The sequence below is a fragment of the Cyanistes caeruleus genome, chromosome 1 (assembly GCF_971803275.1).
Source record: "Cyanistes caeruleus chromosome 1, bCyaCae1.hap1.1, whole genome shotgun sequence".
NCBI lineage: Eukaryota > Metazoa > Chordata > Aves > Passeriformes > Paridae > Cyanistes > Cyanistes caeruleus.
In genome coordinates this window covers 61,408,469-61,696,826 of record NC_141701.1, presented here as the reverse complement: position 1 = coordinate 61,696,826, position 288,358 = coordinate 61,408,469, and the positions used below count along the sequence as shown (strand labels likewise).

At 39.7% G+C, this 288,358-nt stretch overlaps 5 protein-coding genes and 3 long non-coding RNA genes across 14 annotated transcripts; 4 read left to right on the top strand and 4 right to left on the bottom strand.

Annotated features, from left to right (window-relative positions):
* The first annotated feature begins 27,796 nt into the window (after nucleotides 1-27,796).
* On the top strand, nucleotides 27,797-85,229 carry CTNNAL1 (catenin alpha like 1). Of its 4 annotated transcripts, none has more exons than XM_086895665.1 (19): nucleotides 27,797-28,051; nucleotides 48,273-48,462; nucleotides 54,541-54,728; nucleotides 59,485-59,604; nucleotides 61,807-61,896; nucleotides 62,206-62,376; nucleotides 63,398-63,598; nucleotides 65,448-65,534; nucleotides 68,573-68,731; nucleotides 70,207-70,299; nucleotides 70,611-70,761; nucleotides 76,706-76,743; nucleotides 79,960-80,010; nucleotides 80,107-80,261; nucleotides 81,117-81,165; nucleotides 81,985-82,041; nucleotides 82,156-82,275; nucleotides 83,461-83,544; nucleotides 83,644-85,229. In XM_086895665.1, exons 1-19 carry the CDS (start codon nucleotides 27,926-27,928, stop codon nucleotides 83,803-83,805), a joined length of 2,292 nt encoding a protein of 763 aa, XP_086751791.1. In that variant the 5' UTR covers nucleotides 27,797-27,925; the 3' UTR covers nucleotides 83,806-85,229. The 4 variants fall into 4 exon arrangements, with proteins under 4 accessions (XP_086751791.1, XP_086751802.1, XP_086751799.1 ...); XM_086895676.1 differs by lacking the exon at nucleotides 27,797-28,051 and adding an exon at nucleotides 28,169-28,665; XM_086895673.1 differs by lacking the exon at nucleotides 27,797-28,051 and adding an exon at nucleotides 43,231-43,355.
* LOC147655536 (uncharacterized) lies at nucleotides 72,333-79,961 on the bottom strand. The gene is made up of 2 exons (XR_015288718.1): nucleotides 77,461-79,961; nucleotides 72,333-76,135 (listed from the first exon to the last, which is right to left on the bottom strand). It is a non-coding gene; the product is annotated as an uncharacterized LOC147655536 (long non-coding RNA).
* ABITRAM (actin binding transcription modulator) lies at nucleotides 84,852-88,817 on the bottom strand. The gene is made up of 6 exons (XM_086895716.1): nucleotides 88,710-88,817; nucleotides 88,583-88,634; nucleotides 86,166-86,295; nucleotides 85,380-85,456; nucleotides 85,239-85,308; nucleotides 84,852-85,169 (listed from the first exon to the last, which is right to left on the bottom strand). The coding sequence occupies exons 1-6, from the start codon at nucleotides 88,771-88,773 to the stop codon at nucleotides 85,041-85,043; spliced, it is 522 nt and encodes a 173-aa protein (XP_086751842.1). The 5' UTR covers nucleotides 88,774-88,817; the 3' UTR covers nucleotides 84,852-85,040.
* A 170-nt stretch (nucleotides 88,818-88,987) lies between these two features.
* Nucleotides 88,988-109,138, bottom strand: SLC39A6 (solute carrier family 39 member 6). Of its 3 annotated transcripts, none has more exons than XM_086895690.1 (10): nucleotides 109,017-109,138; nucleotides 106,907-107,688; nucleotides 105,544-105,724; nucleotides 105,102-105,271; nucleotides 103,630-103,839; nucleotides 101,908-101,977; nucleotides 100,242-100,619; nucleotides 95,006-95,086; nucleotides 92,441-92,631; nucleotides 88,988-92,335 (listed from the first exon to the last, which is right to left on the bottom strand). In XM_086895690.1, exons 2-10 carry the CDS (start codon nucleotides 107,657-107,659, stop codon nucleotides 92,183-92,185), a joined length of 2,187 nt encoding a protein of 728 aa, XP_086751816.1. In that variant the 5' UTR covers nucleotides 107,660-107,688; nucleotides 109,017-109,138; the 3' UTR covers nucleotides 88,988-92,182. The 3 variants fall into 3 exon arrangements, 2 of the variants coding, with proteins under 2 accessions (XP_086751816.1, XP_086751825.1); XM_086895699.1 differs by lacking the exon at nucleotides 109,017-109,138 and adding an exon at nucleotides 107,850-108,840; XR_015288708.1 differs by lacking the exons at nucleotides 88,988-92,335; nucleotides 92,441-92,631 and adding an exon at nucleotides 97,530-97,648 and having other exon boundaries at nucleotides 95,011-95,086; nucleotides 109,017-109,121.
* Nucleotides 109,139-122,053: 12,915 nt separating this feature from the next.
* On the bottom strand, nucleotides 122,054-133,110 carry LOC147655535 (uncharacterized). The gene is made up of 3 exons (XR_015288719.1): nucleotides 133,014-133,110; nucleotides 130,094-130,209; nucleotides 122,054-122,177 (listed from the first exon to the last, which is right to left on the bottom strand). It is a non-coding gene; the product is annotated as an uncharacterized LOC147655535 (long non-coding RNA).
* Nucleotides 133,111-136,633: 3,523 nt separating this feature from the next.
* Nucleotides 136,634-140,050, top strand: LOC111925302 (uncharacterized). The gene is made up of 3 exons (XR_002862160.2): nucleotides 136,634-136,720; nucleotides 136,821-137,213; nucleotides 137,263-140,050. It is a non-coding gene; the product is annotated as an uncharacterized LOC111925302 (long non-coding RNA).
* A 19,694-nt stretch (nucleotides 140,051-159,744) lies between these two features.
* On the top strand, nucleotides 159,745-272,360 carry TMEFF1 (transmembrane protein with EGF like and two follistatin like domains 1). Of its 2 annotated transcripts, XM_086895629.1 has the most exons (10): nucleotides 159,745-160,098; nucleotides 226,329-226,438; nucleotides 230,453-230,582; nucleotides 236,238-236,264; nucleotides 247,021-247,117; nucleotides 258,686-258,834; nucleotides 259,687-259,752; nucleotides 264,973-265,096; nucleotides 269,299-269,457; nucleotides 271,129-272,360. In XM_086895629.1, the coding sequence occupies exons 1-10, from the start codon at nucleotides 159,852-159,854 to the stop codon at nucleotides 271,211-271,213; spliced, it is 1,194 nt and encodes a 397-aa protein (XP_086751755.1). In that variant the 5' UTR covers nucleotides 159,745-159,851; the 3' UTR covers nucleotides 271,214-272,360. The 2 variants fall into 2 exon arrangements, with proteins under 2 accessions (XP_086751755.1, XP_086751761.1); XM_086895635.1 differs by lacking the exon at nucleotides 269,299-269,457 and having other exon boundaries at nucleotides 271,129-271,303.
* On the top strand, nucleotides 272,298-287,516 carry CAVIN4 (caveolae associated protein 4). Its single transcript, XM_023921734.2, has 2 exons — nucleotides 272,298-273,282; nucleotides 285,407-287,516. Exons 1-2 carry the CDS (start codon nucleotides 272,872-272,874, stop codon nucleotides 286,064-286,066), a joined length of 1,071 nt encoding a protein of 356 aa, XP_023777502.2. The 5' UTR covers nucleotides 272,298-272,871; the 3' UTR covers nucleotides 286,067-287,516.
* Nucleotides 287,517-288,358: the final 842 nt, after the last annotated feature.

Genomic DNA, 288,358 nt, shown 5'->3' with positions numbered 1-288,358 from the left:
GCTTTCCTAAAGTTGTATCTCCCTCCTTTCTCACCTGCTTTCTTCAAATGTACTGGAAACTTGCATCTTTGAAACATCTTTTTTTCTTTCTCTCTTTTTTTTTTTTTTTTAACTTTTTGAAATGCAACAGAGTCCTTGGGTGTGACTTGTTTTCATAGGTCATTGGGGAAAAATGAAATATGTACACAAAAAGCTTTATCACACACTCTGTATTCATTCTTTGGAGGAAGTGTAAAGTGACATGGGCTTTCCTGTCACACATGTGAGCATAGGAGTTAGATCATAGGGCCAGGATGTCAATGTATTTAAACGCTCACTGACTTCACAGTAGATGTGGTGTTTTATGCAAGACATAGACTTCGACCCCTGTATGTACAAAGTGCAAACTCATTTAACTCAGTTGATCTGAGGAACACTCCTGATTAAAAAGACTTTATTAGGGATAGCTGTTCATTATGCATACCCACAGCTTCCCAAGGAAACTCATTCTCAGCATCCTGCTGTGACAGAGATTAGTCATTATGCAGTAAAGCTGTACTGCTGGGACCACATTTGCATTATTAAATGAATTAGAGTATTACTTATAAAAAAAGAAGTCCCATAGCACTGATCACTAACCCCAGACCTAGATAAATGTGGCCAGCTAATGTTACAGGACATGTTTCACCATTTGGCAAGAGGACTGCATCCTCAGTCATCTGTCACAGTGAACCAGACTTACACTAGCATCTATAAAATACAGTAGAAGGGAAGCCTCATAGAAACTTCACAGTAATAGCCAAGTACCTAATAGCAAAAGGAAAAAAAAAGAAGTAGATACTGCTTATAAAACACTACAATAGTGGGTTGGGTTTTCTCCCCCACTGCACAAAGCCTGCAGCACCACTGAAACACATCTCCATCCAAACTTTACACGGACCTTACTTCCAGGGCAATGCCTGACCCACTGTTGTCCTGGCCACTTCACACAGCTGGGTACTGCTCAGCCAGCCAGGAGCAGCTAGCAGCTGAGAGGCAGGTAGGAAAAGCTTTTAAGTGACCATTTTCCAGGCATCTCCTTTCTTTGAAGTTCCCCTCTCAGAGCAAATTTAAGTAGGTGGAAAGCATCTTTGTTAGTTTGAGCTAAAGTGAATTAGAAGGACTCACACAGTTCACTTCTGTGAGCTGAGGGTATTTCACATTCTTGAATGGCCTCCTGATCATCCCAGGACACTTAAGCTTTTCCAGCCCTTTTCAAGGCAATTTTTAAACACAACTTTAATAATGTAATGTGTTTCACTTTGAACCTTTGTGAATTAGGAAACTTCATGAATGGTGCAATTAAAAATAAATACTTATTTCTGTGCAGCTATAGACTGCCAACTTTTAGCTTCTGTTTCTGCCTGACTTATTCAAGCCACACAGCGTGTAGAACATGGGTCATGGCCACCTTTAGAAATGGGGCTGCTCTTGCCTATGCTCTGAACTACATCCTCAAGGAGCTAAGCCAACACACACCACATTCCTGGGCTGGTAATATGGCTGGATAGTAAATGAGGGTATATGCTTTTATTCAGGTAGGGGTCTAGCAGTTCAGACATCATGTGTCACAATTCAGGCAGCCTGGAAAACCATGTGAGGAAAACCAGGAAGGAAAACTGAGCTGCCAGCCCATCCTGGCCATCCAAATGAATGAGAAATGGATGGTGGCCAAATGCAACGAGCTGGTGCACTTTAGAGTACAAATACCAAATTCAGCAACATTTTGGAAAAAATGCCAAAATCATGCACTCTGGAAGCACACAGTCCCTGTCTGAAATGAAGGCAGCTTTTTACCCCCTGCAGTAGCTATTACTGCAAGCTGTGAGCAAACCAATGACTTGAACTCAGTTCATATTTTCAAAGTTATCACCACAATCATAATTCCACAGATCCAAACGCAATAAGGTATAGATCCTAGCTGTTACTAAACTCTTTGTAAAGCAAATCAAAAAGGAAGTTACAAGTCTAGAAGAAAAACTCACAAGCCTAAATATTTTAATAAATCTGTGCCCAAAAGCTTGGATTGTGGAGGCTTTGGGCTATTGCAAATCTATTGTAGGATCTCAAGGGTCCAGTCAGATCAAATAGACTGAACTGATCCATCAGCCCACGGCTGCTAAAAGAGTTGGTTCTTCTCCCTCTCCTCCTTTTTGTCACCAATATCCTCCTTCTTACTCTTACTGCACAGATCCCCAGCACTTCCCTGAGCTAACCTGGGGCTATCTGACCTTTCAAGGAGGCAGCTGAGCTCATAAAAGTGATAGAAATTAAGATAAAAAAAAAAAAAGGTGAGAGAGAATTATTTTTTAGACATAGCAAGCTGTGAAGTCAGCTCAGCCATCTCATCTGATTGTACCTTCAGACCTGCTGAGTATAAAACAAGCAAACACTGTCTGCTCTTGAAAAAAATCTGCTGAGTTTTACAAATACCAACATATGGCCTTTATTAATCTTGCAAAATTGTATGAAGGTGCGAGACAATCGAGTCTGACTCAAAATCCGTAGAGTTCCCTTGTACTAATTAGAAGTCGCCTTTCCTTGTACTAGTTCCAAGATGTTGCCTGAACTTTCAAGCGTTTCTGAAGACAGCTGCAATTTCTCTCTTGAAAGGAAGGACCAACAGCTTAATATTTAACCTGTAGCTGTTGTCAGCTATTTAACCTTGTCCAGAAGTGAATGGGAAATTCCCCTTTGCTAACAAAAGTGTAAAAAGTATCTTAAAATGACCTTGTGCTGAGTTTATAGTGAAAAGTCACACTTCAGTAAAGCCACACAGTGAGTAACAGTGTTGACCTTTTGTTCTTGGCCATCTAAGGACGTTAAAAACTGACTGAAATCCTCTTAGATTCAAAGTGCTTAAATAAAACAAGGAGCAGCGGTAGAGAGGACCAGCCAGGCTGAGGTAGTGAGCTGAGCCCTGCTCCAGGCAGCCCTGAGGAAGAGCTGAGGAAGAGTTCACTGATTCTTGTCTGGTTTTGAAATTTTTGTTATCAGAATAGACTTCTTTATTTGGACAAAAGCTGACTAAGAAGGGAGGATTTATTCACATCAACAGAGAGCCAGTATTAATGACTCATTAGCATATGATCAGAGAGGGTTTGTAACCCTGCAGGCCTGTGAGTGGGGCTGAGAGCATCAGTAGAAGGAGAAAAAACAATAATGAGCATTTGAAAGTTTGTTTTAGGAAAATAATCCAGATAAGAGGGTCATCAGTTATTAGGGAATTAGACTCTCTAGTGGATATTCCTATTTAAGGAATGAGCATATTAAGATTTCTCAAATTGCAGTGTGTGTGGAGTCATATGAAACTTAGACTACACAGCCAAGGCAAAGGACCTTACTCATGACCCATAGAGCAGTCTGGGACTCTTGATGGCTTGGAGATGTCAGCCTAGTTACACATCTGAAAGAAACAGAGCAGATTTTGTAAACTGCAACTCATCAAGCTCAGTCCACACCCCTGAAGGGTGAAACATGTCTTTTAATTTCACTCTGTGAAGGTGGGGACCTACCTGATGTAGCCCTGTGACAGACAAAAGGGGAAATTTGGATATTAGCCCACTGCTCTGCTACAGCCTCTTTGTACTGTTCAGCATAATCAGGCTCATCTGGAGAAGAAATCCCACTTCTTATGAGTTTTAATAATGAACCTTTTCTGATTTCCACTCAATGACAGCCATGTGAGGCCTTGCTTCTCCAAAGAAAATGCTGTGCAGCTCTCCACAGAGAAAATCCCACTGCCCTCTGACTCAGCCATCATAAAAAAAAAACCAACAAAACAAAACAAAAAAACATTTGGTTTGGTGTAAAATTGTTCCTGAATGCACATAAACAGGCAGGGTTTGAAATTTTGGTGCAGAATTTGTCCTTTGGGTGCAGTTTACTGTCTCTGCCATAATTACATTTTGAAATGCTTGATTTCATTTGTACTTTGGTCCAAACAAGCTCTCACCCTCTTCTGTAACCAAGCAGATCTCACATCTGCTGCCACCAGAGCAGTGGCTTCTCATTTTAGAAAGAGAGAAGGTGTGTGTCACCCTGCACATCAGTGATCACCATTGCAGTTTCTTCAAAAGTTTCCAACAGCCAGAAGCAGGATTACATTGCAAATTCCATCACCTCCTAGTCATTTATCCAGGGGAAGGATTGTTACAAGAAACAACGTCCCACTCAGCACTGTGGGATGGAAGTCTTGGCTCTTTTGCCATGGGCAGCACCAGCTCTCCTGAGCAATAGTCCCAGCTCTGCGTTTGGCATTGCCTTTGCAGGCAGCCTGGCTGCCTCTCACCCCTGAGAGAGAGCTGTGGTGCCTCTGCCCACGCAGGCACAGCGGGATGGACTGGAAATCACCGGTCACGGTCCATTCCACAGGCACGCTAAATAAACAGAAAATAATGGCTGGGAGCTCTCATCTGCGCATGGGAGATTCAGTGTGGCCTGCTTTGTTTTCAGAGTGCTGGGAGAAATCTGTTTTGATTGCTCAGACTTCACAGCAGCTGCTGTAAACATGACGTGTCTGAATGTTTCTTCTGGGCAAATGCTGGCAACAATGCAGCTCACAAATTCTGCTAAAACAGATTATCCTCCATCTTCCTGCTCACCCTTTTTAGGGCTACCTGACAAGTCATTAATCCTCGAAAATTTACGACAGCTATGGGTCTCTTTAATTTGTACCTAGCTTCCTCTAATCCAAACTGATTTTCCCAGAAGCCAAAAATAACTGCTGCACATATCCAGCTGTTCCTTTATTCTACCAAGGGTGGCCTAAATACCAGTGGGGACAACAGCATGATTTTCTGCTAAATACCTTTGTCCCATCCCATTCCTGCCCCATTGAAACGATTTTCTTGGGGCTCATGACTGGCTTTGAAGCTCCTTGAGGCAGTGGAGAAGAAAAAAACTAATCACAGCAGAAGGGAAAATCAAAACCTAAAGGACACAAGATTGACATTGAGCTCAGCTATTAACTTAAAACTTTCCTAAGGAGGAAAATACAAAGCTGTTACTGATGATAACATTGCAATCCAGAAAGCAGGTTTTTATCCCATTTCTGGGAGGTCATCTGTCTTCTAGTTTCCAAGTGAAAACAGTGTTTCACAGCAAGATGAGCAGGTGCAGATATACACCAGCAGAGACCCACTTTATAAAACAAAATTTTAATTTGCAGGTCTTTTACAAGTGTCCAGCATCCAGCCTGAAAGCATCCAGCCTGTAGACATCATGACTTAATCACAACCTCATTAAAGACAAAAGCAACCAGCTTTGGTCTTTTGGCCACCTCAAGGCTGTGGAACTGTCCTCCCAGTTTGCTGTGTCCAAAATCCCCTTTTGATTTTCAAAACCTATTATGCAAACGCAGGAAGCATGCTAACTAGAACAATGAGCTCTGAACATAGGACTTTGCCACCCAAAAGACATTTCCCTGTGACCTCTAAAAAATAAAAGTCTCCCCAGTTCTTTTCTGCCAAGACAATGTCTGCGTTAATAAGTTGTGCAATGCCAGTGGAGCGAATCCAGCTTTGCAGCCCACAGTCTGAGGCTGTGGTGATGACCCAGTGTTGACATTCAGCGTTTCAGCTTTTCTCTGGTCACCTGAACTGACAGCCCAGTAGTGGCTTGCACACTCAGAGTGCAGTCCTGAGGGATACTGGCTGATGGAACCAAATGTTTGGGGTACTTCCATGCCAAAGGAAGGGCTTTCCTAGGGTCCTTAGGCAGACTTCATCCAGCCATGTCAAAGACCTGCAAATAAAAACATGGTAAGTGAAGGTAATCAGGAGAATCACTTAAAAAGCATAATTTTGATCCAAGCTAGATCATCAATGACAACACATCTGACTGAGCCAGCATCTGCCTGGGCTTAGCTAACCAGAGGAAGTTTTTAAGGATGATGTCAAAAGAGGGGCAGCTTTCTGATGGAATGACAAGACTGACAAGACTCCACAAGGGTCAGCACTCCCTGATGGCAGAAGAACCTTTTTCACCATGGGTGCACTCCATCCTTAATTGTAAGGGACATTGTTTTTTTCATTCACTTTTCCAAAAGATATGGGGAAGGTTGAACCATTCAGTCAAATGCTACGACTGTAAGTTTTGCCAGGTAACACCAACAGATCCAATCACTGACTAGACCCTCTTTTCAGGCTGTAGCTCACCTGAGGAAATGAATTTTTTTAAAAAAAAATTAAAAAACAAAGCCTAAAAATAATAAGATTTTTCAGTTATTCCATGGCTATCCTGAATTATTAACTTGAAATACAAAGTCATGGGTGTGGTATTTGAACCATTGGATATTGAAGTGTGATGTTTATGCATTTGTAACCCATTTAGAGAAATGGCATGCAAAAAAAAGGAACATTTCAAAGGCTTCAGGCTTCATGTAGGACTATATGAACAGAAAATACTTCATGTTATTTGAAGACTATAATGTTTTATTGTGCATGTTCAGTGAGTACTGTGGGAAGGGCAGAAACATGAAACATACTGGCCCATATGGATTCCACATTTTCTTTTTTTTTTTTTTTTTTAAAGTAGAAGCTTTGCTAGTGCTTTATAGGAGTTTCATAACAGGCTCAGCATCCTATAAATAAAGGAGACCTTCAGCAGCTGGGCGTTTTACTGTGTCACTGATGTTTTTATCCCCACAGACTACCACACTGAACAAATAAAAGTTACAGCCTTTTGGGGGAACTGGAAGCAAGCTGGGACCCTTCTGGTATTAGGAGAAAGATCATGTGAGCATTCCAGAGACGAGACATCTTCTAAAAACAAAGTGACATGGAAATTTCTTCTGTTTTCTGAAGACTAGAAACAGTTGAAAGAAGTATGAACAGTGTTCACTCCTAGAGAGACTTCCAAATAATTGAATTAAATCCTGAACCCCAAATTTCATATGTTCCTTCATAAACATCATATGGAAAGGATTTCAGCTGCTCCCTAAGTGTGAGATCATATGCTGCATATAACAAGAAGCATAACATAACTCTTGATTTTATATGTATGTAACAAAACTTTCTTGTCACTCTCATTCATGCTAAAACAAAGGCTAGGAATTTCAGGATATGTTTAATTTTGTCAGCAGAATATACAGGTATTCTGAGGTTTATTCACCAACAATACATGTCATCAATAAGAGGCACTTAAAAGCTTTCCAGCTTCTATAAGTTGCCTCTGTATTTTAGAGGATTTATCAAACACAGTCTCTAAATTGGTTCAAGATTGCAAAGGTGTGGATGATGACAAACCACTTTTGGTAACTGAAATGCTGCTTGTGTTCTTTTATAGTGAGCTAAAAGTCTTTTAATGGTGTAATCTTGGAGCAGCTCAATTTTATATGCTGAGGTTTCTGAAATGATGTGTTCTCAGCAGAGTAATGACAAAGAATTGATGACAAATTCTTTTGTCATAGCAGTAACTTTGATCTAAGAAGCACATCAAAACAAAGAACAAGGTGTGTGAGAAGGGATAAATTCAATAGCATACCTCTGCTCTAACCTGACTTTTCAGTTTTGTATAAGTAAACAAATTTTCAGCCACTTCCTGCAGAAAAATATCACTTTTCAACATAAGTAGGATTGAAGGGTTGAAATATGACAAAAGGATGGAACTGGACTGTTTAATAATCACATGTATGAAGAATAACATGTGTTAAGAGATTCAGCAGAGAATTATTTATCTGAGGAAACTGTGAATGTACACCTAAAGATTACAGATTTTCTACTTAAAACACTATCTGATATTTTTACATTATCCTCCTTCCTTCCATCTCAAGGTGATCACATAATTTCAGTTGCTCTTGTTAAGTGCAGAGTTTTTAACTCTTGCCTGATGATTCTAACTACACCACTAAATACAGAATCATCAGAGTCGGAAGAGACCTTCAAGATCATCCAACCATCAACCCAGCACCAGCATAATAACCCCTAAACCATAGCCTCAAGGACCACACGCAGATTCCTCTTGAACACTTCCAGAGACAGTGACTCCACCACCTCCCTGGGCAATTTATTGTAATACCTAACTAGTCTTTCAGTGAAAAATTTCTTTTTCTAATATCCAATCTAAACCACCCCTGGTGCAATTTAAGGTCTTTCCTCAAATACCACCACAATAAGTTACTATTGCATTCCTATTAATGGAATTAATTAACTCTGGACTTTGAAGAGATTAGAGGTGGCACACAGAATGGACATAGGGCTCCATCAGTGAATGTCTCCCTGAAGTCTGCCTCAGCAGCATCACCTACCAAGGGCTCTTCAAAAAGTTCAGTGACTTCTTGCACACCTTTTCCATAGAAAATATGTTGCTTCTCTCAACCAAGTGGAAGTGCTCTCCAGGCAGCTCATCACAACAAAGCAGGAAGCTTTCTTGTCATTCAGGGATGCTCACCCCACCCCAGACCCATAAAATTATGCTTGTCATAAGAAACTGTTCTCAAATACCACAAAACCAAAACATGCATATCCAAGGAAAACAGCATGAGACAGCTGTAAAAAATAATTCTGCAGCTGTTGATCTCAGTTCCCAGCTCTCTACCATTCCCCCTGCTTCACAACAGCTGCTGCATAGGCCTTGTGGGCGATTTCCAAAATCTTTAACAGGAGCTGTTTTGCCCTATGAGAAAATCACAATTTCATTCCTGTTTCCAGTTTTAGAAGAAAACAGCACCATGTTCTGAGGGGCTTAACCCACAGCCACCTAAATCCTGAGAAAGCTTTCTAAAATCACTTGGAATTTGCCATGGAGGAGGCTGTGTGTTAAGTTCAGTGCAACTGCAGTGGTGTAACACAGAGCAGCGAGGACACAAAGTATAGTGCAGCCAAAACTGCTCTGTTGCCTAAATACTGCATTTCCCATACTCTGATGGATGGCAGCCCTTCAAACTGCTCAAGTGGTAGGCAAAGTCTGAATACAGGATGAATACAGCAATGAACACGGACTGGAGGAGCACTGGAATTGGAGCTTGGCTGAGCCCTTCCTGCAGGCATCCCAGTTAATGTGGCTCAGGTTTATCAGGATGGGACAAGAATAGCACTCGCTCCAGTGATGAGTGATTTCACACTTATTTTTCCTGATACTTGAGTAGTTCTGTCATCCATTTAACTCTCAGCATTATCAGTCATCAGGGGAAGAGACAACTTAACTGAATCCATAAATTAGTGAGTGCTTGAAAACAGTTGTGTTCTCCTAAGTGTCCCAGCGTTGTTGAAATATTTGAAATAACTGGTATCATCTCCTGCATCTCATTAGCAAAAAATATTCTTGAATATTGAATACTATTGAAAATAGTACCCAGCTGCCTGCTGTAAGGTCTGATTAACTCATATTCTGTCCCCCCATGCTCTGTTACCCCTTGTTCTGAGGTTCTCTTCAAATCCACATAACTATTTACATGGGAAAAATAAAGGGGACTGAGAGCACAGAGAGTAAGTGGAATTTGTTTTGTGAGCTTGAGAAGAATAATCTGCCAATAGCAAATTATGCTCAGATAAAACACCTGTAAATTTCAAGTAATGAAGAGACCAGGTCCAAAATGTTACTTAACAATAGCAAACAGAAGAACGGCAAAAATATCCAGTGTAAAATTAAACCAATCAACCAATAAGAGCCCCCAAACATGCAAAGGCAACTTTTCTGCCCTAACATTGTGCCAGTTCCTAATGTCATGGTTCCTTTTAACCTCAGATTTACAGAACAAGATACCTGATGAATGAAACTTGGATTAATGACTTCACTAGGTAGTATCACACAGAATAGAGGTAAAATTCTTCAGAATAAGATTCATTTTCTTATGTCATATTGTGGGCTGTGCTCTGTTTCACTGTGAAAAGAAGTGTGCACTATCCCCACACCAAAATGCAAATTCTCTGGAATAACACATAGTCCTGACTGTGCCAACACAGGGAAATTTAGAAACTGGGAGGACTTTGAAGAAAATTAAGAAAGCAAAGAAAGCAAAGAAAGCAAAGAATCAGAGAAACATACTCTGAACAGAAAAATTATTGTGATGGGATTCTTTTGCTTGTAGCAATGAGAGCACTGCTTTTCCCAGGCACCGATCCTAAATATTCTGGGCCCTTTGGGGAGCTGCTTTGTACGGAGTACTGCGAGCTTGTTCCAATACACAAGGCATACTGGCTGTCACAGTCACGGATATCAAATTTATCTTTCTGTATATGAATTACAGGCTTAGGAAGCCAGCAAGCAGCCAAGCCTCAGAAGGCAAAACTGGAATTCAGATTGTCTAAATCTGAGAGGACCATTTTGTACGGTGACCTGCTATTTTATCTCAGACTAAGTTCTTACAACACCCCAGCCCAACTTCTCAGGACCCAGAACTTCCACAAATCTGAAATAAATCTTCTGAAACAGCCCTAGCAGTTGAGTGTTTCAGAAAGTTATTACTGTTGTGCCCCTGTGACCTGTAAAGCTGAAAGCTAAATGAGAGGAAGCTTAGGTAGCTGTTCCTGTAAGAGGTATTTAAGAGGCCCACCAGGTATTTTATTTTCCAGGAGGATTTCTTAAAACTGATAATTTTTAGTTCCTGGGAATTCTACTGTTGAAAAATGGATGATAACCAAAAACAAAAATACTGATTTATTAATTTTCAATTAGAAAATTTCAGTTGAAAAATGTAAAACCCCACAATTTTGTTGTCGTTTGAAACCATCTTGTTCCTCCTCCTTCCTTTGGTACCTCAGATGCAACTCATAATCCCATTCTTCTCAGCAGCCTGGGCTTCCCAGGCAGGTTTCTTGTGCTATTGACCATGGTCCCCAAGTGCACTGTATCAGTTTAATGATGGGGGACACTGCCTGGCTTAGAGTAATTGGAACTAAAACAAAAAAAAAAGGATTCCAAACGAAGCTGCTTCAATTCAAGACAGACACCCTTGAAATCTCCTAATAAAATAATGAAATTTTTGTGGCCTATATATCTTTTATTAAGAAAGGAAATAGTGTACAATTTTACTACCCTGGCCTACATTGAGAAAGAACTGCATTTCTAGATAGGTGTTTCATTACTGGAGCTTAACAGGAAAGTAAATCTGATAATTTTCCTTTACTCTGCTTCCTTTTTTTTCAAAAAGATATTCAAAGAAATTATATTTTTTATTAAGTGGTGGAAGTCCAATAATTTAAATATTATCTTTGGAGAATGAATATTTTGTTAAACATTAGTGATTTAGAACAACTCTGACATATTTCATATTCATATCCACTGCCTGTTAATTCTTCTCTTTCCATTTTTCTGTCATGTGTATTACCCAGTACAGCTGCCAAGTTCAGCTTAGAGTGTGCTCAACTTTCATGAATTTTTCCTTTTATGTTCATGCTGAATTTATAAAGCAGTTTATAATGAAAATTCACCATAAGAGAAAAACTTACAAGATATTTTTATGGAGCAGTCATAAGTTTTACAATTTAAACTGGGAAGCAGTAACTGTGAAGTCATTGCCATACCCATGGCATATTTTAATCATCTGTCTACAGTATGCATGAGCAGGAGAATTTTTTTTTTTAAAAACTGAAGGATATTTTCCTCTCCTTGAGGAACAACAGAAACAGGAATAGAATTCTGAGATTTGGCCGCTGTCATTGATACCAACACTCTGTAAAGATTGCAGCAATGGAATGTTACTGAAAGAATTGATTCACTGTTTGTTGACTGGTTTGTTATGTACACATGGATAGAAAGAACCATAATGCAAGGATGGAACTAATGACAGTTTCCCCCATGTTCAGAAATCCCCTTCCAAACAGATAACAAAGGCACAGAGCACTGTCTCAAGATCCTTCAGCTGAAGTCTCTCACTTGAACGTGACAGTTGAGAGGTAGCACAGTACAGGAGAAAATAACAGTCTTGTGAAAATAAGTTATGGGCCAGCTAGAAATTTACGTATCTAAAGCAACACTTCTGAATACATAAACATAGTCCTCAAGTAGCTGTTGCAAAGCAACACTAGTACACTGTTTCACAGTAAAATAACCCAATTAATGAAGCCTTCCATCTTGTATAAATTTCCGTCTGTCAGTGGCTTGGATTTTTCTGTAGTCTAGCTCTAAGGTGCACAGGCAATGTGTAGATATTTGCTGGAGGGGATCACCATCACCATTTGATCTGTCCCCATTCTTACACAGTACCTAAATGAGCAGATAGGAGAGCAGAAATCTCAGTCTCACTTGGGAGGACACCTAAAGGAGCAAAGCAGAAGAAGGGGGAGAAGGGGCTTTTTTCTGGGTAACTGCAGGACAGTTATGTTGTAAGGACAGTGGTATTCCAGAGAAACACAGGATCTGGGTGTACCTGTAGTATATTTTCCAGTGCTTCAAGTTTGAGGAAAACAAGGAGAGGGGTGCAATTTGCAGAGGTAGAGGTTCAATTTAGAATCATAGAATATCTTGAGTTGGAAGGAACCCATAGGGTCATGGAGTACAAGTGCCAAAACTTACCAAAGAAGGACCAAAAGAGAGGTTTGCTGCAGACCTGAACACAGTCTGTGTGACCTGGAAGGAGGGCTGACAGTGAAGGCTGTGCTGCAAAGGACCACTATACATCAATAGCTGAATTCATGCTTTTCCAGGAATTTAATTACAGGACAACTGAGAGTGTACCCTTCAATTTAACTTCTGAGTTGTCAGGAGACCAGTAAGCTGGAACTGAGGGAAAGGTTTGGGAAGGCTAGCACGGAACCTCGTGCACACTCTCGGACTCCACAACCATATTCAATGCATTTAACCAGTAGTTACACCTTTTTTGGAAACCTTGACAGAGTGTGTTTGAGATAAACTGAACAATAGAAGTTCTCATCATTGAGAACTTGAACTGAAATCATCAGCTGAAATTTCTGGTGAAGTGCCAAAAATTAATAGCAGATTTACTAAAGTATTAGTCAGGTCAGTAACATTTTTTAAATGAAGAATTTATCACCCAAAATGTCAACACTTACAAAAATATTTGAAGCCCTCTTGTGAGCCCTTTTGAATGCCTGCACAGAAAAGCAAGTAGCTGCTGCCCTGTATGAGATGGCAGGGAGCTGTTGGTGGACTGACTTATCCTTTTTCTGGTGTGGGCAGAGAACATAAAACACCATGGGCTCATGGGTCAGCGGGCTGGGCTGCATCCCGCAGCAGGAGAGGAGGAAATGGGCTGTGCCAGGAAAAAGGGTGGTGCAAACCGCTTCCCCTCTGCAACAAGGAGGACGTTTGACCCCATGAGTCAGAGTTCCCAGGCTGGTTTAGCTGTGCTTCTCCTTTACATGGCTTGAATTGCTTGGTGGAAAGCCAATGTTCTGGGTTTGTTTTAGAGAGAAACAGTTAAATCCTTTTGTTAAAAGTATCTGCCCTGGGTTTCCTTTGGTTTAGGGTGGTAAAGCTTTTTCATTGTATGATAGACAGGGATTGGAGTGGTTCCCCATGACATTCAACAATACCAGTTTTTGAAAGGTGGTTTTCCATTTAGCACAGGGTAACAAAAAGTGTAACTGGTATATTAGTCAACTTTCCAATTTGCCTGATGAATTAAAAACCCTGCCAGAACTCAGCCTCTACACTTCTTCCCTTGTTATCTGACTCTGTGGAGATCCTCCTGTTCCATAGTTGTGAAACTTTATTCATTGTCTTGGAATTGGTAACTTCTCAAATTTTATGTTTGGTATAGATTCTCACTGCATTAATAGTAACAATAATCTGTGTGAAAGTAAACCTGAAGCATTTTCAAGCTTTACTATATAAAGCACACCTGTTAAGGATATCTTTGTGTGTGTGTGTGTAGTGTTTGGCATATTTTGCCTCTATAATTATACTAGAATTATACTCTAGATATAAACAAAGCCTAACTGCTTCTCATGTAGCACTTAGGTTGCTGGTTTCACTTAAGCAGTATATTATAGTATCTAAAGGAATTTGCATAAGTGGCAGAGTGCAGTGCATAGCAGCTTAGAAATGCTTTCTGGCAGGACCAGAGTAAAAGGAAATAGGTGGTCTGCAACAGCCAAACTGATGCTGGGTAGAATGGATGGTGAGATGATGACACCAGTTAAAAATATAATCCACCAATGACTCAACTACTTCTTGAGCAGCTTCCTAACCAGAATGTTATCAGTTCAAAATCCATGAGCTATCACATAAGTATTGGCAAAAACACACAGTGAGTCTCATGGTTAGAGCAGAGGACAGAAGAACCCAGGCATCTGTTTATGACTTAGCTACAGATTTGCTGTGGAAGTCCAAGCACCTTCAACTCTTTATATTCCCCTAACTCAGTCTGCAAACTAGAGAAAGAAAAAAACCCAGCTAGTTATGTTGCAAAACTAAAGTCTTGTCTTTAAGGAGTTAAAGGAAAAGCAAATACGTCAAAGCTAGTCCTAAATCACTAACTGTTTTTGCTGTAGCTACTAGTAAATTCCTCCCAGTAAGAAATGCCAAAACGAATTTAAAGTTCAGTCTCTCCTGGAAGTCTTGCTTTTGAGAAGGAGAGGAAAGGAAAGGCAGCAGCCACATAAAGGCATTCACTTTAGAACTGCAAATGAGCCTGCACAATGTTTTATCCTTCACCAGTCCTCTTTGTCTCCTCTTCTGACTGCATTCTTGGAACATCTTGTACAAGAATTTATAAGACTGTTTTATTGCCACATTTTTAACTGCGTAGACCACATTGCAGTCTCAGAAATAAGTCTGAAAAAATGGTGAACTGTGCTATTTTGGTTAAAAACCATTCTTGCTAAAACCAAGGGCTGTGTTTTTCTCACGTTAGAATTAAAAAAAAAAATACTTTGGTAGAATTAGGTCATGAAAGGCACCTGAAAAGTTGAACTGTGTAAAAACTGAAATGCTATCAAGTAGAGTTTCATTAGAAATATGGGATGCAGCATCGCTTATAAGTACTCATGAATTTTACATATTTAAAATATACAAAAACCCCCTCAGTTTTCTGGCATTAGCAGCTTTTCTAACTTGATAATAATACCTGAACATACTGTACCTGTTGATAAACAGAATTCAAATCAGTCAGAAGTACTTAGAATTTGAGTACTGTTTTTATCAAAACCAAGCTGGGAGCCAAAAGCTACGCTTGGAAGAGAGTGCATATGGGAATAATTCCTACACCACGGGTGCAAATAGCCCTTTGCAGGTAAGATCCCTTCAGGTGTCTCACTTCAGAAGGCAGCAGCACTGCTCATCTGCTAAAAGTGACAGATGTGCTGCTTTCCTGATTATCAGAGCAGTGGCAGGGGATGGAAGCACTGTAGGCTCTGCTCCTCCAGCCATCCTTTTGCACCAGCTAATATTTCAGACAAAATGGGAAAATTTCATTTCACGGAAAAAGTGACAAACTTCTGCAAACTAATCTGAGTACAGAGATTTCATCAGCAGGCTTTTGGTTACTGCAGAGTGCATTACTGGATGACTGGATCCATGAACTATATGTTAAATATTAAAGAAATTTTCAAAATTATATCATTAAAATGATGACAAAATAGAGTCTGCTTGTTTCAGTCATTCAAATTCCCTTGAGACAAATGACAAAAACAATGATTACAGAATAAAATATAGAAAATAATTACAGGGAAGTAATACAAGCTAGATACATTAGTTGATGAAAGAAAATGAGAGGTTTTTAAAAATACATTTAGGAAAAAATAATAGGGAAGGTGAGTTTAGAGGCTGCAGGTTTGTACTTATAGAGACATATTTTTTAACAACATCACTCCTAATCCATAACAAAAAAAGTCTGTGGGATCAGCATTTTTTAATGAGAGGATACAAAATCTGTTGAAAATAGTATTGGATACTATTTTTTCCCCATAAGTATTTAAAATAATTAGATGAATCAATTTTATGCATTTCTTTCCACACTCATTCATTTGAATGGTACCATCTGTGATACGTTTGCATGAAATGAATTTCAGTCTCACTATGAAACATTTGTTGAAAATAATTCTGAATTTACTTGGGAAAATATTCACTGTAGAAATCTGATGAAAGCTCTGTATTCAACTAACTAAAAGAAATTACCAGTGAATCTATAACCAACAATATTAGCCTCATTTTAGACTTTCAAATAACAAATAACACAATATAAGAAATTAAAATACACTTTGTTTTACATTTTTCAGTAAAGTCTACACTGGAAAAAGAATTGAAAGAATTGAATTACTCTCATTCCATCAGGCTGTTAGAAATTGTATTACAGGCTGTCATAAAGCAAGACTCATGTTCTTTATAGCCTTCTCCAAGAGATCACAGCTGCCTGGAACATATTACTGGCACACAACTAAATGCTGCTGCACAAGAGCCCTTCCAGTTTTATGTAATTGCTCATTAAGGTTTTCCTTACAAAATATGGTTCCTGAGTCTTTCAAATGCAAAGGCATTTTCAGGTACTACCAGTTTTGTGACTTATAATAGATATTGTAACTTAATCCAGTGTCCCTTTATTTTGTTGAACTAAGATGTGCTACATATCTATGAACATTAGGGAACCATATTCAAAGCGTATCTTCAATCTTAGCCTGTTATAGGGCTCCAGATTCCTGTTCTAATCTCAGATTTAGTGATCAGTAGCTTTCTCCAAGTATTTGTTAGGTCAGAAACTGTGATAGCTGAAGGTTCTTAGCTCTGCATTATAATGGAGCAACAGGTTCCACCTATATTCAACTTAGAGCTTAATAAAATGTGTCAGAAGAATTGTCCTAAAAAGAAAGCTGTGTCTAACAAGCCTGCTTAGCCTGTTGGCCTTGCCTGCCCTCTGTGCTTTAGGGCTGTGGAACAGAGGAGGCTCAGCCACCTCCATTTGCCAACAGACTTTGATTTTAAACATTCATCTGAAAACATGGAACTCTTCCATGAAGTAATATTACAGCTGGGTGAAGAAATCCTACTCAGATTGAATGGCTATTAATGAACTGGTTAGTGCTTTATAGCTGCTTTGTTGGAAAAGTATGGATTGAACTGGTGTTTTTTATATGGGCCCTAAACTGCATGTCTTAGCACAAAGAGAGGCAGCTATTAACAATAAGTTTGACCTCAGATAAAAAAAATTTAAGGAGTAGCCTAAACTTAGCCTTTTTATCCTTGATCATAGTTCCTGGCATTGTCTTCTTCCAAGGCTGAACTTAACACAATCCTACTTTCCCACCTAAAAAAACTCTTCAAATTTACCTTCAATTAACAGTTTCAAAATTTTGTCTGTCATCCACTGGAAAAGGATAAAACTTTATCAGCAACATGTCTCAACTAGAAATCATTAAAACACCTACTCAGCTAAACCATGCAAATCTTATCTTATTTTTTTCTTTTTTTTTTCTTTTTTTTTTTTTTTTCTTTTTTTTTCTTGGAGTAGTATGAGGCCCTGTGGAACAAAAAGACCATTTGTTACTTTGTTACCCTTTCTGACTCTCAAAGATGCTCTCCAAGATGATCTCCAAGGCTGAGATCTATAGAAAGTAAAAGCCAGAGAAATGAATACACCAATTCTCCCAGCAGCCTCACATAAATAATCCAGAAAAGAGAACACTAACTATGGCTGGATCAGCTTCCAGTACATTCTTAGGATCAAAGGGAAATCTCTTAAAAAATAACCCCAGGAAGTCAGTGACTGATTCTTCTGAAGGAAAATTGCCAAGGAAGGAAAAGAAGGTAGTACCTTCTTACTGGGAACAAATCTACTTCTGCTCTGAGTTTGTCATTGATCTTTGACTGGAGAAGTCTGTATCTCTGAAAAGCAGAGGAATAACAAATAATATGTATCATTAGAAGGTGAATTCATCATTAGAAGGTGAACTCAAATACTGGGATACTTGATGATCAATACTGTTCAGGGTCACATAATCAAAGAGCTGGGAAGGAATTCCTCCCCTACCTCTCCCTCCCCGCCCTGCCCTCCCTCCCTCCCTCCCTCCCTCATTGCACCCGTCACATTAGACAGGAAATAAATGTAAAAAGAGATGCGTAAATAGGGATAAACTGTCTCTCATTATCAACTCTAGAACAGGACAAAAATAGAGTCATGACAACTATAAATATTGTAAGGTTCAATAGGTGCATGTTCCCTCAGCCTAATTCCTGCTAGCAATCTTTCCACATTAGTCTGCCAAAACCTGAGAACATCCATAGTGCTGAACAGAGGATAAGTAAGAAAAGTTATCAGGTGGTGGGAAGCCAGAATACAGCCTTCTTCTGACCAGAGCTTGGGCTATGTAAGTGGGAATTCACAAACCTGCTCTTTATTGACCTGACCTCAGTGCCTGACCCAGAGGACTCAGGAGATGACAGCTGACTTCCACTGGAACACTTTTAGGCCAGTGTCTGAAGGGTTTTGACTCTCACCAAAGAATTTCCTTCAATTAAACCCTACTGGGAGAAGTATAAGGCAACAAAACAGTTTGTAGGGTTTTATTCTTCTTTGCTAAAGAATTGTGACCAGGTATAGCAGAACCAACTATAAGCAGGTTTGCTGTATTCAAATGAGGAATATGACAAACTACTGATTCTAATCTTATGAATATTTTTATCTGTAAAAATAGGGGGAAAATATCCTAAGGGATTACAAATGCAGGATTTAAATGAGGAGAATGTTAACTGGAAAGGAATTGTGATAAGAGATATAAAAGTAACAGTCTAATTCAAATTGCATGGCTATAGTACAGTTCCATCATGCACATTAAGTCTGTAGGGATCAGCATATATACACAAAATCCCTGTCTGAAGACAGCTGCTTATGCTTTTTATAAAGTGCCCTTGGAAAACTGAACTTTCTCTAAAACTCATATTCAATATGTGATTTCTTTTAAAGAAAGTTTTAAGAGGAGGAAGCAAAATGATACATGATTTAGGAATCAAAATTATTAATTCAGTTTCCATTATGAAGGCTTTGGTGGGAAATGTCCTAAAGCACCTTCAGATACTGCAAAGAACATTAGGAAGTACAAAATTAACTTATGTTTAAAACCTTAAGAGGAGTCTACTGTTCTTTGTTTGGGATGAAAGGTAAACCTTCTGAAACACTGCTAAATGTACTGCGAATTGCTCCAGATTACACTTTTAAGTCCCAACTCTATTTTGAAATAAAAAGAGCAGTAAATCATAAGTACATTAGTAAAAAGTTAAGACTGAAAAGATACTATTGGGTTTTTTTTTTTCCCCCCTGAATTTAGGTAAGAATTAATTGTGGAGAAAACAGCAGTGTCTGTTTTGTATCCGAATGAAGATGAAGCCTGACTGGGATTTCTTCAAAAAGAGACACCACCTTGAAAGATCCATAGCTAAACACGCAGATGGGAAGTGGGAATTTATTTTCAAGACCATGATGTGAAGCTGTCTAAGCAGGGATTTAGATCAGGTTATGAAAGCTACATGTGTGACCTGTACACCAGGCTACACTAATCTAGGTGGATTTTCACTTTATGTCTTGCCTCCACTGTGCCCATTTAAAAAAAAAAAAATGTGAATCTTAATCATCTGTCTTTCAAAGTCAAGGATAAGCTCTGCTAGAGCTAGAAGAATATAATCATTTGCTGTATCCCCTTGGCACCTTGATCATAACTTTTAAGAAGGACACAGAGGTTGATGAAATACAGTTGTTGCAGTTTCTGTTGAAAGGGCTGAGATTCCCTACCCAATGTGTACCAGTATTTGAGAGTGACAGGCAGAGTAGGGAGCAACTCCATCAGGATATAATTATAAGTTACAAAAAATACACTGTTTTAAAGTAGAGTGATATTTTTCTAGTTATACTGCTTGGAAAGAGACACAGTATTGTGAGAAATCAAATTGGGTACATATAGAGGCATAGACAGTAAATGAGGTCTTGAGAATCCTGAAGCAACATGCAGGCTAAATAGCTGGCATAAGTCCTGAAACTCAGAAAACACAAACTGTCTCACATACATTGATTTCTCCTCTTTTCAGAGAAGCAGGGTTTTTGCCATCCTTTATGGCATAATCAAAGAAACATTGTTTAGGAAACTATTTTCTCCTTATCCAAAGCCCACAATTAGATTTCACATTCTGATTGTTACAATAGATCAACTGTGAAAGAAGAAAGCTTGGACTTTGAAGTGCTTTCCACCTGTGATCTACAAACTTGCTCCTGCTGAGGAACATGAACAGTGTCCCAAGCATACCTGAACATGCAATCCTCATGTGGTACCACTCCAAAGTACATCAACGGAAGACTCACCATGCCAGGACTACTGGTAGTGAGTACAGCAAAAAATCCATTCTGCCAATGTTCTCCTTGCACTGCAACACCTCATTTTGCTATCAAAACTTTTGCCTATTAGGGCCTGTCTACGTTAGATGTTTTCCAGAAAATGGCTGATATTGCATTGGCAATTCAGTACAAATGTCAGGTTCTAAGAAATGCTTTTAGTACTTTGAACATGACTGAAAAAGAGAGACTTCTAAATTTTCAGTTATTTACATTATGCTTTCTGGGACTTTTAATATTTAGTATAAACTCACTGAATGTACTTATTTCAAAAATCCTTGTGCTCCCTTGGCAATAGCTTGCTGCTTCCCCTTCCATTTCAGCTGCACTTACAATTTTCTGCTCCAATTCTGATACTTCAACATGTACTCTCCTGCTGCCAGAAACAGAATTGAATCCTACCAGCTGCCTGTAAGGGGTTAGCAACAATATCTTTTAGCATTGGAAGTATTTTGTTAGTAATGTATATTAGTAATGTCTTTGTTGGGCTTAAGTTGGTTTGTTAACTGAAGAAACTACAACCCGTCTTTTATAAAGAACATTCACTGAAACAAAGTGGGGTTTAGTACCCTGCTAATAAAGAATTTTAAGTAATGCTATCAACACAAGTCTAGAAGCTGCTCATTTTTTTTAGAACAGATCCAGGTTAATTTAGCAATGTCGCATTGGTGAAATTCCTTAACAAATGACAATATTTTGGAGGTCAGGGAAGTCTGAAAGATGCAGTGGCCTTAGATATCCCCAGGTTCTTTCCTTTAATGAGATTTTTTTTTTAAAAAAAAAAGGAGGAAAACAGAACAACTGGGATAACTGATACTCAATAAAGTATATTCTTAGATGTTGCAAAGACTTATGCATGATAATCATCTAAATAGAACCCATGTGCATTAGCATCTGTGTAATTTTCCCCTACTATCTCATTAACATCACAAAATCCAGACCAACAGGATTTTGATAGCCAGCCAGCTCATGCATGCTGCAATTACACTTCCTCTCATATAATTCCCATACTTTCCTCACATATCTGAGCAAACTAACAGAGTATCTGTGGTTTAAATCATTATCTTCTATAAGCAGTATCTATATTATCACACTTTTTAAGGAGAGTGGTATTTATTGCATGACTAAGTTAGCAAACGCACATTTGAAAAGAAAATAGCTTCTAATCTAAGTATTCATTTGCTGATGAATTAAAATCACCAAGTTATTCAGCACAATTCAAAATGAAAAAGCTGACATATCATTTATTGCAAAGGCCACAGCTATAATGGGAACGTCATTGTTTCCCTTTCTGCTGGTCTCACACATTCTTTTTAATCTTGATTATTTGTCACCCTGTTAGGGACTCCTTATGGTAATGAAATCCTTTGTCAGTGATGTAACCAGAGCCTTTTGCTGCATTTTTCCTTCCTACGTAAGTTACAATTGCACTTATAAACACTGTGGAGGTTTTTTCTGAATCACACAATTGCAGATTGTTTGAAGGAAATGCACGTTCCCGGCTGTTGCTAGGTGGCAAATGCTCTTAAAGATTTTGCAGGCTAGAAATTCCTTCGAACCTTTAATCCTCCATATTTATTTTATAACCCATTGGAACTTTTTTTAAAAAAAAAAATACCATTCAGTGCTAGGATGATCACAGATTTGAAAGAGATAAAAGATTTGGCATCAAAAGCTTATTCCCAATCCTAGCTACAGGTCAGTTTAAGACTTCCATGAGGGCTGATTATCCTGTATCTGCATACTGCATGGCTGCTCATGCCTTCTTCTGAAACTGGTGTTAGCTCCTGTTTAGAACAAGGTCCTTGATGTAATGAATAAGCCTCAGCCACAGTCCTTCAAAAAATATGTATGTGCAAAAGAAGAACTTCACAGACTGCAAGGAGGGAAGGCAAAACTTTTGCTTAACATCTAGGAATGGTTCATCTAGGGGATTTTGCCTGAGATGTTATAGCAGTGCTGAGTTTGAAAGAGTATAGCAATGCATTGATAAATCCATGTAGTGTTTGTCTGAAAAGAACTCTGTACTCCACCATTCCTAGGGTATGACTTTACAAAACTGCAGATTAATTCTTACTTACAGGTCAAGTCGAAACTGCATTTTTCAGATGTCCTTTTGAAATAAGGCCAAATTCACAGCTGAAGCTAAACTGGTGAGACTTTTCACCTCCAAAAGCTGTCACACCAATATCAGTGTAAGACTCAAGTCTATATATCAGTAATATGTATTAAAGGACATCACAAGGAAGCTCTAAATACAGAAAAAGAAAAACCCCAGGTTTTATTACAGAGCAGCTTCAGCTTCTCCTGCAGTACATAGTACCTCTTTTAAAACTCAGCATATTCATATTCAATCAAAAGCATGGGTCTTACAATGAAAAGTCTTGGGTAACTCTAGCAGTATCTATTATATATTATCCACTAGGTCTTTTCTTGCCAATAAGTCTTATATTATCATTAAAAAAGCATATTTTTACAGGATTGAAAATTGTTCCCTTCCTCTTTCCTACCTCAGACACACACCTTCTACAACTGCAGGTGGCTTTGGTAGGAAACATCAATGAAAAAGTGGGATATAACCTTCAGGCCCTGACTTTAATGTTCTTTCTTTTATTTTGATTGGTTGATTAAAGCTTCTGTGCTCTTTGTGTTCAGCATGATAAAGGAAACATATGTTTTGTGCCTAGGTGTTTTCTCAAAAACTGCTACTCATTACAGAAATCTCTTGGGCGTGCTGGGATAGATGAAAAATACTGTGTCCTTAGACTTCCTGGAGACCTACCACAGGTAACTCTATTTTTCTGAGCTCTGTAAAAGAGGCAGTGAAGCCATGATGGGCTATCAGCATCTGACCATCCAAACAAGGGCCCTCATTTTTCTCAGACAAAGGGGACAGAAGTGTTTTGGAGGTGTATCACACTTAATTCCAAGGCGAAATAGCTGTTACTTGCTGAAGATTTTGACAGCTACCACCTTGCAAACTCAAAGGGAGAGGGAGCTTGAAATCACCCTCTGGCTGTATAGGCACAGATATTATACATATTGAATATATATATTATTATTATATCATTACTCTAGATAAATCTTCAGAAAAAAATAGACACTAACTTGTAGACCTTCAGATATGTCTATCCATTACTTTCATATCCCCTCTTCCTCATAGTTTCTGTAATAACTGTTGCAATCCAACAGTGAAACTAGTAAATTCACAAAATGACAAATATAGTCACTGTAAAGTCATAGAAATGCTATCTATGTAAAAAAATGTAGTCTTTTTAAAGAGTATTTTACTATGGGGCATGAAGCAAACATAAAAGATTGATTGTTTTTATAAAGAAGTAATGTACTTTGAAGTTAATAACCACTAATAATCAGGATTAGACATTTCATGCAATGCTAGTCTCTCATCTTTTGATATTTCTCAAAAGCCTAATTTTTTAGCTGTCTTTAAAATTACTGATTCACAAGCTGCCTGCAAAACATATCCACTGAAAAAAAAAAAAAAAGAAATATGACTTTGTCAGTTTTAGAGGAAACCAAAGGCAATCGAGGGAAAAGCTTAATCTTAATGTGGATTTCTAAATTTCATCTGGAAGGATGATTGATGTGCTTTCCCCTCCCACACTGCTATAACTTTAATCTCACCTGGAGGAAAGAGAAAGGGAGGAATCTGACACTTAGCCCACTCAGCTCTGCTTTCCAGACTGCAGCTGAGAGATAAGGAAGCAATGGAGGCACTGCTTCCTCTCATCCCTGGATATTTGGGATGCTCTCTGTGGGAGGATAAAGACCAATTACCCCTTGGAATTCATCCTCAAAGTGTTAATAATTTAGCTAATTCCTATGTCTTATTCATTATAAGCATGTGTTGAAAAGTGCTCATTATGAAAATTGACTAAAAAGCCCTCTGATCTCATCATCTGGCCTTTACCAGTATTTCCCTGTTCTCCCTGCAGTTTGTGCTTCCTAGAACAACTGCTCCTTGTGGACAGAAACTGCTAAACTCCTCTTCACCGCTCACAAGTTCAAACCTGCCTTGACTGGTTAAATGGCATCTGCTTTGCTGCATGTGCCTCAACAGCACATATGGAACAACTATAATCTGCTTCCTAAGGAAGGTTTCTCCAACTGGGAAAGGCTTCCTGTCTTCACTGCTGAACCTTATGCTAGTCAAAGTGACCAGATTAGCAAAAGCATAATTTAAACCATTTGGGTTGTTACCCATCTTGTTTTGCTTTGAACAGGCCAGGAACACATGCATCTTAGCTATAAAGTAAGAGCAGGTGCCAGCTGCCCCATCAAACTGAGGCTGACTGACAGCTTCTTCAAACAAGCCATGGCACAGGTAGCATATGATATGCTTAGTACACACATTAGTACGTTTCATATAATTCTAATCAAAGCTAAGAGGTCACCATCCATGATGAGAGGCCCAACTATGCATAAAGGCTCAAAACAGCCATCCTTGACAGAATGTCAGAGCATGGGGAACAGCACTTTTGTCTGAGAACTTTGGCACAGCACTGTGTGAGGTAGTAAAGCTGTCTCCCACAAAAGCTACTTCTGATAGGAACAGTAAAAGTGAAGAGCTATATGAAGGAAAACTGGCTTGCATTCTGTGTAGGAATTTGTCACCAGTCACAGAACCCAAGATCATGGACAGAGGAGCAGGTGTCACCTCCTTGAGTGAAGCCTGGAAAGAGTACAAGGAGGACCTGATTGACATGTTCTTAATGCCATGAGGATATGAATCACTTCCTTCCCCTTGACCACTAAGTTATGAAGTTAGAAATATAGTCCATTAGGCATTACTCTGGTCTTCCATAATTCAAATGCTTTGCAGGTTCAAAAGCAGAGTTGAACAGTGGTAACTCAAGTGGTAGCACGAGACTGCCGTGGCCAGTGGGTGGTCCTCACACCCTGATGCCATGAAGGATGTTCTTTGTGGGGTGATGGGCTACTGCTTTCATGGGCTGAAGATGATTGTATGCAAAATGTTCTACTGCTGTGTATTGCACAGCGTGCTCCCTCAGAAGTATGTGTTGGCGTGCCAAAGGTGTGGTTGCAATCTATCACACTGGCTCATTCAAATTGTCTTAACATAATTAAAAAGCACAATTAAGCTCCAGGCTATGATGTTTGACGATCTCCTCAAGGTGTCTTCAAAGATATTAGTCTGCAGCATGCTAGAGCTTCTCAACTGTGTTATACTGAAAACATCACAACATGCTCTCTGTTTGCCTAGCACAGGATTCCAGAAGCAGAGCATGGTTTCCATGCTTAAAACTAGAAGCACCTGAGGAAGAGAACTGAGAGAGATAGACAGTGCTGTCACTAGCACCACCCACTAATGCTGCTTCTCAAGTGAAAACAAAATTCAAGAAGTAAAACAAAGTGGTAGATTTGGAACAGAATTTCTGTCTGCAGAAAGGCATTGCAATGTTCACATGATTTGTCCACTAAGTGTAAGAAATTATTTTTAAACTAGTTTTGCAACTTTTAAACTCAACATTTCTTCTACTAAAAAAAAAAAAAAGTTACAATCTTCAAAATTAATCATTAACCTCTGTTACTAACCCTGTCCTTCCTGGAATGTCTGATCTGTTACTGTGTTGAAGATGACAGGCAGCTGTCTTTAAAATCAAGTGACAAAAATGTCAAATTATAAACCACATGTGCATCCAAGTATTCATGGCCTTCTAGTGCATTTCTGATGTGAATCATAGACTTGTGTCTGTAGATGCTGATGAGAGTTAACTTGCATTATGGCAATGTTCATAAAATACTAAGTGGGAATAACAAGGGGGAAAAGGAATATACTTCTCTCTTGTATTTCTGATGCTTTGGTGGATGATTCTGTGTGGAGTCTTGGGGAGGCTGCAACCACACCTGCCCTCAGTACTCTATCAAAATGTAAAAGAAAGCAGTCATTGCCAGAGCTCAGAATATGGCTATTGAGAAGGAAAACATATTACTTGAAAAAGAAAAAAAACACATTGTAAGAAAATTAAAAGTTTGGGAGAAAAACAAAACAAGGAATCTCAAGTGTGCTGTAAATACTTTGATCAAGCATGACTAGCATTTATTTCAAGTCTTCACCAGATGTTTTTGCACCGTGGCAGGTTTAAGCCTTCAGTTCTCTCCTGAAACACTTGATGTTGTATAAGATGTCATTTCAGAAAATATGAGACTGTTGGAAACCAATTTCCTGAAGAGCTAAGGAATAGGGTCATATCGTTATCTAGTGTTATACTTGCAGCTCTGGCAATTTTCTTTTTTAATAAATATGGATAAGCCCACAGGACTCTAAAGGACAACAAATATTGTCCTTTATCTTATGTCTGTGTATCAAAATTGTGGAAAAGATGCTATGTGCAAGAAGGGTCAGAAATCTTTTTGAAGACATAAAATGATACAAAAGCCCTGATCTAAAACATAAAGAAAGCCAAAGGCACGATTACAGAGTTGTGTTGTGCAAGAGCTGAGCAGTCAAACACAAATCATCTGCTCTGACCAGAAAACTAAGTAGTTGCGTGGAAGTGATTTACTGTCCCGCACAGCACTGCACGGAGTGCTCCCAGTGCTGGGCTGGAGCTGCTTCGCACCTTGATAGTTTGGATACCAGCCAGAAGAGCTGAGTTCCCTGTCCACAATTTTGGGCAGACAAGCCTGTAGAAGAATCTGCCGTACCAAATACACACAAGCCAAATGAGACCTGTAAGTATCCGTGTACAGATACTTTTCAAGCACAGGTTACTAAACGCAGTGGAGGAGTGAATCTAGTCCCTAACAACCCCCACAACACAAACTAAACCACTTTTACTTTTTGAATTACTTTTGCCTTCTTTTTGCTAGATCAATCACAGATGTTCTTGCCTTAGCACCAGGGCTGAGCAAACCCGGAGAAGCAGGATAGCTGTTCTCTTAAGAGCGGCCAGGTACGGAATACAAATTACCCAAAGCCAGAAGCTTTTTCCCCACTTCGCCGTGAGGCTTCTTTCTAAGAGAGAAGCTGATGGCGTTTAGTTTGAGACACCTCATCAGCCCGCCGGATGCTGAAAGTAGGCGAATCGTGACTGCAGCCTTTCTCAAGAGGAGAGCGGCTCCTCGGCTGCCTCTCCCTGGCCCCCACACCGGCGCCCCACACTTCCCGACCGAGACCGCCCTTCCCGCCACAGCCGGTGCCGCTGCAGCCCAGGGCCGGTCCCCTGCCCGGGCTGCCGCCTCCTTGGGGCCACCCGAGCCCCTCAGCCACCGCCTGCTCCGGCTTCCCCCCTCAGGCAGGGACCCTCCGCCTGCCCCCGCCCCGAGCGAGACCGGAGGGGAAACTCCGGGTGGGAGCGGTGATGTCGGGACCAGCCCCGCTTCCCTTCCTCTGCCGGCTGCGGGCTGGGGCGGGGGGCTGCGGCCGCGGGAGAGGAGGAGCTGTGCGAGCGGGAGCTGCCGCTTTAAATCCATCCCGTCCCGAGGGGCGGGGAAGGGGCCGCTGAGGGGGGGCTGAGCGCGCGCGCGCGGCATCGCCCGGCGCGGCAGCGGAGCCCCGGCGGGCGGGGGCGGCGGCCCGGGGGCGGAGCGGCGTGAGGGGAGCGGCGGGGCGCGGGCTGCGGGCTGCCCGTGCGGGAGCGCGGCGGCGGCGGCGGCGCGGCTGGAGGGGGTCCCGGCCGGAGGGGGTCCCGGTCCGGCTGCCCCGCTATGGCCACGTCCCCGTGCAGCAGCAGCGGCGTCTCCTCGTCGTCCTCGTCGGGGCTGGGCGCGGACGCGGGGCTGGAGATCCGCACGCGCTCCGTGGAGCAGACGCTGGTGCCGCTGGTGTCACAGGTAGGAAGACCGCCGCGGGAGAACGATTTCCCACCCCCCCCTTCCCCGCAATTTTCCGGGAGGCGGGGGGCTGCCCCAGGTCCCGCCGGGAGGCTCTGTCCTCCCGGGACGGAGCTCGGCCGCCGCCGAAGTTTGCGCGCTCGGGTCGCTCCGCGGCCCCCTCTCCGGCCGCGCCGGCGGGGGCAACTTCTCTGAGCCGCGCCCCCTCCCGCCCGTCCCGGGATCCCGCCGGCCGCGGGCGGCTGCCGGTGCCTTGTGGGTGATGCTGCTCGCACGTCCCTCCCCGAGAAAGACTCCGAAGTTCCCCGCAAGGTCGCGGGGGAGCGTTGCGTAACGCCGGGCGCTGCGGTGCCGCCGGCCGTCCGAGCCCCGGGACGCCGCGGCGGGTGGGGGACGGAGGGACTGCCCCGCCGCCAGAGCGCTCCCGGCTTCCCGAGCCTCCCGCCTGCTGGCTGCCCGCGTGGGAGCGCGCTCCTTTCCTCCCTGCTCGGCGCCGGAGAGAGCGCTCGTCTTCCAGGGGCTTCGGCGAAGCTTTGTGTTTTCGCGGTCTGGCCTGAGCGTTGCATTGATTGGAGCTCCTAGTGCACCCCGGGGTACTGCTCGATTTTTAAAAGGTTCGATAATAGGCAAACTATCTTGGTGACCTTTTAGCATGTCCCGCACAGTGCTAAATGACCTTAAAACTCCCCCAGTTCGGGCTTTTCGGTGCTCTGCTAAGTAATTTTATGCCAGTCGCTTTGGAGTTGATGTTTTTTGTTGTTGTTGCTGTTGGTTTTTTTTTCAGACATTTAGTTACAAAATTAGCATTTGGCATACTCATTAGACTTTCGTTTCTTGAAAAATAATTTCTGAAAACAGCACAGTGTTTGCTCTATAGGATTTTTGTGCTTTGAGCACTGATCGATAAAGTTAGCAAGTCAAAATATATCTGTACAAAATCTTTAAACAATATGTAACAGCTATAGAAAAATAATTAGTCCTGGCGAGGTCAAATGGTGTTTATATCCTCTTAATCCATTTGGAAACAAACTGTGGTAAGTCTTGTTCTGGATTTGTATGTCTGGGCTGCAGAAAAGGTTTCTGATGGGTAATTGTGTTTCTGTACCCGTTATGGTAATGTGTATTAATTTTTCTGTTTGGAGAAATCACAATCAGTACAGCAAAGCCCTTCAAAGGGATTGAACCACTTGCTCCAAAGCAAAGTAAATGCATTTTCTAGTCCTGTGATAAAACGGGCAGACCTCTTTTAGGAAGCTGAAGAGCAATCAGAAACACATCCAGTTGCAAAAGCTGAATTTAGTTGCATATGTTAAATTTGTTCTTTTAGCAGATTTGTGTGAAGATGGTCTTATTTCTCTGGAGTACTCTCTAATAACAGTGATTTTACTACCTTTGCAATAAACCCACAGAGAAGTGTGTCATGTATGATTTTTCGTTGACCACAAAGCCCGTGACAGCATCTTCCAGAATGGCTAAGCAGCTTTCACTTCCCTGTATACGGGATGTCTGAGCATTTGTGAACACTCAGGACTCACTGTTTTCCTGCTAAGGCACTCCAGACTTGAGAGAAGTGTGTTCCTTGAAGCATGAGCGCTGAGCTCTGTTCAGATTCAGGCTGAAGTTGCTGATGATATCAGCAGTAGCTCCCTACACCTGCCTGGTAAAATGCCCCACTTACTGTAGTGGTTCATCAGTTCTGCCTGTACCATTCCATCTGGATTGCTCAGTTGAGATCTCACTGGCTGGCTTTGTTTGGAAATTTATGCAAAATGGTGTTTGTAGAGTACTTCTTAGTCTGAGAATTTGCTTGTAGATTCTGCATAAGCTGTGAATGCAGTAACCCTCAGGACTTTGCTTTTCTGCTTGTACAAAATACACTTGCAAAGGGCTTTGTTCCTACTGTGAAGTTAACTTCACTGTTTACCCTTTTATTAAAATCTGAGAAGCGCTATGTGATACTTGTACACTACTGAAAAAAATAGTCAGAATGTTCCTGCTGCTTTTCACTACTTATTTTAAGCAAAGAGGAAACAAAAGGTGCCTTGTCTGACAAACTCACTTTCAATCGCTCATGTGGGGCTAAATCTTTTCTTTAAGAAAAAAAAAAAAAAGCTGCATTGATTCTTATTTAAATTCATGTACTGTACCGTACATCATCCTCATTGTAATATTGTAAACATGTGTTTGCCTGCTTGTTCTTCCTCAGCAATTATGAGGGTTGGTTTTGTTTGATTTTTTTTAATTGGATTTTGCAGCTTGGGTTTTTTTTTCCTTTTATGCTATATTGTAACAGAGTACGTTTGCTATCAGCAATGGTATAAGATTCCCCTTTTTCCAGCAGGAGAAATTACCCTTAGAGTCATTACTGCATATACTTATTAAACCAATTAAAATTTGTTTTAAAACTTAGAAGATTTACAGAGTTAAACTAGATCTGTTCAGACCCTGATGTGGCCCATTTTTAAGAGTTCCACAGATGACAAAGACGACAAATTTAAGCCACAGTATTAAGTGTATTTGCTAACACTTCTTTTTCACTATCTACATAGTTGTACTCTGAAAAGAATATTCCACAGTATTTTGCAAAGCATGTGGCATGCAGTTCAGAAAATATGACTTCTGGGGTCAAGCACCACAATTTTCTTTAAAATAAGCGGTATTCTCTTCTCTGAGATAGGTGTCTTTAGTTCAGTTTTCCCTGCATAAATGCTATGGTATTCTTTAAAAGTCTAGACATCTCCTTTGCTGCTGCTACCCATTTCCAGTCTAATTATTTTGGGGTTCATTTATTTAGAGGAAAGTTTTTGGCAGGGCACGTCAGGAAGGGTGTTTGAAGTGGTCAGTGCTGACTCATTTAATAACAAGGCATTTATACAGCTGAGGAAAAGAAAAGACAGGGAAAAATCACTTTTCAGGATGTGGCTCCACCAGTGACTTCTGCAGCTGCCATACTGAACCTGTGCCAGTGTAGGAGCAGTCAGGTACCTTCACAGTTGTAGGAGTTTGTCTGTCTAGGTCTGTTCTAAGGAAGCATTCTGAGAAGCAGCAGACTAGATATTCAGTCAGGTACTTGGGGAGAAAGAGGGAAGCTTTGAGATCTGTATGCCTGGAGAAGAGAATGCTCTGGAGAGACTTGTTGCAGCCTTCTAGTATCTAAAGGGGACCTGCAAGAAAGTTGGAGAGGGACTTTTTACAAAGGTGTGTAGTGATAGAGCAAAGGGGAATGGCTTTAAGCTGAAAGTAGATATGCTTAGATTAGATGTTGGGAAGAAATTCTTCTCTGAGGGTGGTGAGACACTGCAGTGGGTTGTCCAGAGAGATGCTGTGGGTGCCCCATCCCTGGAAGTGTTCAAGGCCAGGTTGGATGTGGCTCTGAGAAACCTGATCTAGTGGAAGGTGTCCCAGCCCTTGGCAGAGCAGGAGGGGAACTAGGTGATCTTTCCCTTGCGTCCCAAATCATCCTATACTTCTGTATTTCTGAAAGAACAAGGGCACTTTTCACAGTTGAAGGTGACCTATCCTCCAGCATCCAGAGTGCAGACCAACGTGATTACAGCTGCTCGGCTTTCAGAAAGCCCATTTTGTCATAGGCACTTTGGAGGATGATTGCACACCCATATGTTACTGAACATGTTTTTCCAATTTTCTTGGTATAGGAGATCCTACCAGAGGTTTTGGAATTGACTTGACCTATATAATAAAAAATACAATCTTTTAAGCTTTTCTTTATTTTAGCTACAAAATGCTACAATGCTTCTGAATGCTGTTGTTGTCAGTCTTAGAGTCTACATAAGTTAACAGCGCCTTGAGGTGAAAGAAACAAACCTGTTCTTTACTGTTGTACTGTTTTCTTGCTTTCTCTGAAGCTAGCTAAAATAATTCCCATCTCAGTAAATGTTACATAATGTTATATAATGTTCTGCCAGTGTTCTGTTTTTCCAGAAGTTTCTGGATTTGTATACTAGACCCTAAAGAAGAACCCACAGCTGATATTTTCCTAATAATGTGAAAAGCTCACTGATACCATTTTCAGACTGAAGGTATGACTTTAGAATAGCCATTGTGCGTCAAGCTAGAGGTCTGTATATAATCTGTAAACTTTTCTCTGTTTTTTTTGTTTTGGTCAATTATCAGGGACTGATATGGGGGCCAGTGGTGTTTAACATCATTATTAATGATCTGAATGCTGGGGTGAGCATGGACCAGCTCGTTCAGCAGGCATGTGAACTTCTGTACAGCAGAAGTGTCTGACACTGTGCAGTGTCTGACACTGTGGATGACAGGGCTGCTAGACAGAGGGACAGGCTGGAAAGATGGTATGACAGGAAGTTTGTGGAGTCCAAGTGATGCAGCTGAGCCAGGGTTAACACCATGCAACAGTACAGGCTGGGATCAGCTGTCCATGGGAAAACACTGCATGGGAGTCCTGGAGGACAAGTTGAATGAGGGTCAGCAGTGATGGCTAGCTGTACCTGGGGTTGGTAGCATGAATGTAACAAGCAGACTACAGAAGTGATTTTTTTGTTTGTTTGTTTGTTTGGCACTTGTGAGGAAGCATGGGGTACAGTACCATGTCGAGTTCTGTGCTCCACGGTACCAGGGAAAACACTGACATAGTGGAGTATGTGACATAAAGAGAGAGATTGAAAGCAGTGGGCTTCACTCTGAAGTTCCACCTTAAGAAGAGAGGTGTAATGCTCTGTTAGCTTTCATGTAGAAAGCTAGGATGGTACTTTCCTCTCTGTATCACTTGAATCTGCAGTGATTTTTTCCTTTTTTTTTTGTCTGGACAATGTCAGAGTTTACTGCAGCCTACAGTTACCCAGCTAAGGGCAGGTATGGAGAAGACAGACTGATCCCAGACATGTATGGTGACAGAACAAGAAGCAATGGACAGAAGTTGGAACATGGGACAATATAATGAGATATAGGAGAAGGCTTTTTTCAGTGTAAGGGAGGCCAAGCACTGGATGAGGTGTGCAGAGCTCCTGCAGAGTTTGCAATTTTGGAGATGGTCAGAATGGATAGGACTATAAACAGCACACTCTGACTGGACTTGGTTTGAGCAGGGAACTAGAGTAGATGATCCTGGAAATTGCTTTCATCATGAACAAGTCAGATTTTTTTCATAGATATCTGTTTCATAATCAAAAGATCTTGTTGCTGAGCAGTAATGGTCAGCTCAGACCTAGCTTTCATAAGGAAAGCTAAGAATGTATTTGCCCATCTGTATCACTTTGATCTGCAGTGATTTTTTGGTTTGACATTTTGTTCCCTGGTCAGTGCTGCAAGATGTTTCTGTAGTTCTGTAGTCAGACCTTATCTTTATTGTCCCAAATAAATTGGGATCACCAACAATTTTTCATCATTTTATTACTTGCTTATCTCTCCTCTCTCTTTATGATTATATATAATAATCCACATTGCAGTACAGGTTTCTGTGTAACTCTATTAAAGTAAGTAATCATTCACTTTCTGATGTCCTTCATCTTGCTTCTCATCATTGTATCTTGATGAGTTCAATATTTATACAAAATGTTTCTGTTTCTCTCAGAGACTTGCTTAATGTCTTTTGAAAACTGTGGTGTAAATTTTGTTTCCTAATTTTCTTTCAGTGGAGTGCCTTCTTATCCAAGTAATTGGTGATGTCTACAGAGAAATCTAGTTGTTTTTTTTTTTTTTACTGAGGCAGTAATTCCTTTAAGAAACACCTTTGTTAAATCTTTGCCAATATTTGGGTGTCCACTAGTTCTTTTTAACTTTTTTATATTGATTTGACATGTATAAGCATCATGGCAACATTTGTACCTTGGCTGTTTACCTGGTTTTAAGCAGGAGATTGCATGAGAAAGTTGATATAATCCATTGTATCTTTGAGCCCCTTGAAATCTTAGTGAATAACATCTAATGTTGGCAAGTTGTTCCAGTTTATGTTATCTAACATTTACATATATCATGTTCTGCATATCACTTTGATTCCACACAGATTCTCTGAGTACCTCACAGAGGTACATTCTGCAGTAGGGATTGCTTCACTTTCTTTTGCAGTTGAGCACAATTTTCAATGACTGCTCTGCTCTGTTCTTATTTTCTGTCAAAAGAATAGGGTGAAACTGTGGTAAGGAAGTAACAGCATACATCAGGGTTATAACTCCTGAAGAAATGGACTGAAATAGCTGGTACATTACTGTATCTTTAGTGGAACTGATGTTATTCTCCACGGAACTGAAAAAGCACTTATTGTCCAAGAGAGAGATTTAAGACAAGTATAAAACTGCAGATGTGGAATTCAGTATGCTGCTGTCAGTGCTACTGACACTGGCCTTTGGATTTTGTCTCTAGGCTAGCAGTGTTTTTTGGGGGAGCTCTTTTGTGGATTTGCTGGCTTGGAAGTCTTCAGATGGCTTCTTCAAATACATCAATAACAAAAGATAAATTAAGGGGGATATGAACCTGTTGCTAAATGGAGGGAGGACCCTGGTAACAGAGGATGCAGAGAAGGTGGAGTTACTGAATGCCTTCTTTGCATCAGTCTTCACTGACAACATCAGCCCTCATGAATCTCTAACTCAGGATACCAGAGTAAAGGAATGTTGGAAGGAAGACTTTTGCCTCTTCAAGGAAGGTTGGATTAGAGAACATGTAGGAAAACTTGACATCCACAAGTCAATGGGCCCTGACAGGATGTATCCGTGAGTGGTGAAAGAGCTGGCAGACACCACAGCGAGGCTGCTCACAGGTGTCTTTGAAAGATCAGCATGATCAGGAGAGGTGCCTGATGATTGAAGAAATCAAGTGTCACCCCAGCCTACAAAAAGGGTAAGAAAGGGGAGCTAGGGAACTGCTGGCCACTCATCCTGACCTTAATCCTTGGAAAAGTGATGGAGCGCCTCATTCTGGAAGTGATCTCTGTCCACATGGGTGACAAGAAGGGGTTCAGGAGTAGTCAGCATAGATTCACTAAAAGTAAATAATGCTTGACCAACCTGATTGACTTCTACAATGAAACAACTTCCTGAATGGATGAGGGGAGAGCAGCAGATTTTTTCTACCTCGACTTCATCAAGACTTTGGACACTGTTTCTTGCAACATCCTCATAGGCCAACTCAGGAAGAGTGGACAGTGAGGTGGTCTGAGAACTGACTGAATGGCAGATCCCAGAGGGTTTGTAATCTGTGGCACAGGGGCTAGTTGGAGGCCTGTCACAAGTGGTGTCCCCCAAGGTTCAATACTGGGACCAGCATTGTTTAAATTGCTCATCAATGACTTGGCTGAAGGAGCAGAGGCCTCCTCAGCAAGTTCACTGATGGCACAAAGCTGGGAGGAATGGCCAATACCCAATAGGGCTGTGCAGCCCTTCAGAAGGACCTTGGCAGGTTGGAGAGATTGGAAGAGATGAGCCTTCTGAAACTTGGTTGTTTTATTCTAAACTTTAAAGCAGACCTATATTAAAAACACTGTTAGGCTTTTAGTTTATTTGTCACTAGCTCTTTATTCTTGGAAGTCTATAAAGATTTGGGGTGGGAGGGGACCCACCACATTCTCCCTGTATTTTTTTCCTCTGCATCATGTTTCAGTCTTGTATATAAGCTAATATTTGAATGTCTATAACCATAATATTGTATTGCAGTACAGGCTCATTACATACCTACTTTTGAACTTGTTAATCAAATGTGTTCTCTCTTTCTCAATTAGAATCTAAATAGAAATGTCTCATATAGTCTCTGGACAATATTCATAATCTTAAGGAATATGCATAGTCTCATTCCCTTCCTGAACTTCAGCAATCAGTCCAAACTCAGATCCATTTTGTCTTATTTGCATTTCCCATGCAGCAGATGCACTGACAGATTTGTTCCAGCAAATCCCTTGGCTGCCTTGTTTCATTGGGCATTTTTTTGGTACCTCTAGGTCTTTCTCTTTCATATGTCTAAGGTGCTAAAGGGTTCTTACATTGTTGGCTGTTACTGCTCCAGTATGGTGCCAGAGCATGTACATTGCCCCTTATAGCTCTTTTTGGAGGATGGGATGGGAAAATTCTTTTTTGGAAAAATTAAAATGATCCATATTTGTCTTTAGCTCGTTGCATCTGAGGAAAAAAAAAAAAAAAATATCTGCATGTCCTCATTTTAAAATGGTTCTTGAGACCTTGTCTTTGTTTTTCAGTACTTTAAAAATCCCGGTAACTTGAAAGCTTTGAGAAGCTGTTTCTCCTCTTTTTTCAGAATTTTCCATCTTATGAATTAATTTGGTACTGACTTTAGGCTTGAAATTTGGCACTACTGTTGAGTAATAAAATTATGAGCTGTGATGTAAAGACTTGTATGGAGGAAGGCAAACCTCCTGCTAAACTCAGAAGAGTTTACATCCTGTACAGCAGAGAAACTCTGCTGTGGATCATATGCTGTAACTGCTGTGGGTCCAGAAGCATATGGTGCTGCCTGGGTTCAGAGCTGCACCTCCGTAGTTCCAGTTAGTCACTAACCCGGTGACTCTTCTCCCTGCGGTTCCGTAGGTATTGCAGGTTGTCAGCTGCTGGTTGGCGCTAAGCATCTTGCGCTCCTTGAGAATTCTTTTTCTGTCAGAATCTCAGCTGTTACTTAGCCTACACTTGGTGCTCTGTGCCTCTTAAGGAGCCTGATTGTTTCGCTTTGATTTGTGCGGAAGAGTTAATCTTAGGAGATTATCATCTGGATGTAGAAAAGGTGATTATTTCAAAGCATCAGTTGTACTTGTTGGCTGACGTGGCTGCAGGTTTCTTTTTATAATGAGACTAATTTTTAATTGACAACTTCTAGTCACTGAAGCTAGGCCATTGTGAAACTTTTAAAGAAAAACAGATAATCATTTACAGTTGTCATTTATAAGGTATGCTGGGGAGCCCAGGAGTACCTTAGAATAACTTAAATAGGTAAATGAAATTATTTTGTTACATGAATAATTAATGATGTTACTATCACTAATTATATTCTGCTTTGCAAGGAAAATTACACTTGCATATTTTATCACATGAGCAACAGCACTATCGTAAAACATGTGTGGTTTCAAACCTTTTTTTCAGTGAACCTTGGATAGTAAGATTGGCTTTGAGTTAAGCTTGGCTACTGCTTTAGGATGTTCAATACCTTAGTCTTTGATATGATAAATGAGTCAGACTAGCATTTCAAGTGGCTGAAGGAAGATGCTTTCTACTGACATAGCTGAAAATCAATTGCTCTTTTTCAATGGTATCTTACCTTTCATATTTTTGAAATCTGATTAATGACTTTTCTCCAGATTAAACAATTTTTTGTAGTTCTCCAGTAGAATGAGTACTAAATCAAAACTGCCTCTCTGTGATCCTGCACAAGAAGAATTAGAGCAGCTTTCTTGCTATTCAGCATTGTTAACAGATGGTTTTAGACATATTAGGTAGGGAAATCCCCAAAGGATGGTTTATGAATTAATGATTGAAAACAACTCTGATTATAGTTCAGTAAGACTGCTGTGTGGTACTATGAGCCTGTGGCTTTCTGCATGGATTTATTTTATGTTTCTTAATTTATTAGAAAACTATAACCCTTGGTAGACCTTAAGGTCTATTTTTTACTTATTGAGCTATATTGCATTTCATTAATAGCCTTGTTTAAAGCTAATGGGGTAAATGAGAGGTGATATAGACTCTAGAGCAAATTTATAACTGTTACTCTACTTTAGATACTGAATTGAATTATTTCTTAGTTATATGCCTAAAATGAATTCTCAAATGGTAAGATAACTCCCAAGCACAAATTGCAGAAGTAATTTATGAGCAAATCCCAAAGTACTTTCAGCTGTATATAGAAAAGTTAAAAAATTGTGCTGTTGCTTTTGTCTTGCAGAAACATGTTTTTATTAAACAGAATGAATATAACCATTTAGAACCACAGAAATCCTATTTTTAAATAAAAATAAAGCAAAGCTGTTCTGTAGTAAGATCTTTTCAGTATGGAGGTTGTGATAGTATTTTTGTTTGTTTGTTTGTTTGTTTATTCACAGGCATGAAAAATGTTTACAAGTAGAAGGGTAATGTTGTCTCATGTTGTGAGCACTTAACGTGTAGGAGTTAGACCAGTGCGTGGAGTGCTCCCTTTTAATTATCAAAGATCCTGTATTGTATCTCTATGTTACATTTAAATGTTCTTAAATTTTCCAACTGAATGAGTTTTTATTGCCCTGGAGCTCTTTAATGAAGCAATCAAAAGAATATACAGGCACTTTAGCATAAATAAGATAATAGTTCCTGGATCAGGTGAAGTTTTTGTTTAGTTTTGCACTCCAAGTAGGTGGATAGTAGTTGGATTTGCATAGCCTTTTCCAGAACACTTGTACTTCTCAGTTAATCCCTAGAGCAAGTCTGTGCTTTTCAAAATGGAAATACCAGGTGTCGCTCTGAACTGAAGTGGGATGTCAAAATGCTGCTAAGGAAGCCTTCTCTGAAAGAGGCTGCAGGAACTGTTCTGTTGGGAACATGCAATGTAAGAAGGATTGAATAGCTGGTATTCATGGAAGGGAAGCCACCTGCTTATGAGCTAACGAGGAACACTTTCTACATCTTCAGGAGCCAATCCAGGTTTGGATAGAAAGAATTCTCAGTTGATGGTGAAATAAGTGTGTTGTCTCTGCTACATCCTTTATTACAATGTCTGAGTTTTTAGTTCCACAGCAGTGGTGGTTTTTTTTGAATGAGCAGCTCAGAGCTGGCTCAGGCATTGTTAGCACAAGCAGTACAAGGTAAGGTACATTAACAACAAGTTAGGGGGAGAAGCCAGAGTTATTGTTTGCCAGTCTTTGGTTTGAGGTTACCTGATTATGTTAGTAAATTGAGTTATTTCTGAGACTTGCATCTCTCAGGTGCTGAAAACAAGTCTGCATCTGTTTTGACCACATCTGAAAGTACACTTTAAACAATGAACTTCCCTCTGAGTTGGATTTTAGGCTTAATCCTGCCTAGGTTTTCTAGGTGTGGAATTAAAAGCAGAAATTTCTTTGTTTATAAAATCTAGCTGTTTGGGTAAGAAGATACTGAAGGGCAGCAGGAGGGAAGGAAAGTGTACTGCCTTGTATGCCCTGAAACCAAATTATTTGGTCTGCTAGCTTATGCTCACCTTTTCTAGTGAGGTAGTTGTGCTTTTCAAACTTCAAGGCAGCAGTTGAGTTAGAAAGCCAGTTATACTTCTGAACACATCTTTTGATAGGTAAAGCATATTTTATAATGTCCAATGTGCTTGTTGATGCATGTATTGTATTATCAGAAGAAGTTGGACCTTGTTTGAAAAACTTTGCCAACTCCTGTCAAGCTGCTTGGGCATCTCATTCTATGAACTTGCATACATCTCTTAAAAAAGAGAAGAAAGGTTGAACTTGAATTGTCTGAAAATTTTTGATCTTTTTCATGATCACTCATTGCTATGGAAATTCTGAAGATGCTGTTTTTGGGTGAAAGGTGGGGAAGTCCTCTTACTTGTACAGCATGTGGCAGTAAGAGTAAACAAGGTGTCTTTGATCATTGGTTAAGCCTCACGGAGGGTTTTCCAGTGATTGGTCTCTTCTTCCATGTGTGGAAAAAAGATCAGCAATGCATGTTGACTTTTGTGTACTTTTCTACTTCACCTCTGCAGATCAGTGGAGATCCCTGGTTTTAAGGAGTCTGTGAAAAGAGAACATTAAAAAGAAAGAGTATTTATCCTCTACAGTAGGGTACTTTAATAACATCATTAATCAGTCATTAATCTTCTACATAACATCAAGAATCCACAGGCTGTAAGAATAGTGAGCTGTGATCATTCCTTTTTTTTTTCCCTCTGATATTCCTTTTCACAGTTAAAAAAAAAGATAAAAGAATTGGAGACAATTTAAACCCATGGGATAAAAAAAAACCCCAAGAAGTCCTGAAGTTTTCAGAGTTCTCATTGCTCTGAAAATAAACCAAAACAAATAAATAAACAAGCAACAATAAAAAAAACAAACAAAGAAAATCTACCCTGCAAATCCCCAAACCCAAAATAACCAACGCTGGAGGAAAAAATAAATTGGTGTCATCAAATTGTTGCACTGCATTTGAACAAGTTCATCTATATCACAATTTTGTTAATCATTTTCTCTGTGGTGTTTGGTTCAGAACTTGAAATTTATAAGTTCCTTGGTTTTCTAGGAATGCAGTCAGCACAAAGAGTATTCACTACTATAGTACAGTCTCTCTCTGAGCTGATTCCTTTCTTTTGATCTCTTAAGAATTCCAAGAATGTCTAACAAGTACATAGCAATGGTACTAATAATCTGAGGTGTGTATTTGAATTTGAAGTTGTGTACTTTTCTCTTCCTTGGTGAACTTTACAAAGAGTAGATTTTGAAGTGTAGATGTGAAGGAGGTGAAGAGGACTGTTCTCACCCCTTCCAGATAATATTTCTATCTGCTGAAGCTATTGTGCTTGTGAGAAGTGCACAATTAGGTATTGTGGTGTTTTAAAATTTAATGTACAGTTTTCAGGTAGCCAGCTGGAAATCTGGTTACAAGTGCATTATAGCTTGTGTTGCTTGTTTAACTCTCATGATCTTTTCTAGGCAAGCATGTGGAGGACTGTGGGATACAAGATACTAGGTTAGGTACCCCAGTGATCTGAACTGGTAGGGCTGTTGTTGTGTTGCTTGGCAGCTTCTGCTTGTCACTGTGGGCCATGGATTGTTCCTCCTTCCTTTTCAGAGGTGGCTTACCAACTTGTTAGACACTGCATGTGAAAGATTGCCTGAGGCTCTGCTGAGCCTGTTAGCATTTGCCCACAGATAAGTGAACCAGCCTACAGGTTGTTTAAGTTTATTTAATTTGCTTCCCGGATGGTTTTTATAGAAGATGAGTATAAAACCACTGAGAAGATACTTCTAAAAAGCCTCAAGGTAAAAGTGCAAATACAACAGTCTCAATGCCACATGTCTAAGTACTCGGCAGTCTTGGATATGCAGTGCATTTGTTCTGTTCTTCTGGACACCAGTCCTGCCCTCTGGAGGAAGTCTATGAGGAAAATTCATAAATAGGGGCTAGCTGGATTACATCGCTTCATGGAAGGCGTCTCAAAAGTGTTGACTCAGCATCCTGAATGATGTGTTGGGATCTATGTGCCTTCTGCAAGAAGGGTTGATTGCCCCCTTACATGGTAACATGTAGAAGAAACTGTTCTGATTCAATAGTCCATAAAGTAGGACACATTGCCTGAAATAATGTTTTCAGCATAAAAAAATACGGATTCTTACAATTAATGAGTGCATTAGTAGTTAGTACAGTTGAATTTCATTTCAGTTAGTCTTTTCCAACCTTTGAAAACATTCAAAATTGAGTTTCTGCAAAGTTTATTTGTAGAATTTTTCTACAAAATGAAATATGAATAGAAAGATATGTATTTTCTGATTCCAAAAGTCCATACAGTAGCTGAACTTTTAAAAAAAATTTTAGTGATTGAATTTGTAAAAAAACACTTAAGATTTCCATTAATGCATGGGCAAGCATCTAATCTTAACAGACTTTTGTTTTCTAGGATAGGCAAGCTGGTAGTCCTTGCTTACTTCCTAAGATCCCTGAGGCTCATCTTGTGGTGAGAAGTCTATGTGAAAGTTCTGCTTGTAGCCCTTATGGACAGGATGTCAAATGCCAGTTGCTCCTTCTCTGCTCTCTCTGACACATGACAGAATATAACATGGTTGTATTCTGTAGCAGGTGTGGGTGTTGGAACAACGTGTGCTGCTGTCTGGCTAAATGAGTCTGGAGACCTGATCATCCTCAAGGAGTATGAAACACCTAATGAGAGACAGTACCTAAAATGTAATATTAGAAGTTTCTCTCTGCCCCCAAACTCAAGATGAACTAATGAAAGTACAAAATGAAAATACAAGTAGTGTGGGAAGGGCCTTTTTGACCAAGATTTTTATGTGTTGTATTAAATGCAACTAAATTTACCTTACAGCACTCTTCTTGTAGGGGTTAGTAACTTCTTTCCGAGTATGCAGTGCTAATACATTTTTTTAGCAAAAACTGTTCATTCCTTGTATTACTTTTTTTTTTTTTTAAGAAACAAATTTTCTACCATTATAAAGTTAATGAAAGGTAGAAAGCAGAAAATACACAAAATGGAAGAGGAGCTTCCATTTACTCTAAGGCAGCTAATCCTCATTGCATAGAGGAGGCTGTGGGAAGGACGAGTAGTTCATGAAGAACTTCAGCCCATGGGAAGGGCATGTGAGAAGTTCATGGAGGACTGTCTTCCATGGGAGAGATCTCATGTTGGAGCAGGGGAAGGAAACCTCTTGCTGAGGAGGGAGCAGCAGCAGAAACAGCATGTGAGAAACTGGTCACAGCCCCCATTCCCTGTCTCCTTGTGCTGCTGGGGGAAAGGAGGTAGAGAATCAGGAATAAAGACCAGGAAGGACAGGTAGAAGGGAAGGTATTTTTAAGATGAGTTTTACTTCTCACAATCCTACTCTAATTTTATTGGTCATAAATTCATTCCATTTCCCCAAGCAGAGTCTATTTATGGTGTGACGGTAACTGGTGGGTTATCCTTATCTCAGCCCACAAGATTTTTATTATATTGTCTCTCCTTTTTCCTAATGAGGAGGGGAGTGATAGAGTGGCTTTGGTGAGTACTGGCATCCAGACAGGGACAACCCACCACACAAGAGGCAGTAACAAATACTACTCTTGAGAGTCTAAATCATCCTGTGTACAGTGTAGGTACTTTCCTAGGGAGATAGGTGGGCAGAATATCTTCCTACATGACATGTCAGTTTAACTCTTGTGTTTGTAGCTGGGGCTGTGAAATAGCTATGTTTCCTCTGGTTTTATTTATAGATGTCTATAAATACCTTGTGAAACCCAGTCTCTTTAAGTATCACTTAATTCTGTCATGCAAGACTTAATTACACTGACAATAAATAGACATTAGAATATTTTTAGCTAAGTGTGCTGTCATGATGCTTCCTGAGCATGAAGCGTATAATGACTTAAATGTCAGTATCTGAAGGCCCTCAAAAAGATCTGAAAACAGCTGCTCAAAAATTGCCCCAACTGAGCTTGTTTCCTTAAATATAGAGTACATCTTGATACATTACGGCTGTATCTGTTAGTTTTGGTAAAGTTCTTGAGAAAAGGCCATTATTTTTCCATGGCTTCTCATAACAAGTGACATAAGATTGTAGCTGACAGATTCTTGAGACACTCCTTAAACTGGTTGTCTCAAATCTCAGATAAACATTCCATGGAAATAGTTTGATGTGAGAACTCACATTAAACAGAGGGTGAGTACCATCAAAAGGACTGTTTCCTTTCTAGGATCCGATCAGTAAATCCTTAAGTAAACAGCATGTAACGTATTGCTCTTGTTCAAAGAGACTTGCAGGTAATCTTTTCAGCTGCTAACTCCTGTCCAAACATCACAGATGTTGGTGACTGGGAAATACATGATCAGAATATAACAGATTAAATATCTGGGAGGTGTTAAATTTGAGGGAGCTCTTAGATGATGTTCTTGGACTTGCAGGGGTTTCCTTTATTTAAAAAAAAATTAAAACATGGTAATAGTTCTAGTCTGGTTCCAACTGGATGGACTGCAGGGGAAAAGCAATTTCTTGTAATGTGAAACATCTTAAATGTTTAAAGTTTTACTAGTTCAGTCTTAGGGTTTCTTTGATTGGTTGTTGGGGAGAAAATTCCTTGTTAAGTTTCTTATGGGTCTTTCCTTTTCTTCATTTAACTTGTCCAATTTTTTATCTTAATTTTCAACATTGTTTAAAAGTCAAGAGCAAAACCTTTACTTATTCTTAATTTTAGAAGCCTTTCTTGTTGGCCTTTAATGCTTGCCACTGTATTTCTGCTCTGAGGCAATTATTATTAAGTGCTGGACTAGTTAAATAATCTTTGCACTGCTTATTAGTGTCACAGTTTCCTTCAGTTTGTCACTTAACATACTAGTGAAATTCCTCTCCTTGCTAAGTTAAGATCTTGTTATTTTTTTAACTCTTGACTGTTAATTACAAACCTGATTAAGTCTTGAAAAGAATCCTAAACTGCAGTTGCCATTACCTCTGCTTTTTCAAAACTCCATTTGATATGGAGGATGTACCTGTCACTCTTAATGCTCTATGGGGTAATGAGAATACATAATTCTGAAAAATCTTTCTCATTGTTCATAGAGCAGTGTTTTCTGCAGGTGGCAGGTTGTGAGAAGCCCATCTTGTATCTGAGCAGCTGTCGTCATGCTTTTGACATTATTTCATTTGGTTTATGTGTAACTCATGTTTCTAGAACCAAACCCAGCCCTTTTTTCTTTAACTGATCTATATTTCATATCTTTCTTTTATCATGACCTACCTACAACTATTTCAGGGCTGTTTGTTACTTAGCTTTTTTATAGAAAACATCTTATGCAAATCTCGTATCAGTATAGGGTGCGTTTGCTACATAATGTTGTTCTCACATGAAAGAGGTGTTATATGAAGCTGTTTGTTGTGATGCTTCAAACTCCTTGACCAACATCTCTTTTGGTTCTCTCACAACGGTTGTTTTAACTGTCAATCCATACAATTTTTTGACTTCTCTGAAAAGAAAAAAATATGGAGCTCAACCAACTTCCCTCTATTCCAGTGTTAAAGATAGTTACTATACTGGCCCTAAGTTAGCCAGTCTGAGAGGAATGAGTATTACTCAGCTAAGAGTTTATTATTCCAGGAGTGAAGCTTCCTCTGCTGTGTATAACCATAGGTTGAGTTTAATCTATACAAGCTACTCAAGTGGGTGTCTAGAGTAGGTCATAGAATCAGAGAACGGTTTGGGTTAAAAGGGACTTTTCAAGACCATCTAGTTCTACCCTCCTGCCATGGGCAGGGATACTTTCCATTAGACCATGTTGCTCAGAGCCCCATCTAAGCCCCAGCTGGTTCAAACTACCTGGCCTTGAACTCTTAAAATGACAGGGCTTCCATAGCTCAGGGAAATTGTTCCAGTGCCTCATCACCTTCATGGTAGAAAGTTCACTCTTTAAGTCAAATCTGAATCTACGCTCTTTTAGTTTAAAACTGTTGATCTCTCTACTTCACTACAGGCCTTGGTAAAAAGTCTTTCCTAATCTTCTAAGCCATCTTTATATGTTAAAAGACTGCTGTAAGGTCTCCCTGGAGCCTTCTGTAGGCTGAACCACCACAGCTCTCTCAGCCTGTCATCACAGGAGAGGCACTCCATCCCTCTGACCATCTTCATGGCCCTCCTCTGAACTGTCTTCAACAACTCCATGCCCTTCTTTTGGGGACCCCAGAGCTGTACACCCCTCTCCAGGGGAGGGGAGAGGGAGAGGGAGAGGAGAGGAGGCAAAATCCCCTCCCTCAACCTGCTGGCCACTCTGCTTTTGATGCGGCCCAGGTTACAAGCACATTGTTGATTCATATCCAATTTTTCTTGCACCAGTACCCTCAAGTAATTTTTTGCTGGGCTGTTCTCAATCCATTCATCCCCAGCCTGTATTGGTATCAGGGATTGTCCCAGCCCCAGTGCAAGACCTTGTGTTTAGCCTTGTTGGACTTCATGAGGTTAAGATTACACTGGTGATAGACCTGTCAAAACAGCTCCTTATTCTTACTTAAGCTTGGCAGGGGGACAGTAGAGGGGTTGTTTTTTGCTACAAAAACTATGATGCCCTCTGAAGAGAATGATAAAGAAATTAGAGAAATGTAAAAGGCACTCGTGTTCCTGAGAGTATTTTGTAAGACTTTAGTAAAGCAATTTAAGCTGTGATATCCTAATGATTTTTATTATTTGCATACCACTGCAGTAACATGGGAATTAAAATAAATGCCCTTGATGATTTGTAAGAGACAGTGGGATTCCTTTCACTCTGCAGTGTTATTTGCATATGCATTTTTTTCCAGGGTTATGCAGAACATGTTTAAACTTCTACTGGTGTAAAATGCTGTGGGAGGTAAACTTACAGCCAGTATGTAAACTTGCAGTTTGTTTTAGGCCAGAATATTTTGTATATACTTCTGAGAAGTCAATAACTGTATGAATGTAATATTAACCCAGTATTGTGTTGCTGTATGTTTAAAAGTTGTGACCCTCTATCAGTTTGTTTTTCTTCAGCATTTGGACTAATGCTCTCAGTTGGATTGCTAGCCATGCCTATTCAAGAATTCAACAGCTGGCACTGTTAGGTTAGCTGCTGACAGGTATTTTTTAATTCTGTATACCTGACATACTTACAACGCAAGAATTCAGGAAAGCTGCATAGTGCAGTTGTTCTTACCATGAATTTCATGTTGGTCAGAAGTGATGGTAACTGAGTGTTTTGAGGAATGTCATTCCTCATCTAAAATGAATCTGTTCAGATGTTTCCTCAGTTTACTCTCTATTAGGATTCTGTTTCCATCATAAGAAGATCTTTTCACTGGAAAGGCATCTGGCTTTGGAGCTGAAGTTTGATGATCCAGGGGACTCTTACAGGGACAGATTTGTTGTATGAGCAATATATGTTGTGTGTTGCATAGAAAGACCTTGTGGCTTAGACACAAATTGGAAAAGTAGGGCATATATAAGAAGGCAGTGAGCAGACAATGCATTTCTGTACTGATGTCTTGTACCAGAACAAAATATTCTTCCATTCTCATAGGAGTTCTTCTATAGGGCAGCACATCTCTTAGGTTTTTTGGCTTTTTTATTTTTCTTGTGTGTGCAAAGAGCTCTATGATGTGTTGATATTTCCCATTGCAAAGAGTTTAATTCTGGAAGCTTGGATAAACCAGCTCCTGGCATTCAAAACCAGCCTCAGCAAGGTGTTAAACAATACCACTCCTTTTTCTTCTCCAGAAAGACGACTCAGTGATATCTGAGGGGTAATCCTTGGGCATTGATCAAATCATGAAGCAGAATAGTTCCTACTGCTTCCTGCTATGTCATTGAATCTGTAGTGAGCATTACAGGTACAGCTTGTATGTTTCTGTCCCACCACAGGCTTGTCTGGTAGGAGAATGAGTGAATGATGGTTTACTTTTTTTGAGGAGTGGCAAAGACGTCTGTGATCAAGCTGATATAGCTGAGATGTTCAGACACTTAAGTAATTCGTGTAATCCTGAGATTCTCTAAACAGACAACTTTGAGCTCCTGTGGATGTGGTTTACAGTTGAGTTCTGTGGGCATTTTAAATGATACTCCTGCTGAAAGGAGCACTTCTGCCCATCTTTCTCTCCTCAGGCTGTACTGTTTCCCTTTTGCCACCAAAAATATTCATGAAGCTATGCAGTGAACCAGACTAGGCACCGGATTATGGGGAAAACTAAAACAACAAGTATCACCTTCTCCACAACTGAGGTTTAACCCACATCAGATAAACTCATTGCAAACATGAGTGGGAGACAAGGACAGGCGGGACTATTTTTGTTGGATTTTAATGCTGGTTTAGGATGTTTGAAACTACAGAGTTTAATTTCTCTCCTGCTTCTCTCTAGAAGGGGGCTGCAACAGAAAATGTAAAGGTCATGTTTGTAATGCAGTTTATAGTTGGTTGAGAGTGGTAGGTTTGCATACTGTCCTCATGCTCACCTGATGCCTTTGTTGAGAAGCTGTGTCTGCAATCCTGCCTTTCTCCTCTGTGAGGGGAAAGGATCTCTTTGTCTCCTCATGTCTGGGACAAATCTTCAGTCTCCTGCAGCCAGTGTGCAGCTGATCTCCAGTCTCTGTGATTCAAGAGGGAATGTATAGCACTTTGCAGTGGGCAGAAAAGCCAAGTCAGGAGTTCAAAATAGCAATGTCCTCACAAATTGTTTTACTGATAACGTGTATCTAAATGGCAACTTTTTTCTAAACTCTAGGAAATGTGTAATTGAGGATGTTTAAGTTATGACTATGGTGGATATTTTAATGGGGGAAGGGCTGTGTGTGTAGTGTGAAAGGCTGTTGAGATCCAGGGCAGCTTACTTTAGTACTGAAAATGGGAGTGGAATAAAAACAAAAATCCCTCTTTTCATTTGAGATAAACTGAGCAGATGAGCAACCTTAATTGCACTTCCGTTTTTTTCATTCTCTGAGAAGCTAAATGATACCTCATGACAGAGCGCAAAACTAAATTTTATTAGTGAAGTATTGTAAAAGTGTATTACTGAGTTCAATTCAAAACTTGCCTTTAGTATTAAAGTTAAAATGTTCTAACAAATAATTATTCTTGTTTGCAGATAACTACTCTCATTAATCATAAGGATAAACCAAAGCGTTCAGACAAGACTCTGCAAGCAATCCAGCGAGTGGGCCAAGCCGTTAACCTGGCAGTCGGGAGATTTGTTACTGTGGGTGAAGCCATAGCCAACGAAAACCATGAATTGAAGGAGGAAATGAGTGTTGCCTGCATTGAGGCAAGGAGAGCAGGTATGTAGTTACTCATGAAATTGTACTTGTGCCATTTTTGGCACACTATTTTTAGTGTCAGGCATAATGTAAGAGCTTCATTATTTAATTGCTTAACCTTCCTCTGCTGGTTCATTCAAAGCCTGATCTGTTACCTGATTTTGTCACTTACTTAAATTACTGTCATCTTGCAAATAGGGAATGGAATTGTGTGTTGGCTTTGATTTTTATAGGATCATTTGCCACAAGGAATTACTTGACTGCTCTTTTTTATGATGTTACTACAGATAAAGAGCAGAGTGTTGGGAATACAACTTTAAAGTTTATTGCTGCCAAGTTAAAACAGTGGATTATTTTAAATTATTTGAGTGTTATGCTGTTAAGGTCACTGAATTCCAAATCTCAGTGTTTGAATGAAGGTCAGTGTCAACCCATATTTCATCAGGACTCAGTAAGATGACTCACATCAGTCATCTGATGACTTGCCTCAGTAGAATGAAAATCATATTGTGCTTGCCTTTTTACTGGATTCCAGTTTTGTTGTGAACTTGCTGTGTGTGTGAATTGAATGTGAAGTGTGGATAATTGAGTTGCCTGCTGTCACTCTTCTTCCCCCTGAAGACTCTGTCTAGGCAAATAGGGGGGTACATTCTCTGATGCTGTAGGAGAATGTCAGTGTCATGCTAGAAACTACCTTCCTAGATACTAAATACTACTCCTTGCATGATATTTCAGGGGCCCTCAGTAAATGCATATTCTAAGATCTGCAGTGAAGGCTTCAAGATGACATCTAGTAGAATGTTCCTTTTGTTGTTAGTGGGATGAGGTTTTGTCTTTTCTTTCAAATACTTTTGGATTATGGGAAATTCTACTTGAAGCTTTCCCAATTTGAGCAGGTGGATGAACCTGCAATTATGACAGACATTCTGCTCGCTGTGGCTTCAGGGAGACAATCTTGAGCTTCTGTGTGTATTTTATATTCAGATAAATGACCTTTCAATAACCCTTCAACACCAATGTCTTGATAGATGGAGCAGTATTCTACTCCAAAATGTGGGTTACTGTACTTGAAACTGTTAAGTTAAAAAGGGGGCTTGGGTGGGTGTTTGGCTTTTATCTTTGAAATGACCTCAGAGTCCTGAAAAACTTGTCTTTGCTGTCCTAACTGGTGTATGTCTTGTTGAATCGCTGTTCTGGCCTCAGACTTTGGGGATACAGTTCATACTATTAAATGAAAAAAGAAGCTTAGAAATTTGGCATAGTGCTGTAAGAAATCCTCTGAAAATCCCTCAACAATAAGTCACAATGTCTAGAAACACACTGATGGTGAGTGATTGTTCTTGTGATTTGAAGGACTATTCTAGATAAACTTGAGTCTGAAAATTCCTAGTCGCTCCAGTAAACTTGGCTGCAAACAGAAATGTCCTAATTTAAAAGCATCCAATTTGTTATGTGAAGCATGTGTTTTCTCTTCAGAGATCCAAGTAAAATGCTGACAAGCCAAAATTACCAAAGTTCACATCGATAATCTCAGCTGCTGGGAGAGCAGTGCAGTCTGAATCTGTTTCTTGACTTCACAGTTATGCTGTGGTTAAGTATCCCAATCACTGTATGCAGGAGGACCTCAGAACCTAAAAATAGTCAGCAGTACTTTATCCCAGCAAAATACTATAGTTCTTTCTCATTGTAAGTTTTATTTCCTGTGGTTCAGTAATGGCCTCAGTCTAGAGGAGTGAAGATATGGGCTGTTTACATTTCTGTCAGCCTCACATTTACTTTGGCACGGCTCAGTTGTTCCCTGCATTTGAGATCTAACCGACAACTTACATGGGAAATTCAGTGTAGCAAACATGTTTGCTCCTGGTTATTTGTTTGATAGAGGGTTTTTTGTGCCAGTATTATCTCTGTGGACTGTTCAGTGTTGGACAAAGTAACATTGTCCTTTGAGCAGATTAATTCTTATGGATAAATGTTGTCTGAACTCAGTTTCTGAACATGGTTACTCAAGTCCCATTTTTAATAAGTTTGGTGTTTCCAAGCAAGGCAAAAAAAATTCCTGGACAATTATAGCCAAGAATAGTGACCTGTATTACAGAGCCCTATATTCTGAGGGCATAGGCAGCAGAAAGCCCTTGCTCTTTAGGGCAGGGAATCTGGTAGAGCTGTTCATACTTTTTTTTAGCCAATAAATTAGATTGTGTCTCAGAAATGGAGATTTTGTTAGGCATAAAAGATAGATTTCAACACAAAAGGATTTAGAACATTAAGCATCTCAATTTCTGAGAAAAGCAGGGAGTCTTTAAATCAATTGCGTATCCTGCAGAGGCTTTGAAGGATGACAGATGTTGTATCTGTCTCTTGTGAAGGGTATAATCAGTGATCTGAAGTGTTTCAGACTTGTTATGACTATTTCCTTGTAATAAACCTTGTAATTTGATTGACTCAAAATAGAATCCTAAAACACTGCAGAGGGTCATGTAGCAGATTTTGCGTAACATTATTCTTGCACAGTCAATGTTTACAATGACAGTATAGTACTGGAGTGTAACTTAAAGAAGCACATTTTAGATGCCCATCTGTGATTTTTTTTTTTGGTCCTTTTTTTCTCTCTAAAACTAGGAAAGACCAGCTAATTTAAAAGAGAAAGCACATGTCAGGAATAAGTGTCATAACTTTTCCAGTATTCACTGCCAGTTGACTTCGTAGGCCTAAAGGGAGACATGGAATAAAATAATGGCAATAAATAGCTCTCTCCTATTATTGCTTTGGGTTTTAGTACAGAGAGGGCTAAATTAAGAAGACTGAAAAATGGAAATTTAAATGGATAAATGGAATCACAGAATAACTGAAGTTGTAAGGGCCATTTTAACTCCCAAGAATGGAGAGAATGCAATTTCTTGTACACTTCTCATTTCTTACTTCTTTCTTGTGCCCTTACTTAAGGGTGTTTGTCCACCTTTGCTGTAGTGAAAGTATTTTCTTATGTCTTGTTCTGTGCTTCTTGTTTCATTACCATACATACTGGGATCAGTCTGTGTCTCTCCATACCTGCCCACTTGGGGAATAGATGTAGAGCACAGAAAGCTCTGCCACTGGCCTTCTCTTCTTGGGTGAGAAGAAATTTCCCCTCTTCAAGCTCTCCCTATATGTCACAGGCTCCACTATGCCAGCTGAGGTACTGAAAAACCCTGAAGTGGGCAGGGTACTCCAGATGCTGCCTCACAGGTGCCAAAAGGAAAGGAAGAATCATTTCTGCAGCCTTCCAGGTGCAGCTGGCCATTATTGCTGACCCTATTAAACTCTTTGTTGACCCCCCCCATGCCTTTCCCCACAGAGATTCCCTGTTGACATCTGATCTCAGCATGTAGGGCTGAGTGGTGTTACCCTGGCCCAGATGTGGTATTTACTGCCCCTGTTGGATTTCACAGATTTTTCTATCAGACCCTTTTTTTTCCAGCCTGTTCCTCTGTCTAGCAGCCCTGCCCTCCACAGTATCTGACACTCACCCACTTTGGTATTGTTCACACACTTGCTGAACATGCTGAGTCGTCATCCAGGGAATAGTTTTCATGACTCCTGTCAGTCCCAGAGGAACACCTCTGGAAGTTGAGTGCCCAGTGAACTTTGTACCTGTTATCATCATCCCCAAGCCCAACAGTCAGGTTCATTTCCTACCCACATTTTTGTTCACTTAGTCCACATCCCTTGATGAAGTTATGGGAGATCATGGCAGGGGCCATGCTGAAGCTGAGATGCCCAGCATTTGTTACTTTCTTTTTTTAAAAACAGTGTCATCTCATAGTAGAAGGCATTCAGATCAATAAGGGACTATTCAACCTGGCAGGTCTGTGCTGGCTCTTCCTGATTGCCTTTTTCTGCTTCATGTGGTCATGTCTTCCAAAATTATTTTAGTGGTAGTCCTAGAGGCTGATGTGAGGTTGACTAACCCACAATTGCCTGAATTTTTTTTGTTAACCTTCTTTGAGATGGACATGACAGGCTTCTTTCTATCATTTCTACCCAATTGTCATAATCTCTGTCATGATAGCAGAATTACAGTGACACTGAACTGTTTCTTTGACATGCTCAGATGTGTTTTTTGGACTGGTGTACACCCAGCTGGGTGTAGCTTCCCTAGCTCCATCCCTTTACTGTAACAGGTCTTGTTCCTCATAGCTCACTCCCAGGGCTTAATTCCTGTTCCTGTAGTTGCAGATCTCTAGGCAGAGAACAAAGCCTTTGTTCTTTTAACAGAAGTCTTGAGTTTCTGTGGCTGCCTGGAGCTTTTGACAGGCAGATGTTGCAGGTGTTTCAGTGTTCTCTGACAACTCTTTGTATGGCTAGCTGCTTCACCTAATATTTGATTCATCCTCAAGAAGGTGAATCCTACAGCTTAAGAAATGGGATAACGGTGTGCATCCTTTCTTGGTTACCGAAAGAACTTTGCATCTGTTTTAATTGTTCTCTGTGTGTTTCTACAGCATTTTATGTTGTCACAGATGTTGTGAGGTCAAAGAAATAGATTAATCTGCTGAAAAAGGTGAACAAGTAGAGACTGGTGTGAAGTGAAATGAATTGGACTGTGGAGAAGGCAATGGCCAATGTGTTTTATTGTCAAATGATCTTACCTGACTGGAGACTTGTCCTACAGCTTCACTGGGAGTGCACCTGGCTGCCCCTCGCTCTTTGGGCTGTAGCTGTACTTTTATAATTCCTCTTGCTTCTATCTGTTTTCAGGGCCTTCAGCTGTGGAGCTCACTGTCTCAGACCGTACTATAGTACGGTATATTGGAATGACTCTTATTTGGAACATGCCTTTTGTGACCTGGCCTGCTCCCAGAAAATGTACTGCCAGTTCCTTTCTATAATGCAATACTATTTTGGCAGCTTAAGAACCCAGGGGATTACAATTATCAGAGGAGAGAAGCACTATGAAATCTGGAGCTCTGTGGCTTGAAGGACTGTCAGGCCTTCCTTGTTCTATAGTGTGTGGTATTTCTGGAGTACCAGAATAATGCAGGTTCTTCAAATGGGAGCACTGGCTTTATCAGGCTTTTGGAGTATTTTGCCTTCTTAGGTGAATTACCTTCACTGAGGTTTTGCAGATGAGTCATAGGAATTTGATCAAATCTCCTCGATTTTATTTTTAAGGACGATCTGTAGGTCAGCTGTGGGTTGATCACCTTGTGTTTCGCACTAACAGAAATCAGAGCTTGCTCCTTCTCTGGTTACAGACTAGCAAAATGTTCCATCTTTCCTGTATTGCATTACTATCTAGGGTACTCCAAAAGATTAAATTGGATAGAGTCTGTGTTTCTTTCTCAGATAAGGAATCCATTAGCTGCAGTGGATGTAGAGTTTTTACCTGCATAAAAAATAGAAGTGGTCAATTAAGCCTGTTTAACTATCTATTTAACTAAATGCAAGTTGAATAAAAAGATGGTGATGAACTGAAAATCAGCTCCTTTGCCTTTTTTTCCTCTCCTGTCTCTGACAGTGCTCTGTTTAGTGGCCCTCCTTTGAATGTGAAGTGCACTAGTCTCACAATCATGCTTCAGTCCTCTGAGCTGTAAAGTTGCTGTTTGGAATCTCTTTATTATTCATGCCTGGAGACTTCTACAGGAATAGGAAACCCATAAATTATGGGAATGCTAATTGAAATTTGGAAAGTGGTGGGGAATTTGTAGCTCTTTCTTCCTTGCTGCATCCCACTCTTTCAGTGGATTGATGCTGCAAGTGTGGACACTGGTTTGATTTTAGCTATTAAAATCAGAAAAATGCCTCCCATGAATGTGTTCTCCATCCACACTCCTTAATTCCACCCATCACTCCCCCCTCCCCCCTCAAATAGCTGTAGATTACTGTAAGAAAATTAGTGTATGTTACAGATGGTAGAATAAGGCAGTAGTGAATAGTAATCCACATTTAAATATGGAGAGGGTGCCACCAACAGTCAGTCGAAAGAAGTGAAATAAAAAGAGTTGTAGTTAGCTCTGAAATTGTCTTAGCCTCAAAGGTAAAAGCTAAGAATGCTTAATGGCCCAATATCTTTCTTCTAAGTATATAAAGTCACTTTATTCTTTTTTTTTTCCCTTCTAGGTGAAACAATTGCACAACTTACAGATGTGGCAAGCTTGGATCATCCGGAATCTGATAGCCACATAACAATCTTTACAGACAAAACGGGTGTGGTAAAAGCTGCAAGGTTGTTGCTTTCTTCTGTCACAAAGGTGCTGGTGTTAGCAGACAGAATTGTTATTAAGCAAATTATAACTTCCAGGAACAAGGTATTGTAGCTTCATTTCTGTTTTGTTTAACTAATATCTGTAGACAGTGCAAAAGATGTTAAACGTGATATTATCATTGTGTCTCTGGTGGAATTACAAAGTAAAGAGATAAAAATTAATGTCTTGCACGTGTTTACTTACCAGATATAGGAAAGGGGATGGCTCTAAGTCAGTAGGAAAAAAAAACAATTTTCAGTGATTCTGCATTTTATGTCACACACATTGCTTTATTCTTATTATGCATATTATGCTGGAGAAGATGCTTTGTTGCTGCTTATTTAACTTCAAATTTGCTGTGTGGTGAAAAGTGTGTCTATTGGTAAAATGGTCAATAAATCTACTTGCTAATGACAGGACGTTTGTACTGTCAGGATCAAGATAAGGAGAGCGTTATGGCATCTAAGCAAAAAGCTGTGAGGAATGCACATAGAACTCTCTACCAGTGAAATGAGGTTTGCAGATTAAAAGGTTTTTGTGCAGTTTAACTTAGGTCTTGAAACTTAGGATGAAACTACTTGGTTGGTTTAAATAATGTATGAAGGCCCATTTAACCTCAAATGTAATCTATTTCATGCAGTGGAGACTTCACTCTCTTGCCTTCAGGATATTCTTCCATTTTTCTTCACAATGTGCTAAAACAAAAATAGAAAAATCCTGTTTGAAAAATGAGAACCTGATAAGGCCTGGGGTTTTCCATTAATTTTGTGCTTGTAATCCAGAGTAGTGCCCTTCTTTCCACTTCTGACTCCTCATACTGTCTCTGTTCCTTTGTCCCAGTTTACTTTCCAAACCCACCGGTCTCTTTTGCAACACCTAGATCCAAGACACTTAGTTCAGTCTGGGATTCAAAACCAGCAAAATTACCTGCTTCTCTCTGGCTTTGGACTTGGCAGCACTGATCTGCTGTCTCTGTGCTCATTTCTTCTCCCAGTGGTTGACTCAGTTGGTAGCAGTTTCATCAGTCTTGGTTTGCTGGAGTTCCTTGCAGCTTTGGTCTTTTTTTTGCACTGAAGACCAGAATGGTGCATTTAATACCTTTTTCTGCTTTTCTGCTGTCGTCTGCAGGCCTGCAATAATCCTAATATATTTACCTTTCCGAAAGTGGTCGGTTTAGGCTGTGGAGCAACTGTGCAAATGTGTATCATGGAAGGATAAGGAGGGCTATATCCTTCCAGGACCATTCTAGGTTTCAGATAATTTTAAGTATATATGAAAATATTTTCATTTATACACCAATGTAAATATAGTGAGCATAGGTGCAGCATTTAATTTTGAAAGCATTTCAAGCAATCTCATTAGTCCAAAGTGTATCTGACTCTGACTGCCATAGTCATAGAGTTGTAAAATATCCTAAGTTGGAGGGGACTCAAGTTGAGCTCCTGTCTCTGCACAAGACACCCCAAGAGTCACACCATGTTCCTGAGAGCTTTGTCCAAACACTCCTTGAATGCTCAGCCTTGGTGCTGTGACCACTTCCCTGGGGAGCCTGTTCCAGTGCCCAGCCGCCCTCTGGGTGAGGCACCTTTTCCTGATACCCAATCTAAACCTCCCCAAATAAAACTTCAGGCCATTCCTTTGGGTCCTGTTACTGGTCCTGTCACAGAAGAGATCAGTGCCTCCCCTTCCTCTTCCCCTCATGAGGAAGTTGTAATTGCAATGAGGTCTCCCCCTCAGTCTCCTGTTTGGCAGGCTGAACACTCTAATTGACCTCAGTTCCTCCTCATACAGCTTCCCCTCGAGGTCCTTCCCTGTCTTCGTAGCCCTCCTCTAGACACTCTCTAATGGCTTAATATCTTTTTTATATTGTGTCACCCAGAGCTGTCCCCAGCACTTGAGGTGAGGCTGCCCCAGTGCAGAGCAGAGCAGGAAAATCCTCTTCCGTGCCTGGCTGGCCATGCTGTGCCTGATGCCCCCCTGGACACAGCTAGTCTGTGATCTTTGGGTTTTACTGCATTTTCCTTTCTGTGCATAGTGCACATTTGGGAAAGTCTGCTTTTGTCTGTGGTAGCGGTAGAACAATGCACATCTCTAGGACCAGATTAAACAAATGATGGTGTCTTTTACAGGCCTAATATTTATATATGCCCTAATTTTTATAGAGCACACTCCTGAAAGGTGTGTCAGACACCACTATGACAGATAACAAAGAGGTTCTTCCTGTAGGAGACAGGAAGTGTGGTAGTGGGGTAATATGGACAGGAATTTAAGAAGTGCACACAAATACTCTAAGACAGTGTAGCAAATATGGCAAAGAGGGTGGAAAGGTAGGAAGAGAATCATCACTACTGCCAGCTGGAGAAGATCCTGGCTTCTTGAAGTGCATCACTGTTCCAGAAGATCTCAGCTCCATTTTTATCTTAAGACTGAATGCCCAATGTTAAATTTCTATTGCCTTTTTTTTTTTGCTGCCTATTTCTGAACACCTTTTTTTTTTTTTTTTTCCCATTGTCATTGTCTTCCCCTTGTGAACAAAGAGTCAGTCAAAGGCAAAGGATAGAAAAACAGATGAGCGGTTGAACATCTAATCTCTCAGACCAACAAAGTGATCGAGATCTTCCAAGAATGTTGATCTGTTCTGGAATCCAGCCTCTGGCTGATGATTCCCAGTGATCCCCTTCCTGCTTCCACATTCTCTGCACCATATATGCTGTCCTTGTGTTCTTGGATCGCATATGTTTTCTCCCATACCTGCCCACATCTTTCCTACCTTACAAAATCAGTTTCATTGTCCATCACACTTAGTCACTGCATCAGTGAGCTTAAGGTTTTACTCCACTCACTGTCACCAGTCAGGTTAGGAGAGCCAGAACAATAAGCAGGGAAGTGACAGATAGTGGGGGAGTTGCTGCACTGTTCATTTTGGATCAAAATATGGATGTGCCCTGAAGTGATGTCAGCCCACGACTGCTGTCTGCAAGGCGACATTCATCCTGCAGCAGTAGCTGTGCAGTAAATACCTAGTGCTAATTTAGATGTTAAGAAGAGCTTAAACCATTGGGTTTTTTACATTTTTTTTAACCTTTTAATTAAAAAATGTATGTCTTAATTGCTATCTGCGTGTTTCTTGTTGAAAAAGTTTTAAAATGAAAAATTTGAAAGACATCACAGGTATTTTGCATTGTATCAGCATTTGAATAAGCTTTAGACAAATTTAGAGCTGTCTACACAGTTTTTTGGAATGTCAGCTCTGCCTGGGATGTCTAGAATTATTCAGTGTAATGGAAATACATGTGCTTTCACTGAAATTTTTATTGGACAAGAAATTTGTCATGAGAGAAACAGAAAACTAACAGAGTTGTTTGCAACCAAGGTCATACTCATAAATTACTACATTTGCTTAAACCTAGAATAGTTGAGCATCATTAATATTTCTTTTCATCTATTTTCAGAAGAAAAAGTTGGACATTAGCTTGTATGTTTTATCCACATTTACTTTTCTGCATCCTCACTTTCCCATTCCTGTGGTTCTCTCCTTCTTCCTCTCCCATACTGCTATTTTCACATCTTTATGCAGCTTCCTTCTAAGTCCTTTGTACTCCAGCCTTTCTCATGCATCAACACCGAAATCAGGAAAGGTCCTTGTTTCTGCAGCCTTTGTGGAACTGTCTGTCCAACATAATATACTCAGACAGATTGCTGTAATAGAATATAAATATATAAATGTATAATATAAAGTAATATAATGTTGTAATATAATGTAATATTGCTTGATAGAGCAGTGAATTCCACAGTGGTTGCAGCGTTTAGTGGGACATTTGCTTTACTTAGGTTACAGCTGAGATTGCTGCTCTGCCACAAACGAGTGCTTCTAGGAGAGTTTGACAGGGAAGGGGGAGTTTGTCATAATCAGGTGTGTACACTGCTTTTGTAGTTGTGGGGAAGATACTTTTGGCATAGAAAAGGAAAAATCAGTCGAAGATTCTCCCTTTCAAGTACAGTCTGTTAAATTTTCATGCAGTGTCTTATCACCAGTCTGAAAGACAATACAGAACTGCTTTGTGTTTTCCCCTCTGAACACTTTTAGTGGATTTGAAAGATCACCTTGGGATTAGCAAGTGTGTGTCTAACCTGAAAAAGCAGATGTTAATTTCTGTTATAATCCATAATGTAGTGACTTCACAGGATACCTTCAGTAATCAGTAATTTATAAGCTGTATGATAGTCTTTGCTGAATGTTTAAAAAAAGGCTGATTTTACATGCTTTAATATATCTTGAGTAAGAGCTTGATACAACTTGGGTATATTTAGTTCTTTGTTTTATATGCAGCTAATAAAATTTTCCAGAGTTAGAGTTCTTATGGGAAGTATCAAACTATGTATTCACTTTCAAACTTTTTTGTTCAGTTTTGTTGAATTCTGCTTTTTTTTTTTTTTTTTTTTAATATACAGAGCCACTGAAACATGCCTGTGCAACTGTGATGTTAAACTTTAAAAGTTAGGCATCTGAAAAGTTACAATGCAGGGTTATAACATGGGGGTATAATTTGCACTTGTCACTGTCATATTTAATTTAAAAGCACATTTTTTCCTGAATCTGGAAGCTGAATCCATTAATGCTGTTACTCTTAATACTGTGAGGAGCAAGGAAAATGTTTTTTGAGGGCTGACAACAAATGACTCACTTAGAATGACGCATGGTAATTAACTTCCATTTGATTTCTGGCTGTTATTAATGCTTAAATAGTACTTCTAGTCCAATGATAATGTTTTTTGTTCAGCATCTTGATAATTTATGGTATTTTCCATTATCTTGAAGGTTCTTGCAACAATGGAGCAACTAGAAAAAGTCAGTAGTTTCCAGGAGTTTGTACAAATATTCAGCCAGTTTGGAAATGAAATGGTGGAGTTTGCTCATTTGACTGGAGATCGGCAAAATGTAAGTATTAGTAAGAGATGTTGCACAGTATCATCTTCATCTTATTATCAGGAAGGTATGGGTTCTTCTGGGATGATAATAGAAAACAAAACAATTGCTGGCATCCTGTCTCTGGAACCTACCCTCTCCTTGCTCCAGCCAAAACATGCCTTTTGATTTTAAAGCTCAGCCTGAGCAATGTGGTTGCGCTGTTTGCCCTGCATATCTTCCAGAAGCCTGGGTGTGTGTTATTTGCACTGTCTTTTGGCTTCAATCACTATGTTTTGGCTCTAACTTTTCTATCTCATTACTCCAGTAGAGAGTTTGTCTGTTGTTACTTGACAGAAATATTTGATGTTTGCATGTAGTGAAAGGATCTAATTATTTTAGAAAATTCCAAATGGATTCTAATAAAGAATCTGCTTGGTGGTTTGTTACAGTTTTTTTTTTTATTATTATTATTATTCTGGAATATTTTTCTAGGTTTAGGTCAAAACTTTCTTACATTAGGGCAATGAGTTTTAGTTCTCATGTGTAGCTACTCTTTCAAAACCTTTCATTCATACAGGAAGCTTTTTTCCCACTACTTCCATGTAAATTTACGGATTTGCTGAGGCTGAGGACTTCTGCTGTGACCTCTAGTTGCTTTCCCTTGATACTCCAATCCTCTGTTCAAAACTAAACCAGGGTTTGATATAATTATACAGAGTCCATAATATCCAGCAAAATTGAGAATTCATTTTGTATAACCAAATTGGCTGCCATCATGTGTTTCCTCTTACTGTGGATGTGTGCATGCTTGGTGTCAAAGAACCATTACTGGGAAAGCTGCTTAAAATTAAAGGAAATACCTGCTTAGAAGTGAACTTTTTTTTCCTGGAAGTATTTTTTCCCTGAAGCAGTTGTTCCTTTGAAAGGGAAACATGCATTATTAGGAAGTCATAGTCTTTTCAACTATGTTGGATTTTCAATGCTAAGTGGTCTTCTGCTCTCCCCTCCTTGCCTACTTGACTCTTTTAGAAAGAGTGCTACATTACCACTTTTTCAGTTGTGTCAGGACTTCCTTGATACGCTCAGTTTACAATGTGAAGACTACTGTCTGGCGCTACTAGTTTCATGGGGAGGAAAAATCCCACATAGTATTTTTAAGTGTGCCATAAATTCTTGGGTGCCATCAGTTTTATCAGTGTAATGTCAGAATTTCAGAAATCTACTGTTTCCTTGTTTGATTGTTTTATTGGTTTGGTTTTCAATGTGATTTTGATCATAAAGATTTTCTGTAGTTGCTAAATACAAACATTATAAAAATGCCAAAACAGACTGCTGCTGTGATTTATCTGGGTGTTTTTGTTAATCTAGAGTATGTTAGGATTAATATATTATATATATTAATATATACGTTAGGATCCTATAAGTCTTTAACCAGTCCCATTCAGTTACCTGTCTGACCGTCAGATAGCACTCAGCTGTCTTTGTGACAAGATTGTAGTTGGAGCTTTCTGAGTTCTTCCTCTTGTTAGAACCTCTTGCATGTTGAGGGATTCATGTCTGCCCTCTTCTCCCACACCCAGCTTTGGATTCTCAACTCTTCTGTTTTGATGAACTTTGCTGGGGGTATAGTTCAGTTTTGCAGATGTAGCCTTCTTTCCCTGCAAAGTTCTTGATAAGTTTCTGTACTCAGAGCAGAGAAATACCAAGGAATTGCTTTTTCAGCCTATTAAGGCTTCTTTTATTACTGGTATTTAGCAAATATAACTCTCAAATAGAAAAAATATTTAGTTTACATTTCCTCCATTGCAGTACAATGAAAAGCAGGTGTTCTCTGTCTCTACCTTACCCTCCCCACCATTTCAGAAAATACTTCTTGTCAGATATTCTTTTCACCTCATTTTTGTCTTTTATGAATAATGCTTTATGATAAAGGTATCAAAATTAGCAAGAGTTTATATAACATACTCTGTATCTTGGAGTTCTTCCTTCTTTGAAATCTGAATTGAAGAGAGCCAAGAATAAATGCATCAATTAAAATCTGTCTGAAAAGTAAGTTCTAGATCATGAGTTAGGCTGGAAATAGCAGTTGTCAGAAATTTGAAAGCTTTCTCACAACCCATTCACCTGCATGAGAGTTTCCTTTTTCCAGTCTCACAAGCAGTTAATATTTAGATACTGTGTAATATTTAGGTCTCTTTTTTTTTTTTTTTTTTTTTTTCTTTTGGTATTTAGGATTTGAAGGATGAGAAGAAAAAGGCTAGAATGGCAGCATCTAGGGCTGTTCTTGAGAAGTGCACTATGATGCTCCTGACTGCTTCAAAGGTGAGTGAGTTTGTGCACCCTTACACAACTTGGCTAAATCACAAAGCGCGGCATCTGCCAGATGAGCTGACTTCTCCTCTCTCAGCCCCACTTTAGATTTCATGCTAAAGAAGGGTGTAAGTGTAAAGAATGAGGAAAGAAAATCTTTATATTCTAAGTAATGGTGTGAATTTGACTTACCAGCACTTTAACAGAAGGAATTCACCATATTCTAAACACATTCTTTAGACTTGCCTTCGCAGGAAGCATTCATTTCCACATACTGCATGTCTACTCTTTCATAAGAGTTACTCTGCTTTCTTTAAAAAGACTTGTCTGAGGCATCCAGACTGTGAATCTGCTCGTATTAACAAAGATGGAGTTTTTCATCGGATGAGACTAGCTTTGGAACAGGTCATAGAAATTGTAACGGACTCCAGACCAAATGGAGAAAATGAAATGGCCCCCATCAGCATATATTCTGGCATCAGAGAATTCAAGGTAGGAGTAGAAATAATATTATTTTCTACAGGCAATAAAGTACCTCTTAACTTGGAGTTTGGGGGGAAAAAACAAAAAGGGGGTTTTAGATCTGAGATCATGGAGCTGCATCTCTTCAGCAATGTTGACTTAAATAACTGTCCCAAAATGTTAAAGAATCTGTCAAGAGGTGGCTATATTTTAATAGTCATTGCCAAAATACACCTCTCCTTCTGAATCAGTATGCATTTAGAACTCTAATACTTTGTTGAGGTGATGCACTGACACTGAATAAACTGAAGTATCAGGATCTGATCAGACCTTCATTAAAATAATTTTTTGAGAATTCTTGCTTTGTAAGTGATAGTGTTTTTAAATCTGCACACAAAAATATTCATACAAACATTTAAAAGAGTAAATTCAAAAGAAATGTCATTCAGAAGAAATCTTCTGAATTGAAATTGTATCCTGTAGCTCAGTGGACTTTTTTCCTCATAAAGGCATTTCTAAATCTCATACTCCATTAAGAACAGTTAATGACCAACCATGGCTTACTGCTTTTGAGCCTGAATCATTTTGATTCAATTTATTTATCTATTTCCCCTCTTTAAGTTTCAACTGAAATTTTTTGAGAGTGCCCCAGAGTATTCAATTTGCTACATACACATTTTTAGAAAACTACTCAAAATGGATTACATGGATGTGGAAGGATCAAACAAAATCGGAACACATATTTAATATCTGAAGTTTACTGAACTTAGAAACTTTTTATTGACAGCAGTAGAACAGTGGTGTATTTGGTGTTACTCCTGATGAGGGGCTAGTGAGCTCCTCATTGTATTATCACTTTTAAAAAACATCCCAAACCCCAAACTGGGGTTTCTGGACACAAGCAAATTATTGGATTACTTTGAAAATAAGGGAATAATTTTAAAAAGCACTAAGGAGAAAAATAAAATGTAAAATGATGGATCTGCTTTCTGCATTTGTGTCACAACTAAATCACGTAAATTCTCAAGGAAATTATGTGCTTCTTTTTCAGAATAAGGTGGAAGGTCTACGTGAGAATCTTTATTTTCTCTCAAAAGAGAACCTTTCAACAATGCTGGAAGTTATCCTGGAACATACAGAAGACTTCACAGACTCTGCCTATACCAGTCATGAGCACAGAGAGCACATTTTGGAGCTGTCTAAACAGGCTAAAATGGAACTAGAGCAGCTGGTTTCAGTGTGGATGCAAGCTGTAAGAGCTTTTTAGCAAAGTAAATCTTTTCACCTCTACTTTGAAAAGAAATTTTGAATGCAGTCTTTCTTCTGGTCTAGGAACAGAGAGCTGAGTGTATTACTCACAGTGGGATCCTATCAAGGAAGCCACAGTTTGTTCTGTGCTTCTGAAGCTTCCATATGTTCTGTCCTCCCCCTATGCCAGTGGTATTGCTTCATTGATTCTTTCATGGCTAAATTAGGCTACTGATGGTAGTAGACTAATTTTAATGAAGATGTGAGTGGAGACAAGGCAGTGAACAGAAGTATCATTGCACAGTCTTGAACAGTGAAGTCTTTTGGTGGAGTAGTTCAGAGATTTCCATTGTCTTGATCCCATAGCAGTGACCACAGTTTTCTTTCTTGTTTTCAACAGAATATTGGAAACAGTTAAACTGTTGGAAAGGAAAACATTGTAAAAATATTGACCTTTTTTTTTTTTTAATATAATGGAGAGAGAAGAGAAACAATAAGGCAGGCTATTTTTGTTTGTCCTATTTTACATTATTTAAATGATGGTAGCCTTTAGAGAAGAAGCATGTTAAGGCTCTATCATTTGTCTTACTTGTTCCTTGAAAATGATAGAAGATACATACAAAAGGGGAGGCAAAAGCAGAGATGGAAAATGCAGCTTCTGATATTGATGCTGACTTGTTTTCAGTCTTGCTCCTGGGAATATGTGTAGCACAAAGTCTTATTAACACTGAAATATGGTAGATGTGTCCTGGTACAGGATATTTACTTAACTGGGTGTATTTCTTACTAGAAAGCATTTTTGTTCCTTTTTTCCTCTTTGAATCAGGTACTGCAGTCAGGTGTTTTTAATGCGGTAGTGTAGTTTGAAGAGCATATAAATCTTACCGATAATACAAAATGTTGTTATGACAAACAACACAGATACAGAAAATTAATTGCATAGACTCCCTTCAACTATAGGAGCTAAACCTGTGTTTAGTTTGGTGTTGGTGGTTTACTCTGGTAGGCAGCTGTGCAAGCACTGTTCAGCAATAACACCATGTTGTCAGCACTGCTTTTATCACAAGTCTGAAGCAGCAGCATGCCAAGTTTATAAAGAAAATGAATTCTATCCCAGCCAAAACCAGGACTCTTGGTTATTTCTAAGCTCTATTACTGCTGGAAAGTAATCACCTCTAAATAATTTACAGGCTACATTTCGAGAGAAATGAGAGCCTAGTACAAGATTATGCATATATATGATCTGTGAAAATTCTTGGGCGTGTACATGTGTGCTTATGCATTAAGTATTTTCATTAATAAATAACCCAGCCTAGCTGTGGCTAAAGACACAGTAGCAGATAAAATAGTAGCAACTCACTGAAGTGGATTTTTGTTTTCAGCTCAACAGCTTCATTGCGAGGTGAATGTTCTGAAGAATCATTTTGTAATTCAATATAGAACATGTGGTGTGTAACATTTTAGGTACCACTTTATTTTAAAAGGGTGTTTATATTTAAAAAAATGCCTTAAATGGTTGTTTTACTTTAGGGTGGTCAGGTAGAAGATTTCTGGCAGATGTCAAGGAAACCCTTTTCCTGAAAACTCAGTTAGATTTAGAAAATAAATGCATGTTGAACACAAGCAGTCAATCAGATTGCATCACTGTTGGTTTTAGATTTAATTTGGTAATAAATGTTTCTATAAAATATTTTTTTGAGTAGAATATACACAGGCTACGCAAGTGAAAGCATTTCATCTAGAAAGAAAAGGCTGTCTTCTAAAGCTTCTTGAGCTATTGACATGTGATGTGAAGGTGGGGTTTGCTGGCTTTTTTGTGTAATGTCTTGTTTTTTTCTTTCTTTGGTTTGTAGCAAAACCAAAAGACAAAAGATCTCATGGAAGACTTGGAAGTAGCCATTTTAAAAACGTGCCAGTGCATGAATGAACTTAAAAGGGAGGTAAGTGCAGCTTAAGCAAGATAATGTTTGACTTATAAGCAAGATAAAAGTTTGACTTTCTTACTTTTAATACATGAGTTGTAAAATGGAATCCTGTACCCCAGAGGACTGTTGTCTGTTTATAGACAAGAGTAACCAAATCAGAATAACGTTATGGAGCTAGCTACATCATCTTTGTCCTTACTGCTTAGAAATTTGTTGGATGAATAGGCTCATTGCTAACTCACAAAAAAAAAGTGTTTGGAAATAAGCACTGTGTGTGTAATCATTATTTTAAATGTAAAGGCAAACTTCCCTTTGGGGTGCATGCATCACTGTTTGTAAATACATTTTCTTCTAGTATGTGCCTAAATTAATATATTACATTTGCAGTTTATTTGTATTTAACCTGTCCCATTGATCTCCTTAGCTATGACTGGGTCTTATGCTCAGGGCTTTTTTTTTTCTCAGCAGTTGGCAGCTGTGTATGTGTCTGTGGTAAATCATTATTCTTTTCCTAAATGCAAGTGTGCTGAGGTCAGCTTGCATGCACTCATGGAATAGCTGCCTCATTTGGTACATGAGATGGACTGCACTTGTTGCTCAGGGTCTTCATGTTTCCTACTAAGGATAACATTGCTGCCTTGTCTGTTCTACAGAACTGAAGGAAATACAGAATCTTGTTTCTGGCAGCTTCCTAAATATTTGCACATTGTTCAGCTATTTTTTCAACTGCTTCAAATTGCTGTTCTTTTAAACAGATGGAGAAGTGAAGATTAAGAACAGTGAGAGTTTCAACACAGAGCAGTGCAAAGATGTTAGAGAAGTGTGGTGAACTTACTTAGGCTGAGCTGTCAGCTGCTGTAACTGGAAAACCTCAGCTGCTGAAAAAGTCATGCTCCCCTTTTTTACCATAGGCAAAATGAGAAGTTTTGTCTTCTGGACTATAGTTCCTGCAGCTATGCTGAAGATTTGAACTGTGTTTTCAATCTGTTTCAGTTCAAGTGCACTTCTGCTGTCAGACAGAGTGTTGGGGTCCAGAAAGTGAAGGATACAAAATTTTTGCACTATGATTATGGGCTAGTTTGTAATTTGGTCACCATTATGGAGGAAATGAGTAGCAGAGGTTTTCTAAAGTGGCATTCACTTCGGAATGTGAATTGCGAGATTATCCTTTTTGAGTAACATTGTTCCCAGCTGCTCAATGAGGTGGAAGAGTTCCCACTTAAATTAGGATGTGACTATTTAATTGCATTGATCATAAAGCCACAGGTGGCAGGAATATGTTGTGTGAAAGAAGGGATTCAGAAGTAAGTTCAGAGAATTATGTAGTTTTTTTTGTTCTCTGTGTAGTGATTGAGTTGATCCCAGAATGGCCATGCTTTTGTACATGGCTGAAAGCTGTCCTGTCAGTCTGACTTGGGGTGATTCAGTGTTTCAGTCAGCAACTGGGATTTCTACCGGTTAAATTCAAATATTGTGACTCTAATTAAAATGTTTCTGATAGCCTGAGTGGCTGAGAACAAAAGACAGCCTAGTTAAAGTAGGTCTCTCCAATCTCTGTCTTTTTATGGAAGAAAGAGAAGTTATATTCCTTTCTTGAGTTTATTTTACTGCTAATGATCAGAGACAGCATTAAGTAGAAGTATATGTAAATTTTGGATCAGGATGAAAATCATCTCTATTGAAAAGGGGATCTCTGTGTAGTCTACATGTAAATGAGAATTTCCAGTTTCTACTTCAACTTTACAAGTCTTTCAGATAACCTTTCTTCAGAGCTGACTTTGTTTCTGGGATTAGTGATTTGTGCTAATTTTTAATGCCATGTGAGCAATGTTATATAAATAGTTTGTAACAGGTTGTCATAGTAGTTTTTTCACCCTCTAAAAAAAAGTTGCGGCAGGTTTTGAGGCAATAATTCAGTTGGCTTGTCTTTTGTGAAATTAAAAAACAAATCCAGAAGAATTTAATTCTGGATGCACAGGAGGGACTGCTAGAGGAAAGAGGTAAAAATGGAGTTCAGTGAATTAAAAACCCCAACATACCATTCCAGTAAACACTCTTCTCTACGTTCCAAGAGAGTTCCAAGCTCATTGCATTCATAAGAGATGGAAAAATACTTCCTTTTGAACACCAAGTTCTGTACTCAGTGTAGTCTAGCAAAGTGAGTGCAGTATTACAAGACTTAAAATAGTCCTATGAGCGTACTCCGCTGTTTCTAAGGAGGTTGCTATTTTTTTTTATTGGTGTTACCAATGTTCTTAAGATGGGGCTGATTGCAGGGCACAGGTAACTTAGTGACTGGCTTCTAGAACTAGCAGCAGCTGTCACTGATAACTGTTGTCAACCACAGTCCTTCACAGCATGGTTTCTGAGTGTGTGTCTGGATTTAGGGATGTGTTTAAATTAAAAGCTTCTCCCTGCTTGTTGGGCGTGTAGGGAGATTGAGACTTCTCCAAGACCCATCTCCTTGTAGAAGACATGCTTTATGCTTTTCTAAGGCTGTGTCATGATCTGAATATATTCAAGCTTTTCTCTGTGACACTGATAAGTCTAATTTCTAATCTGTTATAAATTCAGATTTGTGTGGCTTCAGTCTGATTCACACAGTTTAATGAGTGTTCTTTATGAGAACTGGAGAGGTCATTGTGCTTTGCTTATGCTGAACTTGATGACCCACAGATTCATGCACCTGGATTCTCCCCAGCTGTAACATAATCAGAAAGCAATGGTGTGATAACTTTGTGGCCTCATTTTACCCAGTTGCTCTTTTGTTTCTCTCCATATTTGGTTGTGGAGTTGATTTTTCTTGTTTATGGGGGGAGTTTATTTATTTTTTTTTTAATTTTTTTTTATTGTGGTGGATTTTATCTTTATTCTTTGAATAGTAATTGAAGAAATAAAAACTACAGATAATAAGAAAGCTGTAGGTGAGGTTTAATGACAGTAATTTTTTTGCTTGAAAAATTAATCTGTCTCTTAAGTTTGTTTGACTTGGTACTGGATAGATCTTTTTTTCATTCCATGGCTTATTTCTTCTTCCTTTAATGCTACTCAAGGTCCACGGTGCAGCAACATCTCTGGCAGCAGATCTTCTAAAATACCATACAGATCATATGGTTCTCAAAGCATTAAAAATCACAGGAGTAGAAGGAAATCTTGAAGCTGTAGCAGAATATACTTGTAAGCTATCAGAGCAGAAAGAACAGCTTGTTGAGGTGAGTTCACAGCTCCTTTCATTGTATAGGACACTTAGAAAATGAGTGGTTGGATTTACATCAATCTGTTCTTTAGGAAGGCTTTGGTCTGTGTTTTTGTCATTTTATTTTATTTTCCTAGTATGCTGTTGAATTTTATATTGTTCTTGTCAGGGTCCGAGCCAAAGATGTCACTGTGGCATGCAAGTGTTGTAGAAGGGATTTACATTTGTGCCCAATTCTCCTCATGAGTCTAGACTCAATCTGTATGTAGACATTTGGCCTAAAATATTAATTAAATGTAAGTTTCTAGATCCAAGAGGAAATGATAACCCCTTTCTTTCAAGCAGCAGGCATCCAGCAATAGCAGAATCCAGGTATACAAGAATGCTGGAGAGACAGTTAAGTTTCTTAATGCAATGAGTTTGACTTTTTGAAGATGAGTCAAGAGGGCCACTGAAAATCTTCCTCTTTTGTGGAAAGCAGTGTGTGCAGGGGATGTCAGCCACATGGACCTTGTTGCTGTCTCCCTCACAGACGAGCAGAGGTACCTATGCCAGCAGGAGACATACAAATATAGATCACTTTGATCTAAAATACAGAGATACCAGCAGATGTACTTGAATGGTATCCAACCCTCTTTTCTAAAAAATTATGATATACAGGGCTTGAAGATTCCTCCCAGAACTATGAATATGCACAAGCAGCACCCTTGAACTTCCAGGATTGGCAGAAAAGTGCTTTGAGCTCTTAATTTCAGCTCTAATGTCCCTTTGATCTGTGGCTATTCAGTGTTCCAGTGAGACACTAATTTTTTCCAAGCCTAACCACGAGGTTAAATAGTGCTTGCATGTGCGACCTTGTAGCATGTCTGATGACAGACAGTGTAATAAGTTTCATATGTGCTGTCTCTGTCTTACAAGTTCCTTTTGATCTGAAAACTTCCATGCTCCTCCTTGACCCAAAGTTTACTCTTAATCTTCCTGAAAAAAATCCAAAAACAAAAAGAAACCAAACACAAAAAACCCCAAAACAAACAAAAAAAAGAAGGAAACAATATTACTTCTTTAAACTAATTTGAAACTGATTTGCTCAATGATAATTCAGACCCCTGAATGATGAAAGCCTAAATTTTCCACATGGTTGCTAATTGCTGAATAAGCCTGTTCTGCTAAAGTTATTTATGCTGCAGTTTTCCCAGGATCTTTATGTGTTTACTTTCAGTTTTATTCAGTCATAAATATATGAAATGGTTTTTGTTTCACTTTAATTCAGTTATTAAGACTTTTCTTTCTCTCAGTGGTTTTCCACACCTTTCAGTCAGGATTTAACCCCATTTTTTAATTGTTAATTCTCCCTGAGAAGTCCCCAGTAAATTTTTGAAAGGACAATCAATAACTCAGTGTTTGCTTTTGTGTATTTTCATATGTGCACCTTTTCTCACTACTAATCAATGCACATTTTTTACAATTCTTTTCATGTTTTTTCAAATTCAGATGTGTCGCTTATTGAGGCATGTTTCTGGAACTGAGCCCCTTGAGATTACTTGCATACATGCAGAAGATACTTTTCAGGTCACTGGCCCACAGGTATGTTCAGCTTTTAACTGGCCTCTTCTACTACACATAAATCAATAAAAATTACTTGTGTGAATTTTTAGGAGACCTCATGTTTACCTATGTTGAATGCATTCATTTCTAAGAAGGAATTTTGCTCTGATGCTGGCTGGTTGCTAAAAGAGCGCACAACAAAGATCAAGCCTGCAAATGTCAGATGAATTCATACAGAGACGTAATAATAGCAGTTTAATTTTATGTTTTGCCTGTGGAGGCATTTGTGAATTCATGTGGAACACTGTGTACTAGGACTTGCAATAGCAAATGCTTTGTTCTTTGTCCAGATAATTTCTGCTGCAGAAACCCTGGCATTACATCCATCTAGCAAGATTGCAAAAGAAAATCTTGAGGTGTTCTGTGAGGCCTGGGAGTCTCAACTGAGTGACATGTCTTTGCTGTTAAGAGAAATCAACGATGTGTTTGAAGGAAGAAGAGGTAAGAATGCTGTGTAGAAATAGAAAAATGTACCTTCAAATCTAAGAATTTTAAGTGTGATTTAAGAAATTCTGTTTTCTCAAGAGTGGAATGCAGTAAACATCCGCTTCCCATGGGATCTAGGTAGTAATACACAAGTATATTGTGTTTGTATAAATGTCAAGTCAGGCTGCTTGCTGGGTTTTTTGGTTTTTTTTTCAAATAAAAGCAGCCAAATATCTAAAGGCCTGATTTACATAAGATTAGCTATGTTTAATTTTCTGCACTAGGACTACTTCTAGCAGCAGAAGAAATAGAACAATTCAAAGGGCACAAAAGTGTTAGAGACAGCTCTTCGCCAGGAGTGTCCAAGTACAAGGGCTGTAGGGCTTTCACCCACCATTTGTTTTATCTAGGACCTTTCATTAATTCATGACAGTCAAAATACAGCTTGAATTGTGACATGTTTAATTAATGTCTTGTATTTGTGGAAAATACATATATACATATATATTCTATACTGTCAGCTTGCCTTGTATTCACTTCATAACGTAGTGAATGTAGTTATTTGATTTTTAAACTGCTGTCCCTTCTCCTGGATGGAATTTCTGACGACTCTGCACATTGGGATATTTTCTGTGGTTGGTAAGTTTATTGGTATTTGTACAACATGTAGAAGAAAACCTTGGAACCTTAAGGAAAAAAAAATTCTGTGTCTACTTTTAGCATAGGGTAATTTGAAGGCATTTTGGTTTTCATTTTTATACCATGTAATTTTTTTTTTCCAGATTATCTCTTTAGTGTAGCCTGTCATACTTAGAGCTACGTGTTTGTTTCAGTCTTTAAGGTATAATTGCATACAGATAGAATGTAATGTATAATAATGCTGAATGTCTTGTATTTTTAAGAAAATTGCTCAGGTTCAAAAGCTTAGATTTAGTTAAATGTGGGCACTTAATTTTTTGTATCCAAGATACAGAGAAAGTAAATCCTTTTTCAGGTTAGATGACACTTTATCAATGACACAATACTTCGTCTTGCTATTGAGACCTCTTTTCATTTTCAGACTTTATTTTGGAGTTTAACTTTCTGTTCTTAATTTTTTGTGTAAGTAATTCTTTACTGCCAGCATTTTGAGCACAGCTGCAACCAGTCACAGGGTGTAATATCTTAAATTGCCGCTGGTGGTTGGTGAATGAGTGTGTGCCTGAGCCTCAAGACTTGTAAAGAGAAAATGCATGTTGAAATTTTGAGTGGGTTTACAATAATTGTGTGTACTGCAGGTTATTGGCAGTTTGAGACTTTTGAGAAAAACATGATTGTTATCCCAGCTGTTTTTCCACCTTGGTCTGGAATACTACAGAAATATGCACAGCAATCAGAGAGCCTGTTCATGGGCCTTTTAACTTTCAGCAGATTTTTTGTTTGTTTGTTTTGGGAGCCAGGGTCTCACTCAGTTTCCTTAAATTATTTTATAAAATTAAACATAAATTATGGTATTATGCTATTGTTAATGTGTTAGAATAAATTCAGAATCTTTAGGGCTGATCATGCAGTATCTGATTTTTTTTCATATTCATACAATGGTCTGGCAAGGTTGAATGATAACATTTTATATATTTATATCTGTGTGTGTGTGCATACATAGATAGATAGATATTACTGTATTTAAAAATAATAGGATGAGAATCATGCAGCCACAGCAAAGCATATCCTTGGCTCTCCAAACAAATTGTTCTTGATGTCAGATGCATAGCTTCCTCTGTGGTTAATAACTTTCTCCTGGGGCTGCTGATGGCAGATAACACATTTTACATAAGTGGTATTTTCCACTTTCTTTAAAACATCATTTCACAATGGCAACCCCATGTCCTTGCTTGAAGGAGGGAAAGGAAAATAGGTAGTTGTTGCTGAGCAGGTTGGAGTGATGCAGTGAAGACTTCTCTTGTTTGGCTTAACCACACAACTGTGTTCTTGTTAGTGTCTCTCATTTCCTCAGTCTTTCTTTCAGCATGAAGTGCTCTGATATCAACACTGGTAAGATACTAAGCATAGCTTTTGTTCTCTGTGGCCTTGGGTGCATTAGATCTTGTATTGCCAAAACCCTGTTAAGAAATCTCCATTTTTGTTGTCACATGGCCCAGCCTAGTAAGGGATTTTCCTCTGAATCTGGATTGTTTCATAGTAGCCACCAATTATGTCCTTAGAAGTAATTTGGTCTCTTATATCCACCTGTTTTCTACAGTTTTTCTCTGTATTGTGGGCCAGTCTGTTTTTGTTTGCTTGTTTTCTTCTCTTGTTGGACTTAAGAGTGACTCTTGTCATTAGGAAAAAAAAAGGGAAAGGAACAATCTCACCCAAATGCCCCCACCTTTTTTCTACCAGAAAATACCCTCAAGTTACTTTGCCATTTCCAACACTTTTCTTCTCTGACAAAACACAACTGGTGATCCAGTAAATAAATGAAACGTTTAGTTCCTCAGAGGTTATAGGAGTGGCATTCACAAAACTTCTGCCTCCAAACACAATGGAGTTTCACAATATTTGATAAGACTTTATTCTTCTTGTGATTCATTATACTTGTCTTAATGTTGAAGTTGGTAAAAGTGTCTTTATTTTACAGACTAAAATGTATCAAGTGCTTTATTCCTAGTAAAATTGTGACTGTATGTAACAGGAGATAGAATTACAGTAAGAGGTATATTTTTTTTCTCCTTAGTTTAAGAACTTGTATTTTTGTACTACCAATTAAAATGTTTGGCTTTGTTAGAGAGTACAGAATACAGCTTAAGATGCAAAAATTGAATGGTAACTAAATGTGCTGGACACATCAAATAAAAGAACCATTTTTCTGATTACAGTAGATTCACATGGTTTATACTCATTTCTTTATTTTTATGAGCAATTGCATAAGTCCTTATCAAATGTTTTTTTCATAACATTAAATGGGGTAATTCTCATGCTGAGGTTCCAAATACACGTGGGAGGAATTGGATTTAGCTTGAAAGTGAAGCAATATTTTACTCAATTTTAATGAAATTATACCAGAACATGCCCAAATTGAAAAGGGCTTCTCTCGGGGAGCAGGATTCACAGGCACAGCAGGGTGATAAAGATTGGTGAGCACGCCACAGCCCAGTAACCCTCATTTGTATTTTGGAAATACTCCTGTGCTGTGTAGGACTGTACAGGAAGGTACTTTTGCTCAGTCCTAAACCACTTTTTAATTCAGCAGTGAGGAGGCCTGTTCTTCACAAGGTTGGTGTGTCCAGGCTGGGATGAGGAGGGTGACAGGCTCCGTGACAGGGCAGCTCCTGCCAGGCATTGGAAGTTTGATTATGCCCATAGAGGGATTGTTTGGTTTATTTCCATTTGATGCTTAACTCTGAAGCTCTTGCACTTTGAGATGAACCACCTGACAAAAGTACTTTTCATCAATCCAAGCTGCTGGCTGTCAGCCAGTCTCTTTTTTCTAATGTTTTGTTTTGAACGTGGTGGAGAAGAATGTAAATAAATAATCCTCTGATTTTCTCCCTTGTAACTTGGGTGAGAAGTGAGAGAATGGTTTCTGAAGAGAACCTACTTTTCTGCCCTCCTCTTCTGTTTTGCCCACTTGATTTCAGAAGAGTTGATGACCATGAGTTTTTTGAATGGCTGTAGATGATAAATAGGTGACACTGATTAGAATTTTAGAATTAGCTCAAATTCTAGAAAGAAGAGTGAAGCAGATATGCTCCCATGCTCTCAGACAAGAAGTGACATCAAAAGTGTGATTTAAAAATTGAAATAGGGGTATTATGGAGAGAAAAACAGGATTGGAACTAGTAGAAAATTAGAAGACAAAGATAATGAAATAATGAAAATTAATTTTAAGTGGAAAAAGAAAAAGGAAAAACATGTTTAAGAAAACACATTAGGAAAAACAAAGGCAGAATCAAATAAAAAGACCATCATATGGTGAAAAAAAGCCTTGATATAATAGCAAAGATCTGACACACAAACTAAGGAAATTAAATACATAAAAAATTCATATGTGTATATTCTGTTAATGGAATAAAATAAAAGTTCTGTGATTACACTGATGGAATTAAGTATTTTCTGATTAAGTAGGAATATCTCTGACTAATTTGATCTGCTCTTTTGAAAGGTCTGGTATCCGTGGGTCTGATGAAGTGTATTTTTTATGTGTTTTGTGATCTTTAGGGTTTCTTAAAATGTTCCAAGAAATAAAGTTAGATCTTTCTTCTTTTTGAATATGGTGAGCACCTTAACCTTGCTAAGTCAAATTATGACTAGAAGAGCAAAGGCAATTTTTATTTTCTTACTTCTGTTTGCCACCACTTTCCATATGGTTTCTGTAATTCTGAACGCCTGCCTTGTGTGTGCAAGTACTGTGTCATTGCACTGAGCATTTTTATTCCATATGTTATGTCAAAGCTTTTTGTGTTTGAACTTTTTAACAAGGCACAACAAGTTTTAACGTAGCTCCAAGGAGATCTTTTGTGCTGCAGCATTTTAAATTGCAAGTTCACTTTTGTTCTTGATATGTCTTACATGCTTTCTTACATGCCCTTTAGCTGATGTTTTGATGTATAGGATGTTGTAAATGACTTCTCATAATTTGTATCGGTATTTAGGGAGAAATCTTGCTTGGATACGTTTGAGCAACTAATATCCAAATAACAGCATTCAGAAAAAAGGTTACTCAGCTTGTGCCCTGTTAGCTCATTCATCTTTCACAAGATGGTTGTGTAGGGGAAGGAAAAGGTGATCATAGAAAGGAATTTTTCATATTTTTCAAGAGGGTTGAAGGATACTTGATGGCACTCTAAAATTTTAGGGGTCAGTTGCCTGGACACGGAGATTATGATCTTTCTGTTGTGTCAGGAGATAAAGGGCATGCTTTCAAAGAATCCTGAATGCACAAAAGAACTGTCTTCTGAGAACTCAGATGAAATTTCTCTAGGAGCTGATACAAGAGGAGGATTTAGCAATTGTAGAGGAGTTTGTTGCTTGTCCTTTGTTGAGATGCATCCTCTCTATGTAAACCTGTAGTGACATCCATTGTAGTAGCCCTTGGGTTTTAGCTGGCGGGGTGGGGGTTTTTTTGATTGTTTCTGGGTTTTTTGGTAATACCAATTCCTTACTAGCTCTTAAAGTTTTTACTTATTTTTATTTGGTTTAGCAGACTTTCCTCTCCTGAATCTATTGTAATGAATGCAAGTCTTCATAAACTATTATGTCTTCTGGTAATTGAAACTCTAATCTTAGGCTGTTAGCCCAGGCACTGTTTCTTCTTGAAAATAAAGTCTTCTTATCAGCATTTAAATAACATCCAAAAAAGGATTTTTTCTTCCTTAATTTGTTTTGCTCAGACTTGGAAAATTGCAGGCTCCTGGTAACACAAGAAACAATTCAGTAAGTGCATAAAATGCTGTAGAAATTCCTTCTTTATAAAATGCAGCACACATGGGACAGGTATAGTACAGTACAACATGGGAGTTTTATTTGCACTACTTAGGAAAACCTGTGTAGGTATTTCACACCAGTGTCACTGTCTACTCCAGATTTTAGACCATTCAATCCATGCCAAGAAAAGCCATACATGGAGCTACAATTTTGTGTTCTGTGTTTTGCGATAAGTGCATGTAGCTAGTGAGTCATGGTGGAGCGTTGCTTTACTTCCTTGTGAAATACTTGCAGGGGGCTAGAAGTATTACTGAGAGAAATGTTCAGAGAAGCTTTCTTAATTGCCAGTTGCTAAAATCTGAGCAGTACAGAGTTCTTGGCCTGTCTCTGAAAGCATGAGACAGATGATCTTCTGCAGTATTCAGAGAGGAGGAATTACAGGTAAGTAATTTGCTTTTATAGTACTGCAATTTAAGGAAGGATGAAGTAAGGCATTTTATCCCACTGATTAAAATCTGCATACAGATTTTGGTATAAACCTGTGTGTTCTTCATAGGAGAGAAGCGTGTCTACCTATCACTGCCCAGACCAGGGGTAAGTTGCTTTTGAATGTTTACTTTGTACCTGCTGTTCTCTGTTTGACTTCTTTCCCTGTGGCAGCTTGATGGGGACATAACAATATCTTGGTAATATGCATCCTGACTGGATGGCTGATAGTAAAATATCAAAGTCTGTCAGTTTATGAAATTAATAACAAACAGACTGAAGATGAATGTAGCTAGTTATGTAGTGCTTTAATCACTTTGATTATACACAAACTTTAATTCCTGTTCATTAATTTTTTACCGCATACTCTACTGTCATGTTATGTAATAAAAAAATGCATTGTTGATATTAAAACAGTAGGAATATGCTGCAATATACTGAAAACTAAACGAAAAAAATAAATCATGCTACCAAGACTTAATATTGTAGCTTGAGTTAACCTATTTGGAACAAGGGTTCATGTTCAAGCCTGTTGGAGCCTCTTTAAATAATGGGTTCTTGTTTCCTTCTTTAATATCAAATGTGTTTAATGTAGAGGAAAAAGTTACACCAAATACCCAGTTTTTAGGTATGAGGTATTTAATATCCTTAGCTGATTTTAATTGATATTACAATGTTTCTGAGAGCATCTCTGTGTTAGGTAGCCTCCTAAACCTTGTAAGCATCATGTAATCAATCATTTGATTCACTTACTATGAACTGAATCTTTCCATGAGTAGGAAAAAGGGAAAGAATGGTCTCAAAAGGAACAGTAAGCTCTGGCACCTGTTTCTTTCTCTCCTTCCTTTCTTTCCTTAACCTGTACTGTTGAGGAATTTGGGTTTGAAATAGGCCTCTGTCTCCATGTCTTCTGCGCTGCAATTCTACAGCTTCAAACACAACTTCTGACCCTTAATGAAAAGAGAAAAGCTTTAGAAATCCAATATTTATAAAAATGTTTTATAAATCAAATCTGCAGATTTAAATACAATATGTTAGGCTGCATGAGCATGGGTGAATTTCACAGTTATGGAACTAAATATTGAAACTTTGGATGGGGTTTCTGTCCCTGGCCAGTTTGACTAAGACACGTTGCTTCTGGACTTCATAATTTAGAGCTTAAATGTTTGAAGGCAGAGTCCCACTTATAGATTCACATGTTTTTAATATTCAAATTCATATTTAAAATTAAATTATTTTTTTGTGGTCAGCATTTAAGCAGTTCTGGTTTGTTACTATTTGGAAAGTTGCTGCCTTCTTTTTGAGTTTTGCAAGATACTTACCATTGTAGAGAGTTACAAATGCAGAGTTTGAAGTAGACAGGAAATATAGATTGCATCCACAGGACAGCAGAGTTTCTTCACAGAGTAATTTCTTTTCCTAGCTGATGCTCTGAGCTTTGGAATTGCCTCTCTTCCTGGTGCTGTTCCTCTCAGCAGAGCCTTTCCTCCCCCTACTGCCACCACAGATCTGCTGTGCCTGGCTGACGCCCACGCTGTCCCTGCACAGAGGCCACACTGTTCCTGCCAATCTAATTAGATCACATATTTTGTTACATCTGTTTAATTGCCACGCTGCTGTTTGCTGATAATGAGTGGCACCCTAGACTATGCTGTAGATGAAGATCAGAGCAACAGTGGTGATTCATGTGTGTACTTAATGCGTATTTTTTCTCTATAGTTTAAAGTGTCGAATCATGTTTTAAAAGCACAATAACATATCTACTGGATCTGACTTTTAACAATAGTACTATTCAAATAATGCAAGTGAACACTAGAGTGAAGAAAACTGCAAAAACTTCTAAGTTCCAAGCAAAAAATTCTAAGATTTCTTTAGTTATTTGTGAATGGAAAAACTAACTTCTTGTAACCAGTGCTGATTTTCTTGAATACCCTTCACTCTGCAGCTTAAATATTTGCCATATCTTCTAGACCAAAGTTTGTGTTTACAAACAAATCTAGTTTGGTTTTGTCTTCCTTTCTTAAGACACTGCCTAAAAAATAGCATTTCTGAAATTATTTCTAATATGCACTATAGTCAAATCACTATTAGGAGTATCAGTCCTTTGTGCTAAATGTTTCAATATGAGATCAGCATTTCTAATGCATAGGCAGAATTGCAGTGTCTGATCTGGGTAGACATTCATAAGATTCAGAATATTTAAACATTTTTGGATGGGAAAAGAGAACTGGCAGAAAGCCAAGTGAGCACCAAATTGCACTAGGAACTTCAGTATGAATACTTCTGCTCATATTCTTGGAGTGAGAAGTGGAGATGGCACCTGAATCTCATTTCTGATGCTGTTCGCAATGAACAATGTTGTTTCTTGTTTATTTTTTCCCCTGCAGGCATTACTGAGCCTAATTTGACTAAGTACTCCCACTAATGAATAGCAGCAGGTTTTTTTTCAGAATTTTTCAGAATCTCAGACAAGGCTCTCATTTGCACACTGAGATTATCCAGCTACCTCCTGTGCCTCACTCCTCTCCAAGATATCACACCAACTTTGGACTATTCCTCTGCAGTGCAGTGGTTTCTGAATGTGGCCTGTGCCTCCCACATCTGGTGGTTTTGCTGTCTTTGCACAGTGACAGCACCAGCACATGAAATTAAAGCCAAGAACAGTGAATAATTATGAAATAAATGATGAATTACTGCCTAAGTGTGTCATGCGGTTGGCAAGCACTGACTTACCAGGTAGTCCACTCACATCAGTACCGCTAATTACTGTTTAATATGAGCTAATATTTGGCTTGCAGGCAGACTGATATTTTGGATAGTTCATGACTTAAATAAAAGAAGGAAACCCACAAAAAGATGACAGTGTCAGTGTTTGTTTACAGCTGCTTCTCCAGAGTGACACAGAATAATGGGCTGCCTCCTCACACCAGCATTCATATGGGTTGTAGCCTACATCAGCTTGCTATTAGCCAAATCACTTCCATCAGTTTTAGAAAAATCAGTGCAGGAGGACTTGCTTAAGACTATTTAGTCCTGAGTATTATTGAGGATTTACAGGGTAAAGGGAAGAGAGTACTGCATTAGGAAGAGGAGCCCAAGAACTGTGGAAGAGGTCTTTTCCTTGCAATTTCAGGGCATCTGCACCTGCCATTTCAGGACAGACAGATAAGAACAGGTTCTCAGTTTCTGCAGAGAAGTTTGTTTGAACCTCTGGAACTCTCCTACAAAGTCTTTCTCTGAATATAGAGCTACCTCGTTAAGATTTGCTAGTAGAATGATTACCAATTCCTTTTATTTAAAAATCTTATTTTTTGTTTGAAACAGAAGCATAATGCAAATCTGAAAGCATTAAAGCCAGTCAAACTAGATACTGAGGTAAGATGCCATCATTTTAGTAAAAAAAACTTTCATATTTTTATCTTGTCTTAAGAATGTGCTTTTAAGTGCCATAAATATGGTCACCATTTACAGGAACAGGCGAAAATTGCAAAACTTGGATTAGAATTGCATCTGCTAACATCTGATGTGGATTCTGAGACAGAGAAATGGGAGGATCAAGAGAATGAGATTGTGCAACATGGGCAAGGCATGTCAAGTATGGCCTACTCCATGTATTTATTTACCAGGTAATTACACTGCATGTGGCAATTTTTGGTGGGAAGAATAGCTTTAATAGTGTTTATAAGAAAGAACAAATTTTCATTTTCAGAGCATAATAATTGGGACCCATTTAGAAAGGAACTTGGATCTGTCCATAGGCTTTATAAATTTTAAAATTAATTCTAAGCTTTATAATTAAAAATATTAAATAAAATTAATTATAAGCTTTATAAATTTTTTAAATTTCTAAGCTGTTTAAAAACCCTGTGATTTTAAACACCCATTTTATTTTTAAAGGGCTAAACACCTGTTTTGTTGGAGGGCATCTATTTAAATGTCTCTAGAGTACAGAAAAAAATTTAAGAACTATTTCCATAAATACTTTGAAAATTAAGGGAATTAAAGCACAAGTATATACTTGTAGATGAGCTATAAGTGTAGATGAGAATTACTGATCCTTGCTGTACTGAAAAGTATTTATCTGAAACTTGCCTTTGCAACATCAGCTTTCTTACTTGAAGAATTTAGGTTTTCTTGGGTTTTTTTTTTACCAGAGTTGAGATTTTTTTTGTTACCTACTAGTCCAGTAATACTCAGTATGCTAGAGACATGGATTTCTAGTTTTGTTCAGCTTATGAGAACTGAGCCATTGTTAATTCCCCAACAGTGCTGTAGCTACTGAGGTGTTTGTGTAATATTATTAATGCAGTTCCTGTAGGTAGTTATTGTTGTGTCTAGTATCTTCTAAAAGACTGATATTTACAGTTCACTGGTGTGAACTGTAAAATGTTCAGTGGTGAGACTGTAATTTTTGTAAGTAGCAATCAAAATAATCTGCAGTCTATAAATGACATATCTTCTGGTTTTGTTATTTCCCACAGAGGAGAAGGACTTCTGAAAACTACTCAAGATTTATTTCATCAGGCAGAGGTAGTGTATTTTTAACAAAATAAGACATAGACACTCTGAGTGAAGCCAAACAGGAACTTCAGTGTGTGATTCCTTACACATAAGTACAGTGTACAGTACATGAATTGACTGGCAGCCATAGATTTTGAGCAGTCTAACTCTGGTACATATCCTGAAAGTGAGCTTCCCAGTGTTCCAGTTGTAGCTTCAGACAGGATCGTTACACTGGTAGATTCCAGCTAGGAGGACGGATAGCAAACTGGCATTATGGCAAATACAGTGCACTTCAACATATTTGTAGTTTTTGTTGTGTCACTCAGCTCAGTCCCTGGTAGTGTTAACAAATACTAAATCCTAGCCTGAGCAGCGGGATTTTCATGGGAAGGAGAGAAGATGTAAAACTTTGCACAATGCAAACAGAAGACAAGGGCCCAAATGAAGGGATGTGGGATGCTATTTCCAGGATGCATGCCTGTGTGTAACAGACTAGTTACCTTTGAAAGGACAATAAACAAACAAGGGCAGGTGTCATCTACCCCCAAAACATTTGCGAGCTGCCACGGTGCAAAAAATAATTGGAAGTTGGGGGGCTTGTTATATGTAAAGGGAAAGCCTTTTGTCATCTTTAAACTCTGCTTATCTGTGAGGATGGCAGTTTGTAGCATAGCTTGTTATTTCAGAAGTCACTGCAAACTGCTGACTTGTAAATTACAGACGTATACCATTATAACAAGTATTTCCTGCTACCTTTCTACTTAAAAGCACACTATTAAAAGAGGAGGGAAAAAGCCTTACTTTCTGTTGTGGTTTATTTTGTTACATGCTTTTTCTTCCTTTCAGATTTTTGCTACAGAGGGCACAAAGCTTGCTTCAGCTCTTCATGCTCTTTCTGAACAGGTAATGTATCTTAAGACATCAGTGATGCTGCTTAGAAGCTGCTTGTGCTGTCTTCTCCCTTAATGTTGGAGTCTTTAACACAGAGTTGTTTTGTCTTCCTGGACCATGTACCAGGTACATCATGATGAGAAGCCTTTGCTTCTGTTGGAGGCTGAAAAACTCATCTCTATGTGCAAGCAGCTCCAGATAGCAGCTAAAGCTTCTGCTCAGGGTAAAAGTGCTACATTTACAAAGGTAAGGGAAGAATTATATATATGTCTCAAAGTAACACCTACCTTGTTTCAAAATAAAGTAATTTACTAATTTATGCTCCAGTCAAAATATGGAACTAGTTTGTAGTGGTACTGTAATCCAATAGAACTCCATTAAGATAAACAGGAACTGTAATTAAGTGTACCTCAGTATGGACTTCAGGGATCAAAATTTTAATGAAGAGGTAATATGTATTTCCACCACGGTAATAATCACTGTTATTACTGTTACTGATGCTTAACATAAATGTAACAAACTCCAAACCCCCAGCTCCACTACTGAAACACATTTGCTTCTCAGTAGGTAGCGTCTACCCTGGACTGCAGAGATTTTTTCTGATATTCATATTTGCTATAAATAGCTACATAGCTGCCATGAAAGTTCCATCACTGTTAACGCAAGAAGTAGATCTGCAAAGATCAGAGGGGATCAGTATCCCTGAGCCAGCAGAGATGAATGTGAGCAAGACCATTTCCATGCACCTGGATGTTTGTTTCCAATTGGCTGTGGAAAAAGTGTTTCAGTTCTACAGCGGGGTGTTAAACTTGCTAAAGCATGCAAGCCACTCAGAACCAAATGGAGCACCTTGAGGCTACTGCATGGTTTCTTTTACACTCTCTAAATTAAGTGGGAACTCCAGTCTGTTTATACAGTGATGTATCAGTACACAGCAATAACAGGTTCTCAAATTAATGTTTGAAGGCTCAGGCTTGTGACCTGTGCTTGAGTGTTAAGATTTAAGATAACTTCTAGTGTAACATCAAACTAAGGTTTAGATGATGCATGACTTTCTAAATCATGCTGGCAAGACATAAAACAAAAGGAAAACCGTGAAGAATTATGATGATTCATACTTAAGACTGTAAGAGTGAAAGAGTGCCTTTCCAAGAGACTTCTGTTACTGTTTAATATATTATTACTAGTTCATTCTCTTGGGATGTGTCTGCATCATAGCTCAAGTCATGCTTAACAGAAGGGATGCTCTTGTTTTACATGTACTAGAGAGAAATTTTAAAAAATTTAGGCAAACCAATTTGATTAGGAGATATTTCAAAAGGACAAGTATTACTTAACCTAGCGCAAAGCAGATCACCATCTCATGCCAAAACCAACTGCCTAACACAAGTATGGAGTATTAATTACTCTAGTATTAATTATCTTGTTTAGGTTGATGCATGCATTCTGAAAACAAGGAATGTGATGACTCTGTTATGTCAGCTTCTTCCACTTTGCTGCAAATTACTGAGAAAGGTGAGTGCTTGCTTAATCTGCACTATTTAAAAGTTTTGGGGTTTGTTTGGTGGGGTTGTCTCTTTGTTTTTAAGAAATCTTTGTTACATACATACACAGAGTAAAGCAGGAAATGATTGTCTCAAGCCTGCTCCACCATGGAAAGAAGACAGAATACAAACTGGTACAAATGCACGTACTCCAGAAAGAAGAGTGGACACATTTGGCATCAAGTCTTTAGAAAATCATATAACAAACATGACGTTTTTAGAGAGCAAGTAATCTTAGCACTGAGAAATGCAGGAACTCCCATTTGAAAATGTAACACTTGCTGAAGTTTCAATACTGCTTTCATTTGTGGAAAGTCAAGCCAGGTTAATTTGATATAAAAATGTTGACCTTTGTCACATCTAATAGATGTCCCATTACATAGCCATTAAAACACCAGCTAATCTAAATGTTCTGTATTTTTATAATGTGAATGCCTTTCCTATACTCACTATTGATACCGATTTTGTAATTAATGCTTATGAATGTCTTAATGGATGTGTCAACCCAAAGATGCTGCTAATAGACATTTTATGTAAAGATCCCCATGCTGCATACATTATATGTAACACTACTGTTGAAGTCTGTAAACTCATCTCTGGCCTATTTCAGTCTATGTATTTGATAAAGCAGAATCAGGAATATAGTCTGAAAGGCTGTGGCCTGAAGCACTGAAATGTTACCTTAGTTACAAGTTATACCTGCAATGAAGTAATCCTAGGGAAAAAAAAACCCTCTTTCAATAGCTGCATTTTAATCTTGACATGATTCATCTCTACAAAAAGTGTATTTCTAAGTGATTAATAGTCTTAACTCAAACGCTTTTTCTTTTGCCCTATTTGTAGATGGCAGTTGTTGCTTTCTTTTTTATTAAAACTTAGTGAGCAGAATCTGAATTGCCTGTAGAACCACTGAAGTATTATGCAGACTTGACATTATGCCATCTAAAATTGAAGAGAATAGATACTGATAATTACAAAATTCTGTACAAAGGGCATTATTTGACTTCAGGATACTACAAAAGTACAACTTGATGTGAAATATGTATTGTCAAGTTTATCTGCTCTTTGTACATAGGCTTTTGTTGCATTTTTATTTTCCATTCGCCTATATTGTATTAGTTTAGCTAAATTACATGATAGCTAAATGCTATGATTTTTCTGTATGTACTATGCTTGAATTAAGCAGAAGCAAAGCTGATTGTGGAACATAAATTATCTCCAACATGTCATTCTGAACTTATTTAAAAACCTATAGTGCTAGAATTCAGAGATAAGAAATTTTATATCAAGTTTTTACAGAAATTTTAATATCCAAACTACTTGAACTGGTTTATTCTTTTATGAATCAAGGATTTAGTTCCACTTTTAAAATCTGGCACTGGGCCTTTCCAGTACTATAAAACTCACAGTGTACAATAAAAGTCACTTATTTAGTATCAAACACAGACGGGAAGTGTAGAATTGATTTCATGAAGCAGAACTGCGGCGTTTCAACAGAACTTCCTCATACTCCTTCTGTGTCAGAAGTCCCTGAGTTATACTCTTGCTTTCTTCAAATTTGGGTAGAACCACTGCGATGTACCCCTCAGTTGATGGCTAGAAAGCGAGACTGAAGTTAGCAGTGAAATAAAAGCTGAAAAAATAAAGAACAAGAAAGTGTCTTACCTTTTCTTGCAGAAGAGCAGGATTACTAAGGATGTTCTCATTTACTTCAATCAACCGCCCTCGTATGCAACTGCAAAAGTGTTTAGATTCTGTAGATGTGTGTGGTATGTCAAGGTAAGAAAAAAATGGAAAAAACCTTACCTGTAAATGGTGTATTCCTCTCCATCTGATGAAGAAATCCTGCACAGAGGGGCAAGTTCTGTTAAAAACTGAGCTCCCTGCATTTGGAAAATAAATAAACATGTCTGTAGTTTTAATTACACAGGGCTTGTAAAAGTATTACCATCAGCAATGCCTAAAAGGAAGGATGTGTGACAATTACGGGTCATTCCAAGTTCCAGAGCTGTGCTTCCCTACAGAAGGGAAGATGCCAATTTAGTTATGTGCACAGATCAAATAGAAGCCTGTTACAAGCCTACAGATTTTTTCATAATTAAGTTTCTTGAGACTAACAAACTTGTATTTTAATAAGACCAAAGTCAGGAGAGAGGAGAGGAACAGCACCGTTGCTTTTGGTGTAAGCAAGTTAAACTGCATCATCAAAAAAACACCACACTGAACTGGCCCATCTACTATCTCGATCTGCTTGAAAAAAAGAGTAGTCTCCAAATCCTTTACATCTTCTTAGAAATAAACTTATTATTTCAGGGATGTTTATGTCCCTCTGTACACTACCAACAAAATTACTAGGAGTGAGTGCGTTTGAGCAACACTGGAAACCACCACTGCTGTAGGAGCATTGCGAGACCCTGGCTGCAACAGGCAGAAAGGCACTGCTTGAGGAAGTCTGAATTCTTCAAGTGCAGAGGGGCTGGTTTTAAATTAAATACTAAAGTGACCTGCTGGGTTTCTATTCAAAAAAGGACAGAAAGATCTCAGGCAGTATGAGAGATTAAAATGAAAGCTAAGGAAATCAAAAAGCCATACCCTTTTTGACTTCCCGGAGACCTTATTCTGGAGTCTGCTACAGTTTGCACTGATTTGGTAATTAATGTTTTTAATTGTTTTCCCACTTTGAAGAAGAGGGTGGGCTTCTGCCAAGGTGATGACACAAATTCTGAAAAAAAAAAAGAATATAATTATTCTACTGTAGTTGTAAGAAGCCATACCTTTGTGCTCTGAACAAGTCCCACAACCTTTCTGACTCTTACTTGACAGCTGCTGTACAAAACTGAATGAAAATGGCATTCTGACCTAAAACCACTCCCACAGAAAATGCTTCATTTTAAGATACCAGACTGGACTGTCAAAAGCCCTACACTTCTTACTGAAACAGAACCACTGCTTGTAAATAAGCCAGTGCTGTTCTAGCTGTTGTGCCCCATGACAGCATGACTGGTTCATTTCAGCCAGCAGCTGAAGCAGGTACTCACATTAAGGCAAACAAGTAAAGCATGAGGTACTTTTGTCACAAAATGTAACACAAAGCAGTGTTTCTCAACAGCTAAAGGCCCTTTGTAGTGAACAGTTAGCTATAGCTGATGAATCCATCAGTGACCTGGGCCTTAGTTAACTTGCTGCTTGCATTTCATTGTTTTCTAAAGGAGGGTTATTTCTTACCATGACACTGGACAGTTTGAGACAAGCCCAGCTGAAGAGACTAGGCCTGCCTGGCCTAGAACCATGCTTAATGCACAAGCATGAATTTGACAGTTAATGGAGAGTGAAAGCTATTCTGTTTGAGAGTGTAAAACCTACAGCAAGCACCAGAATCAACAGAAGGGTGCAGAGAAAACCAGGGCACAGAACCAGATTCCCTGTGGATGCTGTATCCATCTCCCCACTCTCCTCCTGGGGAGTTCTGGCTGCGTATCTCCCACAAGAGGGAGCTGGACTCTGGTGAATGCATCCAGCATGTCCTAGCAGCAAAGCTACCTTCCTTCACCCCAGCCTCCTTCTAAGGGGAAGATGACAAATTATCTTTGAGCTATCACCTCATGGAGCTGAGACCTGGCAAAACAAAAAAATCAAGAGACAACTTTACATTGCCTAAAAACAGTAAACTGAGCCACATCCCCATATGTTACTTATATACATATATGTTATTAAAATGTTATTTTACCATAACATAATAATGGTAAAATACTTTGCAGAACATCTGGTTAAGCTGCTGTGAAATCCAAGGGTCCTGATATTTCAGAATTCAACGTAGCATAGTCTTCATAGACAATTGAACAAATCAATAGGATTTAAACTATTGTTTTTATTAAGACACCTGAGATTAGTAACCTTTAGTATTCAGTACAAATGGAAGGGTGTCCTTCCCTGCTGTTACTGTCACACCTCTTACTTGAAGGTACTCTGGTTTCCCTTTTGAAAGAATTGAGGAAGAACTGCAGGAAATAGCCACAGGGAAGCTCCAGCTCCAAAGGCTGCAGCGAGGTGATGGTTCTGCCCTGTGCCAAGCATGCCCTTCCTTTTACTCTGAATTCCTAGAACAGGCAACTCACCAGAAACACAAATGATGCCTCACCTTCCCTCAGCCCATGAGCCACTGGCCCTGCCAGTTTTTGTGTGGGCAGTAGTTAGATTCTGTTCTTCCCTCTGGAACTAAACAGAATGCTCCTGATGCCCTAACATCTGCAGCAGGGGGAGATTAGGTATGGGAAGGAGACTCCATACCTTGAGACACATCAGGTACAGGTTGATCTACTCCAAATGATGATATCCAGCTACATCCAACCACAAGCAAGACACTTTCTTATCTTGCCTTCACCATCCGTTAGTGCACAAACGTACAAGGAAAAGCAATTAAGTTTTATCTAGAGAAAGCTGAATGTTTGTTCAAACTGAAGGAGTTCTAAATCAAGTTAAGCAGACACTTTCAAAATGTCATTACGGAAAGGCCTTTTGGAACGTTGCTCTTGTGCTGATGATGATCACAGAATCAATTAGCTTAGAAAATACCTCTGAGATCGAGTCCAGCCTGTGACCCAACACCACCGTGTCGCCTAGAGCATGGCACTGAGCTTTCCAGAGATATCCCTAGGGACAGTGTGTGTGGGGCCCTGTCAGCAGGAGAGGGTGCAAGGCAGCGAGGGCAGCACCACGGACACTGCTGAGCAGTACGAGGGCAGTGAGCGGGGGCCCTCAGGGGGGAGGAGGCCAAGCACCACTGTTTCTCATCGGAGCAGTAATTAAAGGATGGGAAGGCCGATTTGCCACTCTCCCGCCTTCCCGGACAAGGCAGGCTCGCCCGGTGCTGTGTCCCAGGCCGCGCCTGTCCATGTTCCGGCTGCTGCAGCCACCGCCCGGGGCTGCGGCATCGCCGAACGCAGCCCGCGGCCTCCCGAGCGCGGAGCCCGGCGGCCAGAGGCGGACCCCGGCTCCCGCCGGCCACTCGCCTGTTGGAGTGCTGCAGCACGCAGAAGTCCTCGCACGGCCGCCCCTTCACGTCTGCAAGAAGGGCACAAAGAGGAGTCAGGGCCCCGCCGCCGCCCCGACCCGGCCCGGCGCAGCCCCCGGCGGTACCTGGCTTGTACCAGCGTGTGAAGTACCGCTCGGCGCCGCCCGGCCCCGCCGCCCCCTCAGCCATGCCCGGCCCGGCCTGGCCCGGCCCGCCGGCGCGGCGCGATGACGGCGGGAGGGCGGCTCCGGCAGCGGCGGCCCCAGCCCGGCCCTCTCCCCGCCCCGGCACGGGAAACCCCGAGGAAACGTAGCGCTACCTTTGTTTTTTGTTTTGTTTTTTGTTTTGTTTTTTTTCCCCCGAATCTGCATCGCTGAGAAAAACGCTCAGACGTCTGCGGTTGGGTTCAGTGGTTTATTTTCTCTAGCACACAGCAATACAATAACAGCTACAGTGACCATATATACACACACCAAAAAAGTACCTTAAATTAAAAACAAAACAAAACAACGACAAAACAAACAACCCCACCCACATTCCATTAAATCATCTTTTAGTTTCCTGCTCGTGGAAAACAGAACGCCCCAGTTTTTCCACAGAGATTTTAATTGCACTGGTGTCTCACTTCAAGCAGCAGGAGAGCCTCTGTGAATTCCATTTCAGCCTTTGAATTCTGTTTCAGCCTGGGCTGTGTTTTATATAGACATAAAAGAGCTGCATTCCCACAACACACCTGGCATCACATTTAGGCACAGAGGACGCAGAGAAACCGTACCAGCACCTGATCCCCACGGGCCAGGCAGGGAAAAACTTGAGAACCTCCACACCTTTGCTCTGACTCCTGCTGCCCAAAGTAACATGACACATCTGATATACAAATACAGGCCAAAACCATTACAAGAATATGTTAAAGAAAAAAACACAAACCAAAATTGAATCCAGCTCTGTTTACCTGCATCTAGCACAGGCACTAAAGGCAGCTGTAACAGCATAATATTATACATAAATGACTGTACCATTATGAAGCTACAAACGAATACACAAAACAAACACATTTATTATCCAGAGTAGCCAGGCACATTAAAAACCGCTGCAGAAAAATATACCCATAAAAATAAAGGGCTACTTAGAGGCTCTGCCCCAGATTGCCAAACAATGAGTACTTCCAACATGAATACATTGCAACAGATGCAGACTCTATAAGGCTGACAGAGAAATGACAACAAAACAAACCAACTCAAAACAAACAACAACCAACCTTTTTTCATCCTGCTGATACAAAACTACAGCAAGTTTCAGTCTGTAGCCTTCTCAGTTATCAGTTTGGACAGCTGCCTATCATGGACATTTCTCCATCAGTGACTGAAGAGCACTGAATGGGTAGAACATGCTTGTGTACAGGATAGACATTTCTGCCCACATGCTCTAAAGGCAATTCATTTTTCTTATGATTAAATTAGCAATGTGTTTTGATATGTGGATATTTTAATGTCAGTCGAGTACATCAAAAGTCAGCCAAGAACCCACTGGAAACAATTAAATTTGTAGATTTATCTCCATAGTTAAGTCATTGATCTTAAAATCTCCTGAGCAACAGTAGGCTACCTGCCTGCTTCCTGTGTCAAATCCAGACAAGAGAAGTCCAGCTGAACTGGCAGCTATTATGGCTGTAGGCTAACAGAAACCAGCAGTGAAAAGTTCAAAACAAACTGAGCTCATCCAAGTCTGAAATGCCCCAGGACTACAGAGATGCCCCATTTCTGTAGCAGCCAGGATTGTGGTGCAGAAGGTGGAAGCCCCACGGGCTGAAGTACACTGCATTTATGGAGTTTTCCCACACCACAGGTAAACACTGTGCCCAAGCCCTAAAAAGCCTGCTAGGACAGAGGGATGCATTAGGAGAGCTGAAGCAAGTACACCTTTCTCAACCCCTGGCTTCAAAGGAGGCACAGAACAGGATTTCATCATTGTGAGCAGAAAAGTAAATAACAATCTTGCTAACCTGAGGAAAGGCTGAAGGAAGAGCAGCTAATAGTCCACTGGCTGCAAAAACTCCTGTGGAGTTTTTCCTAAAAAACCCTCAGACCTCTCAATGAATTGAAAACATTAATTTCTGCAGTAATAGAATGTTTCCTGGCTTCCATTGTGTGACAGACCAACAAACTGTTTTAACCTGCCATACACAGTATCATCAAAAATTGCTCTGGTTGTTCAAGCTTTTTATTCAGCTGATCATTTGAAGCAGTGGATTAGAAATAGGTTCTAATTGTGTTATTTCTGGGATCTTTAAAGCCAGCTAGTAAGATAGCGTAATTCTGTTATTTATTCATCATAAAACAACTTTGACATGTTCAGCTTTCCTACAAATGCAGAATTTCTTTTGCTATTGGTTTTTTCCAACCTTCTTCCTTCAGAGACATTCAGGGTGGTTAAACGTATTAAGACTGTAGGCTTAAACTACATACTTAAGTATACACTTATCATCCTTAACACACTGTTTCTCTAGATTATGGTACCAAAGAAATTTTGTTATTTTGGATTTCTCAGCTTTAGCTCTTGCAAAAAATATAGCATAGGTTTGTGTGCAATTACACTGAACTAGAAGTAGGCAGCTCTCCCACTCAGCTCATTTTCCCAAAGTAAATCAACACTTTACTTCAAGAAGCTGTTGTAGGAAATGACTGTTTATCTCAGCCTGTAGCACCCCTCCCCCTTGATATCAAACAGGCTTTAATACACCCTTGTCACTTCAGGCAGTGTAAGTGGGATACAACACTGCTTTTAAAGTCTTTTTGATGGAATTCACATATCTTAAAGCTTTGGCAATTTAAGAACTGGACTTTTGTTGCTGATTTGAGAAATCAGTGAAGAGCAACTCCTATCAGAAGGGATGAAACAAGTTAAACATTTGATGTAAACACTTAGAACACGGTTTTATATTCATTTGTTTGGGGTAGAAACCAACTGGAAAAATACACAGGAATCCACAAGCTACTGAGAGAATCAGCACCACCACAAAGGATGGAATGGACTTACCTGCCTTTCTGTATAAACCAGGTGGATGCAGAAGAAATGAGTTTTTACCAAAAAACACATGCTAACCATTATGTCTTGTTCTTGTTTTGCTTTGCTCACTGTGCTTTGTATCCACTGATTCTAACTGCTAAAAAAAACCCCACTGTTGTTTTTATCTCTTTAAACCAACAAAACCACAGAAGTAAAAAACATTACATATAATTACATACAGTAAATAAATTCAGTAAAAAAACAACCTAACCCCCCCAAATGGTACAGACAATACAAATAATATAGATTTGGCCATGTTTTACTAAGTACCACTTTCCACAGTACCATAAGCAATGCTAAATCCCAAGTAAAAAAAAACACAATTAAAAACAAACAAACAAAAACCCAACACACCCCAAACTTTACAGTGTCCCTTTCAATCAGGCAAGAAGGGAGGGAAGTACACAACAACAAAGCACACCAATAAAAATATCTAGTCTATATCAAATGTACCTTCCCAATAAGAAAATTCGTAGAAGAAAACCCCTACCACTTATAATTTAACACCAAGGTGTCTTCCTGGCAACCAGGATTACAAGTTTATGCTGAATACAATCTTATGTTCAAATACTGAGATAAGCAGCATTATCCCAAAACCCAGGAGAATCCCAGCATTCTGTAACAGGAAGTATCCCCACCGGCTACATCCATGGTCACTGGCATCATTGTGGAGCATTTCAGGTACCTAAACAAACAAGAAAGTGTTAAATGCCTTCAAAAGAAACAATTGCTTCAAATCATTAATTCTTAGGCTGTGTTATACAAAATTCAAACAGATCTAGGCACTTACCATATCCACAAGAGCCACATACATGAACAAGCCAGCAGTAAGTGCAAATATCCACATTGAAACATTGTCTGCATAATGACCAATAAGGATGCCAGTTGCCATACCAAGATAGGCCAGCATAGCTGACAGAGCGTTATAAAGCACAGCTTGCTTGACAGTCATACCAGCTTTTAGAAGGACAGCAAAATCTCCTGTAACAGGGGGAAAAAAACAAGATGAAGTTTTCATTCTTGCGCAAGTACTGCAGTGTTGTCTTATTTACAGTTCCCTTACTTACAGGATTACTAAGCTACTTTTGTGCTGTTGTTTGCCTTATTTTTTTTTTCATTCATAAAATAAGAAATCACTGAGGGACAGAAAATTAGAGGGTACACATGAACAGCACCACAGCAGCAAATACCGTAAGTTTAAAACTTCGAAGTCTCTGCATTTTTGAAAAACGCAGCTTTTTGCTGAATCACAGAACATCCTGACTTGGAAAGGACCCACAAGGATCATCAAATCTAACCCCTGGCCCTGCACAGGACCATCCCCAAGAGTCACACTATGTGCCTAAGAGCATTGTCCAAACACTCCTTGAATGCTCAGCCTTGGTGCTTCCCTGGGGAGCCTGTTCCAGGGCCCAAATACCCTCTGGGTGAAGAACCTTTTCCTGATATCCTGCCTAAACCTCCCCTGACACAGCTTCAGGCCATTCCCTTGGGTCCTGTCACAGGGCAGAAGAGATCAGTGCCTGCCCCTCCTCTTCCCCTCATGAGAAAGCTGCAGACTGCAATGAGGTCTCCCCTCAGTCTCCTCCAGGCTGAACAGACCAAGTGACCTCAGCCACTCCTCACACAGCTTCCCCTCAAGGCCCTTCACCATCTTCGTACCCCTCTTTTGGATGGTCTCTAATAGCTTCATATCCTCAAGCAGTTTGAATTTACATTACCACTGTAAAATGCTGCAGTACCTGATATGCTTGAGTGTTCCTAAAAATATTCCAACTCAATTGCATATTGCAGTTTATTATCCTGTAAATGCACTTTGTATTTTTAATCTGTTTTATAAATTTAATATAATTTCTTTATTAATTTCTGTAACTGATTTTTGATACCTTATTTTTATTTGAAGGAATGATAAGACCACCAGCCAGAAACAAATTTTCAGTAATTCAGAACATATTTTTTCTCAACAAGAGTAATATAAGCTTATTATTTGAAAATAAAATGGATTCTTTATAAGTTATCTCCAGTTAAAGTAAACAGAAGTGATTTTCAAAGCTGATTTGCATCATTTGTTACAACAGCTTTTCCTACAAGCTATTGCAGTTAAGATGAACTGGTATATTAAAAACATTGCTTAGCATTAACAAAAATGATACAATTTTATTCCCAGCTAACCTCAACTTTTGTTTCAATTTTCCTAGGCCACTTCATCTCCTCTGGTAAAGAAGGTATTTCTATCAAGTTTTCTGTTCTGATAAAAGAAGTATGATTTAAATTTTAAAAGCTTTTTTTTTATTTCTAAAAGCAACAGAACAGTTGAATCTAAAATTATCAGGTTCATAAGATGAATTTACATCTTATATCTGAACTAAAAATATTTACTATGCATAATTAATACAAGTTCCATGATTAGTATGGAAGACTTAATTCCTCCCAACCCATAAAATCAGGTATGTTTTCTCCACAATAACACATTTCTGTGTAGCATTACTGTACAAATACATCAAGCTGTTACACAGAGTTTAATGTTTACATGTACTGGTTTACAAGCTCCATTAAACTAAACTGAATGCTCTCCCCTCTGGGGAATGAAACCTTTAAAAAAGGGAAAGCAAACTCTTGTTTCTTCATTCTATACACCAAGTATGACTGTGACCATGACAGCTAAAAAATAAACACCAGTTGCATATCTGAAATAATTTGACAACTGGGAAGATCAGCTTTGTCTCGAGTTCATCTAAGCACATCCATCTTCTTCTCACCAGCTGCCCTTCAAAAGGGCCAAATACTGAACTCATCTTCGAAGACACAACAATAATCTCTCATGGGGCTGCACACAAATTTAAATCACTTGAGCTTGAAAGACAAACTGTTTCTAGAAAGATTTCTAAGTAGTTTCAAGTTTAATTTAGAGCTACAGCAGTTCTTTGCAAGACTTAATGAAAAAGCAGCAAATGTTATGCAAAAAGTACTTTGACTAATCATGACCTTCCTTTTAGCAGCACAATCACAGGAATAAAATTAAGGAGAGATGTGAGAAAAGCAAATTCTGTCATGCATTCTCCTGCAATTCAAATCTTATGTTATATACAAGGAGAATAAAAACTACAACTAAAGTAGACAGAAAAAGCTGTAACTGCAAGAGACAGCTTTAAACAGAGTAGCTGAAATAGTTAGTTTAAAATAATAGTTTAAAACTATTAATTGAATTAAGAAATGGTTAAACAGTCTAAGGAAATCAGAAGTATCCTTGAATAGACAACCTGACACAGATGAAGTTTTCTGATCAAATTTTGTTCTCCTACATGCACCTGTAAGTACAATAACCATGCAGCATATGGAAATGCTGGTGTCTTACCTAGCTCATGAGGTAATTCATGGCAAAATACAGCCACAGAAGTACTTAAACCACTAGACAACCCTTCAGTAAAGGCTGCTCCTATGAAGAGAGAGGGAAAAAAAAAAGCAAACAAAACATTCAGACATCAAGTGCAGAAGCATTGTTGCACATGCTTGTGTCATATTAGGACATATATTTCACTCGAATTTTTCTTAGTGGAAGCATTTAAACTTTAACAGATCAGTTGTTTATGATTCTTAAATTGCAAAATTCTTCTTCCAAATCTTGCTATTAAATCGAATTTCATGATCTTATTTCTGAACTAAGCCAAATTATTCCAACAACACAACCATTCCCAAAAAATGCAATAAAGGAAATTCCAAAAATACATTTTTTTAAAAAAAGATACAAAGGGAACAAAGCAGCTCAAGTGCACCTGAGAGTCAGACACCTTAAGAAAGTCAAGACAAAAATAAGAGAGGCTATGAAATCAATGGTGACAGATCAACTTCTAAGCAGCTTGCTTTTAGGTAAATTCCACAGCAGCTTGCTTTTAAGTGGAGGAAAAAAGCCCCAAGACCACAAAAGCCATTTAAACTAGTCCAATAGTCCTCATCTTTCTCATCTTCTCCGCTCCTCCTGTTGCTTGCCGTTTTTCTTGTTTGGCAGCAGCTCAGAAGGACGCAGCACACTGCAGGGCTGCACCACAGCTCATACACGGCATGTCAGGTCCCCAGCTGCATGGAGAGCCTCTCCAAGGGTGCAGAGCCACATCCAGCTTCCTCTTCAGCTGCTACTAGGAGCCTGCCAGCAAACAAGATACTGCCAACAAGCAGTCAAAGAGGCACAAAGCCATGTCACAGCAGCTGGCACACAAGGGACCCAGGAGTACTGCTCCCACAGTAGCAATGACTCCACTGGAGACAATCCCTTCTTTTCACTGGGGGAACTACATGCTGACCTAACTCGAAGGAGACATGGCTATCCAGGTCTTCAAGTGCAAGAAATTACTGATGCTCCTCCCTGAGTGATGACAACAGCAGCAACATTATGTCTGAGATGTGTGCTGTGGCATCCAGGCAAGAGGATGCAGGACGTGGTGAGAAGGCACCTTTGGATGAGTGGTAACAAAGTGGATTGAGAGAGTCCTCAAAAGAGGTTCTACAGAGGCAAAAGCCCAAGCCCATGAGACTAAAGAGGAAGGCAAAACCAAAGAAGCACTGGACCAGGAAACATGAACTCCGAGATGAGTAACATTTGAAAACAGTCAAGTCTGGCAACAGGAAGAACCTGTCCCCACTGCAGCGACTGATCTGAAGAACATGGTCATGACCCTGGCAGCAGAGGATAAGTGAGTCCTGCCTTGCCCAGCAGTTCCATACATCAGATGAGAAGTACAAAAAGAAAGGAAAGATTTCTTTTAGTGATAGGAGATTCCCTCCTATGCAGGACAAAGACAGACCTGGTGACCTGCTGGCCAGGGAAGTCCATGGGTTGCCCAGAGCCAGCCTAAATGATCCTGTGGAGACACCTCCAAAGCTTGTCTGGCCTCTCATGGATAGATACCAACTGCTGACAGGGACAGAATACAATTCACTTTGGAGGTTTTTTTTGCTACCTCCATAAAGGGGTTCCTTGATCACAGAGAGCTCCAGTATAAAAGTACATGTGAACTGCAGTTCAGACTCTTGGTCAGCCAGAGTAACACTAGGAATAAGGTTACAGATCATCTAACCAAGGAAAGGTGGTGAGTAAGCCTAGCTATGAACACAGGACATCACCATTAGCACAGAGTCTCCAGCTGTGGGAGTAACAGTACTGGGCACACAAACCAGGATGTTCCTTACTTGTACTGGTAATGGCTTCCTGCTACAGATGACACAAAAGCCAGCCAGGATTAGCATTGTAAATTGACCGGCTGCTTAAAAACAATGAAAAACTGATGGCAAATACTGCAAGAAATGACATCTTGTGAGCCTGAGGTAACTGAGTTCAGGACACAGGAGAAGGCTGGAAGAGGAAGAAGCAAAACTAGGACTTCAGGCTTTACCGAAGCAGACTTTGACTTATTTAGGGAATTGCAGCACAGAATACCCTGGGAATCAGTCAAAAGGGAAAATGTGCCCAGAAGGGGTGGCCAGTTTGTAAAGCACAGAGATGCACAAACAAGCCTGTTTGTATGGGGACACTTGCAGAAGATGCGCCCAGCTAAGCAGTGTGTCCTAATAAATTAAGATTCAAAAAGGAAGCACACAAGAAATAGGAACAAAGACTGGCAACAAGGAAACTAAAAGCAGTGGAACAAAAGGGAAGAAGACCAAAGCCCAGCTTGATCCAAAACTAATGAGACTCCAAGGACAGACATAGCAGTAGACATGACAAGAGGCAAAGCACCAGCACAGCCTTCATCTCAGTCTTTGTCAACAAAGCCAGATCCCAACTTCATTCCGGAAAGAAAGAGACATCAAATCACAGAAGTAACAGTTCAGAGAAACGCAGAAAGAACTGGAAATGCTCAGGTGCATCCCAGGATGGGACTCACCTGAGGGTACTGGCAGACTTATTAGTGTGACTAAAAAGCTGCTGTCAATCATGTGTGGAAAACCATGGCTTATAGAAGGCTCCACCGGAACTCTGGGAAAAGGACAACATTATCCCCACCTTTAAGAAAGGCAAAGAACGGGACTCAGGAGCAGTCAGTGTCATCTCAGTTCCTGAAAAGATCATGTGAAGATCATCCTCCTAAAATCCCTGTCCGAAAGCTGCATCCAGCTTGAGGAGATAATAGACCATTATACGGTAAATATTCATAGACGGTGAATATAACAGGACTTTAGTAGGATTTCTGACACTGTCTCCTATAGCAGTCTTATCTGGGTAAAGAGGAAATATGGGCTTGCACACTGACTGGATTGCTGGGCTAACAGGGCCTGGTGGCTGGTAAGAAGTAGAGCTCACCAGGACAAAAACTGAAACCTGTTTTTTTCAGTATCTTCACCAATGATCTGGATAAAACAGATGGCACCAATAGCAAATTTAGGGGAAAGCGGGGAGAAAGTAAGGGCTGAGGTGATAAACCAAACACTAGAACTTTAGACAAGATCAGAGCAAACTTAATACTTATGAAGTTCAAAGAGGAAAAGTAAGAAGTAATCAAAGTACAAGCTTAAATATCAAGAATATCTCTTTTTATTTTTTCACTGCTAAAAAGAAGTCCTGAAATGTTAACAAACTGAAGATGAAATTAATATATCTGGCATTATCCCCTCTCAAGATGCTGATTTATCTTAAAATATATTTTTAAGGCACGACTTCTCTCAAAAGCTAAAGAAAAAAACATGTATGCAAGACTAGTGTAAAAATAGTGCTCTGCATTTTACTTATTTAGTTGTAATTACACATAAAAGTTCAAATCACAGATGATCCTTTTGCACAAATGAGTCAGATGCAACAGTTCCACATCTTAATAAAAAAATAAGCACTTTTAAATCTTGTTCCTACATAATTAGCACAACAGATTTGAGGAAAAAAGCAACTGATGGAACTTATGAATAAAAAATCACATGAAGTGAATGAACTTAAATGAAGGGTTATGCTGGCTAAAGCTGTCTTTACAGAAGTGTTCACCTCTTCTTTAAAATACAGATGAACTACTACGCAAGTAGCATTGGCATTTTTACAACACCATCAAATTGATGTTTTCCCATAATACTTTTAAGCACATACAGAACTGAAAGAAACCCATATTTCCATTAGCCTGAACAAGCTACACAGCAGGACTTCTGAAAGCTATTGCTCTCACTTGTTCAATAAGCCTTTATTAACCTTTCTCATACTTTTCCCTTCATAACTATAAAGTCATAGCTCCTTCCCAAATCTCCCTAATGCCAAGAGGTAATTGATTCTGTGTCATTTGTATGCAAATCTTCCTTCTACCACATTTTTCACTACTGATCTGCTCAAAAATTTACATTTCATGCTTCAACTTTCATCAAAAATGAGATTAAATCAGAAAGTCTCTTTTCACATTACACTTTGAATTGACTGAATCTGAACAACTGCAAATATTGCTGTGAGAAAATAGTTATTATTGGGTTTCCTCTTCAAACAAGAATGAATTTTTTCCTACAATAAAATTTACAGAAAGACTGATACTGCTGAACTGCCTCCAGTATGCTGAACAGCCTGGAAATGAATCCAATACCTGTAAAGATTAGTCTTAAATACAATAGTCAAGATCAGGAAAGATTAGCATAAGTACTGAAGATTATTGATTTGACTTCACTTTCTGTAAGTTACTTTAACCTTTTAAATTCAATATACCTGTAGTCTAGTTATCCTTCTAGGAGAAACATGAGAGCTCCCAAACCTGACCTCCCAGACAGAAGTCCAAAACAAAATATTCAGTCTACTGTTTTTGTGATAATGAAATATTTTCACTAAAGCATTGTCAAAAAAGACTGAGCAACTACATGCATTAAGGGAAGAATAGGGGCATGAAGTAAACAGGAACAGAAAGATAAACATTTTGTTTACAAGTAAAATTACTGTTTATACCTAATCAATTTTTTTTAAAAGGGACTATTATGCTTAACTTTAGGAACGAGAATTTGGGTGTAGTATAACCACTGTTTCAGAAAACAAAATTTTCAGGCTAAAACAGATTGAAACCAGGGCCTCATCTCCCTACCCAGCAGTCCTCTGGAGAAACACTGATGTATAACCAGGACCTAGTATAGGCAGGCAGGCAGATATGCCAAGTATAGAACCTGACCTTCCTGCATCACAAGAGAAGATGAAAGAGAAAAAGAAGTAAAGAAGCCAATGTACCAGTGGTCTGAATGAAGTGAAAAAACAGTTACTTTGCATGTAATGAAAAATACAAGCTTGTCCTAAAAATAATTAAAATTTAAAAAATTGCTAAGCACTTGCAGGCACTGAATCTTAAATATTTTTTATAAGCCTAGCTTTAGTTTTGAAAAATGTTAGCTTTAATGCTTCAAAAGAAGGAAATGAAGCCCAGTTTATAGATTTTTTAATGAAACACAGCTGCAAACACATAATTTCTTTTTCATATATCACCTCCAGGTTGCTAAGCTGGAGATTTTTCTTACTCATTAAGATGAAGCTCTGAGAAAAAAGTTTAGTTCAGAGATCCTCTAATTAGCTACATCCCTAAAAGACATAAGAGATAGCTAGAAGACTTCACTGCCTTTACATCCAAGGAAGCTGCAGCATCCAAGTTAGCACTTACCAATGGCCAGTCCATCACTAAAATTGTGCAGTCCATCTCCCATGATCACCATCCACGCCAGAGTTGCTATCCCTGCGTCCTTCAGTTCTTCGCGTGAGTAGCGCTGACTGTGACTGTGGGGGTGATGGTTCTGATGATGATGGTGGTGCAGAATGTGATGGTAGTCATGGTGATGGTGACTTAGATGATCTGTCTGTCCCAGAGTATCGTGCAAGTGAGAATGGCATTTGTTTCTACAGCCCCTGGACACATATTCATTGTCAACCTCCTCTTGATGAGAATGAGCTATCATCACTTCTTCTTCCTCTTGTACAGTTGGCTGCTGAGAAATGAAGGTTGATGGATCTTGGGAGTCTGTCCCTAGATAGCCCTCAGGCCCTGTTACAAAAACCCAGAGTACAATGTTACACATTTTAAAAATAACCTAAGAAGCAAAGATACAATAAACAGTTTGAATATGTGAAGCAGTAAAGTTCAGAAGTTGACACTGACAATCCAATTTTTTTAACCAGGAGATTTTTTTGAAATGCTTCCACAACTTATTCCGACTTCAGAGAGAATTCCCAATAACTCAAAATAAGGAAAACTTTTAGTTTCTGTCCCCTACTGCTGAGCAGCCCTCACATTACGGCCACAAATGCTTCCTAAAATGCAAAAAATCTTTTCATGTAGGACTCACTGCAATTTAAACACAACAGCAAAAGGCTCCAAGTCCCAGTTTCACAGCATGAAGACTGTTAGTTCAATTGCTTTAGAAAAACCAAGTATCTGAAAAGCATGTGCCATTTAATTATCTCAGGGCTCAAGAAAAAGGATTATGTTATAGATAATTTTGGAAACTGTATTTCAAAACAAATATGGGCACTTGAGTTTAACACCTTGAAAATAAACACTAAAAAACAAAGTCATCAATACAGACCATGAAATACCCTCATATAAACATTGCTGACACACCACAGTTGGGTCTTTTAACTAATTTCTAAAACTTGATAAATTATTCCTCTGCAATTAAATTAATAAATACACCTTTTTTTTCTACATTACAGACAAGTATTTCATCAGTTATAAAATTACTCTGAAAATCTGAACATCTCTTTTAGCAACAAGAGCTGACAAGTAACTCATGGCCAAGTTAGCCAAAGTAACAAGTAAGCCAAAACTGGTGTGTTTTGGCTTAAAGCATGATCATGGGGAGACATGTTCATTTGCACTCTGAATGTTGAACTTCAAGTATTGTCTAGAATTTTGTAATATTACACTTACAAATAAATAATAAATCAAACTAACAAAACCCAGAAATCTAAATAATGAGTCGAGTCATACATATAACATCTAGCAGTGCAAAGAGAAGTGAAGAAGTCAGTAGCTGTATTGCAACATTCACAGAATGACTTCAACTTCTGCTGCTAAATCCAGAATTAATAGGCTTTAAGTTCCAAAACTGTGAATTCGCTACTTCTAACCCACGAATCCTTGTTAAAGGAAAGCAGCAGACAGACTTAGTGCTCTACATATCAGCAGACAGACAGGTTTTGATTTGAAAATAATTCAAATAGGCAGTGACCCAACCTACAGTAAGAAGCAGATCTACGAGCTGCCATCAGTCAGGTGTTTTGTAAACAGTGCTGCCACAGAGTGACAACAGTGTGATATTAATGCAACTTACGATCATCCGTATCCAACTTTTCTTCATTTGCTGAAAACTTCTTACTTTCTCCATCATCTTCATTTTTTTTCTTATTCCAAAAGAAAATACTGCAGTTATGAATATTTTACTTGTTTTTCAGGATATACATGAGCAACATTATATTCACAACATTTATGCAGCCTGCACAGGAAGAGGACAACACGGAAGCCGTATAAAGAGTGTAGAAAAGGAATTATTAGAAACTTACTAAAGTAAGATGACAAAGGTTCCTCACGCTCCATAAGAGGGGAATAAAAACAAAACAAACTAAAAAAAGACCACAAACAAACAGACCAACCCACACACATAAATGCCCTACATTTTTCACAGGAAATAAGCAGATTTTAATCTGAGAAGCGAAATATATCAAATGGTGAATAATTTATTCCACTAATTCTTTTCTATCATAATGTCAATATAATGTTTTTTTAATAATGTACAGAAAGAAAACCAAATAAAATCTCTCCTTGCCCACTAAAGTATGTATCACAACAATTTGTGATTAGTGACTCGGTATCTTGGCAGGCATAATTAGTCTAACTGGAAAGCCATTCCTTGTGGCTGGGAGGAGACAAAATTCTTGCTGGACTTGAAACTCTTCATATTCTTTCCTGTCAAACAAATTTAACTAGATAGAGAAATCTCACAGTCAGCTTAGCTTCAGTATAAACCACACCGACACAACCTCCTACAATGAAAGGGTTTACATGGCTTCTGCCCTGTGACTACTGCCTTAATGACCAATCTAATGAGAAAACTAAACAGAGATTATCAGTCTTTGAGGCAGCCTGGCAATTAGCTATTTTTAAACTAATTAAAAATAATTATTATTTACTAACTTTCTTCAAGTAAGGCTTAGCATTGGTTGCAACCAGATGACCTTAAAGATATCTTCCAACTCAAACCACTCTATGATTCTACGGTATCACCAACTTCTGCTTCATCTTTCTTACTGAGTCAACTTTGATATCATTCTTTATTCCTGGCTACACTGGACTTTAAAGAACTGTTACCAGCAACTGGCAAGTTACCAACACTAATGACCTGCCAAGATCCAGTTATTTACCTTACACATAAAAACCGGTATAACAATCTGAGAGCTGCATTTTTGTGGGAGAGAAGGGAAAGCACCAAGGGGTTTGACAGACCATGTTACCTCACAGAATGCTATACCATAAAGTCACTTTCTACAGCATACTTGGATGCTTATTTATGTAAGCACTTACTGCCAACCCTTACCTGTCTGTGCAAGTGCCCTCCTCAACAGCAGTACAATAGTTGTACAATGCAAATTTATTGCATCCAGGATTGGAATAAAAATAATAATAAAACCAGTTCATATAGTTATAAATGTCTCAAGATGTGAGAAGTAAGTCAGTAATGATGTGACAGCCTAAATCACTCCGTTAAAACTAAAGATGCAACTGGACATTTGCTTATTAAACAATTCTCTGCAATGTCAAAGCCTGTACTTTATTGTCTGGTTATGGAAAGAGCCTTTAATAAAAGGATAACACAAAAAGGTTTTAATGTACTTTAGAAGTGTATGTGTCCCTAACGAAAATGAAATTCTAACACTAATATAGTAAGCCATTGCTATAAAATCAAAATATATATGATATTCATGGGAAGTTTTTTTAATAAGTGTTTTCAGAAATGAGTAAGCAATACAACAGAGCTACGAAGTAATAGTCTCCCTACCTTTTTCTTCTTGTCTTTAAATTGCTTTATTAAAGTGATCAAATGCTCTACTAGAAACATGAAGTACAAGCCTCCAAGTGCTGTAAGTCCTTTCCATGTAGAATCCAGGTAAGCACTCTCCTCTGTACTTTGAAAAACAAGATGTTTGTACATAGAGCCTTTTTGATCAAGCAGAGGCTTTTCATGGTGATGGTGATGGTTTCCATGAGACTAAGGAGAGAACAAAAAGGGGAAAGTCATTATATCCAAAAGAACAGTAGTGTAAGAAACATGTAAAGTGTATTCTTCACATCATTTTCCTCATGTCTGTAGTCCAGACTTAACTTCCACAGGGAAAATGCTCTGCTTATGTACTCAAACAATTACCAAAGAATCCATTGGCTGGAAATTTGTTGTTAGGAAGAAACACTGCAAGGACTGAGAACAGGTCTGGCCCTGGCCCACACACTGAACCCACACAGACACTGTTTAATCCAAGCTGTCCCCACACAAACTCCTGACATCATCAAGGGAAACCACATTTTAAGCAGTGGTTCCAGCCAGCACAGCAGTTAGCTTCCCATCTAAGAAAACTCATAGATGTCAAACAACTTTTTCTACAAGGAAGTTGGCTGAAATTTTTTTCTTTAAAGAAAGTCTGGCTTTTCCTCTCCTTACTGGATACTGGTATGTTCAGAACTAAAAACCTTTTTGCTCATCTCATTCACACATGTTCTGATTTACATAACCTCACACAGCAAATGCAAAATTAATTGAAAGGAAAAAGAACTACATGGTGGATTACAGAATCTGCAGTCACTTTTATCCATTTTATTTGAAAGCTGGAACAAGTTACTTTTGGGAGAGGAGGTAGGGGAGAGCATTTAAGAACTTGTTTAAGAATTTCAAGAAAGGTAGAAATTTAGCAACCATATTCCCATTTCATTGTCCCTATTACATAACAGCAATTCCAAAATCTATCAAGTAGTATTTTCCCCAGGACTTCAAAAATGATGGATTATGGTAAAAAAAAAAGTCACAATGGGTAAGCCATCAACATAAGTGGCTTGTAACAAAAAACAGTTGATTATTCATTTCACATTTAAAGTGTTCAGGGAGCAATTTCCACTATCTCTAAAGTCCATTAAACTGGGGGGGAAAAAAAATTGGGGGGGGGGGGCAGCACTGCAGTAAACCACTAAGAAAATTTATGCAAAACTCTTGTATTCAAAGAACAATAAATGGACGTGGCAGCACATATGACTAAGAACAGGAAATAAAGAGTGGGATAATGTTATGAAGCTCTTGAACTTTCAAAGACTGTGAAATTAATTATACAGATGTTCCAAATGGAAAACCTTTCCATCAAACAACCTGCATAACAGGGTTGAGAAGTGACTCATCAAACGGGTATGAACCAATAGGGCACTAATACATACAGCTGTCAACTTCTCTGCTTTGAGATAATGAATGAAACAGTAATTAACACTTACATGTGGAAGGAGGTGTAAGAAGGCATCTCCACTCAAGGTCCCAACAGCCAGTGCCACAAGAAAACTCAGAAGAAACTTGAAAAACACTCGATTCATCAGTGGTACCAATATAACACCCAGCAAGGAAAGAAAGCTGATGACAGAGATGGATATAAAGCCACCAATCCAAGCTGGCAAAAAAAAAAAAAAAATAAAACATTAACAACAGTAAGTAACAGCTGTACATGATTTTGTTTGCTTAACATTTCTGTTATCAAACACACCTGATCATTCAATTAATCAGATGTTAACAAAAGGTATGCCACAAAGATTTCTCTCTAATCTTGGTGAAGTGCCAAAAGAAAATGACACTTCTTACAACTGTGAGAATAGGTTTCTTGGATTTATAACCAACAAATGTTTTTCCATTAAGCTTCGATGTTACAAAAAAAACCCAGCCTACCTATTTGCAGAGAGTAACTTTTTGGAGGAGTTTCAGCTTTTTCACTAGTAGCATGGACTATGCAGTATTTGCCATCGATCTGGTTAATAAGAGCTGGACAGAGGTAACTAAATTCTGTAGCAGTCAACAGTACTTGAGTGCCTATTCCATGCGACTGCATCAGTTTGGATGCATTGGAGCACTGTGGAAAGAGACATGTTAAAGATTAACCAGGACCAAAATACCACGATACACCTTAAAAGGACTGCACATCCCAATCTTAATTGAAATGCACCACATGAAAGCAGTTATATCAACACAACTCAAAAACCAGTAACAAACCCTTTTAGTAAAAAATGTACTTCCATCCCAATCCTGCCCCAGAAAGCTGGTTTGGGAGGCTGCTGGGTAGATGACGTATAATTATTACTCATTCTCAGCACAAATGGGTCAGATGCTTTGATGTACAAACAGAAAAAGCCTGATACCTTTCAGTCAGTTTTAAAGGCCACCTAAGGAAGCATTAACAAGGTCAAATGCCTTTTTGTAGCAGTGGCTGCTGTGGAACATCTTGTACAGAGCATGTTGTACATACACTCCCTTGAGTAAATAGCTCCCCACTGTACAACCTACACACCGTCTCAGTGGGTTTAAAAACCAGCAGTACTTCTGCTTCAACAGTGCAGAACACAGCAACAACTTGTGAATTCAGCACCCACCATCACATGCCACACAACACCTACTCAGAATTACCTGGAACGGCTGCAAACATTAAGATCCTGCTTGCTTCTTAAAGCCTTTAATGGAAAAGGATCTGACTGTTTTAAGAAAAATGTCTACAACACAACTATATTTTTTATCAGTGCTAATTTTATACTATTTTAAAGTAACATGGCATTTTGCCACAGTCTTTTTTAGAGTTGTTTTTTACATACAGTTGTTAGATGGGGAGTGGAAGGTGTTAGAGGACAGTTCTTACACTATCACAATGTGAGACAGCTTTGTCAAGAATCACAATACCTTAACTGGACTTTTTTACTTTCACTCCATTAATAGAAAAACTAGGCAGATTCCCGATTTAAGGCAAAACTGCAAGTCTAAAACTGTAGACGTTTTTCAGGTTTAGTGACAGTTAAATATATAAATCATAAATACATTAAACCAAGTATATGTCTATACTTAGTTATCCTCTGAGCTTGTGAGAATAACACCATATTAACTCAAAAAGTTAAGTTCCAAGGAAAGCTGTTTGCATGTGTTTGACTACGGGTATTGTTACACCACAAAACTTGCACCCAGGTAAACAATAAGCACCTGAAAAATAAGCTGTGACAACATTCCTGGTGGATCGGGATTTCTGAGACTACAACAGAACCAGCCTCACCTCCTGAGTGCTTTGTTTTTTCAGTTTAGAATAGAGGTAGCTCCCTTCTTCCTTCGGAGAAGCACGAGATTCGTTTGTCCTCGTGGCACCAAGCCAGGTGGCATTGCGGCCCCCTGTGACATTAAAGGCACCAGGGCCAGCCGCACCCACACGAACAACCATCTTGACTTCTCCGGGCTGCACGTTCTGGAGCTCGGCGTGGCCGCCTGCGGAAGCGGTGATGACGGACGCGGTGATCTCATGAACCGTGTTCTTGCTGCGCACAAAGTTCTGCTGCCGCTCCACGCTTTCGGCTTTATGAGGCTCCTTTGCGTGGCTGTTCCTGTGGTCTTTGCTAGCATCAGATTCGTGGTTTGGACAAGCAGTCTTCTCAGAGCTTTTACTCAATGAAACGTGATTATGATGAGCGTGATGATCGTGGTCATGGTCATGATGGTCATGACTGTGGTCATGATCATGATCGTGATCGTGGCTTATTTTAATCCTTTTCATTTTATCTATACCTATGTTCTGTAGCAGTTTTCTAAACCCATCAATTGAGAGAGAGTTGTTTTCTCCATAACGATTAAAAAGCTCTTGAAGGTGCAACTTCTGTATTAGTCCTGCCAAGTCACTATTAACACCCACTGTCTTTTCTGGAAAAGCTCTCTCCGATGAATGCACAACAGTAGCTGTCTCCACCCCATGGTGGTAACTTTCACACAGCAGTATGGAAAACGATACAAGGAAAATAATTGATTCTGTACTCTCCATTGCAGTTCCTTTTCAGTGGTGAAAATAATCTGGGAAAAGAGGAAAATTTAAATAGTTTGCACACAACCAATCACATTGTCCTTTCTAAGACACAATCATAATTTGTTTAAACAAAAAAACACCACAATGAACAAAACAAAACCCTCCTCCTCAAAGTATCAATGCAGCAAGAGAGGTTTAAATTTCTTACACATTTAGCACTTCTCCCAGATGTGTTGCCTCGGGCAACAGAAGAAGCTGAATGCCACAGTGAGGTAGGTCACTGGCCATGAACACCTCCCCAGGTGCCAGCTTGCCTTTCTTTAGCTCTGAGTCACTCGAATATGGGCTATGCAATGAGAGCCCTCAAGGGTGCACCAACTAAGTTCTAGGTCAGGCTTTTCTCGTGCTTAAAAGCAGCCCTGTAATTTCTCTCTTAGCAATGAATAAGCAATAAATTACAGGTTTCTGCTTAAAAATCGAAATTCCCAACCCTTCATCACTGGTTCATCACAAGCCTCTCTCTCACTGGAGGTTTTGGCAAACCAGCTGGGCAAGTGTTTCCAGCCCTCTACAAAAATTTGGGGTTTTATGCTGTCACGTTCTGTCCTTGTTTTAACATTAATGTCGCACGGCTCCTTTCACTAGGCAGCAGAGCATTGCTGTGGACAGCGCGCTCACAAGTGTGCGAATTTGTGTGCTTCATTCCACAAACACTTCAGCAGGGCGGCCAATCAAGTGCTGCGGAGACTGCATGCAGGGCTAATTTGCCTCAGCCCTCTTCCAGGGAGAGATGGAGAACCTCCGTTGCCAAAATATTAGTCAGCCTGAAAAACACCACAAAAAAAGATGGGGAAAAGAGACGGCTGCGAGGGGACCTCGTCGTTGTCCATAAGTATTTGAAGGAGGAGTGCCAAGAGGACGGATCCAGGCTCCTCGCGGTGGTGCCCAGCAATGGAACTGGCAGAAACTGCTGCACAGGCAGTGGCCCCGGAACGTGAGGAAGAATTTTACTGTGAGTGTGACCGAGCACTGGAACAGACTGTCCAGAGAGGCTGTGGAGTCTCCCTCGCTGGAGACATTCAAGAATCGTCTGGACGCAACCCTGTGCCACGTGCTCTGGGATGACCCTGCTGGAGCAGGGCGGCTGGACCAGACTCTCCACCGTGGTCCCTCACAACCTGTCCCCCACTCTGCGACCCGCAGGAGCCGCTCAGCGCCCACGGCCCCCGCTGCGGCCCCGCACCGGCGGAGGCGGCCCCGGCCGCCCGCGCTGCCCTGAGCGCGGCGGCTGCCCCGAGTGCGGCACACGCCGCACCTCGAGAGGCCGCCGCAGGAATCGGGGTGAGGAGGGGGAGGAAAAGAAGCCCGAGGTTACCTCTCCCGCCGCCGGGCCGGGCTGAGCCGCACTCCCGCCGCTGCCCGCCCGCGCCGGCCGCGCCGCGCCCCTTCCCTTTCCTGTTCCGGGTACGGCGGCCCCGGTGGAGGCGGGGCCGCCTCACGTGCGGCCCGAGCGGCCTCGCCGGCCCCCGGAGCTGCCCCCGGAGCCTGCCCGGGGTCCCACCGCTCCTCTCCAGGGCCCGCAGCCCAGCGTCCCGGTTTAGGGCAAATCTGGGAGGAAACTTCCAAAGGGGTCCCTCCAGTCACGCTAGGACATAGAATCAGCAGCAAGGAGGAGGTGGCCCGGGAGGAAGGCTGGATCCCCAGAGGCTCCCTGTTTCAGAAAACACTGAAGTTTGGATTTAGTGTTTCGTGGGAGGTGTGAATAATTGCCAGAGAGTTAAAAGGATGAGAGTCAGAGAGGTCTCTTCCTTCCCGAAAACACGAGTCCCTCAGGGCTGGCAGCGCTGTTTTGGATGATGGCGCTGGGTGTGGCAAACATACACTTGGAGGCTTGGAAAGGGATTTGTCCCGGTGTTTAAGAGAGTACGTGTGTGGGCAAGCAAGGGCAGGAGTTGGGCTGGCCGGTTGTGAGCAAAGGGTGCGGGTAAATGGCAAGGGATGCCGGGTTTCCACGGCATCCACAAGGCCTTTGCGGTGAGCCCTGCTTGGTCAAACCTGTCATTATAATTAATGATCTGGCAGAAGAATCACTCTCTGCACCAGGACAAAGAGAACGTAAGAAAGGACTGAGATCACCATGGAGAAAGGCTTGAAACTTGCTAAAAACACGTTGCTTTCTTCTGAAAAATATATTTCGAATGTTGCTTCGCTGTGGCACTTAAATGGTCATGAGCCCTTCACTACGCTGAGTCCCAGGCACAGGCTCTCTTCCTGTTTCTTTCTCCAACATTTCCAGAGGTTTTTCTCTCTATCACCACATGATTAATATAGCTGGTGAAGTGGGTGCAGTTGTGCCTACCCAGTGCTGCCTCTGGAATTTGGCCTCTCTTGTGTGATTAGCTGCCAAGGTTTTTCAGCTTGCTAGTGTGCAAAGGCAGCACTGAATCCTGCCCTAGTATCTGGCTTTACTGATGACTTCTGAATGTTATGACAGTGACTTAAACTTAACATCCAAACCATTCTCAGCCATCTCTCTCCTGCTGCCTGAGCTCCTGACAGCCACCTTGCTCACCAGTCAGGAGGTGACAGATGTCTCTTCTTTATGTCTAATACCTCCCACTCACTGACTGAATTAAACCTCTTTGTTCTTGAGTTCATCTGACTGAAGGACAGAATGGAAGTATGTGTTGTGAACAACTCCAGAAATAGAGAACAACACATCAGAAGGTTATGGATTTCTTCCATGCACTTGCTTTTGAAGTATTGAAAAAAATTCTGTGTCATTCACTCCTAGTATTTTTTTTTTCTTTCTTTTCCCCCAAAGGAACTGAGGGAGGCTTTAAATGCAGGAGTGGGTGGGGTTGGATTTTTTTGTTTGTTTAATGCTAATTCATTTTTCAGGAATACTGTTTACCAGGTGCCTTTCTGTTATTTCAGTAACACAACATTTATACCTAAGATGCTAATGTTAGGCATTTGTTTGTGGATTATTTTCTTTTTTTTTTTTATCTTTTGAAATTACAGCTGCTACATGATACAGCCCCCTTTTCTAGCCTCTTGAATGAATTGACTGTCTTTGTTTCATTGTGTCAAATCTGGAGTTTCCCTTCACATCTTGTCATAGTCATTTACAAACCTAAGTGTCAGAGCTTAGGTCGCACAGAACTGGTCTTTAGTGCTCTCTATCTTTTTTATTTAATTTGAGTAATTAACACACATCAGCTAGGCAAAAAACATAATACATTTTACAGTAAAAACAATTCACCTAAAACACTTACTTGCAATAAAACTTGAGGTGTATTTTACCTGAACTGATCTCAGTATGCTTCTCTTATGGTAAAATTAAAGTACTTTAATATTTTTTTTCCATTCTGTTGTTGAGCGTTTTAGTCTGAATACATACCCAACCATGGGCACTGGAGCAGTTGTGGTTACATAAAACAAAGGTCTTGGTGATCCTTGTGGGTGGCTTAATGAATGTAAAAATCTCTCAGCCTGTGGACAAATGGGAAGAATTAATTTGAGAGTTGGTGGAGAACAAACCAGGAAGCAGCTTGATTTCTGTCTTAGTCCATCAGGAAACTCAATATTACACTCTTAATGGAGGTGATGATAGGGAAGTGGGCCTAAGCATGATGCTGAAAGCCACCCTTCTGTGGTCCAAAGCTTCTACCCCTAAAAGTTTCTTGAGATTTGGAAAGCTTTTTATTTCCTTGCCTTTTAACTTTTTATTGAGAACAGCTACGTGATTAGAGGTATTAAATGTTTTATAAAATAAGTGAAAACTCTGAAAGTTAAAAAATTTGATTTTAGTTTAAACTGCAAAGTTGCTACCATACAATTTCTGGACAGCTGAAACCTCACACAAAACTCCCATATCTTTCTTTAAAATCTCCAGTAATCCTTTTATTCTATTAACAGCACTTCACAATTGTAAAGAAATCTCTGAATCAGGTATTCCTTTTCATTGTTCCAGTAGGTTCCTCTTCTCGGTACTATGCTGAACAACAAGCTGGCAATTGTGTATTTGATGTTATTGTATTCTAAGTCCTAAAGATACATTTTAATGTAGCAGTGTCTTTTGTTTGCATTTGCACTCTATGGTGGTTTTCAAAATCCTTAGAATTCTGTCTGGAAAAAAATAAAATTGGTATTACTAGTTATGTTTCCCAAATGGCTACACATTTTTTGCAGCTTACAAACTGAGCTTTGGAGGGGAGTTTTGGTTTGTTTTTTCATTTTCTTTTTTTAATTAGCACAAATACATAACAGTAATTTCTTAAGTAGAAAAACATATATGAATATATGTCAGCACAGAATTCCTTATGTAAGAATCTCCATGATGTTCTGTGCTCCTTTCTTTAGTGGCTTGTTCTCATGTCAACAAATTCTTTTCTGAAGACCTCTCTTAAACAGAGAGGTTTTAGCTGAAGAAATAATTATCTGGAAGCTTCACAGCAAGAGCAGCAAGATCCTTTTGTGCTGTGCTTAGCTGCACAGATGTCTGGGGAAGCACTGACTGCCAGGGTGGGGCATTGACTTGTATCATACATTTTCTTACAAATCGTGGCTATAGACATGACCTGCTTGCAAATAATTTCTGAAGAATAAGCCCTGAAATTAATTAAATAGTAAAGAACAGAAATAAAATATTAAAGTTATGCTATTTCGCCCTGCAGAGCATCTTTTGCCTTTAGCCTCATCTGTCAGTTACTGAAGTCTGTGGAAAAAGTCCTTAGGGATTTGAACATATGATCACAGATACAAACCAAAAACTTTGCAGTTTGGGTCTGCTGCAGTTTTTATGTTCGGTAATTTTGATTATGTTTTGTGTTCTTCAATGTTTATGATGCATGTAGAATGTCAGTATTGGAAATAATCTGTAAACTGTTAAGCTGTGCTTGATAATGTAATGATATAACACAGAAAAGTGTCCTGGCATAAGCTATGTGTGTATATGTATCAGAGGCTCATGGCCGTGAGCACAGAGGAGCACGACTTGAGGGGAAACTCCAGTGACCAAGTCACTGGATAAGCACGAGGGAGAAGTCCTGATCTGCATCTGGGACTGTCAAAGGAGAAGGATCAGCCTTGGGACCAAGTGTGAAATTCACCCGATAAGTTAATGGGAGAAGCTGGCTGGATCACTACAGACATCCCATCACCCTGAGCAGGACACTGAAGTCATTATGGGACGCACTGACGGGGATTCTTGGGATTGTGCAAGGCTTATTATAAAATGTTTAGGGGAAAGATCAAGGTGGGTAAAAGGAAGATCAAGGTGATTTGAGAAGGGACAAAGATGAGAAGATAGGGAAGAGGTGACAATAAGGGCCAGTTGCAACGTGCTGGTAAGAACATGCTCTGCAGATTTTCCAGCCTTGCTACTGAACTCCATTGGCAACTTTGTGGATGAGGGTCTGTCTGTTCTGTGTGGGTGGATAAGTAAATCCCAGTGGCTGGAGAGGACACTAGGAATTACAGGGGCCCTTGCTTATGACACCAGCAGCTGGAAAGACAAATGTGCGGAGGTCTGAGTGCCAGCAACTGGACAGGTGGCCGCAAGTATGTCATAGGTGTTTGTGTGTCTGAAGTGACAGCAACTGGAAAGACTGGAGTGCCTGCATATTGTGGGTGTATACATCCGTGTGTGTAATTAATTACTAATGAACATTAAGCCGGAGGTCCATGCCAGCTGTTGGAAGGACCCATGGAATTAGGGGGTGAGGCTGTGAGAGAGCCAGTTTGTACGTGGGGCAAGTGTCAGGCCAGGGGATTCAGAAGCTGGGTATAGATTGACTAAGACCAGAGAGAGACACAGGGTGTGTGTCAGTGTGTGCATGTGTGCACATGCTCCAGTGGGTCTGGGAGCCAGCAGCCTGTGGGCTACAGGCCTCAGGGGCTTTTATTTCCAGGTGCCAGCAATTGGAGACGCCAGAAGATCCAGCAGCCAGTAACTAGACAGATGTAGTCTGCTGCTGGAGGGATCTGTATTATATCCATGTATGCAGTCCTTGCTCACAGGCTTTCATCCTAATCATCCAGATGGGGGAACAGGATGTGGGTGCTGGTGCTGTAGTGATTGCATGAGGGCTGTTTTGGTCTGTGCATCTCTGTCACTGGCTCTGTGTGGATACTGTGCACCTCCATCTTTTTTTCGAGAAAACCTGCTCAGCCTCCCTGCTATGGGATCCAGAGCAGCAACAGCCTGGCCTCTACTGGGTAATAAGATTTGGTAAATTCTAGCAATTATTGTTGTTTGGGTATTGTGGTGGCATTAGATCTCAGATGCAGAAAGGCTGAGTTTTCAGGACAAGAGTGTAAGCAGCAGTAAAGTATACTTGAAAAGAATATGGAGAAAGTGAGTTAAAAAAAAATAAAATATATAAACACATTATTTCCAGAGATTTCCAAGATTTCCAGAGAAATCTTTTCAGAATTGCAGAAAAAAAAAGCACTTTGTTATACAGAAAGGTTATATATACACAGTACAATAATATGCAATAATTTTATGCATTCTTGTAGGTGTTACTGACTGAAAGATGTTGAAGGAAGAGAGTAACAGCATTTATTCATGCATGGCATGTTTTCAGTAGCATAAGTTATTATGTATCTTCACTGGAGACTTTTCTACATAATTAAAAGGTATCCCAGGATGGCGATTCAGTTCCTTTGTGCCTGTGCCACAGAAATATAATAGTTAAAATGTCTGAGTACAGTTTATCATCTGGTGCTTAGAGCTTTTCTTTACTTCTAAAAGTTGCCAAAGAGATTCTGTATCATAGAATGTGCATGTTTTGTGTGTGTCTAAAATACAGGAGTAGCAATTATTCAATCAACAACTTTCTGCTTAGTTAGAAAAAGTTGTATTTTAAAAAACACAGAAGCAATAGTTTCCTCATTTGTTTGTTCCATTTTTTACACATTTGATTGTGTAAATAGAAGCCTGAATCTCAAATGCCCTGGCTCAGTCAGGAAAAGTGGGCTGCCAACTTCACTAGGTTAACACTGGGCTTTTCAATACTGATTGCCTTCATCTTTTTACTTGAGCCAACCATCCAACACTCTTTTGCAATGAGAAAATATGTGGTGAAGAATGATGTTTGTGGTAGCAGCATATTCTCTCCAGCTTTAGGTGCAGTGTCCTGTAAAAGGGATGTTTTGCTAGGATCACCTTTCTTGTGGCTCTTTTATTTGGGCTGAACACGGGACTGGATTTATGGTTGGCCACCCTTCCCTTTGACACAGCCTGCTTCTTTTTTTGTACCTTGCTTTGCTTTGTCCTAAGAGAAAAATGATGCCACTTTATTTTCTATATTTTGAAAATGGATTGTAATAATGGAAATCATAGCTGCTTAATGTACTATTGGAATAAATTTCTGGAGTTCATGTTACTTTGCAAAGTGAGGGCAGTTAAAAGCGGGGTTCAAAAAGCATGTATGAGCGCTGTAATTTTTACTGTATTTTCGGTTCTCTGCTGAATACAGAAGAAAATTGAAAGGCATGCCTTTGTGAAATTGTCTTCCTAATCCCAAGTTTAAAATCAGTTCTCAAGCCCAAATGCCTTTGAAATCACTGAAGCTAATGAGCACTCAGCATCTTAGAATCTAAGCCTGCTTATTTATATTCTTCAGTCCAGATCCAGTGTTCCCATACCATTTTAAAAGCCTGTTTTTAATGTAAGCTTGAGTTCTGACCAGTAAAGCTTTTATGAATCCCATTAATGTAATGCAAGAAGTAAACCTGTTCTGACACAAAGGCTGGCTCACAGATAGAGTTGTTTACTGCATAATCTATACATTAAAAGTATTGCTGTATTTCTCTCTGGCACCTTCTGGAAAGAAATAGCAACGTGTGCATTGGGTAGCTCTTGGGACATGCCACAGCTGCTTGTTTACATTCTGCAGAACAGATAGTGTCCAAAGTGTGTTGTACTAATTGTGCCTAACCAGATAAACTCTAAAACTGCATGTAGCACTTATTACACTTTAGATACACTTCTTGTAACATTTCTAGAACTAGGAGACCTATTATTGGTCTTAAGACTTGCTTGTTTTGATAAAGTGTTACACTGATGTCTGCCACTCTTGTTAAATTTTTGCTGCCTCATGGTGTGTTTTTTTCAAAACTATGATACAAAAGTAACCTCCTACAGCGAACAGATGCCGCAATAATATTTAGCATTATTGTCTGGCTGGTATGTATTACATTTGGATGGTATAATATCTCTTGTGAAATAGAACACTAGTAGATAACTTGAAAACCTGGCACAGCCAGGGTTTTCAGGTTTTTTTTCCTACCAAACTAATTTCCTTTGAACCTGAAGCAGCATCCATCAGATCTTGTCAGCAGAACAATGAGGCACCTACTGTATATTGTCAGTGGAATACCAATTAGCCTTTAATTTTACCACACGCCCAATCGAAAGAGCTATTGCTTTCACATGATGGCAGAAGGTCATTAAAACAAATGATCTTGCTGCCAGACAATGACAACAAAACCACAGCTCAGTAAGTACTGTATCTGTTATTGGCCACTGACAGCGCACTAAATGCTGTGCTGTACTCTCTTTTTCATTCTGACTTGATTCAGGTGATCCGATGGCCTGAGAGCTATTGCTAAAACTGTCTCCTACCTTAAACTTTTCAGATACAATTCTATTTTCCTGAAATGTTCAAGTGCACAGGTACTTTTGATGTCATAGCTGTCAAATTCTGTACCTTTCCTTTGCTTTCAGCTTGCTGGTTTTGCTCTTAACAATCTTTTCCAGGAAAAATAGCAGCCTGTCCCTTAATATCCTGAATGTTTTTATTTCAGCCCTGCAAAGCAAGTGCTGGTGCATTACTTAAGATGTCACAGTTTGTCTGGGTTCAGTCATTGGGATTCTCTGAGGTGTTACACTTCATATTCTGCTGTAAGGTGTGGGCAGTTCAGTGCTCTCTTCTGTTTGGGACATAAGAGAATTTACAAGTTTTAGCTTTCTTGTGTTTCTTATCCTGCTCACTCCTGAACTTTCCTCTTGTAAGGCAGTTGCCTGTTTTTCTTCCTTCAGCTTGAGAGCAAGCTTCTTCACAACATTCCATAGTAATACAGTTACAAGTGCATGACTGGATGATGCTATTCACAGATCTGAGTCAATTGCACAAAGCTACTAAAATGTGTTAATGTTTATACATTCAAAAAGTAATAAAACTCTATGTACTGATAATAGATATTAATTCTCCTACCATTTATGCTTTTAAGATGTCTGTGCAAAAGTAAAACTGAGGAAAAAAATTGAGATTAGAGCATGAGAGCATTTTTTTGTTGGCATGACAGCCAAAAAAAAATCCTTCTCTGCATGTAAGAATTTCAGTTCAAGTCTTCGTAATTTTTTTCTGTGCTGAGTTTTTTCACTGAATTTGCTCAACAATATTATCAACACTGAGAACTCCTGCAGGGCTGCTGCATTGGTAGCAATCAGAATAAAAAGAATTTTTACCTTGGCTGAAAAACAATCTAGGCACCAAGTTTGTAATCTTTTTCTGACTAACTTCTTAAAAGGAAAATTTTGCACTGATGCTCAATTGGTCCTGTGTGTGGTTTTTGGCCTGTCTGTGAATCAAGTAGCAAGTGAGCATCCAGAAAATGAGTATTGTATAATCATTAACCCAATGACCACATTTCTTCACCCTCCTCCACGGATGAGAAAAGTTTATTTTCTATAGAGTGTCACTGGAATATTTTTACCAGAGAAGAAAAAAAAAAGGTATAGCAGTTACAGAATTCAGTTGTAGTCTCTGAACCTCCTGGAAATAATCCCCTCCTAAGTGGTGTCCTGAGAAAGGATGGTGCATTCAGTCTGCTTCATTCACAAAATGCAGAGATCAGATGTTTGGGTTGGACATCACAGATACATTGCCTATACCATCTGCAGAAACCAGTCCTCCATGTGTGTCCCTGATGGAATGGGAACATGCTGATGTAGTGCAGCACTATTAAGTCTGATTTTTCACTGATTTTTTTAGTTGCTTACCTGAAGGCGCTGACCAGTGCCCAAGAATTAACTTGTACTGACTCTTACAAGTTGGTGAAAGGATGGAGCAAAAGTGAGACCTGAAGTGAGAGAAGTTCTGTCCTCCAGGGAGAATGTTTTAACTAACAATGTAATTTGTGAGAAAAGGAGAAAGGTGTTTTTTCATGATCTCATTTCTCACACTGCTGACTCAAATTTGGCCTTCAGGTGTTCTGTGTGCTCTGTCTCCTAAGCAGTTACAGCTTAAATCATAGAGAGGAATGGAGACATGTAAGAATTTACATTTAATGTCTGTGTTTGGTGTAAAAACCTTAATATCTACCTGTTGTGAATTCATGACTCTACATGGAACTTTGTTTTCTGGTGTCTATTTTAAAAACCCTAAGGTACTGCTTATTTAATGCCTTTAGAAATGAATATCACTGTTAGTGTCTTTAAAATACATTTCTAATGCTTGCAGTTCCAGGGGAAAGAAAGAAAGAAAACTTGATTCACATGCACTTTAGTATTTCAGAAACGAGCATGGAGAAGAGAAGGCCAAACATGACTTACCATAATTGTTAAAAAACAGTGAGCCCAATGTTGAAAACAGGACTGAGTGACTAAAAGTCTCCACTCTTTCAAGATTAAAATAATAATAAAATTTGGCTTCTGATATCAGATGATTCAGCAATCTCTACTTTCAGGGTTTTTTTTTGCAAACATGAGCCTGGAAACTCAAAATAGGCTTTTTCAAATAACTCAAAGTTGAACACCAGATATTTCTGGACCATATTTCACACTTTATCATGTAATTCTGAACTCATGATAAAATCTCCACAATCTCTAGCTCTGCAGTCAGAAGTTGGAGAAGGCTCCTATAGAAAGACAGAAAGATGCAAAATGAAGAAAGATCTAATACTGTATTTAGAGCAATGTTTTCTGTATTATTTTCTGCAGAGATTTCCCTTATCACTTTGTCTTGTGATCTGCATATTCCAGTTATCTCTTAAACCTACTTTATGCTCCTTATACAAAGATGGTGTGATTCTTGGGGTTGTCCTTTGTCAGGGTTCAGACTGCGGTAATCCTTTTAGGTCCCTTCCAACTCAGGATGTTCTGTGATTCTATGTTTCTTTATCTGACTTGTTTTGATGTATGGACAGCAGGTATGAACAAGCTCTCTGCTTTATGAGTAAACAGCACACGAGCCTGCTCTATTCAAAAAGCCAGGGACCACATTAGCAGTCCACTAAGTCGGAACTTGTCTCTCAAGACTTCTTGAAGAGCTTATTAGTTCACAGTTGGTGCCAAACACTAATGCAGTCATTAATATATGTAATGAAAACAAGCTTGCAACTGCCCACAAGGTTACACAAAGATTAAAACAACTCTTTTCAGGCTCAGTAGGTTTGGGAGCTGAAGCAATTTGAATAGTCAAATATGTAAGTAAGTAATTGTACATACATATGTGCATACATATAAGTGTTGTTTGGGATGATTTAGTAGAAGATGTAGAGGTATGAGTTGTCAGTCATCCTCTTGACTCTAGGTAAGATCTTCCTGTCCCTTGTGTGAACTGCAAGGGGTTAAACCACTGAGTCATTATTACTGAAAATTTGCTCAAGCACCAAAGTAATGGAAGCCCTAGTGTTCGACTTTGTGCCTTCTGGCAGCAGCAATTTATCTTGTGCCTTATTCAGGAATCAAACTGAGGGTTGGGAAGGGTGATGGTAGTAGTCCCAGAACTTGTTAAAAACTTGTAGCTTGATGAGTAGTCGAAAAGATGGATCAGAACATTTACTTAACACAAAATAAAGAAGTGGAGAATCAGAAATTAACCTGACTTCTGAAGTCTGGTACCTTCTGAAGTCTTCCTGCGCCCTACAAGCCCTAGACAATTTTGTTCCAGTCTTTTAAACAAGTCTTTTGTAAACAGTCATATGTGTCCTTTACTTTTGCTCCATGGTAACCCCTCAGTCACCTGATGTGTTTGGTTGCCTAACTCAAATAACAGAAGGTTCTGGACATTATTCTTCCTCATGCTTACTAAAATAAAGTAATACACAACATTGTTACCAAGTGGAAGAGGAAGAAAACTCTGTTGCTAATAGAATAATGGCAACCAAATGGCATTTTTGAATAGAATATTATTTATGGAATACCCTAGCTATCCAAATCCTACTGTAAATAACATTGTTAATCATGAAGCAACTCTTAATTTAAGATGTTAATTTTCACTTTTCTATGGTGATAATTTCATGCCTGAATGCATATCCTACAAGTCCATGTAGGATGGATATTGTTCATTTGAAGCTGAGACACAATGTTGGGACAGATTCTCAATAATTATTGTTCTATATATGTGTGGCATTCATTCTAATTATGGACAGCTGAGAATGCAGCTGCAAAATCATCATATCCTTCAGTTTACTGACAGTGTTCATTACTGGCAAGGTCTTTTAATTTTTAGAATACAGTTTTTTAAACTCTCTTCCTCATATCTCTCCGCAGATGTTTTGAACATTATTTTCAAAAACTAAATTTTACTGCCTCCGGACACAATATTTTTATATTTAGGGTCCTTTTTGTGGAAAAATAATAATTTTTGAAGAATATGTATGCAAACATTTTAACAAGGCAAAAGCTTATAATTAGGAACTGACAAGCAGAGAGTTTAAACAACTCTACAATCTTCCTTGAAAATAGATAAGTAGCAAGCAAAACCAGAAAAGCAGCTTTAAAAGTTGCTGGGTTTGAAAGCTTTAAAAATGGTAGGACAGTAATGAATTCTTTAGACCAGAAGGTTTGTTTCTCAACAGTGGGAAAAAAAGACACATATTGTGCATCAAAGAAATGAAAAAAAATGCTTCTGCCAATCTTTAATATTTTGGATACTGTAATCTTGTGGAAGCTTTAGTAGGTCTCCATTGTTAATATCTAAGACTCCATTTTCTTTTTCTTGCAAATAAATCTTCTAAAAGCAGTTTATCTGTGGAGTCTTTAACCACGTTTGCAATAGTTATTTTGACTGAAAGCTTCTTTACAGTTATAGGAAAAACATGGCTAATAACTCTCTCCCCTAAAAACATCAGTTCCCTTGCTACTGTTACAACTGTGTAATTTATGATGTCTCTATGTAGAAAGTCTGGTGGTTTCAACACTTCATACTCCAAAAGGGACAAAGCAGCATTCTTTTCCTTTCTATCTCTTCTCCCAAGGTAGTTTTGCTTATGGTGTGCATTGATCCAAATCTGCAACTGTGGATCTGCAACTCAGTTCTGTGGACTTTTTCTCTCAGTAAATTTTTATATACACTGCAGGATTTGTGTCTTACAAATGGCGTGTTTTACTGTTTCCTTTGAAGCATAGCCTGTCTTCCCAAAGCTCTTTACTTGAGCCTAATTTAAGTCTTATTAAATGAGCAACTGTTTGCATTTGCCTTAATTTTTATATAATTAAAAATAGTGTTTGAAGTCACACCAATAAAGGAGATTAATAAGTACATTAATCAGGGCCATTCCAACCTGTAAAATCCACATTATCAGTTATGCAACACATATCAGGCTGCGCCTGGAATACTGTGTTCAGTTCTGGTCCCCACAGCTCAAGACACATGTGGACTAACAGGAGAGAGTCTGAAGGCGGGCCAGGAAGACAACAAAAGGTTTGGAGAACCTGACCTCTCAGGAAACACTGGAGTTAGTCACCCCCTGGAGACAAGAGGGCTTGGAGGGATCTCATCACAGCATTCAAGTACTTAAATGGTGTCTACAAAGAGAATGCCCCTTTTTATTCCCAGAAAAAGAAAAATTCCAGCCTGTCAGAAGCCTGTAATCTTTGGTAACTTACCAAACTACATGTAAGCATTGAATTTTCAGTCTTCAATACAGATAGCTTTTTAGAACCATATAGTCAAAATTTGCAAGAATATTTTTTAAAGTAATTGCTTGACATAATTATTTCATTATCATATAGACATTGTGATAGAAGGAGTAGCAGCCTCTAATACAGTTTGTCTAGTGCTTTCTGTAATAAAATAAAATGGTTATAACTTTTAACAGCTCCACTTCCATCATGATTAGCAGCATATTTTGGGAGCTTGGCAGGAAAGAGTCTTTGAGTTAGAAAGGTGTCTTTTAGTGCTATTATAAAAATTTCTATAGCATTGGCAGAATTTCAAATTGTCAGGAGTCATAATTTTTCCCACATACTGTATATTGTACAGATTAGAGTTTTGCACTTCCTGCCAAAACCCTTGACATCTGAAAGCGCTGTGTGTATATTAGGGAGCCATCCTAAATCATCATTCTGTGCAGAATTCAAAGTCTGAATGGCTCATGAACCAAAGGAATCTTTTCCTGTTTAGAAAGCCTGTAGGGAATAGGAACTGATCAAGTAATTAATTCATTCTATACCTTGACATTTTGTCTTCAGTATGATCTGTACCTTTAACTGCCTATTAATAAAAATATCTCTTGGTTCACAAAGAGTATACATGAGCTTGAACAAGAAGACATCCAGGACAAATACACAAGCTACCTGTGAAGTTACACAAGGAAAGCATTACTTAGAGATCCTTGGTTGTTTAGCCCACTAAAACAAAACTGCAGATATAAATCATCTTTTAAAAAGGAAGAAACACAAAGTCAGTCTGGCATGGCTTGGAAACCTTTTTGTGGACCTAATAACTAGTCACTGTAGGACTCCAGAACATCTAGTAATTTAATTTCCCATCTTAAACTAATGACATCATACACCTCTGTAGATCTCCAAGTTTATATTCCACTAATATTTATTCCTCCAACACCAAGAGGCTAAGTCTGCTGATGGAAAAAAATCAGAAAAAAAAGATTAAGGGAGATAGCAGGCTGTTATAAATCAATCTGACATTTAGAGAAATCTGAGTTACACCCATCAGTGCATGCACCACAGCCAAAAATTTCTGTCTGATAGTGTTACACAGTTTTCGTCAATAAACTTGCAGTAACTTGAATATGGAGTGGCTTTTCTGAATTATAGGATTTGATTTTTCATAATCATTGTGGAGCTGTCATAGCAGTAGGGGCTCATTCCTTGTGCTGAATGTATTTAAGACGCAGGATCACTGTAGAGTAGCTGAAGCTGGCTGGCAGGGGAGCTCAGTATATTAACTCATGTGAGTGCAGCAGCCCAGGCTCAGAACCAGGGTCAGAATCACTCCCAGGCAGGTCCCACTGTCTGCTTCCAGCAGGACCACAGACAGTTTTTTGTCATGTGCAAGGTGCAGCGTTCTCCAGAAAAACACTTCTGTAGCTGACCAAGCCTCTGGAGATTCATTGTGCTGCTTTACAAGAAAAACAAGAAAAGATGCATGAAGTTTTATTTTGTATATACTTGTATGTTCAAGTGTGATAGGATCTAGTGATTCTCGCAGAAGTTGCAAAGGAAGTATTGGTGTTTGGACTGTGACTGCAAGGCAATTAAATGTCTAGCTGCCAGTTACCAGCCCAGGAGCTGTGCAGTTACGTAGCACAGAAATAAATACCATGAATGTAGTAAGAACAGTTCTGGGAGACAGGACTGCTAAAATGATGACTGAGATAATGCAAAATATAGGATGAATTTGTGCAGCATTTTGAGTCCCAGAAGCAGCGAGTACATTACAGAACAGCAAAAGATCACAAAAAAGTTATGTGGAATGTGAACAGACAAAAAACCCCTTTTGTCACAGATTATATTGGTAATGATATGCATCAAATGTTTGAGCATTTTTCATATCTGAAGTAACAATTTTCAAAGCAAAGCAATTTGAAACTAGTCTAAACCTTTACTTAGGCAGATTCAATGTGTCACGAAAGCTGCATGATTTTTTAGAAGTGAATGAATGAGCTAAACCCAGTTTCCTGTTACAAAAATTCTTAATTCTTGGCCAGAGCCTCACCATATGAGAAGTCCTTTCTTGCTCCTACCAATTAAGTTTATTATTTATAAAGACACTTCCAGAAAGATGTAGCTTGTCTTCTACACTAGTGCATTATTGTCTGATATATTTAACCTATTTTTCTTTGAAGTGCCACATTTAAGGTCACCAAATAATTTTCAGTTTTATTTAATTAAATTTTGTAATTCTCATTTAGAAGCATGTGCTCTGGCCTATAGAGTTGATTATGGATAAATTGCCAATTACTTTTGGACACGGAGATTGAAAGTGGTGCAGTGATTTATTTTTCGAAAGGCCCAAGCAGCATGGACAGTTAACTGATAGAGTTCAATGGAAATGACACACATGACACAGCAAGGTGCATTTGGAAGTCCAGATGTGCCCTTCTCTGCTTCTTTGGGCTGAGAGTTTCAAAAACACTGATGTGCTGAAGTGAAATGGGTACTGCTGCGTAAATGTGGCCATTACTTTGCTGGAGAGAATACTGGTCTCCAGACAGCTTGTGACAAGTTCATGCTCCTTCAGAAACTCAGTGCCAAGTGCTGCTTCTCATAGAAGAGCTACTTGTACTCTTGTCCAGTCTTAATTTATATGATCTTTCCTGTACTTAAGAGATGCTGGTTACAACTGTATATATGTAAAGAAAAAAAATAGTCATTTATTTGAACATTTTTAGAGACTTGTTATTCACCCACTTCATCTCCTCAAAGACTCAAGAAGTATATTACAATCATTAAGTTTATTTCCCAGAAATTTCGTTTAAATAATCATCAATTTCTCTTTACCAGTGGTTTATCAGGGCAGTTTTTGTAGCAGTTTTGATAACTAAGACAAATATAAACCTCAACCAGATTAATATAAACTTTTAATTGAATTCATGTCATTTGTCCTTTGATTTATGGGTTTTGCAGGTTGTATGTATTTGTATTTTTAAACATTCTTGAAATACCTAAATTAATTCACATAGGGATATAAGGAAATTATATTATCCTTCTGCATCTACAGAAATAATTTTCTCCACATTAGTCAAGGTTTAATTACAGTGGTGAAGGTTTTTCTTCCTACACATAAGATATTGCACATTTTAATAGATCTTATTATTTGAAAGTGTCTCTTGAAATTCGTCATTTTTCATAATTTGACTAACTTTATCTCTTTCACTAAATTAAAAACCCAGTTGACTTTTTCCTAGGTTTTTTGTTGGTTCAGTTTCCAGAGCTTGAAGTACTAAAGATCCTTCATCTTTTATTTTTGTCTTTGATGTAAAAGTTAAGCAGGCATTTGATTGACCATCTCTGTTTAGCTTTGACAGAGACTAAGAAAAAAAAAGGAGACCAAGGGAGCCTTTAGAACATTGACGTTTGAACTTCCAAGGATTAGTTGCTTCAGTGAGCTGTTTTCAAAAGCTAATTTCTGAAATGTAACTCAAGGAGAAGTATAAGGTATTCTCTGACATTCTCAAAAGGTTAAATTGGAAAGGAAACTGCACCTCTGCCTGATGTCCTGGTAAATGGTGAGGGACGACACCGGCTGAAGAAGGAGTGTTGCTTTTAGTCAATACCAGCTTTAAGTTTTGTAGTGCTTTCGGTAAGAAAACAGTAAGTATTCAGAAACATGTTGCTTTGACTTAATCTGGATTGTGAAGGAGGAAATGTTAAGTAATTATTAGGTGTTTGTAAAGTGACAGTGGAGACAGGACAGAATCAGAAGGCCATCATACATGAAGAATTAAAAAAAAATTAGAATAATTAATTCCAGTGTTATGTGGGAAAAATCAGTGCAAGTGGAATAAAGTCTGAGGAGGTGATTCAGATCTTACAACCCACATTCTTTATAGTTCTCAGTGCTTAAGAATATGTTTACATATCTGACTCCAGTTTAACACCAGCCACTTCCTTCTTTCACAGAAAATAAGACTTCCAAATACAAATGCAAAGCCTTAGTACTCCTGTGAATCTGATTCCGCTCTTCCCTCTATATTCCACTATGTGTAAAATCAATATTGTCTGCCTTGGGTTAATCTCATTTCAATATGGTACAATGACTGTGGAAGGGTGACAATCTGTAGAAGGGATTTCTCAAAGATTAAAGAAAAGAAGGGATATCTTCAAGTAACCTTACTGGTAAATTAGAAGTAGGAGTTTTTAAGCAGCACAGGGAAAACAAGTGATAAATGGTCCATTGCAATAAACATACAAAGAAGTTGTATTCATAAAATTCAAATAAGAGCTGGTATTAATTCAGTAATTCTTTCTTGCAGAGCAAGAATTGCATAATGGGAAATTTTCTATATTTCTTGCTTGAATTCAGCATTGCAACTGCTGGTTTGTCCAGGCACCATTTTTATCTGAATTTTATTCAGCAGTGGAACGTGTTGAACGAAAGCTGGAAGGTTGCCTGAGAGTGTGAGCTGTTCACAGATTAATAGAAACTTGATTAATTTTTCTATTGGTGTTAAAAATAAAATCCTTATTATTGTTTTCTGTGCTAGATATGCTTTTGTTTTTAATTATGTCATAAGGGTTTATATGACTTATGCTTTGAAACTCAGCTAATATAAATCTGATACTTAAAGAAAATTGTCTTATATTGCATTTATTATTCTAGAATGTTTTTTATTCTTGGTCACCACCAAAAAAAACCCCAGTTTACTAATTTATGATTGCAGTGTCATTTTTAAGTATTAAATATACTCAGCTGATATGTTAGTTGGCTTATTTTGTCTTTTCATCACATCTATATATAAATTAGCAGTGTTAGATTTACAGTCAAGTTTTATTTTAGTGCTCCCATGACTTATAAGAAGGTAATCTGGTAAGGTACCTCATTTGTATACATTCTACATAGCTTTTGCTGCAAATTGCAGATCACTTCCTCTAGATTTCAGTTGCATTGGATTCACTGAAGCTTTAACTATCCATCCTAATTATTTAGAGACCCTTATGGATAGTTATGGCCTTGATTAGTATAGACACAGACAGAATGATAAGTACAGAAAAATAATAAAGAATGTATAAGGTAATAGCAGGGAATGTGTATTAATCAAATTACAGAAAAATTGAAAATTAATCCTTAGATTTTTTCCTTCAGTATAGTTTTGAATGCATCCAGTAAAGTGTTTTCCACTATTTATTGATGAAAACTATCGTACTACCTGAGAGTTCATAAATCCCAGGTACATTTCATTTTTCATCTTTTTACTCTTTGGATAGTGATGTAGGTTGTAAATTAGAAACATTCAAAGCTGACAAAGACTTGACTTAAGAAATTTTAAACAAAAATACATCACAAACCTTGAGTTATTCTAAATCGTTATAGCCTTGAGGCTCCCTGGATGTATACTGCAGCATTTCTAAAGACATTCTTGGCAGCAGGAAAATTGCAAATTACCTTCAGGGGTCTCCCCTGAGGTCTCAAAGAAATTATAGGGAGAAAGGTCAGTTCTTCTGAGGGCCTCCAGTAGGCATCCATAAACTGGCATTATTCAGAAGTACTCACAGAAAGCAAACTCACAGGTACCAAACTGATGACTCCACAAAAACTGCTTGTCCAATGGTGGTTTTAATTTTCCTGTTACCCCAGTCTGCCTGAGTGTCCCAGTTACACATTCACCAGGTCAGTAAGTTAAAAGAATTCTGTTTCAAAATATCATTTCAAAAATCATTTCTGCACCTAGAAATGTGGGAAAAGTGGATGCTATTTTAGGTAAGGTTTGTAAGAACTTCCTGCCTTACAAGTTGACTGAAGCTCCACCAGGACATAGAAAGTCATAGCTCACTGTATGCTTGTTTTGAAGACCTCTCTCCTCTGTGAAGGCTATTTCCCACCTAATTCATTGTCAGTCAGTTTTGCTGAGGTGTTCAGTAGGAGTGTCACCAGCGTTTACTCAGATTTCTTGCTGCAGCTTCCAATGTTGTTTATGACAGAAACGCCTCTGAAGTGAGATCAGAAATTTGAAGGGAATCCTGACTTCATGAGAAAACCAGCTTTCCCCTGGTCTGAACTTCTGTCAAAGTCTACCATTCCACTAAATACAAATTCATATTTGTTGCAATTGTTCTTCAAGCATATCTAGAGAAATTGAGGGAAAGTTTGTTTTGGATAAATGTCTCTCTAGTAGTACTTTTCCCTTTGCATGCACAAAGAAAGAATGGAGCTCTTTCATCTTCCTTTGTAGGACTTGTTTTTGAGAAGGAAAAAGGTTTCTGTTAGAAAACCACTCATTTGAATCAATCTCCTCAAAAAAATATATGTATCAGGAGCTTCTCAATTGCAGTTAAATCCAGAGTGTCTTCCACCAGTTAATCTGCCTCCTCTTAACATTATCTAATCTCAGCTGGGGAATCCAAGGTGTGCTAACTCCACAGTTTTTGTCTGAGAAAGTTGCAGCATTTGTTTCTTTATTCTTCTGCTTCTACAACTCATTGTTTGAGCCTAAACTTTGGACTCAGGATGCAAATATACTCACACTCAAAACATCCAGTTGCATATTGTACATTTAAAGGAAACTGAAATTTTCACTAGAGTTTCATTTCCCACTTTGCGTAACGTGTTGCTGATCTTTTGCCTCTAGTGTTTATTCTAAAATTTCTCCTCTGAGGGGATGTGATGGTTTTGTCAGTAGCCTGGTTATAGCCTGCTGCAGATGTCTGAGTTCCCACTGCAGGTTAGCTCAGAATGAATTTCAGGATCTCGTTTCTTACCTTTTGTGTTCTTTTTGAAAGTGAGATCATTGCATCAGAAATTCATGATTTTTTGTTGGCCTTTTTTTATAATTTTTTCTGTACATGGGGATCTCTAGCCCACAGATTAGTTGGAACCATGGTCTATGTATAACCAAATAAATATATCTGCTTAAGATGATAGCCTGAAACAGCTGCTTTGAGAGGTGAATTGAATCATTCATGACAAGGGTCAAAAGCTACTTCTTTGACACCTCCCTACAAGAGAATGCTGTCCATGTGACAACCTAAGCACCAAGAAGCTAAAACGAAGAAACTTTCCTGTTGCAGGCAAGGGGAGAAGAAACAGCTCATTTTCTTGAGAAGTGTAAATAAGAATGCTTTCACACCTTCTTTTCTGAGCAGGAAAGAGGTGTTCTCTGTCAATGTCAAAATCTTCCCTGAGAGTGGTATACTAGCTATTTTCAGTTTGATAAAATTGATCATCTACATTACTGCAATGTTTCTTAAGGTAAACAGAAGTCCAGTTTCTCTCACACAGCCAAAACCACATTGAAAATCCATACATCTTTGTCCATTTTAATGTCTCTAAGATTTAGTAGAACATGTCTAATTTACAAGCGTTACAATTTTTGAGAATAGCTGAACTTTTAGCTCAGTCCTCATAATAAATGAGGATTTTAAGCAGATAAACCATTAATACTAATGGGATTAATTCCCTAGGAGCAGGAGAAAAAAACTTCAAGAGCTTTCAGAAAATACCTTCTGTTTTCATCATGTAATTAAATTGTAATTAAAGTTGCATTATACATTGCTAATTAAAGGGGAAAACCATCACTAACATTACCAATTACTCTTTTAAACAATATTAATATGAAGAAAATACTTGCTCTTCCGTTTCCTTATACTGAGCATTTCAAACATGATTCTTTCAGGACAGAGAGGAAAGCTGTAGGCACGATCCACTTTTCATGCTGGGATCAGGATAAGAATCTCTGAGTCAAAATCATGGAAACCACTCTAAGGGCAAGTGTGGGATATGTTTCTGTCTCTGTTATTAAAAAGTAGTGGTGGCCTATATTTTTTTTCACAGCAGCCTAACTTACTCCAATTTCTTTCAATTTTTGGGAGGCTATTTAAATTTTTCAAGGCTAGAGTGTGGACTCTTTCAGGCAGGTGTTGCATGTTTCTTCCTGTTTACACCACAACTACTGCACTGTGAATTCAGGCAGAATACAAACAGCCCTTGAGACCTGCCCCAGACAAGTAGGCTCAGCTTGAGAGAGTCACGTCATCTCCTACAGGGCACGCTTAAAAAGTTCCTTTGGGGAATTCCCCTTTGTTTGGTATAAACTTAGAGGGATCAACTCTGTGGCAATTATCTGCAGCAGCCTCTACAAGGATACAAGCCAGAGGTGGGGTGGTTTGGTCACTTGGTGTTCTGTATTGCCACTGGCTATGGGGGCCATTTTCATGGTAAATATGAAGTATTATGCCTTTAGTGGATTTATGGAACAGCTATTGCCTCGTTTCTGGATTTCATACAACTTTGTTTTTGGCTTTGTGACCTGCTTAGTGCCATAAGAGTGCAGCTATTTGCTGACTGCACTTTACTCTGTAATGGAGATGGGGTGAGGACTAATCCATTAATTTAATGGAACATTAAGATGAAAACATTGCAAGCCATAGAATCTCATCAGGATCCGTGAAGAAAGGCTGGGTTGTATTTACAATCATAAGCTATTTTCATTAGAAATTTCTGTTTATCAAGGCCAAATTTTTCATGCAAATGTATAAGATTTGGAGACATTTTGGTAAGGCATATTATATAGATGTTACACAGAATTTCTGACCTGATGGGTAAAAGTTCAGGTCCTTCTCTTCTCTGGGTCAGCCTGGTCGTTTTTGTTTCTTCAATTTTTTACCCATATCTGAGTTCAGATCCTGAACTGGTAAACTCCACCAGTACCTGGGAGGCGGAAGAAACAACAGCTAGACTAATGTGCTTGGATGGAAAGAAAGAGTGAAATTTCCCAGGAAACCAGACATGAATTAGCACCTCCGTAGATGCAGTCTGGTGTTTTGGATTTCTCACTCAGGCTAGGAGAGTATAGGTGTACCCTCAAGCTAATGAGTGTGGGATGTGTGCTCTCCTAAAGAGAGAAATATATAGCTGAAATAATTAATGTCTGTCTTATTTATCTTGTGTGGGTTTCACCCTACTTTTTACACTACTTATGTTTACCAGGATTCTTTTAGTTTTCAGAGAGTTTAGCACTTCTATCAAGCTGTCAACACAAGATGTGTCACACAGAAGGGGAGGCTGGTGCCCATAGTGCAGGACCAGCTTTATATTTGAACTCCCCCGGCTCAATCAGCAGATTCAGGTGCCCTGTGGCAAAGGCAGCAGCCAGCTGTGAACAAGGTGGGAGCCAGCAGGGCACAGAAAATTGCTTCTTCCATCTCCTCAGTCATTTGTGACACCACAACTGAGGGGCTGGCTCCACCCTTGGGGGTCCCTGCCACGAGACACTGATGAGGCCAGCTGATGGGTCTCCAAAGAGAATGGAGAAGGGATTGTAGTGCCCTTGGAAAGGGCTGTCATGGGGGCTGTGCCACTGAACATCTGGAGGAGGCTTGATCCTCTAGTCTGCTGGTGACACCAAACAGGAGGGACTGAAGCTGGCACTCAGATTGCCTTTAGGAACTTGGCCAGGACAGGGAGGCCTCCAAGACTGCTCCTGGGGCTGGTCCCCAACCCTGCAGGGACACACTCCAGATTGTGTGGTGAGAGGAGAAGACTGGTGGCACAGCGGGAGTTTCTGAGGCCTGGAAAAATGACCAGTGTGTCATTCCAGATGGGTGAAGGAGAGGGATGCAAAGTGTTTCTCTAGCAGTCATACTTCACAGCTGACTCATGAGATTGGATTAAATGACCAGAAGTGGCTGGCAGGCATCGTGAGGTCACTCTCACCTTCCAGAGGCCAGCAGTTTGTAAACCAGGACTGGCCACATTCCCTGTGTCTTGGAGGCAGCCCAGGAGAGCTGCAACTATGGGACAGCTTCCCAGCTCTCCCTGGGCTCTGTGCCTTAGTGAAATGGGCAGAAAAGTTTAACTCTTAACTCTTTGACCTCAACCCATCCCTACTATGTTTTCATTTTATGTGTCTTTGGTAGTATGTCTTATTTGGAGCTGATAATTCCTACGCAACTCAATAATTTCTCTCTTTGATGGTTTTGACCCCAACTGAGCTTCACCCATATGGTTTCTGAAGCAAAAATGTGACCCTGTCATTAGACACAGAGAACAGGAAGTGAGGAAAAGAGTTTTAGGGGAAGGATGCCGAGTTCAGCTTTCATTTGTCTTGAATGTAAGGGTTTGTCAGACAAAGATGTGGAATTTGGGAGAAGACAAAACTATTGTTAGAGAAGAAAAATTGTTAGAGAAAGTAATTGAAATGGGGGCCAAGAGAGGAAACCTATGGATGAGGCTGGTATCACAAACCAGAAAATAAGATGTTGAAAACAGTCATCATTGAAGCTGCACAAATGAAAAAATGCCCTAGAGAAATCTGTGTATGACAGAATTTCTCCTATGTTCAACTTCTATTCCCTTGGAGAAGTGCAGCAGTGGGACCTTTCCTTGTTATGTTTAGTCTCTGTTAGTTTAAGTGGAAGTTAGTCTAGATTAAAGACAGGCTGAGGAATACAGGCTGCCTTGGGGATCACAGGCAGAGGTGTCACTTGGCTTAACTGGCCATAGGGTGATGCTGAAGCAGACTTACTCCTGGTTAGAGTCACTGGACTTTGATCTACAAAATTTGTTCTTGATATTGTAGAGTCCTTACCACCCATTAGAGTATGAGGAGAATTGACCCAGATCAAGAAGTTCATTGAAGGATGTATCTTTCTGGAAAATACCATTTGCACTATAAAATGCTTAAAAATGACAAGTCCTTACGGAAAAAGAAAGAGGACTTTTTAACTTTTGCTTTGAAAAACATGGAAAATTTTCCAGAAATTACGTATGTTTATAGCCCATGAAACTAAAAAATGGAACTTCTGCACATGTACTGGATTGAAATTCAGTGCTGAGGAATAATCTGCAAAAGGGAAAATCAAAAAGTGCCTAGGAAGCAAATGCATACATTTAGCATAATATGGTCTACACATAATCTATATCCTAGTCACTTCTTCCCTAAGATTACAGACCTGAAATGTGTATTCATAAGCTTTCAGACAGTGCCTAATACAATGAGGTTACAAAGGTACTTGGTTCCTCTCAGTATTACTGCAATGTAAATTTTAAGTTGTACTGAGATAATGGTGTGAGAGTACAACTGGATTGAGAAGTCAAATATAAAAAAATCAGAAAAATACCAAGCTCATGCCTTTAAGCCTCCATGTACCTGTCTGACCCAGCAGAGCAGGAACAGTCTGCAGCTTCCTGAGTTCTGGTTTACCATGATCTAGAAGGCAAAGTCAGGAGGTCTCACAGCAAAGGCCAATGAACACTTCAAAGGAGCAGCTCTGCTTCATGACAATGAGCTCACAAAGACCAGCAATGGGTGTGCTCTTTGTCTGGGGCTTTAACCACATCTTGCAAATTCTGTAGGATGCTTGAGTTGGGTATTCAGCATGTTGCTGCCTCGTGCTTCTAAACCCAAGCAGCACTTAACACCAAATACAGCAAATAAGCAAACTCTGTGTTAAAGCATTAAACCTTCCTTGTGTGAAATATCCAAAAGAATTCATAATCAGATGAGCCCTCACCTCCCTCCTCTGAAGAAGCGTATCTCCTGGTGGAGGTGTTGGCCGACCGGCAAGGTCCGATGTTTTAGACCTTCGATAGCCAAGATGGCGTCCTTCTGGTCGGTGTCATTTCCGGTTCTGGAACTGTGGGAACCAGAAGAGGCCGGATCAGAGGAGGTGGGACCTGTGCTGGAGGGACTTTTTGATGAAGGGGGAGGATCCCAATGCGAGGGCAGTACCCGACACAGTGGTGGTACCCAACGTGAGGGGAGGACCCGATGCGAGGGTAGGAAAAGGGGGAGGTGGCAGGATAGGACTCAAAATGGCAGAACTGCCACTTTGTTGTGGGTAATATGAAAGGAAGGGATTAAGGAAAGGATTGAGGGGCGATGGAAAGTGGCTTAGGGCAGAGTCCAGGATGGTATGGCCAGTATCATCCTGGGTAAGGGACAGAAAGGGAGGGAAGATGGCAGGTGGTTGGTGGCTCATCTGTGCATTAACACAGGCTCCATCTCCCATCTCGTTCTCAGGGGCAGTGGGATTTGGGACACAAGGGGAGGAATCTGAGAACTGGGAAGTAGGGTTTGAACATGAACTTTTAACTTCATAAACCAAATGAAAAAGGGGATAAAACTTAGCAACCCTTAACTTTCCTTCTGTTTGGCAAACATAAAGCTTATCTCCAACTTGTCACACTGTAATTAGGAACGGTAAAACGATGACACAGACTCTCTAGCCTTGGTTACAAAAGAGAGCAAGTTTTATTCTTCCAGATCTTCTTTTATAGACAGTTCCAAGCAGGTTCAAACAGGTAAAACTCTCATTGGTCATGAAACTAACACATCACCATCACGAGACAGTTAGGAACATCACCCCTTGACCCTTTCTTACAAGTAAACAACAAGGAACAAACAACACCTGCAAAGGTTGTTTTCCCTCTCCAAGGACTGTTTGGATTCCTTCTTGTGATTTCTCAGGCCAGAGTGAGAGAGTTGTGTACTTGACTTTCCCACAGGCTCAAGCTAGTGCCTGAAGCCTAAAAATCTCTTATTGGAGATTGAGACACTGTCAGTTGCCACACCAGCTGAGTCCCAAAACCCCAATGAATAAACAAAATCTCTAGAAACATCAGGAATGTTTTTAAGTATCCAACAAACAAAATGTTTCAACTCCCTTTCTGAAAATGGTTTCCCTCTACAAATAAGAACTTCCCTAACCTGCATATATACATCCCATTCAGACATGCTAAGAACAATCCCCTTGGCTGCCCTGGATGTTTCAGGGTTGCCCACCCACAAGACTTTAAAACACCCAGATGAAATGGCCTGTATCCCACCAACTCACCTCTGGCGGGTCCGGGAGTAGGTCCAAGTACCTCTTGTGGGGTCATCTGCTGAGTCAGTCCTTTGGTGACGTGGAGGGTGCCGATTCTCCCTTCCAGAAACCCTGATAAAATTCGGGACTTGTTTCTGGGTGATGGCTCACCCAAAGGTGTCTTGCTTCCGATGACAATGGACCAGCCAATTCATCACCGGAGTTGCTCTCAGGGACCTCCAAAAATGGCCCCTGTTCAGGCACCACTTGTGTCGTGCAACAACATGGCCTGAGAGCGACTAACGCTTCTTCAGCCCAGAGTGCACAACTGAATCTTTAGGCAGATGATTAAGATGGGGGACGGGTCTTTGTATGGTACTCCAGGAAGGGTTTATTTACTGAAGAGGGTCCAGGGACAAAGACAAAATTGGGTGGAGAGTCCAAGGTTATATATGGGAAAGAGGGGTCAGATTGGAGGGTCAGGGTCCAACGGGAGCCAGAAAAAATGGCAGAAGCAGGGTTAGAGACAACAACAACAAATAGGAGGACTGCAGCAAATTGGGGCCAATGGGGATTGAGGGAAGGGAGAACATTCTAGGTTTACAAATAAGGTAAAAGGGGGCTGAACAGGGTGACAAAAACTTGGCAAACCAGTGGGGGAACAAACTCAGCAATACATTAACATATAACAGTAAAGATCTGTGGGAGAGAGGCCTTCTCTCACCCCAACCTTGGGAGGTTGCTTCCTTTCCAGGATTGGGGTATGGGGATTTTAGTCATAGGCCCTTGGGCCTCCACATACCCCAACATAAAACAAACCATCAGTTAAATAATCCACAATATCCAAGTGAATGAGCCCATTATGATTCTGAGATTTGGCAAGTGACTTTTCAGGTGAGCATATAGTATTTTTTATCCTTTTCTTGAAAAAGCTCATAAATCCAAAACAGAAATATTCACTATCTCTTTACATGATCATTCTTGTTTTCTCTAGTTATGAGGCTAATAAACCAGTCAGTTTAAGACAGCTTGTCTGATGGCCATGGACAAGCAGAAAGTTTTCCCAGCACACTAGGACTCTTGACTAGGGATCTTATGCAAAAAATTGCTTATAATTTCTGTCTTCATGGAAAAACTACACTGCAGAGAAATGTGTTTCAACCTCTGCATTAAGCAGTTTGATTTCTGTCCATGAGATCTTCTAAGGCTCAGTCTATTTGTTTTCACTTCTGGAGTTATTTATTTTTTTCTTAGTGCCTTCCTTGGGGCAGCCATCCAGTGCTGCAGGTTTTTTACCCCTTTTTTCCCTGACATGCTGAAAGTTGACATTGCCAACAATTACATGTGCTATATTGACCTTCATACTAATTACTCTTTATCCATTAATACTCCTTGAACATAGTTAAGCCTCTGTAAGTTAATGTGCTGCCTGTAAGCATCTGCCAATGGGCTGCTGATGTAATGTGTTTGACTTACGTATCAATTGGCTTTGTTATTACTAGAAAAAAAAAATTGTAACAGTTACAAGTTACCCATATTCTCTGCTTCTAAGCAGGAAAAATAATGTTGCTGCAGAACAGCTGATTTTATTCCATAAATTCTATCAATTATGTGAAGAAAGGAATGGCAGATGCTGTGAGAGTAAGAAAAAAGTGCCATCTAATTCCTTAATAGTCACTGAGACAGATTTTGCATTTCATTAGAGCAGAAATTGAATAATCTCAAGTTTTTGTAGCACACCAGAAGTGTATTTATCTAATAGTGTCTTTTGAACACAGCTCTGTAAAAACACTGTGAACTGAAAAATAATCTGAAAAATAACTTGTATTACATTGTTTGACATAGATAAGTCTACTAGCACTTTCACCAATATTATCATTCTAATGAAATTTGAGGAGTGTAGTTTTCACCCCCAAACTTACTAAAATTACAAGGAGACCCAAATGACAAATAAATCCAATGTAGAATGAAATATCTGAATTATATACCTGTTACTTCTTTTCTTTAAAACTATACATAAAAAATTAAGTCAGCTTATATGATAGTAAGGATAGTAAGAAAACTAAAAAGAAGCATAACCTTTTTAAAGCAAAAGAAAACTAAATTATACAACTGACCCTGACCATGTACTAGAGATAAATTCCTGCAGAAGATACATGTTCTATTTGAAAAATTCTAAAGGAGTTCATTAAAAGATTAATGAGGGTTATTTTAATGAACTTTTCTAAGAAGATATTAACAGTGGTAGCTTTTAGAAATACAATTTTCTTTGCCTGCAGCAGAAGCAGAGTGCCTGAGTATCATCAAGGAGCACTGAGCATCAGCCTGTGACTTGTGACCAGTCCCTGCACTGTGTCTTCACTGACTGAGAGCCTCGATTTAACATCTTCCTTTTCCTATCCACTGCTGAAAAGGTGAGAAAAATGATCAGTTCCTAATTTGCTCTAGCATCCTCCACGGTTGAGAGATGATTGTGTTGCATCGGCAATGATTCCTTATATTTTCCTTTACCAGAAGTTGGAGCATAGGTGCATTTGAGATGCTGGAAGGATTGTCTTCTACATCTGCCAGTTCTAGTTCTCTTTTCTTTCAAGTATGCTGCACACTGCTGGGCTGAGCAGTGAGCTGTGGAGAAGTGGTGAACTCTCTGTGGAGTCAACTGCACGGTTTTCTAAGAAGATAAGATGATGCTAAAGGCTTAAGCCAAAGATTAAGTTCATCCTACATCTCTCACAACACAGCATTCTCTGTCTTTCCTACCCACTTTTTCCTACACTTCTTTACACAGCTTTCTCCCTCTAAAAGCAGCTGCAGTGGCAACAGGAAGGGACAATCTACTCTAATTTTTCTGTTCTGCTGAGACCAGCAGCATAGCAGAGAGAATTTTAGGATTTTGTAGTCGAGGCAGTGGAAGAAAAGCACCTCCTTCATATTCTTCAGTGGGGCTGATATGTAGGGCACCTTTTCTACAGTAATGTGTGATCTGCCTTACTGCATGAGGGGCAGAAAGCAGTGCTGGGCTATAGCCATGAGCTACGATACATACTGTCATGCCTCACACAGGTTCAGCAGATCAAAATCCCTTTAGCATTACAGGATAAGCTAAAGGGTTGAATCTACCTAAGAAAATATTTGCAAAATGCGACTTGTTATATTGTTTCACCATGTCTGCAGTCTCAGTCCTTGGTTCATATTAGGTTTTTGGTTTTTTTTACAAACTTGACAGCTATGATGAAAATTAAGACTGAATGTGGGAGAGGAGAAAAACCTGTATATAATAAGAACTTTAAAAGAGGAATACTGGGCAAGTTCTATATATTAAATACTGTAAAGTAAGACTTAGTGAACATTGAGAAAGTAAAGCAGAACACAAAACATCAAAACACAGTATTTAAAATTGTCAAAGGCTATACTGCAGAAAACATGAACACTTTGTTACTGATAAATGCAATGGAGTCTAAAAGTCCAGCAGGCTTTTAAAGAGAATTGCAAAGTTTTATTGTTATGGCATGGGAATATTACGGATATGAGAGAAAGCAGGGTGGACCAGATGCAGTGTTTGTTATATATATGCTTAGGCTGAAAGTGCAAACAGCATTCACTGATATTACATTATGTTTACAATATAGCAGAATAATATGACATCATCACAAAAGCATAATGTCATTACTGTCTGCCACAACTGAACTATAGCCAGGATCTAATCCAAAGTTCACTGATTATCAATAAAAAGACCTTCAATGACATCAGTATACTTGGGATCAGTTAGGACAGAAATGAGGGAATGGCTTATGCCCTCCAGCCTCTAATGGCTTATCTAATTAATGTTTGTTTTGCTTGTTTGCAAAGACCTCTTTGCAAAGTGGTTGCAGCAGCTCAATGACAACCAGTATGTCCCATGTTGTGGAAATATATCTGGATATACCCAGCCCCTGCCACAGACCTGTGTTACTACTAAAAGAGTGAAGAAGCAACTACATCTTGTCTACTACTGAAGTACCACTAAACCAACTGTCCCAATCCCTGAACACATTTGAATGGATTCAGTGTTTCCATGTATCTTTGAGAGGACATACATAAACCTAAGGTGAAACCAGCATTTGAGCCACTACTTGACTAATACCCATCTCCTGAAAAACACACTGGAGCCCAGGCTAAGGCATTGGATGATATGCAGAGTGTGATAGCTAAATTCAAGCTGTATGATAGCTAAATTCAAGGACCTGTAAGACTGAACCCAGCTGTTAACCCAGCACTGCCAAGTCCACCACTAAACCATGTCCCTAAGTGCCACATCCACATGTCTTCAGAACACTACTAGGGATGGTGATTCCATCACTTCCCTGGGCAGCCTGTTCCAGTATTTGACCACCCTTTCAGTGAAGAAATCTTTCCTAGTGTCCACTCTAAACCTTCCCTGGTATAGCTTGAGGCCATTTCTTCTTGTCCTGTTGCTGTTTCTTTGGAGAAGAGGCTGACCCCTGTCTGGCTGCAGTCTCCTTTCAGGTGGTTGCAGAGTGGTAAGGTCTCCCTTGAGCCTCCTCCTCTCCAAGCTAAACACTCCCAGCTCCCTCAGCCACTTCTCATCAGGCTTGTGCTCCAGACCCTTCTCTAGTTCCATTACCCTTCTGTGGACATGCTACAGCACCTCAGTGTCACTGATGTAGTAAAGGGCCCAAAATGGAACACAGGATTTCAGTTATGCCAAATCCTTCTATGGAAGTTCAGACAAAGCCACTCTGTTTAGAGGAAGAAGAAAGAGTCGCTTGGAGATGAAGCATGTTGTGTCATCTGTCCTCAGGCAGCCAAAGAATGGTCCTTGGCCCTGTTTTAAAACACGTATCCTCTAAGAATGTCAGATTTATCAAAGAAAAATCTATATGAATAGCTTAGCTGTTCATAACCTTCAAGAAATGAACTTCATGCTGCTGTTGTCAATGCAATAGAGACTATATAATGATTAAGAGCATGGAGAAAGCTTTCTTACTTGCCTACATTAGATTTATTCTACTGCTATGTCATTATGCACATAAGTCTTAGAAATGAGAATTGTGTAAAACTAGTTGAAAATGAGAGCTCAGCAACACTGTCAGAAAGTTTTTACCACTGCACAGACATCCCATTGCCTCCAGAAAAGGTTATCACATTTAGTGTCATATGGAATGAAAAGCAAGTAGCAGCACTTTAAAATGTTCATATAGGATATTTTTGGGCAGGAAATGCATGAGGTCTGGCTGTGCTTTTAAAGACAAAAGCATGCTCACAAAAGGGCTGTGAACAAGAAAGCCTTAAAAGCACGTAAAAATATGTGTGACATTTAACTGGTGCCTTTTGGGAGGTTGGACTCAATATTGTCTTAAATGAGACACTTGGTGTTAGACATCAGACTGAAGTCTACACTGCTACACAAACTGAATTTGCATATACATTAAGGTTAAAAAACCAAAATATTCTATTTCCTTAAGGACCTATGGAATTTCCCATTTGCCACCAATAAAAGAAGGAAGCAGTTGAAAGTGTGGCTGCATTTTTCCCTTGAAGTGTTGTAACAATTGTTTCATCAGTTTTGTCATACTATCTGTCCTGTTTTCTCTCTAATCATGTAGAAACAAATTGTTATTTATATTCATTAAAAATAACATTTTTAATGTGTGTAAACACTAGCAGGGATCTAATTTCCTAAGGTGGGAGTTCAGCATGCTGTGAGTTTTAATAAAGTTGGTATAACCGGCAACTTAGTTCTCTCAAATGCATAATCTTTTCCTTTTAAAATGTTAATAATGACATATTTATTATGAAGGTTCCCCTTCTTCAGAGTCCTACTATTGCTCTCTACAGATCTGAAATATTTGGTGCTACTTTTCATACAGCAGCCCTTACGGAGGCAGAAAGGCACGTGGCCTGTAAAAGAGACAGTCTTATCTGTAAAACCGAGGATTTTCTGCCCAGCGTAATGATGGCTCAACATGTCTGTTCAAGGACACCCACCCACTGGACATTGCTTGCTAACAACCTAAATTGCAGCTAGAATAATGTGTCAGGGCCTCAGCTTCCACCTGCTGTATCTTCTCTCCTTGAAGTGGATAAAGGTATCTAAGAGCAGGGCCATGAGTCGCTTCTAGCCAGAAGGAAACACAGAAGTCTCTTAAGCTGCACCAGCCTTGGCTTTTAGCTACCCAGTGCTGGACTGCAGGGATTTAGGGTTTCATTGACCTCAAATATGTTAAGCCTAATGTGAAGAGCACAAGCCTTTTCCACAACAAAAAAAAAAAGAAAATCAGAACAATCTTTCAGTTCAGAGGGCTGTAAACAGAGGGTGTTGCCCATTCTCTTTTATTCAAAAACCTGGAAGAACACCAAAAATGTAATGGTCCACACAAGAGAGATGCAAGACCAGAATCCAGTGTCCTGCTCTGGCTGACAGTGGGTAACTTGTCTTTTCTATAGCTAGAATGTTCTCCTTGGCCAGGATATGTTTAATTGTTCTGTACAAATCAAGACAGTGAGAAACAAAAGAGAGCAAGAGGGTCCCATATAGAGTAGTTTGTAGCAAGGTTGCACAGCTACACTGCATGGGAGAGTGTGTGTAAGACCCTGACTACCTGAGCAGTGTTCTAGATACCAGGATGGGTCTGCATTGCTTCAATTTTGTCCACAGATGTAAGATCTCTTTTTCAAAATGTATGTGGACAATGTATGGGATTCTGGGTTACTTTTATTTCCAGCTGATTAGTCCCCTACATATGTGCCTGACAACATCCCACTGTTACCATCTGCTCTGATCCCAGCTCTAAAGCTATTGTGTCCCTTTCCAATCCTTCTGGCTATCAGAGGCCATATCAGTCCACACCACCCTGCAGTGCATCAACCAAACCCTGTTTTCCAGCTGCATGCTACCACTTCACCATTTCCAGGCCCCAAGGGTCCTTTTTTATTCTTTACCACATATTCCTACCTTCATAGCATCCTCTTTCATTTTGCACATCCAAAATTCTACTTTCTTTACCTTCCCCACCTTTCTCTCGTGTGCCAGCAAGTCTGCTCTCTCCATTTCAAGCTTCCTGCCCCATTACTCCATGCAGAAGTGCAGGTATCAGTATAGAGACAGTTGCTGCAGGGAGTTTTGCTGATGTTTGTGGGAATTGGCAGCTGCCATACTTGAGAGGGAAGATTACAGATTCAGGAATACCTTGCTGAAGGATAAGAAATTATTATGCATCAACTGCTCCATAGCAGTGTCCCTGGTCCACATTATTTCCTCATGGCGAAGCAGAGATGGTCTGTCTCTTTGTAAAGGCATATCACATCTACTCTAGGGTAGGAATGTGCCCCTGGGCAGTTACCAGGATAGATTTTCTTCATATGTCCACCCAGCTTTCTTTATTGTCAAGCCAAATTATCATGCACCACATGACTGGTAAACTGGTAATATCAGGCACCACTTGATCTTAGCACTCCACTCTTCTTCCCTGCCCATTATCAGGACCTGGGGTCAAGAGGAGAAACTAAAACAATTTTCAGAGAATAAAACAATTCCAACAATCAGAAGAATGATGTGGTTTATGACTAAGGAGTGACATGGAAAAGAAATGCCTTAGCAGCATGTGAAATGGTTTGCAGAGTTGATGTAAATTGCCAGCATAGCTGAACCCTTAAGTGTAATTGTGGTACTAATTGCCAGCTGAGCCCTGAGCAGCTTCAGTCTTTACTTAGGCAGCTGAAATGGCAGTCAGTAACAACTTGTGCATCTATGCAATAAAATATCCTGTATATAATTCTGAATGTCATGACAATTAGAAAGAAAAACACCCCAAACCTGGAAATGTGTATGAAATTTCTCTCTGCAACAAAATCCATTAGAGAAAAAAATAATTGTAATGTGATTCTCTGGCACCAGCTATTGATACTGATCCAGAATAGAAATATGAGTGGGGGTTTTTTTATTATTTTATTTACTAGTTCTAGCCTGCTTGCCCTATTCTCTTTAAGAAGTATGTGGAAGGGCCACTGTTATTGTGAAGTAATTGTCTGCAGTCAAAATTTAACCTGAGATATTGATAATCTTACATGCTTTTTATGGATTTCATATTACATTCTCATTTCTTAAGATGAATACTGCCTTAGTCTGTAAGCAAAATATGTACAACTTGCACGTGGTTAGGAGAATATAATTATCTCCCTGAATATAAAATGTGTTTGTGTTGTTATGTGTCAGTTTGCAAAAAGTGTGATACACATCTACATTTTCAGAATAAATGACTTTGTTTCAGAAGAGACAAGGAGGAGATTCCTCATAATCTTACAAAGTTGTCTCAGTCCACAAAAGGTTTTACAAACTTATATAGATTCCTCCATTGAATGCAGAGGTGATGGACATTTCATATAAAAGTGGATAAAAGGCTGTGCTGGTTTTGGCTGGGGTAGAGTTAATTTAAGTAGAATTATTCACAAATATAAGTTTCTAAAATATGAAGATGGAAACAGCTGAAGAAAGTTGCATCTCATATGACCTAGAACCTTCAGAAACCTCCATAACTTTCTTAAAGTATGTGCATAAACTGACTCCAGATTTATTATAATTCTGTACACCACAGAAGCCACAAAAAATCCAGATGGGTTTGCTTTCTTTTGATCTAAGATGATAAAATTGATGATGACTCATATCTAAGAAGTGCAATATTTCTGACTCAGCATTGAGGATTCAGAACTATCCTACTGATAGAAAAGTTAGGTTTCCAGCACAGATGAAACACTGTCAAGTATAAAATAAGCAAACAAATGCAAAAGAAAATTTCTCTGTGTGGTAATTAAAATCTGAGTCTGAACCCTATGAGACCTTGGAATAAAGGCAGCAATAACAGGATATGTGCTGCTTACTTGGGGATGGGGAGATGCAGAAATTACAGGAGAAGTCACAAATGGAAGGCAACCAGAGGATTTACTGAGGAATTATGGGGGGCTTGTACAGCTGGATCCTCGAGGGGTCTGGTGCTTGCTGGCTCCCTTCTCCCCATGCTGCTGAGGATTTACTGAGCAACCTCTGTTCCAGCTCCGTCCATCTGCCATCATGTCCACAGTGCCCTGGCAGAGGGATTGCTCTTGAATTTTTCACAAAGTCACAAAGCTTGTCAGCCACCACTGATCCTTTCTGTCACAGAAGAATGGAGATAGCCTACCTAAAGTTCAGTTCAGCTGGAAACTGACTGATCCTACCAGAGGCTTTTGCAAGCTTTCCCCCTTAGGTTTCTTAAGATTTTTCACAGTGTGTATTATAAGAAACACTAAATCTTTCAACTGAGCCTCTGTTGATAAACTTAAAGTATCTTTATTTCACCTTAAAAAACATAACATGCTCTGCAGATAGCAGAGGTTGGGTTAGAGAGCATGCCTGTATTTCCAGTCATAGTCTCAAGGCAACATCAAACTCCCATGAACTCAGAAGGCATTAGGATTCATGACAGCATATGATTTAGGTCTCAGCTCCCTAAAATTTTCTGATTACTCCTTTCCAGTCAGACAGGGATGTTTTCTGGTTGTGGTGAGTTGACCTTGGAGGGCTGTCAGTCATACAGTCAGCAGATCTTTCCCTCCCCCTACTCAACAGGATGAGGAAAAAATTAGATTGGAATAACTCATATGTCAAGACAAGGACAGGGAGATCACTTACCAGTCAGTTATCACAAGCAAACCAGGCAACTCGGGGGAAATTAATTTAATTTATCACCAAATAAAATAGATTTGGATGTTGAGAAACAAAGAAAAAAGCTACAATTCTCCCCCACTTCTTTCCAGGGTCAACTTTGCTTCTTCATCTCTGAATTCCCTTCCTTCCCCTCAACTCCAAGTAGCACAGGAGGATGGGGAATGAGAGCTGCAGTCAGTCCATAAGCCCTCATCTCTGCCACTCCTTCCTCCTCTCTCCTACTCCTTCCTCCTCTCTGCCACGCCTGCCTCCTCACACCATCTCCCTGCTGCGAGTGAGATCTTTCCCATGGGCTGCAGTCCTTTAGGATACTCCTGTTCCAGTGTGGGCTCTCCATGGGTCACAGTTCCTTCAGGAAACATTCAGGTGCTGTGGCACAGTGTCCTCCGGCTGCTGCAGGGTGGATACCAGCTCCAGCACAGTCCTCTCTGTGGACTGCAGGAAAACACCTACTCCACTGAGGTCTTCACCAGGGGCTGCAGCGGAGCCTGTGCTCAGGCACTGGTACCTGCTCCTACTCCTCCAGCTCTCTCCTCAGAATTATTCATCTCACATTTTTCCTCAGCCCTCACTGCCAGGCAGCATTTTACCCTTTTTAAAATACATTTTCTTTAAGGCACGACCACCTTGGCCCAGCCATGCCATGCAGTGGGGCCATTGGAGATGGCTGGAAAGGGCTGTGTCCAGCACGGAGCAGCCCTGGCCACTCATCACAGAGGTCCCTGAAGCTCCCCCTGCCAGCACCTGGGCACCTGCACCCTGTACACATTTTCAATTTCTTTCCAGTTCTCTGGTCTTATTGTGTTTTTAACCCACATGTTAGAGCCCAAGTAGCCTACAATCCATGAGTAAAACTCAAAATTACCTGAAGTAGATAAATTTAAAATAAGTAAGATACCTTAATATAGGTATTAAATAACTTAGCAGCCCCTATATAAGAGCCTAATAAAATTTAAATATGATCTGAAAAGTCAAATTCAAAAACTTTTTTTAGAATCTTGGAGCAGAGAAATGTTGATGTTTGTGTCATGGCCTGGCACACAACTGAACAAAGGAGTTAACATGGGGGAGGGGAGGGATTGATTGTCCTGCACATCTGCAGGATTTTATAATCACAGATATATTGTCAAAATCAAGATAAGATTTTTTTATCTGTGTGGTAAAGTACTACCTGAAAAATTAAGCAAAGCTTAAAACTGGCTCAGATAAGATACTGCCAGCATGAAGGGAGAGTTGCTACACTACGTAGACAATTGCTCTGCTAAAACCCTGAAAGGCCAAAACACCCCAAAAGCGATGAAAACAAGCAATTGATTTCTGCTTGTAATGTTTTTGTGCTCCTTTTCAAGGGCTTGAGTGAAAAGCTGTGCTTCTTTCCCAAAGTGCCATGGTAAGATAAATAATAAATAGACTGCAGTGCTTGAACCCTACAGCTGAGCAAGTTCAAGGGCAGAGAGAGAAAGCAAAGGAAAGGAACTGGCGATCCAGGATTACACTCTACAGACAAATGAAAAAATTAAAATTTATGTAGGGGGTGTGTGGCTGGTTTCCTGTCATTCAGCCCCTGTAGGAGCAGATCTTTCAAGAATACATCTATTTATTTTTTGCAGTCTGACTTGGTATGAGTACATCACATAAACATTTTCATAATTAACATCTCACAATATCATCCAGAGTCATTAGTGAGATGTTGCAGTACGCTGTGGAAACTTTTGCTTCAAGTAAAAGGGACCTTCCACTTCAGATACACATTTTACGGTGGCTGATAAATGCTAGTTCTCTAGACAGTGCTCATTTTTGGCAGGGTCAGGCCTGTGTGATCTTGGAAACAGAGCTGGGGTGAGGGGTATTGGAATAGTTAGTTCAAAATCAAAGGAGGAGTTAGCCACATCTGCAGCTGCCACGCATTTGTGCTTCCTGTCAGCTGGGCTTTGGCTTCAATGGAAACATGATGATCAGGCTTTGCAGAAGAACTCTTTAAACATGCATTGATACAACTCTGTTGTGCAATTCTACATTGTAAGGTGATAGCAGTACACTGGGCCTTTTCTACCATTGCCTTCAAAACAGAGCAAAGCTCACAAGTTGTGCCCTTTGCTTTCTGTGGGCTCACACGTTGTGTTAATAAATATTAAATGAGTAAAGCAAATGTTCATACTTTAAGCTTTTAAGCTTTTAAGTATAATTTAGGCTATTGTGTTTGTTAGTACACATCAGTAGGTTAGCCTTCTCCTCTCTTCACTTCTTCACACCTATCCATCACCTCAATAGAGCGTGGGAACCACAGATCCACAGCTCTTCACTCAGCATTTTATTTTCACCATCTTCCTCCTGGAAGCACAGCTCTCAGTGGAGCAGAAAGCAGCAAACCTCCCTGCATAGAAATTATACCTTCCAGACACAGAAAACACAGACATTTACTCTCTTTTGGTTGTATCTACCTTGTTGAGTTTGGATCACTAACACAGTCCCAGGGTGCATCTTGCAGTTCCCCTTAATGGTCCTGCTTTGATTCCATTATGGAAGTGTCCCTCAACACATGAATTTGATTCCTTTTGCATAAAACTAAACTGGAAGGTGAAGTCCAGATGCCAATAGGTGTGATGCTCCTGGGACCAACTTTAACCTGGCTGAAGGAAGATGGCCTAAAAGGCATATTACCTATTACCTATTACCTATTACCTATTACCTATTACCTATTACCTATTACAAGGATGAAAGGTGCTCAGAACCAGCTGATTTACAGATCTTCTTTTCCTGGCTGCAATACCTGCTAATGTGAACACAGGATTGTGGTGACCTTGCTTGACCTTGGCAATTTATTGCCAAGTTTTTATCTCTGCATCTACAGATGTGACTTTGAGAAATTGTGGGCTCTGTGAAGTGAGCAGGTACAGTGTGTGCAGTCAATTTGGGGCACACATCCTATCAACCAAGGAATATTTGTGTGCTTTGAAATGGCAAAAGAGTGATGGCTATTTGGCATCTCTCCCTCCTCCATGCACAATGCTGTTTTGAAGTGCTGGAACAGCATAAAAGTGGTTTTCTAGTGTTTTAAGAGATTTTTTCAGTTTTTCAGGTTAGACAAAATAAATTATATGTAGAAGGGGAGAGGGCTTGGAAATTGATAACTTGTCTGTTACTGACTTTTATAAAGCCGAAAAAAGGGATCCTGGTTTTTTACTCAAGGCCAACCCTGGCACCAAACAATACATCACAGAGAAAGCACAGTTCCTTAAATACCGCTACAAGCCATTTTATAATGAAAAAATGCTGGTCGTTTCAAATAAGGAGCTCATTGCTCCATGCCTTACCATGCAGAGTTTAAAATAACACAACAGAGCTTGGTGTTTCACTTCAAAAGAAAATGTTGCTGTGCTGAAACCATAATTGGAACCTTACTACCCAGAATAAATTACCTAAGTTAGGAGCAATTGAGGGGTGGTGGAAAGATGCTACAACAGAAGTTGCATGTCTCTGCGAATTAGAATGGTCGTTGTCACAGCTTTTATTTTAAGTGAAGCAGACTCTAAGCACTGGATTTTTAAGGATAGTTTGGCAAGCTGTTGACATTTAGACCTCAAAATAGTCAGACAGGCTTTCCAGAGAGCCCCAAAGTGGAAACTGCTGAATGCTGGGCTCTCTCAAGCATGAGGCTCCTCTAGACTTCAGGGCATTTGGAGGCATTAGTAAAAAATTACCAAGACTATTAGTCAAAGATACCTAGGACTTACCTAAACTTCCAGATGTCATTCCTCAGTTTCCTTGTTCCTACTCTTCCAAGTTCAGCTTTCCCAAAGTAGTCTGTATATCAATACACAAAACATATACAGTAGCTGGATGAAATAGTAGATCTGGATCTAGCCAGGACATTGATAAGGGCAGCACAGTATCTCCAAATGCAGTAGGTTTTTTTCCTAGATGAGACTGGCCTTTTGTATCTTATGAGTCAACAAATTTATAAGTAAGTCTTTGAGCCTACATATGAGGAGAACCTATTTTTATATCTTCATATTAAATTCCTCCTAATTGCATATTATATTTCCTTTTCTAATTGCATTTTTATAATATTAAAAAGATTACTTATTTTTTAACATAGCTTTTGCTGTATCTCATTAGTCAGATAGCTCAAATTGATAATAAGACATTTGAAATAGCAACATCATGCTGTTGTACTGCTGGATTACTTTATTTCTCTCTCCTAGTGGAAAAACATCTCTTTATTATCAGAAATGTATGTTCATTTTTCTAGCCATAAAAATAAGGACTTTTTGAACCAAAAATATAAATTAGTTTATTAATAACTTATCTCACTTCTAATACTTTACTGAGAAGGCATATCACACATCATTCCTCCCAGACAGCATAAATTAACAGGAGCCTTTTTCTCTTACTCTCACAATTCTCTATAGAAAATGGAAGCAAATCAGCTGTATTGTTTTCTTCTTAGATGTCTTAGAGCATATGATAGAATTATATTATTATTATATGGTTAGTTATGTGTCGTAGGTATTTGTAAGCTGTTTTTCAACTCAGCACCTAAATGCTTAAGGGAAACAGATTTTTTTTCAAAGGGATAGTTTTATCATCTTTGTAAAAAACACAAAGCCAAGTCCACATAAGTGTTGGTTGGGGGAAGAATTTTCAAGCTGAAACCTTTTAATCTTACAGTAATGTAAGAAAAAAAAACCACCACCAGGACAGTGATATTTTTAAGAGTTTATAGCCTACAGGAGTCAGTCTGTAAATAACGAACATGTACAGCAATAGTTCTCTAATAAAATATATGCTCAAGTGCACTTGTGCTGTTCATCATCACTATGACTACGATGTTCCTCACAGTTCAGCGTCTTTTGTTCCAGTTTTACACTGAAATAAATCAGAGATGTGACAAATTGGGTTGTCTGAACCTGTGGCTCTGGTAAGCATCAGCTATGGTGCTTCTTGTCATGCCAGCTGTGCCATGGCCAGTGTCTCAGATGAGTGGGGATATCAGCTAGGCTCCCTGTTCAGGAGCTTTCAGACTCTTCCCAACTCCAAAAATGAAGTCCTACATGGCAGATGAGGTTTTCTTTTTCTTCCTGGCCCATTTTTTGTCTTGCAGAGAGGGTTTTCAGGAAGTCAGTGAAGGATGTGGCTTTGACCACAGTACCTGCAGCTCCAGGTACTGCAGGCTCCCAGAAGGCAAAGAGAAGATGGATTTTGATCCTGCCTAGTGGTGCCTAGTGAAAGGAGAAGGACACCAAATCCACTTCCTAGCCAGGCACATTGATTGTCCTTTTTGGTTTTCTTGCTACCAAGACTGTCGTTTCACAATCGTAAGTGGGTGAGCAGCATGACCTCAAATTATGGGTTGTGCCCTGGAAGAGGAACAAAGACCTGGATAGAAAACCCCATCCTGTGGGTGTGGGAGACTCCTGTATGCTGAGGCTGTGAAAAGTGCATGTGCAGTCTGGAGGGCAAATTCAAAGTGCCTTGTTTCTTAATGCAAGAAGAGTTTAACATTTTATCCTCAGTTACACTGACCGTATTTGGCTCTGAGCTCATCCAGCAGCCATGCCAGAGAAACTGTGATATTGTACAGCATAAGGAGACTTTAACAGCCCTTCCACCATTTGTTCCCAGGGATAGATAGAATCCTGCTAGAAGTGGGTATAATGTGAAAAGATGGCATGTATAGGAAGCTATTTCAAGCAAGAGCCCTTATCCCCAGCAGTGCATGCCAGGTGCATCTCTGGGGGCATTGGCACCAAAACACCTGATACATCCATCTGGAAAACATACTTTCCTGCATGCTAAAGTGTATTTCAAAATAATGTACATAAGTAATATAGATGTTGCACATTTCAAACACCTCAGAAGACAGAGAGAAAAATGGAACTGAGAAACTGTGATATATGTCCTCTTGCTGAATTTAAAACATTATGCTGAATAAATAGAAACATTTCTTATTCCAAGAATGGAGTCTTAAAAGCAGATTAGATGCTACATCATTACTACAAATTCACTTAAACATTCTTTTAGAAATGAGTTATCTCAGTGATACTGGTTACTAATCAATACGAGATTTAAAAAATGCTCCATAAAATTCAACTCAACTATCAAAAGCATCTTATTTTTCACTTCCCATCAGCCTTCATGTGAAAGTTCATTGTGTGCAGATTGAAATTCAGAACACGGTTCAGAACGAGTTCACTTTCCTTTGGTAGCAATCCTATTGTCAAGCTCCACACGACATTCAGAATCATGTTGTGCTATTCCTGAAGGAATATAAATATCCAGAGCTGTGTCAACAATAAGTCCACTACAGACCATGATAGCAGGCATAGAAAGCGCTTTGGTAAAATATGTCTTTTTAGAGCAATTTGCACTTTTTGTGGCTCTGATGCAATTCCATTTCTCTCTTTGTAAAAGGAAGAAGTGCAGCAAGTTCAGGGTCTTGTGAACTAAAACTCCTTTCATCATCTCAAGCATCAGCATAGCATGCGTGACTTGATGAAGAACAAAGGGATTAATGTTATTCTGGAAGTTAACTATGACTCACATCAGTATCCACAACATCATGTCTTTTGGGGAGGGAGGAAATAATCAAATATGAATAACATTTCATGCCATCTCTTGGGGCTGCACGATAGTCATATAATTTCTCTCTTGTAAGATGGAGTCCATCTCTCTTAATAGTTTTAGCTGGTGCTTTCATATTGATTGATGTATTTCAGACAATTTAGCTTGGTCCCTACTTACAAGCAATTAGTGCCACTTCCCGACACAAAACACATATCCTCGGGCAGGGAGAAGAACTTATTTGAACCTTACAAGCTTAGATGCATCCTGTGATACAGACAAAATTCCACATTAAAAAACTGTACACAATTGAGACTGTACTGCAATACCTACTGAATCTGTCCATATTTTCTGCAAAACAACTCCAGCCACTAAGCACAGAGCAATACTGCTTCAGTGCTGTGTGTTGGATGTGTTTACACCAGCCATGAAAAGGAAAAGGTAGCCGCCCTCCACACTCCGGTTGAGAAACTGGGATATCTTAGGAGACAACAGAGACTCCAGGTATTTAGGTGACTTGGCAATGAGGTTTCATCCCTACAGCAGTCATCTGTGCCCATGCCAGGTGGCGGAGCAGCCCAAAGAGGGAAAGCCCTTCAACCTGGTGATGGCCTGGGAAGTCTGGAGAGCAGTTTCTGGCCACTGCAACCCACCAAAATTGTGGTTGGAGTGTCCCAAGGAAGCAGCTCAGTGTTTAAACAAGTTCTTTTAATCTGTCAGAAGCAGGTGGTCTTCAAACAAATTAATGTTCATTGCAATATATCTGTCTAGGGAAAGAGACACATTTCTTGAGTGGAAGCTGGGACAGGAGACACTGATGGCTACAAACAAATCTTGTAATTCCAGTGATTCTAGAGATCTGCTCTATCTGCAGACATTTCTATTCATCTCCTGTCTTTCCAGGTAGAAATTTCACTATTCATATGAAGAGATTACTTATTAAATCACTCTGTCAAAAAGACTGGAGCTGGATTCAGATCTTTATTACAGTTGTATAAGTGATGGAAATGCTTTGTACAGTTCCCTTTAAAAAAAAAAAGGCGGCAAGCCATTGTGAAATCATCCTAATTCACTACAAAAACCTTATTATGCAGAAACCAAAAATGCCATATTTCCAGGTACACCCTATTCAAGGTGCATCAGCTGTCACTTGTCACACAGAGTGACAGCTCACCCAATAGGTCTTGTTCTTTCCTTGAACACTTCCATCAGACTGACAGAAACACATGGAACAAGATAGCGGATGTTCTGGACAATCTAAATCCTTAATAGTCTCATATTTATGGGCACAAATGTAATCATATTAGACAAGTTCCTCTGGAAATGTATTCATTTGGCTTTATTATCCACCAAAGGAGATTTCACAAGGTTCTGGAAATCCAATAAACCTCCCATTTATAAGTCAGGGCTTGCAAATACTTAGAAATGTGTTCCATTGGAAAAAGCGTTTTACTGTGTTAATGGACACATACTGAGCTTCCATGAGTTTCAGAAGTTCTTTCTGAATTTTTATGGAGAAATAAGAGAAATCTATATCATAATTTAGGCATGTCATTACTCTAGACCATAGTATCTCACTAACCTTATTGTGCTTTAGGTTATAGTTGGCACCTTGTCTAATTCTTCTTTTATATGCCACAATCATTGTTTATGTTAAAAAAAATACAGAGTTCCTCTTTCTCCTTCTTGACAGTTCTGCTTTTCTAAGTATATTGTTACATATTAACATAATGATAATGTAATTGCTTTTGTGCTTGTAAGAATTATATATAATGTGGATCAAGAACAATGCAATCTGTGTTGTGTAAACATTAAAATAACTAAGGAAATTAAGTTTGGACGGTTTGGTAATGATACAAGGGTGAGAAATATAGCTGTTCATAACAATGCATATGGCTATGCTTCAGAAGGCTAACTCTATAATGATAGGAATCAATGTACAGCATGATGAAAATGGTTAATAAACTACAAAAAGTTATGCAAAACCAGAGTACGAGAACAGCAGAAGGCTGGAGAAAAATAGACTGAGAAATGCAATGAAATACAACAATAAAGACAAGCTTATGTAATTTTGAATTACACCCTGTCACAAGCACAGGGAAGTAATAGTTCCTTTCTATATGACTTCAGTGGGCTGACAAACTGTATGCTACATCCACTTGTGTGTTTCTGCGGCAAAAATTAAAACAAAATAAAACTGACATTACAGAGGCCCTTGACAAAAATGTTTGAGAATATTTTACCATATAATATACTACTAAAACCAGTCATTGGGGACAATTAAACACAGCATAAAACATGTCATTCTTTAATCTGCTTTTGAATTTTGATTAAGAATTGCAGATAACAATGTGAAGGGTATTCTCAAAGCAAGGGGTATAATTGGCAAGAGCCCTAGTACTCATTAACTGAAGATTAAACTTAAAGCAAACTGAATACCCATCTGATGCAGTATAGAGAGCTGTTGGGGCAATGGAGATCAAGTTCAATGAAATATTTTATATTTTTGCCTTTGAAGATACCAAAAGCTAGAAGCAGGATTGAAAAATTGTCATGATTTTATGAACACAGTGGAAAATCTGCAGAATTGAGTCAGGCATGACCTTCCTGGTACGCCCTGGCACACACAGGTTACTGTGCTGGGAATTAGCTGAGTTTAAATACAATTCACTAACAAAGAACCAAAACAGCCTGATCAATGAGTGGCAAAAGCATTTATCAGCATCTGGAAATCACTTTTACTGATCAGCAGTTAGTCTGGAAGTATTTGAAGAAGAAAGATGCCAACAGATTAGAAGAAACTGAGAAAAGGGTAACAAACTGATTAATGTACTAAAGAATTGATTCATTAAGAAAGATTAAAAGATGTGAAGGTGCTAAGTGACAGCTCATATTTTATTGTATAAACCCAACAAGAAGAAAAATTGTTTAGAATAGATGACTGAGAACAAGTGATACGGGCAAACAAATTTGTGCCAATCTTGAGAACGATTTGAAGCTTCCCCTACTGTTCCTGCCACCACTCTGAATAAATGTCAACAGAAGGTGTTAGAGTTTGGAGGAACTCAAGTGTGCTGGAGAAGCATGTGTTTGAAACTGGGTTTTGAAAAGTAAGGATTTTGTTTTGCAATGGCTGCAGAATCCTGTGTCCTGTGGTTGCTGCTAGAAAAAGAAATCTCTCACTGTCCTGGTTTTCCCAGCAGCAAAGTGGGCTCAGTAATATTTCTTGACTCATGGGGACATTGTGACAGGAAATTCAATGAGAAGAAATATATATTCAGCTTCATTCTTAAAACTCATCTTTATTGACCCAAATGGACTTTTAGTCATGCCTTTTTACTGAATAAAGATATTCTGGGAAAGAAGAGGCAAAACAACTGCAAGAAGAGAAAAAGATCTGGCACCGCGGTGAATGGAAAGGGGAAAAGCATAAAACCTAGGGAAATACTGAAAAATTAAAGATTAAAATTAAAGGAGGGGAATAGAGAAGAACTATAGGAGTGGGGTGGAAAATGTAAAACAGAGTGGCATTGTACAAGGGAAAGAGTTCTCAGCTTCCCAATAATAACCAGCCTGAGCACGTTGCTGCCTCAAAAATTGGTGAGACATTGAGGCAGCTTTATGCACTGGAAAAGGACAGAGCTGAGCAGGGCAGCAGGGTGCTGGGAGGGCAGTAAAAAGGCCACTGCAACACTGCCTGTGTTGCCTGCCCCAGAGCCTTGATGAAGTTACATGCAAGGAAAAGGGCACAAGTAGTAATCAGCCTTCTCTCTCCCAGCTCTTGGGAGCAGCAGCATCAAGCCCATCTTTACTGAGCTCTTGCCCTCCCCTCACTCTGTCCTCATTACTGTGACAGCAAATTCAGTTTGGCCTAAACTGGCTTTTTTTTTTTTTTTTCCCCTAGCTTTGAGTGGGGTTAGATAATTGAATCACTTGATCAAGCTCCTGGACCAAAATTTAGACATGTGAAACTTTGACAGAGGGCAAGTATTGATCTGAGACTGGTGCCACATATTTAATCCTAGATGGAAAGGAGCAAGAGTACTATGCTAAATACTCCTGCTCAGCCAAGAGCCTTCCAGGCAAGAAAACCTCTCCACAGTTATGTTTGCATGGTAAGTGTGGCAAGAACAGCCTGTGAAGGGTGTGCTGGATAGTCTCCCAAACCTGACATCACTGTAAATCCTGGGCCATGCATCTATTGTTGAAGAACACAGGAGTAACACAGAAGAAATTATGTGGTGCTGAAAAAAAAATAATTAATTAAATGCAAAGTTTAATAGCTAATGAGCTCTATATGAAAATAAATTACACAGCCAGTGACACGTGGTTCTTTCCTGGCTTTTCAAGCATTTTATTTTATCAGAATACACTGGGACTATATACTGAAGAGACTTATTCATATTATCCACCTTGCAAATACTGTAGGTGGCAGATTTAGATAGGTGTTATTTGAGATTTTCAGCACAAACCCCCTAACAGAGACAGATAAACAAGTTCAACTATTGGATAAACTGAGTACTTCTGATCAAGTAAAAAAAGTGAAATAGATTGTATGAGAGAACTCCTGAGTCTTTTGTCGAGGCTGATTCTAGATTTCATTAGACAACATCTCTGATTTAAAAGCAGAGGCAATGGGCACCAAATGAAACACAAGAGATTCTCTCTGAACATCAGGAAACACATTTTCACTGTGAGGGTGACCAAGCACTGGCATGGGTTGCCTAAGGAGTTTTTGGAGTGTCCATCCTTGGAAATATTAAAAATAAATTTGGACACAATTCTGAGCAATTGGTTCAGGGCAGCCCTGCTTGAACATGGTGAGTTGGACAAGATGACTTCCAGAAGCCACTTCCAGCCTCAACATTTTTGTATTTCTTTGATTCTATGAACACTGTTCCAGTTAATACCCTTAATATTTTTTAAGTTTCCTTTACAAGTACAGGAGTTGGGAAGGGGTTTTTTTGGATAAGGAAAGTTGAGGCTAATAAGTACAATTCTCTGGCAAAATACCTGGCAAGAGCAGGATTCTACTGTCTGATGCACAAGGCTGCAGGAGGCTCCAAACAATGCTTTGATGGTTTCACTAAATTATAGATCTCTGCTCTCCAAGACAAAATGAAAGAGTGCTTTCACAATTAAGTGTATCTGTATTGTATCCAGATCTCTAGCAAATGAAATCACTCTCGCTGCTCTGGCAGCTTCTCCCTGTTTGTTCATATTCCCTGCTTCTCTTCAGTTGTACATCTTCATTTCTACAATTACTGGAGAAAAAAACAGGGTGGAGGAGGGCAGAAGCCGTGCGTCCATCAGCAGGGGACTTAAAAACTGCTGGTGGTATTCAAGAGCTCACCAAATATGACAATTTTCAACAATCTATATAGCTTCCTGCTTTCACAGAAGAGCAGTTGGAGGTTAGCAAAAGTGAAATTGTTGGGTAGTTGCAATAAAGTTACATTTACTTGCCAAAGATGGAAGTTACCAAATGTGGCAGAGTTTAGTGCAATCCCAAAGACACACAAGATCTGTCATTTTGTTGGTGTGGCATTCCCTCTGTCTGCAACAATTTGCACCGCAGAAGCAGCTTGCTCAAATTCTTTCTGAATTATTTTTCTTTTAAAGCTGGCAGGAAAATGTTTAGATTTTTCTTTTAATGCATGTATCAGAGAACAGAATAGAAATGAATACCCAGCTGGTGTAGTGTGAATTTGCCAATCGAGCATGACTGTATCACTCACTTTAAACTAGCTAGAGATGCTTCCAGACAGATAGCACTGCTCAGATGTGGCTTTTCTAGATAAAAAATGGCATGTCATTCATCCCAGGAGTCAAAAAATTACAACAAAAAGCCAAATCCCATAAGGTTTACTTACAATCTATCTGGACTTGTTAAAAGCTTTCATTCTAAGGGCAAATCATGCCTGACAAATTTGGTGTCCTTCCACAATGGAGCAGTGGTGGATAAGGGAATAGCAACTGGCATCACCTATCTGGACTTACCCAAAGCATTTGACACTGTCCTGCACAGCATCCTTGTCACTACATTGGAGAGACATATTCTGATGGATGGACCCCTCAGGGGATTAGAAATTGTCTGGGTTGTCACATCCAAAGGGTTGCAGGCACTGGCTCGATGTCCAGTTGGAGTCCAGTGATGAGCGATGTTTTCAGGGGTTGGTATTGGGACTGGCGCTGTTTAACATCTTGGTTGGTGACAAGGACAGGGGGATTGAGAGCACCCTTGCTGATGTCACCAAGCTGTGTGGTGAGCATGACACACTGCAGGGAAGGCATTCCATTCACAGTGACCTGGACAGGCTTCAGAGGTGGACCTCTGTGAACCTCATGAAGCTCAGTGAGGCAAAGCACCTAGATTGGGGCAAAACCAAGCACAAATTCAGGAAGAGAATGTATTGAGAACAGCCCTGGGGAGGAGGATTTGGGGGTGTTGGTTGATGAGAAGCTCAGCCTGAGCCAGCAATGTACACTTGCAGCCCCGAAAGCCAAACATGTTCTGGGCTGCATCAAAATCAGCGTGGCCAGCAGATCGAGGGAGGTGATGCTCCTTCTCTACTCCATTCCCCTGAGATCCCACCTGGAATACTGTGGCCAGCTCTGGGGTCTCCAGGATAAGAAGGACATCGCCTTGTTGGAGCAAGCACAGAAAAGAGACACAAAGATGATCAGAGGGTTGCAGCACCTCTTCTATGATGATGGGCTGAGAGAGTTAGAATTGCTCAGCCTGGAGAAGAGAAGGAAGACCTTATAGCAGCCTTCCAGGATCTGAAGGGTTCTTAAAGAATGATGAAGAGGGTCTTGTTACAAGGGTTTATATGGATAGGACAAGGGACAGCAACTTAAACTGCAAAAGCACATGGATGTCCCAATCCCTGGAAGTGTTCAAGGCCAAGCTGGATGGGGCTTTGAGCCACCAGGTCTAGTGGAAGGTGTCCCTGCCCAAGGCAGGAAGGTTGGAACTAGATGGTAATTAATAGAAAGGAGGTTCAGAATATATCAAAAAGATGATAACATAATCTTGAGAACTGGAATAAAAGAAATGGAATGAAATGCAACAATGGAAAAGATACAGTCATGCACTTAGACTTATAAAAAGTATTATTATTATGGGCTGTAAATGACAAATACAAGGAGTAGCCTGTATTTGTCACTCACAACATGACCTAACCCATCAGTGAGATTCAGTCATATAAAAAGCAGATTGGTTGTATTAGAAAAGGTAATTTTGGAAGAAATGAGGAGAGACTACCTCCATTGCAGAGACTGGCAATAGTTTGTGAAAAGCTATTACAAACTGCAGCTATGCTGAAGAGAGCTGAATCCAAACTTTATCTAGTGCAGTAAAATCTGAGTTACAGAGGCTCTGTCTTACAGGAGGAGACTAATAAAATGTACTGATAGGTTAGACTAGGAAAGAGTGTCTATGACTGCTGCCTATAAATGTATTACAGATTTAGATGAAAGGGAAAGAGAAATGACTGGCTGGAACACTGGATGGCACAAGGACAAATGAGTATGAACTGGTCTTGAACGTGTTTGAGATGAGGGCTGTTCTGGTCCAGCCCTTCAGCAAGAGGTACAGGAAAACAGCATATTTATTGTAAGATGGGTCTAGATGTGTTTATGGAAGGAGTTATACAGAGCATTTGCTCCAACAACAGCAAAATACTACCTTCAAAACATCTGTGCCATGACCCAGAGATCCCAAAGGTTTGTCTGCTTAACAAACCAGACAGCAGTATGCAAACCTAGAGAGCTTTGAACATCTTGGCCAGTGTACCTCAGCAGCCCAGCTTCATCAGAACCAGTTCCATTGAGTTCTACTGTGCCCCACCTTACTGAGGAGCAGAACTCTCCACATATCTAGCATCACCAAGTAATCACAGAACAACATTTTCTTGGCAGATGCAGTCAGTGCTGAACCCCTATGTTAAAAAGAAATTGCTCTCTCAGTCTTAGTAATACAGGACTTTGTCTTCATTGCTATTTAAACAATCACAGTGCCTCCCCAAATCTTAATCCTGGATTTATGGCCAATAAATCAAATTACTCAAAGGTCTCCTCACACAAGAGCTATACCTTCGTGCAAGCCAGATCTCCTCATACAAGTTCTACACCTTTCAGCCCATCAGCAGTGTGTAGTGGCAGAGAGATCAAGGAAAGAGGCACGTTTTGCTCCTGAAAAACAAATGGTTTGCACAGTGGATTAAAAAACACTCATGAAACGTGAACAACTGAGACAGGAAAAAATCTCATTGAATGTAAAGCATCATCTTGTGTTTTCACTATGAAAAAAACAGTCACTGGGCTGTCAGTCTACAGCTTTCAGCCACACAGATACATGCTGAGCATCTGCACTCAAGATATGTGCCTGGTACCTTCTCCGTGTCCAGTGCTTCTGACCTCTGAAGTGTCTCCATGTAAGGGACTGGAAAACATGTAGATAGTAAAAGCACTCTTTTACAAAACTCACTGCCTTCACCCTAAACATATTAATTTACGTGGACCGGTACAAATGCTCCCGCTATACATGCCGGGCTTCCGTTCAGTAAAAATTAAACACGACCCTTGCAATTAATAGAAGAGATGGTCTGTCTCTGCTTTCTTTCCCAAGCCCACTCACGCCGGCTTATTAGTGAATAATCAAAAACCATCCCGGACAGTGACAAACGCTGTGCCAGCGGTCCTCCTGCCTCGGCGCCCCTGGGGACGCTCTCTGCTCCATTCGCCCCTGGGTGCCATCCCCGCACGCCTGTCGCCATCCCGGGACCGGGACCCGCACCCTCTCCCCGCGGGGGCGGCCCCGCCGAGAGGGCGGGCGCTGCCGCCGCCGCTCGCCCTGCCCGCCGAGCGAGGAGAAGCCCCTCACCTCCCCTCCGGTCCCGGGGGAGGGGGCTGCCATCACGTGTGCTTCCTCCCCCTTCTCTCTCTCGCTCTCTCTCTCTCTCCCTCCTCCTCCTCCTCCTCCCCCTCCGCGGCGGCGGCGGCGGCAGCAGCAGCCTCTCGGCTCCGCTCCCTTTGTTGCAGGCGGAGCGGCGGCGCTGCCGGGCGCCGCGCACAAAGGAGCGCGGCCGGGGCGAGGCGGCACCGCGGGCGGACGGGCGCGGACGGAGCGCGGCCCCGGCGGGGACAGCCCTGCCCGCGCCCGGGCGGCGGCAGCAGCGGGTCCGTGCGGCCGCTGCGGCGGGGATGCTGAAGGTGCGCTCCGGCGCGGCGGAGAAAGGAGGGTCCCGCCCGGGCGGCGCCGCGGGCTCCGGTTGATGCTGCGGGCCTGCCGCCGCCATCCCGCTGCCGCCGGCGCTGCTCCTCGGCCGCCCCTCGCCATGCTGGGAGAGAGCCCGGCCGCCGCCCGGCCGCTCCTGCGGGCGGGACCCCCGCTGGCGCTCTGCTACACCTCGGCCCTCCTGGTGCTCGCCCTCTCCGCGCTGCCCGCCGGCCGCGCCTCTCATCCCTTGCCCGGCTCAGAGTGCCAGGGCGGCGGCAAGGGGAAAGGCATCAACTGCTCAGGTAATGCCCCGCCGGCTCCCGCCCCGCGCCCACCCCTGCGGGCAGCCCACGCGTGCACGTGGAGGGAGGGAGGGAGGGCTGAGCGCGGCCCCCCTGCTCCGCCCGGCCCGGCCCGCCGTGGCGCTGCGGGCGGCGGAAAACAAAGGAGCGGCGCCCGCCCCGGCCCCGGGTGCGGCGAGCCGGCTCTCCGGCCGGCGGGGAGATGCCCCTCTCCGGGGCGCGGGGAGCCCCCTCTCCGAGGTCTCCCCGCTGAAGGGAAGGGCTCTGCCGCCGCCTCTCGGCTTTTGTTGCTCCCCGCTGCCTCCCGCCGCGGTGCCGGCAGGTGCGCGCCGGCCGTCCCGGGGGCTGCCCGCATCCCGCCCCCTCCTCCGCCGTCCTCCCCCGCCCCGTGCCCGTCCTGCCGCTAGCAGAGGGGTGCGAGCCGCGAGAGCAGCCCCTGATGGCTCACACGGGCTGTTTCTTGCGTCTCACTCTAGATGCGAGCAGCCCAGACCCGGGGTAACCTCTCCGCCCGTCCGTCTGCCGGCTGTTGTATAGGTCCACTCTGGACGAGGTGAATGCAGCAAAATACCCCGTGATGTGCTCAGAATAAGCTTTTTTGGGGTTCTTCCCTGCTTTGGTTGCATGATTTATGTATAATATACATAATTACATGCCGGTATTGTAAGATTGCAATGTGGTTTGGCATGACAGCAGCGCGTTTTCTTAGATTTTGAGGGATATGATAGTTATGAAGTAGAACAAAGTAAATACATACAATATAAAGTTTACACGGTTTCAGAAAGATTTGTCTGTCTTCTAAAACTACTATTTAAAAAAGGGATTTTTTTTTTTTTTCCCTCTGAAAAATGGCTGTGCATGCCTCCTTCTGCCTTTTAAAATGACAGGTTTATTCCACTGCACGAATCGCCAGCGAGAGCTGTGCAAAGTGCCTTCTCCAAGGTGATGAAGGTTTCTCGCCCTGTGCGCAAAACCCCCCGTTCCCATTGTCTTCAGCGTGGTTGGAAGGCAATTTACGCGTTGGAAGGAACTGTCGGTACCTTCCAGGGTTAGGTCCCCAAACTGTAGCGGAGGTTTCAAGAAATGAGTGAACGGAAGAGTGATCTTCCTCCCAATTACATTTTACAATACGGATAATGCTGCTAAAGCAGGCTATCAAATTCGCAGACCGGCAAACTGTGGCAAAATGGTCTTGCAATATAATAAGTCTGCTACACCTTCTTGAAATGCTCCTCTTCATTTTGCCCAGTTTAGATATACTCTGTGTTAGTGTGTGATACCACAATGCTACTGTTTTGCTGCTGCTGCTGCCTGACTTTTCATTCTATTTGTACGAATATGATGGTTATTTTTAAAGAGAGGTTAATAGGTTAATGTGTCACTGGCGTTAGCGGCTTACCCATCAGAGACATGTGGGTCATTAGACCATGGCATGAACATAAATCAGTGAGATTAAATATGGAAGGCTGCTGAAATGTATGAAATGAGGAAGTTTCTAAGATGATGTGGAGCACAGGGATGTCATTATTTAGAAACCGTCACAGAAAAAGGGCTTTCCAGCCTGGAATTAGGAAACCTTATGCTATATTGAAGGCATTCAGCATGGTTTGGTTCTGCTAAAAATAGGCACAAGCAAATGTAGGTGCTATATACATACTTGTGGCAGCCACTCTTTTCCGGGTAATTACAAAAATATGGAAGGAAAAATTTGTTTTAAATGCAGTAGTCGGATTCTGCAGTCAGTGTGTTAACTGTTTCATGCAAAATGGCAGGGTTTCGGCACTCAACTTTATTTTGAAAGAACTGACATCAACACACAATATCTGGGTCAGATTTTCCCCTCACTTACCTTTGCACAGCTTCATTAACTTTTACTGAGGGAGCTGCTCCCTGAAAAAGATGAGTTTCCTGTATTTACACACAGGGCCAGATGTTGGCATTAGCACCCTTCTCAGTGGACTGCTACCACGTACATTGCTGTGTATACTGAAAGTTAAACTTGAGAACGTTACTACTACTTCAAATGAGTAGACTCTAAGTTGCTTTCCATATTCAAAGAAGCAAAATGTTTCTCCTTTCTTCTGCTGTTTTGCAAGTTTAATAAGTGTGTCATTCTGACCTGCTGCCTTAACAGGTGTTTTTGCACTTCTTGAGATGGTTCCTGGACTGGTAACATTTTATCATTGTTAGATTATATATCTACCTTTATTTGTTATTTCTTTTCAGAAATGCTGAAGTCCTCTCCTTTATTGCTGCACAATATGCTGCTAAAGAAAGTGCTTGCTGTAACAAAAGAAGGTTGCAAGGTGGAGGACACAGGCAGACAACATGAACATTAAGATGGCTTTTCCAGCCTTGATTCTACTCCTTTGGCACATGCATTGCAGCTTGGCCCTTTGTTAAATTATAATTGCATCATCCCTGGCCAAGGGAAGAACATTTGATAAAGTGATTAGAGCAGGAAACAGAGAATTAAGATGTATCTGGAGTTAATTGACAATGTGGATTTGTGCAAGTTTGTTCATCTGTCAATCCATACTTTCCTAAGCTAATGAAATAAAATAATCTTGTTTTACCCAGAATTAAAAACAAACAACCAAAAAAAAAAAAAAAAAAGCTATTTCTTTTTGGAGAAGAGAGTCCTAGGCTAGTGTTTTAGAGATATTATATTATTCCCTGCACTACCTGTAGTCTGCTTCAGTAATATTGCCAGTAGTCCCTGACTGTCTGTGTGCTGGTGGTGTGATGCTGTGCTCAGGCTCTGGGGTAGCCGTGTCCTTAGAGAGGTGTCTGTGGACTGCAGGGGGTTATTGAGCATCCTGTGTGTGGAGGTAAGTACAACACATAGCTCCTTCCTGAGCTCCTAATCTGATGGTGCTCTCTGGAGACACAAATTGGGCATTGTCAGCTTCGGTTTTACTCTGGTTGGAACTCAGGTGTGAGATATGCTCTGGTCACCTGTGGAGCCACAGGGGTTGTACTTGGATCATAACTGACCAAATGCTGCAGATTTAGGTGGAAGGTACACAGACTCAGTGAGAGATATTGCTGAGTGCACTGGTATGGATGTGTACACCCGGGATTTTAATTAACAGGTATGTGCTTGTGTTGTAAGACTTTCCAGGTGCTGTTCCCTCATGTGATAAAGCAGTCTTGCTAGGGACGATTCTGTGCACCACCTCTCAGTCTCACAGACTGCGTGCTGCTCCTGATTTTCTGAAGATCTCTCTGAGTGAAAAGATTAAAGATAAAGTTGTTTCAAGATAGTTTATTGAGGATTGAATGAACAAGATGAGATCCTGTTTAAGTGCAAATATAGTGCATTACTTTCTTAGATGCCTTCATGTCTGTCCTCCAGACCCTGTGGCAGGAATGCCCCAGGCTTACTATTGCTGGACACCTATTGCTGTTGTAGCTGTTTTTCCTAAGGGTAAAATGGGGTATAAAGCTACTATATCTGGTATGTCTACACTTGAGGTAAAGCCTAAAGAGAATTAGTGAGTTGGCCAAAATGAGTTTCATGTGCACTATTCCTCACTCCAAATTATTGTGTTGTCTGAAGCTTGGATCCAGGCTGTCCCTGCTGTAACAAGGGAGAGTGAACACAAGCATGTAGCTCCCTTGGCCCAGTCCACGTGACAGATGTGACCGTGGATTTTGGAGGGTATAAACCTCAGGCACTGCTGGTCTCTGGAGCTCAGCCGTGGCTTCTGCCTGGGCTCAGTGGGGGCTCTGTGAACCAGAATGAGATGTGGCCTCAAGACTGGCTTTCATCTGTGCTTATCAGCTAGAACAGACATACCCTTTGTGCTTTTTGCTCAAATTAAGTGGATGAGGGGTTTTGTTTGGTATATCATTCTAAGTTACACAGAGCAAAACTAATTTGTGCTAAAGATATGCAGCCATGCTGGTGAGAACATTAAGAGCAAGGGATGTAAGAGGCATACAGGTTCAGGTAAATCACTGTATTTTAAGAATTACATGTTGTTTTGTGTTTGCATAGTTGCACTTGATCTGAAATGGTAGACGGGACTAGAATAATTGGTTATTTTATCTAAGATACTATGAGTTATGTTCCTGTAAATGAATTATAACAGTCAAGCCAAATAAAACGTGATGTGTGTTTGTGCCGATTGAACTTCTGAAGTAAATGATCAAAACTCAGTCAGGTTGCATGTCACTTTGAGAATCTATCTAAGACATGAATATAAATCCAACTATAAGCAAAAAGTAAAAACAATTATTAAAAAGAGAAATTAAAACTCGGACAGGAGCATGCATATATTTATTTCCCTTTAGTGTAATTGCCTAGACATGAAATGTCCTTGCAGTACAGATTCTTTTGCTGATTAAAGAGCCGAATGGTAATTAAAGTAGAATTGAAAGTGTCAGAATAGCAGAAAATCATCTTGTAACAGGTGTCACTCCATCATTGTCACTAGTGGGAACTGGTAGTATGATGGAGCAATTGAGGCTTGACTGAGGGGATTGGATTGAATCCAATTTCTTTATTGGTTTTTTGAAAAGAGGAAAAAAGAACCTGTGTTTGTTGTGGAAAATACTGCTTAGGAAACATTCTGTACCAAGACCTCTCTGGTAATTCCTATTAAGGGGAAAACAAGGAGTCTGGTCCTTTTCTTCCTGTTGATGTAAGAATAAATATTTTATATCTTGTCAGTTTTCTTCTAGGGTTGACAGTAGACTGGATAAAGGGGAGAGTTAATATTTACTTGGACTTGGAAAAAAGGAAGCTGTGGCCAAGGACTTTGAGTAGAGAGGTACAAATGCAGAGAATCCCACTGATATTGACAGGAGTCTGTACCCTTTTCCTCTAAAGAGATCATTACATTCCACCATTGATCCATCATCTGAAAGCACTTGTGACTTTTCCAGCCTGCGGTCAGACTTTGGCCAGGGTCCACAAAGCAGACAGTGGCAATAGTTCCCAGGATAACAGTAGCTGTAGCATTTGTGGAAGGAAGAATGCTGAACATCAGGAATGTTGGAAAAAGGTCTGTTCTTCTGACTCCAGGCTCCTGCGTGTCCTCCTCACTAAGTCCTTACAGGAGCTGTGGAACAAGAGTGGAGTTAGGGGACATGTTGGTATTATTGAGGTGGAAGCCTGTCTTTTTCTAAACTGACTGTAATGCTCAGTAGAACTGAAGACCAAGGACATTCTTTGTAGAAATGCTACTTAAAAAATTTGTTCTATCCCAAAAATAGCTTTAGATATTAAGAAAATGATAATTAAATGATCTGCTGTAAACGAAATAGTCCCTTCTAATTGCTGTAGTTTATTCCTAGATCATCTTGAAATTCTAACAATTTAGAAATATGGAGAAACAGAGGAATAAAAAGAGAGAGTGTGAAAGAGTGGAGCTGTATTTTGTGGAACTCCTGTGTAAAGAAGAGCTTTTTTCACTAAATGAGTTGATAATAAATTTTATTTTATGAAACCATTTCTCAGTCTTCTTTGTATGATATTTTTCTTCTACAAATGGATAAGAAGTTACAGACAAAATGTGATTAGGAGTAAGTTCAGCAGTCAAAACCGTGATCTGATGAAATTAAAGTTTCCTGGAGAACCTGAAATCTGTTTATTTGTCTTGATGAACAGCTACAGTGTATCTTTGGTTCTAATTTAGTTCACAGATGGCTTCAGGGGGATGCAAAAGCAGAATTATTTAATCTTATATTATTAGGACAGTATCTAGCGGTGCCATTAGTTGAGCCATTAGGTATCTGTGATTTATGGATCATATGTTTGTTGGGTTTTTTTAAAGGAGAAAAAATTCCAGGTCTTTTTTTTTTCTCTTCAAGATTCTTGCCAGGGAATTTCTGTGTTCTGTGGAGCAAGATGCCAGTGAAAGCCTTTGCTTACAAGAGTACCTGAAAGACTTTAGTTCTCACTGACCCGGTTACATCCCCAGACCTGGCTGGCTGGGAGCTGGTAGACAGATCAGGCTCTGCATGCATTTGCATATCTATTGATGTGAATTTCTCTGTTTAAGAGAGCAATTTAATGTTACACTGATATCAGTGTTCAATTTCTTTTAAGTTGCCCTAAAACTGCCTCACTGGTCATAGTGTGGTTTCTGAGGAGGCAGTGTTTGACTAGCAAATCAGGATTTATTTTAGGATAATTTAAATTCTCATTGTGGCAGACAATTTCTAAGGACTGAAAAGGCAGGACTTTTCTGGTAATAGATTTTGTGTTACAGAAACAGAGTTTAAAGGATCTGGTTTAGAATAAAACTAAACCCTTGTAATACCTCTTTTGTTTTTATATTATAAAAATAAATTTAGTTGCAGTTACAGCCTTGAAACACCCACATTATATAACTATGTTCAAGCTGGCAGGATCCTCATCCATGGTTCAAAAAGAGTGTTAATTAAGACCAGCAGGAAAGCATGTAAAAAATAAAGGGAAGAAAATCTAGAACAAGACAAAACTCTCAGTAATTTTTCTGAAGTGATCTGACAATTCTTGGTAGTTGCTCGGTCTTCTCCACCTTTTCCTACCAGGCTGAGACCTCGGTGTGCTCCTGTGTATCTTAAACAGGTGCAAAACTCTCTGTACTTTTGTAATGTGCATGGACCATGCCCTGGAGAGCAGCCAAAGCAGAGAATGGGTACAGTGTCAACAAACAGACAGAAGGGTGTTCAGGACATGAAATGGTTCTTCTCAGGTCTTGTCTGGAGGCCAAAACTTCCTGAAATCTGGCTCTGCCTGGCTGCAAAGCTGTAGGCAGTCTCATTCCAGTTGCTTGGCTTGCTGGCAGGCAACAGCCGTGTTCCTCAAGGAAAGGCCCTGGGGCATCTCCTGTGCCTCACACAAGTCTCTTGGGATTCATGTGGAAGCAGATGGGGTGAATGGGGGCAGTCAGGCAAACCAGAGAGCTGGATCTGTGCAAACTGGTTCATCTACTCTTGATCATGATAATGTGTTCAAGGGGAACACAAAATGCTTGTCTTTGAGGGCTCCAATTGCTTTATCCCAGATTCAGCCCTGTTTCCCAGACTTTTCCACCCAGCTTCAGGAGTCTGACACACGTCAGTGTTCACCTGTGGCTGACAAAAAAAAAGGTTCTTTAGGAAGTGTTTTAACCAGCCTCAGTTATTTACTGATGAGAGCACTGCAGGCGGTGAGGGAAGAAGGGACACAGCCCCCCATGAAAACATGCTGTCACATCTGCTTGCCTATGGCAGTAGAAAACCTCCTGTAAACACACATATTTCAGCAGTGGGTGACAAAGTGTCCTGTTGCCTAAGCCTGAAGTGTATTGAGGCTCTTGTTGTACCTCACAAGAGATTTACTTGCTTTCTTTTCTATTCAGAGACTTGTCACATATAACTACAAAAAATAAGTGTTTGGACAAATATCATTTGCAGAAGTGGTTTTATTTCCCTCTAAGATTTTGAACTGAACAAAATTCTTAACCAAAGCAGCACAAAAGCTTAAGAGATGGGACAGTTAAAGGTGTGCATGCGCAGAAAGTGTCCAGAAGAGTCCAGGCATTCAAAATGAATGAGTGCTTTGAAAAGACAAGTTTCAATCCTTAAAAGTGTCCATAAAACGCATGAACAAGTTATAAAGTCTTTAGCTGGTTGGTGGAGATAGCTAAAATAGTGCTTTCAACAGATATTTCTGTAGAAAGTTTGATAAAAAAATGGTGGCTGGATAGCAGTTTGTTGCGTTAAAAATTCAGGGAAGCGTTGATCTAATGAAATGTTTACATTTTGCTAATTAGTATTGACTCTGATTGTGTGCTGCCTCTGTCTGATCCCTCTGGGAGAGACAGAGGTCAGTGTGTTGTGCCAAATGGGCTCTTCAGAGCAGCAAAGAGCAGCAAAAGATCCTTAGACTGAAGAAAGGGGTGCCCTGTCCCCTCCTCGTGCAGTGGGCAGATGAATGGTTCTTTTCCTGAAGCACCGTCTCCCTCCCACAGCTTTTTCTTCATCCTTCACCTCTCCCAGAATTTTGACGAGATAATTCTGTGAGGCAGAGCTCTGTCTTGCTGTCTTGATTGGAAGTATAATTTTATGGAAGTATCATTTCAGGGTTATAAAAGTGAAAATAAAACGGGCAGGCTCCTGTTTAGGTTATAGAATTGTTTTCTCATATAAAACATGGCTTGGGAAGGCAATTTATTTCATTGTATTCCTTCTCTGTTTTAACTCCAAAGGGTGTCCTTTTCTTCACTTGTGCAGGTATTTACACCTAAAAAGGATGTCTTGGTGAAAATAGTTAAATGTGTTTGAAATTTGCAAAATTGTTTCTGTGCTGTAAGAAATACCCTTTTTCATGTGAGAAGCAAGTGGCTATGGTAGGGATGAAACAAAAATTTGGGCTAGAAAACATAAAGAACAGATACTTTTTCGCTTTTTTTGTTTTGTTTTGTTTTGTTAATGAGAAGAGGTTTATTGTCTCAGTGCTCTTTGTTAAAACCTGTGTCTGCAATATGGAACAGTTATCCAGGTGAGAGAACACAACCTCACATTTGCAAGTGATATTCATGCTGCTGACTGAACAAACAAAGAGGATCACTGGATCCAGGCTCTGAATTTGAGTGTTTTGGATGATTTATCTACCAGATGGTAAATGCAGTCCAATGTAAAAAATTAGTCTGGGAGCAGGGAATCAATCATTCAGCACACTGATCAGCAAAGGGATTTGGGTGTTATAGTAGAAAAATTAATGAGCTGGCAATCCAGTGCAGAGCAGCATTAAAACAAAAGATACTACACTATAATAAAAGGGTTCTCACCCAGAAGACAAAAGAGATGAACATCCTGCTTTATTAGACACTTGATAACCCTAATCTAAAGCGGTGTATTATATACCAAGCCCCTTATATTATTCAAACATAATGACTCAAAAATTCAGTATCAAAATCTAGAGATCAGAGTTAATTTGAAAAAGTGAACTGCTTTCGCAGTTCTTTCCCAAATACGTATGCCCTTCTGTCACAGGAGTTACTTACTAGCACTCTGTATTATGGTAATAGATATTTCTGTTCCATTTAAAGTCACCCTACAGTGCATTCAGAATTACTTAATGAAAGATTATAAGATACCAATACTAGCTTTATGCCATAATTACATCTTTTTTTAAAAGTCTTGAAAATGTGTCCCTAGTCTCTTTCAGTTACTCAGGCTACAAGAGATCAGAATAGTTTTACCACCAAAAGCTCTTCATGACTTTTCTCTGATTTTTTCTTGTGAAGCATTGAGTCTCTATCTAGAAAAGACTAAGGAAAGGTGGCTTCTGTGTTTATTTTCCACTTTTAAGGTGTTTTTTTTTTTTTGTGGGTTTTTTCTTGGATTTTTTTTGTTGTTTTGGTTTGTGGGTTTTTTTTGGTTTTTTTTAATTCTAAGGATTAAGTGCTAGATGGGCTGTACAGAAAATGGCATGGTCTACAGGCTGCTTCTGTTAGGGAGGAAGGGCAGCAGCAAGGTCTGGCTGTGCTGGTGTGGGGCCACTTGACATGGGTGGAAAATCTGTCTGTGGGTCTCCTCTCCAGGGACAATGGGATCAATGCATTTCTGTGACTGCAGATAACTGAAAGAAATTGGTTTTAACATGTCTCTTTTCTACTGTGGAAAGCAACCAGAACCTGCTCTTATGTGTCCTCTGTGAGTAAATGCATTTATTTCTGAACAGACTAAAGGAGATTTGAGACCTTTATGCCATATTGGCCTCTGATTTTGGCCTTTTCTTATTTGGCTTGTTGGTTTTTTTCCTTGGGGCTGAAGATTGGTAGGTTGATAAACAGCTAACAAGCACACAACAAAAATCTCGTGTATATCATGCAAATCTAATACCCAAATTGTCTTTCATTTTCTTAGTATTTCTTAGTATTTCTCCATTAATAGCTTATTAAAAAAGATTTCTACAAATGGGGGAAGGGAGCTGATGGTCTGACTGCCTAAACAGTAGAGCAAAGCCCACTACCTAAGAATTTTTTTCCAGAATTGTTAGCCACTGACTAAAATCAATGGGAGCTCCCAGATCATGATCCTTGTGAAAATCAGATTTCTCTTTCTTCAGAGTAAGGAGTAAGAACCTGTAAATTTTGGTCTCATACAGCTCTACAGACTGGAGGTGTAGAAACAATGATATTCCATCTGCTTGCAGTTAAAGCTGTACCAAAGTCATTTTGTCTACAAATGTAGACATTTGCTACATTAGACAAAAAGCTCAATTGTCTACATTTCTCCAAGCCACATGGACATGTTTACATCCACTTCAGCCTGGATTTACTCATGAACTGTACCTCAGCCAGTGTTTGTGTACCCCAGGACTGAATTGTCCTTTTATTCCATTTCAGAGGTGTGAGCAAAAAGGCAGAATTCAGTCATGTGCATATTTACCTGTAAGTTCATTATGTTTTTTTTTCCCTCCTGCTATATTTACATGAAGATTTGTGCTGGCTGAATATTTTTTCTGCCATTTTGGGTGCGCACAACACTGCTAAAGACAGCTGACTGAGGCTGTGAACTGAGTGTGGCTGTGGCCCTGCCTTCAAACCAAAAACGCAGATTAAATTCAGATTAGTAGTGACACAAGTTCTCCCAGTGCCCCAGCAGTGAGACGATGCAGAGCAGGGATGAAAACGTGTCTGGTGCCCTTCCTCACCCCATCCCCCTGGTCTGCCTGTCTGTGCCTGGGGGGAGGATGAGGTTCTGCTTCTTGCTCACTTGGCCAGCTGTCAGAACACCTGGCAAAATCAAGATGTCCTTTGCAGCATCTGGGCGAGGGCGGAAGGACAGCAACAAGTCAAAGTTCCTTGATTCTTTGCTGTCCACCAAGTTAGTGGCGGCTAATTTACGCAATTAGGAAGTCTCCCTCAAGATCTGTAAGCTGACACCAGGTGTATTTTGGCAGTGCTCCCTAGCCCCAGAGCCACTCATGAGCTCTCTAATCCAGTGTTCCATTTGCTGAGGGAATCCCCAGTAGGCAACCGTGAATGATTTCCACCTGCTTCGAACTGTGTAAGTGGCATGATGGGAACAGGGAGAGGAGGATGAATATGTTGAAAAAGAGGTGGCTTTCTGTCTGTCCCTTGTTTCTGACCCTGGAATGCTGGGCGTCATGGGTCCAGTCAGGTCCAGTGGCTTTGTCCAGCTTGTCGGTGTGGTGGGCTACAGAGATGCCATCAGGTCCAAGTGAGCTGGAGTTCCAGCAGTTCTCCACAAACCTGGTGGCCCTTCCAGCCCTGTGCCGGCCATCGTTACCAGAGGTGATGAAACAGGACAGCATTCCTTGCTCTATGGATGCCATGCTGTAGCCCAAAAATAAACTCCCAGCCCCCGAAAATCCTTTCCAGGCTGGCAAAGGGGCTTAGCAGGAGCCCTGGGAATTGTGTTTCTCCTGGTGTTTCAGTATGGATAAACAAGCAGGCAGAGAGGAATTATTAGCTGTAGATTTATCTGACAAGAATGCATACAGGAGAAAAATGTTATTTCAGTAAGCTGAACAGTGATTTGGTTTTTAGAAGTGTAATAGAGTCGTTAAAGTTTGAAAGGAAGGGAGCTGGCTCCTCAGGTTCTTCCCGGCTTCTGTAACTTACTGGAATTACCAGAACTCATTAAGAAACCTAAATGGTCAACCAGGGGCTTGTTTGTTTGTTTTCTCCCTGTGACTTTTATGTGGCTGGTTATTTTGTTTCTTTTCCAGTGGTTTTCTGACTGTTTAATTACAGTTTTCAAAACTAGACCTAAATAGCATAGTGCATGGGTGTTCAGAGGAGAGAGTTTCTGCAAACCTAATTATGCTCCAGCACCATTCATACTGCTAATGTTTCAGGGATATTACCCAGGAGTTAATTTATTTCCTTTTTCTGTATACAAAATAGGAATCTAATATTATTTTACAAAAGCTTGTGTATTGTAAGAATGCACCACAATGATTTTTTAATTTATAGATCTGCTAAAGGATTTTTAATGAGAGTGAAGTGCAAGAGGAAACTGAGGTTTTCATATTAATTTGGAAACTATGAAATCTAGCTGTTACATTTTAATCTCTTACATGGAAAATACCCTCTTGCTGGAATTAACTTCTATTTAGTATTCCAAAAGTGAAAAGGTAATTAGTTCTTTGAAATCAGTAACCACTTAAGATATTTTTATAAATTCTTGATTTTGATAAAGACTGGCAGGATCTGTGGTACATTTCCCCCTAATTAAGTTTTGAAGTGTATCCCTGTTGTTTTCTTTTTGAAAATGTCTGTAGCTTTAGAACATGCAGTGCTGGCATGAAATTCTTTCAGACCACAAATAACTGCAACAACCTTTAATTTTTATTTTTTTTTTGTTAGATAACTCACATTTAGGTAAGCCAATGTTTCATTTCCTATATCTAGTTAAGTTCTGCAACTTGCAAATAGCTATTTCTTTCTGTTCCTGTAAATAGAACATTCCCACAAAAGAGCTGTCATATATGCTGACTGTCATGCTGACAGTGTGTCATCCCCATGGCTAGGAGAGATCTGCCATGGCACTGAGCCCCCTTGGTCACTGTTTCTGCACTCAGGCCTATGTCCCATTTCTTTCTGACTGATCCCACCATATACAATTTTCTTAACTCTGTCTTACCAATGGAGTTAAAAACCTGGTTTAGAAATATGTTAAAGAGAACAGATATTAAGGATGTTATTGTAAACATTCTTACAATAATTTTTCTCTTGAACTTTCTGTATTCAGAAATTTCCCTCCTTGGCAACATAATCAGAAACTTTTTTGCATATGTTTTCAAACATCTCTAAAACTTACACATGGGCCAGATTAGTCAGAAAACTGTTTTACTTTTTTATCTTTTTTTACTTTTTTTTTTTTTTTGTGTTATCTAGACTTTAAATCTGGGAAAAAAATTGGGTTTTAGGGAAATAGTGGATTAGGGTGCTTAGATTTTTTAAATAGAACTCGATATATTCAATGAACAGCTTCCACTGCTGTGAATTATTGCATCCCAGCTTGAATTGCTTTGAGGAAAAAAAGCATCCAGACCATGAGAAATGCCCAATTAATGAACATGTCTGGAAAATCTGATTTGAGAAACTTGTCTAGCATTGCACAAGAACATAAAAATTACATTTGCTCAAATAACATTAATTCAGGAATCTTTCTGTTTCTGAGCACTTGATTTGCGCTTTTAGTATGGCTTTGCTTAACACAAGTTTCTTCAGGAAAAAAAAAAAAAGGGGAAGGAACAGACCTCTCCACTAACAATTAAGGAAAATGCAGACATTTCTAAGGATGGACTGATTTTTAAGTGGCTGTGAGGATAGCTAAAACCATTATATCCTGGCAGAGACTTCTCGCTTGAATTAATGGCATAATGGGTACCACTGGAAGTAGTTCTCTATCAACCAGCCACCTGAAAAACAGACATGGAATCTTTCCATGTATTTACTGGAAAGCGAAGACCTAGCAACCCTGGGCTGCCTCTCCAGGCCTGGGATCCCATGTTTTCCAGTGGCTGTCTTTTATCCATCCTTGCCCCTTCCACTCTGTGATCCCTTTCCTCTGGCTTTCCTGTGATTTTCTGCACTTGGGCAAGGAGATCACTGAGACTACATGAATGTGACAAGTAGGACAGATATATAAGTTTGCCAGCACTGTTTTTTGGTGCTGAAGCCAGAGCTCACCTGGGACATCATTAAAAAAGAGTGCAGGAAAGGTGGAGCCTGTGACCAGTTTTGCTGGTGGTGCGTAACACATAAACCTCTTACAGCAGCTTAAAACTTCAGGTGGGCTGGATGTATTTTCACAAAGCAGAATAAAATGTTCTGAGCCTGGGAAATCATACCTCCTTCACTGCACCTCGTATCTCAGCTCCTGAATGCAAACATGCTCAAACACAATAACACAATGGCTACAATTTAGTTACTTAAAGAAAACCCAAACTACTGAACAAAACACTGTGAATGCCCCTGCTTCATTCTTAAAGACTACACAGCTGGAAATTTTCTATGAAAACAATGAGCCTGCATGCCATGAGCAACTTAAAACTTCATCTTACGATGGAAAGTGTTATACACCATTAACTAAAAATACAGCTCCCACCTCTGTGCATTATTGCAGCTTAAGAGTTAGGAAGTTTCATTCAAATCAAAGAACTCCACATTTGCCTGAGAAACTGTTCAGAAGTTAGAAAATAAGCCAAATACTCTCATTTTCATGGGCATGTTTCTGAGATTCTTTCACAACTTATCTTACAGAAGCTATGTACAGCGTTTTTGTTTTTTTTTTTCCCAGGGTGAGTAAGACTGTCTCATTTCTTACTATGAAAGGCAAAATAATAGGAGTGAAACAAGTATTTATTCTATGTATCTTAAAAACATCAGCTGAATAATATCATTAGATGACACTGTAAAAACCTCTGCAGAGCAGGAAGGGAAAGTTGTAGTTTAGTTTTGAGGAGTGGGTTTGTCTTGGTTTTCAAATGTGACAGAAATCCCACTTCAAAGAATGCTTTCATGAGAGGGTACTGAAGATTGACCTTGCTAAGGTTTCACCTACCTGCCTTCAATGCACCCTGCCCTCAACTGGCTTTTTAGCACCAGCTAAAAATTGCAGCAAAAGTTCAATATTTTCTTTCCTCAGTGTTATTTCCTGGTTCTTAGTGTCACCATCCAGGGTTCAAGAAATGACTGGACATGGCACTTAGTATCAAGGTCTAGTTGACAAGCTGGAGATTTGACAAAGATAGGACCTGATGATCTTGGAGGCCTTTTCCAACACAAATGGTTCTGTGATTTTGTGATTTTGTGATTCTGTGACAAGTACCAGATGTGACAAGGCCATGAGGTGGAGAGCAGGAAGGGATTGCAGGGAGGTAGAGTCCTTGACCTGGAGAAGGCCCTCCACCTGGAGAAGGTCCTGGAGCAGGAATGCCAGTGCCTCATTGCCCAACTGGCAGGGCAGTGTGAACTCCAGAGGCCAACCAAATAGGAAGATAAAACCTTTAGAAAAGTGTTTTTACGTCTTTGCTTGGCTAGAGGGGCATACATGTATTTTACATATGGATTAGCTTTCAAGTGGGTGTTTGGCCTTTCTTCATGAACTCACACCCCTTTGTGAAATTTGAATTTCTCCCTAGCTTGGACAGATCTCATTACAGCCATAAATACATCTTATGCCACAAATTTTCATCACAACATTGAAATAATTAGTTTCAGTATATCTCTTTCTGCAAAATGGGCAGAAATCTTACGAAATAAAGAAGTCTGACAGAAAAAAAGAGTTTGTTCATTTTTTTTTGAGCCTTACAGACTACAGCCAGCATAGAAGCACTGCTTATGATTAATTTTCTTGTTTAATTTGCCTTGTTCTTCATGTTACACTTCACTAAATATATTTACTTTTATTCCTGCCATTACACATGACAGAATCTATCTGCACAAAAGGAATTTTAACTGCAAGAAAGATTTTATAGACACAGAGTGAAACAGCAAAAGATGAGGCAGGAATCTAATGCAAGATGTTAGGCACTGTTGTTTCCCAAATTGAGGAGCAATTAAACTTTTTATTCCACTAAAAATGTGAAATCTGAAAAGTAATATGGTAGCATAATGGGAAGCACCTCTTAATGGGCTTATGCAGTTATTGCAAGTTAAAAGCAGTTGCATGTTTGGCTAACAAAATACAGGGAATACATTGTCATTAAATGTCAGTGATAATGCAGTCACGGGAACAACAATATACATAAGCCTCACAGAGCTATTAAATTTGCTGTATTTTCTTGGAGGAGCAAGAAAACAAGACACATGTATAGGGAAAAAAAACCCACAGGGTTGAATCAACAAAGCAGCTAAAAAAGAAGAGCAACTGAGTTCACTTTGAATGGCAAAAACAAAACAACCCCAAACAAACCAAAACATAAACCTTTTATCTCAGAGGAATCCTCTTTTTCCTAGTTCACATCTCTGGAAACACACTTGGTGGGAAATTTTAATCATCTAATCAAACAAATAATAGAAACGTTAATGCTATTTAACCTGCTGAAACTCAGTGTCTCTTGGGGTCTGCTTCATCACCTGAGCTTACAAGATCTGCATCTGCCAGCTTGGCTCATGAGCACAAACCCCAAGAAAAAAAAAGAGCTGTGTTTCTAAAAGAGCTACAGGAACCATCTCCACTTTAGCAAAACAGTTGATTCAAAATGCTGTATAAAATATACAGGGTTGTTTTTCCCCTTTGTGGTTATGGAAGCAGCCTTTCCAGGCACTGGACAGCAGGGAAACTGAGGACACAGTGGCTGCTCGATCCATCCTGACCTGCCTTGCAATCTTATGTGTCCTGTGTGTTTGCCCATGGTAACTTCTGTCTCAGCACAGGCCGTGGATGAAGGTGTCCAAGGGTACGTGTTCCTGCTGTCCCTGGCACCTATGGCATGCCAAGCCATGGAGCCTGGCAGTCCAGTCTGTTTGCAGCCAATGGGTCCATCCCATCCGTGCTTCCTTAGCTTAAAAGAAGAGAGAGCATCACAAGTCTAATTACAGTGCACCTCTACTGCTCTCCCTTCAGACTCTTCCTTCATGGAAGAGAGAGGAAGTCAAGCAGAGTTTTCCCTTGAAAAGTCCATGCTGGCCATTCTTGCTAGTCATCTTCTCGTGTCTTCAGCGATGGATTAGAGGAGGATGTTCACCTGGGGCTGAGGTGATGCTGACCCACTAATAACTCCCTGGATGCCCTTGATTGCATTGCTTGCCCTTCCACAAAGATGGGAATAATGTAACTTTTTCCTTGTCATCAGGGAGCTTGCCCTCTGACCTTCATTTCTCACAGCTGATTGGCAACAGCTTCACAGTCACATCAGTCAGCTCTGCCAGATGCTTGGTGAAACCTGGCCTGGTGGATTTGAGCATACCTGGTTTCCTCTAAGTAATCTCTAACTTATTGCTGCTTTGCTGTTGACTGGCCCTGTGTGTTCTGAATGGGGTTGATATTTGCTGGGACTTGGGAACAGGCTTTGTCTATGAAGACTTGCAAGGAAGGACACTGAGTGGTTCAGCCTCTTCTTTGATGCCTCTTACTTGTCTCTTCCCCATTCATCAGCAGACTCACATCTTTCCCGACCTTCCTCTTGCAAATAGCATTCTGGTAGAATAGTTTCTTTTTAACCTTAATGCTCCTTGCTAGCTCCAGCTGGGCTTTTGCCTTCCTGTTTTTGTGCCAGAGTGCCCTGGCAATGCTTTTGTTCTCCTCCTGTCTTGCCTATCTTTATTTACACTTGTGTGCTCCCTTTCTTATTTTCAATTCATTAAGACTCTTTTCAGCCAAGCGGGCATGCTGCCAGAAAGGTGAAGTCGAGACAGGGAGCAGTCAGAGCCACATAAAGGTGTGCTTGTGAGAAATGCAGCGGGTGAACAACTTCTCTAAAGGCAATAGATTTAGGCCGATGAGGGCAAGGACTTTAAAATAAGACATAGTGTTGTCTGTCTTTGTCCAAGAAGAGGACATTGATTGAAAGGAGATGAGGCTGGGTGAAATGTCAGACTGTTTGTCCTGCTTTTCAGTAAATTTTTCATTTCACGCTAAACTTCATATTACTGCAGCCACATTGCTACCAAGCCAGCTGTGCACAATTCACTGTGTGGAGTCAAAAGTGGACAGGGCAGCAGGAAAGTAATGAAAGCAGAGAGCTTTTCTAGGAAATGGAATAGTTGTGTGTGTCGATGCAGGAAGAGTCTGCTGAAGGTCAGTGTGTAAGGCAAGATGGAGAGGGCAACTGTCTGGGTACCTGAAAAGGTGTGGCAGAATGGCAGGTGAGAAAAGCTGTTCCTCAGAGAAAAGGAATTTGAAGATTAAGAGATCAGAAGAAAGAGTTCATTATTAAGTCTGAATCAAGGGACTGAGACAGGATAAAACAAGTGAAAAAGGAATAGTCTTCAGTCAGAAGTGAACAGACACTAAAATTGCTCGCTCAAGGTAAATGCTGAAGAAAGAGGAAGAGGCAAATGTAAGGACAGGAAAAATAGAAATCACAGAATTTGGAGCCTGGAAAGAGTGTAAAAAATCCTGCTGGCCTCCATCAAAGAAGAAAACGTGGTGAAAACAAGAACTCTTCCTGGCCATTAGAGAGCAAAACTGGATCATTGGGAGACAAGAAGCAGTGAGGAGGGGACAGCCCTGGGCAGGAGAGGTCATGGGCAGTAGCCAGGGTGTTGGACAAGAAACTGGAAAAAGGGTGTTATGGCAGGAAGAAGAGAGTGAGGGATGGCATTGCATCTAGCTGAGCTGGCTAAGTGAGAGAAAAAGTAAATAATTAGGCAAGAGAAACATATTGAAGATTCCTGAAAAAAAGCATCCTACATCAGGAAGCAGGAGAGGGCAAGTCAGTTCATCAAAAATATAATTCCTTTCTTCTTTTTTTCTTCTTTAAAGATCCAGAGAACTAAATGTTCTCCCTGCTAGAGGATATTTACCCAAATTCTTTTATCAGTTATTGCCGTTTCCTCTTAGAATTTTTTTTTTTCTCTGTTTAACAGACCATGAGGAAAAATGACAGATTAAGCCTCTAATACTGAAAATATGCACGTGCTTAATTCTACAGTTATATACTTATGTTCTTAACTGTTTTGTTAGATCAGAGCTGAAGTGCTCGACTGCTTTAAATATTGAAAATGAAGATGCTTTCAAAAGGATTTATTACTGTTTCAGACTTAACAGATATGGATATTAGATCAAGAATACTTTAAAAAAAAACCACCCTGAAAGACTCACATAATTTTTAATTTGCTGTGATATCTTAATTCCATATATTTATCATTAATGAGATTTTTCAAAGCTGAAATTACTTAACTAATGGTTATTGGTACCTTTTAAAATCTCATAATTAATTTCAGAAAAATTAAATTAAATCACAGATGATACTGGGCTTAACATACAGTGACTGGATCAAGTCTTTAAATTTAAATTGGGCAGGTATTTTTCTGGTTTGGAATCAGAAACAGGGAACATGCCCAAGCTGGTTTTTTTGTCATTCATATTCAGTTCATTCAAAACATTTAATTGATGATTTTTGATTAAGATTTTTCATTGGAACATTTAGTTATGCTTTCTAGTTAAAAAGAAATTATATTTCTTTTTCAGGATTTTCTGAGCATACTTTTTTCCTAGAATACCATATTAAAATAAATGAGATTTATATGACAGAAGATTCTAAACTCATTTGGAGGCCATTCTACTTCAAAAAATACAATTAATTTTTGGCTTTATTTTCTTAGGTATTGCAAACTTTTGATCAAGAAAGTTAGACTGGTGATGAAGAAACCGTGCCCTTTTTTCCTTGCTTACATGTTGTTTATGAATATAGAATCACCCAATGTTATATTTTTGTCCCCTGGTCTCTATGGGGAAATGATGGCATAATTTTATACCTGTGACTTAGAAAAATAAATCTTATTCCTTTTTTCTTTTACTTGGTTATTTCCAACATAGATGTTATGTTATTACACTGTCAGAGCTTAATGTAGACATGCTGATCCTCATTGCCTTTTATCTTGATAACAGCAAGATGTTCTGTGATGAAATTTAGTATCCTGATTTGAGATTCTCAAATCAATATATTTACCCAAGAATATATTACAAAGTGGACTTTGTTTTAATATTAAAATTATATGGTAAAGTTTAAATATACAAGTTGTTTTTTAAGCAACTCGGAAACTACTATATTATTTTATGTGTTACAATATTTTTCAGAAAATTGGTATTGCTTTCTGTCCAGGTCTTAAAAAATAATGGGCTTATAATTAAATGCCCTTGCTGTCATTCTGTGTTTTGATTTGGTCACTTTGTGGAAGCGAGACACCTTGTTGCATAGTAGAAGTGTGAGAGAATGCATGTTTTGGAGAAAAAACTGGTAGGGTAAAAAATGAAGAAAAAAGTGTTTTTATTGTTAGCAAGGCCCTTTTGTGAAAGGTAATTTTTACAGATGTGTTTGAAAAACATACATGAAATACAGGAGGCACAGTTATGAGTTCTTCAGCTCCTGGGGAAACACAGTGTCCTGGCATGCTGTCCCAAAAGCAATGCAGGCCAGTGACAGATTAATCAGAAACTCTTCTAGCTGAATATTTCTCCCTTGAATGCATCTGCCAGACTGAAAAAGGATCTCCTAGTTCTGGAGGAATTTTGCTGACCCATCCTGGAAGCAGAGGGAAAGACGTTTTAATGAGTGTCTGTTTTCCTTTCCATTGCACAAGGCCTTCTGGGTCTGACTCTACTCCCGTAATTCATGCTCCACACTCTGAGGAAGACAAAGCAAACGCTTTGTTGGTGTACCTGTGGTGTACATACAAGGATTTTTATGTTAGGGTTGTCCCTGGGACAGCATGATGTAAGTTGTCTGCCATTTGGGCAGTGTTTGGGTTTGACTGAGAGGTCTGATGGATGAATAACGTAGGGGATTAGTGTTGGACAGAGGGTATGGGCATTCTGTTGTATATCATTTTTGTAGGGTTGCCTGAAACACGTGGCCTTGTGCCCATTAAGGCACATTCTCCATGTAATGTGCTCCAATAGCAATATACTAGATTAGCAATAGTTCTGCTAGTGTACTACTGCTAACAGTGCCCTGTGCCTATGTTAGCTGAATTGTGGCAGAAACAGGATACATCCTTGAGCAAGAATATTTCTGCTAATATCTCTCTTTGTGAGAAATGGCCTTGCAGGCTCTGGGAAACAGCTCATTGCTGACTTCAGGCACTGTCCCATCCTCTGGCAAACAGCCCTGTGCATAAGACACGTGCCAACATCTCCAGCTTTTCACAGAGGACGCAAGAGTTCAGAAATTTCCTTTGCAGCTCATTGCTTACTTGATCTCTCCAGATCTTGTAGCTCCTTGTGGCATTTTTTTATGTCTGTCTTGCCACCCATTTTTGACACCCTTTTGCTCTCTGAGGAAAGCCTTCTCCTCGTTTTTTCCTCCTTATGTTTGGGATATTTCAGGCTTATGGACAGAGAAGATTAAGGCAGCCCTTCCACTTAATTTTCTTCTGCTAATGTGTTGCTGTGACAAGCCCACAGACATGGTATTTGGGTACCTGCCTGCTGTACATTAAATGAAATGATAGCATTTGTCATGTAGGATCCTTCCCTCTTCTCTCTCCATCGCCTGAGGAAAATTGGATGCTGATTATATTGCCATACTTAATGAGCTTATTAGTGAAGCAAAAGTTGAGGAGAAGAAAAACACAGAGAAAAAATTGGAGGACCAGATATGTCAAGACAGTAAAACTGTGTGAGGCAGAGTATGAATCCTGTCAGCAGTAGATGTAGCACCTTGGCAGGAGGAGGAGTATGCTGCCTCTGAGTCTAAGGGCTGTCACAAGCACCATCATTGGATATGCAAGAAACAATGCCTTTCCTAGTATTTGAGTGTTCAGGCATGCTCTGTGTTTGGCCATCATCTTCCTTCACCAAAACTCACTTCCAAGATCTTCTTGCACTCTATAATCATGCCTGTTATTCTACATTTTTTTGCCTTCCTCATCTTGCACAGAAGCTGACTTTCTTGTGGCAGGGTGAAGACCTCTTGCTGTTTGCGAATTACATCAGAAACATGCTTTCCTCTCTATTTAATTGAAAGTTATCAATTTCAATCAATCAGGGGACCAAGAGAATTTCCAGCAAGATTTTGCTTTCCAGTGCTAGGAACAGCAAGGGGAAGGCACAGTCATTGTGTTCTTGTCCGAGAAGCATTCTTAGTCTGGGATGAGTGAGAAAGTGGAGTTATGATTTCATCCATCACTTGCACCCAGTGCTGCCTTCAGCTGTTCTGGATGCCCCTTTTAGTCCTACTGCTAAAGCTGCAGGGTAAAGTTACTTGAGTCATTTTTACTGACATCCCCTTATGCCCTCTCTGAAGAATGTGAGGTGTGTGCAGGTACTTACAGCAGTGAGCAGATATTGATTGTGGCTGTATAGGGAGGGTATTTGGGCAGATTCTTGTTCCACACCCAGCCTCCTTGGGCAACTTGTGTGAACAAATAAACATTACATCTCTCTCCTCTCCTCTCTGTCCCTCTCCAGACCTCAGAGAGCTCCAGACAGATTTGTTTTACTGTTCGGAGAGACATCATTAGAGTAGCCTGGTCTGGGAGACAGACACTCCTAATTAGGGGGGTGGTGTGGTTCCCTGCCTGCTCTGCTCTCTTCCACATGTCAATAACAGGCTCACTCTCTGTGCAACAGTAGGGCAGAAAATTCCTCAGCACCTTAGGACCAGTTTCAATGAGGATTTTAAACAATGAGTTGGGCAGGTTTTCCTACTATTTCTAACAAAAGCTAAGGGAATGCCTGTTCCTACACTTCAGTTTCATCCCTACATTTTAGTATTTCATGTTTATGAGAGGAGATTTAGATGCTATTGTCTGCATTTTTTACGAAGTACTAAACATGCTCTCTTCCCTCAAAAGTGTTTTGATAGAATGGAAGAAAAAAAAACCAAAACAAGGCTGCAGCTTGTGAGTTTAATTGTGTTGTGCCAAATATCCACAGAGGACTTGTATAAAAAATGTTATTTGCTTAGCAAGAAATGCAAATACTTTATTTAGGAAAAAATGGTAATAAAAAAAAAATAGACAAACACTAGATCGAAATACTTACCAGATCAATTTACTAATGTGTAATAAAGCATACCTTTTTTTCCTAACTCTTCCTTGTACTGTTGCTATTATTTCATAAGGTAATAAATGTGTAGTCTACTAAGTACTTTTGGGGAAAATGTATCCTTACAGAATTTACATAGCATGGTAATCCTGTGAACTTATATTTACTGAACAATTAACATATAGTTCCAGTTGATATAAATAATTGTGTCAAATATATTAGTTTTAAATTCATTCAGTTGTCAACAGAATATGTGGAAGGATACTTATTGAAGAGTACACTGCTGGTTGTGTTAAATGTGTGATTACACCAAGTTTTGTATTGCAAAAAGCACACGCAGCATTTTTATAGGGCATTTGGATGGCAAAGGACTTTGTAAAACTAATTATTTATGGAAAAAGTGTTTTCTCTGTCTCTGAAGGTCTGTTTAATATTATTTTGTTATTTTATCTCTTTAAAGACAAATTCAAAGGGAATTTGAAAGATTTTATGTATTTCTTCCACCTTAGTCTCTCACTGAGGATAATACTTTAAAGCTGGCTTTTTGTAGGTAGTCTTTTGAATACAGTCAATGAAAATATTCAGAGAAATGGAAACAGCATTATTGCAGAGTTGCAAAATTCTCCTGCAAATAATAGCATTTGAATATTTGAATATTGAACAGCTTCAATGTAATGTAATTCAGATTATTGCTGGTTTACAAACATAAGCCTTAGTTAAACTCTTTCAAAGCACATGGGGGTGTGTGTATTACATTTTTTAAGCCACGAGAAATTGCAATTTTAAATAGTCACAAAGCATAAAATAGGAGGGAAAACAATCTGAAATATAATTTTAAAGCCAAAAGGTACCACTACGGGCACGTAGCCTGACCTCGCATGTGTGTGGTCTAGACTTTCATCCAGTAATTCCCATATAAGCATCCATAATTTCTGTCTGAGCTAAAATGTGGCTTTTGAGAAGACATTCCAACTTGATTTTTAGAGACTTGAACAAGCAGAGCGTCTGCCAATCCCCAGGTACATTGTCTCAGTGCTTAGTCCTCCTCAGTGTGAAATCTACTCCACATTGTGGCTTTGAATTCTTTTGAGCTCCTGCTTCCAGCAGCCAAACCTTGTTCTTTTGTTTCCTAAATGAAAGTGCTCTCCACTGTCAGTAGCCATCTTTCTGCTGAGGCATTTGCATACAGCATCATCAGTTCCTGAGCTTCAAGCTGACACAGAGGTCGCTAGAGCTCGACACCAGAAATTGCATAGCCGGTTTCCAGCTCCCTGAGACCCGAGGAGTGAGCTGTGCTCCGTGTCTGGATGTGCTGGAGGTGCTGTCCCAGGCCCCACTGCCACAGGCCACCACAGGGCTCTACTGTCACCACCCCACTCTGGGGGTGCATGTGATGGCACACCTGACACAGCATGCTCAGATAAATGAGCACTGATGTTTAGTGCATGCGTGAAGCTTTGTTTTAACACAAGCAGCCAAGGTTCAAGAGCTTTGTCCCTGAAATTTCTGAATGCTGCAGAGCAGAGTTCCTCCTTTGCTAGTCCTAGATGGGTGGGGGGCTTGAGACTATTTAACTGCCTGTGTAAGGAAAGCCTTTGCAAATCTCTAAGTCCTGCTTTGTTGTTCAGGTTTGGGGGCTCCAGCAGCATGGGCTGGAGTGCAAAGCTAGAGCAGGTGGGTGGATGAGGAGACAAGGTGGGTGCCAGGGGCTGGGCTGAAGCTGCCAGAGAGGCACTACCACATGACCAGGGCAGTGGGGAGAGGCTGGAAGCAGGGTGCTGTTGGTCTTCTTTGCTTCAGCAAATCCCCACAATGATGGAAAGAATATGCTCGTGATTCAGGGAAGTGATTCAGCTGCCGTGCATGTGCTTGGAAAATGTCACTGACATGGCTGAAAGGTCCATGTTAAGCACTGCTTTGATGTCTCTTCTCTCAGAAAACCAGGGGTGGTTTCCCTGCCTAGAGGTGGCTGTGGCAGAGGAATGCTGCCCTGCACAGAAAGAAAAGGGAACTCGACACAAAAGGAGTTGTTGGTGAGGTACAAATAATAATTTTTGTTTGTACATGACTGATAACGACAAAAGCACATACCTCTGACAAGTACGTCTTAGGATAGTGTATATGCATGTACTTGGGCTTTTAAAAGTGCCAGTTTCACAAAGCTGGTAACACTAATTAAGCTCTGAGGAAAAACTATTTTCATTGAGCATGCATATTCTTTTTAAGATTAAATGCCAAGTATGCTTTACCAAATGCTTGAATATATTTATCCATCCACAGTCTGGTGCAGAGGGAAGGGAAGCAAAGTAAAGAGGTGGATTAAAGTTTCCACAGGCACATCAACAGGTCCACTTGTACTATTTTGTTTAATTACATGCATGTTTAATCATAGAATCATGGAATATTTATGTTGCAAACTACCTCCAGAGGTTGTCTAGCCCATTGGAGTGTGTGTCTATACACGTGCATATATCTGTGTATTTTACACATATGTGTTTATGTAATGAAAAATGAGGATGTTGATACAAGCTCATGTTAGCAAGAATTGTGGTTGGAAAAAAGGAAGCAAGAAGACACAAATGAGAAGAATTCAATGCCCAGTAGAGGTAAGAACACCACAGAATGTTTTCAAGGCACAGGAGGATGAAAAAAACCCCCAACCTAACAAAGATATTTTTTCATTACTGTGTGGACAGAGCAGAAAATTGCCACAAGTCGTACAGAAAAGTTCTCAGCTTAGGAAAACATTCAATAAGAATTTTGTTTTGAAGTAAAAAAAAAAAAAAGCCAAATGATACCTGTATATCAAAAAACAGTGAGAAGGAGAAGGAAGTATCTTCCTTTTCAACAGTAACTAGGGATAACTTTAAACATTACCTGATAATAGTTTCCAGGCTGTTTGTAAGTTTGAGTAAGGCTTAAAAATGGGCATGTTTCCAGAATTCTTTCACCAGTATTTCAAGATGTTAGATGGGATCCTCCTCTGGGAAATGCTTGTTATCCACAGCAGGACAGTTTTCCAGGAATTAGGAGGCTAGAGTGGTGGATGACTGGGGAAATGTCATTCCAGTGCAGCTCAGGAGGGCAGCCCAATTGGACACGTCTCAATGATCTTCATGTCTTTTGATCTAGGAGACAATGAATAAGCTAAGCAACTCAACAATCACTGAAGCAAAGTTTTTGCTTTGGAGATTCTTGGGGTTTTTTTCTCATCCCGAATATCTTAGTAGACTTCTATCAAGGTTTGCCTTTTGAGGGCAGAAGTGGGAACAGGAATGTCAGTTCCTGTTAGCTACAGATTTCAAACTCATTTTTTTGACCTCTAAATCCTCTTCTGAGACATTTTTACCATGACAAAGCTTCCTTTTCTATGGACATGAACAACATAATTTCTTTCTTTTTCCCACCTTTGCCCAAGACTTGGTATTGTGGTGTTAGAAGCCCTTTGGGAGTTCAAGGAAACTTAAGCTTCCAGGGAACACAGATCACTTTGCAGTTAAACTCCTCTGTGTCATTGTTCACCCTTTCATCTGTTGTATGACCTGTGGACTTTATTTGGGCGAAGACTGTATTTTCTCTATTTTCTCTCAGACCATTGATAAAAGTGTAAATGGTGTCAGGCTGAGAATAAGTATGTGAGCATCTCATTGAAAATGCTCCCTCAGGAATCACAATCCCTGATTTACAATTATTGCTGATGTATAAGACAATAAGTGTCACAGATATCTGTATAAGATTTTTTTTAAAGTAATTCTAAATTTGCAAAAGCCTATTTACCAACAGAGTTGTCCTTCACAAAGGAGAAGTAATCTCACCAGAGACAGTATCAAGTTTGCTGTCAGTCATAAAACTGTCAATTCACAAAAATAAAAATAAATTAAGTAATTAAGATCTCAGCATACACATTTCATTGCCCATTTGCTGTTTTGTAATGTTTCCCAGGACAACATCAGCCTAACATAAATTGTTAGGAGTGTATGAAGCAGTATTATTTGTATAAGGAGCTGCATCTATTATACAATCTCTCCTGATTAGCTTGTCCTGTCCTTAATTTTCATTCTGCTAAAAAGAAACACTAATCCCCTCTGGAGCTTTCTTGTCCTTAGCAAACTGAGCTAATTCCCCATGCCGAGGGAGGACCTGATCCGAGGCTGATGTGAATTTTCCCAGAATTAGAATAGATTTGGTGAAACAACAGCAAAATTTGCTCAGCTGTCTGGAAAGCAAGTGTGTCCAGCTTTGCATGTCACTTTGCATGCCAGTCAGCGTCTCGACTGAAAGAAGTGGCACATGAGGCACAATACTCAGTTGTGGGGGGGAAAGGGGGAACCAAAGCCTGGCCATCAAGCTGGTTCCAGCAGACAAAAATCAGTATTTCCTGCAGAATTCCTCTAGCATGATCATGAAGGTGACAATGCAGATATTGTCACTTTAAATAAGAAGAAAGAGGTGATAGTAGACTGTTAAAGAGACAGCATGACATAAGAACCAGATACATCTAGAAAATATGGTGCTGCATGGATGCCTCTCCAGGCAGCAAGGAGAGTCAGAAAAGCCATCCAGCCTTTCCCTGCAACTGAAGTCAGCAAATCTCCCAGCAATCTAATTTATGCCCTAAATTTTATGAGGAATTGGTTTCTGCTACTTCCAACAAACTTTGACAACCTGTCTGAATTTCCTCATGACCTGGAGACTTTGTATGGACCTCACATCTCAAATTCCACAGCTGTGTTTGAATAAGCTTGCTAGTCAGCTACCAGCACCTTGTCAAGACTTCCAAGCACTGGCCCTTCAGCAAAGGCTGGGAAATGAAATTCATGGTCCCTACAAAGCCAAACTAAACCAGACAGAGACAGCCTCACCAAGTCCCTTTGCTGAAAGCAGAACACAGAAATTTTCTCCTCGGATGTTAGACCCTCCTCAGTTGCTTCTTCTGTTGCTTAAAGAGGAAACTAAGCTGTAGTATAATATATAGTCCAGAATGCTGACATAGTTTGCAACAATGAGAGCTGGAAAGTCTCAAGTCTCTTAGAAGTGAACAGACAAGATGATCTGTTATGGCAAAGAGTAATGTTGGGAATAGAGCAATTCAAAACAAATGCAGTGAATTTTAATTTATAGCTCCAAACAACATTTTAATAATTTTATATCAGTATGGGAAGGTTTTATAAGCTTAAGACTGGATATATAACAGATCTTGCTGCTATTTTTCTCTGCCATTATCCTTCTTGATGAAACCTACTTTCCTCACTGTCTCATAGTAGCATAAAATATCTACCTCTATTTTGAGAAACTGGAGAATATTGGAATTTGGGTATTGGGTAAATGGATTTCCCAGTCAGCTTCTGTCCTAGTAGATATCAGTTGTATTAAGCATCTCCAGGACTGGACTATCACATAAACTGTTCCACTTGAGATAAAATGGGACAAAAGTTGCTTAAACCCAGTGGTTGAGAGAATTTTTACTGCAAAGAGACAAGTCAGTTTAATTAGAAATTTTTCTTTTTTTAATAGCTTCTTATCTGCATAAATCCTTTATTCCTAGTTTTTCTTTCCTAGGCCACATCTGAGTTGAGCATGAGTCTGATGAGGGTTTTTGTGCTCCTGTCTTGAAAACCTGAAGAATAAGCATGTTGTATTTTTAAGTAGAGGCTGCCTTCTACAACTTTCTTCCTTTAGAACTGAAGGTAAAGAAAATTCCTTGAGGTCTTTTTAGAGCATTCTGAGAAATTCCTTGAGGTTCTTTTTTAGAGTATTCTGAGACTTTTGATGCTGGAGAGAGCCTAAAAAGAATATGGCTGTGGAATGAGTGTTGTGAATTACACCACGGTCTTCCTCTAAGTGGTAATTATGTTTATTTTACAATACAAAAAGCAGCTGAAATGATGAACCAGATCTGCTTTTCTCTCTTGTTCACATAACAAAAATATGTCTATTAGCCTTGTCCACGTTCAACCTTCCTCAGCCTCCTGTATCAATCTACTTTAGGATACCATACAGCAGAGAACTTATTCTTAAGTGAATATTTAGATACTATACAAGAATAAACCTGTCAGAAAAATGAGCTAATTATAAATGCCTCCCCTGTAAGCCAGTTATAATTTAGGGAGTTTGTGTATAAAGGGAATAAGAATAGGAAGGCACCATGCTCAAATTAGCATTTTAATTTTTACTTTAAAAATTGAACGCTGTTGTTCCAAAGGTTTTGTTCTCACCTTCATCGTAACCGTTCATCCTGGCTTTTAAAAAGAGTTTAGTTGTGTGAGACACAGAGTTCTTTTCTTTAAAGCTAACAGCTACTTTTAGGGGACTGCTTGTAAAGATGTTTAAGGCTATCTGTTCAATAAGCAGACTATTCTGGTGAATTATGATGGCAGGAAAAACTATGTGAGATCTTCCCAGGCACCTGGGAAGACGAGAGGAGTCATCAGTGAATCAGTGGAGGGGAGAACCTGCCAGAGTCAGTTCAGTTCCCAGCAGTGCTGGTCCCTTGCCGTGTGCCTCCCTCTGTCTTGATCAAAACTAGAATTATCCATCAAGATTTCTGATCAATACTCCTTAGCCAGTGCTGCTGCTGCATTTACTAATGGAGGAAATTCAGAGAGGAGCATTCCAGGTTGCAGATGGCTGTTCCTGGTCAACGTTAGCCACGTTGAAGACAAGATGTTATGGGTTGCAGTGTGCCTCAAAATCCTAATCTGCACAGGCCATCTGCTATTCGTTTTACTTATCTATAAATAGGCTTAATAAAGCAGCTGACATCTTGAGAGGGAAATGTGCACCCTTAAGGGAACAAAGTTTTTGAGTAGGAGGCGCAGCTCTTTCTGTGTGTGGGTTTGATAAGGAATTGTGAATGCCTGCAGTGGTGGGTACCCATAGGCGCTGTCCTTCTCTCAGCACGGACAAGCCAATGGCCACAATGTTGGGGAATGTTAATCCAGCTTGTGGAAATGTATGAGAGGGCAAAATACAACCATGAAGTCTCTGATCAGCACCTTCCGTTTTTTCAGAGCAGTGTGCGTCAGGGAGGCTCAGGGTGCTAGCGTGGCATTTTATTTTCACTTAGTCATTATTTGCAGAATTGAGTGTCTGCCTGCTGGTTCTTGAGAAGTGATGGCTGGTGCTCAAAAAATGAGGAACTCTGAGAGAGAGGCCACAGAGGATTGACAGAGAAGTTTGGTGCTCTGTTAAGCACTAACTTTCACTAAACAAGAAAATAGCATTTATAAAACCACGCTGTGAATTTTGTAATCTAAAGTTATTGATTTTTACCAGCTGGTATTTAAAGACAAGGCTTTGAAGGTTAGACTTCAGCCTCAAGACATCACTAAAATTCAAAAATTCTGTGAAGAATAAGGCAGATTTTAATGTGTTTTCCATAATTTCTTGAAGCTTCTTCTAACAGGTTTCTTTCTATCCCCAGATTTAGTTTGACCACAACTTAACCAATTTACAAGTGTTTGTAAGCTCTCCTATGTGCCAGCTGAGCTTCATAATGTCCTCCTGATCACTGCTGTGCACTCCATCTACACTGACCCTCAGCCAGAGGTCCACCTCACATCCATGTCACCCCGCTCATCATAATTAAAGTAGGAGGTTGTGTGCAGAATACGTATCTTGCCATTACAGTGGGAAGTTTTATCAATCCATCTCCTTTTCAGGAAAAAGGTGCTAGGTGTGTTGGTGCTAAATTTCCAGACAAGCGATATGTTTTTTATTGAACACAATAGAAATGCAGTAAAACAAGAAAGGACTACAATAAGTGCAGAAAATAATGATAGTTTAAAATCAAGTTACTCTTGTTCACACCAACACCTAAAGGCTTTTGAAGTGCTGTGATGCTTTTATCTATCAAGGTGAGCTGTTATCTATTTATGTAGCTGTAAACTTTCTTAGATGTTTGGTAGTGTCTTTTTTAAAAGCAGTTTTGCACTAAATCATGGAAAAAAAAATAAGGATGCAAAATGTAGACATTTGTTTTGTCCTGTGAGAGTAAAAACACCCCCAAAAAAACCCTCCAACCTGCCGTGCTTTTTAATGCTTGTGCTATTAAGGATCCTGCCCTTTGACACGGAGGCATGAAATACTGAGCAAATGACACATTTATATCCACCCTTTCCACCTCAGGGATGGGGAGGCAGTCAGTCTCTGACCTCCCACTAACCCAGTTCCTTCATCAGACCACCATCACTTTTCTTTCAAAACCCCCTATCCCCATCCCACCTGCCCATCCTCACCTGTCCTTTCTGTGACCTTCCGTCTGTCAAAAACCCTGACATCTAATTCCCAATCTCATCCTTCCCCTCACTGCTCTCATTAATTTGCTTCTTCTCTCATTTCTGCTCAGTTTAACCCTTGGCTACCATTTTCCTCTCTCAGCACTGTGTATTAAAGCATCCAGCTCTGCCTTATTCCTGGCATATATGTCAGCCATGTGCCCCCACAGAAGAATCTCAGGACCACACAGGGACCTGTTGCTGGAAATATTTTCTTGTTTTTCCTTCTTTCCTCTGTCACAGTTTGTCACCTGCACACTCAGGTCATATGTCTGCATGCCTTTCTTCAGAGCAGGCACCATCAATTCCTTCTGTCCTCAAAAAACCCTTCTCCCTCCCCACAAATAGTCTTGTTCTGAGCCCTTAAGGCTGCCTGACCTTTCCCCTCTTACTTTGTTCAAACACATAACTTTCCTGAATTCTTCTCTGTGAATTTCTCTCACTGAGGTTTCTAATGATCTGGACAAATAACCTGAACTGAGTTCTGTATCTGCCATCAGTCACTTCACTGTGGTAGCTTAGAGTCATTGTAATACCTACCTTAGCTTAAAAAAATAGAATTCCAGCATATGGCTTTTTATTTTTTTATCTTCCCCATGCCCTTTAGTAATTTCATCTTCTGCTGGTTGTCTTCATGCAATATCTTCATGCATATCTTTTGGTCAACTGTCCATCTATACCCCAGCCTCCAGTCAGCTTATTGTGAGCCTTACATTTTTATGCACTCAGGATCAGACTCTCAGTGGCACAGTATACTTCCTTTCCTCTTGATTTGCTTTCTTTTTCACCAGAGATCCTTTCTCTTACCTGGATTTTATTTCTCATAGGGTTTCTTTCCTCTGCTATTCTCCATCACTTTGTGTTGATGCTGTTTCCTGAAATAACAGTAGCAGACAGCTCGTGTGTATGGGGAGCAGTAAAGGATTGTAGCATTCTCTGGGAACCTTTGTGGGAAGCTTGTCACAAACAGATATTAAGGTCCATTCAGGCTTGGAGTGGGCTTCTCTTTGTTATTACTATTTCTTCAGCACACCCCCCTCCCCAGATTTAACCCCAGGAAGCACAGTGAAAACTCCCTTTCTCCCCTCTGCTGGTGTTCCATCTGCAACTCAGCATCATTGCCCCCACCTCCGTGACCTGCACATTTAGGGTCTGTTTAAATCCTGATAATTACTCCCAAAAAACATTTACCCTGGCTGGCCTTTTGTCCCTGTTCCAACAGAAAAACCAAGATCTGTGTGTTGCCTTCTGTTTCACCCATTGTAATCTCTGCTGACACCTCCACCTCCTACTTCAAAGCCCCATGAAAGGCAGCCGTCAATATCCCCTTTCTTGCCTGTCATGGTGACCTTATTACCTCCCTCTCTGAATCCTTGTGCTGACACCTTTGACTGCCTCTAGCTTAAATTTCTTGCTCCTTTGTCTTCAGGCCTCCCATAACTCTTTCCCTAGCCAAGCAGATTCCCCTTCTTTTTGTCCTACTCCCATCTCTTTTTGCTCAGACGCTTCTGCCCTTCTCACTCTCCTTTCTCCTTCTCACCCAGCCCTCTCCCCTTGACCTGGGCAGCAAGGGCCTCGATGGTATTGTTGATTACACCCATTCATAAGAAGCCTCAATGCTTTTTTCTTCAGACAAAGGGAAAAAAGGCTTGGTGTGTTCCTGCACTTCCTCCCAGGGCCTGTCTAGAGGGACCTGATGGCTTTGCTCTGGTCACCTTGCCCGTCACTCATATTCCCCTGCTTGGCACCAATTCCTGGCCAAGGTACATACATGGGCAGCCTTAGGGAGGGGATTCTCTTCCTCTGGACTCCAAGGTCCCTAAGAAGCACTCAGGCAATGCCAAAGGAGTTTTACTAATTAATCATGGCAATTCAGGCATACAGATGCCAGGGGTGATTTTGACTTTGGAGTATTTGGTTTTCCCTAAGGCAAAGCTAATTTCCCCACTGTCTGCACTGAGTTCCAGCTCAGGATGCCACTGCCAAATCTGAGTGGCGTTTCCTGTATTGGAGCCTTTTGTCTCAGCGATGAATAGCTTCCCACAGTTTTGAAGTAAGCTAATTGTGTTGTATATTTTATAGTTTGCTCTATTTGCATTTACAAATCAGAGTTCAGTTAAGGATGCTCTTTCCATTGAGCTAAAATAAATTAATGTTTTTATAGTCTTCTATTTTATTCTGTCTTTTGGTCACATTGTGCTTCCTCTTGTGCAGAACTGAGTGCCTTAAAACCTTCAGGTAATTTCTAACATATTTGGTCTCCTTTTGTTTCGTATGAATGCATGAGAATCAGAGAGAAAGGTCCTAATTTTTCTGAAGCTTCCCTTTCACCCCTCTTCCGCAATAAGGTCTGCAAAAGTCACCTGCAGTTTTAATATTTTGCTGGTAACTACTCGTATCCTTTTGCCACCTGAGAAATGTCATGCAATGATATATTGAGCTTCATCTTCTGCCTTGTATCTGCAAATCCCTCAGTGTGTGACCTGCAGAGGAGAGGGCTTGGCAGGGTTGCTGCAAGGTGAGCGGAGGGTGCCCATGCAGGAGCTTGGCTGCAGCATGTTTCTAAAAGTCCCTGGTGTTATGTTATGATGGTCATGCTTTATCCAATTCAAATTTACTAACTTGCTTTAGTTTTTATCTGTATTGAAAAATGTGATTTAAGGGGCTTCAGTGATAGGTTCCGCAGGACTATGTTGAAAATTGATTGTATTTTACAGTGATAATAGGGTTTTTCTGAGACAAAATGACATTCAGTAGTACCAACTGACAAGATACTGTTTTTCTTGATAAAAAAAAAAAAAAATAAAAATATATATATATAAAATATTGGTAGTTTTGTGCTTTGCTAAAGGGCTTAAACAAAACCAATATTATCCCTTCATGGATGCTGTCCAGTTTTGTAAAGCTGAAACAGCCACTAACTCAAAAAGAGTTCCTTGAGGAAATTAAGTCACTGGCATAAGTGTCTTACATTTTCTATGCATTTTTTTTTTTTATGTATTGAAAATGATGTTTACAAGAATCTACTAATTTCCTAATTACCTGCACCTCTTTGAAAAACATTCTTCTATCAAAGAGTTGGGATTTTTAAGATATTAGTCATGTGCTCAGCCTCTTTACGGTACTATTTTGTATTGTTTCCCTCCTTATTTATTAACAGTCATAATTTCTCACTTGTATTTCTTCCCCCTTCACAGGCACAGTGAATTTATAAGAGCCCTTTTGTTCTCTGTAATCACTTTAGCTGGCATTAAATCATTCTTCTTTTCTGCTGCCCTTATCTTTTCTCTGCAAGGCTTAGCCGATTGTAGCTTTCTTTCATTTTTCCCTCTTTCTCTGCCTCCTTTTTCACTTTCATCTGTGAGCAGCTCCTATGGAAACAGTTACCTTCCATCCTGCTTTTTGGAAACTGTTGTTTTCTGCTCCTCACTCAGGTTTGCATGCAGAATTTTTGAGCCTTCTTCCTTGCTCCTGTGTTTGACTGCTCCGAACCTCATAGTGACTTACAATAGCACACATTGGAGAACTGATTTTCATCTGCAAAGTCCTTTATAAAAATTAATTGATGAATAGTAAAACATTCTCTGACAGTGTTCTCTTATCAAATTCTGAGCACTCTAGATCTGCTCCATGCACTGAAGAGGTGAAGTAACTCATGAATATTGCCCTCAGTTCTTCCTTTTATCAGGCAGGTGTGTCCTTAATCCTCAGGGAAGAGCTCAGTCTGACCTCAGTTCAGGGTGAACAAAAATTTAAGGGAAACTCAATTCCTTTGAGGAGAGGTTGCCCTTTAAAAGCTCGGTTTCCCACTTGTTTCTGGAGCTAGAAATAAGTGCAAACAAAATAAGATGGAGAGAAATGTTCAAATAATTTACCTGCTTCTGTAGTTTTTGATTTAGTTTTGAAGTAAGCATTGATTATTTGCTTTTTAATGGTCTTATCAAGAATGACTTTTGGAGATAAATGCTTTTGAATGAAGATCTGAATGGGCACAGATAGATCCTCTCCAGTATGAATACCTGCCATTCAGACAGGATGAATTGCTTTTCAGAATTGTGCGGTTTCTCTGATCCGCTGCTACGGTCGGGAGCAGCCAAGAATACCAATAAAAAAGGGAGACTTTCAGGGAGCAAGTCAGAGGTACTCTGCCTGTGGTTAACTTCCCAGTTAAACTTCTAACCTTCAGAGACACCGACCAGCAGAAGAGTCTTCTCCTGTACTTCCTTCTCTGCTGGTTTTGTTTTGGACATTCTGAAGGAAAAGTCTTAAAGTACCACAAAAATTGCCAACAGCTTTGGAGAAGAGAAGGTAATATCACTCCTTCTTGGCAGAGCCTGCAGAGATTTGGGTTTGTTTTTTTTTTTTTTCTTCCACACTGTAGATTTGGTATTTCTCAACAGCATATGTTTTGGCCAGAGAATTGTTAACTGAATAAAAAACTTCCCACAAAGAGGCCACCATTCCAAAGATAGCTTCCATTTCCTGAGCTAAGACAAGCAGCTGAGGGAGCCCTCTGAAGGCAGAGAGATTTCATCCAGCCCTCAGCGAGAGAGAGAGGCTCTCAGCCAAGGATATCTCTCTGAAAGTTGGGATCTGATCTCAGAAAGGAACTCCTGGTCCAAACTAAATCCACTAGTTGCCCCCACTTGCTGTGCTTTGATTTACATCATGGTGTGGTTGTGCTGAATATGCACTGGATTCATTTCAGATAAAACTGGACTGAAATGTGCACTTAAGGGTTGCCCCAACAATGCTCCAGGTGATAATGGTCATTCTGTACCTGGGGCCATCCCTGAGCTCATCTGAAATGTCAGCTCCAGGGAACACATGGCATCAAGTTCTAAAGACCAGATACAATATTTTTGCAGATCCTCCTGTTCCTTCAGCTCTGGAAGACTGAAATTTAGGACAGTGTTATCTAATAGAAATGAACTGGCTTTTAGCCATGGTTTCTAGAGTCCTGAACTCGTAGAAGTATTTTGCTTCCAGTGTACTTTGTGTTTTTCTAACAGCAGGTTTAATATGAGCAAAGTTGCAGAAAGGTTCAGCTGCCCAGAAATAGTGCCATATATAGGTATGACAATATTAGTGGTGTTGGGTCAATCTCTAGCTTCCAGGTTTGTGATATTGTCACACTTCTGTTGAGTGCAGCAGGTAGTTTCTCTGCAATTTCTGGCCTGAAATGGATGGTTTGGCTTCATTCAGGAGAGACTGGACATTTTGTGTAGCAACTGTACTTTGAGGCATGGGATGACTATCACATCTTCTGTGTGAGATGATAACAAGTTCATTTTTCAGCATGAAGTATTTCCACTGTTACTGGGAGCAATTGTTTTTCACTGCCTCTCGCTGTCAGTGAGTTTTTCACTGGCTCTGACATATTTCAGGATCTCATGAGTGGTTTTTCCATCACTGAAGATGTCTGCCTCCTGTTAGATAGTGAAAATTATGACAAGTACCTTGCACACAGGGTGCCAGTTTTGGTATCAGTTGTAACAATATTCCTGCTTGCTACTTAGCAGCAAATTTAGGTATCTTAGTATTACAGTGCATGTCTGCTATTTCAACAACTGCTGCCATCTCAGGAGGCCTACCTGCATTTAAAGTACTGCATCCTTTTGGTATTCCTGGGAATCCCATGCCTTGTCTTTCAGCCCCATGTAGACCCCTCAGATACCTTATAACACCTAGAGGCCAGTGACTAGGTAGCTAAAATCCTGTTCCAGCATGCTTTTCTAGGAGCTGGTTGTGAAAAACATCTCCAGAATCTCTCAGACGCACTGGGGAAAAGAGGGGTTTGCAGGGTAACACATGGATTCAAGAGATGAGCGTGAGTGTGACTATTACAGGAGTCATTTTCTTTCCCCTATGATTCTGTTCCATATTAGATGAAACATTTGGCAAAAGGTGTTGCACGAGTCCCCAGGGAGATAATGTTTATCCCTGAATTACCCAGGCATTACACATTTGGTGTCTCTCTATCTCTGCCTGTTCATTACCAGTAGCTCATGCACAGCTTGGCAGCAGCATGGAATCCCCTGTTTGTTCTGTTGGTCTGTACAGCATATCGAGACTTTAGGTGAAATTAAGTTTATGGCATCATAATAAGCTACAGTGCTTCTTTACTAGAAGAGCAGATGGTGCTTTCTGGAAGGAAAGAGCAGTGACTTTACCTGCTAGCAAAGGCATTGCTGCTGTGTCTTGTGGCTCTGCTCAGACTAAAAGGGAGGTCAGAGCTTAGTCTGGGAGTTTAAAAGTTTTCTCAGTGGGACTGTGGGAAAGGGAAGCAGTGTTCAAGACAGCAGAGGGAGTACACATGTAAGCAAGCTCTTGGCACAGCCAGTTTAGCTGTTTCACATCAGCATCCTTGTATGCTTTGAGGGGGTCATAGGTAGGAAGTGTGTTGGTGACTGCAGAATACACCTGTGCCAAAGTGCCTCAGTGTGACCCCACTGGTTCAATCAGGTATATGAAGATTTTAGAATCATGTGCTTTCCTATAGGTGTGAATCAAAATCCTCTTGTTTCAATGACAATGGATGTTTGGAAGAAGAACATTTTCCAGAAACTACTGATTTTTATCATCTCTGTCACTTTGTGTGTCTTTTACCTTTTGACTTTGAAAGAAATCTGGCTTGTTTTAGTGGAATACCACAGGGGTTTGATTATGCTTGCAAGAAATGAGGTGGGAGTCTAGATGTCCATTGGAAAGTTCCATAGGGTTTGCTTGCAATTAGATGCACATATAAACTCATTTAAATATTTACAGGCATGCTATAAAAAGAGAGAGAGAGAGAGAGAGAGACAAAGAGAGAAAATAAAGACTTCTCTAATACAGACTTCTCTATGTCACGTATTTTGATGATGTTTTCTCAAATTTATCTATCTTTCTCAGACCATAAGAATGCATTATTAAGATTCATATGTTTCTGCACAGCCAAAAAATTAGTCATATGTCAGGGAACAGAATTTCTTAATATATGGAATTCACATTCAGCATCAAAAGTAACCTTTTATGTATCAGCCTACTGCCTCAGGGCCCTTTCTTTCTTGTTTCCTTGCTTTCTTGTTTTCTCTGTCTCTTTCTCTCTCACCAACTTCTTTCTTTTCTTTCTTTTCTTTTTTTTTTTCCTCTCTGCACTTCTATGAATGTGTACCTATGAAAGCCAGCTCTGCCCTTTACAAAGCCATTTTATTGTGAGTTAGCTGTTCTTCATCTACTGGGAATATGCAGGCTAGTTAATATTCCTATTGTTTTACAAGTGGGAGACAGAACATACCAACTAATATGGGCACAGTATCAGAGAACAAGAAGACAAATGAAAAAGTAATAAAAGATATTTCTAGCCCTCACAGAAAAAGCTCATACAGATGTGATAGAGAAAAAAAGGGAAAGAGGAGGAAATAAACCAAAATGGACCTTTAAAGAAAGGAATTGTGCAGATACATATCTTGATTTCCGGAAGTGTTATGAATTTTTTAATTAAATTGGATCTTTTAAAACATGCAAGATTTACAGTTCCCTCATGAACAGCGTTATCAAATTATGACAATTCTTTCCCCACTTTACACTCTCAATAGAGCTCAGTAAGAATGTATTTTCTCAATTTAAAAGCTTTCTTATTCTTATCTTAAAGATAAAGCTTGAAAAAATTTCAAAGCTTAAAATGAGGATAAAGTGGCATGCTTTTACTTACATTTTCTTGAAAGTGCTGCTGGTAAATACTATTATTTCTCATGGTAACAATGACAACATATTCTTGAAGTGAGATTAGTGATAGGCTGCAGTACTATTAGTACTATCATCTGACACCTTATCAAGATAGCTATAGACCATTAGTAATTTCACCAGAAATTTAAAATACACTATTGTACTCTGAAAAGGAAGAAGATAAATCCAAATCAAGTGAGATAAATTGAAGTTAAAAGCAACTTCTCATAAGGTTGTTCTAACAGAAAGGAAGGAAAATTGTATATATAATATAAATGTATATTTACATCATGGCGTGTACCCTTAATAACTAACATAAAGGGTAAAGACTTATATCTGACAGTAATTCTGTTGAATTGAATTAACCTTACCCCAACTCAGAAAATCACCACTGATGGAGTTTAACTTTTAACCACATCAGTACTTAGCACTAAACCACATAAACTCATTTATCTGTATGTGTTGAGCTTGGAAGAGCCTGAGGACTTGGTGGTGAGTGATGGAACTCCTGAGTTACCAGAAGCAGAAACTGCCTTTAATACAAAGAAATTTGAAGACCCTGAAAAAAAATACTAAAAAAAAAGAGAAAGAAAAGGGTAAAAAAGGAATTGTTCATGCTTCCCAGAAACGTAATTCTATGACTTCTACTGTTATTTCCAGCTATAAGCAGGTTTCCTTTAACATGAAACTTGCACTTTTTGAAAGTTTTGAAGGTTTTGAAAGTTTGCACTTTCAAAGTGCGGCTTTTGAACAGCTGGTCCCAGCTTTGACGAGCAGCTGAACTAGACCTTAATGTCTCAGGTTTGGGGCCTTTCACTGCTTGTCATCTGTGGTTTCATCTGAGCTGTTAAGGACGTGGTGCAGGATGAAGGAGAGTCATGCAGCAGCTCCCACCCTCTTCCTGGAGCTCAGGGGCCTTGCACACGGCAGGGAGGGTACTTGGTCTCTTTCCCATCACCCATGACTGTGGTGGGACTATGCAGTCTTCTCAACCACACTGGCTCTGGCCATGCCTGGGAAGACCAGGGAGACCAGGACAGGTCTGGCACATATTGTTGGCCACAATCACAAGGCCACCCAGTGCAGCAAAACCAGGGAAGTGTTTCTGCAGATATAAAAATGACCACCAAACATGATTGTTTACTGTTTTGTTTTGTATTATTTGGGTATGAATCAGCCTAAATAGTGCCAAATGCATCACAAAATGCAAGCCTTTAAAAGCACTGGCACTGCACTATTCCCCTTATTTGATGCCATAAAGCATTGTCTGTGGTTTGCTTCACTCCTCATATTGCATGCTACAGCCTCCTGGATCCGTCATAGCAGAGAGGTTTGTGTGGCTCTGCTTTAACATTTGATACATGGTCACAATGCAAATGTGCACTCCTTACAGAAATGCCAGAAAGCTGGCAGAGTGTGTGTCTTTCCCTCTGATATTTTGAATTCAGGATGTCAGCTACTCCATCCTTATTCATGGACATGATGAGGAGTTTTTCAGAGCCCCTGATTGTTTAATATAACATGTTTACTGCGACACATCTGATGGCTATTATAGAAAATGTCAGATAATTTATTTTCATTTTTTCCATCCAAAAAAAAAAAAAAAAGAACATTTTATATCAAGAAAAATTTCAATAGCTTATAGACAAATGGACAAAATGCACAAATGTCAGATGCACAGATCTGAGCTGTAGGGACATGAGCTGAATAAAACTCTAGTTGCATTTACTAATGCCAGATAATTGACATGATAATAGAAGACTACAGATATGGGTATTGTTTGTATTCTAACCCTATTTTCTGTGATTTTCACACTGCTAAGACTATTCCAAAAATTATATCCTTTTGGTATTGAGGTTAGTTTTACAAATAAATTGAGATTTGGGAACGACAATTCAAATTAGCACTAAGGTAATGCTCTGAGGGAGGTTGATAAAGCAGATACTGGAAAACCTATTGCATTTCCAATATGATTATAGTAATTTACCCAAGATAACAAAGAAGCATCTCATTCACTTTTCTGTGATTATTGTAGGGGAAATTTTGTATTGTAAAATACAAAGATTTGTTTTCCAGTCTTATGATTATGGGAAAAGAGCTTACTTGCTTTTAAAATAAAATAGTAAGCTCTAAGAATGCTTTTCTAATTAGGAGACACAATATATAATGCCATAATACTTGAATGATGGGAGTTCATACAAAAAGACTTTGCTTTCTGTGAGCCTTTTTTATTTACAGGTTAGCATGAGCATTCCTGATGAATTTCACTGAGGTTTTATAGACAAGCAGTTGCTTCAATTTGATAATTCCATTTTTATTTTCAGAGGAACAAAATGCTAAAATAAGCCAAAATAATAGTGATTGCATAAATGTGAAAGAAAAAAAATTGTTATTCAAAGATATTTCTTTTGGATGAGTCAGTTAAATGTGAATGGAAATGTAAATCTACAATTCAAAAGCATTTTGTGAATTATGTTTTCTTGAAAAAGGAAGCCTCTACCTTTGACAAGACAATTTGTAGGAGACAGATTTTTCATGGCTTCTGTTATTGTACTCTAGGAGCAATAAAGAGGCAGCTGGTGTCCTCTCTGTCAGTTCAGGGGCTTCCAGTCTTGGTGTGTGCTGCAAAACAATATCAGCAGCACTCACAAATACTCCACAATCTAAGAAAGATCAGCTGAGGTTCAAGTGAAAGGAATTTCTTCTTTTCAAAACCATTGACATTGTGCACAATCCATGTAGGTACAAGAGAGAGATTTATTCTCAGCAAAATAAATGCTTTTTTAAACTTTTTTATTTGGGAGTCTGACTGCTTTACCCATACCTGTATGCTTCTGAGAAACTGTTAAAATGCTAAAATTGCTATAAGCTTCTTACTTTATAAACAATGATCATTCTGACCTCTTTCCACCATCCATCTTCATCTTGAAATCAAGAGAAGAAGGAATTTCCCCTAGTCTGGATTTCCTTTAATGTTTCTAGAGCCTTACAGGTTGCCCCAGTCTTGTTTTATTGTTAACGCTGAAATACTATGCTTAGAAAACTGCTAAACTGCTTTATTTTTCAATTGTAAACACAAGAAATCCCTTATTTTCTCTCTTCCCACACCCAACCCAACATATTTGGCATAATTCAGCAAAGGAAAAATGCTGGTTTAAGCATTTTCTGCTTAAGAGAATTATTATTATTATTATTATTATTATTATTACTACTAAGATTCTTGATACCACCATTGCAATGAAAGCAGATTAAGTCTTGTCCTTCAAGTGGTGGGAATTTTATCTTTCTCAGTATTTTATGGTGTTTTGGCTGGCCTACTTCTACTCCCATTGGAAACTGCCCAGAACATGCTTTATAAGATGCTGCTGATGGAAGAACTGGCAAGCTCTCACTCCATTAAATGTTGCCAACAGTATCTTCTCAATCAGAATTCAAGTTTCTTTTGTAACAAGTGACTGGAAGAACATTTTTGTCACAACTCTTCAAGTACAGGGTTAGGTGGTACTGATGCTGTCTGTGCTCTCTTGCGTAATTCTAGGGGAAGTAGGACAATGGACTGAAAGGCATCACCTTGTTCAATCCTCATTAGTTTTCTGCACTGCAATTTCCTTCATGCAAATGGCAATTCATGCCTTTTACCTGGCTTTCACATTTCAACCCAGTACCACCAACTCTTTCTTCAGTGGGTCCTCTTCAGTTCCTCTCTTTTACCATGCTCTGATAAAAACCAGGTCTCCTTGCCCTCCTCCTTCATGGGAAACACTGGGTACCTTCATCACCACAATTTCTTCCTCTCACCCTCCCAAGAGCTTTGTTTTTCAGCCTGTACTTTGTATTTGGGTTTGAGAAGTGGCTTACTGAGTGCCTTAGGGTGGAGCATTCCTGAGTGACCTGCAGGTCTGTGCCTGCCTATGAACGGCAGAGTTGAATAATTACTGTTGATGATGGTGGCAGCAATGCCTGGCTCCTTCTGTCTGTACCTAGGGTATAGGAATGGCTGATGGTTCCTTATCTTTAAAGCTGGAAGAGAATTGAATTAATTCAAGAGGGCCAGGGTGTCTCATGGCTTTATTCCTGTTGATGGTGGTCAAGCAAAGCTAAATAGATAATGCCACAGTAACTTACCATTATCTAAAATAACTTTGCTTTGCTGAGATTGAACAATAATTAAACACAATAGTTAGAACCTAATGTCTTTGGAAAAAAGGTATGGGAATTGTAAAACCCATTTTTAACATCTGGACACCTCCAAGTTAGCTAGAAGCTATCTTTTTTGAACATCTACTTGGCAATTACTCTGATAAAGCACTCTATTAGCACAGAGGCTGTGTCCAAGGCTAGTATTTGGTTTCAAATCTGATCCAAGAACTTTTGAAGAACATCATCTTTCCCTCTGAAGAACATCATAATTTCCTTTTAAATCTTCAGGGCTTTAGAGAAGCGTTTCATTCTTCAGCAACATATCTCTGTTATTACTAGTCTTGAGCAAATGCTGACATTTACACTGTGTTGCATGCTAGCTTTCCAGTCTCAGGAGAATACCTTGCAGATGCAACACTGTGCAACACAGCACGAGAATTCACTGGAATACTGTAACTCTCTATAACCAGAATATAATCATATATTCAGGGAGAAGAAAGTATTAAATGACACTGCATTATTTTACTGGAGAATAGGTTTCAGCATTAATTTATTTGGATTTAATACATTTGTAATGGAATTCTGCTTTACATCAAACACAGTGAATATTGAATTATTTAGATGGGGTCAAATTATAAAGCATTGTGATAATTTGAAGTTCTTACTTGTAAATGAAAAGACTTCTTAAGCTTTTCAGGCAGTATGCAATCCACTTCAGCCTTTTAATAATGGTGACCTGTGCTTCTTTACATTCCTGGGTTTTTGAAAAGGACATAGTTATTCTCCATCCTTGAATGTTACCTGTGTTGTATGAGATCTCAGACAAAATATGTTATTTTTCTGTTTCACATTTTCCTCAGTCTCTGCTTCGCTGCCTTTTCTCAGCTGTACTCTGGCAGGCAAGGAAATGAGTGCTTCCTCAGAGGTGGGATACTGTTTTTTCTCCTTCAGAGAATGAAGTGAAGGGAAGGGGTAAGGAAAGACATGCATTCTTTTCACCTCTACCTGCAAAAGCTTGCTTTTGTTTCTACACTTGGCCGGGTGAAAGAAAAAAACGGAGTTCAAGGCAAAACATCTTAGAGCTTTTAAAGTGGTGCTATTGATTTGTACTTTACTTGACTTACATGTACCAATACATGGAGAGCAGACACGGCACGTCCTGCCTGGAACTGACCAGAGCACTTTCAGGCTCTTTTTCTCAGACTTGAGATTCTCTTGGTGGCATCCGGACATAAATATCTTCATATATTTTCATAAAGAAAATTCAGTTGGGCACCCATCCCAAACTTTTAAAAATGGAAATAATTGCTACCAGGATGTCAAATGTATTCCTAATGTAAATGGATACAGCTTCCAACTTTAGCTCAAGAACTTCTCCTTTTAGTCAAGTTTACCTCTAGTATAGGTTCTTCAAATATACTCATTATCCTGTTTATATTTCAAGTCCATGGGAGTAAACTGGCCAAGGAGAGCTGTTGAAATCCCACTGGACCCCAAAGAAGGATTAATATTGAAGTTCCCAAAAGGAAAAATTAAAACAAAAGAATATGTTGTTGGACACTTAAAATGTTCCCCAGCACTTTCTAATAGAAAAATGTGATAAATGATGTGCTGTTAAAGCAATGTGAGTGGCTACAGAGAGATTTTTTTTAAGACCAAGAACACTCTTAGACATGCAACTTTGAACACTGCCATTCAGGAAGGCAATGTGTTTGGTTTGTTTTCATTTTTTTTTCACTTGTTTCTCCTATCTTGGAAATTCCTAACACCACTGGACAGTAATTTCTCAAGAAATCTGATTAATATAAAGAAAACAAGCCTGGAAAATTCTTCAATTAAGAAAAAAAAGAGGCAAAGAAAGTAAATTTAAGGATGAAGGAAATCTCTTGAGAAAGCACTGCAAGAAGTTATGCCTGATGGAGCCTATCTCCAACAGTTTGCCCAGTCAAAAGGGCATTATCTATTTCAGCACTTTTCTTTGAATCTCACTGTTGCCATGTTCACTTTACAGCACAGATCCCATAGTCTTTTGTTTTGCCAGTGCTTTGGTATATCCAGGCCATGGGTGAGTTGTCTTTCAGGAAGGACTCTGCCCCTGAGAAGGGGTAGCTGGGGGGCACTCTGGGGACTAGGGCTGCTGAGCTGTGGTGAGCTGTGTCCCATTTACTGCAGGTTGTGTGTCTGAAGTAGGGACCATCTTCCTCTTCTGTAAGAATCTTTGCTTTAAAGTAACAGGGTAGTCATGTCCCAGGCTTTCCTGAACATCCCTTTTGGTTTTCCTGACCTGGTCCCTTCTGCTTAATGACTTGTGCTTCCTTCTCCCCCATCTCCCCCTTCTCCAATTCCAGATTGCTTTAAAAGGCCTAAACATTTGCTTGTGTGGGGCCAGTGAATTAACAACCTGTTGTTATCTTTGCTTTCTCTGTGTGCCGTGGCATAGGGTGCTCAGTGAGTAGCAGCACATCTTCTAGGTGGAGCAAGGAAAGTTTATCACTGCTACACTCATAGATGGAAGACCCTGATTGAAAAAGGAGGTGAAACATAAAGGTTGCAGTTTTTTTCACCTGATTAACTGTCATGGTATTTTATTTTAATATCTCTCCCAGTATTCAGCAGTTATGGTTGAGGAGACATTATTTATTTTGCTCCCTTTGTCTTCAAGTGCTTATGACTCTTCAGAGAATTTACCTCTGGGCTAAAATGTGTTTATAGCAAGGCTTTCAGGTGGCTTCACTTAGGGTACCACTTTATACCATGAAAATCTCATTGAACCACCTGCCCTACTGTATAATATTCTTTGATCCTAAAATTTTAAGTCATGCTGGAGTTGCATTTAGTAACTTAAATTGCAAAATGATGCTGGGAAAGTATCTTCATTGCTTATGTGAAGTGGTTTAGTTTCAATCATTTGTAACATAATACTGATTACATATTTGATGGATCTTCATATATGAAAGCCTTTCTCTGTGGGGCCTCAAATACTGAAATTCAGTTCAGGCATTTGTAGTCCTGAGGGCTCTACACTTCAGACCTCTTGTCTGAACTTCAGGAAAACATGGTCTCATATTTGCCACTAACTTACCTTTCAGCTTTATGTGTAATAAATGCCTGCTTCTCCTTCAGTCCTTCCCACCAGTTTTATTCCATATAAAATCCCTAGATCATGTATTTGGCTTAGGATGTAATGTGTCACAGGTGGCACAGAGATATGTCTGTGACAGTGCATGTGGTGAATGCTGAGGGAACCAGAAAGCTGGAGGAAAATCCAGCTGAATTCCATCTTCCCCACAGTGGAAGGAGAGACTACCCTTTTCTATTATTGCCTGAATCATTACGATGCTGGAAGAATACTTTAATCATACTGTGTTTATCTGTGGGTAAAGAGAAGGCTTCACCTTCTCCTTCTTGCCATTTGGACTCAATTTTAGAGAGGTGAACTATAGAGGAAACTTGCACATATAAATGTACAAATGCAGTGCACCATCACTTCCTTATAAAGAGTGTCCCATAAATAAAACTTAAAAATATTATTCTAAAACCTATTCTGATACATGCATCATATGACTGGTTATTTTACCTTTTCGTGTAAAGGTGCACACTTAGAACCAGGAGCATCATGTCTCAGTTTTCTTGTGATGCACACCAAGAGAGCTTGAGAAAAGCTCTCCAATGCCCTGAGAACCTCCAGGCCTGACTCAGGCAAGCTGTGGAGCGCAAAAATCCATGGCTGCAGCTTCAGCTGTCTGAGAATTCCTCTCTCTCCCTCTTCCTTTTTGAGTCCTTCCCTGCTTTTGTTGCCTCACTAGAGAAGAGGCAAGGTGGCTGCTCTGGGCCAGCTTCAGGAGGCCACTCTGACATCACAGCATTGCAAGGAAAGATTGGTGTTTGCTTTTTGTAGTGCCCTGACAGTGTAAGGCAGTGTAGGAGAAGACTACAAGTGTCTGCCCTGTTGCTTAGCATGCAGTGAGGATCTCAGCCTGAGCTGGGGAAACAGCTGAGGAGGTAGAAAACCAGGGAGAATTGTGTCAGGGCTCCTAGTGGGGAAGGCAGAGGAGGATGAGGGAGTGTCAGTCAGATGTATTTGGCCAAAATGGTGAATTACTTCAGCAAAATGCTAGTAGATCCAGGCTGATGGACTGGAGTTTGGCACAGTAAAAGAAGCAGTGTGGTGCTAGCTTGAAAGTTGTGCTCCTACAGCAGTGAATTAACTACCCAAGTGCCTCTTGGGAGACAGCCAAAATGCTGCCAAAATTATGCCAAATGGAGACCACAAAGCAGCACAGATTATATCCCTAGAATTTTTTTCTTTTCCTCTCTAACATCCGTGCTGAGAAAATGTTTATCTCTGAGTTGCACTGAGAGGTGGGAGTGGGAATGGACATGGCTAGAAGTGCATGTAGTAAAAAAAAAGAATAAAAATAGCAGTTTGGGTTTTTTCTTTTTCTCAGGAGGAAGCTAAACAGCCTTTTTAGAGACTGTGAGACTCTTAGTGAAAAGAAGCACAAATTGTGTAGGATAATTTAGAATATTGTGGCTTAAATTTAGTTTCTGACACAACACTAAGACTTCGTAGTAGTTTCCAAAAAGTCTTTCCTCTTTCTTCTTTAAGGACACTGGATAATAATGTTATTATCTACATGGTGTTTTTCAGCCAAATGTTTCTAATTGCTTTACAGCTGTAAACATCAGGAGTCTCATTGTACAGCAGCTGCAGAAAAACATGCTGAGTTCTGGTACATATTAAGGATTATCTTTGAAAAGGAAAACAACTGTGTTTGGATTCCATTTTTGCTACACGAGAGCTAGGTTTGATGTCTTTCATCTTCTTTTGTTGTCTCTGAACTTTTTTTCCCATTCTATGTTCTTTTTGCAATGATGGACCAGACAGCACACATTATTAAAAAGGCACTCTAGATTATATAGTGGCATAATAATGTACTCTGGTTTATGCTTTGTTCTCTTCCTAGCAATTCGTAACATTCGGTCTAGGGCGTTTTACCACTATTAAGTACAGACTTGACATTTTTGTAAAACTGTCTATTATAACACCAGCATTTTGTTCTTAAATGGTAATAACAGTCTCAGGATGTATCTCTAATATGTATGTGTAAAGAAAGTTGGATTTTTCTCCATATGGTTTCCCTTTCATTTATCTGCATTGAATTACATCAGGCATTTTATAACCCAGTCATTCAATCTTGTAATGTTTCTTCAACTTTTCCATTAGCCATCTGTTTTAGCATCCTGACACAATCAGAACTTCCTACCCTTTCCAATCTTTCAGGAACAGATTGAAAAACAAGGCTGAACACAGATATCTCTTGACCTCCACTGGGTACATCTTGCTGATCTGAAAGTGACTGCCCATGGCCTAATGTTTTTGGGGGGGTGGCCAACCCTTTCTCCATATGACCAGCACTTTGGTACATTAGCCTTTTTATTTAAAGTTCTTGATGAAGTCTTTTATCAAGTGCACATTTAGGCATCTGGGGACCTCCCTTGCCCACCTGCTCTTTTACTCTTTCAAAGGATTCCAGCAGTTTTCTCTGGTACAGATCCCTTTTGCAAAGTCATTCTGGCTCTTCCATATTTGTTTTGTGATTCTTTTTCTGCTGTAGTTTTGCTATTTTGACTGCTTTTCTGCTAATTTGCCTGGGAACACTCTACAGGAACCCTACATAAATTGGGAAACTGTAAGTTAACCAGTCATCTGGTGCCAAGCTTTTGTGTATAAGGAAGGAATCTCTCCCCAGTGTTCACAGTAAACAGGCAAAAAAACTGGGTGGCTTCATTTTTTTTTTTTTTTTGTGGCATTTTTGCCTTTTCTGAAACCTCTTTCTTGCTCTTTGGTCATGGACTACCAGCCACTGTGTTTGTGGACAGTGCCTTCCACGTGACTGACTGTGGCTCTGTGCGTTAAATAATGATTAGAAATATCTTAATGCTGTAGTTTGTGGTTTCCCCTTTGCTTCTGTCATAGTCTTCTCTGTTCTCAGTCATATGGAACCTACAGGAGGGATCCTTGACCAAAGGATTTTGGATCTAAAATAATCTGAACTATAGCAAACAGGTATAAAACCAGTACCCATTTCCATTTTCTCCTTCCATGACTTGTTGAATTCCCTGGGAATTTTTGGAGGGTTAAATTGTCTGAATTTTCACTCAGATGACAGAGAAGAAACACTCATGAGAGCTACTGAAGCCATGAACCCCTAGTTATCTATACTGGGGGGCTGGTTAGAGAGTGCTGGGAGATTCTCTTGTGCCCTGTGTTCACATTTCCTTAAGCAGCTGAGACATGTTTAAGGCATGTCTCAGCTGCTCAGATACAGAAGCTGAGAGTGTTTATATTAAGTGTAAATCCCACTCACATAAAAAAATACATTGTTTAATTTTTATCATAGAAAATATGTAGTAGAAAGCTATTGCAAAAAGATGCTAACAATATATTAATAAGATAAAAGTTGAATTATAAAAAATACAATTAAAAAGTTGTAATACTGAGTGAGCATCATTCAAAGAATCCTCATCAAAGGCCATTTAAAACAGTTAAGGCCCAAGATCTTCAAGATTGTTTAAGAGATATTTAAAATGTCAGACACATGAAGCATAAATACCATAATGGTGAGGAAAGGCTGCAAGAAGTATAACATTTCAGGTACTCTGAAAGAGAAAAAAATGAAAAAAATTCTCCCATGTTGAGTGCAGAAGTATTTTTATATCTGCAGTTTGTAATATATTGTACAGTTCTTTGCTTTCAGACACCAATGAAGAGTTAGATCTAAAATGAAGATACTGGGAAGAGGAAGGGGAAATGTTACATTTATTTTTAATAACGTATCCAAAGAATTGTTTGAACTATATATAATAGGTTAGGAAAAGGGCTCAAGAGACAGATTCAGAGAATGTCACCCTCTTGCTACTTAGATAAAGTAATTTGTGCTCGACTCAGGGAAGAAAATTTGTTTCAGTTCTATAAGACATAAAATACAAACATAAATTTCACCCATGCATGTAGAAAATATGCTCTATTTGCATTCAGTGCTTCCAAAGACAGATCTACTGACCCATCATTGCCTGTAAGTTTAAGGATATATGAAGTAGACTCTTGTTGCATAATTGCATTTTCATGTAATTGCTTTCTTGCTTCGGGTTTGCTACTGTCTTTATTGTCAACATTTGTTTTTAATGAGAATTGGTCCCCTATTTGGAACTGTAAGGTGGTTACTAAAGTATAGCCTACAAGCACTGTAATCTATTTTTATGCTATTTCTTACTTATTTTCATTAAAATAGTTATAATTACTTTTTACATGCTTTAAATTGCTTTTTGCAATACCTACCCCAGTCCAGTTTCTTCTCCAAAGTATTGGCTACAAATGTGTTCCAGCCTAAGTTCCAACATGGAAGCTGATCCTAAATTACTACAAAAATTAGGATGAGGTGGGAAATCTAAGAAAAGAATGATAAGAGGAGGACAAACAAAGAGTGAAGTTGAGATAATTCACAGAAAAGATAGAATAAAATTTCCCCACCCACCGTAGTGGGTTTTAAATGGCTGATGGTTTTTACACAATGCTTCTCAAAGATGAACTTTTCAGCCCATTTGTTTTTTAACTTGTATTTTAATACTAGCATTGAATTATGGATCCTTTCAACCATGTTAATTATGCCAGTTCATGGTTATTAGTGAAAATGGGACTTTGTCAAAGGTGGGTTTTCTCTTTGTATCCAAAAAATAGGGAAGATGCACAGAGCCTTACAGTAGGGTTGGAAACAGAGAGGATGAGGGAACTCAGCTGATCACTAGGTCACAGTCTTGCCTAATTTTAAAGGTCCTTTCCTTTTGCTGAAGGATGCTGTCCAGCTGAGCAATGCAAGATGACTGAGGTTGTTATGAGATGAAGAAATGAACAGGATAAGGAGAGAAAGAACATATATTTGGATCTCTCCAGGGCTTCACAGTTCCTGAGCTATTTAGAAGTGGTAGAGTTCAGTCCCGTGTTCCCTCTCCCCTGCATGCTGAGGGAGTGATCCCAGGGCAGCTTTGGTTCATGTGCTCAGGACAGGAGCCACTTGTTGTTGTTGTTCTCCCTACAAAGCCATGGTTTTGCATAAGTGTATCAATAAGTGTCGTGTGATGGCATTCCACGCAAAGCGTTTGGTTCTCTTGTTAATGTGTTGGGTAATGGCTGTTTCCAAAAGCTGCATGAGCTGTGAGGAAAGGCATGAAGTTCTAAATGCACGAAAAAGTGCAAAATTACATGACACCAGCAAAAAAACTCATAGAAGACTCATGCTGTTTTAAACACCGAGTGCTTCTAGCCCACTTTTTCCCCCCAAACCTTCTAAAAGGTTTCACCAGCTGTGAGACCTTTTAATGAGAGACTAAAGCCTAATAAAGATATTAAATTTATGATTTGGAATGAGTTTTAAAAAGATAACATGGCCAGTAAACAATGCTGAAAACTCGTATTATGAGGGGCAGCTAAGAGGAACTACTGAACCTCTCCTAAGAGTTTTTCTTCTTGTTTATTGTTAATGCTTGGCATCCTTTATCTGACTCTTGGCACTGCTCTCCATTATCTATTCTTTCTGTATTTTGATCTAACTGAATTAATATTTACCTTGCCTTTGAAATGTGTGTTCATCTGCTTTAAAGTCCTGTGGACATCTTAGGTATTACAGAATACATATTAATAGAATTTTTGAAGTCCTGCAGTGGCACAATAGCAGATTTGTGTTTGATATCTTAATGTTTCAGACAGTCTCATGTAGACATGATGTTTTTCTACAGCCACCAAGTTATCAAGAGATTAGCCCCAAACCAGTTTTTGTGGGAAACCCATGCACTGGGACATAAATATAACAGGAACAGAAAGTTGATCAAGGGGCTGCATAATTACCCATAAGTATCCAATATGGTGTCTTTATAAAAATTAATAAAATGCACTTAGGAAGTACTAAAAATGAGCTAAATTTCCATGGCATCTCTCTGTAGTGATCCTAAAAGAGTATGGAAATGTGGCTTCTCTAATAATAGTTTTTGTGATTTTTTTTTTTACTATTCTAAAGGTATGTCACCTACGTCTCCAGATTTCAGAGTGTTCTGGAAGAAACACTGTTCTGCACAGTGGGTATTACAAATGTCTGTGTCGTGTGCACAAGGGCTGAGCTCAGGTGCAGACATGGTGCTTGGGAATGAAACACTTTTAGAGTGTCTCTGGTGCCACTTCACATTGGAGAAGGGAGCTCTTTCAGTCTAATCATGGGTCCTTTTGAGCCAGACTGCTTTAAAGATGTGCATTTAATGGACCCAGAGGCCCCAAACATATTTCATAGAGCATTGTGCAGAATGAAGAAGAGGAAAGAAAGAGGTGGCCCATGGGCTGTGCAAATATCCCCTAGAAAGTCTGAGTCTTTTATCTGTCAGGAGAAACAGTGAATACTATTTTTTTTAAAGTTTAATATTGATAAGTGTAACTGGCCTTTGAAGTAGCTATTGAGTCAATACATGACTCCAGATATAATTCAGGGGCTTTGTTCTTCTCCCGACTTTGTATAGCAAAAATAGGAACAGAAGTGATCATTTGAATAATGCATGGGGGATTATAATGGTATATACAATTAAAATTCAGTATTAGAATATACACTGAAACAGAATCCTTCTTTTAGTGTTCATCTTCACTATTGATTGAATGAGCTACTGATGTGCACATTTTAGTGTCAGGGCCTGCCATACTCATCTTGGACCCAATGCATGGTGTGTTTTCCCATCCATGAGTGTACAGTGTGATACCTCAGGTCCATCTTTATACTTTTATACCATTGTTTTAGGCTGTGATTTAGAATTATATAAAAGCAGTACAGCCAGTATTCATTAAAACAATAAAATGTTTCCAGTTTTGTATTTATTTAGAATTTCATAACATTTTTACGTGAAGGTCAGACACCAAGAATATGGTTTCCTATCTGAAGACACTCAAAATTTTTTATACATTTCAAGGAAGCTGTTAAGCAGTTGGCCATAATATTTAAAAATACACCACCTCTAACTGTTGATTGAAGAGCTAGTTAGGATGCAGGTGGTAAAAAGCATTGTGTTCTCCTTGTTGATCCTGTTTCAAGTAGCAAGTAAGTAAACCTCAGCAGATTTTATTATTGGGGGTATCCCCAGGTAACTGGAAGTTTTTGCAAAGTACCACCCTGCTTTGTCACAGGCTGAGTAATAGCAGGACGTAATGCCATTTAAGAAGTAATTCCTTGTTCTCTTCAATATTTAAGACATTCCAGTGCTTATCAGCTGCAAATAAGAAGTAGTTGGAAAGCATATGGCATCTGTTGTACACCATACCATGCATTTCAGTACTAGGAAAATTACAAAACTAAGGAGGAGCCTGGACATAAAAGCCCCTTTTCCCCACCTATAGCAGATTGTCAGATTTCTAATTTAAAATTTTGTTGGAGTTCTGGCATACTGCCATCTGACTCCACAGCTGCAACAGTGCAATAACTCTGTCACCTCTCTTAGAAAATGTTTCTTGAGAGTAAATTTAATGCCTAGTGAAGTGTTGAATTTACAGCTGCTGGGAGCAGAATATAATGTGTAAGAGATGGCCATGAGGCCCTGCTGATTTCCCTCAGCTGGCTACAAGTAAGGTTGTGTTTCTATGAAACTGTTGTGAACAGCATCAGGGAATTGGAGGGAAGATGTTTCCAGTTATTTGTTTTCACAGGCCTTTCAGTAATCCTGCGTACGAAGAATCGATCAGCGGTGTCACTGGAGGTCTTGCCCAAAGAGCTTGAGTGAGATTATGGAAAACATTCATAATCATTAACATTGCAAGAAAACTGTTTTCTGAAACTTTTCCTTTTGCCTCAGCTCTTTCAGTCTCTATTGATGTTGAAAATGCTGGTGCAGATAGACAGTGGTAGTGCTGAATCCCTCACCAAGTGTTCAGCTCACCTATCCCCTTATTTATTCAGCTGAAGATGGTGGCCCACCCCTACAGAGCTGCCAGAACAGTCTCCAGCACTGAATGAGTATTTGTGACATGGTAAATGCTTTACTGATTTTCTCTGGGGAAGGCAAGGTAGACTTTTCCAGATAGATAATGGGTGTCAGGCACTACTAACTTGAATTAAATTTGAAATTTGGTTCTGGAATTAAGACCTTTCTATCCTGTGATCACCACCTGACAATTCTGATCTGTAATCTCCCTAGTGTGAAGGTTATGCAGTCGTGAAATTTACTTTTTTCTTCAGAAATTTGTGTATAAGTTTGGCAGGCTCTTCCACTTTTGCAAAGTTTGAAATAAAAGACAATAGAAATAAGACAGGTTCACAGTTTTCAGATCTTGCTAGAAGTTCAAATCCTTTGTTGTTGCCATCATCTTCTGATGACAGGTGATATGCTGACATTACTGGAAAATGTCGGTTGGATATTCTAGGTACAGCAGGTTTTTCCCCATGTTCAGTCAGCCTTGAGCTACACTCATAGCTGAGCCTTGCAGGAGTGGTTTCTCTTACAATTTATGCAAGGAATTGATGAGCTCCTGAAGCTCTTACTTGACTGGAAAGAGTGAGGGTGTAAGACAAGGTGTCTTCAGTAGAAAACTGGTCCTTTGTTTACAGGGACACCCCCTGCTCTGTCAGAGGAGATCACACAGGGTGGAGCTGCGAGCATAGGTCCTTTTCCTCACACCCTCACAAAGACAGTGTATTTTCTGAAAAATAGTGTCTGTATTTGATTTAATCCAAACTTGCCCTCCCCTTTTCCCCCCTGTCCCACCCTCCCTAGAGCAAAGCACATCCCAAAATCTTGTTCAGGCTCCTCCATACCTTCATGTGTTGCTGCACAAGAGCCAACCCCCTACAGTGTTGTGTTCCTGAGCAAACAAGAGTTTTTCCCATGGGACTATGAGACACATTTCTGGGTTTGCATGGCACTATCTGCATTAGGCTCTATCACAGCAGAACAGTTTGAATTCTGAGCAGTGATTATCACCTATTTGAATACAGCAAATGAGTCCTGCAAGCTGCATTAATACATCAACATAACTCTTTAGTTAGCATTAGTAGCCTTAGTGAGTTAGTATTCATTTTTTCTCTCATTTTTTAAATTAATCGACACGCACTGCCTAAATCTTTTTGTGTCTGCTCCATTTTTGGTGCTCACAATGATTTTCTAGCTGTGGTGTTGAAAATATTTCTATGAAAGGAAAGGCGGTGAGAGTGAGAAAAGATAACCTTGTAGCAAAACAATTGGACAGGGACAAGTGCTATTGTGCCATCCTGCCTTGGCCTTGTGTTGCTGCCTTGGATAAATCCTTCCCTCTATATATACTTTTCTTCCTCATTCACATCCACTGAAAGGGAAATGATATTATCTAATTTTTATCACAATTTGTATGGCTTCTGTGCTTATGCTGTAAGTAATGGGCTGCTTCTCACCCATGCCTTTCAGAAGGGAGATCTGATCTTCACTGCAGCCTCTAGGTATTTCACATAGCTGCTAATGATAGTAACTGGGAGCAACGAGTAATATCTAAAATTTAAGCTATTTGAAGTCACATTATAGATTTCTGCCATCAAATGGCCTTGCAGACAGCAGCAGTTTCCCTGTAGAGAGTGAATAATTAAGATTAAAACACTATCTGACAACTTTTTGTCAGATATTTTCTTCTGCTTTTAAGGGAAAGTTTCAAATATGGGAAATAAAGAGTGCTTTAAAAAATTTCTCCACTCTATAATTCTATTTCTTCACTCTATAATTCTACACATTTGTAACCAATAGACAGAAACCTAAGTCAAGTTAATTATTTTCTGCATAAAAATCAGATGCTAAAAAAATTGCTTGTGTCCTTGATTCTACAAGCACTTAAGGACATTCTTTGTCTTGCACATGATCTGTTCCATTTACCTTATTTAGATATCACAAATGCTCAAGGTTGAGTCTCTGTGCAGGCATTTATAGGATTGGAGCCTCAAATTATGTATGCCAAATGGCAAAACACCTTTTCAAATAGACTTGTTCCACATTGAACACCATTTTGCAGAAAATAGTATTTTTCTAGAAAATTCAGCAAAAGACACCTATTTCTCATGGGGTTTGTAGCTGAGAAATGCAAAGACTTTCCATTCCAGAGCATTTTCTGGTTTTTTAGCTCTAAAGGAAAAATGTGATAAATGGAAACGTAGAAGGGAAGGAGTAGTAGCATAGGAGCCAACAATGAACACTGAAAATATTTTTTACTGAAAATGTGGGGTTTGAATGCATGTATATATATTTATTACTCATTTTTAAAATATTTCTCTTTTTTTCCCCGAGAAACATACCATTTTTGGCAATCATATATAATGTGTACAATATGCAGACCATGTGTAATAACCTGAGTTGTGCAGTACAATCTATGTCAGCGTTGTGTTGGTTCATCCATGAAAACCTATCAGCTCCCTCTAAGTGCTTTCCATTATACTTGGGCGATATTTTATTTTTAAAAAATAGTTTCTGAATTTATTTTCAGTTTTTTAAATAATGGCTCCTAGAAGGTCATGACAACCTGGGAGGCTGTTCCACAGCTGTGAACACGGTTTCTGTGGAGCTTTCAAGGACCAAGACCCAAACATCTCTCTGACACTGAAACCACAAGAAGAATAAAGGAAAGAGAAAGTGGGGAGGTTAATGAGTAATTATAGTTGCCTATGATTTCCTCCCAAATGTCTTCAAAATGAAGTAAAACAAACAAGAAGCCAAGTCACTTCCATAGCTTTGCTTAGAGGAAAGTGTCACTCCACATACAGAGCTCAGTTCTTTTCATGCTAGGACTTGAAGACAAACCTAGATTGACATGACTTTGAGAGTGAAGAAAATACATAGGCTTTGTGACAAATTGACATATTTCTGATGTGATTAAGTTTCTGCTGACTTCAGCCCTTTTTTCAATAATGACATAAAACATCCTGATCAGGTCCTTTAAACCATTATTTACCTCCCTTCCTATTGCTCACAGAGGTGAAGGCTCCTTTCTCTGGCTGCATCCTGGAGCTCTGTAGGCAGTGATCGGGTGACTGACATGGTTATAGAAAGGCTGCATCTTCTTTGCATCAAAGCACTGCTCACACCAGAGCTTGCTTCTCTTCTGTTGTAGAAAAAATGAAAGTGAGGAGCAGAAAACAAAAGGAGCTCAGGAATTAGCAGCAGGGCTAGGTAGAGCCATCAGCCATCCATTCCCCCCACTGGTATGCAAATATTGTAATTCTGGAGACCCGATAGAACATGACACCTTTATTTCAGCTCTTACTGTGGTGAGCTGGTCCTTGAACTCTGTGCTTTTGAGATTTGTGCTAGGAATGGGATCAGCATTTGACCACCATTATTTTCCAATTTAGAAATCAAATTGAGTTATATATCACCTGCAGATCAAAAAAGAAAATCCCTGCAATGTTTATAGAAGATTATTAGTTGCTTTAGTGTCCATTTTTACCACTATTTTACTTGGTTTCAGGTTTTTCAGGAGTATATATGAGGGCTCTGTTGTTTCAGTGTCTGAACAGTTTGCCACTCCTCTACAGGCTTAGGGAAGTAACAGTCATATTTACTTCATGAACAGGACTGAAGGGTTCACCTTGGTTTGTAATTGGCATAGAGGGTTTTCTTCAGGACAAGGATTCATTAGCCAAAGCTATAGCTGCCATGGGAGCACTGTGCCTGCTTGATGTGTTCTTGTTTGTAAGGGCAATGACGCTGGAAAGCCAGAGAAGATCCCCAGCTTGGGGGGCAGGGGCGAGGAGAGAAGGAAGACCCTTAGCAAATTGCTTGTAAATGTTTTGGGTATTTGACCATCTACTCTGCAAACTGAGAGACAGAGCAAGAAAACAAAGGAACATTAAGGGAGCAAGGACAAATAAGATTTTCCTACTGACTGTAATTGCACATGCTGCACAACTGTCAACAGTATAATTTATCCAAATGAAAAATTTCCTAGGAGTCCCATTAGGTGTCAAAGGCTGGTGAAGTGTAAGAGCAGTATTTTTGAAGTTAACCTACCAGAATAAACCCATTTGTATAGGCATAAGCATTCAGCAGCACGAATATCCTGAAAGTCCATGTGTTTACAAGATCCAAGTTTAAATTTCTGAGTCTCAGTATGGCAAGGACCTTGACAGTGCCTTGAGTGGAAAAGAGCCAATAAGAGCCACTTATTTGCATGTGTTTGTGAAAAGAAATGCATCACCTGTGTTTGTGTTCTTGTTGCATGAACCTTGTCCCAGTGTCATGGTTTTAATCCCAGCTGGAGATTAATCGCCGTGCAGCCACTCCAAATTTCCTCCAAAGCCCCCGTGAAATGTGGAGGAGAATCAAAGTAAAGCTTGTATGTTGAGATAAGAACAGTTTAATAATTGAAATTAAAGCAAAATACAGTTATAATAGTAAATAATAATGATAATGAAAAGGGAAAAAAACAAGAGATGCACAATGTAATTGCTCACCACCCACTGACTTATGGCAGACCTCCCTTCCTGAACCCAGATCAACCACCCTTCCAGGTAATTCCCCCCAGTTATATACTGGGCATGATGTTCTGTGGTGTGGCATCTCTTTGGTCAGTTTGGGTCACCTGTCCCAGCTGTGTTCCATCACAGTTTCTTTTGTGCACCTCCTCAGTGGCAGGGCATGAGACAAAGAAAAAAGTGACCTTGACTTGGGATAAATGTGACAAAACCCCAAAAACATCAGTGTATTATCAGCACCATTCTCATTCTGAATCCAAAACAGCACTGCAACAGTTACTGAGAAGAAATTAACTCTACCTGAAGCTGGGACATGCCCTGAGTTCCCCCAATTGGCAGTGGAGACAGTAGACATTAGATCCCCTTTCTCTAAGCAGCCACTGGTTTTCCATTAGCTTGTAGGAAGATCAATGTCCCAGGCCTCTCCTGCTGTCAGATTTGATTGAAATTGCCCAGTGAGTGCAAAAGTTATAGGAACAAACCAACATGTCTGGAAAGTTGCAGCTCCTGCACAGCCTTGGTTTCCTTAGAGACTGAAGATTGATAATATATGTTTTAATCAATCATGCTGTAAATATGCTACATGAGCGTGTTCCTTTTCTAATAGTTTATTTTAATTTTATGTAAAAATATGCAATGACATGCTCATTTTTTTATAATGGCCTTGCATAATCATAGTCAATAATTTTTTGTAGTAAGACATATTCTGCTTTGTAAGCAAGTTTTGAAGTCAGTGTCCTGGATAGCTGCTGACAGAGAAGCACACCAGACCCAAGTTCTGAAGGCCAGATTGCTGTACTGCCTGACCTTGATACAAAAGTGTTTATGAGAGAGAAAATAATTCCAGGTACCCACCACGTCTATCCCTGTCTCCAACCAACTGCACAGCTTGTCGATTTGTACCATTTGATTACATATTCACTTAGAGATTATATAGGATTTCTGAAACATTGTCAAAGCCTTTAGTATAAGAAAGAAGTGCTTTAACTTTCTCTGCAAGAACTTTATTTTTTTCCTTGATGGAAGCAGAAATGTACCACCAGCTGCACCCAATATTTTGATGGAGCTGTCATAAAAACATTCATCGTTATGGCACTTTTCCTTACTTTTTTCACACTGAATAGAGTTAGTCTCAGGCAAACTAGCAATGTGAATATTGCAGTGTGGGAGACTCTCAGGTTCAAAGCCGGTCTTGTTACCTTGCTGTGTGAGTGCTAGTTGTTAAAAATTGCTGTAGTTTCCTATTGTGTACAAGAATACTAATTGCTTCAGCAGCATGTATGCATTCAGTTTTCCTCTGTTCAAAAAGGAGACTATGGTGATTTGAAATGTAAAAGTATAATCATCCTAGATAAATTGGACAGCACTTAAGCAATCAAAAGCTAATGCAGTCTAGTAAAAGTAGTTTTAGGGAAATATTTCAAGCTTTATTCACTCAGATAACATTTTCAAGAGCCAAAGCACGGCTTTATTTTTTCTTTCTGCACAATTGAGCATTAAATATTGCACTGAGACACAGCAAAACAGGTTTTGCTATCCTCTAATACTGCTTAAGACTGTTTTCAAAACAGCAGATTTGCCATCAAACAGACAAGACATCCATCAATTGACCAATTAAGAAAATGTGGGGGTATTTGTATGCTGCTAGATTACAGTTTTCTATGTTTTTTTAGGGTAAATTAATTTTAAAATTTTGGGGGGTTTTTTATTATTTTTTTTTTATATGACCTCTTGGCTATCCCAATGAATTGTTTTCATTTAATTTAAGTTTGAAAAAAAATTATACCATATCACACCATGAAAAGGACATTTAAATTACTTTTGACTGGTTTAATTATTTAAAGCTTACATTTGTTTTAGATTTTCTTGTGTTACATTTTAATTTTTCTCTTTTTCTTCTCTGACTGCCTTTATTTAAAAATTCTTTTTGTTGTTCTTCTCTTTCCACTCTCTTAATTTTTCTTTCCACATTCTTAATTTTTTTTATTTTTTTTTTGTTAAACTGTCACCTCAAATCAGTGGCAACAGCCATCTTCAAAGGGGATATGCAGTGTCTGAAGGGCATCCTTCTTCTCCCTGAATTATTTCCCAGTAGTTTGTCTTATTGTCTGGGATTTTTTTTGAAAAACATAATTTTTCATTTGAACAAGATGGTATAACCCATTCTGTCTTGCTTTGCCTTGTTTGACATGAGCAAGTATTATTTGGACAAGTAATTGCTAATTTTGTCTGAGGAGTTTGTCTGCTCTCTTTTTCTTCACCCATAACCTATGACAATTTCTGAGAAGAAAATCAGCAGACATAAACTCAACAATGCAAATTATTGTGATTTACATAATCCACAACTGCTGAAACATGAGGATAATAAAATGCTCTGGAAAACATAATGCAGAGGTTGTTTATTAGTTACCAAATACATGGTAAACTCAGGTTTTGTCAGCGATACACACTTGCTTGGGAAGGTTACAGTGTTTTAGAAATATTTTGTTCTCTAGCTGATGAGGCAAGAAAAGCCACTTTCTCCTTTGGTTGCAGTGCTAAAGCCAGCAATGTCCCAAGGATGGGGAAGGGTCAAGGGTCTAAGTGGGAAGCCATACAAGGAATGGCTGAGACCACTTGGTTTGTTGAGCCTGGGGAAGAGGAGACTGAGGGGAGACCTCCTCGTGGTCAGGAGCTTCCTCAGAAGGGGAAGCAGGGGGACAGGCACTGATCTCTTCTCTCTGGTGAACAGTGACAGGACCTGATGTAAAGGCATGAAGCTGTGTCAGGGGAGGCTTAGGTATTTTTAAGATATTTTTCCTAATATATACATTTGCTAGATATTAGGAAGTTCCCACAATTATGCTTTCTGTTCGATGCCTGGGTGAAACAGCTCTGTGAGCATTTGCATGACTTCCTGCAGGAATGGCTGCTCTGGATGTACTTTGAAAAGCTGTGGGATGGAACTGAGCTTGTAGATGAAGAAATCTAAATGTAAATGTTTATGTATAGATGTGTGCATGTGAGCTAAGTGTCTGAACCAATGTCAGAGTCACTGTAGGTGATGGGAATCTGAAGTGACTGAAGCCACTGCCAGATGGGATGCTCGTATGTCTGCAAGGGATCGGTAGGATTTACAGGAAAATTGTGTCGTTTTGTTCTGAGCTGGCAGCAGGAGGTGAGCAGAGGTATTCCAGGGACATCCAAAATACTTGCCTGGATAATCTTTTTTGCAGTGCCACTCAGACTCACCTGGTTGAAGTGGGAAGGCTGTCCTAGGGAAGCATGGGATCAGGGGTCTAGCTCTGAATATCATCTTTGTTGTGTGGCAAAGGTTATGACTGGCAGGTAAAGGTTTATTCAAGAGCTTGATTTAAGACTCAGGTTATTACTGTACCCACTGTGTGAGCACCTCAGCTTTATATTTCCCTTTATAAGGGAAATGGTTTTTTTTGGTGTTTGTTTTCCCCCATTGAATTCTCCATTAATTTATAAATAATATGGCAAAACCAAACCAAACAAAAACAAAAACAAAAACAAAAACCCAGGGATTTGCCCAAGCCAGTCCAAAATCGTAAGATTGACTCCCAAAACTGAGCCGGTTATAGGTTTTCTGTTCATCAGATTTCGCCTTCTGTGACTCATTCAGTCATAACATCACTATCTCCAGCAGACTTTGTGTGCTCTAACACATCCTTACCAACATAATTTCTCCTGAGCCCTTTTCCAAGCCAATGTTGACTCTATTAAGCTGTAGAGTTACAGACTTTTTACGAACTCTCCCAGGTCTGTCCATGTGTATGTGTCTATGTATGACCTCCATGAGGGGTTGTACACCCTAATTTAAAGCTTGGCTTCACAAAGAACAAACTGTTTGGAGGACAGAAAAGCCTTGCCTTTTCCCTCTAATGCAAATGGTGGCAATTGCTTCCCCTTTTATACCAAACCCATAGGTCAAGAGCAAAAGGCAACAAGGGGTCCCGACACCTCTATTGTTTGGAATCTTACCCACAGAAAGAGAAAAAAGATTGACAGGCAGGCAGAGAGAGGTTTTTGTCTTCAGGAACAGCTGCAATATTCACATACTCACTTTTATGTGGTAAAAGTATTTTTAGGTTCTCCTATATCCATTCATCATTACTGTGTACTATTGCTAACCCCAGGAGAAACATGAGTTTTGAAAAAGCAAAGCAAGCAGATTTTCCCATCTTAAGTTTTACTTTATTCTTGAGGTATCCAGATGGAAGAAATATTTTTGATGGACTTAAAGCTACAAATTTGGTTTCATCTTCAGGTTCAGCATTTTGACACATGTAATTTACCTTATAACAAGATCCTTATTTTGAGGCCACAAGCAAAAAGCCAATCTTCAACTGCTTGTATCAAGCTGTACTTCACATTCTCTAAAAGGAGTCAAAATGGAGAAGGCTTTCCTCATTTTTAGCAATGTAACAAATTTTCACAAAGTGAATTCTTCTCAACAGAGAAAAAAAGGCAAACCCAAAAGACCTTGCTGTGGGTCTTTGCAAGCTGCTCTGTGCCAGTCAGGCCTCACGCAACCAGGAAGTGTATTGGCTGAACAGATACTAGCAAATCATTTTTAATACCTCATTTAAGGCCTTTGGAGATTAATTTTATCATAAATTTGGAAGCCTGATTTAATTGCGCTAATTATATTTTCTCTTGGGAATTGATGGATTACTACCTAGCATATTTTCAGTGTGTGTAATGAATCACACTGAGGCTTTCTCTTATTTATACCTACTGAAAGTCAAGGAAATGAGTTACAACAGGCATTAAGAAACATGCAAGAAATTTCCCTAAACCGTTTGCTACATATTCTTGCTCCTCTCATGGATCTATTCTTACGGTGATGATTCTGCTCTTCTGGAAATAATTGCAGAAACCCCGTTTTAATTCTTTGTCTCTGGGGAATTCACTGAAAAGAGAGCACATTTCAGACATGCAAGACATCTTCAGTTCCTCCTCACATCAGTCTATTAGCATCCATCCACCCATCCGCATGTATTCATTTTTGAACGGAATGCTGTAGGTGCAGAAGTAATTATAGCCACCACACTTCCCGGTACTTGTGATTCCATCAGATGTAATCATGCACATGTCAGAGGCCTGATTTTGCTGCTGCTACAATTTGCCTCTGAATGGAATAAGGGATTAGGTGACATCCTGTCACAGAATAAAGTTCATCTATCAAGTTCAAGTGCCAGTCACCAGGATATCTTGTTTTTTGTGCAACTTTGAGCTAGAAAGGTCATGCAGAGACCAAGAGACAACATGATTTTCCAGTGTTCATCTAATGCCATAAAGCTTATAATCACTATTTATCATTTATGTGGAAAGAAAAACAGTCTATGCCTAAAATGAAGTAGCCATTAAATGCACAGTGTGCTTTCTGCCCTCTCAATTTCTCCTGTGGAATTAAAAAAATGCCAAAAAGTATTTTTTTTTTCTTGGGGTGAGGGAGGTTCACAAGGGCTAATTCTGCACCCCCATCTTCATATCCTTTCTTATAGTTTTGTTCTGAAATCTTCCCCTTTCTCTCTGGCTTTTGCAGGCAGAACAATAGCTAAGCTATGAACAATATATCTTGAGTTCAGCCTCGATGCTGAACTGCTATCTGGCCTCTCTTTCTGAGCCCAGCACATCCTTCCCCTCTGCAAATAAGTGGGGTTCCTTGCCCACCACTGTGGTGAAGGTGCTCCTTTCTGGATGTCTGTGTGCCCTCTCCACACTGGGGGAGCACCAATACTGAGGAAAGGCCTGCACTGCACTGCTTACACATTGTGTAGACTGCCAGAAATCCAAGCAGGAGTTGCAGCTGCCAAGGGGTTTCTTCTGCCAGTGGGGAGCACAGGGTAGGATGTTGCAAAGCAGAGTCCAGCATGCTCAGCTGAGAGTTGAGCAGGGGGGACCAACATCTCATTATTTTCCTGACCTGAATAGCATGGTATTTTGAAAGCAGTACATGCTCTAATTTGACTGTATGGTTATTCCTTTTTAGAATTGCATTTTCTCAAATGTGGTATCACCTAAAGGTGGACCCTTCTTTCAGATATGACAATCATTTCCCCTTAATTAATTCTGATAGTTTGTTCATCTTTGTGGAACAGATCTTTGTGAAGAGAAAGAAAGGCACATTTCCTTCAGGAGCGAGTTATGAGCACATTAAATTGAAAAGCTGCAATGTTCTGTCACATTAGCTTGGTCCCTACAACGCAGCAGTCACGCTTGATAAGTGGCGACATTAAGAATAATATTAGAGAGCACAGCACAGGGTTGTGATGGCAACCAGAATACCTATCTGCCCATTGTTACAGACCTTGCCCTCCTCTTTTATGCCTTTGGGAGTGAGGGACATATAGAGGGAAAATGAATCAATATATTTCTCAATTTTTTCTTGTGGTTGACAAAAAAATATGTGGATTATAACTGGACTTTCCATTGAGCTGTAATCCTGTAACTTCAGTGCCATGGAAAAAATACGTAATTATGCTATGTTAAATATAGCATATGAGGCAAAAGTGGTAAAATTTATTGCAGTAATTATTGTTTATTTGTTTATTTATTTATATGAACAATATGTGTGGGCGTATAATGTTACATAAACACATAGGAGCAGTTTTCCAGGGTGCCTATCACTGTCATACCAAAGTGCTGATACTGCTGTGAGGAGGAGGCTGATTGCCTATTTAAGACTTTTAAGTGGCAGCGAGGATTATTTTCTTCTGGTTTTGACCTACCTTTCCCCATTTCTGAATGGCTGGTGTTCAGTTCTTTCTTTAAGCCAGTTATCTGGATAGGACTTGCTTATTAAAAGTCACAGACATTATTTTAAATCACACCACTGTCAGCGAATCTCTTTAGTGGATCATACTTGCTATAGAGTCCTGAAGGTTTCTGGCTTCAACCGTAGCACAGACATCTTTGGATGATATCCTCTGATTTCACTGCACACTTAACAGTGTCAGGGGGTTTTTCCAGAACCCTTGGTGCTATTTTCACCTTTTCATTGGAATCAATAGTACCAGCACTGTTCCCACACAGCCTGATGAGGTCACATTTAGGTGGACACCGACCACTTCCATTAGCCCACTCCTGCTTTCTTTTGCTCTCTTTCCTATATATAATTCAAATCAAATACTTATCTCAAAAGAATGTATTTATTCTCTTTTTAAACTAGCCTTGGACTGTGATGTCCAAAAAGAGCTTGAAGCTAGTTAGGTGACCTTTGTGCTGGAGCTAGTGGTTATGCATTTAATGTGTTTCCTTGGTTTCCCTCTTGCCAGCTGTGCCCGTGCTGCAAACTTACGGTGACAGGAGCTGCCACTTGTGCTCCATATTTTTATGCAGGAGCTAAGACACAGATCTCTGGTTCATTACTCTGGCTCCTACAGTGCAAGCAAATTATAATAGTTTAAACACAGTTGGGTTTATTTTTAAGTCTGGAGGATAACAGTGGCCATGGCAGAGACTGGAAAACCAGGCAGGGAAATTCTGATGGTTCAGCTTTTCTACTTCCTCAGGACCTTTGTGGAGAGTAAACCAGAAAGAGGTAGCAGGTGAGAAACATGGGCTATAACCTGAGTAAAGGTCCTGACTCCTACTAGAAACAACTTCTGTGGAGAAGGGTTTTATACTGTGGCATCCCCATCAGGGGAAACATGGAAGAGAATTTGGGTAGTATAAACACATGCTTTCTCTGTGTCTGCTTATCTGGTGAACCAGCATTTACCCACAACCACTCTCCTAAGCAGGCAAAGCTGCCTCTGGGGAGCAGGACCTGCCCCTGGAGAGGAGCCCAGAGGCAGGGCTGAGCCCATGCCAGGCAGCCTGGGGAGCAGCTCTGGCATTTTTCCTTTAATTTCTATATGGGAGTAAGGCAGCAGAGGTGTTCAGAGGGTTTAAGGATAAGGCAATCCTCAAAATAACTCATCTTACAATCTCTTTTCTGTCTCTATTTTCTATTTTTCTGCAGAGTTAAATGTAAGGGAATCTGATGTAAGAGTGTGTGATGAATCGTCATGTAAATATGGAGGAGTGTGCAAGGAGGAGGGCGACGGCTTGAAATGTGCGTGTCAGTTCCAGGTAAGGGCTGCTCACCTTTTCGTTTGCCATTTCTGACAGATCTTTCAGGTGAAGGGAAGTATTTGTAGAGTCACTGCTTTAAAAATTCAGCTCAGCAACAGGCCTATGGGCTCTAACCATAAATTCCTTTTTCAGTGGCACTGATTGGATCAGATAAAAGCAGGGTCACCAGTGATCATAAAGGTTATGAATTAGAACAATGAATTAGTCCTGCTCAGGAAAAAAAAATAAATATAAAAACATCTTCTGAAGTTTTAAAAATAAGTAAATAGCAGGTTCAATTTTTTTTGCTGGTTTTTGAGCCTTTAGTTTGCAGTTTTTATAACCATCATGGCAATTCTTCTTCCCTCCTGCCACTAACATTTTTAGAGAAAAAACAATACAGCAGTTTTTCCTTTTCACAGTTTATTACCAGGACAAATGTATGAAACATCATGTACAAGACTCACGGTAAAACCGGAAGAACTGGCCGTGTTATCAGCAAACCCTGGAGTGGGCTGTCTTTCAGTGTTTTAAAAATAATTGTGTGTTCTGTTTTCAATAAATAATAAATCAAGTGGAACCAGAATAGCAGTGGTGCGTATATGATCTTACACTGGTTTTGGATTCCAAAGTTTCAGAGCTGGCTTTTGATAGGGTTTTGAGTTCACCTGTGCTGGGGACATTGTTCTAACTGCCTTTTAAAAGGAGAAAAAATTCTTATAAGAAGAGGCTTTTTCATATGTCTCAGTCTGTCTGTAACACTTATTTATGTAAAATCAAAGCTCTGTAATGATTTAAAAAGAAAAAAAAAAAAAGAAATAAAATAAATTCAACCCTAGGATATCCAAAGGATTAATTTCTTTTCTGTAGGTGGTAAATTTGGTGACTTCCTAATAACCAAGTCTTGAAGACATAAAAAAAAAGAACTAGTTCACATGATAAACTGTTCCTTTGTTTTGAACAATGCATTTTTTGAAAAAAGTATTGTTTTTAAACTACTTGCATGTTTACTTCTCGAAAAATTTATTCTAGACTGTTAGGAAAGAAGTCTTTGGCTGAGGAGATGACAGTGTGTTTTTCAGACATAGCAGGCTGAAAATCTTCCTGTAACTCTCAAACTTAATTGAGCTTACTCAATTCGCTAAAACTAACAGCACCAACATTTCCAGGCAACAAACACCTAGCCCAAACTATTAGGTTCCTCACATGCAAGACTATCTGAGAGCTAGCTAATTTTTTTCTGATATTGCAAGGTTTTGAAAGGAAAACAGACAGATTTGTGTATAGTGGTTCAGCTGAAGAGGCACTGAAAGGAAGATACGGGAATATCAGCCTGATATTCTTCCAGAAGTGTGTTTCCTATTCATCACAGAGCTGGATAACTGTGACACTGGTCCCATCCAGGAAGCCATTTCTTATGTTGTTGAGACTGCAATTTTTAGAAATTTGTACCCTAACAAGAGAGTTGCAAAATCAAATTGATCTGGGATCCAGGTTATGATCAGGTGAGATGCTCCTGCTGGAGAGGAAATCACAGAAGCCATGAATATGCTGAGTTGAAAGGGACCCACAAGGGTCATCGAGTCCAGTTCCTGACCCTGCACATGACACCCCAAGAGTCACACCATGTGCCTGAGAGCAGTGTCCAAACACTTCTTGAACTCTATTGGTGCTGTGACCACTTCCCTGGGGAGCCTGTTCCAGTGCCCAAACATCCTCTGGGTCAAAAAGCTTTTCCTGATATCCAGTCAAAACCTCCCCTGACACAACTTCAGGCCATTTCCTCGAATCCTGTCACTGGTCCTGCCATAGAGAAGAGATCAGTGCCTGCCCCTCCTCTTCCCCTCATGAGGAAGTTGTGACTGCAGTGAGGTCTGCATGACAGAGGGGCACAACTAACCACAGCCACCCTTGAACTGAGGCCAAGACCAGCACAAACTTTCTTCAGATTAGGGAAAACGAATGACAAATTTCAGTGTTGCTTGAAACAGCTGTAATGTCATGGCAGAAAGAGCTCTGCAGGCTGAAAGATCTTTTGCTGTATTTTGGATGAGTTTTACAAAACCTGATTGAAAAGCTGATCAACACCTAGTGAGTGTGTGTGGGAGGTAAGATGGGGTAAAGTGGGGTGAGGAGAAGGAGAGACATGATGGGGCTCTTTTCCAATCTCAGTAAGAAAGGCTTGAAAACAATCAGTTTAATAAGATAACTGCTTTAATAGGACAGAATAGGAAAAGGAGCAAAGTGAGGAAATCTTTCAATCCATTCAGAAGTTGGAAACTCTGAAATATCACAGCACTGGATGGAGCTCAGATGGATTTTCCCACGGCACACTGTGCTGAGCAGATCCTGTGCACGAAGAGATGCTCTCCCTTTTGGCCATTTGAAGTATTAGAGGAGTTCCTCACAAGAAAACAGCTTTACTCCTAAAGGGCTCTCACAGAGAACTTTGGGCTGTACTGTACCAAATCACTAAAGGCTTACCAAACTGCAAAAAAGGAATCCCTTTACTTTTCATTTTCTATCCTCAGGACAGAACCTGCAAATTCAAAACATCATGCAGAGACTTAAGGAGAATTGAGAATTATCTATTGAATAGAGAATTATCTATCAGAAAGTATTGTCACCCTTGGAAGTTGCCTGTTAATTACTCTCTAGAAATGACTGTTCAGCATGGCATGTGACAGGACTAGTGGCTGTGGTTGAGTGTCTGAGAGCTACTCACTATGGGAAAGTATTACAAAACTGTTAGAAATAAGTTTCAGAGCTGGCAGCATGATTTATTTCTGTCCATACCTGCTTAGTTCATTCTCAGCTGGTAATCTATGGCAGGATGACAAAGGATTGGAGGGTAATACCCTTCAAAATTATGTTTTAAGATTTCAGTATTTTGACCTTTATGTATGTCAAACCACAAAGAAACTGTTGTGGGAGAGGCTCTCATTTGGAATTTGGAGAAGAAACTCTTGTATTTTTAAGTCATTTTAACTTAACTAATGTTATTTCTGCATGTACTCTCACGAGTTGAACTACACCAGTTTAATCATAAACTTCGTGTGGTTAAGGAATTTGGTAGCTACTCTGTATTTCATCATTGCTTCTAGGTTTTCATTTTTGGTTGGGTTCTTTTTACATTGGGGTGTTGAAGATGCAAAAGGTGTCTGTCATTACAGTTACCTCTGCACCCCCAAACAGAGCAATACCTTCTTTTTCAAGCTGTGAGGCAGGGTCTAGATCCCCAGCACAGCAGGAAGCCGTGCAGCACTCTCGGATGCTAGGCAGATTGGTGGTCCCAGCAGCCTAATGCACATTTTGTGTACAAGGGGGTTTATAATCCATTTCTGTTAGAGTATAAGAAGACAGCAAAATGTAGGTAGCTTCTGCAAAAGCTACTCTGAATGATAAGTTTTCCTTTCTTCCTTTCTTTCTTTTTATTTGTATCAAATTCTACTAAACTGAAGATTTAAATTTCTCAGTGTAGTAATAGAAAAGCATTCTTATAATTATTGAGCAAGTAAAAGACTCATGATGCTCTTGAATTTAATGAGAATGGTGATTGTTTTCCACCTCCTTTATAAGACTGTTCTGACCAAGGAGGTCAGCAAATCTCCCCTTAAGCATTGTTCTCCTTAAATTCTCCTTTGCTCAGTTTCATTCCCCTGTGCCTAGTCATACTTTCTTGTATTATCTTGAAGAAGTTCTCTCCTTCCTCAGTGTTTACCCTTCAAATGCTTCTAGATGCCTGACATATTCCTTCTAGCCAGTAAAAAGTCCCACCATAGTTATTTTGTGCTTTTAATCTTTCCTACTGAATTCCTATGTTAGTCCATGTGGAGTTAGACTATTATTTCAGTGATCCAAGAGGAATACATATAGTGATACTGAAAAACTAATATGTTTCAAATCACTCTTTAGCAAAAAGCGCTATAAGATGCTGTAAATAACACAACTATCTTCCTGTATATTAATATGCAGTTGAGATTAATCACTTGATTTCTGTATGACTAGGTTATTTTATAATTTATTTTCCAGTGTCACACAAACTATATTCCAGTTTGTGGATCAAATGGAGACACTTACCAAAATGAATGCTTCCTCAGGAGAGCTGCTTGCAAGCACCAGAAAGAGATAACAATGGTATCAAGAGGACCTTGTTATTCTGGTATGTAAAACATTACTTTGTGTCACTAATGAATGATGTGTTATGGTTAGCTCTTTAGTTTTGCCCTTAATTCCAGCAATTAAAATTTTCGTGGTTTTCATAGAATGATATAGTGTGGAAAGCCCAAGTCCTCTTTAGGAAAGGAACTTTGGCTAGACAAGAAGTCTGATATATCTTCTGATATGCTAACAGACTAATAAATAAACATTACAAGTTGAAATATTTTATCCGAGAAAATAGATTTGAATGCTTCTGTGATGCTTATAAAGAAGCCTTGATATCCATTGAAAGGCTTTCAACAAATTTGGAGTAGGCTCCAAATTAACCATTTCTTTAGGACTTTTATTTCTTGGATATACAGAACTAGCATGGCATCCAGCAAGTGACACTGATCATCCTGACTGTGCTCTACCTATTATTCAAGGCATCATCTTTGACCTTAGGTCCTTACATTGAAAACATGCATAACTTACAAAATCATTTTACCTCACATTTCTAGTGAACTTGCCTTTTTTGTCTTTTCACACATTTAAAGCATAGATTTTCCACTTTTTAAATACATGGGACAAGTTTTCACTGTCTTGAATATTACAACATGCTCTTAGACAAAGAGCTTTAACCACTTCAGAGGTGTTCTGAACTTCTGGGTAGATTCAAAGCTTGTGAGACCAGACACATGGCTGGCTTTCTCAGAAAGAAATTAAATGACTCAGTAGTGTAAACAACTGCAATCTTTGGTGCATAAATAACACACACAAATTATTAAGCTGTGGGACATCCCTCATCTTTGGATATAGAATGGCTGCTTGGATTAATCTAAACAAGGTTACATCTATATGGTGGCCAAAAGCATGACCATGGGTGAGATGCACACTCCTTACCAACTTTATGTTGGTTAATTGCAATGAAAATTTAGAGTTATCAAGCTGCAGAATCTTATCTGGAAATTAGGATAAATGCACATGCAGGGTACCTAGTCCAAGTCCTCACTGCTGCTGGTCACAGTTACCTCACTTAAACATAGCATATTTCACACCAGTGGGTCTAAAGGCCTTTGACTACAGAACAGACCTATCCTGAGGTCTGGGTCATGTTTACTAGGGTCCAAAACAATGTGTGTTGTTGGTCCTGATACTGAAGGAAGCCCATGTTTTGTGCCCAGCTCAGAAGTATAATTCCAGCATCTCTCAGGCTGAATCCACTGTCTTTCCCAATCTCCCACCTGTAAATTATCTCCAGATGCTGCAGAAATAAGGAAAAAATGTAATCTAGTTTTAGAGGACTCATATTACTATAACAACACCTAAGAAATATGAAGGTTTGAACTGAGGATGTATAAGTAAATAATATTTTTTAATTTCATGCCCAAATCATTTTAAGAAATGGACACACAACATGAAAGTTTCTTTCTATCACTGAAACAAAATTCTAGAATAATGTTTTAGGAACAACAAAAAGTGTTTGTTTATATATGCATTCTATTCTACTAAGAGAAAAATTTCAAAATGAAAAATCGATTCTTCTCAGCCTCAGGTTGCTGGCAGCTAATTACTACATTATTCAGCCAGTACGGGGATTTTTTTCCAACCTTCCTCTCCTTTTCTTTAAATTCTGCATAAAACCCAGGAAACACAGCATAATTTTTAGCACTTAGTGTAACAGATCAAGAAATGTGCTGAAACACAGTGCTCCAGAAACTACTGAAAACGCACTTGTGAAACAGGGGTTCTGATTCTGGCTGCATACTGCACTTACACCGTTGCAACTTGAAGTGTCTCAGCAGAGCTCCCCTGGAATGGTACCTGCTGCTCCCTGAGTGCCTGATGTGCTTTGGGTGGTGTGAAAATATTGGATAATAAAAGCCATCATCAGGAACCTGTCCATGCCCTGCCAAGATGGTGACATATTTGTGCTCTTGATCTGTTACACATGTAATGGCAAATCAGATACTCAAATGAAAAGATATTTTGTAGACCATTAATTTTCACTGGTTGTCTTTGAATTTGCTATTAAAATATTTTGTTCTAGGGCATCTTTGGGATGCAAGTACAGAGTCACTGGTTTCCTATCAGAGTTTTGTTTTTTTCAAAGCAAAGCTTCATCTGGTGGGGCACACCCAAGACAACAGGATGAAATTCCTCCTTAGTGTTGGAACAACTGTTTAATATTTAAAGTATATCAGACTTCTGAATCTCATACAAGAATAAAATATTCCCCGTTTGCTTGGGATTGATACCTTCTGTAGCTGTGGCACTAGAAAAGGCTACACTGAGTGATTTAGTCACTAAATCATTATTCTGTTTCTCGGCAGGTAATATTTTGATTAGAATTTTACAGACATAGGTGATTTGCAGAATATTTATTTCCTTTGTCGGAAGGCTGTCAGAGTTTCGAGATTCTAAAATAAACAATGTTTAAAAAAGAGCCAATTATAGGTGCTTTAGAAATAAAAAAAATGCAGGTTTTGATGTTAAAAATGGTTGCTTAGAGAAATGAAAGAGAATGTATGGCTGAAATTTTGGGTCTGCATATACAGGTTTTAATATTGATCTTGACTGCTGCCAGATTTATATTATATGCACATGAAAATGTAACCACACAATGATGTAGTACTTGATTATACTTGCAGTTTCTCAATGTACTGCATATGGATGTGTATTTGGAAGCCACAGTCCATTGCTTTCTGTTGGGATTTCTAAGTAAAAGAAAAAAGAAAAAAAAAGAAAAAGAAAAAATGAGAGTAAAGCTATTTGCAGAACTAGAAATAAGCACTGGAATTATTCTCTTAGGAGTGGCTTATGGAAGGGTCTGCTTGCTTAAAATTTGTCAGTGGACTGTTCTAAAAGGGGAAGAGATGGCTTCAATCTTTGTGCTACTTGGAGTTAAAAGCCATCCCTCCTGAATGAGAGAGGCTGCAAGTGTTTTTGGTTTTGGGGAATTTTTTCTGCCTCTGCACCAAAGCAGACCCACAGTACAGAAATGGCTCCTGTTCAGAAAGAACAAGAAAGGATTCTGACTGTAGCTGAGTGCTTACAGCTTTCAGATGCTGTGTCTGATCCAAGTCCTTCTTTGTGTATTTTATCCAGAAACTCCTTATGGATAAAAGCAGCTCACAGCAGAAGCCTGTATATTTGTGTATTAGCATATTTTTATAGAATCATGGAATGGTTTCATTTGGAAGAGACTTTAAAGATAATCCAGTTCCTTCCTCATAGCCCTGGGTAGAGATTTCTTCCACTGGACCAAGTTGTTCAGAGCTCCATCCAGCCTGGCCTTGAACATCTTGAAGGAAAAGGCACCTATTTGGAAAAGGGTGGCTTAAATAAAGATAGACGTCATTCACTCCTCCTCTAATTACTGACCAGTGGCTGGGGGAATGCCGTTTGTGCCCAGCATCTTCACTTCTTTGAGCATCTTTCGTGACAGATCTTGGTGCATGGAGACAACTTTTGAAAACCCTGAATTCATTAAGGGCCTGAAAAGAGCAGGGCTGCTTGTCCAAGTAAGCTAGAAAAAAAATGCTACTCTTTTAACCAGCAGCTGCCTGGGAAAATCAAGCCAAGGCTCAGGAAAAGAAAAAAAAGCAGGAACACCAGCTTAGTTTAGCATGGTTACCCTGGAGACGAGAGTCCTAGCATAGCTCTCAGAGAAAAGTTGAAAATGATACAGTGTTATAGAGGATGACACTTTTTTTTTTTTTTTTTTTTTTTTAAATCCCTTTTGAGAACTGAAAGTCCAGAGAAGTAGCAATGAATGGATCTATCCTGCTGCTGTGATGTCCTGCCAGGTGGACTTCATGTACACCAAGCCAATGATCTATTGAGAGGGGTGGTGTGAGCATCAGCTCCATGATTTACAGAGTGCTTTCCATGTGTGGTACCTGCCCTGTCCCACATACACAGGATTTAGCCAGAGCCCCTCACACTGGAGCTGAGCAGCATTTCTCACCTCAGGGGAAAGGAAACTTATTATCATTTCCAGCTCTCAGAGACTGAGAGCTGGAAATAAAGTCACAGAGAAAGTCAAGCTTCTTTGAGACACTTTTCCCTTTGTCTTTCATATGTATTACATGGTGAACTTGCTCGTATTTGTATGTCAGCTTCCTCTCTCCCAAAACAGCTTATGACACAATTTGACCACCACAAATAATCCTATATATTAACCCATATAAGTAAATTATGCTACTTCAAACTTCTCAATGAAGTGATTCTGCATCATAAGGCATATTTCTCAGTGACTCAACAATGTCATTTTTTATGGGATTGCCTTCTTCATCAGTAAAGTGGGTCACTATGGATGGAAAAAGGAACCTTCTGGTTTTTGCATTAATTTCTGTAAGGTTGTGAGCTCAGTCTGTTAGGCACCAAATAGCAGTATAGGGGGAAAGAGAGGAAAATTAAGGCGAAAGAAAAACAAATCTCTATTCCTGATACTCCACGTGACAGAAGATTATTTTTAATGTATGAAGTGACCCAGTAACGTGGAATTTCACACTTTCATCCACGCACTAGAGGGAATTATTCTTAGACATACAGATCCTTAAAGAAAAGCAGGGGAGGGAACTGAACAAACTGAGGGTTTGGTTTTTCCTCTGATGTGAACAACAATCTCATGTGTGGAAGATTCCCACTCCTCTCTCTGTCTGGCCTCCTCCTTCTTTCAGTTTTTAGCAAATAAATTCAGCTGCCTTCTCCATCACCAAAGCAGGCATGAAAGGAGAGGTGTGGGATGAGCAGAATGCGTGCTGTGCTCCTCTCCTCAGCTTCTAGAGAAGCTAATCTAATGGGAATGGGAAACAATTCACTGACAGTAGTTGCCATTCCAGTCTCTCCTCTTCTCCTCCTTTGAGCAAGAAAGACAGAAGTTCTGTGACTCAGCTCATGTGTTTAAGGGCTTGTCTTTAGCACTGTGCTAGCTGAAGCCTGTGCAGAGTGCTGCCCAGCAGGATGTGCATGCAAATCCCTAAACAGATCCCTAATGATCTGAAGCAGAGTTACTTGGCCGGGGGTAAGAAGAAGCTCAAGTCCTGCTGACACTTGAACTGCTAAGGCAAATGGGATCCAGTTGAAAGCTGTCACTCACCAGATGCTAATCCAGTCAGTCAAATGTCAGTAAAATAACAATGCCATTAGAGCATCTTTATACAAAATGATTGACTCAACTGACAGAAGCTATTTTGCCATTAGATGACTTAAATCAACTTTACTTGGAGGATTGGTTGTCTCCTGGAGGTACTTTTGCAGTCAGGTGACTTATGTATTGAAGTACTCCTTGAAGTACCACTCCCAAGGCTAGAGGGTAAACAGAAATAAACATTCCAAAATCGGACTTTGTTCTCTTCTTGTCTTTTGGATTTAACAAATTTTAGTCTCAAACATTTGAAAAAAGGCTAAGAAAGATATTTGGTTTCAATATTGAATAATGCTGTTCCTTGAGTAACATCTTGACAGGGAAGAGAGAGACTAGGGCGCAGTGAGTATGGACAAACCATATTAAAGGACCTTATGTGGGATGTTTGTTTTTACAGCTGGCTCATGAAATGTAACATCTGTGTAATGTTTTACAGTGACAAGTTGCTGAACAAACAGCTGCTCTTGGAGCAATATTTTCATTTGGTTTCTTTCTTTTTTTTCTCCCCCTCTGCTTCTTTTTCAGATAATGGCTCTGGGTCAGGGGAAGGAGGTGAGTACCAAACTCCACTTATCTTTTGTTTTGGTCTTTCTTTTAAACTAATGTGTGCCAGTTTTGTACATATACATATACACGTGGCTACTCTATAGCACATGAACTGAGGTAAAATTATGGCACTTAAAATAAGCTTTAAGGTTGCAGTGTTATTGGCCCATCTCAGAACAGTACTGGTAGAGGAACAGGTTGTAGTGTACATTTCAGCAATATTGTTCTTTCAGATTTGACCTATATAATTTTTCATTAGTTACCAGAAATGTAGTGCAATATTTAGATCCCTATTTCACCTGTATTTCTCTCCAGTAAACGACCATTCACAATAAATTTCTTGCCATTTTTTCCCCCTGCATTTATTTCCTTAATGTCTAAAACATTTAGCTGTTACCTTACACTTGGTCAAGCTTGTTGCCTAAGATAAAGAACAATTGCATTATGATATCAATTTATATAAAGTATTTTACTAAAGTATTTTTTGGTCAAAGCTGTGTATTCAAAGAGGGGATGTAGCACAGCTGGTGGTAGTAGAAGTGTTCCCATCTTTCGACACATCTTAATCCTCTTCCAAGGATTAAATAAAAAAAAAAAAAAAAAATCTTAATTCTATCCTTGATACTACTAACAAGAATACATATAGAATGAAAAATATGAGACACAGATATATACAAAAACTGTTTTGCTTTTAGGCTTTGGCAGTATTAAGAAGGTGTTGCATTTCATACTGACGGGACTGAGTTTTAAAGTACCATAAATCTTGTATAACTACATGAAAATGTATTTTTGTGGAAAACCATCTATGGCATCACTAAATGTAAATCAATTTGGCTAAATGTAACAGTTAATTTTTCAAAAACCAGGAGCTAGCTCACTCTTTCTTCCTGTAGGGGGGTGAAGGGGGATGTTTCGCTCCCCCTTAATAAGCTGCCATCAGTAAATTCCTGGGCTGCTGCTAGCACAGGGCCATTCTCACCTTTGTTTCCTTTGAGGCAGTGTCTGAAGGAACAATTTTCTGCTCAAACACTTCCTCTTCTTACCTCCACAGGTGACTTTTCTGATGCTTTACACTTCCCCCAGCTCTGTTTGCTTCTTCTTCCCCCTTTCTTAGCCAGCCTGTTATACCACTATGACTGTCCCTGCAAGCCAGGTTTTCTGGCCTTGATAATGTTATGCAGTAGGAGACAGATAACAGTAATTTAGTCCATGTTTCACTTTTATTTTTAGAACAGTTTTAGAAAAGTTTGAATGCCGTTGAGATTAGTTGGGTTTGAGGTTTATTTTCAGTATTTTCTAACTGCATACAAGAATTCCGGTTAAAGTCCCTTGTAAATGTTACTGTGTTGATCTGGAAGGGACTGGCAGCTGACTGATAGATGTCAGGATTCTCTGGGTAACTTTAAGAGCAGTTTGGAAAAATGTAGGCCAGAACATGCTGTTTTTTTGGCTGCTCACTGAAGAGGTGAAAGGTCCATGTTCAAATATACCCATTCCTTGATTTGGAGCAGGAGGCTGAACCCAAATCCTGTGGGGGCAACAGAGACCCACTTTGTCATTGCTGTTCTTTTTGTTCTTACTTGAAACGTTTATTGAGCCTAGGACAAAGAGTGGGAGGAAGAATTTGTGCTATGGAAATGCTTTGTTAGCTGGGGCTCAGCATGCCACTGCATTTGAATTATTTATGCAAAATAGAATGCCATCGGTTTAAGAGGTTTGATGGTCCCTCAGTACCTTGCAGAAGTAGTTGGTGCATTGTCTTGGGAGGTGGAATATGTAGGTTCAGTTCACTTCAGGCAGAAAGAATTGAATCTGGCTCCTTTGGCCGCAGGTGAGTTTCTGCACTGCCTGGGTAAGAAGGAACAATGTGCCCACTCTGTCCTCCAGCAGTTTTGTGACATTAGGCCTTCATTTACTGAGGTTTCTTCTGAGTGCCTTTGGGCCAAGTGAAATGTTCCTTCTTCTGTTCTGTGTGAAAACAGTTGGGTTTAGTTCTTAATTTTAGGTTAAGGAAATGGAAAATTAAATGACAAGGCATTGAAAATCCTGCTCAACTTTTCTTACATCTAGGCCATTTGTGACACATGGAATTGTTCCTGTCCCTTCCTTGCAGGTGCACCTTCCTTGCTAAACTGGGCAGTGGGTAATACTTTTGTGGGACAGTTGGTTAGTCTTCAGCATGTTGAGCCATTTTCTGTGTCTGAAAGCAATCCTTCAAAAAAGTGGAATCCACTGCTGCTTTGGTTATTGAACTCTGGTCTGGCTAAAAATTCAAGGATATTTTTGTAATTGGAATTTGTTGGTTTTTTTTTTCATAATTCAAGTAGCTGTAAAAGTGTTACATGAAAACATTAAAACCTGAAAAGTCTTACTACAAGTTAAGGGAATTCAGAAGCAAAACCAGACTTCTAGAAGAGTGTTGGACCTATTGAGGATGGAGATGCATTGTTTGGAATCCAAAGAAGAAGAAATGATAGGAACCCAGGCAGAGGGTTTAACCTCGTACTCTTGGATAAGGAAATGGGAACTTAATTCCCTGGGAAATCTCTGTGCCCTGTGGGACAGGTACAGCTGCTACTCAGAAGCACGAGGAAGTTCAGTGGAAGTGGAAAAATGCAAGGATAACTGAGAGAGAACCAGTAAGCAAGTAAACATACTAGCTTAGAGACTTGTGTTTTCTTCCTAGGGTCTGCATTTCCTGATGTTAATCACAGAATCAGTGTTTGTTGTGCTTCTCAAACATGCAATTAGCGTGGTTGTGTATGCACCAGTGATGCTTGCACACATGGAATGGATGAGGACAGCTGCTTGTGTGCATTCAGGAGGCATTGCAAGTGCTGTGCAGATGCTCTGTTTGCTGGTGGATTTTTAACTCTGAAAGAAAGTACTGGGAAAGCATCTGAGTCGTGCTCTTCAGTTGCCATAGCTCTGCCTGAGACAGACTCCACTGCTGAAATTAGCTGCTGGCCTCATGTTTAGCTAAGATTTGTGCTACTGATTCACACTTTTCTTTTTCATTTTCTGCATTTCATTGCAGAATAATCTCATTAATGATTCTGAAAATTGACTTCATGCAGATTCTACCTCCTACTCCCAAACTGTATGATGTTAATGCATTCGTTTCTACATTAAAAAAAAAAAAAAGTAGCTTTAGAAACAAGAAAAAGTCCACAAAAGTCCTCTTCCTCAAAGATCATTTCAGACAATATCTTTCCTTAGTAATTATCATGTGCTACAAGAAAAAAATGCCTAAAGACCATGGAAGTGCTGGTTGACGTTCTCCACAAATCATCTTTACTGTTTCAAAGATACTAGATTTTAGGAAAAGAATTAAGTGTGGGAGAATTTTTTCAGTATGCCTGAATGAGGTGAAGCCATATAATTTTTAAGGATGACACAATTGTCTAGTTGCCCTCTGACATTCTGAATGAGCTATTTCCATTTTCTATGCTCTGTTAGCATTGAGCTGTAATAAAATGACCCATTTTTCTAATTTCAGAAGTCTGAAACTTCAATTAGTGTAATAAAAATTGTAGTTATGAAACCAAGCAGTTGGTCACTTGTGGCAATGGGTATCCTGAACCACTTCTAGGAGGAGGATATGATTGTCAATTCAGAAATGAGAGAAATTTCAAAAATCTCAATACTCTGCCCTTATGTTTCACCCCTCGAAGGCAATGTCAGAGAGCAGAGACTCAGACTTTTAAAGAGTTGCCTAGCTGGGGTCATGGCTAGGTCATGGGGTCATGAGGATGGTGGGATCCTTTAAATTTGCATCTAAGATTGGGCTTCTTTCTGTATTTTCACATGAATCATTCTATAATTCCCGTGGTCTGAAGAATGCAGTCATAAAATTAGGCCCTTTGTCTAATCAATATTTTGTTAGACTTTGAGGCAGAACTGGAGGAGGAGAAGGTACAGGCTCAGACTTGTGTTCATCTCTGCCAGTTGTAAATTGCAACACCATTTGACCTGCTGGATGTATTTCCACAGCTTGCAGATTGGGGCACAGAAAATTGTTCTGAGGCTGTCACATGCACATAAAAAAGTAGATTGCCAGCTCACAGCTGTGGTGTTGACTTTGTGATAGAGTAAGGCCTTTGCAAGAATGTGTTGAAAACCATCAGCATTTGTTACATACAGCATGAAAGAGCTAACAAATGGTAAAGGCTTTTCAAGCCAGCCTCTCAGAAACAAATCGCCCTCCTAGAAGAGGCAGGTTCTCTGCACTAGTAATCAACCAACAAGGGTGAGATTTCTAAGTGTCCTACTATGTTCATAACATTAATTTTTAATTCATTTTGTTCAGTGTTTGTCTGTGTACCTGAGCAAAATGCCCTTTTGATATTAAAAAAGTTGTAATGGTAGTTAGACAGATGGTACCCAATCATTTCAGGCTTTTAAACTAAGGAAATAACATGCTTGCAATACATATAGCTAAGTTAATTATTATTAAAATAATTTGTTTTGAATTTCTAATCCCTCTGAAATTTAATAGCTGAAGTATCTTGTGATGAACGTCTAGCAGATTGCATTTAGTAATTAATAAATTGATATACAGTATGTGCTTTTTAGCAGGCTGCCATCTGTTCCTTCCCCTCACTGGGGACAACACTTATCCAGTAATTGTCACACAGTCAGGGTGGAATAAACACACACAATTTAGAGCCTCGAATATTTTCTATTTTAATTTGTAATAGTGCCACTGATTTGTTTTAATGTGTTTTAATATGACTTGCAGAAACTTGATGGTGATTAGCACCCTGGATAGGAGGTAGCATCACGTCTTTTAGCTATTCCTATAATGGTGTGTGACTTAGAAAGATTTGAGTGCAGATTCCATCACGTGGCTTGTCACTGCCTATTGCTTTAGCTTCAAATAGCCCTATTTATTGCTGTCAAGATCCTACTCGATGGAGGTAAAATTAACACTGAAATAAAAAAAGCAAGAATTGTTGGTTTTACAGCAAATGTTCATAAAGGCAGAGGCAAAGGCCCTAAATGTTCAGGTGTTCTATTGGTGGAGACTTATTCTAAGCAGGTTTTTCAGGGATGCTGGAGCATGCTTGGAAGGATGCTGGAGCCAGAGGCACATAAAGACCAGCCCCTTTTCCTTCTTGCACGGGATATGTAGCAAAGGAGGACAGATTCGTCTTACATACCCTGCACTGTGCCTGCAGAAAGGCATCCAGTATGTTCATGAGATTGTGGGACACCTCCCTTGGCATCTGGTGACTTTCACGTCCTTTGTTTTCTACCATCATCTAGTCATGCTTATTCCCCCTGCTGCTTACTCTGAAGCTGTTGTGTCTTCCTTTAGAGAAAAAGGATTTGCATTTGAAGCAGGGCACTGTAGTGAATGGGTACTCGAGCTCTCTAACTGGAGGTTTCTGCAGTGTGAAAGTTGATCCAGTCTTGCAATATGCCAGCTTTTCCTGCCATTATCCATGGTGTCATATGCACAGAAGCAAACCAGAAGTTCCAGTTCTCAGGCGTGTGGAATCCCTAACACCTCACAAGGGTGGTAGGGAGCCTTACAGTGCATGTCCTCACCTCCTTAGCTTATAAGAGTACACATTGTGATTGTCATAAACACAGTGTGATTATTGGTTTAGCAATCCAATCACCTTGGCTGGGCTGTGATTAGGGAACCAAAGTCCCCTCCTGCAGGCACCTCAGCCATAAGCAGGCCCAGCACCCTCCTGTCAAGCCTGTAATGCCCATAATTGCAAAATCCAATTCCAAAGGCTGGTGCCTTTTCTGAGGCGTGCTTGAAGCAGCAGTGTGTGGTGCACACTGCACATGGAAAGCCACACATAGATCTCTGATGTACCAAGCCAGGCTCTGCTTCTAAGCCAGCTGTGTGGTTGGATAAGAAAGCAGGACTTTGCACGCTGCCAAATATTGCCTTTGTGCACGATGCAGCAGCACAGTCAAGAGAATTCAAGGCATTACTTGCCAAAACTTTGGGAGAGCTAAGGGTAGTGTTGCACTTGCTTTAAATATATACTTACAGACAAAAAGAGAGGATTTGCAGCTTTGTTTCAAATTATGGGAACAATCTCCTTTTTAACTAAGTGCGTCATTAAAGTTGCCCTAAAAGCTAATGGAATGTAGGATAAGTCACTAAGCTCTGGAGTGAATTGCAGTCCTTAATGTGCAGTTCTGTGGACGGTGGTATTTTGTGAGGAATTTCCAGTGCTAGCTGTACTGAGGGAATCACAGTCAGAAATCTTTCTCAGATTAGTTGATCCCATAAGATACAGTAAAAATCATTATGATCCCAAACCAGTTAGGAAGTGGTTTTCAGAGGGGCTTTCCTAGACATTCTATCAATGAATTCTATCTATACATGGCTACTGAGGAGTTGCAGCTCCTCCCTCTTCCCCACTGGGAACAGTGATAAATACAAATATACAGCATAGCTCCCTTTCCAAGCTATGCCTGAGGGCAGACCAAACTTCACCTTGACACAGATGGATGCTTTTGCTTTAAGCCTGATTGAAAGCCCTCAGCAGAAACCCAGCCACATTACTATTGTAGGAGCACACAAATGAGTTGCTGAGGGAAGCAATTTACTGCTGCCCAATTCCTCTAGAGCTGCTGACCATTGGCAGGCTCCTTCCCTGCAGCTCCTAAGATATAACTGGCCGTCTTCTGCAGAGGAATAATGACTCGAGGAGAAGTGTTAGGGAGCATGGCTCAGAGAGACAACTGGGAGTCACTGATCTTGTCTTTGTGCCTTGTTTCTTTTGAAGGACAGAGCATTAATGAGGCTCTGCCCTGAAACATGTATGGAAGCTGAAAAGAGAGGGAAAATTAACTTTCACTCAACATCAAATTAATATGTCAAGAGCAGAATTAATCAAGATACCAACAAAACCAAGAAGAAGAAATTCTGTAATCATCTATACATCAATATTAGAAGCTTGCATAATAAACAAGAGGAGCCTGAATTGCTCATTTGGGAGCATATTTTGACCTAATTGTTATTACTGAAACCTGCTGGGAAGATCCGATTGATTGGAATATTAAAATTAATGCCTACAACCTATGTAGGAACAATCAAATGTGGGGGAGAAAGGAGAGGGGAGAGGCAATATGTGCAGGGATATATTGCCTATTTGAAGATGTTTACACCAGAGAAACATGCTCTCAAATATTAATGGGTTAACATATTTTAACAGGATACAGGTGTACAGGTCTGCTACCAATTCAGGCTGAAAAACAATATTCATCTACTCTGTATTGGTGGGAAAAGCTGTGTTTTCTTGAAGGACTTGTATTCTAGTCTCCAGCCAGAACAGCCTTCATTTTTACAGTAGCCAGGAGAGGGCATGAGCAGGACCCAGAAGTTATTCTGTACCACTTCAGATCATTGCTGGGGGCAGGGGAAAGGCAGTCTTTTTCTGGAAGGAATGACTCTTTTCTCATCGGGGCAGCTTGGCTGCAGTTGGGTTGGGCTCTGCAGTGAGGATTTTAGTTAATTATGTGATTAAGTGATGTGAATCACTCTCTTCTGTGAACTTTTGTTATTAATATTGTTACTGTTACTGTTCATTTTCTTACCTCATTGCTATCTCCAGTAAATAGTTCTTGCCTTGACCGGTGAGTTTTACCTTTTGTACCTCAAATTTACCTCTCCATCCCACCACATGGGGAAAAGGGGAAGGGAAAGCAGAGCCAGAGAGCAGCACATGATTTGGAGATTTTTGCTGGAGATGCTGAATGGGGGGTACTATTCCTAAACCACAACAGGACATCAGTCTACATTATGTGCATTGTCTAGTACTGTTACTACTAGAATATAATGCTGCTAGCAGTGAAAGATGCTTCTGAGTATTGTAGGTGACCAATATACATGCTGTCCATCAAGTTCTGATCATGAAAAAAACAAAAGTCACACTTTTTTAAAAACAAACTTAATTTTAAAAGGAAGAGAAAACAATTTTAAGAAGGGGGAGAAGGACACAGAGAGAATTTTGCATCAAATAGTATAGAGAAGCAATGAACGAGAAGTTGTAGGCTATGATTCTGAAAATGAAAAAGTATTGGGACATTCACAGGGAGCAGAACTAGATCTCAGAAGGAAGGGTGTGTGTGTTGCATATGCTTGTGTTACTTCTTTTGTTCCTTTGCAAAACTGAAATGCCAATAGTGCGGTAACAGTGCTCAGTAAAATGTTCTGGTTGCATTTCTAGTCAAGTCAGATAGTATAAATGGGGTATGATAAAATATTTTCCATGCTAGTGGTACCACAGAAGGATATCAAGCACCAAATATTGAATAAGTGTTTTGTAATGAGCAGGTTTGCACCTGAAAGCTTTAAAAAATGGGTGGTAAAGAATTCTCTAGGCTGTTGATGACTTTTTGTCTCTTTTTCTTCAGTAGAATAATAATAAATAATATACAAATATTTTCAGAAAAAATAAATGTCATGATTGGGAGACAACAGCCTCTCATTCTGGCACCTATGAAAAGCACAGCAGTAAAATAGAAGGTGGAAAAATCAACTGAGTACAGAATTAAGTGAGGGGGAAAAATATTAATGCCAGTCACTATGAGTTCATGGAAAACCTTTACTGAGAAAATTACCATTTTTTAAACTGATTTTTTCAAGAAAGTCATTTGTACAAGAGAACATTTTATTTAAGTGTACCACCACAGAGCCACAGCCTTTCTCAGTGAAATGTGATCTTTAATCTCCCAGAAGTCTAAGGAACTAGAGAGTACAGCATCCACACAGTGCACATCTAACGTGGAAAAAATACTGCAAATCAATAGATCATTAAATGTTAAGGAGTTGGTAGAAAAGGAGTGTGTTTCTAGAGACTGTTCTTGGCCTCGTGACCCCTTCCACTGGTGACCTGGGAGCAAATCAGTCAGCAATGATTTGGTGTGGATGACAGAGAGCAGGTCACTGAGCTAACAGGATGCATAAGCAGGCAGGATTTTAATGTCTGAGGACAGTTATCTGTGGCGAGTCCAGGACCTAGGTAATGTTTCCTTGATGTCAGGAAAACAGCTCGCCTGCAGACTGTTGACCCTGAAAAGTATTCATTGGGGAATAAAGTGGATAATAAAGTAAATATGATTGTCAGTGCAGAAAAATGGTCAAAAAGTAATATGACTGTTGGATATTTAAAGTAAAGAATGTTACAAATGGTATTTGGCTTTGATGACACATTTTCTGGAACAATATGTCCAGTTCTTGTACCTGTAACTCCAGAAGGTGTCAACTTGCTGGCAAAGGGCATCAAGGGTCATAAGAACAGAAAAGGAAGTGCAAGTACCATGAATGAAAGCAGGGCCATATGTTTAACTTATTCAAACTGTAGGGGATCATTTATTAACATGGAAAAGTGAAATCTGACACTAAAGGACATTTTAAAATGCCAAACGTAGGCATAGGAATGTGGCACCTGAAAAGAAGGAGAAATCAAATAAGATGTGCCTTTGTAATGATAAAAGCAGCAGATGACCTCTACTGCAACTTGATAAGAGAGGTGATAGAATTTGTGCAGCAGGAATTTTGTTTGATAGGTATTAATCTCTGGAAAACGCACAGCATGCTTTAGACAGAGGACAGTTAGCTTGCAGGTTTCACCTGCACTATTCTTCATGAAATCACAGCCCCACAGGTCAGAGGTCAGAGGGAGAGATTCCCTGTAGCCAAGATCTGGGGAAATTAGGAAGAGCTGTTGTGGATTTCTTTTCCCAGTTTGTACTTACAGAATGTAAATTCAGCTGTTTCACTGGTGGTGTTTGATTTACTGTTGCTACAGCACATAAAGCTGCTATGAGGAAAGGAATGGAATCACTTTGATCTCCATCCATCCAGCAGCCTTGTGCAGTCAGCTGTGCACCACCACGATACTGTGATACTTTAAGTGGATCTCGACTCCCTCTGCAGATTTCTGTGGTTCTTTTCCTCCCTTGTAAATACCTAGCTCTCCTTCATCACTTTGTTAAAAATCAAAAATGAGAGTGGCTAACCTTAGTGAAACAGTAAGATTATCACTTATTTCTCTTGTACTTGGTGAAGACTTTTGATGTCCTTGTCAACAGTAAAATTATTGTTGATGTTTTTAGGATCAGAATATTTGAGATGTTGACTTTACTTTTTAGGATACATAGCATTTCTCCCAGATTCTTGTTAGGATGACTTTTTTCTTTTATTCCAATAGAACTAAACACAGTAGTCTGGAAAATACACCACAGCACATGTGACATATGAGCACAGTCTAATCTCATAGTCAGGAATCAAAAAGGGTAAAAAAAGCAAGCAGTAACCTTGCATAAGGATATCTGTAATTAAAGACTGTCACAGAAAATAGTATTTAAATCCCCAGTACCTAATATTCAAGGACATCTAAAGGGACAGGGTTTATACATTAACAGTGGCAATTAAGAGTAAATGTGACTGGGATACATGTCAATGCCAGTTATGTGCCTGGTGAAGCGGGAATAAATAAAAATGACTGAAACAAGAATAAAGGAAGAGCCAATCAATGAAACATTAGCGTTTTCAGGGATGCTTTTCTATCACTGGTAAGGTTCTACCAACCTCCAATTGACTGATTTTCAAAAAGGGAGCACTATTAAGGTTAATAGCTTCAGTATATGATAGCTGTATGTTGACAGTGTTCCTGGAGGCAAATGGATTTAGGTAAGCAAAAACAGAGTTTAATTGAAAGTCATGATGTTACTTTTCTTTTTTTTTCTTTTTTTCTTTTTTTCTTTTTTTTTTTTTTTTTTTCAGAGTATGAAGGCTCTGGGACGGAAGTTCAGAGGAAACACTCAAAATGTGGAGTTTGCAAATATAGGGCTGAGTGTGATGAAGATGCAGAGAATGTTGGGTATGTAATGTTTTCCTTAACAATATCACTGAACAAAAGGGAAGAAATGTTAAAAGTACATGATTATCTGCTCCAGTAATAATGTGTTTGGTACATGTCTGTAAAGAACAAACCATCTGCAGTTGCAAAGTAGTGGCAGAAAACAACAGAGAGTTGTACTGGAAAATCTTTAGCTAATATTTTTTAAACAAAGAGCCTTGATTCGTTTTATCCTGCCAACAAAACAACTCAAAAACCAAACAGGAATGCAAAATAAATACTGATTATTCAACCCTGGAATTTTTTATTGTGTGTTCTCCTTGTTCATAAAGTGTTACATGCAGTCTGTACTAACCTTGGACCTAAATGTGAACTGGGCACTTAAGCCAGTCAGATCTTCTGACCTCACTGTGACATTTGATCTCTTACATACACCCAGGGGGAAATGAATGGAAAATATTAATTATTGTCAAAGTTCAAAACAAATTATCAAGAAACAAGAAGCCTTTAAAGACAATCCATAATGCAGAAGCAGATGTACCACATTTCCTGCTCAAGATACGTGGTTATATTACACCCCAGCTTTCCAGGCTTGCGTGGCTCTCAGAAATGGCAGAGATATCATGAAGGAAAGGGCTTCTTCAGACAGCTCCATAAGGCTTTAAGGGGTTTTTAGGCAATTAAAAGAAGTCCTGTCTGCTGATGGAGTTTTGTTTTCCAAAACCTTTGTCCTGGCAGTGGCCACCAGTGTGGAATAAGGTTTACTGGGATCTGGGCTGGTGGCAGTTTTGCGGCTGCAGACACAGTGCATGAAGGTGTTTGAGAGACCTGCAAATGGTACATTTTTGTATCCAGGGAGGGAACAGCATCTCAGGCTAACAGTGCCTGAACATCACCAATCGGGGAAAACATCACTCTCCCTTTTCTTGTCTTCCAGCTGGAATCCATTTAATGTTGAAATATGTCTTAATTGCACAAGGTTTTATTACAGGGTACCAGCATGAAGACATCTCAGGCAGTAAAGCAGCTTAGCACTAATATTCAAGATGTGTATTCAAGATTAAATTGTAGAATACAAGGGAAAGCAAAATGGTATTAGTGCTCATGAATTCTAGCATGATACTTCACATTTCATAAAATGACATAGTACTGAAGCTGGCTTGCTCTTTCCAGGAGGGAGACAAATGAACTAGAGCTGTCTTTTGTAATACTAATAATCTTTGGAATATTGCCTTAGTCTGCTTCATTTATGACTGGAAAGATGGTATAGCAGATATATATATAAATATGTATATATGTGTGTGTGTACATATATGTTTGCTATATACACTGAGATCTGGTTTTGGGTTTGGAAAATAAATCCTGATTCAGCTTCAGTAAAAGATTGCCTAGTCTTTCTGCAGATCTGGTATTCCTGCAGCTATATAGTATCTACAAGAAAATTAGGATAAAGCTGAAGAGAGCAGAAGATTTGTTCTCTACATTCTGCTCATATAAAATGAAACCCGTTCACCTCTTCTTGACAGCAGGTGAAGAGTGCTCTTTTGCCTGTAAGATTTCTTTAATCAGTCCTCATTAAAGAAATAAGTGGAAACAAGAACTTTTATGCAAAAATGCTCAAAAGCTAGAAAATATTCCCATGTTGGTTATTTGTAATTTATTGGATAATATTTTTCAATTATATAAAGGAATTTAATATAATTTATTTTTTTCCCTGTGCTTCTAGCCATTAAAACAGTCCTCAGTGATATTCACTGTTCAGTCACAGATAAATCAGGGTCTGTTAACACAGATTGCCTTCACACGGCTGATTTTGACAAATCAGCCAAGTTGACAAGTCACAAACTTGCTAAAGTAGAATATAGGAGTTGGCTTATTTTTTTCATAAAATCAAAACAGTTATTTACATATACATGTAATATACATATACATATATATACATATATATATTTATACATACACCCTTTATAACTGTTTCAACATCTAATTTTAATTCTCTTTCCTGCTGTTTTTCGGTGTGGGTTTTGACATCATAAAATTACATCGTGACATATAAAGTTACTGGCAACACAAATATCTTTCGTTGTGCGTAAGCATTGCTAGTCTGAATTATCATTTAATTCAAATTTGCACTGGATTACAAACACTAACTTATAGCAAATCACAGGACACCCTAATTTCATAAAAATATTTTGGTTTGATTTTCCTTTTTAAGGCATAAGAATGGCCACTGGAACTTTTTTGGATAGCATGGTAATGTCTACTGAACCACACAGAAAAAGTACATTTAGTTCCATTCATGTAGGTTTATTAGGTCTGGACAGCCCTTGTTTGCACCTTGTTATGTTAAGACACTTAATAGAGTGACCCAAGTGATAACAGAAGGCATTTAAAGAAAATTCTGCTCCGTTATAGTAACTGGATGAGTTAGCTGAACTGCCCCCTAATGTTATGTAGATAATCTCAAGCCATATTTATGATACAAACAGTTAACACACAGTCATGAATTTTTTCAACCTCTTTTCCAAGCTGTGCAATCTGAGACTTTACAAACACCAGCTCCTTCTGCTCCAACTGCTCTTGAGAAGCAAAATAGTATCTGTGCAAAATGGCATCTAAGCAAAACACTCCTCATTTACCAATAAAGAAATTAATTTATGGGTAAAATGTTTAGTGAATTGGTGGGAAGGGTGCCACACATGCCACAGAATGTTGAGTGATTTGAGGTAAATGAGCTGGAATTAATGAGGAACCCCAGGATCTGCCAAAGGCCAGCCACAATGGCTAGGGAGCAGAATAGGCAAATTTTCTCACAATAATGGAAAAATCCTATTAAAGACAATTTTATTCCCTGCATAATGTGGTTTCTCCTTTGGGTCTGGAAAGCTATGGGATCCTATGCCAAAAAATGGTAGCACCTGATGCTTTCAGTGAAAACTGTAGGGTGATCCTTGCAACAGAGAAGCAAAAGACCATTTGTCACTTCCTGATTTTTTAGAGTTGAACTTGCTGGTCCTTAGAGTTGTCTAAGCAGGTCCTTTCTTCTCAGAGGTGCACAGTGATATCATGAGGGGAAATAAACACATGTCAAACCATGGTGAATTTTAGGTTGTCATAATAGAAAATGTTGCCACCATGAGGGTGGTTGGACATTCTAACACCATGTCTGGCATTTCCATCCATGGAGATGGTCTGAACTTGATCAAACACAGCCTTGGGACCAACCTGGAGCAGGGGTTGGGAGAGATGATCTCTATACACCCCTTAAACCTAATCTGTGAATCTCTGTAATTACCAAATCTAGGTGCACTTGAACAGCAAATTAAAAGAAGATTGGTTGTACGGAGTTGGGATACATGCTATATAGCAGATTAGTGATGTTAATTTTTTATTGCTCTTAAATTGTGTTTTCCCCTTTGAAAAAGTCACAGATTGTTAGTTTTCATGCTTGGTGTTAAAGCATTATGGCTATCTCTTGATCAAAAATGGTATGTATGGTTTTATTGTACTAGAGCACACATAGTTTGAAGAAATCAGGCTTTGCATGGGGCTTTAGATTTGTATCTTCATTTTGTTTGATTTCACAGAAACATTATCTGTCTAAACCCAAAGTGGTTGCTATGCATAGGAAGCTGAATGCAAAAGTATAAACAACTTTATACTTGCCACTGCCTCTATGAAAAACATCAGCATTGATTCTAGCTGGAGTAGTTGAGACACAGAAATAGAGTGTGAGGAGAGGATTGTCATAAACAGCACACTTGGAAAATTTGTATTCAGCTATATGCAAAATCAATAAATTATTTCTTTATCTAAACTCAGGAAGGAATCAGGCTGAGGAAGCATCACAGAAATATATTTCTCCATATTTTTCTTCTTTTTTCATACAACTTGTAACTATTTTAAAGAGTTCTTGATCAATCTTTTCAAGGGCATGGACAATCACTTGTGGATGCTCTAGTCTTAAATTGCATAAACACATAACATGTCATTTGCCTGAACAGTGATTTTCTGTAGGTCTGAGGTAACAGGATGCAAAGAACAGGATCACATGGGTTGTGTGGGACTTTCTTCCCAATAGTGACAAAACTGAAACAGGTTTTATATATCATGGGAAAAGCTGCTGCCTAACACCATTCAGTCATGTCTGCCATTCTCCACTGACCATCAAATATCTCTTTGGCCAGAGGCTTCCTCCTCTTTGTTGAAAAGACATTTGTCAGTTATGCAAAGCAGTGCAAAATGTGTGCACAAGAGATTGGTAGACTTACACTCTTGTGTGAGAAAGTGGCCAGAAACCCAAAAACATAGGTAGTATGAATGTGGTTGTGTGTTTTCTGCTGGAATTCTGAATTAGAAATGCAGTCGTGTTGAGAAGTGGACAGCACAAAGCTTGGGGCCATCTAGAGCTGATGGGGTAAATTCTGTAGGTCACCATCACAAATATATATGGCTTGCTCTTGATATACCCTGAGGTATCCAGACTTTCACTGGGCTTTTCAGTTCTACTGACTGCTCATGAGATAAACAGATCATCCTATCAGTACACAATCAAAAGATAGGCTCTCTAGAGGGTCTGGGCTCCTGCTCTGCACTGCAACCAGGGATAATTCATTCATGTGAGCTCAAGAACCTCTCCTGGAGAGCTCTGACCATCTCTATGAAGAAAGGTTTCACAGCTGAGTGTACCTGTTGAAGGGCTGGACTTCTCTCACTTTGGGATAATTTCCTTGTGTTCAATCAGAATTTCTTTCCTTGCAATGTGCAGCTGCTGTCTGTCACTCCTCTTTGTGTACCTCTAAGAACCTCACTCTCATCTTCTCCATAACCCCTCTAGGGTTGCTGGTGACAGCAGTCATCTCCTTAGCCTTCTCTTCTCCAGGCTGAAGAGGTGCAGTGCCCCCAGCCATTGCTCACAACAGCCCACACTCCATCCCTCTACCCATCGCAGCATCTTGCCACTGCAGCCTCTCTGGTTTCTCAGAGTACTTGCTGTTACCAGTGGGTCTCCAAACAGGACAGAGTGCTTCTCATGGGACCTCATGAGTGCTGAATGGAGGACAAGTCACCTCCCTTGCTCTGCTGGTGACCCTCCTGTAACACAGCCACCTCAGCCTGCTGCTCCCCTGGACCCTCAGGTCCTTTTCTGCAGAGCTGCCTCCTGGCTGGTCCACCACAATCTGTATTGTGGCAGTGTGACAGATATCCTGATGTCTTCAGACCTCTGGAGGTTCCTCCATCTTGTCAAGGCCCCACTTGAATTGTTAGATAACAATTTTTTTTCTTTTCTTTTTTTTTTTTTTTTTTTTTTGTCTTTGATAAGGAAATCATTAACTTAAAAATAGCCTCACTGTAAAAATTCAAATTTGTCATGTTCTCAGTTTTACCTATTTTTTTAGCAGATGAAATATGGAAATGAGATTCTGAGCACATTCAGTCTTTTTTTTTAATAAGTGTACTATGCTGTCAAAGATATGTTTTGACTTATAATGTAGATTTTCAAGAAAGATTGACAGCTGATCCCCAAGTAGACCTTTTGAGATTAACATTTTATGATATTTACTTTGGAAAGCAAAGGTGCCTCAGCAATATATAGATTCAACTGGACTATAATTTACATAGTGTCTGTTTTCACAAAGGCCAAACCAGAATTTCAGAAGTCTCTGTATTAACAGTTAGAAATGCCAGTGTGGACATTTCAAAGTCCTATTCTCTGCCTTGTCTATATAATTTGTCCTCCAGGGAAGGATTTGGCCTGTTTGAAGTCTGGCATGAAAGTTTATGCTTGCCTCTTTTGACCACTTTTTCACTCATTTACCAACTATTTTTTTTTAATTAACATTTAGGGTGTGATATTGTATGTAGGTATTCATAAGGAAGGGGATCTAAACCCTGTGTAAATGTAATTCACAGCTTTCTGATTCAACAGGAAAAAAAATCATAAGTATTTGTGTACAAATAGACAACAGAGAAAATCAGCCTGAAGAAGGGATTTTAGATTGTGCCATGGGATTATGAATTATGAAATCTGGGTGCAGAATATTCTGATGTGAGAGGAATAGCATAATGGTCTTTTCGCTATATTGGCTATCAAGAAATTGAATAGATCCTAGATGGGTAATAATCCAGGTCTGGTTTTTTAATGTACATTTGTAGTGATCTTTGCAGCAGTGTGTGCCAAGTCTCTGAGGGTTCCTATTATTTTAGGGTGGAGGGAGGGTTAGACTGCTTCTGAGAGAGCAAACATTGGTTCACCATGTATGCTGTGAGAAGCTCACTACAGTAAAGACTAAATTTCTTCGGTGGTCAGAGAGAGCCATGCCATGAAAAAGGGAATGTAGGAAAAGGGATGTTTGGAAAAAATGTCTGAAGTTTATGGTATTCAAAGGGTGTTCTGGATTGCTGGGCAGAAGTAAAGACAAAGTCTTTTAAAAAGTTAAAGCCAGGCACAAAGAAGCTTTTTAAAGTGGAATTCTACTTCTCTTGTGCTATAAAGGGTTTTTAAAAAGCACACAAAAAACCCGATGAAGATTTAACTCTTGTCAAATAAGTAGAAAAATCACTTTGAAATCCAGATTTTCTTAGTTCAGGTTTCATCTGGGAAGAACTGCACACAAGGGAAGAAGCATCAATTTGGCATGGTTATATTCTTAACAGCAATTGCAACACCCCTGCTATTTCAATTCACCTAAATTTATTCCAACAGGCATACCCTTATCCATCTGTGTGCATTTCACACACTTTGTTTTACTCCAGTGTTTCCATTTTACATTTGTAAGCAGATGTGTCAATGAGTTGGTGAGTACCTGAGAACACTCACTGCTGTCAGCTGCTGGGAAGGGATAGCAAGCAGCACTCCCTGTGAGACCAGGCCAGAAAAATACATTTGTGAGCAAGTCCCAGGTGGGCATAAATGGAGCAGCCTGATCTGCTGGTTGGAAATGCCAGTCTCTCCTGGTAGCCAAGCCTGCTCCACAAGTCAGTCGTGCTTTTCCTTTCCTTTTTTTTTTTTTTTTTTTCTCTTTTCTTTGAACCTACCAGGCTTTTTAAGCATACAGAACTTCCAACAGACCACATACACCTTGAAGCCTGAAAACAAAAGGGAGCCTTGAAATGTGTTCTGATCTCTGGGGATCTAATTAATTTACTAATAGCAGCAAATGCTCTTGCAGCCTGAGCCTGTCACTTCATTTTACTAAACACATTTGCTTTGTTACACCTAGTAGCCCCTAAAAAATGAGTTGCACATCCTCATTTTTTGCCTATTAAAACCACAAAAAATCTGTTTGGTTTAATTATATCACTTTGTACTTCCTTGAAATTCAAATGCTTTTCTGTTTAACTAATGGTGTTAATGAATGACATGCATGCAACTTCTAAAAGCACACTTTCACAGCAAGCTGTTGCTTTTTTTCTTAAGGTGTCAGTTCTCTGATGACAGGTGACAAATTTCAGGGATTTTTTCTGTACACCCTAGTACATTAGGAAAGCATCTGAACATATCCTGTTGACTTTCCTGGGCTAAGTGAGAGAAATGATCTGTTGAGGACAATAAGCAGGAACCTCCTCCAGCAAGACATCAATTTGGCATTAACTGCCTGCTTAAATCCTTTTGGTTAAAACCAATAGGAAGGTTATAGTGAAGAAAATGTTTGTAGATCTCTCACTTTTTTTATTCCAGTGTGGTTTTTACAAGCTTTTCCAGCAAAAATTTGAAGCACTTATTCACCTCTTTCTCATATGAAGCATCAAGCACATTCAAGATGTCCTTAATACACAATTCTGTTAAGTGATTTTACCTTAAGTGACTCTTTTCTTCTGAATTTTACAGTTACGATTCACTCTCTTCCTGGGTGCCCCTCTTGTGCTTCTCCCACGTGCCCCTGCTCCCGCTTCATGATCTCAAGCTTTTCCTGCCCTGCCTTTGTGAGCAGCTCTCTGCATCGTCCTTATGCTCTCCCTGTGCTCTCTCCCCAGCAGGAGAGAGACTTCAGGGAACAGATTACACTATGAGACTGCAATTTGGTGTTCAGTTTCAGTCTTAGCTGTGAAGAAAAGCAGTCCTTGGTGCCTCTTACAGGTTCTCCTGCTTGCAAAGACCTCTGATAAGATTTTTGTCCTTTAAGATACCACTTTTAGCTCATTCTCACTGTCTGCTGTGTATTCTCACATACTTTGTGTGCTTCTTGTATGGTCTGTGGTACAGTTCAGACCTGTAGGCTCTGCTTGGTAGCCTTGAGTTTTGACTTCTGCTTGGCTTTGGCTCCCAAACTGGCTGGTGGGGGCAGCTTCCACCAAGCAGTTGGATTTCCTGACATCTCAGTACCAAGCTATTATCTGCCCTCTGTAGCTCTCTGGTACCAGGATATAAAATATTTTCAGTATTTCATAGTGAGTTTGTTGGCAGATCTTCCAATACTTTCCTGAGCTGCTCTTCTCTTTCAGTCTGTGGTGGTCCTGTCCCCTCACAGGATCTCAGGATTGTTTCAAAATGTTTGATGTGCAGCATCAGAGCAGTGGCTTGCTCTCCCACGGTTTTACCTTCCTTCACAAACACCAAGCAGTTAAAAACAACATCCTTTTCATGTTTTCTGTCAAGAACAGCACTCCCCATATGTCACTGCTCTCATCTCATGATTTGGCGCTTCTCGCAGTCCTGACTGTATTTTTGGTCTAGTGGATAGAAACTGTCTATGAGCAAGGACAAATTCACTGCACCCTATGCAGACTCTCTGACAAGTGCAGGTTTCTAGCATGTGCTTGTGACTCCCTCTCTGCATCTGTGCATCTGCACTCTCCCTACTGCATCTGTGGAGTTCCTTTTCCCCTCAGACCATTGCACTCAAGCCATGTCCTCTCCTTAACTCATTCTCTTTCAGTCCTCTGAAAGGCTCCAGAGGTTTGTGTTGGAATAAGAGTTTCAATCTTTTATTTTTGAGTGCATCAGTCCAGTTCAATTGTTCATTACCCCACAGTGTACTTAAACCACCTGCTTTTACATGTCAGACAGCTCTGCCTAGTAACCAGTGACTAACTGGCCAGGGGAAGCCTGGAAGTAGCCCTTGGCATCATGGCCATAGGCAAAGAAGTAGTTAATGGCACCAGGCAGATAATCAGATAGATGAGGAGGGGGGGTCAACATGTGATATTTCTGTACATTGAAGAAGTGGTTAGAGATAAAACTGAGACTGTTGATCAGAAAACCGGGGTCAAGAACTCATAAGCACTTCTAAAACAAGAGTCTGACAATTCTGAGAAAGTAAGCAATTAATATTAGATGTTAAATCTAAAAACAGCAAAGCATGGAAGCATAAGCAGTTCCCAAGCAGTTCCAACTGCAGCCTGTAATGTCACCATGAAGAAGAAAAAGATATTTTCAAAACTCGGCTTATTTGTCGCCAGGAATGACAAAACCCAGCTACAATCATGATGCTACAGACATCAGATGGTGACTACAGGCAGATCTAAGGGAGAGCAAAGGTATCTGCCTGCACACAGCCAGTGTCATACAAATGAGGACCAGCTTTCTGCCATTTTGTGACAATAAATATGCATGACTGCTGAGCCATGAGCCTTTTATTTGTATGTAGTAAACCCTAATAAACCCCTGATTAGTCTTAACATCATGTGGGAGCAGGTAAACAAAATAGTATTTCCATCCTGGTTCTAAGGTTTACAACCATTACCATTTCTAGTGAGAAAGATTATCATCTGTTCATCATATTGGTATTTAGAGGCTTCATTAGTACTTGGAAGTAGGTCCCTAAGATGTGTAGAGACTCATTAATGGGGCAGTTTTTCACTGTCAGTAGGTGCACTTAAAACCCTCTTTGCACTAGAGATGTTCTGTCTAGCAACAACCTGAAGTTCACAGGCATGGAAAATTACCTGCAAAATGAGCATATTTAAATTAAGCGACAAAAGGTTCTCGTGGAAGAAGAGGAAGTGAGAAGAGTCTGCTGGCCATCTTCAGTGTTTCTGAAGCATGGAATTTGGTTCTGCTGCAGATTTGTTGCTAGCTTGAGGCATACATTCATCTGTTTAATAGTTTAGTTTTATCTGCAACAGTGGGAAAGAACAAAAAAACCTGGTAAGTTGGTAGCTTGGATGTTTTTCCCCATCCTGTGACTTACAAGAGTGGATCAAAATGAAGCTGGTGGTTACTCCTGGCAGTCAGACAGTGAGCCCCCTGTAGAGCTTTCTGCCAAGGAGAGGATCTTGTGCTCACTGCCACCTTCTCAGAAGGTGCAGAGTGGCTTTCTCACACTCGTGACATCAGGAGGAGCTTGACTAAGAGATGGGACATGGTTCCCACCTTGTTCTCCTCCTCATTCTACAGCAACACTCCTTATTTTCCTCACCCCAAAGGTGTAGATGAACTTGCAGAGCAATGCGAAACATACACAGAAAATTTCATTCAAAAATAAAAGTTCAGTTAGAAAGCAGAATATTGATTAAAATAATCAGGGGGTATGAGGCATGGAAGGTTGAAAAGTTTTCCTGTGCCATTCACATATGTAAAATTTCTGGACTTCTTGCTGGGTCTACAAAAGTACCTAAACATGAGCAGGTCATAGCCCTGTCTGAGTCTTTGGCTGTCCTACTTCTGTGTGGTTAGGATGCAGCTACACACTGGGTCTTCATTTTTCCTGCTTTCATTTTACAATCCCTAGCTGCAAATTGTGTGGAAAATGATTCATCCTAAACAACCAAAATGTTAATGGGATGTAATATGAAATAATTCAGGTTGCATAATCCTGTTTTAAATACAACATAATAGACCTATTGTTAACTTTCAAGGGTATGAATGAAAGTCTTGCTGAAATGCCACAGTTAACCAAGCATGTTGAGTCTATGCATCCTTGGAAATAGAACTTTTTCTATTGTCTAACAGAAAAGGGATGTCGCCCTGAAAACTAAGCCCTCTGATCTTGTTTCCATAGTTTCAGTTACTTTCCCAGGGAAGAAACATAAGCTGTTTATCACATTCCTTCTAAGAAACGTCCTTTGATGGACATTTCACATGACCAGTGTGCTTGGGAAGGTGGTAACTTAATTATCCAATCCCTGGTCATTGTTGAGAATCTATAAATACTGGAGGCAGAGAATAAAGTTACTTCTTTTCCCTGTCATGCCACTGAGACATGTTCATGTGAATCATTCTGTGTCCTTTAGCGACAAAGGGAATCCTTTTTGTTTTCCCCCTCGAGGATCCTGATACTGAAAGATGTAGAATATTCTTCTGGTTTTGTTCACACTAGAGAATAAACACTACAAACTGGTATATTAATATAGTAAATCTTCTTAGAATGTGTTATCAATTTTCAGGTGTGTTCCATGAGATTGATATCAGAATAAAACTACAAGAAACATTAATACATTTTTGAAAAGCACACAGAAGCATAAATTCACAATTTTGTACATTCTGCTCGGACGTCTGAGATGCAAACGACTTCTTCAGCATCCTCATGCAACACAGTTTCCCCTCCTGGTACTGGTGCATGAACTAGTGCTTACTTAGGACTTAAAGTGACTTAACTTTTGTTTGCTAGGTGTCAATTTTATTTTGCTGTATGCTTCAATTAACAGGTGTGTATGTAACATAGACTGCAGTGGATACAGTTTTAATCCTGTGTGTGCTTCTGATGGAAGTTCCTATAACAATCCGTGCTTTGTCAGAGAGGCATCATGTCTGAGGCAAGAGCAGATTGACATCAGACACCTTGGGCACTGCTCAGGTAGGATTAATTTTGATTTTCTGATAAATATAAATTCTGGCATAATTGGACTCTTTCAATTTTTGGACAGAAGTCACTGCTGCAGCTATCAATGAACTCATCATCACCTGTAATTTTGAGTTCCCCACACTGCACACATAGTGCTGTGTTTACTTTGCCTTTCTTTGGCTACTGTTACCTGGAAAGACAGGAAGATCTCTTGGGAAAATCTAAGCAATAATCCAACAGCTCTTATGTGAGGGGCTGGTAGGGGAACAGAAGGAATACAGGTGTGTGGGAAATCTTCCCTCTTGTTGCTGTGGGCTGTAAAATGTGCTTCCAGTGTGAGTTGGGTTGGGCCTGATTGCACAAACTTTTACCCGTTAAGGGTCTTTTCCAACCAAAGTGATTCTATAATTTCTTTTTCCACTGTTGGAATGGTCCACTGAAGCCCTCTGTCTACTGCCTTGTACCTAATCCTGTCCATAATCCTTCAGTTTTGGTGGCTTGTGTTTAGGACTTTCTCATGGGAATAACAGCTTTTTACCAGCTTTTTGCCAGCTGCATCTAGATCTGTAATTTGAGCAGTTCCAACACAAAAACAGACTGTCACCAAAATAACCTAGGTCCATACCACAGAAAAGTTTTTAGTTCAAAACCTAAAGTGTGCCATATGTTGGTCTGGGCGCCAGCGTTACCGACAAGGTGTGATACCATCCTGGTTGTCTGGGAGGAACAATGGAGGAGTGTGTCCAGCTTTACTGCAACTTAAAAGAGTTTTTGAATATTATTCTGGCTTATCAGTGATGTACACATAGTGGTCTGGAAAGTATCCTTTCCTAATAAGTAACTATGCATGTATTTATCACCTAGAAACAGATGACACAAATGCAGTTGGAAAGAAAGATGACAGCATGCAGTATCGGCCAGAAGTGAAAGGTACGGTGAAGATTTTGTGCTTTTTGGTTATGGCTTCACAAGATGAGAAAATAGAGCATGCAAGTCTCTTCTAGTCTGCCTTACAGCTCTGATTCCTGTAACTGACACAGACCTGTGAACAGCTTCTTTCTTATAGCTTGTTGCAAGGCTAGCAGGAAGATGTGCATGATCTGTGAGTTTTTCCTGCTGTATTCCTCTAACATACCCAGCTGCTCAGTACCTTGTGCAGTGGTCACAGGATTGAACTCCCTCCAAGTGCTGTGAAAATGACTTTACTGGAAGACACCAAGCTGTGACATTCCTGATAAAATAACATAGCGCAAGCCTCCCTGCCACGTTCCCATCTTTTTTGTTAACTTCTGGGGAAAATGGATGATTCTGTATTTGTTAGGTTGTTTCAAAATATTTTCAGTAAACTAAAATGCTGAATCACATCGGTTGAAAATGTTTCGCCTACATGAACCCTACCTTACCTTTTAATAACCTTTAATGGCTCAACTTTTCCTTCATCCCTGCTAGTCAGATGATCATACACATCAAGTATCACTCCAATGCTTTCTTTAGACCTCCTGTTGCTAGCAACACACTTGAAAATGCCCTTCTTGTTATCTTACACAACACTGGCTAGATTCTGTTTTAAATGAGCTTTGGCCTTTTGTGTCTTCCTCCCTGCACATATGAGCCACAGCTCTGAACTTTTCCTGTGAAGCCTGACCTCTCTTCCAGTGGCCATACAAATTCTCTTTCCTCTTGAGCTCCACAAATAGTTCCCTGCTCAGTCAAGCTGGTCTTCTACCCCACTTGCTTGACTTACAATGCAGCAGAATTGTCTGCTCCTGTGCTTCTAAGGGCACTTCTTAAAACTTGACCAGCACTCATGGACTGCTCCAAAGCAGATTGCCAAGGTACTCTGCTAAAGAGCTCCATGAATAGCTTAAAGGTTTTGTCTGCTGAAAAAACAGGCTAGCAATGCCAGTGTCCTTTTTTCTCATTGCTCTGAAAGCTCAGCCATTAAACTCAACCATTTCATGATCACTATGGCCAAGACAGACACCTAAAATTATAACCCCTATGAGCCCTCTATTCACAGCAGCAGGCCTAGGAGAGCTTGGCTCACTGAGTACCGCTGACAAGAAGTTATTTTCTCCTGCAAATGTCAAGAAAGTCCTGTTCATCACAGCAATATTATATTCCCAGGTGATGTGTGGGAAGTTAAAAATCTCCCATAAGGACAAAGGCAAGCAATACAAACATTTCTCATAATTGCTTATAGAATAAGTTATCAGTGCTCAAATCCTGGCTGGGTACTCAGTAGTAGACATCCACTACCACGTTTCCTTGTTTTCCATCCCTCTAGCCCTCACCCAGAGGCTCTCAACCACATCAGCACTAACTGTAAGTGCTCTACAATCACCTCTCCCTTACATACCACATGATACCTCCAACTTGTCTGCCCTGCCTGTAGCTCCTGAACAGCCTGTAGTCGTGCACCTCGACACTCCACTTGTGGGACTCATTTTTACCAATTCATGCAAATACCAGTGATATTGTAGCTCTGGGAGCTGACCAGTGCTTCTGGTTCATCTTGTTTGTTTCTCATACTGTGTCTGTTGGTGTTCAAACATCTTGAATGTGCTCCTGAGCTCCCATGTTCCCAGGAGCAGTACAAGTGTTCCCACTAGCACTTGCTACCCTCAGGTGATGCCATGTGACTTACCTGCTGCAATGGTGTTGAAATCCCCTTCCTCCATCAATTCTAGTTTAGAACCCTCTCCATCCTGCCAACTTATACCCAAAAAGACTTTTTACCCTTCTGGACAGGTAGTTCCATCAGGCCCCAGCATACCGTGTCTCTTCTGTGATTTAAAACCCCAAAGTTTTGGTGGAAACACCAAAGTCCCAGAGCAAAGTATTGACATCCTGGGCTCACCTGTTTGTTTCATGTTTCCCCTCATTATTGGGAGTATTGAAGGGAAACACTATCTGTGTTCCCAAATTTTTTTAGCATTGTCCCCAAGGCTTCTGAAATCTCATTTGATTGACCTCGGGCTTTTTGTTGCTACATCTTCATTAGTGGCCATGTGAAAGAGCAGGACTGAGTAGTACTCTGAAGGTTGCAATAACCTCTTCAGTCTTGTGGTGACATCTCAAATTCAGGTCTCAGGGAGGAAGAACGCTTCCCTGAAAAGAGAATCCAGTCTGCAAATGGGTGCTTATATTTCGCACAGGAAGGAATCACAAATAAACATAACTCATTGCTCTTTCCCCTCAGTGCTGGTCTTAATGCAGGTTTTGTTGCAAGGGGTTGATACCTTCTCTGTTAGCTCTGGTCTTCAGTTTTCTCTGTCATTATATTTGTTTTGTACTCCCATGGCTTCCTTGAGTAAAGCCATCCCACCATGGCTTTCAACATACCTTGTGTTCTTCTTGAAAAGTAATTCAGAGCCAAAAAGCTTCATATATTTTTCTCTTTTCTCAAATTCTCTTATTTTCACTGCATACGATGTACCAGTTGGAGTGATTTAATGTCAATTTTCACTTACATTATGAAAGTATAAAAGGCACCAAATGCAATATACATCTTATTATGTAATGTAATGAAACACCACTTTCAGTTCCTATTCCAAAGAGGTAACAGACTTCTATTCATTGCATGTAAATTGCCCTTGAAATCTAGTTAGTGGAAAAACCGTTGTATATAATTATTATTATTAATGTGTTTGGCTTGTGTGGTCTCACATTCAGCAAATGATGTGCATGAAGAGAGTATGCTTGATGAAAAAAGGTTGTTTTGAAATTTTTTTAATACAGTGCTCAAGTCTCCTTAGATAGTGAGGGCCTGAAGTGAACTTCTTTGAATTGGTTTTTTTTAATCTGGGATAAGAGAAGAGTCCACCCTCCAACCTGTTTGCTTTTGCTTTCAGTTCCTGTGAGTTTCCCTTGTTAAACCCTGTTCTCTGAACAGATAATATATTTTAGTCTCTAGAACTGTGACCGTCTCCTCCTGCAGTGCAAGTGACTACCTAGAGTTCCATCAGAAAGGTCTCTCCAGATTCAGCTGGCTTCAGCGGTTTTGTTGTACCAAGATGAGCATCAGGGTTTCAGTTTTTATGCATGACTCTTCCTTCTGGTGAAGTATTTGAACTCTATATCCAGTCACTCTTTCGAGGCTCCTACACCAGTTAAATATTTTACTTTGAAGCTCTGAAGCAGTCTAGCAGGTCTCTCCAATTAAAAACAGATTCCTGTCAAAAGATGGTGTAAATGTCTGTTTTACACTAGGAATCACCTCCTGCATTTAACATCTCCTTGCTTAATGCAGGTTTTGCCTCTGATCTGTGTGTGGCTGTCTGGCCACTTTTCAGGGAACTCACCTTCAAGTTTTCCACTGGGCCTCACATCCTGTATCAGTACGTGTATTAAAACCTGATATGATGCAGCTCTCTGAACAAACTAATATAATTGTAGCTCATTACAAGGTTTGATTGGAACCACATATGACAGTAATTAAATTCTTGGAAAAGGAGGGAGATGATAGTTTTGGGATGAGACACACCCACTCTTCTCCACTTGGACATATTGTGACATAGTGTATTCCAACAGTGCAGCGATGGACACACTGTCAGTATTAGTCAACGTTCTTCCCTTGTATCAAGTCATCTGTATCTTCAAAACAGCCTGAATTAAAAGGCTTCCTTATATCTAAACTGTGCATTTAAAAAAAAAAAAACAAAACTAAACTAGCAGCATATCTCTTTTTATTTTTTTGTCTTGTAAAAATACATTCTCTTTCTTGCTGGTCTAATTTCAAATATCTGCAATTGTATGAGAGATTTCTTCTTCACACTCCCTTTTGCTTTATAGTCCTTTATCTGTGAAGCTGTAGTCCATTGCCATGGAAATGAATACAATTCCATAATTTCGCTAATATCTTAAGATCCCTGTTCTTCAGAGAAGTTCATTATGAAATACCAACTTCTGTGTTTAGGACTCCTTTACTGAGAAATTTTTTGGGGAAAAATGGTTGAAAATGAACACAGCTTTGGATAGTTTTGGTAACATGACAGAAGGATGAAAGATGTTGGGGCAGAATGGAGTGCCTTTCTGTGCTGGGCTGAGCTGGACAACAATTAAGTGCCCACCAGTTTCTTGCTCTATCTCAGCTTCCCCCAAAAAGATGGAAGAGAGAATTAGGAAAACACACATTAGAAAAACTCATTGGTGAGGCTAAAGGCAGTTTAAGAAGCAAAGGGGGGAAAAAAAAGAGAAAAAAACCAAGTGCTGCAAAAGTCACTCACAATATCCCACCAGCTGACTGATGACCAGCCAGCCCCTGAGCAACTGCTGCCTTGGAAATATCAAAACTATAGATTTTATTGCTGAGCGTGATGTCATATGGCGTGGGATATTCCTCAGGCCAGTTTGGGTCAGCTATCCTGGTTGTGTCCCCTCCCAGGCTTTTGCAAACTCCAAGTCTTGCTGAGCAGAAAAGCAGAGTGAGAAGCAGAGGAAGTCTTGATGCTGTGTAAGCTCCCTTCAGCAAGAATGCTGTGTTACCGCTATTATTTCAGCCAGAAATCTAAACCACAGCACTCCATCAGCTGATGTGAAAGAGGTTAACTCCATCCCAGCCAAAACCAGCACACCTCCCAAAGGAATGTGCACTTTAAACACATTTCAATATTTTTAAGTTCTCTCTCCATAAAAATGTTTCTCTGAGGAAGACTGCTATTGAAGTGTGCTTGATTTCAACTTTAACAACCAGTGATTGTTAATCAGATCTGGGCTGTATCAAGTGGTTTTCTACCCAGTAATCATAAAATGTGGTTCAGCATCTTTCTAATCCTTTTTAGAGGGTTCTTTTTCATCTGTTTACACATGGGAGAGCACTCTCTCTATCTATGTATTAGCTTTTTGCCCCAGTGCCACTGGACAGAGCTTCTGCTCATCTTCCTGTTTTGGTTTGTTTCTGTCACGAACACCTTTCTCCTTTTTGAGAGACCTGATATAAAAAGCATGTCTCCAAGGATCATTTTCGAGTGCAGTACATTCTAGCAAATCTCTGTAGATGCCTCTGAAATTTCCCCCTTAAGCCTCTGCTTTATTATTCTCTATTCCTTTATTCACTGCAAGTTTTTAAGGATGTGCTATTCTTGGTTGAGAGTTTTAAATTAACATCATAGACCCATGTATAATTGTTTATGTATATTTCTTTTCAAGATGCCAGTGATCAAAGAGAAGACATTTATATTGGAAACCACATACCTTGTTCAGAAAGCTTCAATGGTTATTGTATACATGGAAAATGTGAATTCATTTATTCCACTCAGAAGGCTTCTTGCCGGTAAGTCCTTCATGTCTCCAAAATATGACTGAAATCCCAGCAAAACTTAATGAAAATGCTCTCTTGACATAATGTCAGGATGTACCACCTTGTGATATCTAAGAAGTGGCACAGGAATAGTGTCCCTGTGCTGTGGGCAGCACCCAGCTGCTCCAGTCAGGAGGGAGATAGTGCTCAGAGGAGAGGCTCAGTCAGTCAGGTACATCAAAACCTGAATCCCTCTGAGGAGTGTGGCCTCAGTGTTCTCTTCTTATTTTCAGCTGCTAAATAATATCCAGAACTAAAAAAACCAAACAAAACAGAAACACATTAAAAAGGCCTTTGTCTTGCATGGGTTCTCTCTATGACTGTTCTTTCCCCACTGACCTCTCAGCCTGTTCTTACACTATCTGTACATTTTATTGTTCCTGTCATAAACTCTCTCTAGAGAATCAATACCTTATTTTTAACATTTATTGCCCTTTTTCACAATAATAGGCTTCATCTAGAGAATAAAAAATTGCAAAGTATTTTTTAGCCCACACCTTTTGTCTACAGGATAAACTAGCAACTCAGAACACTCAGTATTAAGCCCATCAGTGTTTCCCAGAATATGTGAATGTTCCTTAGCTCCCAGGTAATTTTTTCTTTTACATTTCACCAATTGAATTCTGTATCTTTGATTTCCTCCAAATTATTACTATTATTATTATTATTATTATTATTATTATTATTATTATTACTACTACTACTACTACTACATTAAAGTTGTTTGTAGTATAAGGCCACTTTATAATAAGATGCAGTGCCCTACTTATTAGGAGGTTTCACTCCTGAGCTTTTATCTTGCAAACTGGTACTTTCAGATTAATGTGGCTGAAACTGCTATAACTCTTCGCTCTCCTTTGCTTTTGAAACTTCAGCTGTAAATCCATTGGATACTTTCATATTTTCTCCCTTGATCCTTATTGATTGATGATATTTAGGTGTTTTTTGCACTGCCAAGATTTAAGGGTTTCCAGACAGATCAGAGAGCAGGAAGTCCAAAAAGCAGAGCCAGTATCCTTGTCAACTTAAGCACTTGAAAGCTTCTACTTTTTTTTTTTTTTTTTATCATGCAAGACTCTTGTTTATTTTCACCTTTCCAATAGGACTGTTTTGGTTCTCCTTTCATCTGGAACCAAGACAAATCAACATGGCTTTGCTTCTCTTAGAAAACTGGGTGCATCCCCAACATCCTCTTGATGGGCATTAGGCAACACTATCTGGTTACAGTACTCTTTTGATCTGGAACTGTACTTAACACAATTTATAATGCATTTATCTTAAAAATGTTTAAAGTAGCAATATTTCAAGGAAAAGATTCCTGTCTGAATTAATTAATTTTTATTTTCCCAGAATTTTTTTCAGTAAGGTGTTAATCTTATAGTAATTTATCAATTTATGATTCAGTGTAAATTCAGATATTTATAATTACTCGGGTAAGAATTGATAGGCAATGTTTTGATGAATTTAATTAATGTATCATCCTTTCAAATTCCATTTTATAGTTACATTTACTGTTACTGCCTTTGGCTATATATTTAAACAGTCTCAATAGTATCTCAGCACTGAGCCTAGCACAACGAACCTCATGTGGCTCCAGTCAAGAATTTGTGACTATCAGTCCTTGACCCTGAGTATCAGATCTCATTTGGATTTTTCTTGGCTGTTAAAATACTGGTGGTCTCATGCTTTATGCATGTTTCTTACTGGAGCAGAGTTATTAAGGAAACAAATAGTTTATAAGAGACATCAATCAGCCATAGTAATCGTGTACCCCTATCAAAGAAAAAAATTCTCTCTTTCTCCAGCAAGGAAAATATCATGATGAGTGCTAAGGGTAAATTGTTATTTTCAAGTGCTTTGGGTTCTCATACACATCTAGCATATACACTGTTTAATTTGGTCCTCATTTCCTGGTAGTGATGTATCGGGTGACATACAAAACAGCAGAACATATTTGTGCAGAGTGAATTCTGCTTTCACTGAGGGCAATGAGTCTCCTTGCTTATTGTAGAGCAGCCCTCCAGGACTGCCAGCAGGCAGGTGGGTGGAAGGTTTTGTAGCAGTCAGTTGCACAGTATTGAGTTTAGCAGCCTCTGCACAGATGGGACCAAGTCTGTCTCCTGCTGCCCCCCTTGTGCAGCACAGTTCTGCCCTGTCCTTATGGCAGGCTGCGTCAAGGACACACAGTCCAGCCCTTTAAAAAGAAATCTAAACTTCTTTATGTTAAATCAATTAATTGACTGATCAGCTTATTTTGATAAATCCTTGCTGACCTCTATTGATCTATTATACTTAATGCTATATTACCTTGTTATACATTTATGCAGCAGAATGCTTTAAAATCTGTTCTACTAGTTTAGGGTAAAAAACTAGTGCCTGCTACTTTGTCCTGCCATGATATGATTCTTAATATAAGCACTTCTTCCCCTGAATCTGCATTCAGTGTTTCTCAGAGATAATTTCATATATATATATATATATATATATATATATATATATACACACATATATAACAAAAACATTTCAGTGTTTCTGAGGAAACATCTTTGAAATTCTTTGTGCCTCCTCTGCCTTGTTTTGCCTCCTCTGCATTAAAGCAGCTCTCACATTGATAATACTACATCTGCTAATTTCTTTAATGAAAAAAAAGCAAAGTAACAATAAAATTTAAGTCCTCTTCCTTTTTGTGTCTTCTTGCATGATGACCAGTGTGTTCACTGTCCTCATTTTTGTATGCTTATACAGTGTTCTCTTTATTCCCTTCCTGGCTATCACTGAGCACACTTACAGTACATGGAGGGTTTTCTTTAACAAGTCTTACTGGAATTTGGTTCATACCTGAACCAAAACTCCTTACACAGCAGCTCATGGCTGGAGAAAGTAGAGTCACAAGATTATGAACATGTAAACCCCAACTATTATCCCTGCATGCAGAGGGGGATTAGGAGCTGCATTAGCAGCTGTAGAAAGGTCTTTGGTGTAATTATTTTGTTGCTCCAAACAGAATTAATTCCTACCCTAGCACAAAGCTTTTGAATGGATGAGTCTAATTTTGTGCTGTGTTCAGGCTTGTCAGATCCATTTTACAAAAGGATTGTTACTCTGCCTGCATGTGAGTATTTATTCTCCAGCTGTAGAGCTGGAGGCCAATTGTATGATTCAGTTCTCCGTATCTTGTCAGTCAATTCTAAAGGACAGCTGTACAGGGAACTTGCTCAGGGTTCTAAGTGGTGGCCTTTGACTCTGCAGACTACATCTCAGTGTTTTGGGTGGCTTGTGCCTTTTCTTGTGCCTCAGCCTCTTTTGCCTTGAGACATGAATTATTTCAGTGTGTTTGCACTGGCACATCTTGCATTGCCAGTACTCATCACTGCTCAGGAACAGCCTCTGCTGAGTTTCTCATTGAGCAAACTACTGCTTTGCACAGGCAAGTTACCATTTAGAGAGCAGCTTCTCTTCTGCTTCCAGCTATTTCTCCCCCACCCCATGCAGATTATTTTAGATTCTTCCTTGAGCTCTCACTTGAACAGTTGTGAGCCATAGGGTTTTCTAAGCTGACCTCCATCAAATTCTGGCTCAGCCACAAGGCAGGAGGGGGTTTGGTGCTGGTCTTGTCCAGTGGATTTTGTACAATTCTATTTCTCTAGGTTGCAGCTTGAATAAGGGGCTTCTTTTTTCAAGGTGGATTCTCAACCCATATTTCAAGGCTCAAGGCCTTCCTCTTTGTCACTTCTGTCCAATATTGACAATGGAGCTGAATGAGTTGTGCTCTCTCTGTTTTTCCTGAGCATAGTGCTTGTATTTCATTTAGCCTTGTCTACTTGTCTTCCAAGAGTCTACTGGTTCCACCCAGTTGCTTCACTCTTCCTAAATATTGTACCAATGCAATAATAACCCAAGTATTTCTTTTGACAAATCAGGACCTTCCCCATGCTGGTGTGTTTTCAGAGGGCCACTAGTAACCTTATCAAGAAAATGCAGAGCACGTCCACTGGCTCTGTCTCTTCTCTTGCCAGACAGACCCAAACCATTCCCTAACCCAAGCATTATCACACGTGCAGCTTCTCACCAGCTCCTTCTCAGCTGGTGTCCCCTTGGATTTCTCATTTCATCTGCAAAATGATTGGAGTGCTGTCAAATTACAGATTCCATGAAATATTCCTTTTCTTTTTCAGGTGTGAATCAGGATATACTGGGCAGCACTGTGAAAAGACAGACTTTAGTATTCTTTATGTTGTCCCAAGTAGACAAAAGCTTACGCATGTCCTTATTGCAGCAATAATTGGAGCTGTACAGATTGCCATTATAGTTGCAATTGTCATGTGCATAACCAGGTAGGTAAAGACAAAAACAGTGAAAAATTACACATTGTATGAATACAATTTTTCTATATTTAATTATATGATGCCCAACATTTTATTTGCTTAATACCCACTTAAAAACTACCTAATGACTGAAGCAGGATGATTAGGTAACACCCTATCTGCCCCTTTGTTTCTTTGATCACAAAAGATAGATTTGTTTGAATTCAGAAACCACCAGTAACCACTCTGAATCTCCAGACAAATAACACACCAGAACAGATCAGCCTTGAAACAAATCCAAGAGTTAAGCTGCTGTGCTAGACCTTTGCTGGACTTATTAAAGCATTGCTGAAATTTTGTGGAAGCTATGATCCCCAGCTACCACTCAGTGAAACCAGAGAGGCGGACAAGATGATGTTCCCTGTGGTACCACTGTAAATGGTGTTTCACAGAGAAAGAAGTACCCCTCACACCATATACACTTTCTGAAAATTAGTGTGCCATTTAGTCCCTCACTTAGACACTTACTGTAAGAATCTGTTTTGTGAAACTTAAAGACACACAAGCTCAGAATTCAGGTTTCTGGGTTGTCTGAAATTCTCATGGTATGTAAAAACTGAGATGAGAGCCATGGGTTATTTCTGATGACAAGGCATTCAGTTCTAGGACTTGAACCAAACAAGCACTGAGGTGTCTGAGATAGATTAAGGATTACTGAGTTACCTTATAGGTGCATGAAGTATTTAAGTCTTACACTTGGGCATCCATGCCACAGTTTGAGTTTTCCTCCTCAAGTTGTCCTTCAGTTTTTCAGCTCCACTTACATTGGGCCATAAAACTAAACTTTCTGCTACTACATTATTTTACAGCTTCTCAGTGCTATAGAGGGACACCCCATGAATGAACAATACAGGCCTTTTTCCCTGTATCCCTTATAAAGTTCCACTTAACAGACACTAGCACATGTATAAAACACCACCTGCACATGTAAAGGAGTTACTTGGCTCATGCAATTGATGTCATTCCCTTTTTCACTCAGCGTCCTGCTGACCAAAGCAGGGGTGTGGAAGGCTATGGTTCAGCTCCTCTTTCAGCCTCTGTACGACCCAGCTCTCAGTCTCTCACAACTCAGCAGGACTGTTCCATCATTCATTGCCTGGCTGAGTAAGGGTCACTCCATTCAGGATTTCAGGCTTTTGTGAATCCTTTTAGTTGTGTGTTTGGCCCCAAGAAAGGGATCACCGAAGTCACCCCACAGAGAGATCTGGGTGGGCTCTGTCTCATGGGCTGCTGTGAGCAGCAAGGCACCTGGAGGTCCAGCACTTCAAAAGGCTGATTGATCCAGTCTCACTATCCACTGGGTTTTAAATATGAAATATGTATAAAGTACATCTGATGCAATCATTTCCCATGGAAGGTGTTTGCTGGATCAAGGCTGAAGGGTGTAGCACCTTGCTGGTTTCAGTCTCGGGGTCAAGCAGGGCTCCCTTCTGAATGATCTGGGGTCCTACAGACGTTCCCAGGTCACAGTCCAGTACTGAACAGCAGGAGTGTCCCACTTGTCAGCACAGATCATAGACTCCTTGCCATCGTTAAGTACAGAAAATTAAGTCAATGCATGATTGCTAGGCTTAATTATATTTGGCATATATAAAATCAGCCCTCCTTTCCCATTTCTCTCTTTCTTTTTTTCCTTAACAGAAAATGCCCTAAAAACAATAGAGGACGTCGGCAGAAGCAAAACCTAGGCCATTTTACTTCAGATACATCATCCAGAATGGTTTAACTTAGTGCTTTTTATACCTACATTGACCATGTGATGTACATTTTTATTATATCTTTTTTTAAAGAATGAAAATATTTATTTCAGAGGCCTTATTTTTGAACATTTTTAGTGTAACAATGTTGGTCTGTATTCTGAAAGCATCAGCTCTAACAGCTATGGACTGTTTTAGTATCTTTACTTTTATGTTTTTGAATACAGTAGTTCATTTTCTGTATCTGTATCACATGGTTATATAATAGACTTGTGCTTTATCCATGGAATGTAATATTTTTGGGAACACAGATTTATTCCAACAATGGTTGTAGACTTAAAAAAAGCCCCAACAAACCAACAAAATAAGTCCACATTACCTAACAAACAAGGCATGAACTAAAGGTAAAAATGTTTACAGCTTACTTTTCTTATGAGGAACTAGAAAACACTGTGTTTAAATACCGTAGATATTTAAATGTTTTTGGAAGTTAGTAACTGATTTTTTAGACACTGCCTATCGCATGAACTGTGAAGCTGTGTGCTGTGTGTAGTTGTAACATATTTATAAAATGTGTGGGCTGGGTCTAAGCACTGCCATCTTCATAAATAATTCCAACAATTTATTTTTAAAGATAAAAATTATAAATTTCATAATTTGGGAAGTTACCTGGCAGAACAGATGGCACAGGTCCAAAAGAAGTAGGTCTTAGTAGTTTTAGGTATTGTAAAAATTGGTGTTAAATAATTGAACACAAATAATTGGAATAAAGCCTACTTTATCACTGTTAAAACTGTTTTAATACTTCTTAAACTTTTTTAAAGAAAATACATGTTTTAACACCTACAATACAGATTGTATAGTGTTTGTGATTAAAATAAAAAAGAAATAAAAATGAATTAATTACTAGTGCTCTTGTACAGAGTATTTTCAAGAGCTAAAGAAGTCCATCCAAATTAGTCTGCTGGTCATAGTTATATTAATAGACTGTTAGTTGTTGTTTGAAAGATCCCAAGATAAAGTGTGAATAGGATGTGTTCGGCTGTTTTAACATGTAGTGTAGGCTTTCAGAATTTTGCATGTAGGATTTATTAATTTGTTCAATAAAAAAAAAAAAAAAAAGCTTTCAACATTTTGAACTGGAAAAGCATGTCACAATACAACGTTTTCACTATATTGCCTCTGGTTTAGTGTGTTTATTTGTTACCCCACGGGGTAATTGCAGCACGTTGAAGACCTGAAGTTGTTTTTGCTGGAAAAGAAACAACCGTGCTAATTTTCCTGACCGCTTTTTGAATTCCCTCAGAGGAAAGCACTCCAGTAACACGAAAACAAAAGTAGATCTTTAAAAATATGCAAGTTTGCTTAATTAGCAAGTTACTTAACTTTCCTGGATTAACACTAATAACTTCATCGGTACAGAAGCGTGACCCTTTAAACGTATGTTCCTTTCCAGATATTGCTTCCTAATTTTAGGGGTTTCATGTTGCTGAAAGTATCTGAGCAATCATGTGTGGATATTTTGTAGTCAGAAGTATTTGACCAAGCTCCAGGAGTGGCGTTTCACGCCCTACTTTGAGCATCGCCGGAGCCAGCTGTCACCCTGGCTCCCTGCAACAGCGCCAGAGTCGTTCTGGCAGGATCACCGAAACTTCGCCTCCCTCCAACCTGGCTGAAGGCAGGCAAAATGGATCGCCGCGAAATCACCTCGGAGGCTGACAAAACACACCAAAATCGCCTCTCCAGCGTCATCGAGGAGGAAGAGGAGCAAGATGCAGCTTACACAATTGTGACAGTCCTGGACAAAGTGGCCAACATTGTCGACAGCGTGCAGGCGAGCCAGAAAAGGATAGAGGAGAAGCATAGGGAGATGGAAAATGCCATCAAGACCATCCAGATTGACATTTTAAAGCTTGCCCAGGCTCATGGCAATACAGGCTTCACGGTGAACAAGTTACTGGCGAAAACCCGCAAAGTCAGCTCCACCATGAAGGAGGTGCGGGCGCGCGTGGAGAGGCAGAGCACCAGCGTGCGGAAGGTGGAAGCAAAACAAGAGGAGATGCTGAGAAAAAACAAATTCCGGGTCGTGATCTATCAGGTAACCATGAACCTAATTTCTTGTGGTACTGTCACTTTGCTACCTCCTTGGTGACTTCTGGTAGGTGCTGGTTAACAAAGCAAAAGGTGCGGTCTGTCCAACATAGGAGTTATTTTACGCTTTTTTTAACACTGATCTGTGCTCCCCAATGCCTTTCAGCATGAACCCACTGGCAGCAGCACACAGGGTCTATTATTAGTGTGGGTAGGCTTCTGAGCCAGTCGTGTAAGATTAACTGCAGATCAGCAAGGACTATTTGCTGCCTCTCTGAAAGGTAATATGAGGCAGGCCCTGTAAATCTTGTCATACAAACCATGCCTGACATTCATCTCTGTTATTTTTTTCACCGTATTAGGTAGAAGTGCAAATAGCAAACATGTTTTCAGGCTCTCTGAAACACAGGCTTTCTTCTAACACTAATTTCAAAACATGACTGGTTTAACTTGCAGCATATGCCCATGCTTTCATACTGCTGACAAACTGAGAGTTTTTTGATTGTCTCACTGTATAGCAGCATATGTACAAGCTAAAGCTCAGACCCACTAACCCTTCATGGTAACAAATGAGTATTTGCATGCTCTGCCTTGGAAATGGTTTAACATAGCACTGTTCTTTCACAGTGGGCAAGGAAATCACACAGTTTCTTTCTCTGACCTTATTCTAGGTTGTCCATTGTACTTCAAAATAATTGCATTTGAAGAGAAGTTTCATGAAACAGCAAGGCCTCACTTGCACCCATACAAACAGTGCAGACAGTTCTGGGGTCTTGTCAGTGAGGGCTGTGAAACACATTTGTTTAATGGTCTGATCCTGCCTTTGCTGGAACTTCCCAGCTTCCCAGATCAGTAGAGAGTGCTTTATCTTTCACCAGGAGCATAGTTGCTCCTTTTTTATCAGCAAGTCACCAAAGCTTCTTTCGAGCGAGTTGTATTCCTCATTAGGTGTTCTTGAAAATACCACCCATCATGAGTAACACAATGCACCCTCATCACTCAGCTTTACACCCTGGTCTTGCATCTGTTTATACATAAATAACATCATTTGCAATGAATGGAGCTGTGTGTTTCACTGAGTTTATTCACCACCGTGTACAGCTGACAAATGCCTCTTTATAACCCCGTTTTCTTAAACAGTTCATTTTCCACTACTGGAAAAAAATAGCTGAAAAAAGGGAAAAAGCTGAAGGTAGGGAATACTACCTGTTTAATGTTATGTTAGTACCATATACAGCCAAATTGAGCCTCCCAGATTTTCTGACTGAATGACTTACTATGATTGTTTAGTAGAAAATACATACCAAATCTGTTCTATTATTACCATTGTTGCAACCTGCATCATCATCATGGAATAGAAAACAGGCACTTTCACTTTTTGCTTGCAAATAACTTCCCAGCTAAAGGTAATAAATACTACTTTGTGACTTCCCTGGTTAATGGCATAATGTCGTTTCATTGATGGGCCTTCACTTTAATGACTGCAGCAGAATCAATGCTTTGAAAATATTTGTTCTTAAAACAGTATTCATTGCATGTTGTAAATTTTTCTGCTAGCAAGACATGAGCTGTTGTTTATTTAAAAATATAGTAAAATATGTTCAAAATTGATTTACCTGCAGATGTAAAGAACAGACATTGATATTTTCAGATATTTCATACAAAAGGTTGCTCTCACAATGTGTACTTTCTCTAAGAAAGAGACACTTCACCTTCAGTAGAAGTTTATGGTCTCTGCTGGTTTCGTTGGACAAGAATGGCCTGCACCCTGTTCTGTGTGTTTAATTGTTAGGTGGTTCTTTTCAGGAAGGGAAACAGCATTTTTTGTTGTCCTTCTGGCTTCCTCTGCCTACAGTGGCTTAGAACTGTCAGTGAGAATATGAGTGACTCCCTCCTTAACTTCCATCCCTTTTGTAAGGTAGATTGAACAACATTTTCCCCCCTTGCACAGAGTAGATATGTGGATCCCCCTAGGATCCACCATTTATCACCTTTCTGGAGAGGGATAACTGCAGCACTGCATGAAACCTGGAATGCTCTAGGTAGGCAAGAGTGCGCTGTAACTTCCAGGCACATTTATGAGAGTCTCTTTCAAACAAGCGCAGTGATTTTCACACTGCTGATTTACACCAGGGTAGGCACAGTGCTGCAGTGCCAAGACCTGAATGACTGGAGCTTGGCTAGGATGAGTGGGAGTCTGTTATTAGCTACGGAACCAGCGTACTCCCTGTGCTATAGGTTACAAATGGATATAACCAGGTTGTTTACTCTGTGGCTGTGATTGACGGCTCTTCTCTAGTGAGGTTTTTTTTCTAATGAACCGTTTGGAACATTGTGGTGGGGCCAATGACCCATGTGCTGCTGGCATGGAATCCTTACACGGGTGAGCACATGTGGGTTTTAGTTTTAACTTTTGCCAGAGCAGCAGCTATAAAGAAAAAGGAAACACCAATTAAATACTAAAGATTTTCTTTCAAGTGGATAGCTTTGATCTTATCATTGATGGAGGGAGTAGTCAGGTTGAAAAGGATCATTGACTGAAGGAGATTGTCCCAAGAGATATCAGCAATGATGAAAGGAGTTGGTGATATCCTCACATTAAAAAAAGACAAAGTGATCATCCTTGAGCAGAATGATCAGGGAATTGAGAGCATTCATTTTTAGAAGGCCATGTGGTTGAGGAAAAGATTTGGTAGCAGGCAGCTCTCCTCCCTAGGCTGACTGCATGATTAAAAATGCCAGGTTACTTCAGACTTAGTGAAGTCTTTGACCCTGGAGTGCTATGTGCCCTGAGACTATAGCAGGGAATAAAAAGGATGTTGTAGGTTGTACAGGTCACTGCTCATTTCTGTTCAGGTTAGTCTGAATAACCAGCTGTAAGAGCTATCATTTCTCTGAAGTCAAAGAGCATTTAACAGTTTAAAACATTCTGACTAAATTATTCAGAAATTAAAGGGGATTTTTATTTTTCACCCTGAATGAACTTGTTTCAGGTGCTTTTCTGCATGTTCTGCAAGTCCCTATTTAAATGAAACTGTTCAGGCACCAGAAAGTCCATGTTACTGTTACTGGGCTTTTGTCTATCATTACTTCACCTAAGCACCATAAATGAGTAACTACTTCCTATGAAGGGATAAGTGCATTTGTTTCACTCACTGCTGTCTGACATTTAAAATTAGTAGACTTGGCATAAACCAAGTAAGATTATGGCTTGACTGACCTACACAGTAGGGTTACAACTGATCTGTTTGCCCTGTGGTTGCTCCACTGACCACCCTGGGAGAGGCTCACAGAAGTGGCCTTGCGTATGCCATTGGTGTTACGCAAAAATAAGTTAAAATGTGTCTTCTCTTACCCACTGACATTCTGTGGTTATGATGACTAGGACAGTAAGAATGGTGAGATCAAGACAGGGATAATAATCCAAATAAATATGGAAAATCTGAGGTGGGAGCAACTTCATCTGAAGTGGCAGGAGAAATCAGGATGTCAGGAACTCAGGAGTTTGCCATTAATTTGGTGCCATTTGGGCATAAGAATGGCAGGCTCAAAAATGGCCCTGCAGAACAAAATCCTTAGTAGCATGGAGTTAAATAACTCACCCAGAGCAGCCTGTGCTAGGTGGCTCATATTTGCTCATTTTTTTGTTTTGCAGAAACATGGGAGGTCTTATTCTTTCTCATATTTATGTACCTGGTATCTTCTCTCATAACAGATAATCTGGAAAAACAACAGGTGGCAGTGCATTGTGTTGAAATGTGAAGTGGAGCTTGCAATTGGTTTCTGAAAGTGTGTTTCTAAGGCTGTCTTTTTCAACTGTGTAATATCTCCTTGAAAATCTTGGTGCAGAAAAGGTGTGATATTAATAAAATGTGCTCAAAATTAGAAGCTGTCAGTTCATAGAAAAAAATATAGACAAGAAACCAAATTACTTTTACAGCTGGAATAATGTTAATTTTAGTGTACATGGGGCTAATTCCTGTAATTTTAGCTCTGATCTGAAACTATAAATGGATGTCTCCAGTCCTGGAGATGACAGGGTCTGGACAAAACTGCCTTCTAGAACTCATGGGAAGAGAAGAAACCTAAATTTTTATTAAAGGATAGCCTGAAAACTTAATGGGGAAAAAAATGGTGTGAATTAACTGACTACCTCCAACAGCAGAACACTGGTCTCAGCAGCCCAGTCACACAGGGCCTTTGTTGGAGTCTTGTGGCAGAAACCTTATAAATATTTTTACAGCTGGGATAGGTAATTGCCTTGCTGAGAATTCAGAGAATAAAACAAACCCAATGATTGTGTCAGAGAGTGCCACGAGAGCCCTTTGTTTGGACTGTCAAGCCCAGTGCTCCAGTTCAAAGTGCAGAGCTGGCCCTGTGCTATGCAGCAGCCACTCATGGAGAAGCTATCAATCAGCTAAAGAAAAGCTGTGTTTCTAGTGACATGTTTGCAAGGAATGAGGAGGAAGGAAAATTTTAAAAAAATAATAAAACAACCCAGATGTTGGGCTGTTTCTGTGTTCCTAAAATGAAATAGCTAACATATTTCACAGGACTTTTTTCATACCAGATTACAAACTGGACTCAACATCTTTGGATCTGGTGCCCCCAGACCCATTCCTTTGGGATGATTCTCACAGGGGGACTGTCCTCAGAGCTGCCATTGATTTTTCTCCACCTATTAGCACTGAGTGGAGGAAACAGCTGATCTTAGTTTACATTTGCACTGGATGCAGCTGTTCAGGGCTTCCCTTGGGGTTGCCCTGCAAGTCAGCAGAGGAGTGCAGTTACAACATGAGCCTCCTGTGTTCGTGCCTCTTCTCCATGGTCCTAGAGGCTGCTCAGAATTGTCACCAGGACCTGTGGCTGGCTGCTGTGGGCACATGCATATCTTAGAATGGAATCATAGAATCACTTAGGTTGGAAAAGACCTCTTGAGATTATCAAATCTAGCTGTTCAGCAAAACTCTTCATTCCTGAGGCACAGATTTGGGAATGGACTTGACTGGGGACATGCAGTTGGGATTTATATTCTCAGCACTATGGAAGATAGCTGAACCTTTCAATTATTCCTTTAGTGCAGGAATAAAGTTGATCAAAACAGCACAGGAACAGCTATGTGAAGTCACAAACAGGAAATTTAGGATCTGGGACAGGACTCTTCTCACCAGGCATTAATTAGACATCAGTAACACAGATGTTTGTACATTTGGCCTGTATACTCCTTTCAAGTGAGCGGAGAGAAGTGTGTGGAACCTGATTCTCCCAAACGTTCCTACAGTACAAGAATCTGCCTTCCCCCTGTAGTTAAAACGTTGTCCACAAATAAGTTCATATGGAGACACATCTGCTTGGGCAGACAAGTTCAGCAGCTCCTGGTAACTGGCTTTCACTTGTACTTGAGAACTCTTCCCTGCTCTAGCTGACTTGTAGGAGCACTCACCATGTGATGGAAGAATGAATTAATCAAAACATTACCAAATATATTTTTTTGTCTTATCACACCTTGTGATATTTTTCCCCCTTCACTTACAAGGGGCTTCCAGAAAATTTGAAAATGAGAAATTTCACCAGTTTGTTGCAAGCCTGCAAACTGACCTGCAGACTTCATTCCCTGGTCTAGTTCCATAAAGCAGTAGCAGAGCAGAGAAAGTGTGAAGCTTTTGTTTTCCCCTGAAGCTGCAGTCATCCTTTTTATGCAGCATGTGGTAGCCTGGAGCCAAGGGCTTCTCCACTGCTGTGGTGTAACTGGGAGCTGGCTGCTCATTGACTGCTGCAAGCCACAGACAACGATTATGGGAGAATGAGGTCCTTTGTAGTCATTGCATGCTGGTGGTTGAATTAATGAATTTCTGTCAGAATTTTAATAAAAGGAATGTGTAGTAGGCTTCACAAAAGAGAAGTTAGGGGAGCTGACTGTTCTGACCAGGCTGGTTTTCCATTGTGTAAAAATAATTCTAAATGCAGCAATAGCACTTAGCCATAAAGTCTTATATGCTGAAGTGTTTACCTGATAAAATTTCTTAGGTGGCCTTTTAAAATAATCCTGTTTCTCTCTCATCTGAGTGGTTTTTTGGCCTGCTGTCAGAGATTCTGAAATGACATATTTGCAGAAGAAATGAGGGGATCACTTGAGATTTATAAAGCTTCACTCTTAACTGTTAGAATATGAGTAAAAGTATTGGATGATTTGTAATTGGTTATTCATCAGCGGTTTCTTGTAGATTTAGAGCACAATTTCAAGATGTTTTCCTGATTCACCTTGGCTACCAGTCTGAATAACAAATCCTTCATCCAACATGCAAATTTCTAAGATTTGTTTAAAATGTTGTGGCAGTGCAGTTTCCTGCCCGTAAGCCGCCCATCACTTGCACCACCAGTTGTCATAGACACAGCAGCAGTGCCAGAGCAGGCACTGGGCAGCCTTTGACCATTTTGCTGCTTCGTGCTCTGCTTCAGAATTGTCAGGTGATCACCAGTGAGTCCCATCTGTGCTTATGTTAATCATCACCTGCACTTTCCATGTCATACACCCCAAGGCTGAAAGATCATTTGCTGTGACCTTTTCCCTGTGCAACACAATGACTCCAAGTTATTTCATCAGTCTCTCCTCCCTTCTTATGCTGTGAGCAGTTTCTTTAGGACTCATTTTGAGTCTTCATTTTATATATACAATGCATATTTATATATATATATATGTGTGTGTTTTTAGATATATTAAAATGAATTATTTATTTGGTCATTTGATTTTCTGAGGTTTTTTTTTATTTTAAAATCCTTGTTCTGCTAAAGTGTTGATTGAAATTAGGTAATAGTTGAGAGATAATAACTGCTACATTTATTGAAGCTCTTTAGAGTTTCCAAGCTATTTGGAAAGAGAACACAAAACCAGTTTGTAGCACTTCTTGTAAATATTTATGTGTAATACAGTGTATTACCTTTTTTTCTCTCTGACAATTTTGGAAACCCAATATGAGTTTTGAAAAACAAAGCTTTGAATACATATACCAAAAAACAGGAAAGGGCAAGGGATGTAAAGCTCTTGAATTGGCTACATTCATTAAAATATTCCTTTATTTTTTCTTTTCAAATGACATAATAAAATTATGACTGAAACTATCATTAAAAATGCTCATGTACTTAAATAAAGCCTAAGTATTGTTTTACAGTTTTGCTTAGCAAATCAAGTGAACTCTTAATGAAAAACACACATTTTCTTAAGGAAAATAAAAGTACTGCTGCTATTAATTATTGATCCCATCTGTGCTCTCAAAGAGTGGAAATTTAGCTGATAAGGTTGCGAGGGAATCTTTTCAACAACCCTCTTTTCTTTTCCCAGCCTCACAGTCCTTGCTGAAGGCATGACATTCTTCCAGCAGCCCTCTTTGGCTCCCTAGTGCAGCAGTAAGTGAAGGCTGCTTTTAGAGCCAACCTGATCTTTGCCAGGAAACCACGGCTGCAAAATACCTGAGACATTGCTAAACAATTTGCTCTGCCATTTCATCCTTCCTCTTCCCAGAGAAGAGGAGAGCCTGACTGTGCAGGCAGGGCTATCAAGCAGGCACATTCTGAGACAGCCTCTTTTCCCTATTATCTGATCATTGCTGCCTTGAGAGTCTCATAGTGTTGATTAGAGGCACTGCCACATTTAAGATTATTTACCTACTGGTTTTAAGGTTTCAGTGAGGTGGAAAAGTCAGCACGTTTTCCTTTGTGTGGCTGAGGAGCAGGTGCATTAGCCTGCCCTCATAAATGCTTTACTATAGCCTATGGGAAAAAATGCTACTGCTTTGATCCCTTCCTTGTGGTTGGAAGATGCCTGCATTGACTACAAAATGGTCACTGTTCCCTCCCATGGGTGCTGAGCAGCCAGAATTTTGGCAGCTGATGGAAAGTTTGAGCTAAAGGAGGGTTTCAAAAACACAGTCTATGTCCCCTTGAAATTTTTTTAATTGTGAATGAAACTGGAAATGAGAGCAGGGGGTGAAAATGCCAGTGATGGAGTCAGACTTTGTTAGGTTTCAATATTCTCTGGCCCTGGAGCCATCTGTTCAAATCAATGCCATGCTGGCCTCCTCCTGGCCGAGGCTTACTTATACATGTTTACTTCGTATTCAGCCAAGCCCTTAAGAACTCAAAATTCTTTGGCTAGGCATATTTGAGAGGTTAAATACTCAAAAAATAGGAGAAAAACAAAGTACATGTTTAAGATGCTTTCTTAGCAAATTTGCCATGCCAGGAGCTTCACCAGCCACTCCTGAATTGTGCAATTGTTCTGTTATGGTGTTATACCTTTAAGTTTTGTCTGTTAAGGTTTTTTTCCTTAAGTAGTGGATCTAACTACCCTGCAAAGGTCTCCAGGATTTTCCCTTATCATTCAACCAATGCTTTCAGTCCCTCCTTTGTGACCACGAAACCTGAAGTCTTTCTCCTATCAGGCTTCATGTCCTTCCAGCCCCATGAATTTCACCAAAACATTTTGAGTTCCAACACACTATCTAGTCTTACTCCTTTCTCCCCTATCTCCTCCTACACCCATTCATAACACACAACCCCTTTTCTCAGCATCATTGTCCCCTCACAACCTTCATATCTACAAACAAGGTACCTAAGCCATGACGTGCTTGCTTGCAACAGATGTCAGCTTGGTGGGGACAGACAGAATGACTCAAAACCCAGCCAGCTCCACAGAAGAGCACTTATGTCTTTGTGTCAGCACCCAGCTCCATTCTCAAATTGGTGGAAAATGCCCAAATGTTTCTATGTTAGTGGAGGGGCCACGTAAGGGTGAGAAGGTGGGAGATGCATAATGTGATCATGTGTGTTACACTTCTTGTACAAATGGAAGACAACTTCCAAATCAACCACTCACATGACAGATTTGCCAACTTTTTTCTTGGAAGAGAAGGAAAAAATTGTTCCACTTGAAAAGTCTAAGTCTGTTTCCAGTGTGTTGCGTGGTAGATAATTTTAAGGAGATTATGGCCAATGAATATACCAGTACCAGTGTGAGCACCCTCTGCAGGTGCTGCTTCTAGGAGGAGTAATGAAAGGGAAAGAGAATTCCCAGCTTCGACAGATTTGTTTTCTGATTCTGACCTGTGTATGTCTTTGGTGTTTGCCAAGTAGATGGGGCAAGCAGAGTACATGTCCAATGCATTAATCTATATACAGCCTCTATGATTGCATGCCTCCCTCCTCAAAAACCATGTTAAAAATAATTGACTGCTTGGTTTAATATTTTATTGTGAAAGAATCTCCTGTCCTCATTTTAGATCCTCCTTTACCTCCCATGAGTAGTGGTGTGGGTCCATGTTCTTCCTAGCAAAATGCTTAAGTAGATTTTTAACAAAAAGCTTAAAATCAGCAGCATCAATGGCTTAATTCCCTTCTCACCCTTCCCTAAAAAATTGGACTGCCCAGTCCTGCTATTCCCAGTCCTCTCTGCTTTATAGACAAGGAGAAAGCTCTCACCCAATTTAGAGCTTTGTTCTGTGCTGCTGAAATCAGTAGCTGTTTGGCCTTTTGGTTTTAGTGAGCTTATAAAAGAGCTGGTAGCTATACACTTTGACTCTGTTTCCCACCTGGTACTCAAGCTTCTTGTTCCTGCCTGGGGAAGGATGAGCTCCTCTCTTCTCTCTGTCGCACAGACAGATAGCTAGCGATAAGAAGAAATGAGTTAGGAGCAGGAGAGAGAAACAAAGCAGATGAAAAAGCTCACCCACTGAGCCTAAATCACTGGATTTTTATTCTCAAACCTTCCTAACATGCTAGACAGGCTCACTAATACTTTCCACTTCAGCAACATCCAGAAATCTTGAGAGGAGATAGAAACTCACACTAATGTTTTGCCTTGCTACATTTGATTCCGCAAGATGTGTGCAGAGACCAAGGCAAAGAAGAAAATCAAAGATTTGGCAAAATTCATGCTGAGAGTCTGTAGCAGAATGAAAATGTTTCTCAGAATCTGCAGCTCTGGTCTCTGTGTCTCATCTACAAGATCTTCATCTCACATATTCTTGCTCATAACTTTTGATTTTAATGTGTTTAGGAAAGCTAAAGTGCTCTCTTCTGTAGATAACAGACTAAAAGTAAATACAATAAAAATCTGGCAATTGACAAAAAGTACAGACAAATTCTTCCAAAGGAAGACAAATATTGCAGAGAAAATAGTGTCTCTGCCTTCTCTCCTTTTAAAATGTAATTTTCTATGACATGTATGTTCCTCTCCCCATATTTTATTCATCTCTGTATGTACCGAAATTTCAGAATATTCATTCTGGAAATATTTTTGCTACCATTTCAGCTGAAGGAATGGGGTATAATTTAAAAACTTTGAGGAATTGCTATCCAGCTGTGTTTTAGTTAATTTTCAGAAAAAAAGAGATTATGTTTATATGTAGAAGTCTTTATATAATTAATGTTAATTTGCACATGTTAATGAAGATTATTAGCAAAGCATTGTAGTTTTGTTCCTGCTGATTTTGACAGATGAGTTGAACAACATTCTGCTGTAATCAATGTAACATAATTTGTCCCTATTTTTTCTAAGCATTAACAACTATTTTACTGGAGGGTTTTTATTGAAGCCAAGGCAGGATGAGAGTCTCTTAAGTGGGCTTTATCTGTCAAATAGCTCAATGTATGTTATTTTATGTATTGCTAGCACTCAGTAAAATAACATGACTCACTACTAATGAGTCACTGTGGAAAATGACAGACATCTTTTTGGCTGGAAAGAAGTTCACAGCAAAATATTCAGTTAGCCTTAATTGCTATTCATGGGTTCACAGCTTTAATATCTCTCCTATTGTCTACATTAGGATAACACTAAGGGTACAGTCCTGACACTGCCATGCCCCAGAAATCAGCTGCAGTAGTTAGTACTAAAGGGAAACAGCTTAGGAAAGTGTCAGACAGCTGTTTGCACCCCAAAGGGCTGCTCCTCCTGGGACAAGAACACAGGCACCTGCATGGAAAACACTGGTAGGAAAGAAGGGGGTGGCACTGTCCATCTCACACCCCTCCTACAAGTTACAGCTCTTCTCTGCATACACTGCACTTCTAGACAGAAGTGATTCACTGATGCTGACCCACAAATTTGTACTGTTCATGCAGATCAGGGAAAGAGTTTTCTTAGGAGATTCTCCCTGTTCAGATAAATCCTTCACTCCCATCAACTTTTTTCCCTTTTTTTTTGAAGTTTTCCATGTCTTTAAGCTTTGAGCCTCTAGCAATTTTTCTTTGGAGAAGCTGCATGAATTCCTAGGGCTAAGATATCCAGGATAATCACCGTTTCCAAGTATGCTGCTAATACACATTAGATGTGTCATACAAATATATAATTCTGCATGCTCAAACAGGCCACCAAGCTCACCACAGGACACAGAGGTACTTGCTCAGGAATGTCATACATTTTCTGACGGAATGAGTCGAGTTCACCTCAGCAATGGTTCAAGTGCTGAATGAATTGTGTGTTATTGGATTTACCAAATTATATCTCCATGCTTTAGTGATTTGTCCCATAGTGCAGCCAGCACATGTAAATTAATATGTTTGGGTTAATTCCCTTCTGGGCTGCTTGCTAATTCCAAACAGTCAAAAATGCACAATTGTCTTTGTAATAGTAGTAGACTGAAGCTACTCATATGATTGAGGCATTTGCTTGGACAGTGTGACAGTGTAGAGCTGATACAAGCCCAAGAGACTCTTTTGTCTACAGTTTCTGCTTTTATTGGTGAGGAATAATGGACCTAGAACTGATCCAGAGAAGCAGATAAGCTCAACCAAGGAAAAAAAAAAAAAAGCCCTAGACAAGTCTGCTCTGAAAACCATTAGAGTCCAAGACACATAGGACCATTGCATTAACTGATGTCAGGTAGAACCACAGTGTAGAGAAATCTTTAATCAGGCATATAATATCTTTAGAGAACTTGGTAAAGATTTCTTTTGCCATTTGTGTTATGCATAGATTGAGTGCCATGGTACAAGCCTACCTTACTTTCTTACAGTATAATATTTTAGTTAGCACTGATTAACTGCAAGCCAACCAAAAAAAAAAAAAATATGCTTGAACCACCATCTTTTTGAAACACGCTTGCTGGAATGTGACTCTCTGCTTTCATTTACAGGAGGAAACCGAGTGTCCTTCATCTCTCTCTGTTATCAAAGAGATGACAGCGGGTGAAACTATAGAGGACGACTTCTTCCCACCTGATGATCTGTCTTCTGATGAAGAATATTATATTGAAGAAAGCAAAGCAACCAAGTTCAAGAAATCAGGCATGAGGCGCATTGATGACATCAAAAAGGCATTTTCAAGGGAAAATATCCAAAAGACAAGACAAAATTTTGGCAAGAAGGTAAACAGGCTTCAAACTAGGATAGTGACCCCTGAGAGGAGAGAGAGGATCAGGCAGTCAGGAGAGAGACTGAGACAATCTGGGATAAGGATCAAGAAAACCATTTCACAAGCTGCTCCAACAAAGGAGACATTCAAGATCCATAAAAAAAATAAAGAACGAACAGGAGCCGAAGGTCAGGAGGGGATCCAGGAAGCCGGTGTACACATCACGTCTGAGCTCCCAGCAGCAGAGCCCTTCACTGAAGAAATCTCTTACACAGAAGTGATCACTAAGGTAAAGAAGGACAAGAATAGCGCAACAAAAGGTGCTTCCCAGTCAACTGAAATAGGGGTGACTATCCCAGAAGTCGTCCTTAAGCAGGAAAGAAAAGAAGGAGCAGGAGGTGATGACGACGTCCCTTTGCTAGACTTAAAGCAATCAGTATAAGGAGTCAATGAGCACACACACCATACTGTCCTCACTGAGCAAGAGAGAACACAGTATGTACTCACTCAGCTTTAGAAAAACGTGTGAATTTGTGTTGTATCACAAACCCTGTTGGTGTTGTTCTGCCATCCCCACCGGTGTCTGTAGTGTCGTCTTCCTGACAAAAGTCAAGCCATGCAAACTGAATGAAGGGGCTCCCCCTCTGTCTCGGCGTGTGCCGACAGCCATCGCTAACCCAAATGGAACTCACAATGTCAAAGGGAGATGGGAATCTGCTGCATTTCCAAGATTGATTTAGCAGTCACTTTACAGCCTAATCACTCTCATCGTTTCATGTACAACCGTATAAAATTTATTTCCATTATCTTGTATCAACTCATCTAGTCAGAAAACAATAACAAAGCTATTACTTCATCTTAGCAAAAGGAAGAACTGTGGAAAATGTTGTTTAGCTGGACAAATATTACCACTTAAGGGCCCTCACAGAAAAAGCAGGATGAGCATATTCCTGCTTTACCCACAGTATGAAAAAATGTGGCAGGAATTATAGGGTTTTGAGTAAACTGTGTTTTTTCTTAATGGAAAAGATAAACTCCTGAAATGACGACAGGTTATCTCCAAACTTCTGGAATAGGAAGGTTCACTGTAAGTAAGCAATGTGTTTCGTGCATTTATGGAGTAAGAATAAAAAAGAAGACACATTAAATATGGAATAGCAGGATGAAAAGGGAAAGAGGTATTGTTTTTATATTTTGGAAAGATGAGATTGTGAGAAAGGAGATGATATGAAGCAGTAAAAGTGGAATAAAATGAATGCGTAGGTTCTGGATAAATGGAGAGAAAAATCAGAATATTATAACTACAGTTTCCTTGAGATCTTTTAGAAAACTATTATTCTTTACAGAGGATCACAGGGTTTATGAGCATAACTGACCAGACAAGGGAATTGTTTTGTTTTCCACTCTCTGTGTTTTTTCTGAGCTTTGCTGCAATTAAAATCTATTTTACAAAGTCACAGATGTACAGGGCCAATCCATAACCCAATTCTTTTTTTCCTATCATCATCATTATTGACCAGTCACAGCCTCAGGGATTATGAGACAGACACCCTTTGGACTATGGAATGCTGTTTATTTGCAACTCTCAGGAGCCAGTGTCCTGACATCAGATATGTTTGTAAACATGACTGCTACGCTGACATGGGGTGCAGGACTGTATTGCTCTCTTCATTCTTAAATGGAGTTGCCTTTAAAGCACTTATCTAAAGCAATGTTAGTCATTACTATCTGTGTGAAACTTGTACAATATTGCCAAAAGCTGTATAATTGTATTTAATACCTTGGGTTCATTTTAACAGAAGAGCATAACTTGGTTATCTAAATACATTGTTTGACGACTTCCAGCTAATTGTTAATCTATCACTCAAATATAATTAGTTTGATTTCAAGTATTCTGCCTGCCAGTTCTTTCATTTAGATTGGTGTACATCCCACTTGAAGTGAAACAGCTCTAGCAATAGTAACTAGAGAACACTGGTTGGGGAAGGTCAATGCTTTACTATGTCAGTGGCATTTCAAATCAAATTAGTGTTGCCAGACTGGGAGCAGCAACTCCACTGAGTGGAAGGGCAGGACAGAGCAAGAGAAGGAGATGGGTAAAGGAACACATTTCAGTCAATAATAAATTGTTCATCTCCACTCTACTATAATCACATGCAAAAAAGAAAGAGCATTTTACTTGTCAGATATACTGAATGTTTTGTTTGGTGTTCTTTACCAGTGATCAGAAGCCTTTTTGAAGCAAAGTCACTTTATGTTCTTCAGTTCTGTATAGCTATCTTCAGTGAAATACTGTATGATTTTTATGGTTCTTCAGTAATATGGTCTGCATTCAAATTCTGCAAGATTTGGCATTTTTCTAAACTGATAAACAGGGTTTAGTTATTGAAATGAAAATGTTCATGTTCAAATAAGCTATTTCTTTACATTTTTATACAGCAGAACACTATGTGCTAGAACATAATTTGCTATAGATTTTCTTCATATAGCATTTTGCTTGACAAAGAAAAGAAGTGATGCAGTTTCCATGGAACACATGATGTAGCACCAGGTGTAACCTCGATCAAATATATATTATTTTAATATTTACTTCTAGCTTCAGGTGGTCAGAGGATCATTTGTTTCACAGCAAGCAGTGAATTCTTCAGGTGTGCAAAGTATTTCAATGCACATTTTTTATTTTAAATTTGTATCACTGTTACTGATCTGACTTTTACGTGAACCAAGGGTTCAA

Bases quoted from the DNA above. Each gene is read 5' to 3' on its own strand.
- CTNNAL1 (XM_086895665.1), top strand. From the start codon at position 27,926: ATGGCCACGTCCCCGTGCAGCAGCAGCGGCGTCTCCTCGTCGTCCTCG. The intron at 70,300-70,610 runs GTATGTTCAGCT...TTCTTTGTCCAG, and splicing joins TTCAGGTCACTGGCCCACAG to ATAATTTCTGCTGCAGAAAC. The intron at 82,042-82,155 runs GTAATGTATCTT...ACCATGTACCAG, and splicing joins TTCATGCTCTTTCTGAACAG to GTACATCATGATGAGAAGCC.
- ABITRAM (XM_086895716.1), bottom strand. From the start codon at position 88,773: ATGGCTGAGGGGGCGGCGGGGCCGGGCGGCGCCGAGCGGTACTTCACA. The intron at 88,635-88,709 runs GTACCGCCGGGG...CCCTTCTTGCAG, and splicing joins CACACGCTGGTACAAGCCAG to ACGTGAAGGGGCGGCCGTGC. The intron at 85,309-85,379 runs GTAAGGTTTTTT...ACACTTTTGCAG, and splicing joins GAGGAATACACCATTTACAG to TTGCATACGAGGGCGGTTGA.
- SLC39A6 (XM_086895690.1), bottom strand. From the start codon at position 107,659: ATGGAGAGTACAGAATCAATTATTTTCCTTGTATCGTTTTCCATACTG. The intron at 105,725-106,906 runs GTGAGGCTGGTT...CTCTTTCCACAG, and splicing joins AAAAACAAAGCACTCAGGAG to TGCTCCAATGCATCCAAACT. The intron at 103,840-105,101 runs GTAAGTGTTAAT...TTCTCTCCTTAG, and splicing joins TCTTACACCTCCTTCCACAT to TCTCATGGAAACCATCACCA.
- TMEFF1 (XM_086895629.1), top strand. From the start codon at position 159,852: ATGCTGCGGGCCTGCCGCCGCCATCCCGCTGCCGCCGGCGCTGCTCCT. The intron at 247,118-258,685 runs GTATGTAATGTT...TTCAATTAACAG, and splicing joins GAAGATGCAGAGAATGTTGG to GTGTGTATGTAACATAGACT. The intron at 258,835-259,686 runs GTAGGATTAATT...TTTATCACCTAG, and splicing joins ACACCTTGGGCACTGCTCAG to AAACAGATGACACAAATGCA.
- CAVIN4 (XM_023921734.2), top strand. From the start codon at position 272,872: ATGGATCGCCGCGAAATCACCTCGGAGGCTGACAAAACACACCAAAAT. The intron at 273,283-285,406 runs GTAACCATGAAC...TTTCATTTACAG, and splicing joins TCCGGGTCGTGATCTATCAG to GAGGAAACCGAGTGTCCTTC.